General features: G+C 48.2%; 5 protein-coding genes across 17 annotated transcripts; 3 read left to right on the top strand and 2 right to left on the bottom strand.

Moving 5' to 3' along the window:
• The first annotated feature begins 9,713 nt into the window (after positions 1 to 9,713).
• Positions 9,714 to 31,641, top strand: RAB15 (RAB15, member RAS oncogene family). 2 transcript variants are annotated; one of them, XM_046007157.1, is made up of 8 exons: positions 9,984 to 10,066; positions 24,410 to 24,527; positions 25,336 to 25,396; positions 26,089 to 26,149; positions 26,584 to 26,661; positions 27,326 to 27,415; positions 28,654 to 28,719; positions 28,917 to 31,641. In XM_046007157.1, exons 3-8 carry the CDS (start codon positions 25,350 to 25,352, stop codon positions 29,073 to 29,075), a joined length of 501 nt encoding a protein of 166 aa, XP_045863113.1. In that variant the 5' UTR covers positions 9,984 to 10,066; positions 24,410 to 24,527; positions 25,336 to 25,349; the 3' UTR covers positions 29,076 to 31,641. The 2 variants fall into 2 exon arrangements, with proteins under 2 accessions (XP_045863112.1, XP_045863113.1); XM_046007156.1 differs by lacking the exon at positions 24,410 to 24,527 and having other exon boundaries at positions 9,714 to 10,066.
• Positions 31,642 to 34,338: 2,697 nt separating this feature from the next.
• On the top strand, positions 34,339 to 37,921 carry GPX2 (glutathione peroxidase 2). Its single transcript, XM_046007158.1, has 2 exons — positions 34,339 to 34,701; positions 37,256 to 37,921. The coding sequence occupies exons 1-2, from the start codon at positions 34,480 to 34,482 to the stop codon at positions 37,604 to 37,606; spliced, it is 573 nt and encodes a 190-aa protein (XP_045863114.1). The 5' UTR covers positions 34,339 to 34,479; the 3' UTR covers positions 37,607 to 37,921.
• A 3,162-nt stretch (positions 37,922 to 41,083) lies between these two features.
• Positions 41,084 to 57,959, bottom strand: CHURC1 (churchill domain containing 1). Of its 3 annotated transcripts, XR_006818592.1 has the most exons (5): positions 57,824 to 57,959; positions 52,520 to 52,655; positions 50,803 to 50,876; positions 43,535 to 43,729; positions 41,084 to 43,480 (listed from the first exon to the last, which is right to left on the bottom strand). XR_006818592.1 is itself a non-coding variant. In XM_046007159.1 (4 exons), the coding sequence occupies exons 1-4, from the start codon at positions 57,941 to 57,943 to the stop codon at positions 43,637 to 43,639; spliced, it is 423 nt and encodes a 140-aa protein (XP_045863115.1). In that variant the 5' UTR covers positions 57,944 to 57,959; the 3' UTR covers positions 41,084 to 43,636. The 3 variants fall into 3 exon arrangements, 2 of the variants coding, with proteins under 2 accessions (XP_045863115.1, XP_045863116.1); XM_046007159.1 differs by having other exon boundaries at positions 41,084 to 43,729; XM_046007160.1 differs by having other exon boundaries at positions 41,084 to 43,729; positions 50,803 to 50,873; positions 57,824 to 57,958.
• Positions 57,960 to 84,811: 26,852 nt separating this feature from the next.
• Positions 84,812 to 203,560, top strand: SPTB (spectrin beta, erythrocytic). 4 transcript variants are annotated; one of them, XM_046007939.1, is made up of 36 exons: positions 84,812 to 85,011; positions 136,788 to 136,986; positions 153,766 to 153,917; positions 155,101 to 155,274; positions 156,241 to 156,332; positions 156,733 to 156,813; positions 157,113 to 157,228; positions 157,677 to 157,789; positions 158,558 to 158,745; positions 160,332 to 160,449; positions 161,090 to 161,248; positions 161,979 to 162,281; positions 163,026 to 163,176; positions 164,106 to 164,976; positions 166,044 to 166,181; positions 170,156 to 170,900; positions 172,050 to 172,252; positions 172,364 to 172,454; positions 174,007 to 174,153; positions 175,445 to 175,708; positions 176,067 to 176,273; positions 176,724 to 176,813; positions 180,157 to 180,435; positions 180,902 to 181,032; positions 181,949 to 182,153; positions 182,428 to 182,802; positions 184,176 to 184,420; positions 185,585 to 185,723; positions 186,187 to 186,271; positions 187,063 to 187,259; positions 187,559 to 187,608; positions 188,068 to 188,146; positions 197,370 to 197,557; positions 199,873 to 200,046; positions 200,316 to 200,358; positions 200,476 to 203,560. In XM_046007939.1, exons 2-36 carry the CDS (start codon positions 136,839 to 136,841, stop codon positions 200,641 to 200,643), a joined length of 6,909 nt encoding a protein of 2,302 aa, XP_045863895.1. In that variant the 5' UTR covers positions 84,812 to 85,011; positions 136,788 to 136,838; the 3' UTR covers positions 200,644 to 203,560. The 4 variants fall into 4 exon arrangements, with proteins under 4 accessions (XP_045863895.1, XP_045863892.1, XP_045863893.1 ...); XM_046007936.1 differs by having other exon boundaries at positions 197,310 to 197,557; XM_046007937.1 differs by lacking the exon at positions 84,812 to 85,011 and adding an exon at positions 131,263 to 131,341 and having other exon boundaries at positions 197,310 to 197,557.
• Positions 203,561 to 205,056: 1,496 nt separating this feature from the next.
• On the bottom strand, positions 205,057 to 274,214 carry PLEKHG3 (pleckstrin homology and RhoGEF domain containing G3). 7 transcript variants are annotated; one of them, XM_046008565.1, is made up of 20 exons: positions 274,096 to 274,214; positions 246,980 to 247,088; positions 220,446 to 220,832; positions 219,225 to 219,322; positions 217,995 to 218,064; positions 217,596 to 217,642; positions 217,335 to 217,485; positions 217,101 to 217,232; positions 216,713 to 216,895; positions 216,256 to 216,348; positions 215,903 to 215,989; positions 215,638 to 215,671; positions 215,229 to 215,327; positions 212,616 to 212,705; positions 212,145 to 212,183; positions 211,696 to 211,724; positions 210,857 to 211,222; positions 210,287 to 210,400; positions 207,135 to 208,527; positions 205,057 to 206,425 (listed from the first exon to the last, which is right to left on the bottom strand). In XM_046008565.1, the coding sequence occupies exons 3-20, from the start codon at positions 220,791 to 220,793 to the stop codon at positions 205,692 to 205,694; spliced, it is 4,107 nt and encodes a 1,368-aa protein (XP_045864521.1). In that variant the 5' UTR covers positions 220,794 to 220,832; positions 246,980 to 247,088; positions 274,096 to 274,214; the 3' UTR covers positions 205,057 to 205,691. The 7 variants fall into 7 exon arrangements, with proteins under 7 accessions (XP_045864521.1, XP_045864523.1, XP_045864525.1 ...); XM_046008567.1 differs by having other exon boundaries at positions 210,944 to 211,222; positions 274,096 to 274,213; XM_046008569.1 differs by lacking the exons at positions 246,980 to 247,088; positions 274,096 to 274,214 and adding exons at positions 228,534 to 228,593; positions 246,344 to 246,627.
• Positions 274,215 to 283,805: the final 9,591 nt, after the last annotated feature.

The raw sequence follows: 283,805 nt of genomic DNA, 5'->3' as shown, positions 1-283,805 counted from the left end.
TAAACATTGCCACCGATATAGGTATGTATGTGTATTAATTCTGATGATTTAATCAGAAGGTGTTCAAAATAAAAAAAAATCCTATTGAGTGGGGTTAATCATTATATATGCCTACATAAAAATGTTAAAAAGTTATGATTTTAGAAAAATCCTGCCTTTGGTCAATGAATAGAAGAGAATCTCTTCCAGGGCCCTGAAAGGACTACATCAAAATTATAACACCAAGAATTGGGGCAGAGGGACAGAAGATACCGTAATACAGGCTTTCCAGGTAGACACGGACAACTTCCGGCTCAGAGTATTTTACTCTGTTCCCTTTCAATTCCAAGTCACGTGTCTTGAACCCAAGGAACTGTGGTGTGGCATTTCACAACCAACCATTCCACTCTTACCCGTCTCTGGTGTTAAGTAGAAGCTCTCAGAAAGATTCTAAAGATGAGGCTGGAGTGCCCTAACGGCAGGTAAACACTATCACCATGTCCATTTTAGTGGTCCTGCTGCTGAGTTAAGTCCTGTAGGTGGCAGAATGTTTCTAAATCTGAGAATAAGTGACACTGTGTGAGTTAAGGTCATGGATATGTCTGCACTGTACTTCCCTCTCTATTTGCATCTTATTGTCTTTCCCTTGGTTCTGTTTTGGGGAAAAAAGAATGGTCTGATAAGTTCTGAGTCACATCCGAGGATTCAGCCTTTGTAAAGAGTTGCTTTGCTGGCTAGAAATTTAAATTGAGCTACTGAAAGAGTAGCTGGAATAGTTTTTTTTAACAAGTTGTTCTGTCTGTTACAGGTGCACCTAAAGCAATTGCAAATTGCATTCAAGAGCTAGAAATCCACTTCTGAAATGCAGTCTCTTGTGCAGTAGGATCTGAAAGGGGCATGGCAAGAGTCTCCCGCACGATACCATATTTAGGTATTTATTGAGTCCTCACTGTGTGCTGGGCACTGAGCTAAGTGCTGAGGAGAAGATGGTGAAAATGCCAGACACAGCCTTTAACCCTTACATGGCTCATGATTTACCAGAAGAAACAGACATTAAACAATCATTACAAAATCGACTCTTTCATTATAGCTGGGGGGGGGGGATGGCAGATGCATAGGCCATTGTAAGATTATATAATAGGGGACATTTATGGTAGTCTGGAAGATCAGGAAAGACTCACCTAAGAAAATGAATTAATGCAGGGTAAGGGGACATCCCAGGCAGAGGAAACCCAGTGACAACCATAGAACAAGGGACACAAGGAATGAAAAATATGAGGAGTTTGTACTTTGTGTAGCATTGAGAGAATTTGTCTGTCTTGGATCAGCAGTGACCCACCAGCTGTCCTTCCTCTGGGTTTGATAAAACCACTGGTTCAAGAAGCAGAATGAACATATATATTGGCAGTCTGGCAAAGAATGATATACTTACAGGAGAAAATAATGATAATAGCAACTCCAGCTTGGACTGCAGATGGTTTGGGTTTATTTTACTCAAATGCCTGGTATTTTTCTAAATGGAGCTGTGAATTGTAATCGTTTCTTTAAAAATAATATAAAATGTGGATAGTACTATTTTGTACATTCAAGAGCAAGAAAACAAGAAAAAAAATTAATGACCTAAATGAAGCACTAGAGGTCGCTCCTGACCTAGAGTAAGCTTGTAGAGTAGGCTTTAAAACTGCTCTCACTGCATTACTCACAGAAGCCCATATGTCGGCATGAATTGTTTCTTTTAATATCTTCTGAAAGTATATAATAATACACATCTTGCAAAGATTGTAAAATGGAAAGAACTCGTTATTATCCTGCTAGATAATTAATTTCCTCCCCACATTTACTCCTCTACTAGCATCTGTGGCCTCCTATTCTGTCCTCCCTGTCCCTCCTCCTCCTCTGGACAGAATGAACGCCCAGCTCTTACTGCGGCCAGCCCCTCCCCCCCCCCATGCCTTACCCGAGGATGTTACTCCAACAATTTTCCCTTGTCCCTCTTAAAACATCAAGTACATTATCCCTGTACTTGACTATGCCCATCACCCTCAAACAGGCTACTTCTCCATTCTTGGGGGAAAAAAGACATTTTTAACCCTCTTGATTCCACCCTCCTTAAGCACCTTCCCATCACTCATTTCCTCCCTACCAGTGTCTCCAGTTCCTCTCCTCCAAGTACCTTGACCCCATTCCCATCTGGCTTCTCCATCAGCTCTTGTCAAGTCCCTGTTAAACTCCATGTTGCTAAATCCAAGGGCCAGTTCTCAATCTTCATGTCTTCCTGCTTGACTTCCTAGCAATATTTGTTATTTGCAGTTCCCTTCTCATAGAAGTATTTTCCTGTAGTGTCCAGCACTAGCCTTTGCTACTTTATCTTCTTGACACCTTAACTTTGAAGCACCCCAGAGCTCTGTCTACACTCATCACCTGTGAGCTCAGTTAGTCTCGATGTTTTAAATACCACCGTTGGGTTGAAAACTCCCTCATTTATATCTCCAGACTGGATCTCTCTCCTGAGCTCTGAGTTCATATCTAATATCTTGTTAGTATTTCCACTTACATGTCTAACCGGCATCTCCAACAGTATGTCCACATCCATCTCTTTTTTTTTTTTTAAGATTTTATTTATTTATTTGACAGAGAGAGATCACAAGTAGACAGAGAGGCAGACAGAGAGAGTGAGAGGGAAGCAGGCTCCCCACCAAGCAGAGAGCCCGATGCGGGACTCGATCCCAGGACCCCGAGATCATGACCCGAGCCGAAGGCAGCAGCTTAAACCACTGAGCCACCCAGGCGCCCCTGTCCACATCCATCTCTTAACTGTTTTCTGTGTTTCTGCTCTTGCCCATCGGCAGTCGAATACAAGCTCAAAAGCCAGAATGAACCTTTTCAGTATAAGCAAAGTTACCTTTTTGCTCAAAGCCTTCTCATGTCACTCAAATTCAAAATCAAGGTCCTGAACCATAGCCTAGAAGGCCCGGATGATGTGGCCTTGTACTTTCCCGCTTGCTCACTCTGTTCCCCCTGCACTGGCCTCATGCCAGCCCCAGAGTGCTTAAGCTCGTTACCCCTTCCCAGCAATGCTCTTCCCCCAGGTATAGACAAGGCTTGTCCACCACTTCTTGCAGTCTTGACTCAAGTCTTTAGCTTAACTTAAATTCTTTTCCCTTCAGGCCTTTCCTTAGCTCCCCATAGGAAGCTGAAATGCCACCATCTTGCACCAACATGCTGTCTTTACTTTTCTCCATAGTACTTTTCACCAGCTAACAGACCTTACATTTAATGTATTTATTTTACTTACCAAAATGCAAGCTCTTAGGGCAGAGATTTTTGTACTGTTCATTGCTTATTCTCTGGCACATAATATGCATTGAGTAGGTTAAATGTGTGAGTGATTTCCAATCATTGTAATATACATTCTGAGTACTCGTTTCTATAACACACTGTAGAAGATAAAGACAATGAGATAATACTGGCCTTACCTGTCAGGAGCTCCCTAGCTAATAAAAACAGACACTGTATACATACAAAACAAATAAATATATTTAAGTAAATATAAAATAAAGTATTTAAATACATATATGCAAAATAGGACACAATATACATACAAAATGCAGTGGGAGAACAGGAAAGGAGTAGTTAATTTTAATCTATTTAATGAAGATAGCACCTTAATATGTAATATTTGTGTTTAGCAATACATTTTTTAAAAGATTTATTTATTCCACAGAAAGAGTTGGGGGGTGGGGGAGGGACAAAGAGAGAATGGGAGAGAGAGAATCTCAAGCAGACACAGGGCTTGTTCCCACGACCCTGAGATCATGACCTGAGCTGAAACCAAGAGTCGATGCTCCATTGATAGCACCCCCAGGCGCCCCTGTTTAGGAATACTTTCAATAGAATAAATATTCTCTGGTAATAATTTTTTTTAAGATTTGTATTTATTTATTTGACAGAGAAAGAGATCACAAGTAGGCAGAGCAGCAGACAGAGAGAAAGGGGGAAGCAGGCTCCCTGGTGAGCAGAGAGCCCGATGCGGGGCTCAATCCCAGGACCCCGAGATCATGACCCGAGCCAAAGGCAGAGACTTAATCCACTGAGCCAGCCAGGAGCCCCTGGTAATAATTTTTAGATGGCTACATTAGAATTCAGAAATTGTCAAATTTTATTTTTTATTCTTTTTTCCTATAGCACACAAAAGGAAATATAAAAAGTTTCAAATCATTCAAAGAAGAGTTTTCAGAATACAATGATTTTGTGGCACAGGGAACAACTGTGCTTCTCAGAAATCTATAAATCATCAATTACACATACCTGCATTATTTTATTGTGTCACATATTGATATAAAATTAATCCAATTTATACTAGTCATCATTCCAGATACTCTCTTACTGAACACCTGTACAAAAGTATTGACTCTTAGTCCCCCTTGATCATGGCAAGAACTATTTTACCAGGAGATACAAAATAAGCCAATTAAAGAGCACTGTTCACCATGAGAAGGCTAAGAAATAATTTTAAAAACTGCTAAGAAATAGTCTCAGGGGTATAAACTCCTGAGCATACCAGTGACTCTTAACCCAGGCTGTGCCTTTGAAAGTACAGATTTTCCCAGGCACCATCCCAGGCCCACTAAGTCAGAATGCTCAGGGCCGCAGACCCAGCCCTGGGTCTGCAGTTCAGAAACCCATGCATTTTTGAAAGCACCACAGTGATGCTGATACATAGGTCAGGGTAGGGAGCTGCCAGGAACCTTACTTCGTGGCAGAAATGCTGGCTGTCTACCAGAGTTCTGTTCCCCGTCCATAGCAGGGAGTCACAGCGGGGCACCGGCTGCCCAGTAGTCCCCCTTGCATTTAGGCAGGGCTTGGTGACTGAGTTCTGACCAGTGGACCACAGGCAAAAGTGGTATCTACCACATCCAGGCCTGGCCCTTCAAAACCTACTTGAGCCTCTTATTTCCTCTCTTCCCCTCTCCCCCATAGGATGTCAGTGCCCAAGGCAACTCCCCATATTCAAAAGAACTTGTTGCCCCATGTTCTAAAAGTTCAAAATCTCAAGTAACAAAGAGATCATTAGTGTTTTCTGTTTTCTTCCGCTGGACAAATGGCCATAATCTGTTTAAGAGATTCCAAATGATTTTCCAGGCAAATATTGTGATCTTCAAATGTGTATTATTACTACTCCTTTTAAATAGCCTTTTTGAAGTTTGCTAACTTTTAAAAAAAGATTTTATTAATTTATTTGACAGAGAGAGAGGGAGCACACAAGCAGGGGGAGCAGCAGAGGGAGAGAAAGAAACAAGGTCTCTGCTGAGCAAGGAGCCCAATGTGGGACTCAATCCCATGGCCCCGGGATCAGGACCTGAGTCAAACAGGCAGATGCTCAACTGACTGAGCCATCCAGGTACCCCAAAGTTTGCTAATTTAAGACTACAAGGTCAACTCCCTCCTCCCCCATTGAGTGTCCCAAAGTTTCCTCTTCCCTATAGAGTATCATGGACCCCCCTCCTCCCCTGTACGAGGCAGTCTTAGAGGAGGCAGTCTCAGGAATATAGTTAGGGAAAGAAAGCCTGTAACCTGGAAGTGTGAGGGATGGGAGGGTGGTATTTCCCAATCCTTGCTTGGTAGGCACTTTCCTCCATCCTTCCTGCAAGGCAGATCTTATAAAGAGTATGTCTTGCTTTTAAATTGAGTCCCACAGTGGGAGTTCTTATTGAAGATAGCAGAGCCTCTGCCACACTGGGTGCCTAAGTGACTTTTAGCACACAATCACCCCCATTCCCACCTCCTGGCAGCACAACACACTTTACATGAGAAGGAAGTCTTTATATGTGAGTGCCTAGATTGAAGGCTTTATCTGTTATAGTATTTAACATTACCTTAACTCATATATATACTGAATGACTTTATTCCTACATAGATTCCTAACTGCAGGTTATATCTTGTCCCCACCCCAACCCCCAAACATAATTTTGACAGTAAAAGTCTGATATGACATACTTTGCCTGGTCGGTGGTCACTAGTTATGTCTTCTCAACTCTAGTCTCATAAAGGAAAGAATCTCCTAAGGTTTTCCCACCGCGAAATCCTCTCATCGACAGTCTAGACGACCTGTTAGGAAGCCACAGGAAAGGTTGAACTTTTACTTCCTATTCCAAGATAATGAAATCATTCCTAAAAACTCTGTGCACAGGAAATACCTGATGAGGCTCCTGGATTTGTTCTTTATCATGGTTTGAATTGTGTCTTTCCACTGCTCCCCCAATTCATATGTTGAAGTCCTAACATTTAAAGACACAGAATGTGACTATTTTTATTTATTTTATTTAAAGAGGTAATTAAGGTAAAGTGAGGTCTTAATTTGGGTCCTAATCCAATGTGACTAATGTCTTTGCAAGAAGAGGGGAATAGGACACAGAAAGGCATAGAACGTGAATAGGAAGATGGCCACATGGAAGGACAAAGGCCTAAGAAACACCTTGACCTTGGACTTCTAGCCTTGAGAATGGTAAGAAAATAAACTTTGTTTAAGCCACCCAATATGTGGTACTTTGTGACAGAAGCCCAAGCTAATATAGTCCTGAAGGTGGTGGCCAGGACACCAAGGACAACCTGAAGTGGTACTGTGGGTCCTTTGTGTTAACTTGACTTACCATCAGGACTGTTTTCTTTGGTCCCCAACCCCAAAATGCATGTGTCTCTGAGAACTTGCCTTCTCCCCTCTTCCCTTGTCATTTCAGACTCTCTCCCCCCACCCCTTCTCGACTTATTAGAGATAGAAAGGAAGATGGATAGGGGCACCTGACTGGCTCAGTAGGTAGAGCATATAACCCTTGATCTCAGGGTGGTTAAGTTCAAGTCCCATGTTGGGTATAGAGATTCCCTCAAAATAAAATCTTTTTTTTTTTTTAAGATTTTATTTATTTATTTGACAGAGAGAGAGATCACAAGTGGCAGAGAGGCAGGCAGAGAGAGGAAAGGAAGCAGGCTCCCTGCTGAGCAGAGAGCCCAACACGGGACTCGATCCCAGGACCCTGAGATCATGACCTGAGCCGAAGGCAGCGGCTTAACCCACTGAGCCACCCAGGTGCCCCAAAATAAAATCTTTTTAAAAAGAAAGGAAAGAGGATACGAATGGAGGATAATACCGAGATGATGGGAAAGGGGGTTCTGTCCTGTTTCTTCTACTCCTGAGATAAGGTGGCAGGCAATCTTCTACAAGGTGAGCACATTACTTATGTCAGCCCAAGTTGGAAAGACAGGTGTGAATCTGGAAGACGCATAGGGTTTTGCTAATGAGGAGCCCCATGGTCCAGCTGTGTTGGTCTCAGCAGTGGGCTGCCAATCAGCACCTCTCTCCCGCTATTCAGCGCTGGCGATGGCAGATCTCACCATGGTGCCCCTGCTGGCTGCTTAAACAGGGAGCATGCTCAGTGTGGCTGGGCTGGGGGTGGCAGGAAGCAGGGGCAGGCACTTGTCTCCCTGGTAAAAGAATGAGCATAACATAACTGAGAAACTGATTCTTGAAGGCTTCTTGTGGGAGAGACATCCAGCAACCATTCTTAGACATCTCCCAGCTCTACTGAAACCTGTCCCAGTCCAAGCTGACCTCAGCTGGGGAGGATGCCAGAATGTCCCCTGAGTGCTGATGTAAGGAGGTGGAGATAAGATGGCGGAGAGAGAATTCTAGCAACACTCTCAACGTAAGGAGGTAGAATTAGGTACTTCCCTTATAAAGTCCCTGGTTACAGCAAACTGTATTGTCTTCACCAGTTTATATAGTTCTTTTGCTAACACTGTCCCCAAATCATAGCTCTTCCATCTCGTAGTGTGTAAAACACACACACAAGTATTTCTGAAAGCAGCTGAGCTGGGACATGAATGGACAATCTAGCAGCTTGGACTTCTAGATGATTCCTTTTTTCTTTTCTGTTTTTAAAACAATGTAAGCTACTGAATAAAGCATAATGAGATATCCTTAAATTTTTTATGAGTATGAGTATTTATTTCCCCAGGTTCATTCAGGAAACCTCACTTCCTTTCCTGTCTTGCCTAGGGAAAGCCATTTCCTTCAAAGTGAAGTTTCTTCTCGGACTAAGAACTTATCTCAGGTTGCATCTTCTTTTCTATTTCTTGGGCAGAAGCAAACAGAGAATCACTAATGGTACCACTAAGCAGGCCTGTGGAGAATATTTATTACTACGATGCCAATCAATGGGAAGGCAGCTGCAGTGCCCAAAGGGGATCAGGCTGAGTTGAACCTGCACTCCATACTAGGTGTGGTAGTGTGGATGAGAATCACAGCAGGATGGGCCAAGTTCCTGGAAAACATCCCTCTGTGGGATACACTTACCACCCATGTATGCATGGGGAAAACATTACAGGTGGATTCCATCCCTCAGCACTTATTGAGTACTGTCAAGTGCCATGCTACGTCCTCTCCACACATTATTTCATCTTTCCAACAATCCTGTGAGGATATCCCTATTTTACAGATGAGGAAACTGAGGCATGGAGGTGTACAGTAACATAATCTAGGTTTCACAGCCAGTAAGTGGAGGAGCTGTGGCTGGAACCCAGTGTGCCCAACTCCAGAGACCCCAGCACGCACCTGAAACCCAGTGTAAATCCAGTAAAGAAAAATACACCTGGGAATCTTCAAAATCTTAATGGAATTCACAGGATTCATCTCTTAACTTTTCATGTCATCAAAGTAGCTATCAGGTTCAGGAGTTTTTCCTCTTTATTGTAAGTTTAGACACACTGCCTGAAGTACAACTCCAAGTCAAGAAGATGGACTTACTGCTTTCCTTAACCTACTGAAAAATATATTCTCTATCCAATACTCGGATGCACACTTTTCATCACTTTTTAAAGATCTAATGAGCTGGGCTTGTTCACCACTAATAACTGTGTCTTAGGAATACACAATTTTCTAGACTCCAGAAAACATCCTCTCTCTGGTGCTAACAACACATTCAGTGGTAGTAAGGTCTTGAAAGAGGCCCATGCGTTCTTTGGTGTCATTGGTGTACACCAGCAGAAATACTTAGTGGTCTGAAATAATGTTTTGGCTCCCGAGCACCTATTCTAAGCAGCTTAGACCCAAAATGGATACTTTTGCCCGCGTGAAGAATTGTGCCTTCGGAAACGTTATGATCATTTATCTTCTCATCGTCCTGGAGGAGGTCAGCAGAAATTGTAAACCCGTTTAAATAAAAACTGGGATGAGGTGTTGGAGGAGGGCGGACACAGTCACACAGGGTTCCGGGCAAGCCAGATGGCGGAGAGAGAATTCTAGCAACACTCTCCAGTGTTCCTGGAGAAAGCGACTTCAAGAATAGCTGGGTGTTTGAATGCAGACCCCGATCAAGGCCTTTCGACCTGGGGTGAGCCCAAGTGAGGACCAACTCTGCGAGGCCCGACCCGGCCCCCGCAGGGGCGGGGTGCCGAGGCGGGGTTAGCAGGGCCAGGATCGGGGTGGGATTTGGGGAAAAGTGATGAGACCCGAAAGCCGAGTTTGGTAGAGGTGGGCCGGGTGGGAGCTCACCTCAACTCCCGCATTCAGAACGTCCGCACCATTCTCCCCGGGGTCACGAGTCCGGCACCCCGGCGTTGGGAGGGGGCGGGCTTCCAGTCCCGGCGGCTCACCCTCCGCCGGGCCCCCGCCCGGCCCCGGCTGTAGGGTCGCCGAGCTCCCGCGCGCGCTCCCCGCCCCCTCTCCCGGGACGCGGGCGGCGGCGGCGGCGGCGCGGGGGAAGGGGCGGGCGGGGGCCGCCGTCGCTCTCTCCTCCCACCCGCGCTCCCGCCGCGCCGCGCTTCCCGGCCCCGAGCGAGCGGGCCGGCCCGGCTTCTTCCTCGCAGCCCGCGGCGTCCCCCCGGCGGGCGCGCGCCGCGATGGCAGCGGCCGAGCGGGGCTGAGCCCGCCGCCAGCCCGCAGCCCCCCGGCCCGCGCCGGCCCCAGCCATGGCGAAGCAGTACGACGTGCTGTTCCGGCTGCTGTTGATCGGGGACTCCGGGGTGGGCAAGACCTGCCTGCTGTGCCGCTTCACCGACAACGAGTTCCACTCCTCGCACATCTCCACCATCGGTAAGGGGCGGTGGCTGGAGGGGCCCCACCCTCCCCACCGCCACAGCTGGCCCGGGCGGCCCCAGGCCCCTGCCCCAGCCCCAGCCCGGGGGAACTGGCCGCCTCTCCGGCTGGAGGCGTTGGCGCCGGAGGCCAGGACCAGGGAAGAAATCCCGGGGAGGGGCCACCGCCTGGGGACTTGAGGCTTGGGTCCTGGAGGTGAGGGCGTCCCTGGGGTGGCCCGTGGTTAGGGATAGGTTCTCCTGGCCTCGCACTGGGAAGCCTGCCCACTGGAGCCCAGACAACCGGGGCGAGCGTAGTAGGCCTGGGTACCCCGAGCTGGGCAGCGAGAATCACAGCCACTGAAATGACTTCCCCCACACCCCCAGGTGGAGAGGGGGAGGGGAACGAAAGCCTGTGCTCCGGAAGAGGGGTTCAGGGTGGGGAGCCGCCTCACTGAGTCACTGGGTACCCTCAGTTCAGGGGTGACCCAGTGTGGAGCCAGGAGGGGGAAGGGATTGAGTTTCCAGAGCACAGTTGTTAAGGTGGGACACCTGGAGGAGAGTGTTGATTGGGGAGCGTGTTTGCCTGCGACAGGGGCACTTATTAGCCAGCTGCAGAAAAACAGTTGGCAAAAGATTTGTTTTGAAGGAGGCTGAGGAGGATGAGGAATGTTAGGACTACTCTCCACACCTCCGGTCAGATGGCTGATAGGACCCACCTTCCAGGACATTGGTTTGATCTGCTAGAGCTGGAGCCTGTGCTTAGAGGGACAAGATCTCCTGGCTTCCCAGGCAGAACTGTGATGGCATCTCTTGTTCTGGGAATGGGCGGGTGGCCCCCCTCTGAGGGGGATTCTCCCCCTTGGGCCCTAAGGGGCCCCATCCTCTGGGAGGTCTGAGCTGAGGGAATTCCACCACATCTAACAGCTTCCCCGCTGTTACCCTGGAGGAGCCTCAGCATGGCCCAGGTTCCCCTTTCAGTGGGCGGGAGCCCCTGCTCTCAGCTCCCACTCCAGGCTTCCACCCTCCCTCCCAACACACCTTCTTTGCTGAGAGAAAAGAGAGAGAAGGTAGAGCCAGCCAGGAAGGACAGAGACCCATGGTTAAGAGTCAGGCTGTGTTGTCACATAGACCTGGAGACCTCACTTTGAGACCGTGTGACCTTGAATACCGCTTAAGCTTTTGAGCTGGCATTTCTCATCTGTAGAATGGGAATAATAGCAGTACTTACCTGCTGAAGTGCTGTAAGGATTAAATGAGATTATGTTTGTAAAAGCACTTAACACAAAGTTGGATACATGTGAAGCTTCATAAATGCTGGTTAGTTGTTACTGTTGTCATTGTTCTTGAGCTCCCAGGGTCTCCTTCTCTCTTTGCTTCTCTATCTTCAAGGGACTTAGGGGGAAGGAACAGATACATCCATCTTTCTCAGGGGAGCTGTGAGGCAGGCTACCAGGAGTTCTGGAGCTCAAGCTGAGCCACTGCCTGGACGAGAGATACCTATCTGGGAGGGATGGTTCTAGAAGCCAAGAGAGGAGGGCATGCCTCTAGGGGAAGGCTCAGGGAAAAGGAGGCACTGAAAGGACCTGGGAGTGAGCAAGGGAGGGGCTGAGGAACCAGATGGGATATGGGGACACATTGTTGTCCTGGGGACAAAGGGCAGCATGTTAGCGTTTAAGGAAACTTTCGGAAGCTATTTTATGTGTGGGTTTTGTTCCAGGAACTGCTGAGCTATCCCAGGGGGTTGTGGACTGCTGATGGTCCCTGGACCTTGCCTGATGAGCAGTAGTTGGCACCCTGGTATTCTGGCCACATTTCAACTCCAAGAAGTGACGTAGGTTTCTCCCCTGGAGCACTTTATTCATCCCCCTCCTTTCAGAAGCTCTTGGGCTCCTGCTCCGTGTTGTTAGGGGAGCTAGCCTCTCCTAGGAAAGTGTCCCCCTTTCCCACAGACAAATGAGGGAACTGATGTTTCTGAAATCCCAAGATGGCCCTTCTGAGGCTTGTTTTTTCCTTAAGTCCCTTGCCCCCCAATTGCTAATCACCAGCCCTTCTCCTGATGTCTCTCCCACCTTCTCTCTTTTTGGGACACCTCTTTCCTGCTAGAGAGGCAAACGTGCAGTTTCCCCTCACAGGTCACAGGGTCATCCTCAGAGTCCCCCTGGGGCCGAGCACTCTAGAGGAGGTGAATCAGTGTACTGAGTGAGGGTCTCTCTATAGCACACTCCCCATCCCAGCCCCTCAGGGCCCTTGGTGTATTGATCTAAAACCTGAGCAGGTGCTTCCTCTGCTTCTGATGGATGGGACTACCTTCTCCCAGGACGCAGAGGACTGTTTAGGAGTTTGGGTTCCCTGAGATAGAAAAGAAACCTGTCTTTCTTCCCACTCGCCTTTTCAAATCTGCCCACTGGGCTTCTTGACTGCGTGGGTTCTGTTTGAAGCGACCTAAGGCACTTGTGATTCTACCTCATCTTGGTCGTGTCTTTCAGCAGTAACTACAGCCTAGGGACAGAGTTGGATGGTCAAGAAAAGCTTTCCCCCGCAGTGATCCAGAAAGTTTCCCATGGAGTTGGAAAGGGCATCCAGGAGGCAAATCAAGGAGCCAAGAAAATGGGTACTACCAAGTCAGAGTCATTAATTTATCCATTCAGGAAAAATGCAACGGGCCCTGTAGCCAGGGCGGAGACCTGGAAATTCCAAGAAGAAGAATACCCATCGACACCTCTCTCAAGCTGCTCCATGCCTAAGACACATTCTTTTGCCATGCTGGACATTGATCGAGGCACCTTTCCCAGAGACTTTGTTGAAATGGGGAAAACGAGGCATTTCACCAGTTACTGCCAAGTCAGAGTTCAGATTCTTGGATCATGTTGACGTGACCTCAGCTGGCAATTTTGTGATTTACTGTTGATGCCATTTACCCGAAGAGCCTGTGATGTTCCAGAGAAGGGCCTGCCAGGGAGCAGTGAGGACACCTCCCAGGCCGGCTGAGGCACTGACTGCCCCTCTTCTCTTTAGGCCGCAGGTAGGCAGGAGGCATGGCCTGGATCTGTGCCATGAGCCAGCCTTCCCCACGCGGCTGTGCCGACCCCGAGAGTCGTGTGCAGGTGGGCAGCCCATGCCTTAATGGCCTCTGCTGGTTCCTCACCTGTTAAACTAATTAATTAAGGATTCACTACAAAGCACTGTGCCAGACATTTTAGAGGCCTATTTGGTCCACCTTTTCCTGCACACAGGCAAAAGGAGCTAAGGCCACAACGAGATCTGGAAGCATTTGGTGAAGCACTCCTCACAGGTCGGGGATCAATTAGGATCGTCGTTACTGTTGGGAAGCTCTTGTGGGCCTTACCAGCAGCTAAATAAGGATGCCAGGGTGCGGGAGGCAGCCAGCAACTGGGCAGGGGACCGAGAGTGCTCGTGCTGTGACAAAGTGCTAGAGGAGGCTAGAGGAGAGGAGGCCCTGCTGACTAGAAGTGGCAGGGAAGGCTCTAGAAGGAAGGGAGGCTGAGGGGAGGCCTTGCGGTGTGGGCTGCTTTTCAGTTCCTGGAGGGGAAGGAGCAGATGGGCTAACAGGAGCAGAGACGACAGAGGTGGGAATCCAGTGGGCGTTCATGGGATGCTGGGCAGTCTGGCTAGAACAGAAGGGAGTTTTTAGGGGAAGAGTGAGAACATTCCTGTTTATCTCGCTGTCTCCCAAAGTCTACTTTAAGGGCATGAGGGTGAAACCAAACCTTATTCCTCTTTGTTTTCATCATCCTGGTATAGGGCCAGGCTCGAGCTTCAGACATGTTGTTGAATTAATGGATGAATAAGGGCAGGGGTCACTGAGGACCTGGCTCAGAGGGTGGGCCTTGGGCCTCCACAGTGGAACAGAAGAAGGTTCCTGGGTTGGGTGATGACGTGGTGACAGTGGCACTTGGGTGCTGGCGGGGAGCGGGAGTTAAGACCCACAGCGGGGAAACCAGTCAAGGGCCATGGCGGCAGCTGGGTTCCTCTCTCTGCCATACACTTCTCCGGTGGCCGCCACACCAGGCTCCACACGGCTCCCATTCTCCTTTCCCTCTGGAAGTGGAGAACCATATGAACCAGTTAGGCTGGCAGCTTCTGAAAGGGCCTCATGTGAGCGGGGCTGCCTGCCCCAGCAGGGAGACGTGTCCCAGCCTAGGTGACATCTACATGCAGGGGGCCTTTGGTTCCCTTTCTGCACGGTGGCCAGGAGTGTCATGTGAGCCACTCATGAAGCTGACAGGACTGCCATCCTTGCTCTTCCAGAGTACACGCGTCACATGGTCTCCAGACCTTCTTATTCGAAAGGCCACCTGGGCTCCAAGGACGCTGCCCAGTGATTTTCCGGTTTGACCGGTTGAACAGCCACTGTGGCTTCAGGGCTGCTTCCAGGCACTGGCTTTGCTGGGCAGGATCCCCTTTCTCTGAAAGTTCTGTGTGAGCTGGCTCTGGCTTGCCTGGGGCTAGGGCCCCGTGACTGAAGGGGAGGGAGGGGGCTTTGGGGGAGAACCTGAGGGCATGGATCACAGCAGGAATTAAGGGACACCTGCTTGGGCGCTGGGTGCCCTCTGCAGCTTGGGGATCTGTGCCCGCTGTTGGCAGAGGGGCGCCTCACTGCAGGAAGGCCGGGAAGGGGAGAAGCCAATGGGAGAGGTGGACAGACAGCTGACCTGCATGAGATTCCCCGTGGCCTTACCCGGCTCTGCCACCCTCAGATGCTTATTTAACAGCTCTTTCCTTAGTCTCCACATCTGTAAATTGAAGAGAGTAACAGACTCTTTCTTAAAGGTCGTTGTGAAGATTATAGAGGCTAATAGGTGCAAAGCACTTGGCAGAGCCCTCAGATAGAATGGTAGCTGCTGTGATTCTCTGATTATTACCATTCTTATTCTGATGGTTATTCCTAGCGCATAAGAACGTCATAAAGATTGATACGCTGTCAGTAACGCCCTTTGAGGCCAATCGCTCACGCGTTCAGTGACTGGGGCGCTATTTACTGATCACCCACCACACTAGGTGCCTGCGAGGAGCTGGGGGTCCAGCAATGAGCAAACAGGACTAAGGGCACCAGCTCCCTTCCTGGGGGTCACAGGAGTAGGCTCTGGGTTTCGTGCTGGATTCTGTGCTGGCTTCTGTCCCTGCCCCTCCCCCCGCCCCTCCCCCACCCTTGCCCCAGCAGTTCGAGGCTCTGGGAAGGAAGGAGGAGCTGGGGAGGAGTGGGGAGACAGGTGACCAGAGTCGATAGGACCGGGGGCTCTGTCTGGTGCCACCCTGCCTCAGGCCCCCATTCTGCATACCCCGTTCCCCAAGGATGTGATCCCTGAGAACAGCTCTGAAACCCTCAGAGGCTTTCATTTCAGCTGCTCTGCACACCTGTGCCACCTTCCCCTCTGCGCAGAACCACCCCCAGCTTGGAAGGCCCAGATTCCTGCCCCTGCCTCCCTCCTCCTGTTCTCCTCCTGTTCTCCTCCCATCCTCCCCCGCTCCCCAGACATCTCAGTGATGAGCTTTATAGCAGGAAAGTCGATATTTGGCCATTACCCTTCTACCCTGATTGCCAGTTCTTCTCAGAATGCTTTCTTTTGTAATCTAATATTAGTGCCCGTTTCCCTGAAAAACTGCCAATTTTTGCACACGCGTGTGACCTCTCCTTGGCTTTCCTGCCTGGGCAATGTGCTTTGTCGGGGGCCACGGGGCTCCCTGGACATTTAATTCCTCCCACTGAGGAGGAGAGGATTCAGCATCAGCCTGGGTTTATAACAGGGGAAACTAAGGCCCCAAGAACACCGATGACTCACATCTTGCGTGCAGGTGGCCCAAACTTGAACTCCCTCCTCTGCAGTTTCCCCAGACTGGCTTGGGGCGTGCTCTTGCTCATCCCAGAAGACCCCTCCACAGGCTGCCAGTGCACCGAGGGCTCTGGGATGGAGCGACATTTATGCCTCGGCTGTCGGCCAAATCTGCCTCCTTGACGTGACCCGCTAGAGGGCTGTCAGGGGCTAGGATTGAGAAATCTGGCTGGGGGAGCTTGGAGGGTGAGATCTAAGTGTTGCCTACATATTACCCTTTTGAGAACATATTTACAGAGAACTCCTTGACCGGGGCCCCGTGATCTGTAGGGAAGGCTGACGTGACGGTTGGCTCCAAAATGTGGGTCATCCCCACCATGGCTCTCAAAATTTTTTCTCACTGATCTTTTCTCCTGGGATGTTCTGACTTCATTCATTCAATCATTTATTCTCTCATTCACCCACACGTTCGTTTTTTTCTCTCCTTTATTCTATTTTGTTGGATAACATGTATTATTATATCTGCCTTCCACCAGGCAGTGGGGAAAGGAATAGGATGGTGTTTGGCCCTCCAGGAGCTCAGAGTGCCAACAACAGGTGGGAAGTCAGGCATCCAAACAGACCAGCAGAGCAGTACACAAAAGCAGTGTCGGAATGCTTGGAATCACAGAGAGGGGCTAAACTCCTCCTGGGTTGATAGGCAAAGGCTTTACCGGAGAAGTGACACCAGGGCAGCTCCTGGAAAACTAAGTGGGGTTCCTCAAGGGGCAGAGGGTGGGGGAGTTGCTGCTGAGGAGACTACCTCATGATCTGGGGCTTCTACTCTTCTGGCTGGCTGGGCCAGCTGGTAGTGGCCAGGCCATGGTCGTACCAGCTCATGTTCAGCTAGATCCTTGCTAGGAGTTAACTTTGTTGGCTCTGTCTAAGGCAGACACATCGGGAGGCCTTCCCTGTACAAGATGCTTGCTCCTGAGGCTCCCAGCCCCAGTCTTTCTCCCAGGGAAACTTCTGCTGCCTGTCAACATGGCCCCGCATAGGAAGAGGCTCAGGAGGAGGGGACAGTCTTGGCTGCCTCAGTGGTGCCCACTGACCAGTCAGTAGCAGGCTCTGGGAGGCAAGGCCCAGGTCAGGGGACTGCCAGAGGGGACCAGAACAGGGTTAGCTGGAGCACACAGCCCATGTCACAGAGGCCCTACGTAGGTTTGTGCATGTGGCAGGGGGAAGGGCAAGGGGAAGAGAACTGGAGTGCCCTGAGTACCTACTCAGCGTCCCTACTGTGTGCATGCAAACAGTTGTGCTTTGCACATCCAAGCCATTCAGTATAGAGATCCTATCATAAAGTGGGGGGCAAGGAGTCCCCAGGTTGGCCTTGCTAGTGTTTGAGAAGTTTCTTGGTACATTCTTCCGGTTAGATCCTCCAGTCAAGTTTGTAGGTATGAAGCTGTGTCCCCCGGAGAGCCCAGAGAAGGGAAGGGCCTTGCTGTTCTTCCAGCCGTTCCCCCCTGACCCCACCCCTTTCCCCAGCCTTTATAACAAAGGAAAGAGTAATGTGGACCCCTCTTCCTTTTCTCTTCCATGGAACTTCAATTTTGACTGAAGATGTGTTCCTGCCTGAGGGATATTTGCTGTTTCTTCTGCCTGGGGCCCTGGTCCCTCAGATTTTTATGCTGGTACCTTCTTGTCACTCAGGTCTCAGATCAAATGTCACCTACCTTAAAAGGTCATTGCTGACCAGCCCGTCTAAAGCAGCTTTCACGTGGATCTCCTCACTGTCTACTCCATTATTCTGCTCTGGCCCCTTAACATCACTCTGAAAATATTGATTAGTTTACTTATTACCTGTCCTCCCCATTAGAATGGAAGCTCTCTGAAGACAGGATTATTTCTGCATTCTTTACTGCTGGGCCTTCTAGTACCCAGCTCAGTTCCTGGCACATCGTGGGCACTCAGTAACAGCGTACTTGAACGAATGCATAAATGAATGAATGAATGCACACGTGCATTTTCCTCAAAGGCTTCTGCTCCTTCCGAGGGCAGCTACAGCTCGTACTGCTGTCTTGGGGCTCAGAGACAACAAGAAACTCACTATGCCACTCATGTGCTTGGGACTGAGAAGAGGGGGAGAACTCTGCAAGGGGCAAGCGGTTTCCAGTAGCATCCAGTTCTTCTGCTCAGGTACATGTCCTCGGAGAAGCTTGGACATAGCAGGGAGCCAGAAAGCGTGAGTGGGGTCCTCTTCAGTGGCTGCAGAGACCAGGGGGCTGGGGCTTAGACTAAGGTCAGTATTGCGGGTTGCTTGGAGTCGCTGGGGGTGTCAGACGATTCCCATCAGCTCAGCCCGGCTGCTGGAGTGACTGCCAGGACCACCCCACTGCCGGGGGCTCTGGAGTGGGGATCATCTAGGGCTCAAGCACCAGGGACAAGTGTTCCTTCCCAGCCTCATGGGACTCCATTTTCGGCTGGGAAATCCTTTCTGGGCCCCAGCTTTCCAGAGATTGGCCTCCAAGACCTTATGTGCAGGTAATAACTTCCAGAGTTGTCCTGGGCCCCACATGATCACGCCAAGGGAGTGTGTTTGTGTGCGCACATTTGCTGCGTCTTAAAAAAGAAAGGGGGTACAGAGTATCACTCTGAAACCCACAGTCTTTCTGGTGCGTGGCATCCAAATCAGAGCCACTGACTCTGTCCTGGGGGTGAAAACATGGCCTTGGAGCTCAAGGATCAGGATTCTGTCTGCCAAACACCAGGGCCCCCTCTTTTATTTCTGCTTCCCACCCTTCCCAGAGTGAGGAGGAGCAAATGCTGACTAATGCATTCGTCAAGAGAACCTGCTGCCTCTTCTCCCCAGAGCGAGGCCAGCGTGAGGGACAGTCAGTCTGCAGGTGGGTAAGAGGAGGAAGTTGGGTGGCAGCACAGAGCCCAGCAGGCAGCAGGCAGTCCCTAGACGGAGGGAGGGAAGGGGAACGTAGCAAGTAGCAGGTTTGGGGCAAAAACACTCTCCGCACTCCCCTCCTCTACCTGGTAGGAGGGGCTTCTGTGTGCCCGGAGCCTTTGTCTTGAATCTTCTCTTGAGATTTGTGTCTTAGCTTGCATTCTGTATTGCTCTTGTGCCTCTTCTTCCCCTCATTTGTCCCTCCGTTGGGGGAAGATGGTGTCGTTGGTCTCGTGGTGTTACGGGTTTGGAAACGGGGATCACTCTGATACCTAGTTGGGGGCAGCACAGTCAGCCAGCCACCTCCACACAGGGTCTGCCTTTCCCCAAGGCTTGTTTTGGGGTTGCTCAGGGTGACCTCTTTAGAGGTGACCTCCTGCCACAGCCCCCGTGAGCCCCACGTGTCCAGCACAAGCTGGTTTCCTGCCAGGGAGAGGCAGGGGGCCTTCCTGGGCCCTGGGCTTGGTAACTGGAGCCAGCATGGCTCCAGGGATTGGGTGTCTGCCTTGGGTTTCAGCTGTATTAGGTTGTTCCTGTTGGGGCATCTCATTGCTAATGAAAAGGCTCAGGTCACACTGCCAGTCCTTTGGGCTGTGGTTGATCACAGTGATAACATCTGGCACCCAGAAAGAACCTTATTTCCACTTGAAATATGTGGCACTTGGCAGGCAGGCCAGCTGGCACCTGACATTAACCCATTAGGTGCTGGTCTGCCAGTAGACACAGCTGAACTTTGCCAGAATGTAGGTTGTAGGCAGACTGGTGAGGAGGGGATGCAGAGAAGGGAGACATCTGGCCTCCATGGTGGGTGGCATTTTCTCTTTTCGTTGGAGCACTGTGGCTTAGGGCTGGTGCCTTGTCTCACCTGCCTACTCCCCTTCCTTTCCCCAGCACGAGCCCCTCCTCCTGCCCAGAGCTCTGTCTGTTCCCTGCGCTGTGACCCTGGGCTGCCTGATCTCCTCGTTCCCTGGGGAGCGGATAGGTTCTTCAGCTAACATTTCATAACACTGTGTGTCAGGCCCTGTGTCATTGGCTTTACACCTTCTCTCACAAGTGGGATTGTCGTTCCCATTTTACAGGTGAAGAGACAGCAAAGAGAGGGTAAGAAAACCACGTGGCCAATGCCTGGGAAAGGCGGGAACGGACGCGAATCCTGACCACACAATGGTGCTCTTACCGCCCGCACCACTCTTCCTCCACCCGTGCTTCCCGGGGCTCTCTTGGAGTCCCACGGTCATGGTCACAGGGAGGGGCGTTCTTTCCCCTGCACGTGCCCCATTCCCTTCTTCCCGCAGTCTTCTTAGACACTTACTGCTGGGTGGAGGGCGCAGTGAGCATGCTGCTGTCTCACCACCTCCCAGCGAGCCGTCTCCGCCACCCGGTCCTCTGTCCTGCTCCAGCCTCCAGGACCCGAAGGCCAGCCCTGTCCCCCTCCTCTGACAGCAGCCCTGTCACCACGCTCCCCACTCCCCTTGTGGCCTTGCAATCTCCACGGGTTGCAGCTGGAGAGGCGGAGGCTGTATGGGCGAAGAGGCGGAGGCCGTATGGGCTGAGACACGGACAGGAAGAGCCCGAGGGCACCACTGTCCACAGCTTGAGGCAGGAGGCACTTCACTGAGGAACTTTTCTTGCCGATGTTTGTGAGGCATTCACATGGCAGGACACTCGTCCCACGGGCGCCCATCCTCCCCATGGGCTCTGGGCCACTGATGGAATTGCATGCGGCTCTATGTCCAGCACTCTGTGGGGTCGGAGGCAGAGACTTTCAAAACAAAAAATATTGTCAAATACATAATATACTTTCTGGCCCTTAGGTCCCTTACATCTAGTGGGGACTAGAAGACAAAAACTAGGAGGCAGCAACAAGCAGGGAATTGAGGGGAGTTTCCCTCCCAGCTGCACAGTTGAAACATCTGGGGTGGAGGGGGCCATGGTGGGGGGCATTAGGCAACAGGGGACAGACCCAGACTGTGGGTCTTCAGGCAGTCCCGAGGCACCTTCAGGCTTCACTAGGGAAGGCAGGTTCCCTTCTTCCATGAGGATACCCATGAGCTGGGAGGTAGGATCTATGCCAGGATCCAGGGCTCCCAGCCCCCACTCTGGCCAGTGTGTTCTGTCTTCAGGCATCTCTGCTTCTCCGCACATCTGCCCGTGTTCCTCTTGTTACCAGCTGACCAATCCCTTCGGCACCATCCGGAGGGAGCTGATTTGATCGGCTTAGCTAGATCCCCTTGCCCATGTTGGCCGGGTCACCTTGGGGTCCCCAGCAAGCCCACTGATGGACCAGCCTCCTTTGGTCAGATGTCCCCCTCTGGTCCAGTTAGGAGCTGCTTCCCCACAGAGAACACACTGTACCCAGCCCTGCTTCCCTGAGCAGAAGCTCTGGGCCGGGCAGCTCCAGTCAGAAGAGGACAAGAGGTGTGGCAGACACCATGACTGGCCCATCCGAGGAGAAAAGTGGTGAGCTTCTCACTGTGCTTTCGGTTCTTGGTTGGCAGAGGGCCCCCTCTTCTGGACTTTCTGCCCCAGGAATCCCCACGTCTTCAGGAACGTCTGCTGGAGTGGTGTGGAGGCAGTGAACCTGTTTCTTCGCACCACAATGTCCCCTGCGCCTGGGGACAGTGATATGGCTCTGTGCAAGGCTGAGGGCAATCCTGACCTCAGGGAGCAAGGGGTCCCCTGAAACTAGCTAATGGTGGGCTTGCTCCCCGAGTGCCCAGGACCTCACTTCTAGATGCCTCATCAGAGCAGAATGGTATGGGGTATGCCAGAGTGTGACAGGAAGGGCAGTAAGATTTTGCAGCCGCTGGTCCAGGGAGCAGTACCCCGGGTGGCTGTCAGGAGCCCAGTCCTCCAGGTCTGGTTGAGCCACTGGGTAAGGGAGCAGGAGGCAGTTAGCCGGCCTCTCTGTGCCTCTGGTAGTTGTCATCACTCTTCCCTGCTTCACAGGGCTGGCATGAGAACTGAGGGCCCTGGATCCCTTAGCTAAGGGGGTGTGCTATAAGTATCATTATAAGGATCGTAGATTGGGTATGGTTCGGCCTCGGGATGGGCTAGACAGTGGTTCTCAGTCTTCAGCCTGGGTGGACCTGGAGAATGGCTTTTCTAACATGCTTCTTGATGATATTGATGCCGCCAGTCCCTGGGGGAGCCAGAATGAGAACACGCAGGGATGGAGGTGGGAGGAGAGTATCTCTCCCCACCATAGAGTTTGGAGATCAGCAGGAAGGGGCCAGACTGTTAGGACGAGCACCCAGAGGGGGCTGATGATGAGCTGAGAGCTGAGGAAATTAGGTAAGCCTCAGGAATGTCTTCATCAGGCTGCATTCGGCTCACTCCTAGAGACTGGAGAAGGAGTTCTGTTGAGTGAGTGGCACTGAGGAGGGGGCACACAGGGGCTGAAGCCTTCAGCGAGGGGACAGTGGCTGTGGGGAAGGGGATGGGGGATACAGCTCCTATAAATAGGGTACCAGCTGCTACAAGGGCCCCACAGAGGTAGGAAAGCAGGAGTCTGTGGGTGACCAACCAGGCCAGTGTTTTGACTGTCCTGCAGTGCTCAGCAGCAGAGAAAACTAACAGCCACATGGGGATGGAGGGGCGACAGGTGGGCACAGGCATGACCGACTATGGAGTAGTCGGTGGACACAGTGGAAGGTCCAGGCTCTGGACCGGGGAGAATAGAAAGAAGAGTCCACTACAAGATCACCGGGCTGTTCATCTTTTTTTTATTAAAATAAAAAATGTGGGGGCACAACCCGGTGGTTGGTTAAGCATCAGCCTTCGGCTCAGGTCATGACCTCGGGGTCCTGGGATGGAGCCCGCATCAGGCCCACTGCCCAGCAGAGAGCCTGCTTCTCCCTTTGTCTCTGTGGCTCCGCCTGCTTGTGCTGTCCTTCTCTCTCTGTCAAATAAATAAATAAAATCTTTAAAAAAGAAAGAAAGAAAGAAAAGGCGGGTGGGAGAGGAAAATCCCTCAAAAGGCCTAGACTTACTGTTTTTTAGTGCATATGAATAGCCAAAATGGAAGCATTTTCTCTGAGCTCCGCAGATGTTACTGGGTGGTCAGGAAGACCTAAGTTGTAAGAGGATGGGTGTGGGGGTCTGTGGGCCCCCAAATCCCTCAGCCTTAGTCCCTGGCCAAACAGCTAAGAAGTGAAGGAAAAGGGAGAAGGAATCCAAGCCCAGCACTCACTCCCAGGCGCTGCCTCTTCTAACACCTGCTATATTCTAACACCTGCTTACATTGTCGCTCTGAGCCCCCTGGTGCTGGGAGCTCCTTCCTGGCTGCTCCTTGCTCCAGGACCTGCAGAGAAGCCTGCGTAGTTAAGTCCTCTATGTCTAGTTACTATGTCTCATTCCCCCTGAGAAGCAGTGCTGGGGTTAGCACGGGCTCTGCCAGCAAACAGGTCTGTGTTCAAATCTCTGCCACTTGCTCTGCTGACCTTGGGTTAGTTATCTCACCTCTCTGGGCCTTTGTCTCCTTTCCACTAACCTCTGTAAGGTCAGGGATCCTGTGTCCTTCTGCCACTCTGTCTGCACCTAGTACTGTGCAGGGCACCGAGTAACTTCTCATAGAAGTGTATGGAATAAAGGAAGGTAGAACCTTCTGTTTCCCTCCCTGCTACCTTGTGACCACTCTGCACAAGGCCCTGTCCTTGACCAGGCTTGAGGGACTAGTATGAGGATGGGCTAGGTTGATTAGAAGATGAACCAAATTGCCGGTTCTCCTGGGAAGCCAGCACTGTCCCACGAAAGAACAAGAATTTCCTGATTCCCTTCTATGCCAGCGATGGCAAGGAGCAAGTTCTTGGCAACTGGCTGTCTGAAGAGGGGGTGAGCACGCCGCTGCCCCCCACCCAAGGCCTGGCGCCCCCACCCTCGCTTTCTCTGCACACCCGGAAGAATGGCTGCCAGCCATTACCCATTTGGAAAAGTACAGCTCAAGAGCTATGAATCAGCTTGGGCAGGCGAGAAATGATTCACGTCTGACCAACTTGATCTAGTTTGGGTTGTCCGGTCGGAATCTTTTTCTCCCCTCCTGTTAAATGATGATTGGTCTTGATGGGGAGAGGGAAGAGTCTGAATTGAATCCATCTGTATTTGTGGAAGCCTGGGGACAGGCCGGGGAGAAGGGGAGGAGTATTCCCATCGGTAAAGAGCTAATGCTGAGTGGCATAGTGGTGGTGTTGGGGACTCTGGTACCTGTGGGTCTTTGGGGCTGTGCCGGGCAGCCTAGTGACTACCGTCCGTCTGGAACTCTGCCTTGACCGTGTCCTCCACCTGAAAACTGGTTAATGATGCCCATTCCTGACCTCTGGGGAGTACACGAAGACTTAACCTTAATTAACTTACTCGATAGCGCTTTTACATCACCGGGCACCATGCCCGGGCACAGTTGGGGCTGGGAAGAGACGTGGTGATAAAAATGTCTCCCCTCATCTCCGTCATCACTCAGATTCAAGCCTGTGTGCTGCGGGTGCTGCTGACTCCTCCTGCACGTTTCCCCAAATATGTTTCTGCCTTGGGCTGCTTTGCCAAACGCCTTATGTTTCCTGGGTCTTGTGGCAGCTGAGCTCCTCGAGCCCTTGGGCACGTGAGCCTGAGAAGCCTGTCTGTCCCCCCCTTCCTCCCCCAGGAGTGTGATGCGTCACTGCCTCGTCCTCCAGTCACTGGTCGTCATTTACAAGCACCCACGATGGACCGGGACTGTACTAGGTTATCGTGGTAACTGCAGGCAACTGAGTATCTCCCAGGTCCTGGGCCCTGTATCTCGTCTCGTCTTCTCATCCACCCTCTGAAATGATTGGTGATGTCCCCATTTTACGGATGAGGAAATGGAGGCCCAGAAAAGCAAGGTGCCCAAAGTCACAGCAATGACCGAAGTGGCCAGAGTCAGGATTCGATCTCAGGCGTGGCTTCAAAGCCTGTGCTCCTTCTAAATAAAGGAGTACCCAGCAGTGCCTCCTCCAGGAAACGGGGGCTAGTCAACAGCCGCTGCTCCCTCTTGGTGGGCCTCTTGGTGGGCCTCTGCTAGGGACCCTCTTTGGGATCCATGTCCCTTCCCCCCATTCATGACAGCAGCACATCCCCTCCTGGTTATTAATAAGGCAGAGAAAGAAAAAAAAAACCACTCAGGCAAACTAGGTAGGTTGCTGTTCCTAGGGGTTGGAGTTCCAGCGCAAATAAATAAACACCCGTAGTTCTCTCCAGCATTGTAAAGAGGAAGATGTCACACTGAGGAGAGGGAGACACATTTGGGGGCTGAGTGAGGCAGGGATGGAGTGGATTCCCTGTACTCACTCTGCCCTCCTCCTGTACCCCCTCTACCCACCCCTGCCCTTTACTGCTGGTAATTCTCAGATCAAGGAAGAAGGGAAGCCCCATTCAAAGCCCCAGATACTTCCCTAGGGCCAATCTTTGGCTTAAGAAGGCCTTTACCTCATGCCATCTTTGTGCCATATTAAGTCACAGACAGTCCCTTCCAGTGTGAGTGCCCTGGGCCTTCACTGTTCGGTCTCAGCGGTACTCTTCCTAACTTCCTTGCTCTCTTCCTTTCCCCAGGCGTGGATTTTAAGATGAAGACCATAGAGGTAGATGGCATCAAAGTGCGGATACAGATTTGGTGAGTTGGGGAAGAGGAAAGACATGGGACTGCCCCCCACCTCCAACTCCGGCCTCCTGTTTCCTTAGGAAACTTTCAGGGATTGACCACAAGTCACCAAAAGCCAGGAACTAGAAGGAATTGGCAAACTAACGAGTGTTGGTTTGTTTTAGGATGAGGCTTTGCCCCTGGGCCCAGCTACAGTGCACAGGAGGAAGGGTTATACCCCACATGGGGATGGACCCTGGGGAGATATTCCCCAGGACGGCATGGTGCAGTTCCCACAAGGCGCCACGCGAGGCCGCTGTGGCTCTCTGGCCTGAGGTTTCTGGAAGCGCGGCCTTTGCCAGCCTTTGCAGCTGCTTCCAGTTTGGGGAATGCTATGGGCCTTGCCTTCAGAGGCCCCACAGGGACGGGAGGTGGGGCAGTCCAACCTGTTTGAACACAGTGGCCCAGTTCTAAAAAGAGGTGTCCAAGGCCCAGTTTCATTTGAGACTCCCGGCACTGATAGAGTTGATGAGACCCCTGTAAGCCCAGGCGGCCCCAGATAACCAGGCCTCTCTCCTGCAGGGTCGGGGATGTTCAGACCCGTTTGGGAAATCAAAACTCCTGATTTTTCACCCTGTAGCTCCCCAGTTTTTCCTGCAAGGGCACAGGGGCTCCCTCTGGCCCCATGCTCCCTGCTCTCCTGATGGCCTGGCTTTCCATTGCAGGGACACGGCGGGGCAGGAGAGATACCAGACCATCACGAAGCAGTACTATCGGCGGGCCCAGGTGAGCCACCATTCTCAGGGTTTGGAGGTGGGACGCTGCCATCCACACTCCCAACTCTAAGCGCTGGAGATCTGTATGCCACCGACTCCCAGAACAGGGCCCTCAGACAAATGCGTTCATCCGTTATTCTCTGAGCACACACCACAGGCAAGCCTCCCACCTCATCCCCACCCTCCACCCTTCACCCTGCGCCAAAGACCCCAGTCGGAAGAGAGTTCTGTGATAGGCCTAGGGCACAATAGCTTTGGGGGGGATGAGAGAGAAGGAGAAGTTTCTGGGTGCTGAGGGAGCTTCATTCTGCTAAGCAGGGAGAAGGGAGAACAGGACCCAGCCTTTAAGGTACCGCACCTGCTTCTGGACCTGCGACTGTGCACTGTCTCTGTGTGCATATACCCCCCTCCCACCCCATCTCTCTCTCCTTCTCTCTCTCTCAGGGAATATTTTTAGTCTACGACATTAGCAGCGAGCGCTCTTACCAGCACATCATGAAGTGGGTCAGTGATGTGGATGAGGTAGGAGACGCTGCCTCCCCTTCGGGGGTGGGGGAGGGTGCCTCAGAGGGGAAGGTAAAGTGAGAGCCAGCTGGGAAGGGCTGAAGCTCTCAGGGTTGGTGAGCAAACACTCCCAGGAGACCTTGCCTTTCCCAGCCCTGGATGGAGACCTCTGGGTGAGTAGGACATGGGGAAGAAGCCCAAGCTGCCACACCGTCCGTGATCTATGCTCAGCCAGGCCACCATGGCTGCTTCTTCCTTGGAGATGAGTTAGGTCAGAGCCTACCCTGTGACTGTCTTCCTTCCTGAACTCTAAAGAGCAGGAGGAATCGTGAGACTGGGATTCTAGTCCTGGTTCTGGAGCCTTGGGCAAATGATGTGAACTTTCTGAGTCCCCAGTTTTTCAACGGGACTGTACTTTCAGTGCAACGCCCTTGCCAGTTCAGATCTCAGCTGTCTAACCCCAGGAAGTACCAGTTGTAGCTGGAGTGTCTCCCCCCTTAAGCTGTCCCCGTGACAGCCCTCTAGCCCCCTGGGGTCAGCCTAGCCCCTTCCCCCCCGTAGGCCTGCTCTGTCCCTAGGGCTCTGGAGCTTGGGGCTGGTGTGGAGGCCAGGAGATGGTGTGGTGGGGAGCTGGAGAGGAAACGCAGTATCACTGGCAGTTCTGTCTGTCCTCTGTCCCCAGTATGCACCAGAAGGTGTCCAGAAGATCCTTATAGGGAATAAGGCTGATGAAGAGCAGAAGCGGCAGGTGGGAAGGGAGCAGGGGCAGCAGGTAAGTACAGCAAGCTGGCCAAGCCCATCCCTTGGGTCTTCTGCTGCCTGGGCCAGCCCTGAAAGCTGGGACCCAGGATTCTGTCCTTGTCCTCAGGCACCGTACACCTCCCACAGTTCCCTGAAGCTCTGGGCAAACTGCCATCCTTGAGAGTTTGCTTTCTGTCTGTTGGGACAGTGATTTGGGACCCATCCTGGAACAAAGAGCTCTCAGGCAGCCCCTCGCCTGGCTCTAAGGGCCCCATAGCAGGATTACCCTCTGCTAAAGAGGTCATCCCGGTGGTCATGGTGAGGAAGGGCTCCAAGTCACTGACTTCCCAGCAGCATCCAGGCACGGCGACTGTCTACAGGGATCCCATCCCTGTCTTTATACTGGGAAGGGGTAGGGAGAAAAATAAGGGAATGAAGGCCCCACGATTGGAGAAGCCATGGGGCTGTGGGGACAGGAACGTGGTGCCGAGGGACATCACCCTCCCAGAGGACAGAAGAATGGGTGCCATGGAGAGAGAGCGCTGAATCCTAACCACTAGACCACCAGGGAGCATCGGATGGGTACCATGGAGATGAGAGCCGTCCACCCACTCTGAGGGCCTCCAGAGCTTTTTTTCTCCCACTTTCCATCCATAGCTCTTGAAATAAAATAGATTTTTGGCATACGAAAATAATACAGGGTCATTGAAAAATCTGAAAGTAGATGCAAACCTACCAGAATAAACCTTCCTAGAATAGTATTTATCGAGCACTGTATGGGTGGCTGGTGCTAAGCGAGTGCTTTGAGACGCAGGACCTGTTTTAGTCATTCCCTGACCTTGGTTGAGTGACGCCCTCATCCCCCTTTAACAGATGGCAGGTCCGTAACTTGTCCAAGGTCGTATGGCTGCTGAGTGGGGCATTGGCGTTTACGTCTGGGTCTGTTTGACCCCAAAGCTGCGTTTTTCATTAATTCCACACCCTGCACAAGACTGGGGAGACCTTTGTCTCCTGATGTGTGTCATGTGCATGCCACAGGCAGGGGTGTGTCTGCGGGACAGCGGCTGGGAGTGCAGGCAGGGCTGTGTGGAGCATCTTCTCCATTCTTGGCTGGCCCGTGTCTGGAAGGGGCTTCTGAGACATGACCTGCTGTGAGAAGTTGTCACAGCTCAGCATGGGCTGTGAGGGCCATGGCAGAAGTACAGGCCGCTGCTGTGGGCAACTCCCTTCCCTTACTCACTCCCTTTCAGGAATGTTCTTTTCTTGCAGCTGGCCAAGGAGTATGGCATGGACTTCTATGAAACAAGTGCCTGCACCAACCTCAACATTAAAGAGGTGAGCGCCCCGAACCCCGCTGCCCTGCCTCTGCGGCCCATTGTTGCAGAGGGGAGCAGGGAGGAGGGGAGGCAGCAGCCTGGGGTTGGGGAGTGAGCCCGGTTCACATGATGAGGCCCCATCCCAGGGCAGGTACAGGGCTGCAGGGGGAAGAGGCGGCGGCAGCGCCCGCTCACCCGCCACCGGTGGTTTCGCAGTCTTTCACGCGGCTGACGGAGCTGGTGCTGCAGGCCCACAGGAAGGAGCTGGATGGTCTCAGGACGCGTGCCAGCCATGAGTTGGCGTTGGCCGAGCTGGAGGAGGACGAGGGCAAACCTGAGGGCCCGGCGAACTCTTCGAAAACCTGCTGGTGCTGAGGGTCCTGTGTGGAGCACCCAGCGACCCCTCCCTCCCCACAGGAGGCCTGTGGCAGACAGGGAGTCCAGTCCGGGCTTTGCCCTGCTTCTCCTCTCACTCGGGTGACCCTGTGGAATACCAGTAGCTGCTACTCCCCTGCCTGGCCCCGAGAGCAGCCCCGTTGTCATCTCGGAGCAGCCTCTGCCCCCTGCCCTCCAGCCTGGAGGGGCTCCCTTCTGCCGGGCTCCCCACCACAGGCCTGCCACGAGCCCGCCCCGGTGTGCTCTGGGTGCTGTCTTGCCGCCCCAGGCTCCCCAGACAGTGGCCCCGTCTGCAGTGAGGCCACTCTAAGGCTCCTTCTTTCTCAGTGCATCTTGTCTTCTCTCTGCTTTTCCTCTCTTCCTCTTACTTCTCTTTCTTGTCCCCTTCCCCCCTCCAGTGTGTTCTGTATCAAAGCCCCTCGCACCTCTTTCCCTCTCTGTCCTGCTCTGTGGCTGCCAGTGCAGCTTTTTTCTTTCCTTTCTTCCTAACCCTGTCCAAGGGAATGGACTCAGGCTCATGGGGATGTTCCATACTCTTCTTCTGGGAGAACACCCCACCCTGCTTTGTGAAGGGGCCAAAGCCTATGGGGTGCTTCTTCCCATCTTCCCCTCCCCGCTGTCCCTTCCTGTGGCATGGGCCTGCCCCATCCATGATCTGGGAAAGTGGAACATCAAAGTAGGAAGGAGACACCAAACTGGTGGTCCTCAAAACTGGGGCTGTCCCACCTTTTCCTGCTTGTCCCTCCCCCCCAGCTTTGGCCTTGCTTGGCTGCCTGCCCACCTGCCTTTTGGGGAAAGTGAGCTCAGAAGCAGGTGCTTCAGAGAAGAAAAAAAAAATGTTGAGGGGAGGCAGGGACAAAAGGTCACCTCCATTCTCTACCTCCCAGTGTGTACACAATTTCTCCCCACCTGGGCTCCTGAATTTAAAGATATGTACCAAGGCCTCAGGGCACTGCAGGGGCCAGGAAAGACTGCAAGGGGGTGGGGAGTGGGGAGTGATGTTGACAAGCCAACCACACACCCCAGAAAGGGAAGTGTTTGGAAATGAAGGACTAGCCCCTGTATATCAGGTGAAAGACAGGGAGAGGAGGCCAGAGACAGCATTTCACAAACCAGAGGGGAATACGGGAGCAACTTCCCTTTCTGTGTAGGAAAGGCATTTCCCCACAACCCCCTGGCAAGGTGATGTAACCACTGAACCCAGCCTTCAGCGCTCAAGGTTTTCCTGAGAAAGTCTGTGGGAGAAGGGCAGGGGCTTCCTGGGGAGGGAGAAAGAAGGCCCTGGGTAGAAATGCTTGGTGCTGTTCTCTTCAGCCTTCCAGAAAAAGTGCTTATCTTGCCCCTCTAGCTTCTTGAAGAGGAGCCAACGGCACTGTGGCTGCAGGAGGAGGGAGGGAAGCCGACTCCTTCCTCCAGAGCTCTTTGTTCAGGAAGAAGTTTCTTTAGCCCGACATGGCCCAAAGGTGGTTTGAGGGAGGCGCTTTAAAGAAGGGACAAGTCAGTGATGGGGCCTAGTGGGGTTCCTCCCCACCTGCTGGCATTGGAGGCTCATTCTTAAGCTATGTGTTAGCTGTATCTTATGGCTTGGGCTGGAGCTAAAACAAAGACTCGAGCCCTGAGCATTCACCAATGGAGCTTCAAAGTCCAGGGCACACACATGTGCAGGATTAAGAGCCCCACCTTATTACTCCAAAAAAAAAAAAAAAAAGGTGGGGTTAGAAATCACCAAACCTTTCCTCTGACTCTTACCAGAGTGGGAGAGGGTAGCTCAGGATATAGGACCAGGGACAGGCTAACAGTGGAAGGAAAAGGAGGGCGGGAATAGTTATAAATTGTTAGCTGATGAGAAACTTAGATAGCAGACTCTTTAGGATGAAGTCATGACTATGGCTGGGATGCTTCCTTGAGGCCTGACTCCTCAGGTGTCAAGACACAGCATCATGCCAGGGCTGGGGCGATGGTAACTCCAGACCTCGGGAAGCCAGGGGCTTCAGAAAGCAGACGTGCCGGGTGCTGGCTCCAACCTGTGGACCCGTGTTGCAGTATCCCTGAAGATCAGGCAGAGCACCACTGCCTTTCTCTCCCAGCCCCCTCGGGACAGAGGGACTAATTTTTACTGTACCTAGGGGTTCTGGAAGGGAAAACACAGGGTGGAGATTTATGCAGCGATGAGCCCCACCCACCCGGGCCACAACTGGGGAGAGGTACGGGAGGGTTGGAGCTCTAGGGTCAGCTATGCTCACTAGGTATTGGGAGTCGGCATCTCACCCCTACACTTCTCCAGTCCGGGGGGGTGGACTGGGGTCTGGCCTTAGGCCCAGACTGTTGAGCAGGTGCTCCTGCCTGTTGACTCCTCACCACCTCTGCACCTGCTGTCTCGAGACTCAGCCCAGCCCCAGGCATTTCCACCTGCTCCCAAGCCCCCACCATCTCCCTGTGATGGGTGAACTTCGTGTACTGTGTCTTGGGTCCAATATATGAATTGTGAGCAGGGTTCATCTATTTTAAACACAGATGTTTACAAAATAAAGAATATTTCAAACCACAGGTGTGCCTGCCTGTATGAGTCCCTAGGAGGAGTTCCCGCTTGGCCCTTGGCAGTTAAGGTGGAGAGGGAGAGGCAGTGCTGGGAGAAGGTTCCAGAACCTTACAAAGCAACAGCAGGAGAATGATAATGGAAGCAGCAAGCTGTCCTCTTCCTTCCTGTACCTTTCCCAACGTCACCTGCAGGGGAGCCCCAGCAAAGCCCCCCCCCCCCCAGTGCTCTGCAGTGGGCCTACCGGAGCAGAAAGAAGATGGCGTCACTGGCAGGATGCCGAATACCTATGTCTGAGGTATTGAGAACCAAGAAGGTTCTCGACCGTCTGAGACGGAACAGGAACGGGTCTCCCTGGAGGATGAGGAGGGATTAAATCTTTCAGAAGTTTGTCCTAGCCCTGTGACCGGGTACTCCAGGGAAGCAAGGCAGACTGTAATCTTGGGGGTCTGGGGGTTGCCAAATACTATACTTGGGGGGGTGGGGAAGAGGGAGAAAACGGGAGTCAGTATAGAATGAGGAAGGAAGGAGTCAAACAAGATGGCAACGGTGGCCTAAGATCTTAACCCGTGCTTTACAGGTTATGGAAAACTCGCAGTACTCCACCTCTTCCATCCTAACACTCATGTCTGTGGGAGATAAGGAGGGTGATGACGCAAAGTCAGCTGGTAAGGAAACGTGCCTAAGGGCCTCCGGTAACCGTGGCAGAGTCATGGCCAGAGACATCAGAACGGAAATCTTTAGCAACTCTATTTAGAAAAATCTCGATAAGCAATTCTCATCTATAGCCAGAGTCGAAAGCAATTCTCATCTGTAGCCAGAGTTGAGAACTACGTCCCTAGATTTTTTGCGTACTAAGTCAGTGCAGTTTCCAGAACAACCGTCTCTGTGGAAAGCCGTGGGAATCACACACCTGTTAGTGCATGTCCAAAGTAATAAGCTTCTGGAAAGTGAGCCAGTTTGAGGTACAGTTGGAGACAAAGTTATTTTAAGAGAGGTTTTTTCAATCATGAAAGTTGAGAACATGCATGACAGAGGGTCCTAAGTTGTTCTTGGAGAAAAGGGATGGCGTGTCCCTGAGGGAGAGGGAGTCCCCAGCTCAGGAACTTGCACAGTCATCCTGGACAGAGGCCCCTGAAGGACAGCCAGTAAGAGGTGTCCAGATGCCCAAGAGTCCTGGAAGCTCTCAGCCTGCAGGTAAGTGTGAGAAGTTCGTGCTGAAGTTTAGCGTACTGTCAGGGCCAAGTTCTTCTGACATAGTGGCCTGGTAGGGACATTTATTGGCTGTTGTTAGGAACTCTACCTGGACACATCGGGTAACACGCTTCATGCTGCATTTCCTGCTACCTCTTTTAATGGCCAAAGATTCCATTCCCACTCAAGTAGTGGAGGCTTGTTTTGAGGGAGCAGCCAGCGGGGACATGGGTTCCCCCGTGTTATGAGCAGCCATGGAACGGGCTGCAGAAGACAGAACAGCTGGGCACTCCCTGGTGAGTAGTTCCTCCATCTTCTCAGCAAATCAGATTCTCAATACCAGCTGCTCCCAAGCCTTGCTTATTCTTGGTTCTAGAAGACAGTTCCCAATGGACATGTACCTGTGAAAACACTCTCTAGTCAACATCTGCATTGTTATTGAAATAACACTCCCCAAAATCCCAGAGCCAGGTCAGGGCTAATCACCAGTCTTCCTGATGGAGAAATCCAGACTTTTTTTTTTTTAATCGGATTTATTTGAGCTGCTGGGTGCTTGGAATAATGAAGTGAAGCACTAGGCCTTCCCTTGGGTCCTCAGATGGGCCACAGTATGCTGCACCGCTGGTGCTGAAAACCTGGGCAGGTCAGCTGGGTTTAGAACCATTGCAGCTTTGACTCCCTGCGTGTTCCCTTCTGGGGTAGGGTGGGGAGGATGAGCAGCACAAGCTTGCCGGGAGAAGTCTTGGGCGCCGGGAGAAGTCTTGGGGACTGAGCCTCTGTCTGAGAGGAGGCAGGTGTAGCTTGTGCCCTGGGGGTCACTCACCTGCTCTGTGGCTCCTCACCATCACCCGGCCTTGACTGACAGCCTCCTCACCAGCCCGTGGAGGCAGAGTGGAGGATACAGTGTGGGCGTCGGCGCCATGCAGAGGGACAAGGGCAGAGCAGCTCTCCGGCAGAAGCAGCACCACTCACTGGAAGACTTTCCAACACAAACTTCATCTCTTCAGCCTGGCTGAGCCCCCTGGAAGCAATTATTTCGAGAAAAATCACACCGTCCTTCTGAGGATCCCTGTGCTTGTAGGCTTGTGGAAAACAACAGCCAAAAAAAAACTACGCGCCCATCATATGTATATTTTGGTTGCGGTCTGAATTAAGGGGACATGCCCCCCAGTTCTCTTCCTCATCTTTCAGATCTTGGCAGACCCTGACCTCTCAATGGCGCAGTTCATGGCTTGGCCTTCAGCCGACAATACGTGTCTGTGCCAAGCGAGAACCACTTGCTGGGGCAAGTCGGAGTCAATCCTGCATCCCTCCCTCCCTTTTTTCCTCCCCATTTGACCTTTGGGGCTCTAGTTTCCTGCAAGGAGTGAATTATTCATGTTTGTACATAGATATCAACTTGGCCCTTCCCGGGTTGCCAGCAGGGTGGGGCAGGGAGGCGGCTTTGTTCAGAGTCTGTAAACAGGAGGAGCCACCTCCTTGCTCAAACAGCACCTCCAGGTGGGTGACCGTTTTCTGCTAAGTCATCCTGGAGATGCTCAAAGCCCCATTGTGAAATCCTTCCTGTTCTTCCAGGCTCCTCCTTCCTCCCCACCCCTATAACAGACCCTGAAGCGGGCTGCCACTCTGCATGCCTCACTCTGCCCCTGCACCATGGCTTACATAGCCAAGTCCTTCTACGACCTCAGTGCCGTCAGCCTGGACGGGGAGAAGGTAGACTTCAACACGTTCCGAGGCAGGGCCGTGCTGATTGAGAACGTGGCCTCGCTCTGAGGCACGACCACCCGGGACTTCACCCAGCTCAACGAGTTGCAATGCCGCTTCCCCCGGCGCCTGGTGGTTCTTGGCTTCCCTTGCAACCAATTTGGACATCAGGTGAGGGGTGCCTTGTAGTGTACCCAAGGAGTTGGGGTGCCGAAGCTTTGGTAGGCTAAGGGGGGGATGGAGAGTGACTGTGTGTGTCGGAGCGTCTGGAATCGGAGTTATTTGTTAATCTAGGTCTTTGGATACAGGTGAGTACCAAGGGGAAGTACATGGCGTTCTGTCTGGGCTTCAGTACAGAGGGTGGGGTTTTGTTGTTTATTGTCTTCCCATTATGCTCCAGGAGGGCTGGTACCGCGTCTGTTTTTCTCTCCAACGTGGAGAATGCACTTGTTAAATACCCGCTGAGAGGATGAGTGGAAGGAAATAGAAGATCAACAATCACACTAGGATTGAACTGACCCAGGAGACCTTAGTTGCAGCTAGATGTGGTTCTGCTCTTCCGTGGCTCTGTGCCTATGCAAGAGTCACTTGATTTATCTGTTTTAGTTTCCTCATCTGTAAATGGGATAATGCCACTCATCTCATAGGATAATTGTGAGGTTCAGAGGGTTAGTTATACAAAAAAAAAAAAAACCTCAGAAAATATAAAGCAATATGCAAGTGGAAGCAAATGCAACTCTATTATTTAGGTCAAAGGACTCTGTTTTACATCAGCCGAGGGGAGAGTGATTTTAGTGGAAAGCTCAGGGTGCTCAACATGCACAGGTCTCCTCTGGGTGTCACACGCACCTGTCTCTGATTTTTTTCTTTCCTTTTTTTTGGGAGTGTGTGTGTGTGTGTTTGTGTGTGTGTTCCACACAGGGATCAAATCTCTGTCTCTGATGACTGGGTCAAGTTCTAGATCTTCAGCCCACATACCTCAAGTTCTCTTTCAGGGATTCTTCTATATTCACTTATTATTTTAACAGCACCAGCAGACAGAATGTCCTCAAGTGAACCCTCTAATTATAAGCCCCTCAGTTCAGTTCACAGTGGTGTGACAGCAAGGAATTGATTAGCAGAGATACAGCGGGAAGGCTAAAGTGTCCTTGGCTGTGACAAACCTGAGTCCAGACCATCACTGCTGTCACTGTTGCTTTTGTTTCTCAGTCTGTTTCTAGGCTTGGCCAGGCCTGGAGAGAGAAAGGGTGAAACCACTTGAGCGGTGTCTCTTCCATCCCAGAGGTGTCTCTACCCTTCCACCATCAGGCTAGCTAGTGGCTGGAGGAAATCTGTAACCTACCAGTAGCCCGCCAGCCATCTGCATTAAGAGATAAGGAGTCTAATTGGGATCACCTTTGGGCTCAAGATGTCTTGATGGCCTGGAACTGACTGTACTGATTGGTTCTAGTACGTCAGGGGGCGCCTGGGTGGCTCAGTGGGTTTGGTTAAAGCCTCTGCCTTCGGCTCAGGTCATGATCTCAGGATCCTGGGATCGAGCCCCGTATTGGGCTCTCTGCTCCGTGGGGAGCCTGCTTCCTCCTCTCTCTCTGCCTGCCTCTCTGCCTAGTTGTGATTTCTCTCTGTCAAATAAATAAAAATATTTTTTTAAAAAAAAGAGCTCACTGGTTCTAGTACGTCAGAGGCAAGAACTTTCTCCCACAAGGAGATATCTGACTCTTAGACCCAGGGGAAGGGGTGGAAAATAAGGGTTTCCATGGGCCTTTTCGGGTTCGCAGGGGTGGAGAATGCCTAGTAGGGATAGAACAGGGATGGCAAGGGGGAGGAAAAGACAAGTAACAGGCTCAGAGCTAAAGTCCTCACAGCTGAGTCTAGTGAGTGAGTGTAAGAAGTCTTGGGAGAGCAGTCTGGAAGTAAAAGGAATGCTAACTACACATTCACAACGGTAGTCCTCAAGTACACACTTAGCTTTCCTTCCCTTGGCCTATTCCAGAATCCTAAACACTCTTTCCTGTTAAATCATCCCTGCTGGTCCTAAGCAATTCCATTTAGCATACATCCACTGTCATCTCTAATTTACTTTGCCTTTGTAGCACCTGAAAGCTAGACTTCCTTGGATGGGGCCTTTCTTCATGAAGCTTCCTCCCACTTACATTTCAAATCGAGGAAAAGGCAAGATGAAAGGCAGAGGCTATACTCAACACTCACATGTAATCAGAAACAACAGAGGCAAAATCAGAGGAGAGGGAAGGGGAAGGTTTGCCTGGATGTGTGTGTGAGTGTGTGTGTGAGGGGGGGGGGGGTCCAAAAAAGTGAGAGTTCTAGATGGCATCACCTGAGCCTCTTTTTTTCCTTTCTTTCTACTGCCCCGAACTCAAGGTACCTTGAAGTTTCAGACAGATATCCTAAGAACTGTTCAGGGTAGTTTAGAGAGAGAAGCAGCAGTTTGAAAGTGCTAAATCATTCGCTGTAACGACAGCCAAGCTAGGAACTGGAAGAATTTTCAGGAATGGCCTCGCAAACCATCAAACAATAGCTGTGAATGGGGAATCTCCAAGTCAAGAGTAGGAAAAAGCTAGGGAAGAAGGAAAAAGAACAGGGGACACAGGGGAGCTACACACAAAAGAATGGTCCTGGGAAGGGACTATAGGAGGGTGAAAGGTTTTCGTGGATCTTTTATTTCCCCCTTCCCTCTTCCATGCTCTTTGTCTTTTTCCTCCCCCAGGAGAACTGTCAGAATGAGGAGATCCTGAACAGTCTCAAGTATGTCCGCCCCGGGGGTGGATTCCAGCCCACTTTTACTCTTGTCCAAAAGTGTGAGGTGAATGGTCAGAACGAGCATCCTGTCTTCGCCTACCTGAAGGACAAGCTCCCCTACCCTTATGATGACCCATTTTCCCTCATGACCGATCCCAAGTTCATCATTTGGAGCCCGGTGCGCCGCTCCGACGTGGCCTGGAACTTTGAGAAGTTCCTTATTGGGCCGGAGGGGGAGCCCTTCCGCCGCTACAGCCGCAGCTTCCCTACCATCAGCATTGAGCCTGACATCAAGCGTCTCCTCAAAGTTGCCATATAGACAGGAGCTAGCTGCTCAGCTCGCAGATCTACCCCATCCCGCCCCTGGTATCTTTCCTTAGGCTTCAGTGTGCCAGCAGGAGGCACTGCTGGGCCAAAGCTTCCTCTTGAAGAGCCTTGCCCTTCCAGGCCACCTGTCTCCCTTCCCTCCCCCAAACTCCTGCTTGGTGATTCTACTTGGAGCTCCAAGATTTGGATGGCTCTGGGCCTTCACAGAATGATGGCACCTTCCTAAACCTTATGGGCGGTGTCTGAGAAATGTGAAGGGCTTAGAGCCAGGCTGCCAGCAGTGTCCAATAAAGGGCAGGTATGCAAACGGTCAGGCTCCCTGTGTCTTCTTCCTCGATGGAGGGTAGAGGGGTAACACAAAACTGCAGGTTGGACAGACAGCTGGCAGTGCACAAAGGCTTGACAGAGGAACGCTCTGATCTGGGTGACACCCTGATGACTGTCAAGAGCAGGCTCTGGCCAGGGTCTGTGGTGGCAGGTGGAATTGCAGGAAGTATGAACTCTATTATTACTAAATGGCTCCTCCAGAACAGAGGCAGGGGCAGCAGCTGGGGGGGGGGGGCAGGTAATGAGAGGTAAAGGGGAGGAAAAGACAGCAAGCCTTTCAGTGGAGAGTACTGGGAGGCTGGTTAAAGGACTTCACTGAGGAAAATGTCACTATCACTGCAGGTACTGGGCCAGCCAAGAATTACCTGCACTTGGAGACGTTGCTAGGACACAAATTTGGTCAACTTTAACTGACGGCAAGGGTGTGGAGGGTGCGGTTCCTGGGAACACAAAGAGTACTTATTTCCCTGACCACCTTGCTGAGTCGCATTTCTTTTTGATCCTTAGCAGGACCGACTCCCTCCTTTTCACAGTTCCGTGCTACCCTTATCTTTCTCAAACTCACATGTTCCCAGATCCAGGCACAAGACAGACCAGCGTAGGCATGAATGACTGATTTCACTTTTTTTGCCAAATGGCTTTGTAAAGACAGTGCCCAAGATTCTTCAGCAAGTACAGGCAGACTCCAAAGGCACAAACACCACCAATGCCAGGTCCTATCATGTTCTGGAAAAGACACCTGCTGAGAAGCCACTGCCCTGTCACTTTGCCTCACAAACCTCTTGCTGGAAACTGCTCACTTCACCTCTCCTTCTTGGACCACTAGTTGGAACATTTTCCTTTCCTCATTGAAGCCCAGAAGGGGCAGTTCTCCAAACTGGACACACTGCTTATGAACCCCAATGCTGAGGGGGGAGATACCTTTCCTGTGGCGTCCCCATAACTATTTTCCAAGCACCTGCATCATCTGAGAAGTCAGTGCAGAATAGAGGTTAAGGATCCTTACTGTCTGACCTTCAACTGAAGTTATGCCATCTGTGGTGCTTTGTTTCAAAAGGAGTAACCTGAGCATTACAGTGGGAATCCCCTGGCACCCTTTTGCAGGGCCTTCTGCTAAATTAAGGTTACCCTTAACTTGACTGTCAAAAACTCAAGGCTTTCAAGATTCCTGCTTTTAAAGCCAACAGCTGGGGTATGGGTTTCTGGAAGGCAGGACTGAGCACTGATTTCTGAGCAATAACTGCAGAGACAAATGGCTTCTCTGAAGAAATGAAATACAGAATTCATACCGGATGCTAGTATGATTTGTTCATGATCTCCGTAGTGCTAAAGTCTGTTGCTATGTCTAATAACAGAGCAGCTGTCCTAGATGTTGGCATGACGCCATAGGCAATTTCGGGCTGATATGCCAATACAACGTATTGGGTCTTTCCCCTGAGGCTCAAGTTGAAGGAATTATTTAAAGATTCCTGAAGGTTGGGAATTAACACTGTAAGTGATTTTGCAGAGAGTCAGTAAGAGCCATTATGGTAGGAAAAGGGCTCCTCACTTGGACAGGGAAAATGCTACATGCTTCGAAAGGGACTTGCCCAGTGTGGCTCAGGAGGGAACAGGCATGGCAGGACTGGAGACACTTCTTTTACAAGCACATTTTGTTTTTACTAAATCTTTAGTTGTGCTGTTGTTAAAATGAAGAGAAGTGAGAAATTGTTTTATTTTTCATCTTGTTTGTCTCCCTTTACAGCCTCACAAGTACCAGCTGATGGTCATAAACAAGACATGGCAAAGCTTAAAATAATCACCCACTTTCAATCTTTTAATCAAATTTCCCTAGGGGCACTCAGGAAGTAGGAAGGGTCTCATAAACAAGCATTCCCAGAGAGATGACATAATGCCACTTGATTTAGAGCAGGGACAGAGACAGTCACTTCTCTGAAGGCTCTAACAAAAAATAAAGCTTGGGGCAATTGATTTTAGAGGACAAAGGTACACAGACTGAAATTTATTATTTCCCTGTGCTCCCTCAGCTGTATCTCCTTAGTTTAAGAAACACTGAGCCAGAATCTGATTGGTGATTTCAAATCTGATTTCTTATCATCACCATCACAACTGTCATCAACTGACAAACTATCATTTATTGAATATTTACTACACTCATACACTGCGTAAGTACGTAATTAGGTTACTTAATCCTCGTACTGACTCTATGAAGAATTCTCTGTTTTAAAGAGAAGGTAAGTGAACAAGACACCTGCCAAGAACAAAGGGCTCCAAGTAGCAGAGTTGAACGTTAAACCCAGGTCAGTTGACTATAAAGTCTGTATTTTTTTTTTTTTTTTTTTACTTACTTATTTGAGGGGGTTGGTAAGGCAGAGAGAGAGAACCTCCGGCAGATGCCCCACTGAGCAAAGAGTCCAACATGGGGCGTGATCCCACAACCTTGAGACCATGTCTGAGCTCAAATCAAGAGTCAGATGCTTAACCAACTGAGCAAGCCAGGTGTCCCATAGCCTTTAATCATACTATTAAATACAATACAGTAGTGTTTCCCTCTATTTCAGAGTTCCTTCAGAAAGACCACTAATAGCTGCCTGTACACAGCACTGCACAACTTAAAAACACTTTCACTTATGTTTTATCATTTGATTTTACAACTTTGTGCAGGAGGCATCATTATTTCTATTTTTCCACTGAAGAGCCAAGGTGCCTATAATCTGCCCAATGTCCCAACATGAGCAGGTGGCAAAGCTCATTTTTTTTTTCAAGATTTTATTTTTATTATTTATTTGACAGACAGATCACAAGTAGGCAGAGGCAGGCAGAGAGAGGAAGGGAAGCAGGCTCCCCGCTGAGCAGAGAGGCCGATGCAGGGCTCGATCCCAGGACCCTGGGATCATGAACCTGAGCCGAAGGCAGAGGCTTTAACCCACTGGGCCACCCAGGTGCTCCGGCAAAGCTCATTTTAGAACTAGGTCTCTTGGTTTCCTATCTAACCATACTGTATCTCACAATAGAGACGACTACTACAGTCAAGAAACACACAACCTAAAACTGAGAGCCTCAAATCCAGTGAAGTAACTTAAACTGGTATATTTGCCTGGTTCCCCTTTATTTGAACAGAAAAATATGGATTCAGTAGAACTGGGTTCAAGAAGTCTTTATTTGATTAGATCCGTAGAAGAATTCTAGAAAATAGTGTCACAAAACACAGCCCAAAGTTGGTTTAATAATGACCAATGTGGATAGGATCTTGTGTTTTAAGTTTTGTAATATATAGTCCAAAACAGATAGATAATTATACAGCCTGTAATAGACGAGTATTATCAGTCGGGACTTATAAAATCATATTCTTGAGCTCCAAATGACTAAGCTGGAAGCATTAGTGATCTCCAAGAAGGGACAATTCAGAGGCTATAATGGGCTTAGTGCTGCTATTTAAAGTAATGAAGCATTGTCTCTGCTTTCTGGATCCATTTCACCAAACGATTTCCTCAGCAGGTCAGATATAGATTTGCAGAAAAGTGGAAAACATTTTCCAGGAATAACACAACTGAACCCTAAGGCCTAGATGACTTAACTTTTCTAAATAACAGATCTTGGTCTGACATGCCTAGATCCCTCAAGAGTGTTGTCGCCAACATTCTCAACTTCTTCCTCACCTCGCCAGACCCCTATACTTCATGTGTCGTGAACAGTTGTGCTGAGTCACTGTAGACACTGTAGACAGAGTCACTGTACTAGTTGTCTGACCATACGTTCCTTAACGTCTCTGTGGTTCAGTTCCTTTGGCGCTAAAACTGGGATAACAGTAGTACCTACTACTTCGCAGAGGTGTTAATGAGGATTAAGTGTTTAAAAAGGCCGAGCACACAGTAAGTACTCAATAAACCTCAGCAGTATTCTTCTTCCTGTTATATAACAAAACTTCCTTGGTATCAACAATGAACATTTACTCACTTTTTTCCCTTACAAGCAAAGCTTTATTTTAGAATTTCCAAACTCTTAGATATGAAGAGGAAACAATGTTGTTTCTGATATCTGACCCTTAAAGTTTTGGTCTTAGAATGAGAACTAACCAAAGCCATCTTTTAGCATATAGTACTTTATAATGCTTTCTAAAGCATTTTACATTCATTATTCATTTGGATCTTCCAACAATACTGTGAAGGAAGTAAAATATCAGTTTTTACTAGCCCAATTTGATAGACATGGGACCTAAAGACCAGAGTTATGTTTTGCTTAATGGTCATACTGCTACCAAATGGCAGAGAGACCCAAGTGCCAAGGTTTCCAACACCCAAGCCGGTGTTCTTTCAACTGTACAAGGTGTGATATTCTAAGATCTCTTTGGAGCAGTTGATGTGATTCTATTTACTTCTATTAATTAAAGTCCACTCTTTATTCAGATTTTGCTGATTTTTGTTTTTTGTTTTTGCTTTTTTATTAAGATTTTATTTATTTACCCGACAGACAGAGATCACAAGTAGGTAGAGAGGGAAGCTGGCTCCCTGCTGAGCAGAGAGCCTGATGCAGGGCTCAATCATGACCTGAGCCAAAGGCAGAGGCTTTAACCCACTGAGCCACCCAGGCATCCCATAGATATTTTGCTGGTTTTAACCAAATGTCTTTTTTCTGTCCCAGGACACTTCATTACATTTAGTTTTTCAGGTCTCTTTACACTGTTTTTGGCTGTGTGAGTTTCCCAGACTTGTCTTTATGGCCTTGACAATTTTGAGGAGTACTGGTCAGTTATTTTGAAAGCTGGCCCTTAACTGGGATTTCTCTGATATTTTTCTCATGATTAGACTGGGATGATGGGTTTGAGGGAGGGAGACCACAAAGGTAAAGTACGCTTTCATCACATCAAATCAAGGGTACATGCCATTATCAATAGGATTATCCTTGAGGATGCTAATCTTGGTCATTTGGTTGAGCTAGTGTTTGTCTCGTTCTTCCACTGTAAAGTTACTTTTCTCCCTCTGCATACTCTACCATACTCTACTCTTTGGAAGGAAATTGCTATGCATAACCCACCCTTAAGGAGTGGGGAGTATCTACATATATTATTTGAAATTCTTCTGCATGTCTATTCTTCCAATCTACATATTTCTTGATTCAATCATTTAGCTCTGTCAGTAAGGACTCATGGATATTTAGTGTTTGGGTTATAACTCAGTACTACTTTACTTTGTTGCTGAAACTATTCCAACTTCAGTCACTGGGAGCCCCTTAGTTAGACCTTTTGTCCCTTTGATATACTCCCAGTCATTGTGTTTTACGGGGTTTTTGAGGGGAGAGTTTTGGGGATTTTTCTGGGCACTTTTCTTTTGACACAAAATGCTTCAAGCTCATTTTGTACAGTCACTGCCCCAGTCTTAGAATAATCATTCTCCAAGGAGCCCTGGTTCCTTTTATTGGAACCAAGATCTGGGCATTAGGTATACTCCTATTCTAGTTTTATTTTCTAGCCACATAACTTCTAACAGAGATTCTACACTCTGATGTGAACTGGGAACTTTAGCAGAAGAATGCAGAAAAACAAAATCCCCTAAATTATTTTCTTTCAAAGATTAATTAAGTCTAAGCAGAAAAAAAATGCAAAATAATTCCCATTATACATGAAGTAAGACAAACCATGAGGCTTGCTGTATTATAAACCAACACAACACAGTTACTACAGAACTGCAGAGGATCCTTAGAATAACAGAGTCATTTGTCGAGGGTCATCAGGGAGAATACTGATAGTATCTTCAGCTTTGCCACATAACAGACAGAGCATGGTGTACTCCTAGAACAAGATAAAGTGCATAATTACATTGAGGAACAGGGAGAAAGACACTTCATAACTTACTCTGGTAAAGCTATTCTCTATAAATTGGAACGGATATTCCCTCTGCACATTAGATCAATTTCTTCAACACCTATCAGGAATGTCTTAGGTTTCATCTGTGTATTCTGGAGTCTTTTGTTTATGTAAATTGAACACATGCTGACGGTCTATTTACTACGTATGCAAGAATGTCAACTTGGAAATGCATGGCTATTTCTTGGACTCAAAACACATATTGGGCTAGGGGTACCTGGGTGGCTTGGTCAGTTAAGCATCTGACTCTTGATTTTGGGCTCAGGTCATGATCTTGGGGTCATGAGATGGAGCCCCACATCGGGTACCAAGGCTGGGCATGCAGCCTGCTTAGGATTCTCTCTCTCCCCTCTCCCTCTGCCCCTTCCCACCTTCCCTCTCTTATTTAAAAAAAAAAAAAAATCCAAACACATACTGGGCTTGATTAGTGCTAATTAATTAATTATTTGAAAGAGAGTGTGTGTATGTGTGCATTAGTTGGGGGAAGGAGTCAGGGGAGAGGCAGGGGGAGAGGGAAAAATCCATGCTGAGCATGGAGCCCCATGGGGTGGGGGTGGTTGGAGGGTGCTGGTCTCACAACCATGAGGTCATAACCTGAGCCGAAACCAAGAGCCAGATGCTCAACTGGTGCCCCTAGTGCTGCTATTTAAAGTAGTGAGGCAGGGCACCCGGGTGGCTCAGTCAGGTAAGCATCTGCCTTCAGCTCAGGTTGTGATCCCAGGATCCTAGAATCGAACTCTACACCAGGCTCCCTGCTTCTCCCTCCCCCTCTGCTGCTCTCCCTGCTTGTGCTCACTCTCTCTCTCACACACAAATAAATAAAATTTTTTTTTTTAAGATTTTATTTATTTATTTGACAGAGAGAGATCACAAGTAGGCAGAGAGGCAGGCAGAGAGAGAGAGAGAGAGAGAAAGAGAGGGAAGCAGGCTCCCCGCTGAGCAGAGAGCCCGATGCGGGACTCGATCCCAGGGCCCCGAGACCACGACCCGAGCCGAAGGCAGCGGCTCAACCCACCGAGCCACCCAGGCGCCCCAAATAAAATCTTTTTAAAAATAATAAAGTAGTGAAGCAATATGAGTGTGGGTCCCTAAGGACAAATTCCTATTCTTAGAGTTGCTCCTTCCTAGATTATTTAAGATTACTAAGCAACAGAAATGTTTTTTTAAAATGAAAGAAAGATCCCAAACTAAAACAACTATTTTTATCCTCCAAGAAAATAAACAATTAAATTAAATCCACTTGTCTGTCATGCCTCATATTTAAATACCTAGCTGTCTGGAATATGATCTATTTCAGGAGTTTATGTTTCTTGGGCTTAACAAATGTCCAAGCTAATTAAAAAAAAGAAAGAAAGAAAGAAAGAAATCAATCTTGCCATCTGCAATGACATGGATGGACCTGGAGTATATCATGCTAAAGAAAGTCAGTCAGAAAAAGATAAATACCATACGATTTCACTCATATGTGGAATTTGAGAAACAAATGAGAAAAGGAAAAAAGAGAGAGAGGCACGAACCAAGAACTCTAGAGACTGTAGAGAAAAAACTGATGGTTACCAGAGGGGAAGGGGATGGGGGAAACGGAGGACAGGGATTAATGTGTACACGTGCTGTAACGAGCACCGGGTGTTGTATGGAAGGGTTCAGTACTATCTTATACACCTGAAACTACTGCAACACTGTATGTTAATTACACTGGGATTAAAGTTTTTAAAAATATCCAGGCTGGTGACAGAAGAGATTTTGTTTTAGGGAAAACTCCTAGGGCAAAGTCCTGTTTTTACAGTTATCCCCTTCTAGAATATTTAATATGGACCATAAACTATATACACATATTTCCTTTTAAACTTTTGCTTAAAAACTTTCTTATCTTCTTTAAGAAAACAAACTTACTGCTAAATCTATTTGTATTTCCACACTTCAAACTGAGATTGTTAGCTGCCTGGGAAAAATTGGTCAGTCAAGGCAGTTTGTGTTTCATGGGTCTGGACAGTCACTACAGAGAGGGTCACAGAGATAAACAAGACTATGGTTCAGAGACTTAGAACCAGGGAACTGCATTTCTGTTTCCTACAGGTGAGCTTAGTTGTGGCAAGAGAAAGATTGTTTCTTTTTTTTAAAGATTTTATTTATCTATTTGACAGACAGGGATCTCAAGTAGGCAGAGAGGCAGGCAGAGAGAGAGGAGGAAGCAAGCTCCCTGCTGAGCGGAGAGCCCGATGCGGGGCTCGATCCCAGGACCCTGGGATCATGACCTGAGCCGAAGGCAGAGGCTTTAACCCACTGAGCCACCCAGGCGCCCCAGAAAGATTGTTTCTTAAAAAAAACACACTTAATTTCAAGGTCTGGTCTAAACATGCACTAGAGATAAATAGGGGCCAAAGCTCAGAGAACAAATACAGGTCTCATAAATTAAAGAATGAAACAGGGGTGCCTGGGTGATTCAATCAGCTGAGTCTCTGACTCTAGGTTTCAGCTCGGGTCAGGGGCTCAGGGTCATGAGCTCAAGCCCCACAACGGGGGTTCTGCACTCAGCAGGGTGTCTGCCTGAAGATTCTCTACGTCTACCCCTTCTCCCCAAAATAAAGAAATCTTTCTAAAACAATGAAATAAAAATCTACCCCCTATACAAGGTCTTTTACTGCTCCCAAATACTTCCGCTTTCACCTGCCAGACATTACTAGTAGGATTTGAACCTTTCACTGGAGATGAAGAAGAAAACAGTAATAAAGTCAAAATGGGAAAATGTATGAAGCTAGACAAACATCTGAGTTTTCACCCAATCTATCCATCGACAAGTTTTTATTAAGGACCTAAATATTTTGCAATGTGCTAGGTGCACTGGCAGACATGAGAGAAGGCAAGGACAATGTCTGACCTTGCAAAATGTACAATCTATCTTGAGAGAAAAAATAACCTAACATGTGGTATAATCTGGAAAGGTTATTAAATAAGTAAGACTAACTACACTTGAAATCTTTCATTTATAGTTGGTGTGGAATCCAAATTTCACGGTAGGTCAATTATTTGGAATTCAAAAGCAGTTTCTCATAGAAGCAATGTTGTACACAGCAGTTAGGTTGCCAGGTAATTCCAGGGAGTCTTTCAAACTCATATTGTACAAGTACTATAGAATCTAGCCATACATAGCATGCTTCTGTGGGAAAACAAGTCTAGAATTCTAATTTGGAATGCCAGGAACTCAATCCCCTGTGCTGCCAGGGTCAGGACACCTTTTACAAAACTGGCCAAGAGAATAAGAATTCCCCTCCGTCATTCATGGAGACCCTCAAAGGCTCTACCTGGGCGAAGCACAGGGATAGAGATTTGGAAGGAAGGGTGGAGTGTGTGGAATCACCCTTGGGAAGACCAGATCCTTTGCTTTATTCTGAGGGGCCCATGGCCCTTTTCTTCTATTACTACCTATTAATTCTGACCCCAAGTCCTCTCCTTCCCTATTCCACAGAGGAACAGAAGGCAGTCTCACTGTTCCTCTTTTGTTTTCTGAGGCAAACACATAGTCCTTTCAGTGGCTTTTAGGGTGATATAAAACATAAAGGATACCTCTAATCATTTATAATGTATTTTCTGTTTAAACTGTATACTTCTGTCTTTACTCCACCTACTTGTGCCATCAGAAAAATCTCACTTTCACAATGATATTGTGGTTATTTTAAAAACAGAATTCTTATCTTTTAGAGATATGTACAGAAATATTTACAGAAGTAGTGATACATTTGGGATTTGAGCCAAAATAATCCTGTAGGGAGATGTGGGAATGGTGAGATACAAAATAAAGCAAACTGAAGGTTGGGTGGTGGAGGTTAAAACACTATTCTGCCTACTTTTGCCCATAAGACATTTAATACAAAACAAAACATTACCAGTGTGGGGAATCCCACCTTGAACCTGAACTACTGCTGGAGTGAAACAGGTGCTGGGGCAGAGTGGGGACAAGGAAGTAGGCTAGCAAAGCTGAGAACAAAGAGTTTTTGTGCCCGTCAGGCTGGAGAAGGAAGTTTCCAAGTGGCTATTCCCAAGAGTCAGGGCCTGCTGTAGGTACAAAGAAAGGGGGAAAGCAGTATGGGCTAGACTCTCAACAGGAGGGAGGAGATGGAATTTAAGTTCTGCTTGAAAGAGGTAAGATGTAGTTGACTTGAAGGTAGAGAAAGGGACAAGTCAAGGAAAAAGCATGAATAAGGACAGTGATAGGCAAAGGGCAAGAATATGCCATATGGAGTAGCAAGAGCGACAGGACGATATATTTGAACAAGATTAATTTGACAGCAGCACGCAGAACTGTGCCGCAGTAATTTAGGTTTGAGTGGATATGGTCCTTGACATGAGGTGTGGCAACATGCCCAAAAAAGGAAAGAGAAACAAAGAAAGAAAGAAGGGCAGGCAGTGTGTTAGCAACAAAGAAGGACATTTGGGAGACAGCTGACAGGTTTCAAGTGAGCCTGAATGTGAGTGTGTTCACTATTTGAGAAAGTAAAGAGAAAGTTTCAGAACAGAGACCAAAGCTCAAGGGAAAAAATCAGTTAGGGAACAATAGGAAAGGAAACCAGGGAAAAAGCAAAAGAAGATTCAAAATGATTTTAAAAGAAAGAAAAAAGTCTGGCACTATGGACCTCAAGGGATGAAATCCTTCAAAACCACTATGGTTGACAAAACCAGACCCAGGAGAGATGTTAAAAGAGCTTAGAACTGAGGCAAGGTCACAGCATTCAGCTACATTGTAGGACGCCTCTGAGAGAACAGTTTTAGTAAAGTGAAAATGAAAACTGGTTTGCAGGTGGTTAAAAGAAGTACAGGGAAATAAGGAAAATTGGGTAAAGACTATTCAAGTAGAGCAGCAAAAGAAAGGACAGAGATGATTAGAAGTTGAATCTCAGAGGTAGCGAGTGAAATGAAAAGATTTTTAACTTATTTTTTAACCAGAGAAGAATCAAGTATATTTACCGTCAGAAATATTTTAAATCCCAGGGAGACAAAGAAAATGCTGGATACAGAGTACATAGATGAGGAAATGCAGAAAGGGTGGAGTTCGAGAGGAAGGAGTATCTTTTCCTCTACTGGGACGGAGGGAAGAGTCTGAGGTTGGACAATGCTATGTGTGGTGAGCCAAAGAGACTAGTGGGAAAGAAGAGAAAGGGAAGTGGCCAGCCCCGTGAGAACCCTCAAGTCCAGAGCTCAACTATTACACTGTAGCTTAAATGAGCTATGGAAAGGCCAAAGTGGTGGCCTAAAGCATCACTTTCAAGAAATTACTCTCATCGCAGGATACAGAATACACGTGGAGGGTAGCAGATGGTGAGAAGATGATGAGGTGGAGAGGCCAGTTTAAGAGCAGGGTTTTTCCCCCAAGAGAATCTCACTGTCTACACATCGTGAATACAAGCCATCTTCTTTCATTTTCCTCTTCCTATGCCCAGAGTCATTTCCGGGGCAGCTTTGAAAATGGTTGTGTTCAGTCATAAAGCAAAATCAGCTAGACATGGCTCTGATGGCAGTGATAGACAATGGCTTCATTAGGGCGATCTTAATACACATTTGGGCTCTAAAGAGCTCACAGGGGCTTCAAGAGCTTCCGCAAATGGCCATAAGCCCTCCTTTGCTCTCATGGAAGGACGGAGCTGCTCCTTTAAGCCCATGATATGCTCCCTCCCCTATTTGGCCACTACTCGTTCACTGAGATCTTGATTTTGCCCTAAGTTACATATAACATATGAACATTTTCTGAGGCATAATTTTTGGATGCTGAGAAGATATGGTCAAGATATTGTACAGATTAACCACATCAGACCAGATTCTGAGAGGTGAATAAGTGCTTTCTTCTACACTAAAATACAAATGAATAAGAGTGCTCATACTATAAGATTCTGTTATGGAAGATTCTTTTTTTTCTCATTAAAATCCTACCCAAATATGAAGGACTTAAAAAAAAATTCCCCTGCCTGGGACACCTGGGTAGCTCAGTCAGCTGCCTTCAGCTCAGGTCATGATCCCAGGGTCCTGGGATCAAGTCCCTTATTGGGCTCCTTGCTCAGCAGGGAGCCTGCTTCTCCCTTTGCCTGCTGCTCCTCCTGCTTGTGCTCTCTCTCTTTTTGCCTTCTCTCTCTGGCAAATAAATAAATAAAATCTTTTTTTTAAAAAATCCCCCTGCCTGTTAAAAGTTCTAACCTGATTTTATATCCTATAGATGAATACACAGTTCACTCTAAGTAACTAACTCAATCTGAAAGCTTGAAAATGGAGGCAGTAAGGGACAGACACAGGTTCCAGGGTGTCCTTATGGTTTCCAGTTTACCCTGGGCCCTGCCCCACTGTCCAGCTTTCTTCCTGGCCATCAGATCTGTGACTCTTCAACAACTCAGTCATACAGCAGCCTTCCATACAATTCTTCATGTGCTCAGAGGACTGTACAAGGCCTCATCCTTGTAATACTTATTCTCCACCCTTTTGGTGGTCCAGCTTCTTTCCTCCAACCTGGATACACCCATCCTGTCATTTTACTTAATGAATTATATTAAAATGACTCACCACAACTGAGACTACAGAGTTGCCCAAGTCTACGTGTCTGTGAGGGAAGACAAAGATAACCTCCTTATCAGAATTTTCATGCTCAGCAAGTAGCGGGGCAGTGGGCAGGCCAACACTTATAAAACCAACAACTATGCAACTACATAATTGGATAGAGAAAAAAACAGGCACAACTGTAACCTCACAAGAACCCACAATGTGCTATTCTTTATCAACAAACGTGACAGGCCTGAGATGCCATTTGTAAGGCATTCATTTTGATTTGTAACTCTTATGGAGACAGGTTTGAATAGACATACTCACATCTAAAGTGTCTCTCTTAACATACACAAGTAGAAGGATAGTCTCCTTTAAAACTTACTAGTACTTCAATTGTTAAAACTATATCTAGATTTACAAAAGTATTTTTATTATTCCCCCTTCCCCACAATAACATACCACATTTATACATTTACCTGAAATTCATCCATGATACTGAATGTGTATTCGTGCCTGGCTATTACATGATGACAATTCTTACACAGATCTGCTGAAACAGAGAGAGACTTAAATGATTAAGTCTTGGAAGGTGTCTTAAGACAGTAAAACTTCTATTTTCAGTATGGTGGTACTTTAAAAGAATCTTAATGGATAGATTTAACACAGCAGTAGGAAACCCATTATAGTATCTACCTTGAGAAGAAATCCAAAACCCATCACACAGCAATGCTACATAATGACTCAGAGATTAACAGGCATATATTAATTCCCATTCTTAGGACTTGGAGAAACTGTGCTACTAAAAACAATCATAAATAAAAAGCCAATGCTAGACATTAAAGTGAGTTTAACAGTAACAAAAGACCCTAGTAAAAACATACAATAACTATGGTTTATTGAGTGCTTACTGTGTGCCAGATACTGTTTTAAATACTTTTTATCTCTTTACTTAATCTTCTCAAAACCCAAAGAGGTAGATACTATTGTTCTCACCTCTTTAAGGATAAAGAAACAAAGCCACACCATGGTTAAGTAATTAGCAAGACTACTGAGGCAGAAGTGTTGGAAACAGAATGCAAACCTATGCATTCTGGCTCCAGAGCCCTTGCTCTTAAACCCCTATGTCCTACTACCTCTCTAAAGGAGTTTAAACGGTTATGCCTAAAATAAAGAAAAAGATTGTTCTACTTTAGAATATTTTCAATTCTAAAGGCTTAGCATCTTTCATATTCCTTTTTAAAAATATCATTATTTGCACATTTATTCCTCATATATTCAGAACATACCAAAGAACCAGGAAACAAGCAAAAAGGGGATGTGACCAGTTTAATTTCTTGTCACCATACCTGGGGACTTATAAGTACATATACTTAATCTACTCATAAAAATTCTTAAGAGTGCCAACCTCAGAACTGATTTGTTTCTATCATACATAATTAATTTGGTTCCTTAGTATTGAGGACGAGGAGCAGCATATGAAGATAGCACAGCAAAAGAAACAACAGATGATGAGATGGGAGACCAAAATAAGCTATGAGAGCAGAAACAAGACTAAAAAACCGTAACATCCCAGGATCATTTATATGGCAGCAAACAGCCCTAAACACTTCAGTAGCTGCTGGAGGACATCACTGTAATAGAGTATAGTAAAAAAAGAAACCTCACAGGAATGACCCTAAGGTTTAAAAAAGTGTCTCTCTTGCGCACCTGGGTGGCTCAGTTGTTAAGCATCTGCCTTCGGCTCTGGTCATGATCCCAGAGTCCTGGGATCGAGCCCCCATCGGGCTCCCTGCTTAGCAGGGAGCCTGCTTCTCCCTCTCCCACTCCCTCTGCTTGTGTTCTCTCTCTCACTGCGTCTCTCTCTGTCAAATATATAAACAAAATCTTTAAAAATAAATAAATTAAAATTTTAAAAGTATCTCTTGTTTCAGAAGGCATAAAGACTTTAAAATAAACAACAAACAAAAAATGGTACCTGAACCATAAGCTTTAGTTATCTCCAAGTCACTTATGCAGAGTCTGATGATGCTAGCATCTTTATTTTCCTCTTAAAAACCAAACTAGCAACTCTTTTGCAATACAATATTGAAACAGGCCTCATAAAACACAACATATCAGTAGGTGTAACATACCAGCTTTCAAAAGCCAGTATCTTTGCTACCAGAATTGCATGAAAATTAAAAGTCTACTTACGATCATAGGTAACTATTTCTTCTCCATCTTCCTCTTTCAAAGATTTGTTTGTGATCAGCATAAAATCCCGCTTACTGCACACTGCACAGCCTGTAAAGTTCAGCAAGAAAGATCCATTTTCCAGGCAGATGTTACCCTAAAACATTAAAAATAGAAATTTAATTTTCTTCTATTTCAAAACCCTTAGTGAAAATAATTAATAGACTAAAAATTTCTAAAGGCAAAAAAACATGGCCAGAATTTACTTGCTTGAAGTCTGTACCAAGTAATTTTTGAAATTACTAGCTTTCCTCTAGAAATGCTATTTATGGCAAATAAAACTGATGCAGTGTTAAAGCTGTAAGTCTCTGAGGACTGCAACTGTGTTTGAGAGGACTAAATGCAAATGGATATTTAGAAAATTAATGAACCTTTAATAGTATAAAATGTGAGAAGGAAAAATTGGAAAAATCTAATAGCCAACAACATTAAATGAGGCATAGCATAAAACGAGAATTAAAATCCAATCAAAATGGAAATACTGAACTAATGATAAAAATGATCTTATAAAATGTGATGCTCAGGGGATGCCGGGGTGACTCAGTTGGTTAAGCCGCTGCCTTTGGCTCAGGTCATGATCCCAGGGTCCTGGCATCAAGTCCCGCATCGGGCTCCTTGCTCGGCAGGGAGCCTGCTTCTCTCTCTGCTTCTGCCCGCTTGTGTGCGCTCTCTCACTCTCTGATAAATAAATAAATAAAATCTTTTTTAAAAAAAAGAAAAAAGAAAGAAAGGAAAGGTGGCATTCTGTTAACTATCCATCTTTAAAAAAAAAATGTGATGCTCAGTTGATTGTTGAAATAGCATTTTCTGATGCCTTAAAAAATAACACAAAATAAGCAAACAAGAATAAACTCTCATCTCTACAGATGACAGTCCTTAAGGGTATGTGTGACTCAGGCAGGGAAGATAAGCTCTGCAATTCATCAGACTGACACCAGGGCATTCAAAAGAGAAAGGGATTTGCTTCATCACTGAGAAACTGTAAACAACTTACCTTGCTAGCTCAAGAGAGGTCTTTGTTAAAAGCTTACTAGTAATAGTTCAGAAAGTCATTTTATCAATAATCTACATCAACCTCATTTCTGACCAGTACACAGAGTACTTTTAACAACTGGTGTGACTAAAAACCAGTCAAATCAACACGTCTCCAATGAAGCTATGGGCCTGCTACTGTGCAAAAGCACAGTGAAGGATTAGAGGAGTCACCTCCTTCCTATTCCAAAGAGCATACGAACTATCAGGAAGACCAGCTTTAAGTGATGCCACAGTGAAGCCTTCCTGGATTCCCAGCACCACAGTTAACCTCCCCCTTTTGAGTGGCTCCTTGTTATATGTTAAGGAAGAGATTAACTCTGTGCGGGCAGATATAATTGGGAGATACTAAATCACAGGCACATCACCTCAACTACTAAAGGGGGGAAAGGCATTGGGATTAAAGTATAAATTTCCAGCTACTAAGAATGGGTGCTTTGCTTTGATTTTCTTAAAAATAAACATCACTGAAGTGTAGCTTCTATAAATAAAATAGGTAAATCACTTTTAACCACTATTCTAACCAAGATATAAAAATTTCTATCTTCCTAGACAATCCTTCAGGCCTTGCAGTCTATCTCCAACCATCTCACCTCAGGCACCCCTTGATCCAATTCCTATCTCTAGATAACAGATTAGCCTGTTATAAAATTTTATACAAATAGAACCATGCAGTATACCCCTCTGCACCCAGTTTCTTTTGTTCTGTCCGTATTAATCATCTATGTCATTGTACTGGTAGCTCATTGCTTTTCATTGCCAAACGGCATGGATTCGTGTTGATAAGACTTTTGGGTCCTTTTCAGTTTGGGGCTATTATGAATAAAGCAGCTACGAAGATTCATTAAGTCTTGTGTAAACATATACCTTTCTCTTCAGTAAACTCCTAGAAGTGGAACTGCTAAATCAGATGGGAAAAATACGGTCCAGACAAACTTTAAAACCACCCATTAGTTTTCCATTTTCTATTCCCACCAGCACTGTGAGTTCCAGTTGCTCCACATCCTCACCAATCTGAGGTACAGTGTCTTTTCTTACATTAGCCATTCTCATCTTGCGGTATCTCACAGTAGTTTTTAATTTGTATTTAATTTGTATTTGTTTTTAATTTGTATTTCTCTCATCACTAATAACGTTAAGCATCTTTTCATGGTGCCTACATGTGTGGAGTGCCTAGTCTTCTGCCCGTTTTTTGAAAGTTAGGTTGTTTATCTTATCTAGTTGTAAGAGTTATTATTGGGTTTTAAGAATTCTTTATATATTTTAGATACAAATCCTGTTAGATTTGTATTACAAATATTTTCTATTATTGGTGTGCAATTTTTAAAATAATATCTTTTGAAGAGCATAGTTTTGATCTTATGAAGTCCAATTTATCAAATTTTTTTCTTTCACTATTTGTGTTTGTCATCTTTTTCTTTTGACAGAGATCACAAGTAGGCAGAGAGGCAGGCAGAGAGAGAGGAGGAAGCAGGCTCCCCGCTGAGCAGAGAGCCTGATGTGGGGTTCAATCCCAGGACCCTGGGATCATGACATGAGTCGAAGGCAGAGGCTGTAACCCACTGAGCCACCCAGACACCCCTGTGTTTGTCTTCTAAGACTAGTATCCCTCATCTATGAAAAGTATCTACCATAAATCTCCAGAAATTTTTATTAAACCAAAGATAAATATTACCTATTCATTCCACACTTAGAACTTCTTGACATGTTAATCCATTATTTTTCTCTGACAATTTTTTGGACGAGTACACTATACTTGGTACCATCATCTTATTGTCCTTTCCTTTGCTAAGCTCAAAGTGGCTTCTGTTCTTACTGCCCTCAGAAATATCACATGACTTCAGAAACTCCCAGAGTTGGAAGGACCTTTCAGATTTCAAATGGTCAGTCTCTCCTGAACAATAGGAAGAGAGTTCAGTTTCTCCAATGGTTGCCCATTCCACTTTTGAAAATCTGTTAGAAAGTTCTTTGTTCTGATTCAAAGCCTACAATCCAATAACATCCACCCACTAATGCTTTCTAAATCTGCCTTCTGAAATTCCAGAATGACAGCCCTTTAATTATTTTAGAACAGAATAAAGTCAGAAAATACAGAATAAAGTCAGAAAAAAGTGCCAATGAAAGGCTCAATCACCTCAATCCTTTTCTCTATTCTTCTTATATTTTATCTTCACTTTCCTAATTATTCCCTGAAGCTGTCCATTCTGCTTGATTCTTCACATTGTTTTCCCAAGAAAACAAATCCTTTCATCTGTTTGAATCTTGCACCTAAACTGCAATTGTGTATTTTCACTTGACTCCTTGGATGTTACATTCTCAATCTTGAAGGAAACACGACAAAAACGTGTGACCCTGTGCACCTCAATTTCATTCTCTCTCCCATATGCTTCCAACTTCTGTAATGATACTTCGAATTGCCTAGATTGAAAACGCTAAGATCATCTATAGCTCCTCCCTCCATTAAATTGGCTGAGGTCCAATAATTATTTCTTTGAGATAATACTTTGAGATAATACAAATACTTTGAGATAATTCTTTGAGATAATACAACACTACTGTTGCCATGGCTCCCCAAATACTCTGTTGGGCTCTCCCTTTTACATTTCCATCCTACCACAGTATACAGCCATAAGATTCATTCTCCTAAGTAACAGATTCCAGAATTATTTCCTTATTAGATTTTCTTGATGGATGCCCAAGGCCTGACATATAGAATCTAAACTTAATACAATTTTTAAGTCTTTTAATTAGCTCAGTTCTTAAGAATCCAACCTAATCTCTTTAATACTCTTCACTACAAACACCTTCCTCCTGTGGTCTCTGGAAAGTGCAGTGTTCTTTACTGGATTCATAAAAATTTTTTACACTGTTAAAAAAGTATGAAAGAGAACACAATAAAGTATATGAAACATAAATATACAATATAATGCCTCTACCCACTAGGTGTCAGTAGTACCCCCAGCTGTGACAATTAAAAATATCTACAGATAGTGCCAAGTGTCCCTTGGGAGGCAAAAATCTCACCTAGTTGAGAACCACTGCTCTAACTAATTCACTTTCATTATTCATTCATGGCGTCCCATTCTCTAACTGTATCACACTTTTCCAGTGTACGACTGCAAATAATGCTGGTATAAGCCTTCTTATACAAGTGACCAGGAACAAATGTAATGCATTTATTTCTCTAGAATGGAACTGCTGGGTCATTCCGTATGCATATCTTCATTTGATAAGGCTAAAACTTTTTCCAAGGAGGTTGCACCGTGAGTGTTCTGAGTGTTCTTGTCGTATATCCTTCCCCAAAGAGTAAGTTTTAAGAGACAGAGACAACTACAGATTTTCTACCTCCGAACCATTACAAGAATCCTTGTTCTTGTTTTATTTCCCAAGCCTCTGGCTCCTCTTTTCCTTCTTTTCCACCCCAGCCACACTAGCCTTCAAGTCCCAAATGAAGTCCACCTTCCTTTTGGGAGAGCAGCGCTATTTCTCTCCCATTTCTTTGAACTTGAACAGCACTTATCAACCGTACTACTCATTTCTTTGTTAATCACATACTCCTCAGAAGGCAATGACAGCTGCCTATTTCTTCTTTGGTGTCCCTTTCTGGCCTAGCAATGTAATCTAACTATACACATACATGTTCAATAAGTATACAAATGAATGACAGTAATAAGCTTTGACAACCTCCCGAGCTTGAGAGCAGCCGAGATTTTTCAAAAAGTAAGGGCCAGGAAACCTGCCCCTGGCTCTTCTGTTAAGGGAATGTGAACTTGGTCAAGTGATTTCTCCCCTATGGGCATTAGTTTCATCTGCAAAACTGGGTTATAACAAATGGCCTCAGAGGTCCCTTCCAGCCCTAGAATTCAGTAAGAAAAGTGAATTTCACCAAATCAAGCTTGAGAATGTGACGGGGGCAGGAGGGCCGTGACCCTTTGTCGTCAGACTGGACTGGTGGTGGCGGTGGTGGGGTTTTCTTTGTTGTCCCCTGGAGCTCGAGAGAAGCGGGGTGACGGCTGATGTCAGTCGCCAGTTTGGGGGACCGGCGAAATGGACTGCCATAGGCCGCCCCCGCCCTCAAGTGCCTAAAGACAGCTACCGGGTCACTGGAATGGGCAGAACGGCTGGATCGGCCCACGCCCGGCCTCTCAGGGAAGGCCAGCCGGGGCTACGAGAAGCTCCAGGGGCTGGCCATGGGCCAAGAGAACGAGAAGTTCTCGGCGCCCACTCGCTCACCCGATTCGGATACTCCTTCTCCACACAGCCCCCACACATCCCGACGCCGTTCTCGAGTACGGTCCTCCACCGCTTCCGGGAAGACGAAACCTCGCGATAGCAAAAGGAAGGTTGCCGCATGCGCCCTCTGAAGTACTCCACCCTGGAGTATTTTCCGGAACCAACGCGAAGTCTCCACCCCGTAGCCGCTGTTGGGAGAGCAAGGCCTGGTCTCCCAGGCAACAACGCGGGGCGGGGAGTGGGACTTCGGAAACCTACCCGGGAGGAGGGCGGGACTGTGGACCCTATGGCGGGAACACGAAAGGGAGCTCCCGCTGAGCAGAGCTCTTATGGGCGCCCTCCTGAGTCTAAGCTGACAGAACGGCGAGTCACAACACACACGAAAGGGAATTGTTTCTCGCTGCCTCGGCATTCCCCGTACATAAAGCCAAAATTATAATAATTTATGTACCTTTCCGTGTCAGTGAGAGTGATAAATCAGCTCTCGGCCGGTGAATAAGCAATCACCGAAGTGTTGGGGAAGAGGCACTTAGAGCTAGCTCTGCAGAGAATCTCCTAAAACTCCTAAAAAGAACTCTCAAAATGTTAATAATAAATGACCATTATTTATCCCATTAGTGGTGGGAAACGTATCTGTGTCATAGAAGCACCTCCGTGGCATGCGCGCACTGGACAAATAGAAAATGGCCAGGTCTGCAGAGCTGAAAATGTTTGTGGCTGGAGCCCTGCCTTTCCCTTTTCCTTCGTATTGAAAGCATCTTATTTTTCACAGTAACGTAATTAACCTGAATACGAACACCCAAAATCTGTCTTTGTGTTTCTGAACAACCTGTCTTCCTCATACCAGCTACTCCAATGGAGATGATACTCAATAGAAACACCAGCATCCTCCCTTAACCCTGACTACCGGAGTTAAGTCAGTGAAGATATCGGGGAGCTTAGGAGACTGTGGGATCCAGATTCCGTAGAGAAGAGATTAATAACTATTGCAAAGTTCATTCTACTCTTGGAATAATTACAATGACTTCCACTTGTATGACATTTTCAACCTTCCAAGTGGCATCCTTTCAGCTTCTAATTTTATGGCTTTACGACCCTATAAGAATGGTAAGAAAAATGTCTTCCCTTTTCAGATGAGGAAACCAAGAAATAAATGGTGAAAGGTCTTATCTGTGGTAACAAAACTGCTAGCAGTCACCCAGGACTAGGACTTTATTCCTATCCTGGGCTCAACTCTTTCTAATACAGTAGCCAGTAGCCACAATGTGGCTATAAAGTACTTTTACATGTGGCAAATTTGAATTGAGATGTATTGTCAGTACACCCTAGGTTTAGAAGATGGGATCAAAAAATGTAAAAAAATTGTAAAATGTAAAAAAAAAAAAAGTAAAATATTTCATCAGTGATTTTTATATTGATTATATGTTAAAATAATTGGGCTAAGTTTAAAAATATTATTAAAGTTAATTTCACCTATTTTTAAAATCTGGCTACCAGAAAATTTTGAATTACACAAGTGCTTATGGTGTATTTCTGCTGGACAAGGCTGGTCTATACAATTCTCTCTCTTGATCCATTTTTTTTTTTTAAGATTTTATTTATTTATTTGACAGAGAGAGAGATCACAAGTAGGCAGAGAGGAAGGCAGAGAGAGAGGAGGAAGCAGGCTCCCTGCAGAGCAGAGAGCCGGATGTGGGGCTCGATCCCAGGACCCCAGGATCATGACCTGAGCCGAAGGCAGCGGCTTAATCCACTGAGCCACCCAGGCGCCCCTCTTGATCCATTTTTTAAATGTTTCCTCTGTTTTTAAAACCTAATGCTGACTTTCAATTTTACTAACTGCTGTATCTATTTTATTCAATTCTATAGACATTTGTTGAGGCCTTTGCACAAGGAACTGTGTGGACAACAGGAAGATGGGAAAGACATTGTCCCTTCCTGTTCTCCATAGACTCACAATAGAGTGTGAGAGATAAGATGAGCATAAATACCTATAATTACTGGAAGATTGTGGGGTTTTTTTTAAAGATTTTATTTATTTATTTGACAGAGAGAGATCACAAATAGGCAGAGAGGCAGGCAGAGAGAGGAAGAAGCAGGCTCCCCACCGAGCAGAGAGCCTGATGTGGGCCTCGATCCCAGGACCCCAGGATCATGACCTGAGCCGAAGGCAGAGGCTTTAACCCACTGAGCCACCCAGGCGCCCCAGATTGTGGTTATTTAAGAGCAAAAAACTATTTCCAGGTGGAGACTGGGAACGAGGAATTTGGGTCTTGAAAGATGTATAGGATTTCAAAAGGCAGGGAATTTTAGTATAGGAATTTCAGGTGGACCATGGCAAGGAGTTCGAATTTTATCCTGCAGGCGATAGTGAGCCACTGGAAATTTGAGCATGAGAGTGAAAGATGTGGTTTAGGAAGGTCATTTTAACAGTATTTTATTGGGAATGATTGGAACTAGAAGAATTGGACATTGAAAGGCAAACACCAACAGAAACCACAAGGGGGAGATGTATAACTTTCTGCCTCATCACTTAATAGGGAACAATAATGATTTTAAAAATTAAATAAATAAAAAATACACTGCAGCCAAAGATCTCAAAGAGTTGGTTCTTTGGCATGAAAGACAATCTACATGTTTACCAATTTTTTTTTAACTTCCCAGAGTGATATGGTATCTTGTTATTAAAATGAGCAGGTGAAAAGGTCATCTATTCTTAGGTATGAACTTTCAAGAGCTAATGGCTATCCATCCAATAAAGTTATCCACTCATATCTAAATATATCCAGGGCACAGAGGCAGCAAATGAGATGGGAGGAGGTGGGCAGCACCAGAAATTGAAGTGTGATTATTCCTTAAAGGAATATGAAGGTTTCTGAGTTGACAGGTAGAAGAAAGGAAAAGAGAGGCCACGAAGCAGGAGATTAGTACTGGAAAGGAATGACCAAGTAGTGGTGTAAAATAAGAAAAAAAAAGTTACCAAAAAAATCTGTTTTCTTTTCTCTTATAATTATTTAAAATAAAGTTTGTAAGAATCCTTTAAGGATTACCTTCTAATAGAATTTTCTCTGGGACGGTACTCTACCCACAGGAATCTTTAGTAAACATATGATGTCAATAATGTATATTAAGTATGCCCGCCCATGTGTTACATTTTATGCATGAGTTTATTTCTTGGTAAAAAGAATCCATTTAAGAAACTAGATGTTAAGGGGCGCCTGGGTGGCTCAGTGGGTTAAAGCCTCTGCCTTCGGCTCAGGTCATGATCTCAGGGTCCTGGGATCGAGCCCCACATCCGGCTCTCTGCTCTGCAGGGAGCCTGTTTCCTCCTCTCTCTGCCTGCCTCTCTGCCTACTTGTGATCTCTGTCTGTCAAATAAATATATAAAATCTTAAAAAAAAGAAACTAGATGTTAAAATGGTTCAATTAGGGGTGCCTGGGTGGCTCCTTGGGTTAAAGCCTCTGCTTTTGGCTCGTGTCATGATCTCAGGGTCCTGGGATCAAGCCCCGCATCAGGCTCTCTACTCAGCGGGGAGCCTGCCTCCCCACCTCTTTCTGCCTGCCTCTCTGCCTACTTGTGATCTCTGTCTGTCAAATAAATAAATAAAATCTTGAAAAAAAATAGTTCAGTTACATATGGTAAACTACATCGCTGGAGCAGGATTACAGTTTTCCCTTAAGAACGCTGTTTCAATCTTCTTTTAACACCTTCTTTGTAGTACTTTTGTCTTTTGTCTTTTATGATGCCTTAAGCTAAGAGGCTGGAAGGATGCAGTGCCTAGAGCATACCTATCATTTCCCTCCTTTGTTTAAAGGGGTAAGGAAGCACCCTGGAGCCTTTATGGTACCGCTCACAGCCCAATTTCATAGATGGAGGGAAACTTATCTCCGAAGAGAGAAGAGACGTTCATCTGCTTGATGAAGGTATGTGTTATTCTTTCCATTATGTCAAGGGAAATGTGAAGCAGGGGTGGTTGTCTTTACGTGCTTTCACCTGCCTGGGGAGAATGAATTAGTAGCAATTCTGGTGTTTTTCACTGTGAACACAGGTGTGCCTGACTGGGAGCAGGTGCAACAAAGATCCTAAGAACTCAGCTTTTTTCTTTCTTTTTTTTTTTAATTCCTTCCTTTCTTTTTTTTCTTTTAGTTCAGTGGCCAAGTTGGACTTTCTTTTATTCAAGGTTCTCAAGGCTATTCAGATTATAAACTCCAGTTTCCAAATACATGACATTAAAAAAAAAGAGATAATTGCTACTGTTCCCCTTTGACTCTGTTTCCTCTAGCTGAAATATACAGATGATTATTTCCAAACATAATTTTCATAACATATGTCAAAATTTCTGATTTTCTTTGGGGGAAAATGTTATCCTTCACATCTTACATGGGTTGGGATAGACTTAATAATAATCAAAATATAACTGGGTTTTAGATATGCTTTTACTTTATTTTATCCCATGTGCCCTAAGGATATATTAAAACTCAGAGCAGACTTGTTTTCTACTGCCTGTATCAACTCTGAGAGGTGAAGGAGTTTGAAATTTTCAGAGAAGCCAACGGAGTGAGGAAATGAAAGTTAAGAAGCTCCTGTTTTGTCCTGGAGAATGGCCAAAAGAGGGAGGCTTACTTCAAGGAAATCCAGGTGCAAAATCCATAGGAATCAAGAAAACTGGGTGGTTTCGAAAAGAGTAGTATGACTTGGAATGGAGAAAAGGTACATAGAAGTTGCAAGGAATATTTGGGAAATAGTATGGTGATTTAAAGTTAAAATTTTAAATAGCAGGGTGCCTGGGTGACTCAGTTGGTTAAGCCTCCAACCCTTGGTTTCAGCTTAGGTGGGGATTTCTTGGGTCATGGGACTGAGCCCTGGGCATCAGGCTCTGCACTCACCAGGGCTTCTGCTTGAGGTTCTCTCTCTTTCCCTCTGCCCTTCTTCCCCCTCTCAAATAAAGAAATAACTCTTTAAAAAATTTTTTTAAATTCCACCCAAATTGTATCTTAATAACAAAAGGAGGACCATAAGTAAATCATTTATTGTCTGGGCTTCAATTTTCTCATCTGTAATGACAATAAAAAATATACCTATCACTCAGGGTGGCTTTATGAAATAATACCCAATGTTTTAGATAATGAGTATATATGTATGACTTAAGGGTGCTAAGAAAAGTAATTCTGGCCATAAGCATGAGGTTACCATCAAAGGGTGGATAATATATTAGGAAAAGGGGATTTGTAATAATGGCTAATAACCTGCCCAAGGTGGGTATCTGTGTCTAGCTGAAGTGGATATTTTGAGACTGTGTTCCTTAATTTGTATAATGTGGCTTTGTGCATTTGAAAAGACTGGATGAGCATGCTGTGGTGGAGAGAACACCATGGGAGAAGAGTTGTGTTAGGGAGGGAAACAATGAGGTAGAGAGAGAGAGCAAAAAACCAGGCTCTTGTTGGAAGCTGACTTGGAAAGTTTCTAAAGGCACAAAGAGCTCCTACTGAATTATAGGTTCCCAGTCCTTCTTTCAGTCCCTTGTATTTTTTTCTCTTGACAAAATCTTCTTTGAGAACTAATGAGAAAATACACATTAAAGGTTTGAGGGAACTGAAGCATATTATAAAGCGACTATAGAAGACAGTGCCAAGAATGCTACAGTTATAATAAATCACCTTATGTCACTGCCTAAAAGCTCCATGATTCCATTTGCCTTCAGCAAAAAGACCAAGTTCCTTACTACAGTATTCAAAGCCTTTTAAAATAAGGCCTCAGTCTACTTTTCTCACCTTGTATCCTGCTGCTCCCCCCCTCCCACCTTCTGCTACCTTTCCTTGTCATCACACATTACCTATTTGTAGCCTCACCAAACTACTTAGGCCTTAACCTCACCAAGTTCTTCCAGGTCTTCTTTCTAACTTTTTGTGTGCTGTTCCCTCTGCCCAGAATTGCCCTTTGTCTCCCTGTTGAGATCACATTCAATCTCTTAGACATGGTTCCAACATCACTACTTCCATGAAGACCAAATATTAATTTCCTATTTAAAATCCTATAATAATACTTTATCCTTTCCCCTATTATGGAATGCAGTCACTGCTTGACTACAAACTCCTTTAGCACAATGCTTACTTCCCAGCTTTTAGCATTATGCCTGACATATAGTGGATGCTCAGGAATCCTCTTTGATTGATTACACAAGCTGAACACACAGTTTCACTCATCCCTCCAGCCTACCCTAAACTCCCCGCCTTCATGATCTACTCACTCTAGGCCATTGCTTTTGAGGATTTTAATATTTGAGAAGCAAAACAAACAAAAACTTTCAGGAGAAGGAGTTTTGGTTAAAAATATTGTCTTAAGCCCAGTATCTTCTTTATGCACCAATAATCTATTGCTCAGTCATGTCTTCATGCTGTGCCCACCAAAAAGAAGATTCTGCCTAAGGCATGGATGACTCCGCAAGAACAAGTACCCTAATATCATTCAATTTAACACCTCATTGCTCTCTAGGAAATGATCTGTAAACTTAGAGTTCAGTTTGTCACCTTATTCCTGGAAGTTTAGCAACAACTTCCTGACTTCATTTGGTTCTATATACTACTCTGTCTTTTTCTTTCATAGATTAATTGAATCCATAATGGTTTGTTGATTTGGGTTGAAGTGGGATAGATGACCTTCTACCAGTATGGTTTCTTAGTCCTCTCCAACTCAGTTAATACTTGAGATGCCTATATCAGACAGTCTTTCATTATGAAATTTAAAATAGTGCCCAAAATGCAAATGAAGAGGTAATAGAATAGTAAAGCTCAGAAATTCAATTACATTCAATTCATACAATGTTTAGAGTACCTGCTCCATGCTTGCCTTCAAGTAGCTTATAATCTAGGGGGAAAGAAAACCCGGTAATCACAATCAAATGTAATAATTACACTTAGGGATGCTACTGGGGCCCAGAGAAAAGGAAGGCATGTCAGCCTGGAGAAAGGAAGGATACAACATTAGGAAAGATTTTCCAAAAAAAAGTTGATACTTGAGCAGACTCTAAGAATTGGTGGACATTAAAGAATGTTGGGAAGGGTGTTCCCTAGACAGGGAGACAGAGGCACAGGGAAACAAGTTTGGAAGGCTGGTGCATAGAGTAGGTAGCATAGATTTAAGAAATGCCCAGTATTTTCATGAGAAGCATAAAGTTTTGACCCTTATGTCGGGAGTGCTGACTTCATAATTATGCCCAGCCCTGGTGGCAGATATCATGTGATGAAACTTAAAAATTGCTCAGTCTCCTTCCTACTATGTATCAGCATCACATTTTCCACTACAGTGGTTGTCTGGAGACCTACAGATATGGAGTCACATCCCACCTCCGTCACTTATTAGCTGTGATATATTGAGCAAGATATTTAACTTCTCTGTGCCTTTTCCCTCGTGTGCAAAATGGGAATACACCAATCTCACTGAGCTGCTGTGAGAATTAAAGGAGATAATCCACTTAGTGCAGGATCTGATAAATGTATTAAATGTTCCATAAATGTTAGCTATATTGATGAAATCGAGTCCAGAGAATCTACTAAAGATATAAGTGTAAGTGGGCGGGAATGAAGGTGTGGTAAATAACTGCAGCCCCCGAGAATCAGAAGTAGAAGAACTCTCAAAAGTTATCTAATATCACCTATGCATCTGAGAAAACCAGTGCTTAAATCAATAGCACTTGGCCCTGGCTGCCCTCAAGAGCCCTAAATATATCTGAGGAAAGAAAGTTGAGAGAGAGAACAAAACAAAATCACAAGGAGAAAGAAGGAATAAGAGATAAAGAGAAAAGGAAACAGAACGATGGGACAAAGGCGCTAAGAAATATACTTCAGTCGCTCATCTACCATTAGTTGCCTATTCGTGGCTTAAATCTTTCCGAGCAGATGGTAACTTCATTTAAGATATAACGAACTGGGGCACCTGGGTAGCTCAGTGGGTTAAAGCCCCTGCTTTTGGCTCCAGTCATGATCCCAGGGTCCTGGGATCAAGCCCCGCATCGGGCTCTCTGCTCAACAGGGAGCCTGCTTCCTCCTCTCTCTCCCTCTGCCTGCCTCTCTGCCTACTTGTGATCTCTGTCTGTTAAATAAATAAATAAAATCTTTAAAAAAAAAAAGGTATAAAGAACCAAATGAAAGGTCTGGGGACTCTTAGAGGTCATATATTCAGTTGTCCCAGGGAAGTCTAGGTAAACAGTGATCTCAAATGGAAGGAAGAAGGGCATCTCTGGGAAACTTTGGGAGTCATTTATTTTCTAAGGAGTTCTTTATCAAACTCTGGAGACTATTTAGCAAACTTCTAGATAGTTTATGTGTTTATTAAGACTGCTGATGGGGGCATCTGGGTGGCTCAGTCGGTTACACGTCTGACCCTTGATTTTGACTCAGGTGAAGATCTCAGGGTGGTGGGATGGAGCCCTGAGTCGTGCTCTGCGCTCAGCGGGGAGTGTGCTGGAGACTCCTTCTCTCTCTCCCTCTGCCCCTCCCCTGCTCCTGCACTATCTCTCAGAGAAATAAATAAATAAATCTTTAAGAAAAATAAATAAAAGCCTGCTTATGTCACAAGGGGCCCAGAAACTGCTGAGAGACTTGGCCCAAGCAAAACTGTCAGGCCAAATGTTTCCAGATGAACTCTCTGAGAACCAAATTTTAGAGGAGTTATCAAAGGCAAACTTCCTTGTATTATTCCGCATAAAAAACAGATGAACACTGTCTAACTGTAGTCATAGGCTCAGCAGGAGGAATTTTAGGAAGACCTACCCGTCAGTAGTTTGAGCAGAATGATTTTCCTTCTTGGAGCTTTCCAACAGCCATTCATACCCTCTTTTGATTTTGACTTGATACTCTTTGATAGCGTGGCTCTCTGTTAAGTGTTTACTCCCAAGAGATGATTCTGTCCTAATTCTTTCTTTCTCACGTGTCTCTCGTTTTTCAGTTTGTGTTCTAGTTTATTTTCAGAGCCTAAGCTATCTTGACTGCCTGCTGTCGTTTTCTGTTTTTGGGCTTTCTTCCTTCTCCTTTAGTTACTAGGTAGTTTAGCAGGGATAATGCTAAGCTGGGACCAGATGTTAATTAAGCAAAATAAGTCAAACAAATCAAAACTTCCAAATATTTGGTTTCAGGTTAGTTAGTCACAGTACCATTTTTTTAGGTGTGATTTTATTTTGATGTGAGTTACATAAACCCTCTGGTTGGGGCTATCAGCTTTCTTTTGTGCAGTGTCATAACAGAGCAATGGAAAGGGTATGCTGTCAAGACAGAGAGCAAGGACATTAGTACGTAACAAGGCAGTAAGGCAGAGCCATGTGCCAGAGATTATGACCCAGCCCCCACCAAGAAGTCGAGGAGATTTTTGGATGACAGGATCTCTTTCTAGGGACATAAAGAATTTTTTCTTCCTACCAGAATGACAATTGGGTGTAAAAAAAAAAAAGTTTGAGAGTTTGAAAGTTTATTCCTACCCTAAGTTTCATTCCCAAACAGCAGTAAAAATATCATCATGATGAACAAATAATTTTTGATATATATTATGTGTAGGACACTGGCCAGGCACCAGGTGAACAAAGAGAGAGAATGCATGATTTGTACTCAGAGGATTTACTGTCTAAAGAAGATAAAGAAGATAAGACATGTACATTTAAATACACACATTTAACAAAAAACAGAAATTGTCACAGAAAGTCAAATGAGTAATATATCTGTAGCTGATTATATTCTCCAGTGTGTCCTGGAGAGTCCCATTCCATGCCTCTTGTATCCAGAATAATTATGCTCCCTGTAACTCTCAAACATCACAGTTTGGATGATAAATTATGTATTCAACTTATATACAAGCCTGTGGTCTAGGAATTAAGGGCAGAGAAGTTTTTTATTAATAGCCAGGGTAGTTGGTGGGGAGTTCATGGAGGTAATAGAACTTGAGTTGGACCTTGAAGGAAGAATTAGGACAGAGGAAGAAGAGAAAATTGTATAGGAGTATATAAAGAACAGAAAGACTGAAATGGGTATGGGAATAAAGACAACCATGGCACAGCTCCAGGGGACACCACTCACATTATGTTCTCTATGAATGGTGCCCCTTGGATTGTGTAACTATTGTCTCTAAGTATGTCCTATCTGGGGAGCAACTGGAAGATCACTTCAGCTGGAGAAGAGAATTTGTGTGAGAATAGCAGCAAGCATAGAACAGATATTGGAGGCTATTAAATGCCAGAATAAGACATTTAAATTTTATCCTGTAGTGGAATGGAATGTAACTGAAGAGTTTTGAACAGAAATGATACTTATGACAAAATGATTTTGGAAAATTAATATTCCCAACTAAAGCATACAGTGTATTGAAAGGAAAGAAAGGGGAAGAACTAGCTCTAAAAGTGTTAAAAATGCCCAAGAGAGAGGTGATAAGAGTCTACAGTAGTGCAATAATAAGGGATATGAAGGTGCAGACTTGAGAGAATTTGCAGAGGCAGGATTGATAGAGTGTGGTAACTGGCAAGGAGAGGGAACAATCAAGAATGATTAGGGATTTGGAAACTGAGTAGTAAGAAAATGATGGTATCTTTGATGAAGGTGGGGGAGTTGACAGAAGTTAGCTTTTGGGGGAAATAGATGAGCTCTCCCCCAGATATGATGAATTTGAGACATCATTTGGAAATGTCCAAAAGGAAATACTAAGTTGGAGCCGAGACAGTGGTAATGGCTAGAGATGCGGATTTAGGAATTCTGTAGAGTCTGAATGTTCTTAAATATCCTAAGATCATAAATAGTAGACAACCCAAGATTATGGCATAGGTTACAATTAACATTTTGTAGAGTAGGAAGGAATACCACTTGTAAAGAAAGAAGAAAAGAGATTTCAGAAGTGGAAGGAAACAGTGCAGACAGTGTATAATCAAGAAGACCGAGGAGAAGAAATTCTCAAGCATAAGAAGTTAATCTACAGAGCCAAATGTTGGAAAGCAGTCAAGGAAGGCTAAAACTAAGAAAATTCATAGTTTTGGGGTGGTGACATGAGTTCTTTGGAAGGTACAATTTTTTTGGTAGTTGTAGAAGTGGGCTCCTTAAGGAATGAGAGACGGTGATTCAAGGGACATAATGAATGAGGGTTGATCTTGTAAGAAATTTGTCAGTAAAGGGAGGGAAAAATATGAAAATTCAAGAAATAGCCAGGATTAAGGGATGACCTTTTTAAAAGGATATGGTAAAGAATTTATATTCTGTGTTAAACGATAGGTAGATAGCACTTTATTTGCTTAGAATAAACTTTGATTTTTCAAATTGCTCATAGTACCTTTTTTCCTCTGAATTCCAAGCAAGAAGTTTACCAGGCCAAGGGAGGAAGAAAATACAGATAGGAAAAGAACTGATAAAGGATTTAACAGTTAGTGATCAATAGGTGATTAAAATGGACCTAATCTCTTCCATGTAGCTGGGATCTCTTTTGGTTCAGGCAGAAAACATTATGCATTTATCGCTGGGACAGACATTTAGGTTATGAGAGGACATCTCTAAAAAACTGAAGTGTTTGTTTATTTGTTTGTTTGTTTGTTTGAAGGATCTCTAAATCCCCCAATTCACTCCCCAGTTAAAAAATCCTTTGGTGGGGGCCCCTGGGTGGCTCAGTGGGTTAAGCCTCTGCCTTTGGTTCAGGTCATGATCTCAGGGTCCTGGGATCGAGCCCTGCATGGGGCTTTCTGCTCAGCAAGGAACCTGCTTCCCCTCCTCTCTCTGCCTTCCTCTCTGCCTACTTGTGATCTCTCTGTCAAATAAATAAATAAATAAATAAAAATCTTTTTAAAAAAAAGAAATCCTTTGGTGGCCTACAGATTTTCCAGTTTGACATCCATCCTGCTTTCCACTTTCTTGACCACCATTCTAGTTTAGTTTAGGTCCAGTTACTTCTTACTTCTCACCCTGGCTACTGTAATAGCCTGTCTCCTGTCTCTCTCCACCCCAGCTATCCTACCCACTGCTACCAGATTAATTTTCCTAAAGCATAGTTCTGATCCTATCTGTGACTGGCTAAAAAGCCTTCAACAAATTCCTATTGTGGATTGAATTAGGTACAGGCTCCTCACCCTACCTTTTCATAGCCAGCAACAATATACTTTTGGTTTATCTTTTCTGTTTTAACTTCCACATTTCCTTATATTCAAACTGATTTAAGGGCGTGAAAAAGAGGGAGTAACTTAGGTCTTCTAGCTGGAGTGGCCACGTGACATTTCCCTGTGAAAACAACAGGAGATTCACACAGAAAGGAAGGTAGAAGAAGGCATGGGGGTCATATTTCAGATCCTGTCAAATATGATCTTGCTGTCTGAACCCTGCTCCCAAATATTTTGTTTGTAATTTTTATATGGCATTTACCAAATTCTGCATTCCATTAGAGTCATTTGTGTGCTTCTCCTATCTCTACCCTATTGGAGTAAAAACAACTTGAAAACAAAGAACTTAGGGTCCTCATCTTTGATCCCCTCCAGCATCTAGTATTATACCTTGCACTGAAAATATTCAATACATTTTTTTAAAAAATCCCTGACTATACTGAAAAAAAGTTTGTGGACTTTAAATAACTGTGCTTTTGCCCACCACCTCTCAACATGTCTTTTCCCCTTCCTATGAGGATGCAAATGTTTTTATTTTTCAATGTAGCAACTGCATGTTCTTTACATAGCTGTAATGACATTATATATCAGATAATAAGTAAACTAAAAGACAGGAACTTTTTATTGTTTAACCTAATGTGTATGTAACGCTAAAAGATTTGTGTACATAAGTTTTTAAAAATGTTTTATAATAATTTTAATGATTAAAATCCATTTGTAGAAAGTTATTTTATAAATCAATGGTTCTTTTTTAAAATTACAGTATAGGGGTGGCTCAGTGGGTTAAAGCCTCTGCCTTCAGCTCAGGTCATGATCCCAGGGTCCTGGGATAGTGCCCCGCATCGGGCTCTCTGCTCAGCAGGGAGACTGTTTCCTCCTCTCTCTCTGCCTGCTTGTGATGTCTGACTGTCAAATAAATAAATAAAATCTTCAAAAATAAAATAAAATTACAGTATAATTGACATATAACCTTATATTAGTTTCAGATATACAACAAGATTCAATATTTGTATATATTTTGAAATGATCACCCCATAAGTCTAGTTAATATCTACCATTATGTATAGGTATATAGTTTCTTTTCCTTATGAGAATTTTTAAGATCTGCTCTCTTAGCAACTTTCAAATATGCATTACAGTATTATTAGCTATAGTCATCAAGCTGTACATCACATTCCTGTGACTTATTTGTTTTATAACTAGAAGGTATTATATTTTAATTCTCTTTACCCATTTCATCACACAACTACCCTCCTCACCCACAACCACCAATCTGTTCTCTGTTTCTATAAGCTTGTTTTTGTTTGCTTTAGATTCTACATGTAAGTGAGATCATATTGTATTTGTCTCTGACTTATTTCACTGTCCATAATACTTTCAAGGTCCATTTATGCTGTTGCAAATAGCAAGATATCAATTTTTTTAATGACTGAATAATATCCCACTGTGTATATATACACCACATTTTCTATATCTGTTGGTTTAGGTTGTTTCATATATTGGCTATTATAAGTAGTAGTGGGTGCATATCTTTTTTAATTACTGTTTTCATTTTCTTTAGATAGATAACCAGACATGGAATTACTGGTTGATATGGTATTTCTATTTTTGTTTTTTTGAGGAACCTCCATACTGTTTTCCACAGTGGCTACACCAGTTTATGTTCCTACCAACAGTGCACAAGGGTTCCTTTTTCTCCATATCCTCGCCAACACTTGTTATTTCTTGTCTTTTTGATACTAGCCATTCTAACAGGTGTAAAGTAATATCTCATTGTGGTTTTGATTTGCATTTCCCTGATGATCAGTGATGTTGAGCACCTTTTCATGTACTGTAGATCATCTGTATGTCTAGTGTTCCTAAACTAGGATGGAACTATATGTAAAATTATGTATTAAATTGTCCCTTTTTCCATTAAGGAGGACATGTGTTGTAATGAGCACTGGGTATTATATAAGACTGATGAATCACTGAACTCTACCTCTGAAACTCATAATACACTATATGTTAATTAATAGAATTTATATTTTTAAGATGTCCATTTTCCCCTGGGGAAAGGGCCTATAGCCTTCATCAGATACTCACAAGGGTCTGTTGTCCAGAAAAGAGTAAGAACCATTCTTATGAAACACTATATTTATGGAAACATTTTTACTTTGTCTCCCTTCCTTTCTTGCAAAGGAATTTCTACAAGTATCAGAAGTTCCACAGACAATAAAACCAGCACAGACAGAATCATTTAGAATAATTCCCAGTGCTGCTTCCAAACCTCTACTCTGTCCCCACTTATGCCAAGACTATTGCCTTTGGCTGGATTGAAGAACTGAATAATGTAATCCCAGATGCGGTGTATAAGGACACCAACATCTGTCACATGTATCTTCCTCTCCCCTCCTTTTAGTATTAGGAGGCCTCTGCTGTTTTCACAGGGGATTTTTACCCTGATGCTCACTATCAAAATTCCCAAATGATCCCTTGTTTCTCATGCCAACACTCTGGCTGATTGCACAGTTTTGGTTAAGAGTTTAAGAGGAATAAGATTTCTTTTAACAAGGCCAGTCTCAGACATGAGATCCATTAGCCTTTCCTGGTGAACTTTAGAAAAAGAGAGTGGGAAGTAAACTTGTCACTTATTATTAAAAGCCTGGAGCATTTAATAATAAAATAAAATAATAAATAATAAACTTAAATAATAAAAATAAAATAAAATAATAAATAAAGCCTTGTGGCTCAGTCAGTTAAGTGTCCAACACTTTATCTCAGAGTTGTGAGAGGGAGTCAGGCTATGCACTCAGTGGGATCTGTTTGAGAGTCTCTCCCTCTGCCCCTATCCCTTCTCTCTCTCCCTCTCTCTCAAACAAATAAAACTTTTTTTAAAAACCTGCTTCTTGGTTAATTTTCTGCAAAAACTGTCTCTTGCTGATTATTAATGGTTTTTCTTTTTCTCCTTTTTTTTTTTTTAGATTTTATTTCTTTGACAGAGAGAGAGCAATCACAAGTAGGCAGAGAGGCAGGGAAACAGGCTCCCTGAGCAGGGAGCCTGAGATCATGACCTGAGCTGAAAGCAAAGGCTTAACCCACTGAGCCACCCAGGTGCCCCATTATTAATGGGTTTTCTGTGTTTTTCTCCTTTCTCTGTTATTCCCTTTGGGATTCACTGCCCCCCCAGTGACTTAATTTAGTTAATGTTCTAATTAGTGCAACTTCTACCAGCAGATTTCCTGGGCTTTCACATCAGTGCTTTTCCATATGATAAACTCCATTAACAAGTCTCTGAACATTCACACAAAAAGAAGCAGTCATTTAATGCAATGGGCTCTACCTCATTTGCCCCCATCTTCTGGCTCAACTTTCTTGGCTATCTTAGAGCTTCTTCAGCACGTAATTCCATCAACAGAGAATTAGGGCTGAGCTGTGCCATCAAAGCTGATGGCCTAACAGACTCTTTACTGAGTAAGTACTGTCCATGTCATCACTATAATTAAAAATATTTTTTTATACCCAAGAAGAACACCATTCCTTAGAATGGCTTTTTTTAAATGCCATTTTTTTTCAGTAGTGATGTAGATTTGTCCTGATGCACTCATCATTTTCTTCTAACTTCTAAGGCTTTTCCAGATATGATTAGGAGAATAGTATAATCTGGGCTATGGAATTAAAAAAACTAAGTGAACCATGGCAGGCTACTTGATCTAACATTCTAGACAGTGGTTCTCAATTTTTGCTGTACATTGGTAGCAATTGGGGAGCTTTTAAAAAAAATTGACACCTGGGTCTCATCCTCAGAGATTCTGATCTAGTTGGTCAAGGGTACAGCATAGGCAGTGGAGATTTTTTTTTTAAGATTTTATTTATTATTTATTTGACAGATAGAGATCACAAGTAGGCAGAGAGGCAGGCAGAGAGAGAGGAATGGAAGCAGGCTCGCTTCTGAGCAGGGAGCCCGATGTGGGGCTCGATCCCAGGATTCCGGGATCATGACCTGAGCTGAAGGCAGAGGCTTTAACCCACTGAGCCACTCAGGTGCCCCGGCAGTGGAGATTTTTAAAAACTAATTGTAGTGGCTCAAGGTTGAGGATCAGTCCTCTAAAGTCATCAAGAGGACCAACATAATCAGCTTCAGTCAATGAAGATGAAACGGTGCTAGCTTCATGATGTCATAATACTGTCATAAGACAGTAGAGGGCAGAGTTGACTTAAACTTATATAGAGCTAACTGGTCTTGGGAAATAGCAAGTAGTTAATAATGTAATCTTAACTTTGTACTTTGTGGTCGTCTTTCACCACAAAGCTTTTGTTTACTGCTAAAGCCGAATTGCTTTTTGTATATTGGAATTTATTAGAAGGCCCTTTAGTGGTACCTGAACAAATGGTCATTGTGTAATTTGCACTTTTGAGAGCACAAGGGAATGAATGATTCTGCCAGGACGAGAGGTGTAAACCAGGATTGCCTGAGGTAAACTGGGACATATGGTCACCCTATGATCACCATGTCCTTTGTGGGATCCAGAAGAAGGGCTAGAATCTGTAACATGGCTTTCCTAATTAAACTAACCAGTAGTAACTACATACTTCTGCTGATTACTCTTCAGTATTATTTTAATGTATGCCCATCGGTCATTGCTCAGCATTCCACCAGACACCTTGACCAATAGAAACCAAAGACATGCTTTTAAGTATCAGGCATTATGCAATCTAGCTGGAAAGAGAAGACTAATACATGAAGCTGCTCTGGTAAATAAAATGCAAGGACCTCCTCAAAATCCTCTCAGGAAGCAGAATATGATAAAATAAGTGATAAATAAATTCATAAAAAACACTCCCCCTAATTACATATAGGCTGTCCTTGACTTAAAATGATGCTACTTGCAGTGTCGTTTAACACCTCTAGCACTTCCAGCACGCAAACACCAGTTGACTTCCTGAGCTGCCTGGGTCAGAACTTGAGAAATTCTCTTCCATGTAAGCATAGTTCCTCTCCCAGGTGCCTTGTTCCCAGATAGTAAAGCCATATACCCAATGACCCCCAAATTGAGAATTATGGAAATTGATTTTAGCATAGAAGGCATGATACAGCTGGTGACAAGCAAATAATATGGAACTCAATACGATAATTTCCTTTGTCAACAGAAGGCTCCCTCAGGAAGAGCGCAGTACCACAGGCTTAGCTTGCTCAGACTCCCAGAGATTTCATTCCTCATTGAAATCTCTGAGGGCTGTTGCAGCCACACCCCACACTTTTTGAAAGACAACAGCTACAGTGTTGGTCTGTATTTAATTTACGTCCTCCTGCAACATTTTGTTTTCTTACCAATCTTGAACTTGGGTCAAAACTGTCGTTCGCCATTCTGGATTTAGAAAGCTCAATTCTTCCTCCTTTGTTGAATTATGTATGACTTTCTATGTGGTTTGATTTAGTCTATCTTCAAATACTTAATTCTGCATGCTTTCAAATTTGAGTGGTGACAATTATCAAGATTGATTAGGCAACATTGGGAAACTTAAATAAATAAAGCACAGAGTAAAGAATACAAAGTTATGGGATTAATCGTGTCCTCAGATGGTTAGCTTTGGGTTGGATCCAATGGCCAGGCTGATGGCTTGACCAATCTTCTCATTGGGTGTGGGATAAACTGGTGAGGGAGCAAGCATAATCCATCTCCCAACACTGGTCATGACTGAGATAACTAAGAAAAACAAATCAGCTGAGCCCAATTTGTGTAACAAGAACAGTTCTTTACTTTCAAGGCACTTATTTATTTCACTATCTGAGTGTTGATGAAAATATTTAGGCATTGTTTTCCTTTAGGTCACTGCTATTTTTTCTTGCCTTGGCCCTCCTGTCTAGCAAAACTTGCTCACAGGAGAGGATAGAATATTTGCTATTTACGTTTTAGTATTTTTCCCAAATTGAAAATAACTTTATTGTTTATTATGAAAATATTCTCTGCTTATAAAATATCCAAACACTATCCAAAAATAGAGAAGGAAGTAAGAATTACTCTTAATCCCACCGTCTAGAAATAACGTTTTAGGAGTATCCTTTCTGATATAAAGTACTTTCTTAGTCAGATAGAAAATTTGGCAGTATGTCATGGTGTCTTTCCCCATAAACAAATATAAAATCACATCATCACTTAACTGACTACATAGAATTTATATGGTGTGTGTGTGTGTGTGTGTCTACACCATACATGGTTTAACCAATTCCATTTGGATGGACATCGATTTCCAATTTTTCATTTTAATGAACATTATTAAAATGAATATACAGAATGTTCTCACTGTAGGTGTAAAATATAGAGAGCTAGAGCTGAAAGAGTCCTTGAGACTAGCTAGTAGTTCAGTGCCATCATTTTACAGAAGAGAAACAGAGGCATAGAGAAGATAAGGGGGCATAGAATCCAGGTCTTTTGACTACGTCTACTGATTTTTCCATTCCATTCAGCTAACTTCTTTTCAAAAAATTGCTGAGCTATTAAAATGCTACTATGAAGCACTGACTTTTTCTTCCTCCAGTAGCCACAAGGCTGTAACTTAAAAGTGAATTCTTCCCAGGGTCATTTGCATTTTTAACATTTGTTGTTAGTTATGAAGTGAGTTTGTGGATTCCTATATAATCTTTGGAATGAGGGCATTCCATATGGTTTCAAGTATCTGAAATCATATGAGACAAGCCCCTACTTATCAATTACTGGCAGTATTTGGTAGAGGTAAGGAGTGGGAGTTGAGAAAGGTTTAGCAGGGTTTGGGGTCAGATATGGGATACTGATGTTTAGACACAGCTTTGAAACCCTTCCAAAAAAGGCCCTATGGCTTTTGCTTCTTTCAGTTTCTGCTATGGAAGGTCCAGCGCATGTGCGTCATTATGTGTATTTTGATGATTAAGATGATGATAGAATAGGATAAGCCACATGGAGTTGCTGCTTGCGCATGCTCAGTATAATTTGGGGCTTAATTCTTGACTTAATTATTGACTTAAAATATTAGTGTAGGGGCACCTGGGTGGCTTGATCGGTTAAGCATCTGCCTTCAGTTCAGGTTATGGTCCCAGAGTCCTGGAATCAAGTCCTGTGCGGGGCTCCCTGCTCAGTGGGGAGTCGGCTTCTCCTTCTCCCTCTGCCCCTCTCCCATGTTCGCTCTCTCTCTTTCTCTCTCACTTGATCTCTTTCTCTCTCTCTCTAGTAAATAAAATCTTTAAAAATATATTAGTCTATACTATAGATAATGTACATTAAATATCATGAGAATGTGTTAATTCAAGAACCATGAGATAGTGCTTCCTGGATAAATAACTCTTTAATAAGCAAGGGATTTGGAGTTCTGTGTGATTTTTTTTTTGGAAAATTACTTGAACTCCGAGTTTCTTGGTTTCTTTATCTAGCAATAAGGATAATGATAGCAATTTACTTCATGAAATTGAATAAAAATGATTATATGGCATTTGGTAAAAAGAAAATGATAAGTAATCCTTTAAAAATAGAATTTGCCTTACACAAAGGAAAATGAGGAAAAATGATGTTTTTGATAAGATGTAGTTATTCTACAAAATAAATCATGTTTGAGTTGAATCATAGTTTCTTGTAGACTTTAGAGCTTTGAAGAAATATCCAAACAGAAGTTGAGCAGCTGCAGAAATATCCCACAGAATAGAAAATGAGATGAATTTGCAGAGGTAATGAAGACTTTTATTGCAATATCTTTCCAAACGCTATTGAAATTTTCCCCAAAGGTCTTGGTTAATATTACAAAAAAAAATTTTTGAATTTGGAAACTGCTCACTAACAAATAAAAGCAATTAAGAGCATTTATGCTGGCAATAATCATCACATAAACAAAAAATTCTTTAATTGGTTGAACTGTAACTCTTGCTGTCATTCTTTATTAACAAACTCCATTTTTAACTTCTATCTTCTCTTAATTTGAGTTCCTGGCTCGATAAATATCTAAAGGAAGAGAACAAAATTTCAGGTTTAGGCACTCTCAATTATCCACATACAGATTATACACTTTGTGGAGTACTCAAGATAAGAATGTTAAAGTCAAAACAACATCAATTCACTGTAATGCTTTTTGACCTACCTTCGGATGTTCTTAATCCTGTGCGCTCAAGGCTTTGGCATATTGGAGCGTGGCCTTGCTCCAAGGATGAGGTCTGAAAATGACACTGAGAGGTAGGGCAAACAGAGACAAAATCCCATGCTGAACGATCACCGTGCATTTGCTATGCCTCATTATGAATGAGACTTTGAAAGACAGCAGCCTTTTTCCCTGCAGGTGAACTTGGTAGTAGATGTGAACATAAAACCTACTTAGTTGGCTCCACTTCTCACCTGTAGACAGTAAGTTAGGTATGAATGTGCCAAGGGGGCCAATGAGCTGGTGAAATTCAGGCATAAATATTGCCAATTATTTCTCAGGGAATGTGAGTTCATTTAAATAACCTTACTCAAACATAAACATGAAAGTGGTTCTCCTGAAAAAAAAAATCACAAATACATATTTTTAAGCCAAATATAAAGGACTTTGAATTACCTAGTTCTTGGTTGATCTCCACAATTGCAGCTCTCCTTTAGTTTCCATGATTGGTTGCTCATTGGTTCATTTATTTACTCATCAGACCTGTATGTAGTACATCTTGCAGCCAGGAACTGTGCTAGGTGCTGCAAAACTTAAAACTATATCCTGAAAGCAATGGGGAGCCACTGGATGATTTATTTTATTTTTTTAAGATTTTATTTATTTATTTGACAGACAGAGATCACAAGTAGGCAGAGAGAGAGAGGGAAGCAGGCTCCCTGCTGAGCAGAGAGCCCAATGTGGGCTTGACCCCAGGACCCTGGGATGATGACTGGAGCCAAAGGCAGAGGCTTTAACCCACTGAGCCACCCAGGCACCCCGCCTCTGGATGATTTAAAGTAGTGGAGTGACACCATCAGATTTCCTTTTTAGAAAATATACTTTGGCTACTATATGGAAGAAGAATTGAAGGAGAATGAAACTAAAGAATGGGAGAGCAGGTAGGCTTACAGAAGCAGTTCATGTGAGAAAAGATGAGGCCTGTGTTATGGACTCAGTTATGGGCCCCCAAATTCACATGTTGATATCCTAACCTCAGGAAGAGACCATATTTGGAGACAGGGCCTTTAAAGAGGTAATGAGGGTAAACTGAGGTCTTACGAGTGGACCTAATCCAATATGATAGTGTTCTTATAAGAAGAGGAGATTATGGGGTGCCTGGGTGCCTTAGTCAGTAAAGCATCTGCCTTCGATTCAGGTCATGATCCCGGGGTTCAGGGATCAAGCCCCACAGCTAGCACCCTGCTCCACGGGGAGTCTGATTCTCCTTCATCCTCTGCCCCTCCCCCCCTGCTTGTGCTCTCTCATAAATCAATCAATCAATCAATCAAATCCTTTAAAAAAAAAAAGAGGAAGAGATTAGGACACAGGCACAGAGGAAAGACCTTGCAAAGACAGAGAGAAAATGGCCATCTACAAGCCAAAGAGAGAAGCCTCGGAAGAAACAACTCTGCCAACACCTTGATCCCAGACTTCTAGCCTTGAGAATTGTGAGAACATAAATTTCTGTGGTCCAAGCCACGCAGTCTGTGGTAAGTGTCACGGAAGCCCTAGCAAACCCATGCAGCCCTATAGTGCAACTGTAGAAGAACATTAACACCTCCAGGCACACCCCAAGATAAGCCTGCTATTATACCCGTACAAGCTGGCATCCCTTAGGTAACAGTCTCATCCTGAAAAGGGAGGAAAAGCTCAGGAACAGCTGTAGAAGGAAAGATGCTCATTTATTCTGAAGCCTGGCTGGTGCTTCCATGGACTAGTGGATGATAGTATGTAAGCCTTGTTCTGCTCCTCCCCATTTATTGGTGGAGCGAAATTTGAAATGGGTGTCAGCTGCTCTGGTCAGTTTGGTATTTGCACACCTGCTGCGGGCTCTCTGGTTCCTTACAGTGACCATTTTGTTTGAGGCATCTGAAGGAGAAGTTTGGTCCTACATCCTCTATATTGTAAATGGAGGGCTTTTCCAGTTGGTCCTGCTGCTGCTTTGTCTTTGGGAGTTGTAGAGGGCATCGTTCCTCTAGATATTTCCAGAAATGGGATGGAAATTTTAGCTTAGTTTCATGAAATACATCTCTTGGTGGAAGGACAAAGAGGGGAACGAATGTTTTTTGAGCTCTAGGTACTATTTTGAAGTTTTCTGTACCTTACATGCATGCCCTCTGGATCCCTCCGTTGCTAGCAGGTTTTGAATGAGTGGGAACATCAGGTAGGTTCAGATTTATTTGGTTTGGCTTTTCGTTTGGTAAGTAACTTTCTGATATATATGTTTATTTCTAAGTCAAGTAGTTTTAAATTTAGAACAAATAAGTTCAGTTCTGTGATTCAGTAAAAAAAAAATAGTCTTTTTGGGGGGCACCTGGGTGGCTCAGTGGGTTAAGCCTCTGCCTTCGGCTTGGGTCATGATCTTAGGGTCCTGGGATTGAGCCCCACATTGGGCTCTCTGCTCAGCAGGGAGCTTGCTTCCCCCTCTCTCTCTGCCTGCCTCTTTGCCTACTTGTGATCTCTCTCTCTGTCAAATAAATAAAATCTTTTTAAAAATAGCCTTTAAAAAAAAAGGTTTTTATTTTTTTATTTGATGGGGGAGAGAGAGCAAGCACAAGCAAGGGGAGCAACAAGCAGAGGGAGAGGGAGATGCAGGCTCCTGGCTGAACAGGGAGCCTGATGTGGGGCTCAGTCCCAGGGTCCTGGGATTATGACCTGAGCTGAAGGCAGCTGCTTAACCCAGATGCCACTTAAGCCACCCAGATGCCCCTCAGTAAAAATAGTCTTAATTCAAGACACAGTAAGATAGCTTATTATATTTTTTGGTTTTTTTGTTTAATTTTATTCAAATTATTATATCTTATAAGTAAAATCATAGACTTTAAACTGTCATAAAACTATAAACTATATTTAAAATCTTCATCCTTTTCTAAATTCAGGATTTTATAATCTGAAAATTCATATTTTCTTCAATCCTGAGAAATTTTATTCTCCTTTCTCATTATTATCTCCTCTACTCTTTCTTCTCTTTTCTTGTATAACTTCTATCAGATGGATATTGGACCTTGAGGATCTTGCTTCCATGGCTTTCAGCCATTCTTACAAAATTTCCACCTTGTTTTTGGCTCTGTCTTTGGGGAGAATTTCTGTTCCCACCAATCTACCTTTCAACTTGGTGTGTTCTGCTTATCAGCTAATACATTTTCAATTTCAGAAACAACTTTTTAAATTTTCCTGTTTTCTTCTTGCTTGTTTGTCATGGATGCAATATCCTTTCAAATCTTGCTGAATAAAGTTTAAATTCCTTTTAAATTTATCTGTTTCCTTTTCCTAACTTAGTTTCCTCTGCTATCACTTCTTTCTAGTCTAGAAAATCTCTTTCATGTAGTTGTTCCCCTACCCTGACAAAATCGTTGGTTTGAGTTGTTTGATGATCTTTTATTTGATAGTTCATTAGCCTGCCATTCTGTTTACCAGAGTCTCTCTGGGAAGGAAAGGCACACATGCTATCAGGAGAGAGAAAATGTTCCCTGTCATTTCCTCTGGTTCCAAGATCTCTCTTCACTTCTTTATCCCACAGGTAAACATCTGATACTTAATGCCAGCAGGGAGGAATAATCCTCAATGAATTATTCTGTCCTAGGGCCCCCTCCTTCTCTTGTACCTTTGACTCATGCTTGGAACTTCCCTAAGCTATTCCATCTCCTGAACCTGTTTTGACTTTCTCTCATTTTATTTCTCTCTAGATTAGATCCTGTCTCTTTTCGATATTTCGGGATTTCCTAAAAATGCTTGGGGAGTTGATCAGCCTTTGTCTTGTTTCCCTGTGCTGTTAAATTCTTATTCTAAATCCTTTTATGAGATTTGGAATGGAAGAAAAGTTAAATGCATGTGCTGGACCCATCTGGATCTAATCTCTACCTATTATTGTCTCTATTATCTCTACTGATTATCAAATAATACAAGCTCAATGTGAAAAATTCAGAGAATATAAAAAGTGAAAACTCCCTCTGTGTCAGATTCCTCCATTGTCCTAATTTATACCCTCTTGGCCTCATCTATTGATACTAGCTGGAGCTGGCTAGGCCATTCTCTGAGTGCTTCCTCTCAGTTTCTGGTTTACTGGCTGGCAAGATCTAGTCTCAAACGCACACCTTCCCTTCTGGCCCCAGCACTGCAGGTTATACTTATTGGGAGCCTGCTGGGTAGCTTGGAAGTGTGAAGTGTCAACATGGATGGGGGTAAAGGAGGTGCAGCCCCTGGACCAAAGAGAATGAAAGCCAATTTCCCACACTTTAGACAATTCAGGAGGCATTACATACTATATTCAGAAAAATCCCTGCAGAATTAATCACTGTTGCCCCCATTGCCCAACAATGACCTTGATTATGAACCCATATATTCAGCTTTTCCTTCTCTCTTTCTCTCCCCAATTTCTCCTTTTCTCTCCCCAATTTCTCATTCCCACTTCCTGGAGTTTTCTATTTTTTCCTCCTCCTTCTTTGACAATGCCGTTTCCCTCTGTACTTTGAAATTTCCCATCTCCCTCAGTTCTGATTTATCATTTCACTGTAACTCTATTAGCTGTAAAGCATTTGAGGATGCTGTCAGGATAACAGGCTCTGTAGCAAATGAGGTTGTATTGAATTATTTAGCTTTCAGCTAAAGTGGAGATAACTAAAGCAGCTGAGCTGGTTTGAAAATCCTAGGGTAATCTGCCCACTGATTTGGTACTTTTATCATATTAATTTTTCTTGTTGTTGAAAATTATAAATCCCAAGGCTACAAAAAAATATGTGGGGCGCCTGGATGGCTCAGTGGGTTAAGTCTCTGCCTTTGGCTTGGGTCATGATTCAGGGTTCCGGGGTGGAGTCCCACATTGGGCTCTCTGCTCAGCAGGGAGCCTGCTCCCCCCCACCCCGCCGCATACCTGCCTTTCTGCCTACTTGTGATCTCTATCAAATAAATAAATAACATTTTAAAAAATATGTCTTCAACTTTTCAGTTCAGTGCCACAGACTTATAGCTAAGGAATTATCTGTTTCATGTAGTATACAATTATGTAGCTGCAGAGCTGCAATCCTCAGGAATCATGAATTTATTTAGTAAGTTTATTCACACAAGGCTTTTAAAAAACATAAATAATTTCTCACCACTTTTTCCTTTCAAAAACAGATCAAGGATTTCTACTTGAGATATCACACTCTCTGCTTTTGAAGCTGGCCTGTTTTTCTTGAGTTTCCCTTGCCAGAATTTGGTTCTTAAATAATTTTTTTAAATGAAAGAGATCTTTCTGTGTCTAACTCAGTAATAAACAAATAGATCCTTAAATGTTATCAGACGGGGGACATCATTGCTAATCTAATGGATGACCACGAATATTCTGCTATCATCTTTCCTATATTACTAGTGTCTCCTGAGAAACTGATGTTAATAAGGGTCCAGACATTAGGGGGCTGGGGTGGAGAGTTCTGTGGCTTTGTCATATCTGTGGAGTTTGCCCCACTTAGCACATATCAGTGTCTAAATGCCTACTCTCCAGAAGTGTGGCTGCAGCAGGAAGTGAAATATCTTTGCATCTGTTCAATATATAAACGAAGCATGCACATCTGGCAATTAAACACCCTTTTCCTGGTGAATCCTGGAAAACAGCATAATTACACTCCGAAGCAAATAACTCAGGGCTAAGACTGTTCCGTTGTTAAGAATACCAGGCAGTATTAGTCAAAGTTGCAACTCTTTTCTATCTCTTTGAGCTTTTAATCTCCACTGCCATCCATAATACCTGAGATAGCCTGGACTGGTACCTGGATGAGACACGGTCCCAGGAACGACCAATGGAGAAAGGAAATGAAAGCTACCGTGAAGCGTACCACTAAGTGTTATTGAACAATAACCTTGTGTCTTAAAAGAAAGTCAAGAAAATGCAAACTGCCCATTTTCTTCGTTAATCTCTCTCGGGTGACTCGGACATGCCGTGTCTTTCGTCTTTGGCACCACTGGTTCTAGTGTTTTCTCTGGCCTACTGCATTCCACCCCATCCGGTCTTGCAGAGGGGAAGCCCCTGCTCTCCTGAAAAGCGGGACAGGACAGGAGGTGCCAGTGGGCTGGTGTGGCAGTTTGCCTGTTGATTACAGTCCTTGCAATATGCTAGCGCTGTGGGACTGTGGGCTGCGCCCGGTCAGCAGTGCCGGGTCTGCCCCGACCGCACCAGGTTTGCAGACAGAAAAAGAGGCACTGAGACTGTGGGCTGGGGGCGGGGGCCTCCCAGCGTCTGTTCACACCGCCTGCCAAGTGAAGTCCGCCCCTGAGCGTGCTTTCTTACACGCCAGTCCCTGGATACAATCTCGTCTTCCGAAACCCGCCGCAGCTGGGGCGCACGGCCCCGGCGCCCGCCTCGCCCACCCTACAATCTAAGCGTGTGTTTTAATAAATCTTAAAAACCGGAGAGTACACAGTGGGGACGCGGGGCGGGGGCTTGTTTTCGTGTCCAGGCTCGCTGCTCAGGGCGCACGAATTAGGCCCGGGCTGCGGAGTGAAACCCTTTTCCCGCCGCAGGGAGCTCGCGGTAGCGCGCGGTTAGGGGAGGTGAACGATGATGGGGGCGCTGCGGGAGACTGGAGCTTCTGGCGTCCGGGGCCCAGGCGGCCAGCCAGGAGGCGGAGGCCGGCAGCCCGAGCCCGGGCGGAGGCCTGGCAGGTGCCCCCCGGCGCGGAGGCTGATTGGCAGGTGCGGGAGTGGGTGGGGAAGGCGGGGGCTGGGCCTGGCGCTGCGGGAGGCTGCGGCCCCGCCTCCCCGCCCCCGCAGCGGGACTATCTGGTCCCGGCAGCAGCGATGTCCCCCGGCAGGAATGTCCCTCCTCAGATAATGTTATTTATATCTCTGGGCGGGTCCGCGGCTCGGCAGCACCAGGCGCCCGGCGGCCGCTGTGCTAGGAGTCCCGTGCTGCCCTCTTCCCCCTGCGCCGCCGCCGCCCCCGGGCTCGGGGTGGCCGCCGCTACAGCCCCAGCGCAGGTGAGTCCCGGAGGGCCCAGCGGCCGGCGGGGGCTGGGTGCGGGTGCGCGAGGCTGGGGCGCGCGGCGCCAGCGCGGAAGAGGCTCTGGGCCCAGGGGGCGCGTGACGTGGGTGGCCCAGGGGGTCGGGTGGGGGATCAGCCCTGGGTGCGGGGCGTGGGGCCCGGGAGGCCCTGGCGGCTGCGGCAGCGAACACCCTGGGGCGCGGGAATCCGCGTGGGCTTCGGAGGCACTTGGGGATTCGGGCGCTTTGCTTTAGAGAGCCGGATCTTGGAGCGTAGCCCCGGGGCTCCGGGAGGGCGGGGGTGGGAGGGCGGTGCGCGTTCAAGTCCCGGGCCACCTCCTCCAAGACCCCGGCGTGGGGCAAAGGGGATTCTGCCTCCAGTGTGTCGGACCGTCGCGCTGCCCTCTCTGCCTCCTGCCGCCGGGCTTCTCACCCCGGGGCCGCTCAAATTTTCTTCTGGGGAACTTGTCCGCGCGCTCCCCCAGCAGCCTAGCGCCCAGGCAGGGAGGACAGGACAGGTCAGCGAAGGGGCCTGATCCCCGGACGCTGTGAACGACGCGGAGAGTGTGGCTAGGTGCAGACCCAAGGAGGAAAGAACAGAATGCCCGAGGCATACTCCAAGGACCTCCTGCCCTCCTCTTCCAAAGAGTTCTCCAAGCTGCTACGGTCCATTTTACTCTTACCTGCCTCACCAATTCCTCTTTCTCCAACAACTTGGCCTTGAGAAATAGCAGAAAGTGGAAGAAACAACAGCTTTAAAACCATCCCCAACTCCCACCAAGTCGCCCAGACTTCCCCAGGATGGGGAAGTCGCTGTGGGCTTGAGTACTGTTTCCGTGACAACGAGCCCCAGGTGGGGCCTTGATTTATAGCCTATTAATATCCAAACCACTGTTTTCAGTGAGCAATTAGAGGGGCCAGAAGTTGATGATAATGCGCTAAACTGGCTGAAGGGTAATGAATACCCACTTTTTAGAAAAAAAATTTTAGATGCATGGGGGGGCGAGATAGTGACAGTATTTTTGTACCCATGACTCCTGTGAAGAACCTAGGCTGTCACCTCCACGTAGGAGGTAGCAATGCAAAATTCACAGCCTTCAGGTAGTCTTGTTCTATCCTTAAGTTTCTAGGGAAAATGACTCAGGTGGTTCCTGAATGAGAGGAGTCTGCATATCAAAATTTTTAGGCATCTCTCTGCTGTCCACTAACCTATCCTTAGCTTCACAGATGGCTCTGAATTTTATTCTAGAATTCCCTCTTTGACCACCCTATGATCCAGGGCAGGTTATTTCTTATGCCAGGGTCAGACTTTTACTCTTCTGCTAGGAGCCCTGGGTTCCAAAAAGTCTTTGAAAGCTTTTTTTTTTTTTTTATTGTAAGTGCAAATTATTTAAGTGTACACAGTGCCCAGCACCCAGTACAGCTAGGTTTGTACTTGCTGGAGGCTTTGGGCTGGTTAAGAAAAGGAATGCTGGGCTCACATTGAAGAAGAGCCTACAGCCTTGAAACCAACTGACTCCTCACAGGGGGATCATTTATACTGAACTTTATCAAACTGTAGAGTAAAGCACAGCTGAAAACCATAAGCCATACATTATGAAAACATGGCTTTTAGACCCTTTAGCTGTTGCTCTTAGCTTCATTAGTGGCCCAGTCACAAAGATTGGGGATGAGCCAGAGCTGTTAATCCTAAATTCTCAGAAGACTCAGAGTCCGCTCGTGGAATTGAAAGCACCCAAAAACTCCCAGGCATCCAGGACGTGTCTTGTAGCACAGGCATATCGAGTTTTCCTGAGTGGCTTGTCCATCTGAGAGCTGGGATACCACCTTTTCCTCTGGTTGTTGCTTCTTCGAAGGGTTCTGAAGGTGCCCTCTGGCCAAACACCTACTAAGTGATTACCTTTGGGGTGTGTAAAGGTAAGGCAGTAGGTGCGCTCCCATGTGGGATCATATCTGACAAACTACAAATGACTATTTGAAATGAAAGTTTTGAGCTGAAGTCAAAATCTGACAGTTCTGCCACAATTCTGGAAACAGACTGTTTGGGTAAATAAAAGTAATAATAGCTTTCATTTTCCCCCCATCTTTAATGTACTGGTGCCTGGCTGGTTGTGGACACTCAGTTAATCTTTGTTGAATGAATGAGAGAATGAACAAATGAATGCTCAGCAGTGCTTTTTTGTTTTGGAGGCTTTTCTTAATCCTATTGTCACAGTAACCCTGCAAGGTAGTTCATAACCAGCATTTTACAAGTCTGGAAACAGACTCAAGGAAATTAAATAATTTGCCTCCCATCATACATCTGATGAGAGGTGGGGCCTGGATTCAAACTCAGCCATTAAGTGCCTACCCACTTTTTAAGGTTAGTCATGGAGCAGGGAATAGAAGAGTACAAGTTTGAGAGGTTTGGTTATAGGATGGTCTGTTAGCTTCACAGTCTTTCACTCCCAAAACCTTGGGTTATAATTCTGCATCAGAGAAGCTTTAAAAAAATATTGCCTGAAGATGGTATTGACCACTTCTTTGCTCAGAGGTGTTTAGCCTGGCCCATTACGTTCAGGTCATTGTTTCAAGGACAGAACTGTAATTTTGGCAGTAGTCAAAGCATGGATTTTTTTTTAAAACAGATTTTCCTTTCAGTCATGGAAGTGGCCAGGAGGGCTTGATGATGCATGGGGACAGTGTGATAGGACAGAGGATGACTATAAAAAATTAACGAGGCAAATGCTATTGGAGTGGGAAGGGACCTTGGAGGTCACAGAGTCCAGCTTCTGTTTGTGGGGCTGCTTGCCTAAAGGGGAGACCTAACTGCAGTTTACCTGGTCATCTCTGTACAGACATGGCACGTGCCTTCCATGTTTCTTATCATTCTTGCCCATGTCATTGCCTGTCTTTCTCTCAAGACCAATTTTGGGTTTACTTCCTGAAGTTGTGCCTAACCAAACCAATGAAGTTTTCTTTCCTTTGAGGGAGATTGCGAGAGGATGTATTTTAATCTTAGTACAATCTTAAAAAAAAAACAAGCAGGTTTTGGAGACAGGCAGGTGAGAAGACATCAGTGAGCATTAAACTGTAAACTGTTCTATAACTTTCCCATTGCTTGTTAGGCACACAGATGTATACATTTTTATCCAATAGGTATGTATATTACTATCTTGACTTAAAATAATTATGTAACATTTCTGGGGCTGTGGGGAAAGAAAGGACTTGGGGAATTATTGGGACTGTCAGATACCTGTTTTAATCTAAACCCAATTACCATATTGCTCTTGAAGTGTGTTATTTCAGATTTTAAAAGCAAATGCAAAATTATACTCTCTGTATAAGACTTGAAAGTGTAGGAAACATGACCAGCAGGAGGTGGTCATAAAGTGACATAAAATACATTTCTTCATTATCCATAATGTTTTTTCAAAACCTCAGACTTGCTGATTGACGTTTATCAATTGACCTGGGAGGATTAGGAATGAAAATAACTGTCATGTGGGCAGATGAGACATTTGATTTTATGATGAGGACTGGCAGGGACCGTTCATAGATACTGGGTTCTGAAACTGTATGGATATTACTAGTCAGAAATTGCTGGGCAAAGAAGTATTTTATCTTAAAAGTAGTTTGTATTGACCCAGTTGTCTTTATAGACAGGTCTTTGCTTACTGTATTTCAGATAAGAAATCTGGGGAGGAGGAATAAATGCAGAGGTCTGTGGACCCGAATCACCATGTAGCATCTGCTGGGTTTTCACAAGGATGCTGCTTTTTTCTGCCAACCCCAAGAGGTGAAGGTCACCTGGTTTTGGAGATAGAGATGATGATGTGGGAAGGCGTATGAGGCAGTCAGAATTCACTGTCAGATCTGGCTGTAGTCACTGAATTGTCAACTCCCCTTGGTAAATATTTAGAAAATGTCATAGCATGTTTCCCTTTGTTGCTGTGCTTATTTCTTAATTCAGAGCCAAGCAATCCACGTTCTGCCATTTTCAGCCAGCTTTAGCTGAATATCAAACCACCAGGGGATCCCCAGCTTTACAGCTCACACAGTTTTAGAGGCGGTCATAGACAGAAAATGCTTCCTCAGTGGAGATTGCTGGCTAGCTTATAACATTCCCAGACCACCTTTCATTTTTCTCTTTCCTTCTCCTGGTGGCAGGAAATCTTGCAAAGCCGTCGTCTTCCTACCTCAACGAGGCCTTCTCAGGCTTTGCTATAATGTTTAATTTCTATGCCATACCTGCGCAGAGCTGGACAAGGGTATAATTACAAGGGCAATTAAAACCCATATATCATGTTCCCAATGGGGCAAAAGTGGGGCTTCCTTTCTTCCTTTCATGTGAATGCTGTAAATTTAGCAAATGAAAAGGTACAGAGCTAGGAAAAAATAGGCTTTTCATTGAACTGGGCTCAGATCATCCAGGATAGTTATGAAAAGAATAACAGGGCACCTTGGCAGCTAAAGAACAATAATTGCTTTGAATTATAGTCAATTCAAGAGTTTCTACCATCGTGAAGAGGAACAGAATCTTAAATAATCCTGAAAATGAATAAGTTGAAAATCATTTCCATTTGTATTAGGGTGTGCCTCATTTGAGAATTCATAGCACTTCCAATAAAACGAAGCACACCTTAAAGGTATAACTTATGAAGCCTGGAGAGAGGTCCCTAGCTTCATTCTGTCGCTCTACTTAGTTCCTGCCTGATTCTGGAAGCCCCGAGGAGTGGTCAGTCAGTGGCATCTCCTAGTGTATTTCCTCAGGAGTAGAAAAGTTAAAGAAGCCCCTTTGTAATATTGCCTCCAAGCCGTAAGTCAGAGAAGGGGCTGGAAAGGCCTGAGAGAGCCATTTGAGAAATATTGAGAGAGAGCAAGCATTGGGCACCTACTGTGTGCATTACACCATTCTATGCTAAGGACATGAAAAGGGATCAGATGGAGACACCCTGGTCTGGTGGGGAAAGATTCTTGCAAATAAGCAGTGATTCAACAGGGCACCTGAGAGAACACCAACAGGAGGTTGGGGAGCGCCTAGGGTTTCTCTAACAGAACTAGGGAGAATGCGTGGGGGTGGGGGCTGAGGCACATCTCCACAGATGTGCAATAAAGGTTGGTGGAATTGGGGAATGGCGGAGCAGTTCTGTGTGGCTAGAATGTAGAGCAAGGCCCAGGAATGCGCCAAAATACGACAATGAAAACCATTGAAGGTTCAAGCTGAAAATCTGAAAAGGTTTTTGAGCAGGCGAGGGACCAGATCAGATCATTGTTCAGACAGAGCTCACCAGTGGCAGGCAAGGGAAGGTGAACTAGAGATTAGCAGCACAGGACGACGATCACACAGATGATGGATTGACCACTCAGCCTTCAGGATGCCTGTGTGTATGCATCATCTTCTTTTACAGGGACCACGTGAAGAAGCTCTGCAATAGACAAAATGGGATTAGAAACAAACAGTGCTTTGCCCAAAGCTCCCTCTCGTAGTTTATGGCAGAACCTGACTTCAACCCAATTTCCTAGTTCCAGGGCTGGGGCTTTGTCCAGATCGTCTCCTCAATGGAGCAATTGAATATTCTGGGCCTTCTGGTTGAGACAGTGATTGCTTTCTTTCTTCAGAACTTTCAGTCTCAGTTCATTGGCCAGATGGAGGAGAAACTTGTTACGGTATTTACTATTTAAAATCTCAAGAGTAGCCTCCCAGCATGTACACAGATGATGTCCCAAAGTAGGAATTAATGTCAAGTGTGCATTGGATTCCCAGCATACTGTAGATAAAGGATAGGTTTACGTACCTGCTGACTGATGTGTTGGCTTTTTCACTCCTTTACCACAAATTTACTGGGCATTATTATGCTTATGCCTCATTTTGGACTTTGAAAACCTCTTTTTGTCCAGTATTTAGGTGTTTTGATTTGTACTTCAATCTTCAACAAATATTTATTGAGCTTTCATTTATTTACCAGATGTCCCTAGGTCCAGGGGCTAGAGGAGTGAAAATGGCAAAAAACAAAAACAAAAACAAAAAACTTTGATGTCATGGAGCATGCATACTACTTGGGTGAGACAGGAATAAATAATAACAAACAGAAGACTATATGTTATGATTTGCGGTAAAGAAAAAGCAGTGTGAAGAGAGAAAGAGGCAATTCTACTATTTGAGGCAGCGTGGTGGGGAAAGGCCTCTCTGATGAGGTTTTAGTTGAGCAGAGAGCCAAACCAAGTGAGGGAGGGGAATGGGTGTATTTGGGAGAAGAGATTCAGACTGAGGGTGAGGCCCCTGATGTGGGGTCACTGCTATGTCCAAGGAGTGGGCAGGAAGCCAGCCTGACCAGAGAGGAGGGACAGAGGGTGAGTGCAGGCTGTGACACTGGAGAGGAAATGGGGTCTGGATCATGCAGGCTTTGCAGCCATGCAAGTCTTTGGGTTTTAGCCATGCAATAGGAAGCCACCAGAAGCTGTGGTCAGAGGAGCGATTTGTTCAGATTTGTGTATTAGGAAGATCTTTCCAGCTGTCCTGTGGAAGACCGACTATAGGGAACAAGCGTAAAATGAAAAGTGTAGGGAAACAAAGTAGAATGAAAGCTGCTGTAGCGGTCCAGGTTAGAGATGATGGCCCCATATGATGGTGGTGGGGTGGGAAACGCAGCAGGCGTCTGGATAGAGTTGAACGTAGAGTTCATGGGATTTGGGGATAGAGGATGAGAGAAAAGGAATTAAGTTGAGGATGACTCAGTTGGTTTTGGCCTGAGCAACTTTAAGAATGAAAAAGCCATTTACCGAGACAGGATATATCTTGTCAAATGTACTGTGGGCTATTCTTTTTTTAATTTTTGTTGTTACCAAGGAGTTGATTTTGAATAGATTCAGGCAGACTTTTCATTGAAGTACACCTGAAAGAGGCTGTTTTATGGTGGGTGACTCAGGACATCTGTTTGTTTTGCAGTAGAGACTTAGATGTGCAGTTAGTTCTGAATACTTTATACTGTTACTTTTAGGGCATTCTCATAACATCTCTACTATATGATAGAGATCAAGACATAATACAAACAGGATTGAAATGTATTTTACTTTATAAATAGAAATGTTTTGAATGTGTTCTTTACAGTCTAAACATCTTTTAATACTTTCTGGTTGCTGTATTTTTAAAAATTTATATATATATATTTCTTTAAGATTTTATTTATTTATTTGATAGAGAGAGATCATAGGTAGGCAGAGAGGCAGACAGAGAGAGAGAGGGGGAAACAGGCTCCCTGCTGAGCAGAGAGCCCAATGCAGGGCTTGATCCCAAGACCCTGAGACCATGACCTGAGCCAAAAGCAGAGGCTTAACCCTCTGAGCCACCAGGTGCCTCTGGTTGCTGTATTTTTAAAAAAAACTTCTTTGATTATAAAATGAATTTGTGCACATGATTAAAAAGTGTATCCACATCGTACAAGGGTATATGATGAAAACTAAGATTCCGCCTTCCCCTACCTCCAGTTCTACTCCTAGGATGTTACCAATGTCAACAGTTTCCTTTACATCTTTCGAGAAAAATTCATTGCATATATAAGCATATGGCCATATTTTAAAGTCCTAGTTTAACCTACTAAAAGCACATGTTTGGTTTCGCTTTTCATGACTTAGTAGCACTCAGGCCTGGAGTCCAGCTTTCTATCAATTAGGGGTCTCCCTCTTCCAAGCCACCTTGTACTCGGTGTTTGTCCTGTACTACTTCTTCTCAAAAAGCTCCAGTGGTTCCCCTCTGGATAGAGGTAGAAATCCAAACTTACAAAGTTGACTTTTAAGAGCCATTGTAATATAGCTCCAATCTCTTTTTCTATTGTTATCTCTTACCAATTCCCATCACAAGCCTTTTGTTTGAGCCAGGTTTGTCTACCTGTACTCATTCAGTCCTGAACATTTCTCCCAGATTTGGAGAGGTTTCCATCAGTCTTCCTGGAACATTCCAGCCCCTAGTGATCTCTCCTTTCTACAGATTTGTTAAAGGGCCAGTTACATAATCATAGACTTCATTTATTATTATGTGTGCTTTGACAGTCGTCCCCTAACAGGGTGGTGCTGGTGCACAGGGATTATATTAATTAAAAATTCTCAGATGATGGCTGCCAACAAAGTTACCTTCTTAGTGGGTTACATAGGTGTCCATTCCCAAGGAATGGTAAATGGACTCTGCTCCCTTGGTTGTAGGACTTTCTAAGGGGCCTGGTCTCATACTCTTGTCCCCTCTTCAGATGGCGTTGCATCTCAGTGTCAGAACCAAGGTGTTTTCATTTGCTTCTAAATGACAAAGTATAGTTATTTAATGGACATGGCAACGGTGTGTTTTTTAAAAAATGTATAATGAAATTTACCCCTTTAACTATCTGTAAGTATTCAGTTCAGCAGACCAAGTACATGTACAGTGCTGTGTAGCCACCATCACCATCCATCTGTAGAACTTTTGTCATCTTCTAAAGCTCTAACTCTGTCCCCATTGAACACTAACTCCCTTCACCGCCCCGGCACCTGGCGACCCCCATGTCATTTTCTTCCTCTGTGAATTTGACTACTCTACGTATCTCATATAAATGGACTCATATAGTATTTGTCCTTTTGTGTCTGGCTTACTTCAGCCAGCATAATGTTTTCAGGATTCATCCATGTTGCAGGATATGTCAGAATTTCCTCTTTAAGGCTGAATAATATTCCATTGTATGTATCGTTTGCATTTGGTTCATCCATTCATCCACCTATAGGCACTCAAGTCACTTTGTCCCTTAGCTATTACGAACAATGGTGCTATGAACATGGATATACACCTATCTCTTTGATACCTTGCTTTCAGTTTTTCTGGGTGTATACTCAGAACTGTAGACTCCACAGTTTATTGCTGGATCATATGGTAATTCTATTTTTAGTTTTTGAGGAACCAAACCGCACCATTTTAATATCTCTCCCTGGTCCCCAAAGGGAAGGGCAAAATTTATTAGCATCCTCACCTTTGGAACCCAACTGAACTTGAGAATTGTTTATTCGAGAACACTGTCTTTGGAGGATAGTTTGTCATCAAAGTTCTTGCATTTGTCCGTATGTTACTTTGCCTGTTTTTAAAACCGTAGACTTTTAGAGGACAGGCAGGAGATGTTTAATTTGCTTTGTAAAATGTGTAACCCAAACTCAGGTGGGGAAGGTTGTAAATATTATGAGATGATGTATTTCAACCAAAATATCTCCTTGAGCTGGATGACAGTCTGGGTTGCTTCCAGCTCCTTTTCTCTTGCTGTTTGCCCTTGGGCAAAGAGCTTCCTCTTTCTCTAACGTTTTTTTTCAGGGATCTTTGTGTGTGTATAATGGCACCTTCATATTTATTATTATCCTTAATAATAGATAGAACTATTTGCAGAGTTCCTTGTAATGCCCAAGTGTTGTCTCCTCTTCATATCCTTGCCTGACAGCTCCTCTCCCCAGGCCCTGGAGTAAGACAAGGGGCTTCCTCCTGCATGGTTTTTGCAGCACCTTTCTCGTTCCTCTCTTATAGGATGGATCACCTTGTTTTGAAATTGTCATCTTGCCTTCTACATCACTAGACTATGCTTCTTGTGATGGAGAGCTTGGTTCCTTTTTTTTTTTTTTTTTTTAAATTCCCAGCACCTAGAATCATGTTTGGTACACAGAAGGGAGAAGCTCAAAAATAACTAATGATTTAAAAAATTAAAGCTATTGATTACAAAAATATATAACGTTTGAAATTATATATAATTGAGATATATCATGGAAATAAATATTATAATGAGTTATAATAATAAGTCAAAATTTATAAGTCTCTAATAGATATGCTGAGAGCTTTTATATGTATTTGTCATTTCTGTTGTTATCCTAATTTTTTTTAATTAAAAATTTTATTTATTTATTTGACTGGGAGAGAGAGAGAAAGACAGTGAGGGAGGAAGTACAAGCAGGGAGAGTGGGAGAGAGAGAAGCAGGTTTCCCACTGAGCAAGGAGCCCGACCCGAGCTTGATCCCAGGATCCTGGGATCATGACCTGAGCCGAAAGCAGAGGCTTAACCCACTGAGCCACCCAGGAGCCCCTGTTGTTATCCTAATTTAACAGATGAAATATATCAGGCTTAAAGAAGTTTATTTACCCAGAATTATACACTGAGAAGATCAAAACTGGACTTGAATCCTGATGTATTTATTCTAGAGTGCTTGCTTAGAATTGCTGTACCCACCATATTTGGGAGGAGGTCAATATTCTATGGGTCTTAATTCCAGGAGTTTCTTTTTTTTCTTTTATCTTGCATCTTTAATGGTCTAAAGTTAAAGAGGTGATTAGTTGTTTTCCTCTATATGTTGCTTTATATTTGCAATGATTTAACCTAATAGGCTTCAATCCCCTTATTAGCTTTTAATAATTAATATCTGAATCCTATTTCAGACATAGTTCTTTGACATCTGAGGATGAAGATGCTAATTAGTACTGTACAATATACTGACTGTCATAAGGCAGCTCTCCATAGCTGTGCTAAAATTGCTATAAAGAGGTCTGATACTGTCAAATGAGGTAGACTCCTTCCAGACCCAGGTCCCACGTTCTCTGCAATATTTGACTTGTTAACCACTCTTGCTTAGAAAGTAAGCCCTCCCTTGGCTCCTGGGATTAAGGCTCTCCTTTTCCTCCTCCCAGCTTGCGTACACTTCAGACTGGCTTGCCTTCTCTTTCCTTTCTTTTTGGTTCCTTCTTCTCTACCAGCTTTTCATTGTTGGGGTTGCCAGTGAGACTGAATCCTCATCTCTAGCCCCAGTCTCCCCCTTCAGCTCCGGATCTACTTTGTAGCAGTTGGCTAGCTGTCTTCATTTGATTGTCACAAGATGTCTCAAACTTCTTATGTAACAATAGGATCTCTCTGCTCCCTCCTTCACCCTCAAACCTGCTCCTATACCTGTTTTCATAGCTGGGTTCCTTTTGTTGCCATCATCCCAGGTACGAACCCCAGGAACTATTTTGTGTTTTCTTCTTTTCGCACTTCTGCATCTAGTTGGCTGCATGTTCATTTTTCCTCCAAAAATTTCAGACTAGTTTCTTTCAATTTTCACTATCGCATGTTTGAATAATTGGCCTTTAGTCTCTTTCTATCCCATCTTACACCCTGATCTCACCCTGGTCTCACAATTACTTTTAAAAACATGAATGTGAGTCATTCCACTCCTTTAAAACCCTCAGTGGTTCCCCATGGCCCCAAAATAAAGTTTAAACAGGCAGGCAGTCTGTTCCAACATCCCTCCTGGCTTCATTCCCTTTGTATTTACTTTACATCAGATGCTTGTGACTGTGTCAGCTCAGGGTGTGTTTTCACCTCCATGACTTTGCTTCTCTGTGTTCTAGGCCTGCAGTGTCTTTCTCCCTTTCCGTAGCTGTGAATTCTCACACATGTATCTCAAATAAAACCCCTCTGATGCTTCCCCTTGTTCCCTACTGCAAGAAGAAACCCACTCTCTCCTGCAAGCCCTTAAGCTGTCCCTTTTCACATCATACCTGGCTAGACTGGTCATGTATGGGTCTGACTCTCCTCTAGATTATGGGTTCCTTGAAGAAGGAACATTTGTCTGGTGTCTGTGTGAATACTGGTGCCTAATAGCCTCTGGTTCATGTGCAGTGCTCAAGAAACGTGGATTGAATTGAGTGACAGGACAAGTTTCAGGAATGTTCAGGGCTGAGAACAATCCCCGAAATGGTGATCTATATAGTAGGTTATGGAGAAGGGTTAACGGAAGACACTCAGTAGTGATGGCATAGGGGTAAGGAGTGAAGAGGAATGTTTTAGACCTGGGTGGAGGCTGTCTTCCCACCTCTGTATTCTCCAATTACTTTCCACTTATCGGACACAAAAGTAACAGCTGATTTTTAACTTACATCATCAGAATATGTCTATTGCTAGAAAAATTTATTCTTCCAGAATACAGTCACTCCCACCTCATTTTTCAGTGAATGTTTGAGGCTGACCCTCAGAATGCAGTTATGAAAGGCTCTTTGAGTGGGTGGTTTAGACTGATATACACAAGTTTTGTTTTATAATGGTGAAGAGTTAAGAAAAACATTTCAGAAAAAAGACTAAAAGTTCCCATATAGAGTTGTTTTTTTTTTCTAGGTGCATGTAACTTTTGTTTGTTTGTTATCATTAAGGTAAATCAGAGTAGAAACTACCTTGTAAAATATTACAGCACTATTAGTTGTTTGTTCTGCCCTCATTTTTGTCTTACCCGGACAAAAAGTGAGTTTCGCCCAATTGCCAGACTCACCAGAATACTGCTTGCTCAGGCCTTTGAGAGCATTTTTGTTTCTTTTAACAAAACTCTCTGTCATGGACACACTCCCACTACAATCCAACTGCTCTCTTCTACTGTGTTCTATGCCCAGCAATTGGTAGGAGATGGGTTTTCATTTCCAAGGGCAGTGAGTGCAGCTGCTAGGCTTTAGTAAAATTTTAGGTGGGTCTGAGATGAAGTGATGAATGGAAGGCCCTCAAAAGGTCTTAGGAAGATTTATCTAGGATAACGAAGGGCAAAGGACAAATTAGGCCTTGTGCGGAGGACCTGAAGGTAGAGAGACAAAGGAAGGGACACAGCCAAGACAAGTGAAGGCCCTAGTGAGTTCTAAGGGGCGCGGTGACGCCAGTAGCAAGCAAACAACAGTCAGCAAACTCGACCCAGAGGTGACAGTGAGAGTGGAGTCAACTAGTAGCCTCTTCTAGAAGCTCTAGGATGGCACAAATGCTGGTGATCGTTATCCCATATCATGGCTTACTATGTGCCATAGCAAAAATTACCAGCAGGCCAACTACTGGTTAGTAGCCCTGCTTTACACTTTTTGAATGAACCATCCTTTTCATTTTGGGGGATGGTTTACTTTGTACTATTTTCTCAATACTCGGGTCTTGGTTTTGCACATTCAAAATCTAGGCTACTGCCTGTAGGGTTGGTGGGTCAGGCTCCGCCTGTCTCTGCAAGGTGCTATGTGCATTCTGTATGTGCCCTCTGCAGCCGTTGAGAAATCTTGTTGCCCAGACATCAGAAGAATGGAAGGTGTTTACAGTCATGGAGAGTGAGAGTCTATGGCAGAACCAAAATGAGCTGCTCGGGAGGAGGAAGTCCATGCACTCTGCAAAACAGAGACCCATACTTGTGAGGACAAATGAGGTTGTTTGCATTCAAAGCTGTGTGAAGTCACTTTGCCCAGGAGACTGGAAAAATACTCGCTAAGCGGGTTGCTAGATGAGCTGGGTGGGTGCGTGGTAGAGCAGGTAACTCAGTACCGTGCCCTCAATGTAGCAACTCCATCAGCAGCCTCGGTTTAACTTCTCTCTCTGCTTCTGACCCAGAAAACGCTCAGAAAATGACTGCAGTGAAATGCATCTTCAAGGTGAAGCTGGCGGTCCAGATGGGGGAGGGGTGTGGAGTCCATCCCAGGGGTTCAATACTTACTTCCTAAGTGTGCTGGGAGTGAGCTTTGTTTATGCTCTGACCCAGAGGAAGTCACTTTACATCTCACCCTGTTTCCACCAGCAGAGTGCCTTCTGCTTGTTTTGCATAAGCCTTGTGCGCACTCGGCTCTGCAGAAGAGGCACGAATGAACTGGGAACTATAAAACTCCTGGCATCATAATTCTTTGCAAACAGCAGAGTCTAGTGAGCAGTGGCTTTGGTCGGCAAATGCTCATTATAGTCTATATTTGGTTTCTCTGCCTATAAAATGGTGGGAATGCTTTCTCATTGGAATGTGAAGGAGGTCAAAGCAAAATAGTGTATGTATTTTCCTTTGTTAAAACCTGATGCTTAAAGCATCAAAACATCTCAGAGAGAGATGTTCTATAGATAAAGTGTACTGAGAAGACCTTGCACACATCATCTAATAACCTCGAGATCGTCTCCAAAGAGTGCCTGATTAAACACTCCTGTTGTACCAGTAAGGGAGATCTGCAGAGGGGAGATGATTTGCCTGAGGTTGTGAAATTAGTTAACATGGGACTATAACGAGAGCCCAGGTCTCTCGGTCCGTGGCCCAGTCCTTCCTCCCTCCCTGCCTATCCCCTCCTCCTCCTCCTTCTTCTCCAGCAGATTTTATTTTAAAGATTTTATTTATTTATTTTTTGTCAAAGAGAGAGAGACAACTCTAGCAGGCAGAGTGGCAGGCAGAGGTAGAGAGAGAAGCAGGCTCCCGACTGAGCAGGGAGACTGATGCGGGGCTAGATCCCAGGACCCTGGGATCATGGCCTGAGCTGAAGGCAGCCACTTAACCCAGGTGTCCCCTCCAGCAGATTTTAAAAACTGGCTTAAATAATTTTAACATGAACCCATACTCATGGTAAAAATTACTCAAACAGTACAGAAGTGTGTAAATGACTTTCCTAGACCCATTACTGGAGGTACCACTGTTAACAGTTCCTCATATATCTTTCTAGAAAGTCTCTAGGCACATACAAACATACACACATAGATATAGGTACGTAAGTTTGTAGGTGTATGTATATGCGTGTGGATGTACATGTGTATGTGTAACATACCCACACACGCATATGTGCGTGTGTGTGTGTGTTACAGTAGCTTATATTTCCTATTGTACTGCAACTTGCCCTTTTCACTTAATAATGAAACACTTAGGGCGTCTTTCTACATCAAGACATAGAGATTGATCTTTTTCATTTTTAACAGCTGTGCAGTATCTTACGCTGTTATTTTTCCATGATGACTTTAAGATGTATAAGCAGCACCATGAAGTTTGAATCCTGAGTTCGTGATGTTGACGTAAGAATCTCGGTTTTATGTGAATATCCAAGAAGGGGAATACTTCTGACAAGGTCACGTGGTTTGTAGAGTCTGAGAGCCCGCTTCTGGTTCTTGCTGCTACTTACGGGCCCCACCTGCCGTATACCGGTTGCCATGTTGGGGACTTCAAAGGCCCTAACTCATTTCATTCTCCCAGCAGTCCACTGGGTTAGATGTGATTCCATTTTACCAGTGAGGAGTTTGAGGCTAGTTAAGCTGCCTTTGCTTAAGGTCACATGGTCAAGTAAGTGCCAGACTTCAGATTTGAAGCCGCTTGACCCCGAAGTCTTTTTCTCACTATCTGAAATCTAGGACACGAGGAAGAATGGTTATGGTGGGTTTGAAGCTCAGGGTTTCTCACAGCTTCCAAATGTTGTTGGTTTAGACTTGGCTAAGTGTCCACTTCATACAGAGCGGTGACACAAGGGCCAAGTAGTGGTGGAGCAGAAACAGTGGTGTGGGGAGGGAGGACAAGAGATGGCTGCTCTCTGGGAGGCACTGTTGTCTGTTATGTGCTAGGCTGTGTGGCAAGTACAGAGGAGACTGACTACAACACAGCTATCTGCTCTTGAGAGGCTGTCGGTTCCGCAGTGAGGACAGACACACAAGACTAAGTTAGTGCAAGGTAGAGTGAGGCACATGCCTCATGGGGCTGCAAATTGCTTCAGGGTCTCTGGGAAGCTCAGACTGGTTTTGGCCAGGGATCCTGGGAAAGCAAGCTTCATGGTGGATTAGCCATCTGAACTGATCCTTGAGACAAGGATGTTTTTCACTGGCCAGTGGGGGAGAGGGCATTCCATGGGGCCAATAAGGGCATGTGGGATAGGAGTCTCGTTTGGCTACAGCAGAGGGTGAGTGAGAGTATATAGTGGTGGAGGGGACCAAGAGGTATGTTGGAGGTCGGTTGTAGCAGGCCTTGAATGCCACAGAAAGAGCTTAGAATTTACATGTCAGGTCCTGGGGGCACTGTCAAAATTTTTGAATAGCAGAATTGTGTGCTGTCTGGTGTGTTTTAGGATATCCTGCCAAAATACAATGAAAGGCTCAAGATCTACACCAGGGCAGTGGGTATGGAAGAGAGGAGGTTAATCCAAGCAATTCAGAGAAGTCAAAGTATCTGGACTTTCTTTCTGAGGTAGGACTGACCCATTGTCATTTTTCATGCACCCTAACACATACAGGACCAAACATTTAAAAATTATCAGTGTCTCATATGAAATCTAATGTTTTTGCCATCAAAAGTATTTGAAGGGATTTGGAATTATTCTTAATTTTTATTTTATAGTCTTAATTGGCACTATTTTTTCAAGTCTTAAAGCATTTTGAAGGTTCTTAAAATTCACTTATAGGTGCATTTTGCCTAGTGGCACTGAAGTGAGGGGAAGAGAGCTGCTGAATATGACTTACAGTCTTCCAGCTCAGCTCTCGGGGGGGTAGGTGTTACTAATTTACTGAGATTTAAGTCTTAAAAGAAGGAGCAGCTCTGAGGGTGGGGTAGGGGTACAAAGAAAGAGTTCAGTATTGACCGGGTCAGGGACATGTTTCAGTGGAGCTACCGTTGCAGATGTGGAGCCCAGGAGGGTCTGGGCCTGGGGGTGTCGATCTGACAGCCTCTGTCCACACAGAAAGGAAAGAGGATGGCATGAGGTCAGAGAACAAACTTTAACTTTGGGAAAATCGTACATTTAAGGTATGTTTAGAGGTAGAGGATCTACAGAATGATTGTGATGTAACAACATGCCATGGGTGAAAAACCAAAAGAATCCAAAGCTGTGGGAATCCAGCTCCAAGGTAAAGGATGGTTAATAGCATCTAACGTGGGAGAAGGATGAAGGGCAAGATCAGAGGAGGCTGTTAGCTGTATGAGACGCTCCAGCGACCCTCAAGAAAGCAGTTTTAGTGGAGGCTCGAACTCAACTATCAGGAACTAGAGTGAAGCTCTGGTGAGAAAGCAGTGAGTGCCGTGCTTGTCTGAGAATTTGATGGGAAAGGATGGTTCGAGACAGGTCAAGAGAAGTTTTATGGGATGGAGGGCCGGGTTTTGGGGCTGAGCAAGTGCGGAGCCCTTGGAGAGGAAGTTGGCATGCACAGGCAACAAGGGGTAAGAGAGGACTGGTGGTTGATGGAAGTCTCTGGGAGGCTGGAAAGCATCAGGTGGCAGGAAGGCCAATCAGTGCGGTCATGCCTGTGCCCTGCATCCATGGCTGTCACAGCCTACCGCATTCAGACCCCGTGACACAGATACAGATAGGTGATACAGGCGGCACGGTGGTATCCTTCATCTCTGTGGGTCTCAGGGTGACTTTGCGCTCCTCAAGGACAGGGATTTTATGTTAACTGTTCTCTGCGCCTTGAATCGCTCCTGCAAGGATGGTGATGCTTCAGTGTGTATTTGTCAAGACGCTGGCCGACTTACTGCACCATCCTGCAGCCTCCTGAGGCAGGCTCTGTCCTTTCTCTTTTCCTTTGTAATGGGACAGCAGAGGTGTGTGACGCACAGGTAAGTCTGGAAGCAGTTATAAAGCAAACGTTCTTGCCTTCACACTTGTGTGGCCACTGGCATGCTCCTCCCCTTTTTCTCCGTGCCCTGCCACCTCAGGTCCTGTTTCTCTTGAAAATGTGGACAAGTAAGTTTGTATTAGGGCTCCGACTCAGTCTCTTATTGCCCAATTCTGGGGCACTTGCGTAGAAGCAGGGAAAGAATATATGATGATCCTTTAGGGAAAACAAAGGGGCTCATTCAATGAGTTGGTGAAAGATGAGTCTCCTTGTTGATGGTGATAAGAGAGGATCTTGTTTCCTGAAAGCTCTCTGGGTGTGAATGCAGTTTCTTTGCTTGGTTTGTGTCACTGGGAGACCTCCTTCATGCTCAGTGAAGGAGAGGGCTCTTTGCTAGGAAGTCTAGCTCCCATCATCCCAAACTCTATTTTTGGGAATGATAGAAACCCAAGGATCAGGCTGTAGTTGTAATTATCTTAGATTCTAGCCGTAAGAAGTATTCTAATAAGCAGGAAGTATGTGACTTATGTTTTTGTCAGTTGTATCTTTTGTCATTGAGGTGAAGTTGGAGACTCACTCACAGTCCTTTCAGGGACACTTAAATTTTTCTTTTTCCTTACTATTTACAAACATAATACAAAGCTTTACTAATATAAAATTTTGCAGAAATACAGACTATAGAAAATGAAAGTTCTTCATCACCTCCCTTCATTATTACCTAATCATTCATTACAATTCAATGCATAGTTTTCAGCTTTAAAAAAATACATATATTAATAAAACATGTGATTCTCTTTATTCAAAAAAAGATTTATGCTATGAATACTATGTAATAGCTTATGTTGTTTTACTCATCAATACACAAGGTCATCTTTCCACATATACACACTTATAGATTTTCCTCATTCAAAATTGTTCCAGTGTATGGAAGAATCATACTTTATTTAAGCAATTTTTAAGTCATGCCAAATTAGATTGTGTGTGTGTGTGTGTGTGTGTGTTTATCTTTGCTCTACCCAATAACATGGAGCTATTTTTAAATTGCTAGGGTAGATGGTGGGTTCAAGCTAAGGGAGCTTATAAAATGAGGCCAAGTTTGTTGGGAAATGGAAAGCTAATCTCCATGACTCCCTCCATTCTCTTCTGACAGGATGGGGAAAGACCTCTCCTGTAGTGCAGGGAAGTCCCCTGTGCCTTCTCCCAAGAAGCATCCAGGCACCAACTTTTGTTATGAAGCATACTTAGACCAAATTACACTACCATTTTGTTTTGCTTTCTGCCTTTTCCTTTGCTTTCTCCTTCCTTCCTTCCTTCCTCTTGCTAACTTGGTGTCCAATTGCAGCTTCCCTTCTAATTCTCACTTCCAGGCATCTGTGACTATTCTGGCTCTGCCAGCCTTCCCCTCCCCCAGCAGGGCCTCCCACTGCTCCTGACTTTGATCTCATTTTATCCCCTGCTCAAGTTTCCAGTTTCTCTAGATGGTGCCCTTGTTAACATCTGCTGGTGTCCCCTGTAGTCTCATCCGCAAAATATATTAAATCTGCTTCCCCAAATCATTTACCCTACCCTTTAAAGGATTTAAATACAAACTAAGCTTAACACAGCTGCCCCTTTTGCGTTATGTTACCTGGTACTTATCCTCACCCTCTGTTCACTGCCCCATGAATAGTACATTTCCATTTCTTGCCAAGAGACTTCATTTCTAGTGGAAACTCCTGCCCTGTGGTATGGCAGAGAGACACCTACTTTGGCTACAGCCAGACCTGGCTTCGAACCCAGACCTGACTTCGGACACTTACTAGCTGTGTGGCCTCAGCAGACAATTTCATCTTTCAGATCTTCATTTTCTTCATCAGTAAGATGCAGAATAGTGATATCCACCTTGTAGATAGGATTGTGCCATGGACTGGACAAAAGTGCCTGTCACACATCTGGCACATGGTAGGTGACCAAAAATGAGAGCTACTGTTGTTGTAATAGTTTGGTTTCTTTTTAGCTCACTTGTTCATTTTTAGCTACTCTCATATGTTATAAGGGATCAAAGTATCAATGCATCGAATATCCTGTTAGAAAGGAATCCTATAATAATGTAAAACTTTGAACATAATATTTTTACCAATTAATATTTCTTATTCTTGGCAATAGCAAGTAAAATAATAAAACAAAAACTTAGGACAAAACTTTAGATGTCTCCTTGAAGTCTCTTGTGCTAGAAATAATCTGTGTTTTCCAGAGAAAAGCCATTTTCATTTACACCAAATGGCTCTCAGAATCTGGATTCTTTTTTTCTCTGAGGTCTAGCAACTAAGTTGGGGGAAACTCTTTGTAGTTTGATCGTTGCCACAAATGTGCAGCAAAGGGTTTCTAAGCAAAGACTTTTCTCCGTTCATTTGAGAGTTTGTCATAGATTGTAATGGTGGTGGTCTTCTGGTTCCCTCACTATGAAATCTTGTGTATGGGTTGCCTGCAGAAGACATGCTGCATCTTTGGGTTTCATACTCAGCATCCTGGAGTTATTTGTTTGGAGTCTAGCCTTTGTTTACTGGTTTCTGATGCTAATCCCTCAAGGTGATACACTGGGCCGTATGGACAAATGATAAGGAAATTAGAACATGGACTCAAATTTTCTTGGAGTCCCAAAGGAAAACTAAGAACTTTGTTCCCCGCACACAGAAGTGGGGAACTTGTCCAAGATCCCACAGCATATCAGCAACTGCTACCACTTGCTTTTCATCTCTTCTGCCTTGTGGCCTCTCAGCAGTGGCTCTCTCATACTTGGGGCCAAGTTTCCCTCCTCCGTGCCCACAAGGTAACATATTCTGGAGGACTCCTCCCCTTTAGGCAGAGCCCTCTCTTTGAAGATGTTTTGAATGGGAATAAACCCTGGAAACCTTCTATCACCTTGGGTGGAGGAATTAGAAACACCAAAAGCAGAGCTTGCTCCTTCTAATCCTTTTGGGAAAGGTTGGGTAGCATGATCTCTTTCTTTCCAAATTGAAGAAGGCTTTGTAAGAGAGTAAGAGTAAGAGAAATGACTTGCCCAGAGCATCCAATTATTAGCAGGACTAAAATTTCCCTTCCAGACCTGGCGCTCTTGCTTCCTTGCTGAGCATGGCTAAGCCTCCTGAGGGGTGTCCTGCTGAGCCTGCTTGGTATATGGCTCAGAAGCCCGTCAGCAGGGTCCAGAAAGTTGGATGGTCTGGTGCTGAAGGAAAGAACTTGGCCGTGACTCTGCCCCCCTCCCACCGGATCTTCCCTCTCTGGTGGCAGACTGTGGAGAGCCCAGGGGAGGGGGTTCAGGAAGGGCTCTTGGCCCAACCTTGTAACATGAGTGTCAGGAAGCTCATCTCTCATCAGGGAAGCTGCTGTATAAACCCACAGCAGGCCTGTCTCTTCCAGAAGAACGATGCCTGGAGAGACAGCCTTCAGGGCTTTACTGCTTTTTTTCTGCTTATACTGGTGGCATCTACAGACCCCAGCATTAGCACATGGCTTCCTTTTCTTCCCTCCCCTGAACTGGGCAAGGCGGCTCCAAAGCCAGCTGGGCTGAGTGTGTCTTGCCATCTGCCAGGCCGCACTCCTTGGGTCGGAGCCTGGGCTTCGGCCAGTGCTTCTACAGCTCTGCCCAGCGCCTCAGCTCTTCGAGCATCTCAGTGGTCCTGAGTGGGTGTCGCCCCAGGGTCCTGCTCTAGCCCTGCAGGGCATTGTCCCTGGCAGGAAACAGGAAGGGGTAGGGCTCAAGCAGTTCCCTCTGAGGCGGTGGGTCTCAGGGTAGGGACTGAGCTCCAGAATCTCACCACTCCCCACTGGGGTGCACTTACAGCAGTCCCCTGGTTTCTTGCCCTGTTGTGTGTGTGTGTGGTCGGGGGGTGGTTGTGGTCCCAGTAGCTATAAGAGGAATTGTGTGGAAAATCCAAGTTGGAGGCCCCTTACTAAGAAGAGCTCACATTTCTCTTTAGCCAATTATGTCATGTTAGAATACAAGGCGTGACGATGTCTTGTGATGGAAATATTTTATCTAATATAATCTCTCCTTTCTCATCTCCTCCAGACATGAAAAATAACTTTTTGGAATGTTATTTTCATATTTCATAAAGAATAGTGTTTAGAGTAAGATCCTCTTTGGTGTTAGGCCAGGGTCTCTATGTTAGGTCACCCCTACTGAACTGCCCAGACTTTTCTTCTAATAGGCACCTCGCTAGCTGGCTGTCTGTCTGTCTCTCTCTCTCTCACATGTGCATATGCCATACACAGACACACATTCTTTCCCTCTTTTCTAGCTTTTTCCAAGCTGCCAATGATTTCGGGATCTATTCATTGCTGCTCAAAGTGTTCTGCTGGCTGGGAAGCCCTTTGCTTGTCTAGTGGAATATCCGGGCAGCCCTTGTCTTCTACAGAGCCTCCTGGCTCCAGGCGCCCCTGCTGTCATTTGACCACAGAGTAGTTGCAAGGGGCACCTGCTTTCTGGCAAGTTGCCACAAATTAAGGGCAAGGGCCCCAAGGATGATTGCAGTCAGGCGCCACTTCCTAGAAGGGGTGATCACGGAGCCAGGTCCATCTGAGGGACATCAGCAGCCCTTCTCTGCCAACCTCTATCTGTTCACAGAGAACTCATTTGTAGGAAATTTTCTGGGCTGAGGTAGCACTATTTCATTCACCAGGAAATAATACTGAGTTTCTCAGTTTTCCCCTTAATGACGGCCTAAGGCCTTGGCCTGGAGGAGGGAGTGAGTCTCCCAGCATCCAGGAGAATGGGATGGGAATTTGAGGTTTCCTCCCACCCATGTGACTTTCTGGGCCTGGTCAAACTACAGGAAATTCTATAGGAACTACCGAAGCGTAACTGGTCTGGGGAGTCCAGTGTTGTACCCTCTGGGAGAGGGAGACAGAGCCATATCCAGTCAAGGCTCTGGAAAGATATTGAATGTTTTTGCCCAATGGTAAGTCTTAAATTCTGTTAAATTCCCACTGTGTGAGAGATCCCAAGCTCTTTTGAGGCTTCAATCCTTCTCTCTCTCTTTTGCTGTTTTCCTGGAGCCTAAAGAGAAACTCAGGTTTCTCCCATTGGGCAAAACTCTTTGGCCCTGCATCTCTGTCTGCCTACTGTTGAAGTCCCATCAGATATTCAAAGGAATATGCTACACGTTATTTTGCCCTCATTTATTCAACTCCCCACTTCAGTTGGACTTGTGCAGTCACAACTTGACGGAAACTGTTCTTACTGTTGTCACCACCTGTGAATAACTAAAGCGCTGTGGAGTTTTAGAGGCTGTTGTTCACTCCCTGCTTCTGGAAGTGTTCTCCCCTGAGGCTTCCAGGCGTGGTTGTCTCCTGACTTGGCTTTGTTGGCTCCTTTCTCTTAGCATGCCCCAAGGAAGGGGTTGCTGAGGGTCCGTCCTCAGCTTCATCCAGCCCCTTTTGGAACAGTCTTGCCTTCTTTTGGCATTTTTGCTGCCACCTGTTTATTCCTGATGACTTTAAATATCCCTAGACTATTTCCCCAGGACTTGGATACCCACCCTCAAACCACACATTTCCACCCGGATATCCCACAGGATGCCTGAGACTCCTACTGCTGTCCTTCATATGCTCTTCCCCATTCATTGCCTAAGTCATATTTGTCCCATAGGTAACAATTTAAAAATCACTTTGTCTCAGAGACTTCCCATATCCCACAGACTAGTTGAAACCTAGTTTAATTTACTAGTTTAGAAACCTTTGTTTAATATGCATACTTCTCTTCAGCACTTTGCAGTTTATAAATTATAAATTATTTTGTAATAATTCATGGACTATTTGTGTTCCCCACTAGTTGAAAGCACAATGAGAGCAGAGAGCCTTTCTACTTTGCATACCCAACTTATAACATTATGGTTATCAGAGTATTTCTGACCCACTGAAGTCATCATTCCTTCCCCTAAACCTCCTTCTCTTGTAATTTGTTACCCTGGTTGATAGAACCACCATCCACCATTGCCCAACATGGAGAAGTCATTCTGGATACTGTCCTTCCTCTAACTTGCCATTCCCACTGGCCCACCAAATCTTTTTATTTATTTTTTATTTTTTATTAACATAAAATGTATTATTAGCCCCAGGGGTACTGGTCTGTGAATCACCAGGTTTACACACTTCACAGCACTCACCATAGCACATACCCTCCCCAATGTCCATAACCCCACCCCCATCTCTCTACCCCCCCTTCCCCTCACCCCCCGAAACTCTGTTTGTTTTGTGAGATTAAGAGTCTCTTATGGTTTGTCTCCCTCCCGATCCCATCTTGTTTCATTTATTCTTTTCCTAGCCCCCAACCCCCTCCCATGTTGCCTCTCAACTTCCTCATATCAGGGAGATCATATTGGCCCACCAAATCTTAAATAGTTTTATAACCTGATAGCTCTTCTCCATCTTGACTACCAAAACCCTAGTTCATGCCCATATCCTCTCTTGTCTCAACTACTGTAGTTCCATCTTAATCATTTTTTGTGCTTGTAATTATGTTCCTTCCCCTTTAAATTGATTCCTTCATACGCCTGCCAAAGGGAGCTTCCTAGAAGGCAAATCTAGCCACTCTGTCCATTTAGAACACTTCACTGATTCCCCACCACCCAGCTTCCTCAGCACAGCACATAAAGACTGACTGGGATGTGGCCCTTTTCTGTCTCCCAGTTCTCATCTGCTCCCGGCAGGTTCCCATGAACAGGCCATTCCTTCCCTCCTTCCCTTCATGCCTTGTATATACTTTCCACTTACTTTAAATGCCCCTGCTTGCCAAGCCTACCTCTTCTCTATCTCCCTCAGATATACCTGGAAAACTCCTGTTTTTCCTATAAGTTCAACTCTGATTCCTAGCTGTTCACCTTGGCAGAAGACCAAGGTGTGCTCTGTTGTGCTCCTGGAAGGCCCTGGGTATTTTTCCTCTCTCCACATTAGGACCTAGCCTGTTTTTATGACTGTCAGCTCCTGAGAGCAGGGACAAGATTTAATCATCTTTGTAACCCCCATGCCTAGCAAAGTCCCTGGCATATATCATGGTGTTTTTTGTTGTTGTTGTTGTTTTTTAAGTAGGCTCCATGCCCAACATGGGGCTTGAACTCACAATCCTGAGATCAAGACCTGAGCTGAGATCAACAGTCAGGCACTTAACTGCCTGAGCCACCCACCTGCCCCACACATACCATACTTTTTGAGGAAAAGAATGAATGGGCTCAAAACAATGGGATTGAGGGACAAACTTGTACTACTACTACTACTACTGATATTAATATATGTTTCCTGTGCTCCCTCTAAATGCTAAGCATTGTTCTAGATATTCTACATACATGAAGCTTCACATATATAAATCTTCACAAACACCCTGTAAATTCAGTAATGTTAGTATCCTCACTTTATAGATGAAGAAACTAAGGCCCAAAGTTGCACAGCTCATCAGTGGCAGAGCTGGAACTTGAACCTTAGCAGTCCGCTCCAGAGTCCTGGCTCTTTTTTTTTTTTTTAAAGATTTTATTTATTTGACAGAGAGAGATCACAAGTAGGCAGAGAGGCAGGCAGAGAGAGAGGAGGAAGCAGGCTCCCCACCGAGCAGAGAGCCCAATGCAGGGCTCTATCCCAGGACGCTGGGATCATGACCAGAGCTAAAGGCAGAGGCTTTAACCCACTGAGCCACCCAGGCACCCCAGAGTCCTGGCTCTTAATCCCGTCACTGCATAGCCTTTCCACTAGTAAGATGACGTACAAGGGCTTTTACAAACTTTATATCTAATTCTTTGTGTTGCTTGCTAGGCTGGTAGGTTCTCTGTCCTTGGAGTGGGGGAAAAGAATCCAAAAGTGGTCAGCAGGGCAAGCAGAAGGTGTCTCTGGACATTTTTATGGGAAGTAGGTTATTACCAGGGCAGTGTGTCAGGTTCATGAAGAGTATGGCAGAAAGATGACCAGATCAGGGCCAGCTGAGCCCCGTGTTTAGTATTTCTTCTATCTCCAGTGTCTCAAGGACCACATTTAATCATCTGGTTCTCCAACCATGTTGTTGAGTGAGGGAGGAAGCACATTAAACTCTGACTATCATTAGTCCCTCAGAACAGAGTGTGACAGGAGGACAGGAGAGGTGGGGAGGGAGCAGAAAGGAGAATGCCATCCTTGGGAAAGGAGGCCATTGAGGAAAAGGGAAGACTGGGAGCACCATGGGAAAAAAAACAAAAACAAAAAAACAACCTTTATTTACTTACATTTTTACATAGGCTGGTAGCCTAAAGAATGAGAAGAAAATACAAAGTGCTGGTGTTCCACCTGTCTGGCCTCTCCCAACAATAGGAACCCTCACTTAGGGGAGGGGGATGTCAGCACCTTGGCACAGGCTATGGTGATGGCTCAGGCCTAGGCTCTGAATGCAGCTAGTTTGTGGGTACACCCTGGGTAAGGAACCGGAAGCCTGGAGATGTTTGCCCAAATCCTGTCTATATTGGTGTGATGGGGGAAGGTACTGTAAGAAAAAGCAGGTTGTTTTGAAAATAAATCTGAGATTTGGGGCACCGGGTGGCTCTGTCAGTTAAACGTTTGCCTTTGGCTCAGGCCATGATCTCAGGATCCTAGGATCGAGCCCCACATTGGGCTCCCTGCTCAACAGGAAGTCTGCTTCTCCTTCTCCCTCTGCCTGCCCCTCCCCCTGCTTGTGCTGCACGCTCTCTCTCTCTCTCTCTCTCTCTCAAATAAATACAATCTATAAAAAGAAATCTGAGATTGAATCAATTTGTTCTGAAATCCTGCTGGAGAGCTCCAAGGGGGGATTCTAAAAAATGTCATTCAGAGGTGTGTGTGGACAGGGTCTGTGGAGGCCCTTCCCTGCTGCCCTATGCAGTGACTTATGGTATGGGACACTTAGTGGGCATTCAGACATTAAATCCTTCTCCCAGGCCTCTTCGTGGGAGAGAAAGCAGGGGTCAGCACATTTTTTCTGTAAATATTTTTTATTTTGTGGGTCTCATACATTCTGTCACATTCTTATTTGTTTTACAATCCTTTAAAAATGTAGAATCTACTCTTAGCTAGCAGACTGAGTGTACAAAAACAGGCTAGCGGCTATCATTTGATGTCTCCTAGTCTAGTGTCATAACCTAGCTTCAGGCTCTGCTGTGTGCAGAGTGAGTGCTCCAAGAGAGCCCAGGTTATGTTAAACTTTGTCTTTGAGTAGTAGAGCCCTCAAGGCGTGCGCTCAGTTTGTACTCTCCACCAGGGCTTTGCAAATCACCTCACAAGTCCACATTGGAACTCAGACTTCTAGTTAGTGCTAAAGGTGAGCAGGAGGTTATTGATCAGAAAGCCTCTCTTGTAGGCCTCCTAATTACAGTGGCAACAAAGGGGAGTTTTGGCTAATGAAAACAGCAAAGGTCCCACTGTACTTGGTGTTGACTTCATGCTTGGGATGGTTCTAATCTTAGCGACTGAGATGGCAGTCCCTGACACTGGAGGGTGAATGACTTGAAATGAGCAAGATTCCATTCAATAGGTGAAAAGCAAAGTTCTGTTCTTCGAAAGGAGATGCACAGATATTACTGCATCTAGACTAAGTTCAGTCCAAGTGTCCAAGTTTTAATAAAATGGGGCCCAAATTTCCAATTATATTGATTGTCCCTATCTCTTTCCAAGGGACTAAAGTTAATTTAAATATTGCTGTGACACTTACTTGTCACTTACTGAATAGACTTTTAGAGCTGTTGAGAGCTAAGAGTAACAGGCTAACCTGTCTTTTGCCTAACCCCTCACTCCGTGGATGGAGTAACTGGCTTATGTTGTTTCCTTTCTTGTGTGAGTTTTCAGGTCCATGGTCAAATTATTTGAAACCGTTAGGAAATATGTTTTGAATTCAGAAACCTTTAGATCTAACATTACACAGTGTTTGGGGCAGCATCCTATGATCAAATATGTTATTATTTTTGCAGCATAACATATTTACATGGAGGGGATAAGTGAAGGCTATAAATTAGCCTAACCTCAGGGTAGTGCCATCAAATGAATTACAAATCTCTTTATGTACTCAGAGCTTTTTGAATTTCAGAATTGTTGCAGAAGGGTTTGTGATCCATGCTATGTTTCTTAAATTAGACTAGAAGCTCTGTGAGAGTAGAGACTGTATCTTCCACAATGCCTTCCTACCCTGGTGCAGGTACCTAGCAGGTGTTGATTAAAAATCAATTGTATTTTTCTTGATTAACAGGAAGATGATGATATAAGTCAAACATTTTGTGTGGCTATTAAACAACTAGCTCTTATTTTTCCATTTTTCTAATTTTAAAATGTATTTTCAAAAATGTTGGAATTCTCCTGTAAGCTCTAGTTAAACCAAAAGCTGCCTTGATGGGTCATAGGTTAGAAAGTAGTAAAGTCAAAGCTGCTGGACGCTGTGCATCTTGGTGGGTGAGTTGATGATGGACTGGGTAATCTGTGGAGATGTCTTGCAGCTTTGTAATTCAGTAACTGTAATATGCACAGTAATTAGCTTATTAAACAACAGTGATGAAATTAAATAGCAGAGACAGTTTATCGTGCCAGAGTCTTAACTACTTATTTAAACCATGAACTAAACATAACTAAGTGCTATAGTAACAATATTGAAAACATCACCAACAATGAGGTTATCTTCTGTGAACATCTGGCCAGCTCTTTATGCAGGGCTGAGTCTCATTTGGGAGCTTCTAGTTCTGGAGAAAGGAGGGGAATTGGGAGTAGGTGTTAATAAGCACAAAGAAAATGAATGTGATTTTAAAATGGAATCTACAATAAAAGACTGAAGGTTTTATATTGTGGTATTGAGAAACAAGAGGATGCATGTGTGGAGGCAGGGAGCATATGGGAAATCTCTACTGTCCTCTTAATTTTATTATAAACCTTAAATTGCTCTTTAAAAATGCCTTGGGGGAAAAAAAGGCAAGAGGAGTGAAAGGGATTTCTTTAAGTATGTGCCAATAATTCTACCTTTGTATTGAAGGTAAAATTGAAGGAACCATCATGTACTTGTCATTTTTTTAAAGATTTGATTTGAGGGGCACCTGGGTGGCTCAGTCAGTTAAGTGTCTGCCTTCAGTTCAGGTCCTGATCTCAGGGTTGTGGGATCAAACCCCACATCGGGCTCCCTGCTGAGCAGGGAGTCTGCTTCTCCCTCTCCCTCTGCTGCTCCCCTTGCTTGTGTGTGCACACTCGCTCTCTCTGCCAAATAAAGGAAGTATTTTTTTAAATAAATAAAAATAAAAAGATTTGAATGGCAAGTAAAAGAATGAAAGCAAAACCTAAAACATATAAATGAGATGCTGTGAGTCCCAGAAGACATCACCAAAAAGTGTCACAGGAGCGTCCATGGCTTAAGAGTGGCATTAAATATCTTGACCAGTATAAATGTGAGGACACAGATGAGAGGGATGAGAGCACTTTGGAGGAAAAGGATGAGTATGGTCACTGGTCAGGCACTGAGGACCCAGTGAGGGGGTGAGGGCGCTATGGAGTACTTCCCTTTGTCTCAGCATGGAGAGGGTAGCAGTAAGGAAAATGAGGTACACTTCTGTTCAAGAACTGGCCCATGCCGTTTGATACAACAAAAGAGGGTGGGCCAGCCCCCTAGGCATGAACTCTGTGGTGAGTTTCAAGTAGTTTATTTAGAATCTGGCCTGAAAAAGAAGGGAATAGGTCAGTATTTCCCACCAGCTGGCCAGTTATCTCATGGAAGTAAAAATGCTTTCATCATAGACTCTCTTCTTGCTGCATTGGCTGAAGAGTTAGGTGGTTCTTCCCAACCCCTGATTTCCACTTCTGAGGTGATGTTCTGACTCAAAGCCAGTGTGGCTTGAAGGAGCTGTAACCAACCTGGCAAGGTACCAGAGGGATAGAGGAATAGGCTTTTCCGTACTCATCCACCCGCTCCCGAATGCCCACTGGACACAGGTTGGAAAAGTCTGCCCTAGATGCCCACCTTCAGGTTCTGTTAGCAAGACCCTATACTGGGAAGAAGGCTATCTGCAGATATGTTTGCCCATCTTCTTTCATGTGGACAGAACACACCTCCTGTCGCCAGGATGTTCTTTAGGACTGACGACCAGCAGTCAACTTGGCTTCTCTTCACAGGCCTGTTGGACCACTGTTTCCTCATGAATTTCTGTTTTTCTGAGGCTTTGAGGACTGGATGCCTGTCTCAAAATTGGTTTGGCTCCAGGCCGCAAGTCTGTGAAAAACTAAGGAGATCACACTCTGAAGTGATTCTACACATAGACAAGTGGCTTTTATGGCTGTTAAGTAATGTCAGGATGTAGGCTCTACTCATGGGTGATTGGTTCCTGGTAGCTATCAGGTTGCTGGCAGACCAGCCTGGACTTAGACATCCATGCTTTCAGCAAGTGCTTCTCTCTCCAAACACACTGGTTCCTCTGCTCTGAGGCTGTGGCTGGAGTGCTTGATGTCCCTTTCACTTTATCAGCAAAATGCTAGAGGAGGTTAGAATCTAATTACTGAGTTGACCTCTTGCTGCCAGCATTCAAGAATGTGGAGGATCAGTGAGACAAAGGCCATTTCTGACATGTTTAGACCCAGCTGGAACAAGCCATGCATGTATATGGTTCACACAGTATCTGAGCAGACTGAGTTACATCATCTCCCATCATTTTCTTATTTTAACAAGATCATGAGTTTTTTTTCTCAGACAGAGGATACTTCCTTTCCCCATGGTATGTTGCCATGAGCCCTGCAGGTGCTCAATAAATATTAATTGAATTAATCAGCTGCTACCACACAGGTGGGTACATTTATCTGCCTTGTGTTTTCATCCAGCTACAAATATAACCTGTGCACTCAGCTGCCCTTGCAAGAGCATAGGCTCTACACCTCCCCCGCCTCTGTACCTGTGCAGGCTTTCTGCAGCGGTGCGTCATCTAGACCCCTTTAGCCAAACATGCTCTGCAGAGTACGAGGCCTGCTAACCCTTACACATGGGACCTTTGTTGTACATGCACCTAGCTTTGAGGGTCTTTCCAATTCCCTCTTTCTCTCCCACCCCCAGTGTTTTCTGATGTTTCCAAAGGCTTAGGGAGAATGAGGTCCATTCCCCACTCCACTTCTGGGGCAGGGTTTTTAATTACCATGTAGGCTTTGTTCTGTTGCTGAGATCAGGCTTCTCTGTGTAGGGAGAAGGGAATTCCAGTCATCCTGATGCATTATAATCAAGTTACTTACCACAAGTCCAAGTAACAGTTCTCTGCTTTCATTCTGATCACAGCAGGTGATACGGAAGCATAGCATCTCCTATTTCACTAGGTGCTTTAGGCTGTTTAAGTTGCAACATTGCTTTACAGCGGTGCTTTTCAATATTTTAAGAACCACGAAGCCATTAAAAACTTTATCACAACTCCATGGTCTACCTATTTCATACGTAAAATGCAGAGTGTATTTTTTTAGAAATCAATATTGACCCGAAATACCTGACCGCAAAATATATTTAACAACATGCACACGATAAAAACCAAAATGAGGGGCACCTGGCTGGCTCAGTCCACGGAATGTATAACTCTTGATCTTGGCTCTGTAAGTTCAAGTCCTGTGTTGGGTGTAGAGATTACTCTAAAAAAAATCTTAAAAATACATACATATCGAAATGATAAAATTTAAAAAGACTGAAAAATAATTGACTCCAAAATGAAGGCAGCAGATAACCCTATTGCTGACCATCCAGGTGATCATTTCACAATGTTAGATACATGGATGGTAAGCTCTGGTCCCTACCAGAATGATACATTCGTGCCATCAAAGGCTGTTAGATATCAATAAGACTGGAAGATGGGTGATCCGGCTGCCTTCTAAGACTAGTGGTCACGATCTTTTCATTTCCAGAATCCTACAGTTTTGGTAAAACTTGAAGAGCGCAGCACAGTGCTCAGAAAATATTTGTGGAATGAATGAATGCGAATTATTCACAGAGCAGCAACTTTTGTTCTCTTCAGTTTCTGGTTGATGGAGAGGAGGGGAGGAGCAGGTATTTTAGTTGAAGGGCTCACACTGACAGCCTGTGAGTAGGTGGGCAGTTCCCAAAGACACCTGTCACTTGGCCCTGTGGTCCGTGCCTGTGCCCCGTGCCTGTGCCGTATTTGTGAGCTTCGTGTGTGTGCTTATAATACATACACCTAGAAGCCTGCACCGAGTTACTGACATTTGGCGGGCTCAACATCTACTTCTGTTCAAAGGCAAACACTTGTTAAGTGGCTATTTTCTGATAAGGCTGTCTACAGGCAGTGGGTGTAGCAAACTGTGTATGCCCGGGAAAGAGATAAGTAAGGGGAGCGGGCCAGTTCTGCCATGCCCAGATAATGGGTGGGGGCTCACAGGTTTCTTTCACACAGGCAGCGCTGGGCTGGTTTGTTATGGATTACTTTGGATCTTTCACTTCTCCAGTGTTGCTTGTTTTCCATGTATGTCTAGCCATCCGCCTCTCTCTTTAACAAAGCAGTATTGTTTATTATACATAGTGAGAGCAACCATTCAAGGGCTTGGGACTTGCAGGTCTTATTTCTGGGTGGGTTAATGACCCAAAATGCTCAGGCCTATTAGGAACAGCAGCTTCTTCTCCATTCTAAAGTAGTTTGCTGTGGTCACAAAGGGAACACAGAAGCCAGATGACTTTCTAACCACCATTGTCTTAGATTAGGTAAGATCCCTGGAACACAGTTTGGATATATTTTGGATGTGGTTGGCTGTTTTTGGAAGAAATAGGATGAGGAATGGGAGAAGAGTAAATCTGGCTTTTAGAAACAGGAAGTGCTTCTGGGGGACCCTAGCATCTTCATGTTTCTTTTCAACTGAAGTCCTGTTAAATGTCAAAGTGGAGGGGCACCTGGGTGGCTCAGTGGTTTAAGCCTCTGCCTTCTGCTCAGGTCATGATCTCAGGGTCCTGGGATTGAGACCCGCATCAGGCTCTCTGCTTGGCGGGGGGCCTGCTTCCTCCTCTTTCTCTCTGCCTGCCTCTGCCTACTTGTAATTTCTCTCTGTCAAATAAATAAATAAAATCTTCTAAAAAATGTCAGTGTGGATTAGTGAACTGTTAACAAGGTTGAAATTTATCATTAGGAGCAATTCGTCCACAAGTTATGCAGTTGGACTCATGTCAAGCATGTGGAGGTCACGCTTCACCCCTTGCTTCTCATGGTTCTGTGGCCTGGGGCAAGTTCCTGAACCTCTGCAAGCTTTAGTTACTCCAGTTATAAAATGAAGAAAGTGAAACTCACTCATAGAAGTCTATTGCTCTTGAAATGAGCTATGTGTACCAGGCACGTAGCAGAGAGCCTGCCATATACTAAGTCCTCACAAATATGATTATTGTTGTTGTTGCTGCTATTTTCTGTGATGACATTCTACAAATGTCTGTTGTTGAAGATACAACAATGTCTGCTGTGTGTTGGGACCTGATCCCTTCGCATATGAGTAGCCAGTGGTTTGACTGCCTGGAACGCAGGGAGAGGGGGTGGATGGGGAGAGCTGTGGATAGTTCTCAGCTGAGAGCATTCTTTCTCTGGTGATCAAGGGACTGTGCAGAAATCAAGGAAGGTTGGGTTTCCTAGCCTGTGATGTTTACAGCAGGACTCTTGCTGAGCTGCTCTTGGTGAATACAGCCATTGGCTGTGGACATGAGGATTCTCTGCTCAGTTTGGATGCACTGTTTTGAGGATAGGTACACTCTACTATTGTTGGATCTCCACGGCAGCCTTTTTTGTTGGGATCTTCTAAAGGCTGAGCGACGTCACTTTTCTAATACAAAATAATCCAAAAAAACATAGTGGGTTGACTGAAAGGAAATACACCTAATTAATAGTGGGCCTGCCTAGGCTAAACCGCTCCTTTCTGGGATGGGAGGTTAGCAATGGTGGTGGAGTGGTTTGGGTCAGCACCTGAGCGTATGTATGTCAAGAAAAGAAGGTCAATGTTGCTATTCCCTAAGCCTGCCACTGACCGTGGGGCACCCCATGCTGCCAAGACAAGCCAGGCAGCATTCCCCTCAGTGCACCCCACTCTTCTCTCAGCCCAGCTCCTCAGGTTGGCTTGTCAGCTGAGCACCTTCATCCAGAGAAGGCAGCCACAGGAACAAGCCTAACTCGCAGCAGAAAGTCACTCCCACCCCTTTGCTCTAGGATGAGAAGGTAGAGATTGTGATGAGGCTGTGACCAAGCAGAAGGGAGAAAGGAAGTTACTGCTTTGTTTGTTGTGAAGCACTGTGGCAAACATTCAGACACTGATGTGTTATGTCCCCCCAGTGTTGTAAAAACATTGCCCTCTCCGCTGGAGGGAAGGAAGGGGAGAGGACGTCGTGTGACGGATCTTGAGCAGCACGACGCCACTGCTCTGCCTCCTTCCCTTGAGTGTCTCTTCTCCACACATGCCTGGGACTTCACGGGGGGTGGTTGCTTCCTTGGGCCTGCTCCTGGCACCATGAAAGCCTCAGGAAGTGCAAAAGCATAGCCTGCTTGTTTTACTTAGAAATCTATCATCCAACATTTAGAGGATCCACACAGATATCCCAAAAGGGCAAGATGGCCAGTACTCATGTAGATACCATGTAAACACTGGATAACATTTCTGATAATTTTTTTTTAAATCCCCCAGTTTTGGGTTGCCTGGGAGGGCTCAGTCCATTGAGTGTCCAACTCTTGATTTCAGCTCAGGGTCATGACCCATGATCAAGTCCCATGTGGGGCTCAGCACTGGGCATGGAGTCTGCTTGAGATTCTGTCTCTGTCTCTCTCTCCCTCTGGCCCTCCACCCCCTCCCCCTGCCACTCTCACACACATGCGAGTTCTCTTTCTCTCTCTCTCTAAATTAGGGGGAAAAAAAAAACAAAACCTCAATTTCTGCGTGTCCTCAGTTTTTAAGTGCTATAAGCAGAGGGGGAGGACTAATTGCTGTTTTATTACTGGAGCACAAAGAGGGGCTGAGAATTCATTCTTCTGAGCTGTGGAAGCAGCCAGAGACCAGACGCAGGGCTGTTGCCACTCATGCTTTCGGGGCTGCATTCTGTGCCAGGCGCCCTGCACGGGACTCTTAACTATGTTATTTCACTTGATCCAAACAGCAGTGCTGTAAGGTGATGACTGTTATTAACTCCACTTTATACGTAGAGAAGGGAAGGGGAGGCTCAGAGTTGAAATAAATGGTCTAAGGCCACACAATCAGGGAGTGGCTAAGTCCGGAGGCCTTCCTGGCAGTGTCACGCCAGATGCCCCTAACCGTTAGGCCACACTGCCTGGTTCACTTCCCCAGATCAAAGTCCCTTAGTCTACTATTCCTGGCACTAAATCCCCTGTGGGTCACCCTCTGGTTCTTTCCAGAAGCTGGCTCAAGTCCTCGCTGAATGGAGGAGTATTGCCACCATGTACTAGGGAATATCGAGGCACGGCAAGCTTTTCGGCGTTGCTTACAGACTGTTTTAGCAATGACCACTCACTTCTCTGCACCTTTCAGATGACCTACCCTGACTTATGTGTCCACCGGCCTGGCCACACACACATGCCTCCCTCGAAATGGCCAGCACTTGGCAGCTCTTACCACCCTGGTCCTAGCCAAGCTATTTGGAGTCAGGCGTCTTTAAGAGAGGAATGTGGTAGCAGTTACTTTGCAAGCAGCTCAGCCTGATTACAGGGTGAGGCGCTGATGTGCTGTCACTGGAAGCTTCTGGGTAGCCCATTAGCAGTGCTCAGAACTGGGGTACCCTTGCCCCGGCTGCTTTTAGATGATAACATTTGCCGCGCTCTTTAACAGATATGAGAGAGTGTTATCAAACCAGGGCACTTTGGGAAACCTTCCGCAAGAAACCCTTTTCGGTTGCACACATTGGAATCTCTCTTCTGTAAATAGATAGATGCATGCGGTATTAAGGAGAGACCCTAAAAATAGAGTGGGACTTACAAGGGGAGCTGAGGAAATAGACGTGAACCATTCCCTTCTGACTCTGCCACTTGTTTGTCCTGGGAAAGTTACCCACCTTGCTTCCCTTCTTCTCTATGTCTCTGATGATTTGGGGGGAAGTGTGCCCAAGAGGAAGTGTGGGTATGATGCAGGCTAGAAACCAGGCGTATTCGTGTTCTGAAATCCCAAGGTTGAATTAACTGTGATCCTGCAGGGCCTCTTTGGCCTCCCAACATAGATCATCTTTCTTTCCTGTTGCCTTTCTTGATGTTCTTGTTGCCTGGTGTTGAGCTGGTTGTGGAAGAATCTGTCTCAGATGATTTAAACACTGTTTATAAGTGCCCTACTCCTTTGATGTCCACATTCCTTCCTACAGAGGGCTCAGGTCAGGCTCTGAGCCAGACTGCCTGGGTTTGAATCCTGGCTCTGTTCCTTACAGGCTGAGGGACTGTGGGGATCGCTGATTACTCTGAAGCCTAGGTCTCCTCACCTATAAAATGGGGAGGAGAGTGAGTGCCTCACGGCTTTGCTCTGCAGATTTGATGTGATGGTGTTTGTAAGTCTAGTGCCTAGTGCTGGCTATGCTCTCAATGAATATTTGATGACAACAGCTTTACAGCTGGAGAAATTCACTCCCTCTTATCCAGGTGAGAAAACTAGAGCACGGAAAGGAGAAAGCAGTTTCTCCAGTTGTGCCAAGGAGGAATGTTTAAATTACCTGTAAGCAACTTTAGGACAAGGACCATTTCATGATCACTTACATAGTATCCATTCAGGAAATTTTTGGTTAGCTAACTTGATGTGCATAGTGGCATTGTTCCGTTATTTTTTAAGTTTGCTGTGGACCAAAAAGAGGGAGCTAGCAACAAAATGTCGAGGCCATATACATCTCTCTGGTAGTATGTTTTTTCCCTGGAGAAAGATCATCGCTAACCCCTTGGTTACCACAAAATAAAGCAAGGAGTTAAGTAGGTGTGTGTCAGAACTCCCACATGTGTGAAGGAATGATGAAGAAAGTGCTCTGTGGGTCACGGCTAAGCCAGGTGAAGTGTGTGAACAGGTATGCTCCTTCAGGTCGCAAGGAGGCTTCTGGGAATGGCCTTCGTTCTTTTGAGGAAGCTATCCCCTCCAAGAATGAGCAGAGCTTTTTAATTTGCCCTACAGGGTCTGGGGTCACATCTTAAACAATTTCAGGGTTATATACACGGCCATGCATTTGAGGCAGCCAATATTACCTTTGTAACTTTCAGGGCTCTTGCTTTTTTTAGTGTTTACAAAGGATATTTTGAGAACTTTAAACCACGAATTTAAACAAACACCATAGAAAATCTGCCTTCTGCTGGCTCTCATTCTATATGCAGTAGACTCGAATAAGCATGTTAGTCTTGTAGGGTATTCTCAATATCCAGGATGGCTAGAAGCGGCCCATTCTCTTGGAGAGATCCTAAGGTGGAAATGGGCCATTAGCACGCTCTCTCTCTCTGTCATGAGAAGGCAGATCTTCTCTTCTGGATGGGTGTGTGAGGTACAGGCTTCCAGTTATGGAATGAATAAGTCATTGAGATGAAAGGCATGGCATGGGAATATAGTCAATGCTATTTTAATAATATTGAAAAAATTCTAATAGGTGTATAATAGCTTCTTACTGTGGTTTTAATTTGTATTTCCCTAATGACAAATGAAATCGAGCATCTTTTCATGTGCTTTTCCCCCCTTCCATGTCTTTTTTTTTTCTTAAAACATCTGTACAAATCTTTTGCTCATTTTTAATTAAGGTTTTTTTTTTTTTTTGCAGAGAGTTCTTTTTGTATTCTAGCTACAAGTCCTTTATCAGATATGTGCTTTGCAAATAATTTCTCCCAGTCTGAACCTTAAATTTTCATTCTCCTAACACTGTTTTTTGAAGAGCAGACATTTTTTTAAAAGATTTTTTATTTATTTATTTGACAGAGAGAGAGATCACAAGTAGGCAGAGAGGCAGGCAGAGAGAGAGGAGGAAGCAGGCTCCCCGCAGAGCAGAGAGCCCGATGCGGGGCTCGATCCCAGGACCCTGAGATCATGACCCGAGCCGAAGGCAGCGGCTTAATCCACTGAGCCACCCAGGCGCCCCGAAGAGCAGACATTTTAATTATGGTGGCCAAATTTATCAGTTTTTTTCTTTTAGGATACCTGATTTTTTTTTTAAGATTTTATTTATTTATTTGACAGACAGATATCACAAGTAGGCAGAGAAGCAGGCAGAGAGAGAGGAAGGGAAGCAGGCTCCCTGCTGAGCAGAGAGCCTGACGTGGAGCTTGATCCCAGGACCCTGGGATCATGACCTGAGCCGAAAGCAGAGGCTTTAACCCACTGAGCCACCCAGACGCCCCATGATATATTTTTTTTTATGGAGTACACTTTCGGGTTTGCATCTAAAATATTAACCCAACATTACAAAGACTTTCTCCTTTTTTTTTTTTTTTTGGAAGTTTCAGGTTTTACATCTAAGTCCATAATCCATTTTGAGTGAATTTCTGTTTGTGGTATGAGGTGTGGGTCAAGGTTCATTCCCTTTTTCTGATGTTCAGTTGTTTAGCACCATATGTTGAAAAGACTGTCCTCCATTAAATGGTTTTTGCACCTTTGTTGAAAATCATTTGCCCATATATATGTCAGTCTATTTCTGAACTTTATTCTGTTCCATTGACCTATATGTCTATCCTTTTGCCATATGATACTATCTTGACGACTATAGCTTTGTGGCAAATCTTAAAGTCAGGTAATGTGAGTCCTCGAGTTTTGTTATTTTTTTTCAAAATGACTTTACTGTTCTATTTTCTTTACCTTGCCATAGAAATTTTAGAATCAGCTTGTTGATTTCTGTTTTAAAAATTCTATGAGGATTTTGACTGGTATTGCATTGATTTCTAAATCCATTTGGGGAAAAGTGACATCTTAGTAATTTTGAATTTTTCAATCCATGGGCATGGTATATCTCTCCATTTATGTAGATCTTTAATTTCTTTCATTAGTGTTTTGTATCTTCAGCCTAAGACTTTGCACATAATTTGTTCCATTTGTACCTAAGTATTTCATAGCTTTGTAGAGTGCTATTGTCCAATAAAAATTTGTGGAATTAATGAATAAACACTCTCTACTCACTTATGAATGCTTGCCTTGATGCTGTAGTTAAATACAAGATGTTAGAATAGGGTGGGAAATTCATCAAAGCCCTTGGTTATGGCCAAGACAGCAGTGAGGCTAAGTAAGAAGTCTGAGTATAACTCTAGAAAGCAGGAAATACGGGCTTCATTCTGACCCTCTCTCCACATTCTTTCACCTTGGACAGCTCCTTCTCTCTGCCCAGTATTGCCTCCTAGCACAAGTTTTATCTTGAATTAAGTCTGTACTTTTCAGGAACTCTATCATAAGCAGAGCTGGCTGCCCCAAAGATACAATACACAGTTGATTCTCTTGCATGGTTTGGATATGCTACTCCTTTTATCCATTGGCCTGGTTTGGTTCCTAAACTGTCTCTTTCATACCCCTCCTTTGGGTTAAGGTATTATATTTCCATAAGGTCCTTACTAAGATGTGTTCCCTGGGAGGGATAGTCTGGCACCTTGGGAGGCTAGATATATATCTGTTTCACCCAATTAACATGTACTAAATGAATACCTACCACGTGCAAGTACCTCCAAGGTGAAAATGGCATCCTTCCCTTCGAGGAGTTTACAATGATAGGGAATTAAGTTGTCAAAGTCAGTTTTGTTTTAAAGTAAAGACAGAAGCAGATTTGAAGGAGTTCCACTTGGATCATTCAGCTCAGTGGAGGCACCTGGCATGGATTAGCATGGATGCTTGAGACAGGGTGACAAAGGAATGAGAGTGGCAGAAGGGGCAATAAGGTAATGACAATAGACTCTACCTATTGTACACGTTCCTTTTTGTTATGAGAGCATGCATATTGAGCAGACCCACAAATCTGCTACAAGGAGATACTGTATATTATTTGTAAATAAGAATACCTTGGGGCTATATCATACTATAGAGTTTTTACATCATTTTCATATAAATTCATTTAATCTGTATAACAACTTTGGTAAGTGGTTGGGTACCCTAACTGCCTTTATAAAGAACTATAAAATAAATTTTTATTTCTTTCTCACATCGTATATGAGTAAATGAGTATAGACTGAGGCAGAGGAAGCAAAGCTTCCTCATAGCTATCCCGGCAGTCAGACTCCTTCCACCTTGGCCCAGTAGTCTAGGTTCTAGGAGTTCAGGGAAGAATAGACAATTATGGGAAGATTTTTCTGGCTCAGGTCTTGAAGTGGTGCATGTCACATCTGCTCATTTAATCACATAACCACACCAAGGTGACAGGAAGATGCCTTCAAGTCGTCTGAGGAAAGAGTAGAAATCAGACATTGCTAGACCCCAGCAGCCTCCACCACAGACGCACAGGGTGTTTCCCCCATTTTACAGATGGAGAGATAGGTACAGAGTAGTTAAGTGACTTATAGAAGAATGCACTACTACAGGAGTTAGGATTTCAATGGTTTTGATAGAGCAGGAACAACAATAACAATAATTACAATAATATTTAACAGTTGTGAGTGTGGGTATGTATTAGATGGGGCAGTATACATAAAGGTCTTAATAAATTCCAGGTTCCCTTTCTAGCCCTGGAATTTGCTACATAGTCCTATCAAGGGCCAAGCACTTTCCCTGAGGACTGTAGGCAGCAGAGTGATTGCATGATCTAGCAGCTGGTGCTTCCCTATCAGCAGAACCCAGGGAAGGGGCTTAATAGACTCTAGTGGCCGAGAGGTGTTCTCTCTGTGGGCCTGAGAGGTTATGCACGTTGGGAACTGCCAGGTCTGAAGCAGCCGCACTTGTTTCTGCTGCAAGAATGGAGCTGCCCCTTGCAGGCAACTTCCCATATGTCTCCAGAGGATGTTCCCACTGTATTGGGCTTGTGTCATGGCCAAGGATGGGAAAATCCTCTGGCCAACATCTATTCCCTGAGGAGTCTTTATGGGCCTGAGCAACTTTTAAAAGGTTAATTTTTATTTAATTATTTTAAAAGCTCCAACATGAATGAATAATTAAATTGGCACCCATAACTTATATATTATTTATAGGTTCAGCTTTTTAAATAGCTCTTTTCATTTGCATGGCAGAGATGTATGGGTAGAAACCATTCTGTGACTGACATTTCTGTGGCACAAGAAAGAATAAGTAAAAGACTTCTCAGCTAAGTGGGGTAGGTTTCCCTGTCTAGAGGAGTTCTGGGTAAGAAGCTTCTGCTTTCATCAGTGTTTTTGGGTGAGGAAATTGAGGCATGGTTGAGTCAGAGCTACTCTGAAGGGTGTCACGATTTGTAGGAGCTTGGGCCCTGTTGTCACTATGCATCCTTCATGTCACCACAGTCAAGCCAGAAAGGAGGAGGTGGCAGAAATGTGTGGGTGGGACAGTAGGGCAACAGTGACAAATGTCAGGGCATTGATGCCCAGCTTTAATCCCTGGCATTGCTGCCTCATGCATGTTTCCAGTCCCCTCACCACCTTCACCTCTAAATTAGCCTCCTTGGTATGTCCTCAGCAGGAGGCGCCCTTATGCTCTTAGGGAGCAGTGCTCTGCATTTCTCAGTTCTCATCTACTTGTTCAACATTTTGTAGCCTCATTTCACACACCTGGCAGTATGCTAGGCTAATTGAGACAGAATGAATAAGGATGTCCCTGGTTTCAAGTAAAGTAGAGTCTATTGGGAAGGAAGAGAAGTAGATTATTATCCTACAGTGTAGTTGAGCACTTTGATGAACATGAGCACTGAGTGTGATGGGAACCTAGAAGAGTCACCCTCACCTCCCACAGCTGCAGGGGATGGTGGTAGAGATGGGAAAGTTTCTCTTTTGTTGTTGTTTGTTTGTTTCATTAAGTGGGCTCCGTACCCAATGTAGGGCTCAAATTCATGACCATGAGGTAAAGACCTGAGCTGAGCTCAGAAGTTGGATGCTCAACCAACTGAACCACCCCAGTAGGGAAGTTTTTTGAAGGAAGTGATGGCTAAGATAGTTCTGAGGGCAAGGAGTTATTTCAAGTGGCACCTGGATGGTGCAGTTGGTTAAGTGTCCAACTCTTGGTTTCAGCTCAGGTCATGGTTTCAGGGTCCTGGGATTGAGCCTCATGTTGGACTCTGCACTCAGTCTCTCTCTCTCTGTCTCTATCTTCCTCTCCCTCCCTCCCTCCCCCCTCCACTGCCCCACCTGCTCTCTCTCTCTCTAAAAGAAATAGAATCTTTTTTTTTTTAAGAGAAATTATTCCAAAAAAGAAGGAAGGTTTTCTGGGCTTAGCATGTGCAAAGAGCTTGATCAGAGAGAGCCAGGAATATAATTAGAGTTCATTATGGTGGGGATATGAAGCTGGGGAAGTTAGGAGGAAGGTTTGGATGGAAATGGTGTTCAGTAAGATGATAGATCATGGAGCTCTTTGACTACAATTTATTATGGGTTTTAAACTTTCTTCTGAGATAGAGAAGAGCTATTAAAGTATGGAGGGACATCTTCATATTTGTATTCTAAAATGATCTTTCTGGCTACAGTATTGAGGATGGGTTGATACAGTAGGCAAAATGGCAAATATAGATCCAAAGAAATCAGCGGGAAACAATTAGACTTGAGATGGTGGTGACCAGAAGTGTGGAAAGGTAGAGACAAAGAATAGAGATTTGAGAGATACTGAGGGAACTGAGTAGGTGAGATACTGGAAAAGAAAGAGAAGGGTAGAATATGACCCCAGCTTTTGGTCTGGATCATTGGGATATTGTTGGACAAAGAATATGACAGGAAAAACTGGAACAGGGATGGTCATAGGGTCAATTAAGGATCATGTTGAGTGTGAGAGGCCTGTGGGTCTTCCACGTGGATGTTCTGAAGGCAGTTGGATGTGATGGATGGAAGTTGAAGAGATAGATTCAGAAGCCAGTAGTTTGAGATGGTAATTCAGGTCATGAGTGTGAAGGAGATAGCCTAGAAGAGTGCATAGACAGAGGAAGAAGGGGAAGGGGGCCCAAGGTAGAACCCTGGGAAACATCACCATTCAAGGGACAGGTAGAGGAAGAAAGCCCCACAGAGGAGGCCAAGGAAGAAGGACCAGAAAGTTGAGAGAGAACAAGGAGCATGTCCTGGAAGACAAAGGATGTAACTTCAGGAAATTTTTGAATGGTCCACAGAGCTTAATGCTGCTGAGAAGTCAAGGTAAGACCTGAAAAGCATCTGTGATTTTAATCAACAAGGAAGGGAGGTTTCAGTGACCTTTGGAGAGAATAATTTCATGAAGTGATTGGGGAAACCAGATTTCAGTGAATTGAAGAGTGAGTTTTGTATGGGATGAGGAAGCTCTCTTAAATGTAAATATAATATATCTATTTCTACATTAGGAGCAGAGGTCATCATATAACTCAGTTTCTAGGCAAGGTCCCTCTCCTGGTTGGTTGGTGGTTGATTGATTTTCTTTTCTTTCTTTTATTTTTAACAAGTCTTTTTTTAATTTAAGTGTAGTTGACACACAATGTTATATTAGCTTTGGGTGCACAACAGTGACTTGACAAGTTTATACATTATGCTATGTTCACCTCAAGTATAGCCACCATCTGGCTCATTACAGTGCTGTCACAAGATCACTGACTGCATTCCCCATGCTCTGTTCTTCATTCCTGTGACCTACTCATTCCATAACTGGAGGCCTACCTCCCCCTGCACTTCACCCAGCTTGCCCAAGCCCCCACTTCTCTCTCCTTTGGCAACCATCAGTTTGTTCTCTGTATTTATAGTTCTGATTCTGCTTTTTGTTTGTTTATTTTTTTAGATTCCATTTATGAATTGAATCATATGTTATTTGTCTTTCTCAGTCTGACTTATCTCAGTGTAATACCCTCTGGGTCCATCCATGCTGTTGCAAATGGCATAATTTCGTGCTTTTTAATGGCTGTGTAATATTCATCTGTGTGTGTGCATGCGTGTGTGCGCGTGTGTGTGTGAGAGAGAGAGAGAGAGACAGAGAGATCCATTTGCCTGTTGATGGACACTTAGTTTGCTTCCATGTCTTGTCTATTGTAAATACTGCAGTAAACATAGAGATGCATATTATCTTTGCGAGTTAGTGTTTTTGTTTTCTCTGGGTAAATACCCAATAGTGGAATTGTTAGATCATATGATACTTCTGTTTTTAATTTTTTGAGGAACCTCCATACTGTTATCTACAGTGGCTGTACCAATTTACATTCCTAACAGTGCACAAGGTTCCTTTTTCTCCACATCCTCCCCAGTACTTATTTCTTATCTTCTTGATTTCAGCATTCTAAAAAGTGTGAGGTGGTATCTCATTATGGGTTTGACTTGCATTTCCCTAATCCTGAGTGAGGTTGAGCACCTTTTCATGTGTCATGTGTCTATGTTTTATGTGGGAAAATGTCTAACCAGGCCCTCTGCCCATTTTTTAACCAGACTGGGTTTTTTTATTTGTTTGTTTGTTTGGTGTTTTGTTTTCATTTTCCTTCTCCATTCCCTGCATTCCAACCTAGAAGTGGCCATTTTCATGTGCTTAAGTGTTTTTTCTCTTGTTTATAATGTGCTCATGTATATTGTTTTATATGCAGGTATTTTAAAATTATTCAGTGGTGTGTTATAGATCTCATTCTGTTATTTATTTTATCCTGCACCGTGTTCTAGTGCTGCTATGTGTCCTCCATTGTACATTCACCACATTTTACCATTTACCCCCCTGTAACAGACACACGGGTTATCTCCACCTGCCCACCACCCCCATAATCAATTTTGGGCATATGACCCCTTTCAGACCTGCATGAGAGTTTCTTTGGTCTCTAGGCCCAGAAACAGAGTTACAGATATGTAACCTGCCTGAGAACTGGCAGACTGCCCTCTGGAATGGCTAGGCCAGTTCACTCAAGCTTCCTGCTCTGCGCATCCCCACCTATACCTCACATTATCCAGCTTATAATGTCTGCCTATAGGATCTCCTTTTTGCTTCAAACTGCATTTCTTGGGTAACTAATAACCTTGAGTATCTCTTCACAGGCTTTTATTCTTTTGTATTTCCTCTTGTAAGTCACCTGTTCATATGTCAATTAGTCACGAAGTTTGGCTCTGACAGAGGGGAGAGAAAATAGGGCAAGGAGTTTTATTTAAGATAGGGAAGATTTGAGCATGTTAAAATGAAAATGAAAGGGAAAAAAAGCTTAAGATTCATCTTCCTCCCAAGCTTGGCTGGATGGACAGAAGGCAAGACAGTGAGGATCTGGCCTCACCTGAAAATAACCATGAGACTTGGGTGGATGTGGGACTGACTGGGACGGGGAATCTGTTGGGCTGTCTGCTCAGTGAAAAGTCTGTTTCTCCCTCTCCCTCTGCCTGCCACTCTGACTGTTTGTGCTCTGTGTGTGTGTGTGTGTGTGTGTGTGAAGTAAATAAATAAATAAAATTTTTTAAAAAATAAGAGGAAACCTAAAGGACCAGACATGCAGAGATACTCCAGAAAGTGACACAAGCAAAGGGCACAGCATGCAGAGAAATGGCAAGTTGGAACAACTGAAAGGCTTGTGGGTTGCAGGTAGTGAGTATGGAGAGATGCGCTTAGAGAGGAAGGCAAAAGTCAAACCATGCTAGGCATTATGGCCATGATAAGGGGTTGACTTGTATTCTAAGTTCCAGTTGTACCTAGGGTATATGACTTTTTTATAATAAAATATATAAATATGTAAATATAAAATTGATAAAATTTAAGTTTAATGGTAAGTGAACATTTTTATTGTGCAGATTTTTGGGCCTATATCCAAAGTAGAATGAATCCCCACATGTGTAGAATGAACCCCCACATGTGTAGATCATCCCAAGTCAACAGTTATTAGGGGTTTTCTACCTCATCTGCTTCCCACTTTATTGTAGCGTATTTAGGCAAATCCCAGATGATCTGTCCTGTCTGCCCCCCCTTCCACACTACATTCTTCAGCATCTCTAAAAAAGGTTTATTTTCTAGGGCACCTGGGTGGCTCAACTGGTTAAGCAACTGCCTTTAGCTCAGGTCCTGATCCCAGGGTCCTGGGATAGAGTTCCACATCAGGCTCCCTGCTCAGCAGGGGTCTGGTTCTCTCTCTCCCCCTGCTCTTCTCCCTGCATGTGCTCTCCTGCTCTCTCTCTCTCTCTGTCATATAAATAAAATCTTTTTTAAAAGTTTATTTTCTTAGAACCATAATGCCATTAACACATCCTAACATAATTGACTGTAATTTCCAGTTATCCAATATTGAGGCTATAATTCAGACATCCCTGGTTGTCTCAAAAATGTGTTTTGACAGTCGTTTGATTCAAGATCCAAACAAGGTCCTCATAACATTGGTTATTACATCTCCTCAGTCTCTTTTGATTTACAACAGTCCCTACTCTTCACCTCCTTTTTTGTTTATTTTTTTAAAACCATTGACTTGTTGAAGAAATAGTGTCAGTTGTCTGAAGAATGTCCCAACTTGTGGGTCTGTCTCTTAATTTCTCACATTGTCTTTTAGCTTGTCTTTTGGTCTCCCGTATTCCTTTAAGGAGAACTTAACTCTAAAGATTGATCAGATTGAGGTCCAACCTTTTTGGCAAGAATGTCATTCGTTGTGTTATCCTTCATACTGCATCATATCAGGAGACAGCCAGTATCTATTGTTAGTGATACTAAGATTTATCAGTGAATTCAAGTGTTGGGAACTTGATTCCATTTCGTAGTTCTCCATTAAACTAATTATTTTATTTTTTTATATTTTTCTGAATCAATTACTTCACTAGAAATACCTCAATAATTATTTCAAATCAATTATTTCAACTTATTCTTAACCATCTCCAACACTGAGACCTTACTACCTCTCCAACAATTTTCATCGGAGAAGAGAGAGGTCACTGTGGGTATTCTAGAAAAGTCTTCATAGAAGGAGAGAAATTGGGCATTCAAAGTGTAATTCGACTACCATAGAATATTACTTATTCTGCAGGGGTGCGGAGAGAGGTTTCTTCCTCTCTGTGGAGAGAGACCAGTGGCTATCCTGAAAGGAAGTGAATTGAGAAAGATAAGAGGTAGGACTGTGTTGTAATTGCTTTCCATAAATGTAGATATTGAGCCCAAGAATCCCAATGGAAGATAGTCTTTGAAAACAATGTATTTTGAGAGTATCATCTCTCCTATCTCCTTTAACCATTCCCAGTGGACATTTGCCTCTGTGTAGGACGTGAGGTGCTGATAGATGCTATTGAGGGCTGAGGTGGCAATTCCTCCCTATATCAATGCTGAGCTGCACCTGTTCCCCAACCAAATATCTAGAAGAACTGCTGGGGTCATGATCCCACTAGATCCCCACTCCCGTTCCAGCAGCTGCAGCTTAACTGGAGCCAGTTCTTACTAGGAGATTTTTCCATGATAACAGTGGACAAGTTGTGACATGTGGATCTGAAGTCCCTGCCTGGTGACAGAAACTGGAGCAGAAGGGTCTGGGGAAGCAGTGGGCTAGAATGGCCAGGGATTCATAAATGCATCAGGATCCTTGATGGTGGCCGCCATGGATAGGAATCTTGACACTTGAGGAATGCTTAACTGTACTCTGCGGCTCACGGACTGGCAGCCAGGGCCACTCGGAATGGGAACTGCAGAGTGTAGGAAAAGCAGTGTGCCCTGGGGAGGGGGAGCAGCATGGTCCAGGTGCTGCTGCTGAAGTCCATCTGCTGGAAGGGTCACCCACAGGTGGCATGTTTATCTCACTGGGCCTCACTGTCACCTCATGGTCCTCAAACTGCTCTGTTCTGTCCTGGGAGCTATGTGCTCAGGCTTAGCCATATTGAGATGGAGCTGTGACTTCTAGGTGGTGATATCTGTAGACAGATGGAGGTGCCAGACTAGAGCTTGGGGGTGGGCGGGAGGTTAGGGTTTGAGATAGAGTTAGTGTACTCTGTGCTGGGCGTCTCTTGGGTTCACGTGCTATTTTAGTATGTATTTGTTCTTTAAGGTGTCTGTGAATATGCAGTGAGATTACTACCAGAGGGAGTAGGAGGGTGTTCTGTTTTAGTAAATGCACTGGCAGAAAAGTTACCAGGGAAACTTCAGGATTTAATCTCCTGACCTGGGTTGCCATAGTACCAAAATATTTTAAAAGCGGGTTTGGGGTAGCAGAAAGGGGCAGGACAAAATAGAAAGCAGAGGAAGAGCCCAACTTTACAGCTAGAGAGAAAATTAAAGGTAGGATGGGTCTCAGTTCTCTGTTGAAGGAAGACTGCATCGCAACAGCCTGTGACCTGTGACCCTGCGGAGGAACAGCAGCCTCCTCCTGTATTTCCCCCCATGTCCCAGTCCTGAAGCAGAGCTTTGGGCTCTGCTGCTTCTCATCCATGCCACCCAGGGAAGAGGAGGCAGGGTGGGGAAGAAAAGAGCTGCGCACCCCTCGTCTTCTGCCCCTGGTGCTGGGGGAGGGCTGGAGCGAGTGCGAGCTGGGCGCCAGCAGCCCCCTGCAGGTGGGAGAGAAGCCGCCACCTCTGCCACCACTTCCTGGGTTCCCGGGTGCCTCAACTGGGCATAGCACATGAGGTTGAGATTCCGAGGCCTCACACCTGATCTCAGAAGCAGATGAGGTCCTGGGCGCACTGTGAAGGGTGGAGCTAAGGGTTTCGGCAGTGAAGCTGTGAAATCCACTTACCAAGTAGGCGCTCTTTCTGTGAGTGCCCTGTCCAATCAGATGAGCTTTTCTGCCCTGAGCTGTGGGCCAGTCTTCTAGGAACCCTTCCTGATCAAAATATAACTGGGCTTTAGGCAGTGGCAGAAGCTCGGCAGGTGAGGGTAAGCCTCTGGCCTGTCCCATTGCAATAGGCAGGTAGATAGACAGGGAAGGAGGTCTTTGCTGGGCCCAGAGTCACACAGGTGAGAGAGGAGCCACCTGTGTTCTGATAAGTGTGTCATGTGGACCTGAAGTCCCTGCCTGGTGACAGAAACTGGAGCAGATGGGTCTGGGGAAGCATGGGTTGGGAGAAGGACTTCTTAGGAGCTTGAGGTGCATTGCTGGGGGGTGGGTAGTGAGAGGACAAAGAACTTCTTCTTATGCCCTTTCTCCTGGGCTTGCTGGCAGGGGAGTGAGGTGCAGGTTAAGGTCAAATGTTAGTCACGTACTTGCTGTCTTCCATACTTATGAAAGACCATTCTAGATGCATAGATGACTTATATCATTAAAAATGTGACTAGATTACCTGAGTTCCAGGTTCCCCTCAGATAAGAACTTAAGTATCACTTCCATGACTCCCGTTTGGTTAGGTGTCTCCACCATGAGCCCCCACCATACACTGCTCTTTTCAGTCATGTTGGTTTCTTTATTGTCAGGCCTTCAAAGGGATATCACGACAGTAATGAAAATTGACATGGGTGATGCTGGGAAAGCCCTGGGTCAAGCTTGGTTGTAGGTATTGTTTTTGCCTTTGTTTTTGTTTTCCTGGAATAACCATATGTAGCTCTCCTGATTTCAGATGTTCTTTTCTTCTGTCTCTCACACCTGATTCTCCAAGATTCTCTCCTTGCTGACCCACTGAGCACACCCCGCCCCCTTCCTTAGCTCTGACAGAATGCGGTTTGGGCAGGCCCCTGGGGTGGGCACAGTTATGAGGCAGGAGAAAGAGGAATTCCCTTGAGTTTCTGAGTCTTCTTGCTTTGGTGGTTGTCTTCAGGGACCCGACGTTCTAAAAACCAAACCAAACCCCCTAAAACCCTAGACTTGGTTATTTGGACATACACTTGTGTTGTGTTATGTTCTGGACCAAGCTGCTGCCTGGCCGCTGCCTTCTCTGAGCCACAGCGGCAGGAGGCATGGCGTCTTTAAGCAGGATGAATTGCTGTCTAGTGGCTGCTCTTCTGCACCTGGGGCCATCAATCTTGTCTCGAATGCTGGGCCTGCTGGTGTGCCTGCTCAGGCTCATCTTTCTGGGGCAGACTTATTTACGGAGCCGTGGCAAAGGTAATTTCATCCCCCACCCTCCCACCAGCCCGTGGCCTGGGCCTCTCTCAGCCGCTCTTAAAAATAACCCAAGACAAGAAGGAGAGCCAGGGTCCAGTTACCTCCTGCAAGCAGGATCTGATCTTACCTCACCTCCTGCGTCTGGCAGCTCGGCCCTTCTCGGGGGCTACTGGACAGGCTTGCGGCCCAGTGGGAGGTGGTCAGCCTGTCAGTCTTCCTGTGCAGAGCTGGGAGCCAGCAGTAGCCTCCCCTTCAGGGAAGCTGGGGGGAGCATGGGGAGGAGGGAGTGGTTCCCAGCTCTTTGCCCAACCAGTTCAGTGAGAAATCTCAGCCCTGGAAGTCCCGTGTCCATTTATGGAAGACAACGGGCTCTAAGTGATGAGGGTGTTCTTGGGCACAGGCCTGGTATTGTGGGGGATTGTGGGATGAGGACTGGCTTCCCCACCTTACACCTCCCCTTTGTTGAGAAACAAACACCCTTGCCTGGTCCTGAAAGCGGAGGAATGCCCTCTGTCCCCATGTGCCGTGTTCTCCCGCCTAAATCTAATCTGCTTCCCTAAAAGCTGTCGAGTAGAAGGGGATAAATGGGCTATGGCTTCGGCTTTAGCCCTAGCTGTAGCAATAATTCCCTAGATGACCTTGGGAAGGCCTCATCCAGTGTGAGGCCTTGGTTTTCTTCCTTGTGCAATTAAGATGGATAATTCTGGCTCCTGTCTTACCTCAAAGGGATGTGGTGGGATTGATTAATCAGCCCGGGGAAAAGGAGTCTGCAGTGATTCTGTGGTGGAAAAATAAGGGCAGCAGCACTGCATTTACACTTGGATTGGTGAGCTTGTGTCATTTCTTCCAATGTACTCCTGTTTGGGGGTGTGAGTGTGTGCTAGATGTGTGTGCCCATGTGTGGGTGTCCGTGCACGTGTGTGTGTTGGAGTGTGTGTGTATGAGTGTGGGAGTGTGGTATGTGTGTGCACACATTCATGGAGGGCGTGGTATACCTCACAGCTCACTGGTTGTTCACACTTGGCATTTTCCTGCCTCATGGCCTCTCCATCTCCACCCCTTTTGTTCTCTGGGCTCCATATTGGGTCTTAGAGACTTGATCTCCTGAATCCCTTTAGCTCCCTGGGGAGTTGCCTGAAAGGCAGGTATTGGTGAGGAAATTAAGGCTGAAGGAAAGCTTGTCATTTTCCAAAGGCCCAGGACATTTAGGACCTAGCCCTGTACCTCTAGCTCCTGTCCCCCTTTTCTCCCTGACCTTGCCCTCACCCTCTAGTAACAGCATCAGGTTCTGAAATGTTGCCGTGTTTTCTTCCTCACTTTCAGAACTCTGTACCTCCTCTTTATCCCCTTTGTTTAGACCTGTCCCTTTCCATTTATCCCCTCACAGAATGCCTCTAAGCTCCCTTTAGGAACCAGCTTAGACTTCCCTCCCCCTGACGTGACATGAGTTGTCTACCATTCCTTGTTCTTTCCCAGTGGTGGCACACGTCATACCTTACTGGAGTTGCTTGTTTAATTGGGCATCTTGCTGCCAGAGTGTAAACTCCATGAGGACAGGGCACTTCCGGTCTTGCTCCTGACTGCCTAGCACAGTGCCTGCCCTCTGGTTGGGCCTTGGTACATATGTGAATTAATCACAGATGAATGAGCAAACATGATAAATGACAGGTGAGTGAGAACCCAGAGCTCCTGCTGCCCACGTGCATTGCATGGGTGAACACACATGGCTCCACCATCCATGAGATCCCCTCACCACCACCCCCACATCACACTGATGAGCCTGATGGGACAGCAAGTCATCTGGGCTCCTTGGTCTGATTTGGAATTCAGCAGAAGTCCTTGTCCACATACCTGGTTGCATTTCAGAGAAGACAAAACCAAGAGCTCAGCTTTCTAACTATTTGCTGCTGGGAAAGCACTGGGAGGGATCTTGGGCAGCCTCTGAGAAAAGTCCACTTTCTCCAGCAGCTGCCAGGACTCGTGGCATCCGTGGCATCTCACATTTGGTCTCTCTCCCCACTGATGCACATTTGAGCGGGACTCAGCCAACTTCCACCTTCTCACCTCTCCTTCCTGTCCCCATCTCCCCTCCAGGTTTGGTCCTGGCCCCAGTCCAAAGGGTAGAGCTTCTCTTCTGCCCAGCCCCGCCCCCCAGCCCTCCACACCATCCCCCACCCTGCCCAGCCCCCTGGCTCCCAGAGAGCCTCCCCTCTCCCCCGCTCCTGCAGCTGTGGTGGCCGCAGGTTTGGAGGAAGCCGTCTTGCTGCGACTGACGTCTCCACCTGCTGGTCGTCCTGACCCTTTCTGCATGCAGCTCTCCATCCCTGCTGCCACAGTCGCCGTTCCTGTGGGTGCCGCTGCTGCCGCTGCAATATTCTATAACCCAGAGACCCGGGGGGGAAGCATGGCCCGGCTGCTGGCATGGTGTGCCGCTCCCTCCAGGACCTATCCCTGTTGGATGCTCCAAAGAAGTTTACCCTGAGAAAAAGTCCAAGGGAGGGGAGTTAACCCTCTGACTGTGTTGCTGTCCCCCCTAGGGACCCTTCCATGAAGACTGAGGCAGGCGAAACTGCTGAGAGCCTGCTGACATGACATCGGCCACGGAGTTTGAAAACGTGGGCAACCAGCCACCGTACAGCCGGATCAATGCCCGCTGGGCTGCCCCGGACGATGAGCTGGATAATGACAACAGCTCAGCCAGGCTCTTTGAGAGGTCCCGGATCAAGGCCTTGGCAGGTACCATTTGGGGCTGTGGGGGTTAGAGGAGCCGGTCTCATAGTCCCCAGGTTCAGTCTCACATTCCTCTATGTGAACGGGCATGAGCCCTGGCAGGGATGTGATGGAGATACAGTTATGTGGCTCAGAGAGACCTAGCCCTGTTGGGAGGGAGCACAGGCTCAGGCAGCCTCTGCTCCCAGGCATCTCTCACTTCATCCCAGGTGGGAAGAGGTGAAAGGTAGGCCCTGCCCTGTTCCGCTGTCCTGAATGACCTGGGACCAGAGTCCCAACGAAGAAAAAGTCTGGGTGAAGGAGTGTCTGAGGGGCTAGACGGCCAGGTGGCAGTCCATGGGGCTTCCTGATGCACTCAGTCTCCTGCCTGGTCCTGGAAAGAGAAACTATTACCATCCTCGCTGTCGTCCGGAAAGAAAAGAGTGATTTGATAGGAAATTGAGAACAGATAACATCCTCCCCATAGTGGCTCAGGAAGCCAGATTTTCTGGACTAAACCTCTTATCCTTAAACTGGAATTAGATTTTTACTTAGCAGGTTCATAATAGATTTCTGTGTGTGTGTGTGTGTGTGTGTGTGTGTGAGAGAGAGAGAGAGAGAGAGAGAGAGAGAGAGAGAGAGAGAGTGTGCACAAGCTCGCACTTAAATCTCCAGCAGAAATGGTTTCTCCTCCATCCACCCTGCTGGCTGAGATGAGATTCTTGGGATTTTTTCCTAGCAACCGCTTTGACTATTGCCTCCCTGGAGCCTGCCCAGGGAAGCTATGCTCTGGTGCTAAGTCCTTGGCCAGTAAAGAAAGTTTGAGTTCTGTGGGGTAGTGGATGGGCAGAAGGGGGCGAGGTGAATTCCATCAGTCATGGAATGCTCCACCAGCCGTTAACCCAAATCAGATTTGTTGCCCCATCATCAGCTGTCTCCATCTTCACTTTGTAAGAAAGACCCAGCCTCTCCCATAAGCACTTTCTAGAGTGATCCTTCCAGTGCTCCATCACTCAGTGGCCCTTTCCAAATTTCCTAGTACTACTCTTCTCCCTTCTCTCCCTCCACTGTGCTCCCAGAAGCCTCAGTCTCCAGCTGACACTGAGGAATGAGCAGGGCCCTAGGCCCCTCTGGGACCATAATGGCCTTTCACCTTGGGAGTGTCTGGGTTTCCCATTCTGTAGAAGAAATGGGGTGTCTCATTCCCTTGTCATGATGGAGAATCCATGCAGGTCTCAGCCATCAGCTCTTGTGCCCTTGTTCTTTGTAGGAAACTCCCTTTCTTCTTCCTTCATCCCCCCCTCCCCATTCTCTACCTTAAAAAGTCCTTCCTTGATTTCCCTTGAGGACAGATAACAGCACCAGTCCCTTGCTTTGCTTATGTAATCTTAACCTCTTTAAATAAGCAAACTAGGAACCCTTGTCTTTGTCATTCTGGTTTTACCTTCTTTATGTCTCAGAGCCTGCTGAGCCTGACTGCAGTGACCCTGGTGATAGAGGGGGAGTGGGATTCCATAAGTCTTGTCAAAGGACAGTAAGAGGAGTAGAACTGTCTTTTGTGCAGGGATCCTTTGATATGTTTCACAGACACCCTGTTTTTTAAAGAAACCAAAGTAAATTCCATTTAACTGTGATTTATTGTACTCCTACTCTGTGTAAAGCTAAAACTCTTGACCAGACATGAAAATGGAGAAGAAATCACAGAGATGAATTCAACATGGTATCTGTCTCTAAGGAGTTTATGATCTATTAGGGAAAATGAACAATGTTCATAATTAATTAGCTTAAGTTGAATTAGAGTAGAACCATAGGAAAGTCACATAATTAAATGGCAATGAGAGAGCAAAGGAGGAGGCGCAGGGAGAATCAGGGACTCGTGTGTGGAGAAGACCCTCAGAAGTGAAGGGTGACACACAGGCATGACATAGCTTCATCCATTTGGACAGTGTGAGTGGCAGCCAGGTCTAATAAGCAAGTTGGGAAACTGGTGGAATTAAGTTGATCAAGTTGATGGGGAAAGAGCCTCCATCTGCCTTACCTGGGTCTCACTAAGAGCTTGCAGCTCATCTACTGAGACTCTGTATGCACCCCCCACCCCCACTGCCCCCTGGGTGGGGGACCGCAAAGTGCAGAATTACACGCCTGGACGTGATTTAAAACATCTGGCCAACAGGTAACCACGGCAGTTTGGGAGTTTGGGGTCTATTTTTAAAAACAAACCTAAGTCTACTGACTTTCCTGACAGTCCACTCTGACTGACCTGTGGGAGAAGCCAAAGCTTTGTGAAGGTTCAAAGTAGAGAGGTGAGATGGACCTGTTCTGGTGGGTAGGCAGAGCACAGCAAAGGGCTGTCAGGCTCCACCAGTTTCTTGACTCTTTTCTCTAAAGTATTATCTTTGGGGCTGCCTTGGCAGCCTAGGCGGGGATCAGTGTTTCCACAGAGACTGAGGAATCAGAAATGCCTCTGGTTCCTCTCATTCCAGCCACTCCCCCACACCTAAGAGCATTCTGGCAAGGAAGGTGTTTGGTCCTGTGTTTCTTACAAGATGGCGGTCATCTGCTTTGTAGGTATATGTGGCAAGGTTGGAAAGATGGGTCTAGCCTTTTCTCTCTGAAATTGAAGGTCTTGAGGTGAGGAGGAAAATGTCACAGGACCCAGGTTCCACCGCTAATGCTACTGCCATGGTGCTTGAATCATTTTCCTGTTTCATAAAATGCGGATGGTAGTACTTTCCCACAGGTGGTGTGAAGGTCAAGTAAGATAAAACTTATGAAAGTCTTTTATTAGTAATAAAATACTAGAAAAATGTTAGGATACTAACTGTCCTTTCTCTTAACTTCAGATATTCAGGATCATTAGCTCAGTCACCGTCCCTGTTATCTTGGCCTGTTCCTAGGCCAGTTTGTTCCTTTTTAACCCCACCCTCCTTTGTCTTAGCCTGGGTTTGAAAAAGGAGCCAGGGACCAGGGAAATTTGGCAAATGCTTGTGCTTGGAGCTCTTGGCTCAGTCCCCAGAGACCCAGTGCCCACAGGGACGAGGCCCCATGCTTTGTAGATCTTTCTCTTTAAGATTGCTCAGCCAGGATCCCAGCCATGTCTCTGCCATCAGCCAGGTGACCCAGAAGGCCCAAGAAACCAAAGGACGATGAGGCTTATTAGATGCTCTTTCTCATGTGGCAGATTCTCTGGGTCCTTCTCCACTTAGTTGCCTGTGGTTAGCAAACTTGCAGTTGGTTAAGTGGACTCCATTTTTTTCTGCCTCTTAAGTCACCTTCCTCTCAGTTGCAAAGGAAATACTCTCTATTCTGCCTTTCAGACCATTCCCAACTCTCCCTCCCTGGACTGAAATAAACAAACCATCTGGTTATTCTGTGTAGAAACTGCCACATTGGTATACAAACACCTGATCTCTGTCCAAATGAATCACTGGATTCCACACTGTGGATAAGCCTGACTAAAGTGAAGGGGGAGGTGGGCAAGAAAATGCTGCAGAAGGCTCCTGGACAGGGATGGATTTGACCTCAGCAGTGCCGCAGGAGGGTGGGGGTGGGGGTTCCAAGCAGGAGTATTTGTCCAGTAGGTCCCTGGGCAGATGTTAGCTCTCCACATCAGCGTCTGAAAGCTGACAGCACCTCAGGAGGTTAAGTGCTTGGTAGCCCCGAGGCGTCTTCCTGAACAGGGGTGGTTCTCTGCTTTGATGACTATGTCTCTCACCTTCCTAATTTTTGAAAGCTTAGGGGAAAGGGTGCAGTTGAAAAGCTCAAGTTCTACCTCCTCCAAGAGGGTCCAGCCTTCACATCTCAGTGGAAAGTCTTCCTGTGTCTCCTAGAGCCACTGTTATTTTTGCTTACACCTCATTTCCTGTCCTTCCTCTTTTTCGTCCTGGGAGCCATTCGGTAAACATTTGTGGCTGTCTGGATGAGGGATGAGGCACTGCAGGCTGCAGGGAATTTACCAGCCAGAAAAGCCCGTCCTTTATGCTCTCTCCTCATCCCAGAGGCGGCTTCTGCCTGCCTGCCCCCTTGCACCTGTCCTGGTGCCCCACTGATTTGGGTGAGAACACTGCCTCAGGGTTGGGAGAGAAGGAATGCAACAGAAAAATGTCCCCCAAAAGAGAAACCCTGTGCATGAGCCTCCCCTGCCTTGCCCACTCAGATTGGTATCTGGGCATCCCAAGTGCCACCCACTGCAGGATTTCCAGCTCCTCAGAGCACAGAGGCATCTGGAAGGTTGCAGTGCCGAGAGCAGTCCAGGCCCTCGGGTGAAGATCTGTGAGAAGGAGCGGGTCCAACATGCCCATAATCCTCTTCTGTGGCCCAGGGAACACAGAGCCATCCTTCTCAAACAAAGGGCACAAATTGGTGTAGCCCACTCTGGTTTTGCCTTTAAATCAGAATCCAAGTGGTGTTTCACACTAGAGATGCCTTTCCTTTCTGCATTTTGTCTTTGTAGCCTTCTTACTAAACAGGAGGTGAGGTCGCGCGTGGTGAGGTTGGTTGAGGACAATTCAGAGAACAACAGGCAGCAGGTGCACAGCGGGCTGTGTCCCTGTGCTCTGAAGCACAGAGTTGCTGCCACTTTAAACCTTGAATGTCTTCCAGACCCACTTTGCCCAGGCCCCAAGTTTAAGTTCTGTGACTGACAGATATTCCGCCAGAGCCTTAGAACAGTGGCCCTCCGACCCTGCTACTCCCTGCCCTCCCATGTTGGCTCCCTGGAAACTCCAGAGAGAGGGTGGTATGGGCTTCTTCCTGACTTCGGTAGCAAAAGGTTATGCTTGCCCTTTCTCTGGGCCTCTTTCCTCACGTGCACCAGGATGACACTGATCCCAGGTGCCTCAGAGGTGCCCCAGTTGCCTGAGAAGGGCTTTGTGTCCAGAGGGTGAATGATGTCTTTCAGAGAGCAGGATTTCACCACAGTGTGTGTGTGGAGGGGGGTGGGGCACAGGCACAGGATTCTGCAGCTTCTTGGCAGCCTGTTAAGTTGACAAGTTCACATGCAGCTGCCGGAGACCAAGGCATCAGGTGTTAATGTTCTGAATGTCTCTCTTAAGCTACCTGTGAGAACACAGATGGTGTCATTAATGAGGGGTTTTTAAAAATGTTTTCCCCTCAGCTTTCAAAACATGAGTTGGAGTTCTGTGGAGAGACTATATTTTGGGAAAACATACTATTCATAGAAATATGTATAATCATCAGCAATCGTTTTAGTATACTGTCAGAAGAAAAAATAATTGGCTCAGCAGCTTTTTCAGGGAGGTCAGCCATTGTGAGTTTCCCCTCCTTTCCGGAAACGCCACTGCTCAGATAAACCTGCTGGTGACCCCTGCAGACAAATCAGTGAGAGGCCAGTGTGCCCCCGTGTGCAATGCAGTCGGGGTGGTCTCCCGTGCTCCAGACGGAGCACCCTCTCCCACTGGCTCCCTCCCCTCTCCAGAAAAGCTGTTCTTCCTCTGAGAATGCTTTGCAGAACCAAAGCTGTCCCCATTTCTGGGTGACTGCTATCTATCATTGTGAAGATGCTTTTCAAATATTAATACACCGAGGTTAAAATAAGACTCTTCCCTCCCTGTGCCTTGCAGTCTGAGTGAGCCGCGGGCACAGGCCCCTCCATCTTCGGGACATTCCTGTGGTCTGTCCGCTTCATTCCCAAGGGCAGGCTGTGACACCAGACCTTGACTGTGCTTATGGCTTCCAAAGCAGCTGGCATCCATTTCCCTCTTCTCCAGCTGGGCACCCCCTGCGTGTTGCTTGGCCAAAGAGACACCAGGAGAGTTGTTTCCAAGCATCTGTAGCAATTGTTCCTTTTCCTTTTTTATCGTGTCACTGAGGGAGAGTGACAAGGAAGCTGGAAGCAGCTGAGTCTCTAGAAGCATTTTGCCTCCAAACCCTTCGGCCTTCAGACTCTGGAAACCAGATCTCATTTTACAGTCCAGTGAGAAGGAAGTGGATCAAATAATCACACGTGTCTCTGTACATGTAGACATATGTGCATGATGACAAAGTATGATGAATTCCATGAAGATTTACTGAGAACTATGAGTTTCTAACATAACCTACAGCTCCTAACTCATCCAAGGAGGAGTGGGGCTTGTTGGAGTGAGTGCATGGGGGGAAAGAGGGGTGGAGCTGGGAGGGGCAGGCAGGAGCCACATCACAGGGCTCTTCTAGGCAGTTGGTATCTTCAGGGTCCTGGCAGGAAACTGAGGAAGGGTGGCTGAGGGATTTAATGAGGAGGCTATTTGCAAAGAAGCTGCAGGGTCAAAGGGTCAAAGGATGGGAGCCTGTAGCGGAGAGCGCTGTAGGTGCTCAGGACAGGAACTGAGGCCTTCAGTAGAGGGCCAGAAGGATGGAGCTGCTTCTGCCATCAAAGGGTTCTCACAGGGAAGCATGGTTACATTTGGGTTTTTGGATATCACTCTGACTTCAGTGGGGGGAACACATTATGGGGAGGCTGTGCAAAAGTCTGGGAAGGAGAAGACGGCAGCATGAGCCAGCTTGGGCACCACGGACAGGGAGAAGTGAGCCATCCTCACGTTATCATTCTTCTGGCCTCTTGCGCTATCATGGGCTTTCCTGAATTAGGTGACCTTGGCCAAGTCACTTTTCTGTTCCTCACCTGAGAAACAAGGGGCTTGAGCCTAGACGATGCACAAGGCCTTTCCAGCTTTGGCAGCCTGGGAAGAAGTCACCTGTTAGAGTAGCGCTGACCATATGCCTCTACCCCGAGCCATAGAGCTTTGGTTCCTGGCTTAGGGAAAGAGAATAATCGATCCTTTTTAGCAAATCAGTAGATTCTCCAGAAATTCTCTCAGTTCAGTAAAGGCTAGGCTGAAACTGAGTCCCAGACCATCTCAACCTCTGTGGCCTTGTGTTCTCCGTGTCATCTCTCCTCGCAGCCACCACCTGCATGCAGGACAGAGCTTGGTGCTCCCACGCTGCTGAGTGGTCTCTGCGCTCTTTATCCAGATGATCTCACTGGCCCCTCCCACTCTGAAGGAAGCCAGGCAGAGCTATCACCACACCTCTCCAAAGATTCCCGAGGCTGCCCAGCAGGGAGCTCCAGGACCAAATCCCAGGAGTTAAAATCATCCCAGCGGCCTTAGGGCTACCTGGCTACCGCACCTGTTCTAGCCATTCGCAATACTAGTGTGCTGAAAGTTGGTTGGCTGAAAGAAAAGTTCCTCTCCAAACTAAACTATGGGGTAGAATTTGTGTCATCAACATGGTTTATGATGTGTCCCTAAGGGTCTGCCGCTATGCTAGGCTTTATAGCATTGCTGTCTATATCTTCAAGGTTTGTCACAAGTTCCTGGGAGTTACAAGTATCGCTCACTCAGGTTCCCAAAGCTCTCGGCTCCCTAGTATGAGAAGAAGAAAAATCTGAAGCTGTGAACTTGCAAAGTGCTCAACGTTAAATGATTGGCTTCAGGCCCAGGCTAGGGGTCCATGGGCCACCGTGATGCCTCTTCTCCCTCTTGTCTTTCTGACCACCAAGCTTTACCCATACCTTAGAGCTGGGTACTGGTAAAAATGCAGGTCTCCTCAAAAAAAAACAAAAACAAAAACCTTGTAACTTTTCATCAGTCATTTATTCCTCAGGGTTTATGAGCTTTATATCCTATTTTTCTTCATGACATCTGTTGTTTCTTATTATAAAAGGAATACATGTTCATTGCAGCAATTTTAGAAACTATAGATAAGCAAAAAGCAAAGTCACCCACAGTCTTACCACTCAGCTATAACAACATCCAACTGAAGCTTTCATTTTTAAATGGATATTAAAAATTATAAGACCAGGGTCATATTATTCATATAGTTTTATAATCTGAACTTTCCCTTAAAATGTATTCTAATATCCTTTTTTGCCTCTGAAAGGTCTTCTACAACCTTATTAATATCTTCATAAGTACCAAAATGATCATATAATCCTGTTTTGAATATTTAGGTTGCTATTTCCTCTTGAGAGCAGATTTGTAACAGACAAAAGAGGGAGAGAGATGAAGCACGCATGCAAGGAATTATATAGGTGGCAGGAAGAACTAGGAAATATATATGTGGCAGGAAGGACTAGATGTGCATAGACCTAGAAATAAAATAGTTCAACCTTACCATTTGGCTTAAGAACAGCCAGTGTGTAAGAAACTTTTATTTTTAAAATAGCCCCCCCTGGGACTTCTGATAACAAACTTGCCAGGTGCCATGATGTCAGGAAGTGAACCAGATGCTGGAGTGGGTGGGGTCGACGGCAGGTGTGCTGGGGCCAAAGGAGGAGGGAAGTTGAAGGAGGAGCCAAGAGGAAGCCTGGAGAAGGTATAACATAGCAGAGGAAGAACCTTGACCCCAAGGGGAGAGGGCTGCACTTTGAAACAACCTTCGGGGATAGTCAGAGGGCCAGACCTCCGAGAGTAGCTCTGTGGTGGTCAGGGAAGCGGAGGGAAACTCTCCCTCCTGAGCTCTGTTCTCAGGGGGTGTAGGGAGTGTTCCTCACCTCATAAACCTTTTCCCTCTCTCCCTTCCACCTCTCTTATGGCTCAGGTGGTGAACATGCTTGTGATTTTTGTCTGGTGAAAAGTCCTGAGCAATGACACACAAGGGAACTGGGCTATCTTGGAGAGAGGAGGAGGAAAAAAAAAAAGGTTTATATTTTCTTTAGGAAAGGAAAAAATGTATTTCTATATTGAATAAATAATAGGTACATCCAATGGTTAACACTCAAAAGATGCATGAAATGAGTATTATTCCCACCTCGGTCCCTCCAGATACCCAGTTCTTTTCCCAGGACCAATGCTATCAGTTTCTCATGCAACTTTCCAGGAATATTTTATGTATGTATTACCAAATGGTCTATATTATTTTCCCAGCTTTTTTTTTTTACTATACATTGTTGTATAATGTGCTTTTCCCCAACCCAAGATATATTGAAGATTGTTTTATTTCTATTAATATATAAACAACCTCTTTTTTTAATAGTAATTAAGTATTCCACTGTATGTACATACAATTTTAATTTAACCATCCCTTATTAGTGAACATTCCAGTATTTGTCTCTTTTTAAAAATGTAATGAATAACCTTATATATAGATTATTTCCCAATATATGAGTTTATCTGTAGGACGTATTCCTAGAAGTGGAATTACTAGGTCCAAAAATGTGCATATGTAATTCTGACCAAAATTGCCAAGTCTTGCCAAAATTGCCTCTGTTACTTTCTCTAGCAACATATGAATGTTTTCTTTTCCCACGCCCTTAACCAAACACCATATTTTATCACAATTTTCGATCTGTGCCCACCCAATAAGTGAAACAGTATCTTGATGTCATTGTACTTTTTGCTTTTAGTATAAAAATTTCAGACATACAAAAAAGTAGAGCTAAAAGTATAATGAATCATCACCTCGACTTAACAACTGTTCATTTTTCGCCATATTTGCTTGTCCTTTTTGGGGGTTGAAGGATTTTTTTTTAATTATTTAATTTTTTTTATAAACATATAATGTATTTATATCCCCAGGGGTACAGGTCTGTGAATCGCCAGGTTTACACACTTCACAGCACTCACCATATCACATACCCCCCCGCAGTGTCCATAACCCCACCCCCCTCTCCCTCTCCCCCCAAACTCTCAGTTTGTTTTGTGAGATTAAGAGTCACTTATGGTGTGCTCGCTTCGGCAGCACATATACTAAAAAAAGAGTCACTTATGGTTTGTCTCCCTCCTAATCCCATCTTGTTTCATTTATTCTTTTCCTACCCCCCAAACCCCCAACATTGCATCTCCACTTTCAGGGGTTGAAGTATTTTTAAAGTAAATTGAAGATCGTCACAACATTTTATCCCTAACACTGTAACACGTACCTTTGAAGAACAAGAACATGTCCCACCTAACCATAATACCTCTACACTTCCCTTTACCCCTAGCTTAAAGCTATGTGCTGGCAAAAATGCAGACTAAATAAAATTGACATCAACTCTAATATAATCTAATATTCCCTTAATATTCAAATTTTCCCCGTTGTCTCAAAAATGTCTTTTATGATTAATGTGCTCACACTAATTAAGGACCATTTATTAAATTTTGTGTATATGTTTATACTTTTAATTCGTACTTCTTTGACTACCTTGGACAAACTTGTGCACATTTAAGAGATTTTACAGTTTTTTGTTAACTTTTTGCTTACATACGTATGTCCATTTCACTACTGGATTGTTGGTCCTTTTCCTCGTTAATTTGTATATGTTCCTTATATCCCAAGTGAATTGCCCCTTTGTGATGTGAGTTACAAATATCTTTAGTCATTTGTTTGACTGTGCCTATCTAACCCACCCAAGTGTTTTTTTTTTTTTAATTAGGAGGAACAGAAATTTTGCCTGAAGTTTTTTTTTAATGTAGTTGAACTTTCAATCTTTTATTTTATGCCTTTGGATTTTGTGTCCTATACCAGCATTATATAAAAAAAAAAAAAAGTACTCAATCATGATTTGTTTTGGTATTTTTATGGTTTCATTTTTACATTTCAGTTTTTATCCAAATGAAATTGTCCTGGAGTGTGAGGTATATATTTAAGGAATTTTTCCTGGATAGCATCTAGTTTTGTCCACACCGTTTATCCAAAAATCCTTCTTTCCCCTTTGTTTTTGAAATACGACATTTATCAGGTATCAAATGCCTATCTGTACTTGGGACTATTTCTGTTCCATTGATATTTCTATTCATATTCTAGTAGCACACCGTTTTATCATTGTACATTTATGCTGTGACTTACTATCTGATAGGAAAAAACACCTGGGAAGGCCTGTTCCTCTTCTTTTGGGACTTTCCCTAGCGATTTTTGTTTTCCCAATGAGTTTTCTCATAGCTTCTCTAGTTTCCCTCGAATAATACAAGTTAAATATATTTAAAATAATATTCAATATAGATTAATTTAAAGTAAACTGACAACATTATGATACTGAGTTTTCCTATTCAAGAATTGGATGTGCCTTTCTACACGTGTTCAAATCTTTTGTGTGCCTCAGGAGCACACAAAGGAAAATTCAGGTTTTCTTTTAAATGTTTTTTAAAGATTTTATTTATTTCTTAGAGATAGTATGAGTTGAGGGAGGGGGCAGAGGGAAAGGGAGAAGCAGACTCCCCGCTGAGCAGGAAGCCCAAGGTGGCCTTGATCCCACGACCTTGGGATCATGACCTGAGCTGAAGGCAGATGTTTACCTGACTGAGCCACTCAGACGCCCCTCTGGTTTTCTTTATGTAGATTTTACACACTACTTATGTTTTTTTATTAACATATAATGTATTATTAGCCCCAGGGGTACAGGTCTGTGAATTGCAAGGTTTACACACTTCACAGCACTCACCATAGCACATACCTTCCCCAGGGTCCATAACCCAACCACCTTCTCCCTACCGCCCAAACCCCAGCAACCCCCAGTTTGTTTTGTGAGATTTAGAGTCTCTTATGGTTTGTCTCCCTCCCAATCCCATCTTGTTTCCTTTATTCCTTTCCTACCCCCTAAACCCCCCACATTGCCACTCAACTTCCTCATATCAGGGAGAGCATATGATAATTGTCTTTCTCTGATTGACTTTTTTCACTCAGCATAATACCCTCTAGTTCCATCCATGTCGTGGCAAATGGCAAGAGTTCATTTCTTTTGATGGCTGCATAGTATTCCATTATATATATATATATATATACCACATCTTCTTTATCCATTCATCTGTTGATGGACATCTAGGTTCCTTCCATAGTTTGGCTATTGTGGACATTGCTGCTATAAACATTCGGGTGCACGTGCCCCTTCGGATCACTGCGTTTGTATCTTTAGGGTAAATACCCAGTAGTGCAATTGCAGGGTAATAGGGTAGTTCTATTTTCAACTTTTTGAGGAACCTCCATGCTGTTTTCCAGAGTGGTTGCACCAGCTTGCATTTCCACCAACAGTGTAGGAGGGTTCCCCTTTCTCCGCATCCTCGCCAGCATCTGTCATTTCCTGACTTGTTAATTTTAGCCATTCTGACTGGTATGAGGTGGTGTCTCACTGTGGTTTTGATATGTATTTCCCTGATGCCGAGTGATGTGGAGCACTTTTTCATGTGTCTGTTGGCCCTCTGGATGTCTTCTTTACAGAGCTGTCTGTTCCTGTCCTCTGCCCATTTCTTGATTGGATTATTTGTTCTTTCGGTGTTGAGTTTGATAAATTCTTTATAGATTTTAGATACTAGCCCTTTATCTGATCTGTCATTTGCAAATATCTTGTCCCATTCTGTCAGTTGTCTTTTGGTTTTGTTAACTGTTTCCTTTGCTGTGCAAAAACTTCTTATATTGATGAAGTCCCACTAGTTGATTTTTGCCCTTGCTTTCCTTGCCTTTGGCAATGTTCCTAGGAAGAAGTTGCTGCAGCAGAGGTCAAAGAGGTTGCTGCCTGTGTTCTCCTCAAGGATTTTGATGGATTCCTTTCCACATGAGGTCCTTCATCCGTTTTGAGTCTATTTTCATGTGTAGTGTAAGGAAATGATCCAGTTTCATTTTTCTGCATATGGCTGTCCAATTTTCCCAACACCATTTCTTGAAGAGACTATCTTTTTTCCATTGGACATTCTTTCCTGCTTTGTCAAAGATTAGTTGACCATAGAGCTGAAGGTCTATTTCTGGGCTTTCTATTCTGTTCTGTTGATCTATTACACACTACTTTTTAAAGCTGAAACACCGTTTTGTTTTGTTTTTAAGTTATCATTAAGGGCCTTATAAACTAGCATTTTAGAAAATGATCCTGCCATCCCTTCAGTGGTATCTTTGGTCTCTAGGATTAAATCTAAACTTAGACTTTCATTCAGGACTTTCCATATTCTGCTAAAAACCTATTTCCACATATTTCCTGCTTACCTATGGCTACCCAGCAGCCCCCAAACAAGCTCCATCCTTCCATGCCTCTCTGTCTGGGAACGTATTGCCTCCCTGGCCCCCCTCCTCTTCTGCCTATCCAAAGGGATATTCATCATGAGACACCAACCGCCCATCTTGACTATTCCAATTAGAAATGACCTCTTTCCTCTTTGGCCCATGACCATTTACTGGATGTGCCATTTATCTGGTAATTAATCCAATATCACCTTGTGACAGGTTTTGTATTGTTAAAATGAACTGCCTTTTGGCTCTTGTGTGGTTACAGAATTAACTGCTTATGGGTTTTTGTCTTGTTTCCTCAGCTAGATCATGAGGCCCTTGGGGAGAGTGAGCCTGCCTTGTGTCCCCACAGCATCCAGGACAGGATCCTACACATTTTAATAGCAGTAGTAGTGATGCTAACAGCAATGAGGACTTTTACAGCTTAGTTTCCTGTTTGCCAGGCACTGTTCTAAATGCTTTCCATGTATAAACTCACTTGTTAGTGGATAAATATTTGTTTTGGTATTGTGAGTTTATTTGACCTCAAACCAAATCTTTGAAAATGAGTGTAAAAGAAAGATCACCCAGACACAATATCCAGACACTTGTTCTAGCTGGCTGATCAGAGAAGAAGGTGAGTTTTCTAGGAGAAGCCCTGACATGTAGGGGAGGACTGAGGATGGCCACAGCCTGAGAAGGAAAAAAAGAGGAAGAGGAACAGGCAGGAATGGAGATGCCCTAAGCTTGAGGGCGGCAGAAGCAGCAGGGTTTTCTGAGGCTCTGGCTTTGAGTCAGGCTATGCTGGTGGATTTTCTTCCTTTCCTGCACTGGCAGGGTTAAGGGTCTAGAAATAAGGTCTGGCCCTGAGCTAGACCTTGCTGAGGCCTCCATTCCACAGAGGGTCCCTGCATGATGGCCCAGGTCCCCTAGGGATAGTAGGCCTAGTGCATGACCATTGCCCCAGCCTGTCCACATTAGCTGGGTTCCCAGCCCGGCTGGCCCTGGGCCACCACCTCTCCTGCACTTGGAAGGTTCCTGATGAACGCCTGGGCCATGCTAGGAGTGAGTGTGCTGAGCGTGCTGATGTGGAACAACCAGAGCAAACAGCTAATGGAAATTAATTCCCACCCCTGGGCCTTTTCTCTCCTCAGGATCATCATTAGCTTCTCGGAATCTTTGCCATGTCTCAACACTGCAAAATGTATCAGGGTGCTGGGGATACTGGGTAATTTCGCCCTCACCTTCAAGTAAAAGGCAGCCAAGAAGCTGCCTCCCTGAGCTCTAAGCCTGTGGCTCCAACATTTTGGGGGTGCAGGAGGCTTCATTTTTGTGTTCAAAACTGGGGAGATCTAAGGGTAAGTGAGGACACATCTGTACTAATGTACATGCCAGCCCAGCAGCCCAGAGTTAAATCCCATGTCCCCAGCTAAAAGCACTTCCTTACCCTTTATCAAGCACAAATAAATGGGTTTCCCATTTAATGTACATGTTTCCCATGTAATAAAATTCTTGGATTCTTGAAAACAGGAAAAGGAGGAAGGAAGGAAGCACCTTGGGTTTTTGATACACTGATCTCTAAAGGCTCCGAGCATTTCAGCCCCTTGGTCAAAGCTCCACCATCATTTGGGTAAAAAAGGGCTAGCCCCTTCTTTAAACAGATCTCTTTTCTAAGGAAGGCACCATGGGGTTGTGACTGGTTCTGTTGAATCCCAACACGCCCCAGAATAAATGTCGTTGCTTCCTGTCCAATGCATCATTGAAACTTCAGTTACATTTGACTGAAGAGTCCTTGAAATCAGGAAAGTGGTTTAATTTGCTGCCAATAAAAGAGTAAGGTGGGGCGCCTGGGTGGCTCAGTGGGTTAAAGCCTCTGCCTTCAGCTCAGGTCATGATCCTAGGGTCCTGGGATTGAGCCCCGCATCGGGCTCTCTCCTCAGAGGGGAGTCTGCTTCCTCTCTCTCTCTCTCTCTCTCTGCCTACTTCTCTGCCTACTGCCTGTCAAATGAATAAATTAAAAAAAAAAAAAAAGAGTAAGGAGAGTTTTTCCCCCTGAAACTTTGCCCAGAGGCCCAGTATGAATGGATTGCCATTTTAATTTTATATGTGAGACTTACAGAGGCAGCAGCAATAATATTCCTCTTTGTGGAAGTCTTACTTCGAGGGCTGCCACTGACTTCTTTCCATGGGACACCAGCACTCATCTTCTTTTTGATAGAGTGTGTCTGCCTCAAGGATAGGGCTGTCTTTCCCACCCTTGAGTCCCACCTGCCCCCAGAGCCTAGCACCTCGCAGTTATACAGTAAACACTGGCTGAATGAATGAGTAAGTGTTTAAGTGTCTGAGTTCCTAACACTGAAATAGCAGTGCAATAGGAAGGGAGCTGACGCTGTGAGCCTCAGGAGCCGCCAGAATTATACCCTGGAGGCCACGCTGGCTGGGCTCCTCTTTTTGTTGTTGTTAAATCAGATATTTAATAATTTAAAAAGCCAACCCTGCCACGGTTGGGGCTCAGCCGAGCAGACATTTTGGGCTGCTCCCAGGGTACTGACCTCGCTCCTGGCCAGGCTGTTCTGAGTCTGCCCTTGCTGTGCCCGATCCCCACACGCCCTCCCCGGGGTTCCTCTGTGGCTCTAGGCCTAGCCCCACTGCCAGGCCAGCTCCTGCACCACAATGCCTGCAACCCCTTGCCACAAACTGTTCACTGAAGCCAGCAGAAAAAGAGTTCACCCCTCCTCCCCTCTTCTCTCCCTTTGTTTCTCTTTTCTGCCACTCTCCTCACTCTCTTTACCTTCTACCCCTCCCCTACTCTTTCTGCCGTCCCAGCTCCTCCCCTCTCTCCAGCATCTTGTTCAAACTGGACAGATTACCAGCATCTCGTTTACAGAGATGCTAAGAGGTACCTCCCCTGAGCTGGTACAGCATGGGCGAGAAGCCTGGTTTGGGCTGACGGCTGGTTTAGAGTGGGGATGTCATATCCACTTCTCAGGTCTGAAGATGGAGAACCCCTGCCTGCCGTTCTGGGGGCAAGAGATCCAGCATAACGCGATGGATAGCCGCCAACCCATGCTTCCCTTATCCCTGACCTCGTGTGGATCACACATTACCCCTTCCTTGCCTGTCATTCTTCTCTGCCTGCAAGGAGCTCTTGGAAGGCAGATAGTTGGTTTTACTTTTATGAATTATCAGACCAAGCCCAAGCCTGCCACCAACAGGAGCTGAATAAATGTGCAGTCGACTACAGTACAGCTCTGGAGCACCTACTGTATACCAGGCTCTGGGCCTTAGGGATATAGAAGTGAACCAGACAAGATTTCACTGGGCTGGAGATACCTGTACTCTTGAAGGAGAGATGGGCTTTCAACTCCTATGAATGCGAAGCAAGTTGTAAATAAGAAATGAGTATTTCAGGGGTGAAGGCACACACAGGGAGGCCTAACCTAGCCAAGGGGTCAGGAAAAGCTATTTGGAGAAGCCCTACCTCTACAGGACAAATAGGAGTTGGTTGGAGGGGGTGGAGGAGGGGAAGGGCAAGAGGGACCGTTCTAGGCAGAGAGAATGTTGGATGAGAAGTTGGGTGAACCTGGCATTGAATTCTGAGCTTACCAGTACAAAGGGACAGCATTCTGCCAGGCACAGGAAACAGGTGGCTGAATTAGGGGTGCGTAGCCACAATGCATAGAATGCGGTGGTGGAAGTTATCTCTTCATTGCCTCGTCATGGCACACGGACCCATGTCTCCCAAGGCTACACTCTGATCACAAACATTCCTAGGAAGGGGGTGAAATAGACACTTCAGCACCCCCTGCCAAGGATCAGGGAACCCTGGAATTAAGAGACAACCTTCAGCCCTGTGTCATTTTGCACACTGACATGCCAACCCCAGGCACCTCACCCAAGTCTCTTCTTCCCACTCAGATGAGCGGGAAGTTGTTCAGAAGAAGACCTTCACAAAATGGGTGAACTCGAACCTGGCTCGCGTGCCCTGCCGCATCACCGACCTCTACAAGGACCTGCGGGATGGGCGCATGCTCATCAAGCTGCTGGAGGTGCTCTCTGGAGAGAAGCTGGTAAAGCCCCTCTGCCCGAGCCCCGTGGTGGGTGCTGTGCCTCCTCTTTAGAAAAGACGTGGTCTGGGGGTGTTTCCAGCTCTTCCGGCCTTCCAGGGTTTTATTACTTATGGATGTGAGATGTCCGTGTGGCTCACTGAGTTCTCTGACATGTTCTCGGAATGTATCACCTTTGGGCCATTGCCGCATCTTCATGCTTCTCCCGAAAGCCTTACAAAGCTCTTGATTCCTCCGCTGGGGACTTGGGCCCCTGTGGCTGGCCTGCAGTGGACCCACCTCAGCGTCCTTGTGCGGGCTGAGAGAGATTCTGTTACCCAGCTGGAGAAATAGGCATCCTTCTTAGAACCAAGAGAAGAGCATGGAAGATAATTTCCTGTGTATTCTATGCCCCTTATGAGTGGAAATGTAGTATAAGCCCTTGCCGTTGTGACCCACCGGGCAGTGATGTTGCCTCTGAGGGAGAACCAGAGTAACGTTCAAGTTTTGCTCAGTCACTTCCACCGTAACCTTGGCTCTATCAGTCAGGACCTTCTTTTCCTTGTTTCCCCCTAAGTATAAAATTATACCTGTACCTGATACTCAGGGTTTGAATGAAAAGGTACTACATATTCCCATTATTTTTTTAACTGCAGGCTCCTGCCTCTTGCCCTGTGTTGAAAGGCCACTAGAAAGAGTTACCACTGGGAACCCTTTACATGATGTGGTTCCTCTTGATGGTCCCCTTGAGTTTTGGCTGGAGCCATTTGGGGGTGGGGATGGAAGAGGTTGGTTGGTGGGATAGCCCCCGTTACCAATCACCAAAAAAAAAAGCCGCTCTTACGACCAGCAGTTAATAGTTCTTAGAACTGTGCCTGGCATGTAGTAAGTGCTCAATTAACTATTTGATGTGTTAGTGCTTTTGAATGGCATTTATTACCCCTCAGAAGTCTTTGTTCAGACCTAGGAATAGTACCAGTGCAGCCTAATTACAGAGCTTTGGGTGCTAAAGGAAGGGGGAGTGTCTGAACTTTGCAGGAAGGTTGGAGTTGAAAAGCATCAAGGACTGAACGTGAGAGTTAAAGATTGGCCAGGAGGGTGGAGGAGGGGATGCAGATGATGGGAGCTGGTCCAGGCTGCATCCATCTCTGGGGCAACTGTGAGGTCCCTCCATGCCCATGCCCATGGGGCCAATGCCATCCCTCAGCCAAAGCCCACAAAGGGGAAGATGCGCATCCACTGCCTGGAGAATGTGGACAAGGCCCTACAGTTCCTCAAGGAGCAGCGTGTACACCTGGAAAACATGGGCTCCCATGACATCGTGGATGGCAACCACCGCCTGGTCCTGGGCCTCATCTGGACCATCATCCTTCGCTTCCAGGTAGGTTCTTGGGGGAGCAGAGGGAGTGGGGGAGCCTCTCTGGGCCAGGGCTTAGGAACCTTATAAAATGGTGAATGAAGTGTGAGTGTTTGTGCACGTTCTGGGAGGCTAGAAACTTGTCGTATGGGGCAGTGTTTATAGGAAGTAGTGACCATCGTCTGCACTGACTAATCGCTGAAGCTTGGGGTGAGCTGTTCAGTCAACAGTGTAGTCTTTTGAGGGAGAAGATAGAAACCAGTAGCTGGGGTGAGGTCTGGCTGGGAGATCTGGTTTTGTCCCTTTCCCTCAACATGTGTAACTTTTTGTTTTTTTTTTTAGTTGTTTGATTCAGAATTTACAAAAACAATATAGAAGATCTAGATTGTTTTTAAATCAGAAACTTTTCTCTTCCCTCCCTGAAATTCAAGGTCTGTTATTTGTAAGGAAATTTAGAAAGTGCAAGGGAAGGAAAGCAAGGCCTTCCACCTGCTGGCTTGGGGAGAGGAAAAATCTAGTCCTGAGGGTCTGGAGGAAAAGGGGGATAAAGAGAGCATGCAACTCACAGACTGAAGATCTCATCCGAGGGGCCCTGGGTTTCCAGTTGTGGATGTGTATGGTTAAACAGTAGTGACCACGGAACTGAGGAGAATGAAAAGGAAAGAGGAGATACTAATCAAAACCCAATACCTTTCAGTTTTCACATTGTCCCTTACAGGACATTGTGCCTCAGAGGAGGATTTGGGGCATCTTATTTATTCTCAGTATCCCATTAGTTATCTAGTTAGAGCTGTCTCCTCTGACATGAGGAGGACATCCCTGGCCCATTACAGCCAACTAAGGTGGGGAAACAGGCCACGGGGACCCAGGGTTGGCAAGGCAGATAGAGAGCTAAGAAGGAAGAAAGAGGGAAGGAGCTTCCCAGGGAGAACAGGAAGGCACGGATCCAGATGCAACTCTCATTTCTCTCTCTCGTTCCTGCACCCCTAGATTCAGGACATTGTTGTACAAACTCAGGAAGGTCGTGAGACACGCTCGGCCAAGGACGCGTTGCTGTTGTGGTGTCAGATGAAGACAGCAGGGTAAGCCCTGGGCACCAGTTCACTACTCCATTCCCCACTGTCCTCCTGCTTCCCCCAAGGACCACCGTACCCAAGGGACACACATACCATCGCCCAGAACTATAGCAGCTTCAGTGTGACAGATGCAAAACGTATTCTGACCTGATTCTTGGAGACCTGGAATTCAGGATTCCTTCCCAGAGTTGCCTGGGTCAGACTGTGGTGTCCGTTGGGTGTGTGAGTGTCTTGGGCCCACCTTAGGGAGGAACCTCTTCATGTAGCTTAACTGCTCTCTGTTGTTGAAGGGGCCCAAGAAGGGGTGGATCCATTTCTCTCCCGTGTATGGGTCCCTCAGTTCTGACACTTTCGAGAACCCCAAAATAGTCTGTCTCTTAGGTCTTAATGTTTCTTTTGGATACAGCTACCCCCAGGTCAATGTCACCAACTTCACCTCCAGCTGGAAGGATGGCCTGGCCTTTAACGCCCTGATACACAAGCACCGGTAAGAGGGAGGGGAGGGCTGAGGGCGGAACCCCTGGGCTGCTCAGATACAGCACGCACCGCATGTAGGTCCCTCCAAGCCTTCTCTCACTGTCGGCTTCCCTCCCTCCCTGAAACCCCAGGCATGCCCTGTGTCCCTTCCCCCACTTCAGGTGCTCACAGCTGTCCCTCCCCTGCTTCTGTCTCCTCCTTCCACTTCTGCCCAGCTGTCTGTCCAGTGTCTTTGCTTCGTGCTGGGGCTGCCCAGTAGGTGGGGGATGCTGCGGCCACCGCCTTTTAGCAGTCTGGCCTTGTCCCCAGGCCTGACCTGATTGACTTTGATAAGCTGAAGGACTCGAACGCGCGGCACAACCTGGAGCACGCCTTCAAGGTGGCTGAGCGCCAGCTGGGCATCATCCCGCTCCTGGACCCCGAAGGTGAGCGGCACCTGCTCCAGCCCTCGGCTGCTGGGAGGGAGGCAGTGTTCCTGCCAGAGGGAGCCCTGGACTGCCGGGGGAATTGGGAGGAGTCTGGGCCTGGCGCAGGGCCAGCCATGGACACAGCGAGGGGCTGGTGGCTGGGCCAGCGCTCTGCTCCGGGCCGGCTCTTCAGATCCATGGTGGTTCCTGACCCTCACCTGGCCCAGCCAGGGGCCCATTTGTCATCTATGGATCCTTCTTCTTCACTCTTTCCACACCGTTTGTGGTCCTAGTATGGAGTTCATCCTCTGGCGAAAATCACAATCACACTTTCATTCTCAACCTCTGGTTGTTGCTTGGTACCTGGAGTTGAATTTCCTGCTGGAGGAACAGGGAGCTGAACCCTCTGAGCCCAAGGTTTCCAGCTTCCAGTTGGGTCCTGAGCATGCACTCTTTCCCCTTGCAGATGTCTTCACAGAAAACCCCGATGAGAAGTCCATCATTACCTACGTGGTGGCGTTTTACCACTACTTCTCCAAGATGAAGGTGCTCGCGGTAGAGGGCAAGCGTGTTGGCAAGGTACAGAGCTGATTTGCAGGGTGTCACCTTGGTTCCCTGTTTGCCACACGGTGATGTTCCCTTCCTGTCCTGAGAGCTCTGTGCCTGCGCCCCAGCTGCAGGGAAGGGAGACAGATCAATCCCCACCACCGTCCTCCGAAGCCAAGCACTGCCACGTTAATGGCTCCCAAGCTAAATTCCAAGGCAAGCTGCTGGTCTGTCCTGAAAAATATCCTGGGCTACAGCTCTGAGCCCCTCTTCCCCATCTTCTGAACACTTCCATGGGACACAGTGGGCTTCTACATATTAGTCGGATGTGGTTCTGGGCCTCTTCACTCGTAGTGTATCGGGAACCCAATCCACTGTACAGACCCTCCTGCCAGATTCCTTTCCCCTGCCAGTCCACAGCACCCCAAGGGTAGAGACCATTTCTCATTCACCCTTGTGTGCCTGGTGTTTAGCAGAGGCAGTGCCTAGAAGCCTTGGATTCCTAATAATGCATTTTACAATGAACAAAACCTCAGCCTTCCTCGTGGCTGATGTCCTGGCCCAGCAAACTTACCAGTCTTTTATAGGGTTGGGGCAGAGGTGGAGCTACCCGTGAACCCCAGCGGAGCTAGCTCCCTGCGAATCTTGCCAGTCCCCTCCTCCTGCCTTAGCAGTGTTTTTGAGTTCAGGGAACAAACCCAACACGGAACACTCTGGCTTCACAATGAAGGTGGCCCCACCAGTGGCCTCATTGATGTCACTGATCTTCTGATAAGGATCAGTAATAAAGTGATTCCGTAGGTCATTGACCATGCCATTGAGACGGAGAAGATGATTGAAAAGTATAGTGGGCTGGCCACAGAGCTGCTCACGTGGATTGAGCAGACCATCGCCGTCCTGAACAGCCGCAAGTTTGCCAACTCCCTGACGGGCGTCCAACAACAGCTACAGGCTTTCAGCACCTACCGCACCGTGGAGAAGCCCCCCAAGTAAGGGTCTGGGCTCTGGGAGGCTGGGCATCCATGGCTAGGAGCCCGACTGCCAAAGGCAGAGCCAGGCTCTGGGCCTTGAGCAGTATACCCGGAGGTGTAACCTAGAAACGAGAGAGCATCACATTTGTCATCTCCTTCATCCCCCCCTTGCTCTCCTGCTCCCAAGCCATCAGCCTGGAGGAAAGGGGCATTGATGAGTAACCAGAGAAAGTACTAGAAAGTTTCTCTCTGAGAAACTCCGAAGCACTGAGCTGTGCTTTGTTACCTGGTAATGACCTCTGTATCCACAGCCCCAGGGCTCTCTGTATGGGGTCTTGCTGATGACCAGACACATCCTATTTCTCTCCAATCTGTCACTGCTCATCAACAGAGCATGTGGGGACCTCTCAGGACCTCTGCTTCACCCAGTGAGACCCAGTGAGGGATCAAGTACACGTATGTCTGCACAACCACACCCATGCGTGTGAATGCATGCACAGACACACCCATAGGCATGTGGACACACAAACAGAGGGGGCATTCCAGCTCACCTGCCCTTAGCTTGTCCAGCTTTTCTGAAGCAAGTCTCCAGCTCATCGGTGGTATCCTTGGCCCTGTTCCTTCCCCTCACCTCCCACACTTCATTCATGACTCTCCAACAGGGAAAGGTGAGACACGGAGTCTAAAATGTACTATAAGCAAGTAACCGATTTCTGGCCTGACAGTAACCCACTTTTTTAAAGTCCTAAATTCAGTACAGATAACCTCCCCTGGGCTTCTTTCAGGTCGCACACCACAGGGGTGCTACCTCTTGGCCGAGTAGATGGTGCTCTGGGCCCCAGCCCACTTGAAATGACTGTGAATGGTCAGTTCTGTTAGGCTGGCCTCAGGTGGGGACCTGGTCGACAGCCCATCTTCGACCACTATGTGGGAGGTGCAGAAGTAGGCAGATACTGGTGTCCATGCAGAAATGTAAAAGCATGCAGTTCCATTGAGCTGAGTCTCAAGACATTCACCCTGCTGTCAGTTCTCATCTATACCTGCTCTCCGCCTGGAGCGCAGCCTCTCCTCTCCCCTCAGAAGCAGCAGGCCTTTAGGACTTGTCTGGATGGCTGCTCAGTAGTCCGGTGAAAGTTGCTTTCAAGACAGTATGTTCTTATGTGGCTAATATTCCTTCTAAGGTTTTATTGGCTCGTCAGTTAAAAAAACAACTAAAGAGCTAGTCAGAAGTCTTCATCGTTCACAGAACAGGGAAGAGATTTCTCTGTGTTGCTTGGTAAAACTCTTGGTGTCTGCAGGAATTACTAGAATCCTCCAGTTAGCCATTCCCCTGGGGAAGCAGATGACAAGCAAACACTGTGGAGGCTCTTGTATTTTTTCTGGTTTGTATTTTAAAGACTCAGCCCCTAGTAGATCACAGTTGGTGAGTATGATAGATGTTTTAACAGGTAAATTAACCTATATATCCTCTTTATTTTTTGTTTTTAAAGAAAATATGTTTCACTATCTAAGCTCCAAGATATGCCAGGGTTCCATGTTGACTAGCAAAACATTTGGCAATGGGGACCTCAACATTAATCTCCCTCCCTCTGTTTTCTTGACAGGTTCCAGGAGAAGGGGAATCTGGAAGTCCTACTTTTTACCATCCAGTCCCGGATGAGAGCCAACAATCAGAAAGTGTATACCCCTCATGATGGGAAACTAGTGTCAGACATCAACCGGGTACAGCTGTGTTTTCCATTATACATTCCCCGCGGGGTAGCTGAGTTTCTGACAAGGTCACAGGGAATGGTTACTGGACAGGGTTAAACCAAGCCACTTTCTGTTGGTGTTATTAACTACACATGCTGGCTATTTGGGGTTACTCTCTGAACCTAGTTCTGAGAGGTCCTACACCACGCACTGTCCATTAGCTCAGCCCCCTGCTCAGATGCCCAGAGTCCATTTTCGGAGCTAGTTTTATAGCTTAGTCTCTATAGATTCCTGAGTTTCTCTGACTATAGAATGAGTATTACCTGCTTATGACAGAAGGGAAACACCTTCGATAGTTCAGGGATTGGAGGCTTTGCACCACTTGGATGTTCTAACACAATGAAAGTAGCCATGAGTCAGTGAGAATGTACTGAACTCCCACAGAGACAAGTAATGTTATATCAGGCCAGCAGTCTAAGGCAGGTTTAGGGGAGGAGGGAACTGGGAAGTCAGGACCAGTGCTCCCCAAATCTTTGGCAGCCAAACGATTTGCTGAACTTTAGGCTCTGCCTGGATTCCTGAAATCACTCAGTGTTGGGTAAAAGAGCTGGAACCCCCAAGTCCAGGCGTGCCCCTGTGCCCCAAGAATTCTCATCTATCCCCCACACAGGCCTGGGAAAGTCTGGAGGAGGCTGAGTATCAGCGGGAGCTGGCCCTGAGGAATGAGCTCATTCGACAAGAGAAGCTGGAGCAGGTGGCCCGGCGCTTTGACCGGAAGGCTGCCATGAGGGAGACGTGGCTCAATGAAAACCAGCGCCTCGTGGCTCAGGTAGTGGGAGACACGCAGGGCATGGCAGGCGGCAGAAGCTTTCCAGAGCCCCCAGCGGTCAGCGGGGCTAGAGACCCAGCTTGCCTCTCGGTGGCAGCCAGATAAGCCCCGCCACAGGCCTTGCAGCCCTGGGTAGATCCAGATTCACGCTTGAGGAAGAACTTTCTCTACAGACTCTGGCCCTAAAGGCCAGGTCAGATTCCACTAGTTGAAAATTGACCCCGGGGATGTGCGCCATAAGAGCGTCTGTTGCTTCCCACTTAAGAGTCTGGACTCAAATGTCCGGGCAGGCCAAAGCCAGTGTTGTGAGAGAACTGGAGGGTGCGTGCCTCATCGATCACATGGGGGCGAGCCATGTGCTTACAGCTGCAGGGCTCCTGAGTGAGCAGCGGCCCCTTCCTGCCCAGAATCGGGTAGGTCCCTCCCAGGCAGGGTGGTGAGCGCCAGCAGGCCGCCAGAGGGCTCTGTGAGTGACTCACACACAGCATTCCCGCACGCATGGCACAGTGAATAAAATTATGAGCTGCTTTTCAAGGTTCCTATAAGACATGTAGTCTTTGGAACTTGGCTCTGACAAGATCAGCTGAAAAAGACAGCACAGAATGAGCTCCTCGGCGATGGGTTTTCCCTTCAGGCCACTGTTCAGAAGGGGCCCACTGTTTCTCTGTGTTTAAGGGGACCAGCCAAGGGGGGCCCAAGTAAGTTGCCTGCTTTTCTCCCTGTGGGCCAGGATAACTTTGGGTATGACCTGGCGGCCGTGGAGGCTGCCAAGAAGAAGCACGAGGCCATCGAGACGGACACGGCTGCTTACGAGGAGCGGGTGAAGGCCCTGGAGGACCTGGCCCAGGAGCTGGAGAAGGAGAATTACCACGACCAGAAGCGCATCACGGCCCGCAAGGACAACATCCTGCGCCTGTGGAGCTACCTGCAGGAGCTGTTGCGGTCCCGGCGCCAGAGGCTCGAGGCCACCCTGGCCTTGCAGAAGCTCTTCCAGGACATGCTGCACAGCATTGACTGGATGGACGAGATCAAGGTGCGCCCTGGAGGCTGCCCGTCCCCGCGCTCCCGTGCCCCTGAGCCCACCTCCATGCTGGGGGGAGGGGGTGTCCTGCAGTTAGTGCTGCTTCCTTAGATGCCTCCCAGCCAAGCATGACCCTGAGCCAGCATGGAGAAACTGAGGCACTGCGGTGTGTGGCTGCCTCTGCCTAGCAACTGCTTGGCTCCCTCTGCTCCAGACAAGTCACCAGCCCGGGTCCACAGTATTTCAGGTGACCGAGACATCTTGGGCTCATGGTAGCACAGGTGCCAACCTACAGGACCTAGAAATGATAGACCAGAATCAGGAGTCCAGAGAATCAGGCTCTGAGTGATCACAGTTTGAGTCTGGTTCGAATCCAGACCTCCCAGCCTAAGGGCAACCAAGAAGTCTGAATCTCCTCTCCCTCCACCACAGTGGGTCTCACCGAGGACGCCCAGCAGACCGACCATGGAGCTTTCTTAAAATACACATGCTCAGGCCCCAAACCTTGAGACAGATGCAGGAGATCAAGTGTGAGGCTTGAGCTTCTGAAAAATGTTCCATGCCTGATTCTGAAAGGCACTCCCAGTAGGAAGTCCTGTTCTGTAGCTTCCACGCGGAGTGGCATCCATTTTCCAGCTGCATCTGACTCCCAGGCCCAAATACCATGGACACTCCTTTTGGAGGGGTCTCTTCTCCTAGCAGGTACGTGTCTTCACCTCTCCTCGTCCCCTCTACCTGGTCTGTCCTCTTTGCCAGGCTCACCTCTTGTCTGCCGAGTTCGGGAAGCACTTGTTGGAGGTCGAGGACTTGCTACAGAAGCACAAGTTGATGGAGGCTGACATCGCCATCCAAGGGGACAAAGTGAGGGCCATCACCGCAGCCACTCTGCAGTTCACCGAGGAGAAAGGTGAGGCCGCAGCTGTCTCTCCATCCCCTGGCTGAGCGTTCTAGCACCCGAGCGTGGATCAGTCTCCTAGCTTTAGAATTCTGCTTCTTCCATCAGCTAATGGTGCAAGAAAGAAGCTTGAAGGAAAGCAGAATTCTCTAGGAAGCAGGCAGCTGCTTGGGTAATCTGATCAGAAGGCGTTTAGAAGCACCAGCAAGGCATCATCTGCCTTTTATTCACTCTGCTAGTTCAAGATACAACAGAGACAATCTAGGTTTCTAGCCTCGGGTCTTTTTTTTTTTTAATTTAAATAAAGTTTTGTTTAAGTAATCTCTACACCCAACAGAGGGTTCAAACTCATGATCTGGAGATCAGGAGTCGCACACTCTTCCAGTTGAGCCAGCCAGGCACCCCTCTAGCTTTGGGTCTTAAATAAAAGAAGTTGTTGCCTTTTTGAAGAGTCATCTTGAAATCTGGGCCTTTTTATTCTGTTTTATTTTATTTTATTTCATCTTATTAAATTAATAAGATTAATTTATTTGAGAGAGAGAGGAGGGACAGAGGGAGAGGGAAAGAGTTTTAGGCAGACTTTGTGTAGCGCTCAGAGCCCAACATGGGGCTCAATCCATGACCTTGCACTGGAATCAAGATTCAGATGCTTAACCGACTGTGCCCCCAGGGTTCCTGGGTGTCTGGGCCCTTTAAAAAAAAAAAATTCTTGTTGTGCGTTTCTACTGAGAGCAGACCCAACTTACTCCTGAAGTGTTAGTGGGAACTAATTATAAAGAACCTGGCCTGCCATCTGAGCAATTGTGCCCGCTATGTAATCCCACAGCCCCCGTGAGACGGCAGGTTCTAGATCATGGGGTTCTAGCCTAGCAGCTGATCTAAAGCTTGCCCACAAGCAAAGCCCTGACTTCTTTTGTCTTCCCTTCTCTCATTCTTCTCAGGATACCAGCCTTGTGACCCCCAGGTTATCCGGGACCGTGTCAGCCACCTGGAGCAGTGCTTTGAGGAGCTGAGCAACATGGCAGCCGGGCGGAAGGCCCAGCTGCAGCAGTCGAAGCGGCTCTGGAAGTTCTTCTGGGAGATGGATGAGGCCGAGAGCTGGATCAAGGAGAAGGAACAGATCTACTCTTCCCTGGACTATGGCAAGGACCTGACGAGTGTGCTCATCTTACAGCGCAAGCACAAGGCCTTTGAGGATGAGCTCCGCGGACTGGACACCCACCTGAAGCAGATCTTCCAGGAGGCAGAGGACATGGTCGCACGGAAGCAGTTTGGGCACCCACAGATTGAGGCCCGAATCAAGGAGGTGTCCGCCCAGTGGGACCAGCTGAAGGAGCTGGCTGCCTTTCGCAAGAAGAACCTCCAGGATGCCGAGAACTTCTTCCAGTTCCAGGGGGACGCTGACGACCTGAAGGCCTGGCTGCAGGACGCCCACCGGCTGCTCTCGGGCGAAGACGTGGGGCAGGATGAGGGGGCCACGCGGGCCCTCGGGAAGAAGCACAAGGACTTCCTGGAGGAGCTGGAGGAGAGCCGCGGGGTGATGGAGCATCTGGAACAGCAGGCCCAGGACTTCCCCCAAGAGTTTCGGGATTCCCCAGATGTGACCAACCGGCTGCAGGCCCTCCGGGAGCTCTACCAGCAGGTGGTGGCCCAGGCAGACCTGCGTCGGCAGAGGCTGCAGGACGCCCTGGACCTGTACACGGTGTTTGGGGAGACAGATGCCTGTGAGCTGTGGATGGGGGAGAAGGAGAAGTGGCTCGCCCAGATGGAGATCCCAGACACACTGGAGGACCTGGAGGTTGCACGGCACAGGTCAGAGTCCGACTTTCTCTTCCTCACCTCCCTCCACTATGGCCTGCACTCCACCCCCCACCTAGGGTGGGAACCACCTCTCCATCAGCAAGGTTCTCTTTGAGAGGTGATAGGATGCCCTTTATGGCTGAGGCTATGCATCAGAGTCACGGGTTTTTATCAGCCTCTGTGGCTTTGGGTCTTTTACACTGTGGGGCCTTCCTTAAAATAAAGGGGGTCTTTCTAGACAAGGTATTGAATTCCTTTTCAGCCACAGCGGTCTTTGTTCAAATGAATTGTAGACAGAACCCCTGACACAGAGCACAGAGGAAAACAGAACTGTTGAGTGAAGGGGGAGGTGAGAAGTCAGAACCCCATCAGCTCTAGCTTTCCATGGCAGTTCCTCAGCCACAGAACTCCCAAGGACCCCAGGGACCAGTTTCCAAAGCACCAGGCTGCAAGGCCACTCTCCTTTCCAGTACTCTGATTGTTTCCGTGCTCGGGCATGGGGGAGCATGCCCCCATCCACGTGGCCCTCCTAAGCGCAGAATCAGAGAGGTGAGGAGCATGAGAGGCCGCTCCCTAGAGCATGCTGAAGTGGGCCCAGGTTGCTGAAGGGAAGGGTCCACTTTCAGAATTACATTCCTGCCCCCGGCCGTGCCCCTTTCTCCTAGGACAGAGCACCTGGCTGGGGAGGGGATCCTTCAGGGCAAGGTGCCAAGGCATGAAATTAGGGCCCAAGGGCTACAGCTGTGGCCCTGGAGGTATGGCAGGTGTTCTCTGAGGTGATCAACAGCCCCCATACACACCTCTTCATTCCCCTCTGCCTTTCCATTGAGCCAGTGGCCTATGGAGTAAGCAACCAGCATTTTACTAGCCTGGTCCAAGAAATCCTAAACCATGAAACTGAACCCATGAACCAGGAAATAGGGTATGTCAGCATATCTTTTTCCTTTCTGCCGCCTTACCCCATCAAATGTGTTCTGGAGATGGAAGGAGAAAGCAAGAGCTCCACATTCCAGAGACTGGGTGGTAGGTAGGCAAAGTGCCCATGCTTCCTCCCCAGTCATCTTCTTTGTCCGTATCAGGTTTGACATTCTGGACCAGGAGATGAAGACCTTGATGACACAGATTGACGGCGTGAACCTCGCTGCCAACAGCCTGGTAGACAGCGGCCACCCTCGCAGTGCGGAAGTGAAGCAGTACCAGGACCACCTGAATGACAGGTGGGGCGTGGGTAGGGCTGGGGCTGAGGGCGGCGCCTTCTCTCGGCAACCGACTGGGGGGTGACCCCGATGTCAGGATGCCTGCCATGCATTGCCCTTTTGTCCCCTCCAAGCTCTTGTCGTTCTCAGCCCCAGTCTCCTTCTGACTCTGGAGCAGTAGCTACAAGGGGGAGGCCCTGCATGGTGAATGCGGTGAATGCCGTGGGGGCAGGGCACATATCCTGGGGGATGGAGGAGCCATTCTGAGTGCACGCGTTGTTAGCATCAGGCCATATGCTACTCATGCCACATTTCCCCAGACATTCGTAGGCCAGGAAAATTGCTTTCTGAGAGCTCTTAAGTACTGTCCATAAAAGAAAGCTCCAGCCTGTGCCAAAATGCAGCATCAATAATGAGGATGGCTTGAATGACGAGGAGAATTAGCAGGAAGCCTTGAGCACACTTTGTGGCTGGAACAAAAAAACGGGCCCCGAGGAGCCTTTGGAGATGGGGTGCTTTCGGTCTGAGGTATAATTGCCATGAGTTCCTCAAGGATCTCTGAGGACAGCACATGACAGCCTGTGTTCCTGTTTGTTACCCAGGGCCGCGCACACACAGTGCCACGTGTTCACCAGCTCCTCATTGTCCCAGCCCCTTTCCCCACACTTGTGTCTGAGCCTTGCTCTGTCGGAAGCGATCTGGGAGGTGGAGTTAGGAAAAGACCCAGTTGTGTGGGGAAATAAAATAAAAGGAGGTCAGCACAGTAGAGAACCTCTATAATCTGAGGTTTATGAGGAAGGGGAAGATGCTCCTTTGTTCTTCTTTGGGCTTGGAGGTAATGGCGTGGGGGTATGTTGTGTGTGTGTGTATGTGTGTGAGCATGCAAGACAGACAGGAAGAACTTGTCAGCTGTATATCTGTTGCCTGAATGAGCTATCGTCAGAGGATGATCTTTACGGATCCCTAAGCTTTATGCCATCCAAAGTGAAATACATCAGGGCGCTTGTCATCCTTAGGTGAGAGAGAACTGGGGCATGAAATGGTAAGATGGTTTTCTTGAGAGCTGAAACATACCTGAGGAGTCATCGAGTCCAGCCGAATGCCCCCAGACCACTGTGTCTCACACAAACACGTCCAGGGGTGGGGATCACCCCTTCCCCGTGCAGCCCATCCCATTTGGAGGCAACTCCTTTGGGTTAAAAGATTTGACCCCCTAATTGAATGGAAATCTCCCTCCTTGCAACTTGTACACCTTGGTTCTGTCCCTGCCCTTTAGAGAGATCAAAACTGATTCTAATTCTTCTTCCATGTGATAGCTCTTCAAATACTTTTTGGAACAACTGTCGTTCATCTTTGCCCACAATCCTGCCTCCAAGTCTCCACAGTTCTCTGCCCCAGAGCACATTCTTCTCCATCTCTCTGCTCCAGATCCAGCCCCTCCTTTGGGCCAGTTCAGGTTCCTCTTTTTCCTGTGTCCAAGATGAAAAAAAACTGTCTTTCCCTCTTCTGTACTGGTTTAGAGCTTTACATTCTACCTTGTATTATAATTACTTTTATCCTGAAGTACTTTCCTTCTGGACTATAAGCAAGTAAAAGCAGTATCTTTACTGCCCACAGTGCTTTGAGCACCAAGCACATAATTGAGCTTTACCCTGTTTGGTATATTCTTCTCCTAGATAGACACATGACTTACTCCCTTACGTTATTCAGATCTCAGCTCCCATGTCAGCTTATTGAAGCGGACTTCACTGACCCAGTTGAAAACACCACTACCTCCCCCCCCCCCCCCGCCCAGCCCCCATGCCTCTGTCTCTTCACCTCTCTCTAGTTTTTCATCGTGTTTGTCACCACTTGGATGAATCATGGACTTATTTATTTGTCCCTTCCCACTCAAATAAATAAGAACAAGGACTTTGCTTTGTTCGTTGCTACCTCCCTAGAGCCTAGAACAGTGCCTGGCACAAGGCACAGGACAGTTGCCTGATAAATGCTTAGTGAATGAGTGAACAGGGACAAAACTGAAGTATCTTCTGCCAAGCTCAGCACATAGGAGTCACTCAGACATTGACTGAAGAATTAAGTGATCGCCTTCTGCCGTTGCATTCCAGTTGACCAATATATATATATTTTTTAATAATCTTGGGCCCAGGACCAAACCTGAGGTTCTGAGTTGGCCTGACCAGGGCTGACTGGAGTGGTTCTGTCAACTTGTTTTATCTGGGACACAGCGCAGCAGGGAGAACCATACGTAATTCCCAGCCCATGCTTGCTGTGGCCTCTGCTGGTGGCTGCAGTGAGTCCACACCAGGAAAAACCTAGAAAATCCCCTTGAGGCTTCTTGCACGGAGGCACAGAATTCTCCAGAACTGAAGGACTACTTCTCTGTCTAGAAGGGAAGCTGCGAAATCTTTGGGCTCTTGCTCTTCTCTCTCCTGGTATTCCCAGGTCTCCCCTGCCTGTCTCCTACTTCTCTTCGCAGACCTGTCTAGCAGCTGTTGTCACACCGTAGGAGGACCCACAGTACACTCTCCCCAGGCCATTTACCTGGTCCCTCAGCTTCCTTCCCCCCGGTGCTGGGGGTACAGAGAAGGGTGGGATAGCCAGGGCCCCATCCTTAAGTAGGTCACTACGGTGGCAGTGCTAGAGAGGTGCTCACTGAGATCCCGCTCAGATGGCTGCCACGAGACCTGCCCCCATCACCCTTGTCACCCTCACAGCTCCCTTAACCCTCTCTGCCTGGTGTGTGCGTTATACACAGCACTCTATACTACAGTTATTTTGTGGAGCTTGTCTTAATTTTTCTCTAAATCACACGCTCCGGGAGGCAGAGTCTGGCCAGGACTATATCCTCCCAATAGCTAACATAATGCTTACACCTTGTGGGTGTTCAGGAAAGACGGGCTCAGCAAATGAGCAGTCAGCACACTCCCATGTGCTTACATGTTACGTACATATTACATGTCACTCAGAGTGAGTCCAAGGAAAGGGTCCCTGGTGGTCTTGGGCCAGCGCGATGCACAGCTCTTTAGAAGAGGATGATCGGGAGCTCTGGCCAACCCCAGACCCAGGGCATGTGCCAGACCTTTGCATAGTTCCCGTTTCCATGCCAACCCTGTGTCTGAAGGTTAAGCCTATGCTATCCGTTTCAGTTATAACCCCAGCTTCCCCCTTCCCCCTCCTCCTTCATAAGGCCTGTTTCCTTTTAGAGCCAAGGTGACTTTTTTAGGCCTTGAGTACTTTGAACACGGTCTCAGGCATTTGTATGGTTCCTCTAGCGGGAACCTATGGGTTCCTATGGGGCCCTATGCCTGAAATTGTCCTTAAGTTGATAAATGGAAGCTTTCTAATTATTTTTAGCATTTCAAAAAATCTGGGGAAGTTCTATGTTTGCCCAAAATTCAACTACCTACAGAGCTGAGCTAAGAGTCCTTTTCGTTCCTTTACTTATGGTTGGAATCACATCACTGCTTGCCCCCCGCTGATGGGAAGATCTGATTGACAGTTTATATTGTCTTGGGGAAAATCGGATAAATGAGTTTTACTCATCACAGTGTGTTGGGTAGATGATGTTTTCAGGGTACAAGATCTATGGGGAGCGACTCTGGTGGGAATCTGGGTAAGGAGGCCCTGTGGGAAATGCTAAAGAAGGTGTCTCATTATCATATGATCTCACTGATATGAGAAATTTGAGTAACAAGACAGAGGATCTAAGGTAAAGGGAGGGAAAAATGAAACAAGACAAAACCAGAGAGGGAGACAAGCCATAAGAGACTCTTAATCTCAGGAAACAAACTAAGAGTTGGTGGGGGGTGGGGAGGGAGGGTTGGGGTGGCTGGGGGATGGGCACTGGGGAGGGTGTGTGCTATGGTGAGTGCTGTGAATTGTGTAAGACTGATGATTCACAGGCCTGTACCCCTGGGGCAAATAATACATTATATGTTAATTAAAAAAGAAAAGGCAAAAGAAAGAGGGTGTCTCTGTGTCCCCCTTTGCAGGTGGCAGGCATTCCAGACCATAGTGTCAGACCGGCGGAAGGCAGTGAACTCAGCCCTCCGGGTGCGAAACTACTGCGTGGATTGTGAGGAGACCAGCAAGTGGATCGAGGACAAGATGCAGGTGGTGCGGTCCATGAAGGACCTGGCTGGCATCATTGCCATCCAGCGGAAGCTGTCAGGACTGGAGCGGGATGTGGCCGCCATCCAGGTCCGTGTGGGTACCCTGGAGCAGGAGTCGCAGCAGCTGATGGCCTCACACCCCGAGCAAGGAGAGGACATCGGCCAGTGGCAGGCATGTGTGGAGACGCTGTGGCAGCAACTGCAGGAAGCCCTGAAAGAGCAGGAAGCCTCGCTGGGGGAAGCCAGCAAGCTCCAGACCTTCCTGCAGAATCTGGATGACTTCCAGGCCTGGCTGTCCATGGCCCAGAAATCTGTGGCCTCCGAGGACATGCCTGAGTCTTTCCCGGAGGCCGAGCAGCTCCTACAGCAGCACGTGGCCATCAAAGACGACATTGACAGTCACCAAGAGAGCTTCCAGAAGGTCAAGGAGTCCGGGAAGAATGTGATCCATGATCAGACAGACCCAGAGTACGAGCTCCTGCGCCAGAGGCTGGAGGGCCTGGATGCTGGCTGGGATGCCCTGTGCCGCATGTGGGAGAGCCGCAATCACTCCCTCGCCCAGTGCCTCGGCTTCCAGGAGTTCCAGAGAGATGCCAAGCAAGCTGAAGCCATCCTCAGCAATCAGGTAGGGAGAGGTATTCGGGGCTCGTGGGGGGAGGGTGATATCTCTCAGAGTAAGAGCCCTGGTGAGTCTATGAATGTCCTCAGAGACCAAATCCTACTTTTTTTTGCATTTAAATTTTAGTTAGTTAACATACAGTGCAATATTTTTTTCAGGAGTAGAATTCAGTGATTCATCACTTACATAGAACACCCAGTGCTCAACAGAAGTGCTCTCTTTAATCCCCATCACCCATTGAGCCCATCCCCCACCCCCCTCCTTCTATCAACCCTCAGCTTGTTCTTAACAGTAAGAATCTCTGATGCCTTGTTTCCCTCTCTCCTTTTTTTCTTTTCCCCCTTCCCATATGTTCATCTCTTTCTTAAATTCCACATATAAGTGATATTTGTCTTTCTCTGACTGATTTTGCTTAGCATAATACCCTCTAGATCCATCCATGTTGTTATAAATGGCTAGATATCATTGTTCCTCATGGCTGAGTAATATTCCATTACACACACACACACACACACACACCCCACATCTTCTTGATCCATTCCTCAGTCAGTGGACATCTGGGCTCTTTCCATAGTTTGGCTGTTGTAGACGTTGCTGCTATAAATAAGCATTGGGTGCATGGACCCCTTTAGATCTTTACTTTTGTATCCTTTGGGTAAATACCCAGGAATGCAATTGCTGGGTTGTAGGGCAGCTCTATTTTTAACTTTTGAGGAACCTCCATACAGTTTTCCAGAGTGGCTGCACCAGTTTGCATTCCACCAACAGTGCAAGAAGGTTCCCCTTTCTCCTCAAATTCTGGATTCCGAGGACTCTCTCTAGAGTTGGGGGGGTATCTTCTTTGTTCCTTAGCACATGCCTTTTCCAGCCCTGTTTCCTAAATTGTGCCCTGTCCTTGGGTCAGTAACAGGCTAGAGAGGTGAATTTTCCCCTAAGCCATTACCCTTCCATGTGGCTTCAGGCACACTGTTCACTGGATGCCCCTGAGGTGGGGGTGGGGGCAAGGCCAAGGGTGCTGTCTCTTCCTTGCTCAATTCCAGGGAGCACCGTTCATGCTGAAGCCTAGACGGCTGCACAGGGTGCTTCTGCCTGGCACGTGCCCTCACTGCCTTCCCAGCATGTGTCCATGCCTTGTCTGGAAACTTGCTTCAACAGGAATATACTCTGGCTCACTTGGAGCCCCCAGACTCCCTTGAAGCTGCAGAGGTTGGAATCCGGAAGTTTGAGGACTTCTTGGTATCTATGGAGAACAACCAGGATAAGGTCTTGAGTCCTGTGGACTCTGGAAACAAGCTGGTAGCTGAAGAAAACCTCTACTCAGACAAGATCGTGGAGAAGGTGCAGCTGATCGAGGACAGGTACTCTCCGCCCCCAAGGTCACAGGGCCAGAGCCAGGTAGGGCAGGTGATGTTGTGCAAGGTCCCCGGGCTCAGCACTGTGGTGACAACAGCTTCTGGCTTCCCTTCCAGGCACAGGAAAAACAAGGAGAAGGCTGAGGAGGTTTCCATCGTTCTGAAGGACAACTTGGAGCTCCAGCACTTCCTCCAGAACTGCCAGGAGGTGAGGCTCCAGCAAGGCAGGCCACCTTGCAGGAGATTCCCTGCTAGGACCAAAGTGCCCTAGAGGTAGAACGGTCATGGGGGCTGGGGGGACACCCGGCTGGCTCAGTTCGAAGAGCAGGATCAGTTGATCTTGGGGTCGTGGGTTTGAGCCCCATATTGGGGTGTACAGATTACTAAAAAAAATAAACTTGAAAGAAAAAAAGAAAGAAATCGAGAGTCTAGAATTTCATAAGGGGAGCTCTGAGGTCATCCTTAGAATCTTGGGTTGTATAATTTTTTCCCCAAATCTACAAATTTTAATTTGCCTGGTCCAGGGCAGGGTTTCTCAAAGAGTGGCCTGAGGGCTATCTCTGTGGAAGTCCCATGGCGCCCTGATCAAGGCCGGCTTTAAGGACATGCCACCTGTGCATTTTTCTAGGGCCTGTGCTCAGAAGGGCCTCATGCTTGCTTTAATGCTCTGTGGTTGCCATCTTAAAATTCTTTTTTTTTTTTTAACTTTATCTATTTATTTGATAGATAGCAAGAATGGGGAGCAGCAGGCAGAGGGCAAGGGAGAGAAGCAGACTCCCCTCTGAGCAGGAAACCTGATGCGGTGCTCGATCCCAGGACCCCGGAATCATAACCTGAGCTAAAGGCAGATGCTTAATGACTGAGCCACCCAGGCGCCCCTGCCATCTTGAAATTCTTAATAATTTTGAGCACTGGGCCCTGCAGATTATGGAGCCACTCCTGGCACTTGTTAAATGCAACGTCCTGGGCCCTGCTCAGGCCCAGATGAATCAAAACCTCAAGGGATGAGAGAGACAGTAGTGTTTTCAACAAGTCTCCTGGTTGGAGCGCTAACTCAGAAGGTCCTTACTCAGCCTGGGGTGAGCTGTGCAAGGAATGTTTTTAACCCGCAGTCCTGGAGTACACATGGAGCCCCTCCATGAGTGGTACTTCTGTGTGGAATGGTGCTTTCTCTGACTTCTCTCTTTCTCCCATCCTCATACCCCTCTCCTCTCAGCCCAAACAACTTTGTTTCCATCTGCCTCTGCCCTTGGCACCAACCAGGCTTGGTCTGCTGCCAGGACATCTTGGACACATCGGGTGCTCATCAGAGTTCTTCCCTCATTGTTAATTATAAGATCTGCCCTTGGCTTCTTCAGATAACATTTTGTCTGTGTTTATTAGTGATTTCTCACCCTACTGCCAAGGGGTGGATTTATCTCTCCATTCAGTTAGCATTCACTGAGTTCCTTCAGCGGGCCAGGCCCTGTCCTAGGTCCTGGAAAAATGGCAAGAAGCATAACTATCCCTGGTGTCACTTGGGTACACTTGACTGGGGAAGACGCTGAGGTACTGCTGTTTTAGCCCTGAGACAACACAGGTTAAGTTGCTTGTGCTCAGAGTCAGGGACCCAGCATTTTCAAGAGTAGTACTCCGCCGTGTTCATACTTCCTCTCCTGGGCTGCCTCCTGCAGTGAACATGTGAATAGCAGGTCCTTCCCTGAGCCCCTGGCCAAAGAGGTCCACTCAAAGACTGTTGGACTCCTTCCTTCTGTCCACAGCTCACTCTCTGGATCAATGACAAGCTGCTAACATCTCAGGATGTCTCCTATGATGACGCCAGAAACCTGCAAAACAAGTGGGCAAAGCACCAGGCCTTTATGGCAGACCTGGCTTCCCACCAGGGGTGGCTGGATAGCATCGACGCGGTAAGTGAAGCGAGTGGGGTGCTCTGGGGGCTCTCTTCCCAGATGTGTGTGCCTGAGTGGGGCTTCACACGGAGCGCGGACACCTTCTGAAGCTTACTGGACAGTATAGAGCCTGGAAGTGAAACACTTCTCTAAAGAGTAGTCCAACCTTCAGTGCTCCTGCCACGTCCAGTCCTGTTAGGCCTGGTCAGAATCGGTGTGTCCACTGGGGCACCTGAGTCTGGGGACAGTCCAGACACTGAGGAGACATGGGCGTGTGCCTCAGCCTCTGGTGCCGGGATACCAGCTCTCTCCGTGTGCTTCCATTATCCTCACCAGGGTCCCAGCGCTGTCCTGCCCGAGAGCAGGGGGATGTGGGAGATGAGCAGAGTGGTCCAGGGGACCGTGCAACCTCATTGTTTGGACGGGCAAGACCACCAGGGAGTGGTCATTCACACCCCTCATAGAAGGGGGACACTAGGAGGATGACCCCCTTATAACAAGCCCGCTCCAGGGCCCAAGTTAAATGTGGCTGGCATTCGATCCGGGCGTCCCTCACCTTTGCTCCCCACTGCTGTGGCTGTCCAGGAAGAAGCAGGTGTAGGGTCCACACGGGCAGCAGCCATAGTGGTCGAAGGTGTAGACTCTGAGCCAGACTGTCCGGCGACTCAATCTCCCTGAGCCTCAGTCTCTCCATCTGAAAAATGAGGATAATAGCAGTACCTGCACAAGGGAATTGTGAACATTAAAGCACTTAGCATACATAGTACTTGGTGCTTATGAGGTATTCAGTAAATATTGGCTATTATTAGCAACATACATTCCTAGGCCCAAATCGCATTACACTGTACCCACCCGAAAGGGTACATTTATGCAGGTGAAAACCCGGTAAGACAAACCCAGTAACTAAAAGATATCACCGAAGACTAGTGCACAGCTGCTGGGAAGACCGTTGAGAGCGTAGAGTCCTTTCCATGCTGGCTGGACCTGGGTGGATCTTGTTTCTTTTTTTTCTTTTAATTAAAAAATAATTAAAAAAAAAAATAATTTAGCATCAGCTGATCCTGGTCAGCAACAACTCCCCATACTACAGTCTTCCGGAGTCCTTAGCCCCAGACATACCTCTCCCTGTCACATCTTCTCCTGCAAATAACTCTGGGGGTGCAGAGTCAGCGGAGCTTCACCTGCATTCTAGGCACATTCTTTGCCTCCCTGACCTCCCCTCAGTTAACCCCTGGCAACTACAACCCTTGGAGGGCAACTCCAAGGCTGCTGGGCCTCAGAGGGTGAGCCCTTCTGCTTCCCCACGTAGGAAGGAAAGCAGCTGATGGAGGAGAAGACCCAGTATACAGCTCGGGTGACCCAGAGGCTGGAAGACTTGCACCGGCTCTGGGATGAGCTTCAGGCCACCACACAGGAGAGGGCCCAGCATCTCTCAGCTGCCAGGAGCTCCTACCTGCGCTCACAGACCCACGCCGACCTCAACAAGTGGATCAGTGCTATGGAGGACCAGCTGCGGTCTGATGACCCCGGCAAGGACCTGACCAGTGTCAACCGGATGTTGGCGAAGCTGAAGGCACGTGAGTGGGGTTATAGACTGGGGGTGTCGGAATAGGAGATCTTGGGGAGGGAATCTGAAACCGGAAAGTAAGGACTCCTTCTGTTCCTCTCAGTGGGGCTTGAGCAAAACTGTCTCCTGGTTGATAACCCATTTCCTACCCCTTTGCAGTGGGTGAGACAGGGTCCTGGGTTCAAAAAAAAAAAATGCACAGGTAGTATAGGACAGGCACCTGTGGGAAGGCTGAGTGGGGCATCCAGAGAGACTTCCTGGGCGAGGCAGGACCTTTAAGGATGGAAAGGATATGGATGATGAAGCAGACGCAGGGCTTCCCAGGGGCCAATGCTGTTACCGACACTGTCCTCTTGTGTCCCAGCGTGTGGAGGACCAAGTGAACTTGCGGAAGGAGGAGCTGGGGGAGCTGCTTGCCCAGGTGCCCTCGCTGGGAGAGGAGGCAGGAGACACAGACATGAGCATCGAGAGGCGGTTCCTGGACCTCCTAGAGCCCCTGGAGAGGAGGAAGAAGCAGCTGGAATCATCCCGAGCCAAGCTGCAGATCACCAGGGACTTAGAAGATGAGACGGTGAGTTGGCCGCAGACCTCACCCCCAGGGGCCGAGCAGGCAGCTGCCATCAGGATAACTGGCTGCTGCCCAGGGCGGTTCTTAGCACATGTCCAGTCCTCTCTCACCTCCTGGTCTCAGAGCTGTTATGATAATTATATTAAATATGAAAGTAAAGCCAGTGCTTTTGGAACAGTAACTCAGTCTTGGACTTTGGGACAGACAGACTTGGGTTCAAGATCCAGCTGTGTTTCCTTCCACCTGGAGGACCAGACAAATTATTTGGAACCTCAATTCAAAACATCTAAGTGTCCCCATCTGTAAAATGGGGACAAAACCCTGATGGGGTGTAGGAAGAGAACCAGGGAGACACGGCAGGAGAGAGCTCTGTCTGACTCTGTCTGGGGTGAGTGCTTGGGAGAGGGTGGCGGTACTTGTCATCCGCTGAGCCCTGCCTTCTGGTCTCTACAGCTCTGGGTGGAAGAGAGGCTGCCTCTGGCCCAGTCAGCCAACTATGGCACGAATCTGCAAAACGTGCAGCTGTTAATGAAGAAGAACCAGGTGAGTCTTGCTTCATCTCGTTAGTGCCCCCACCTGCCCCCTCCCTGCCACAGCCCTGCCCTGTCCTGCTCTGCACAGGGCGGAATGCCCAGCCCTGACCTTCAGAGGGCCAGCAACAGCAGATTATTGTTCTTTTTTTTTTTTAAGATTTTGTTTATTTATTTGACAGACAGAGATTACCAGTAGGCAGAGAGGCAGGCAGAGAGAGAGGAGGAAGCAGGCTCCCTGCTGAGCAGAGAGCCCAATGCGGGGCTCGATCCCAGAACCCTGGGATCATGACCTGAGCCGAAGGCAGAGGCTTTAACCCACTGAGCCACCCAGGTGCCCCCAGATTATTGTTCTTGTTGGTAGCTGTGGGGCCCCCAGATCCCATAAAAAGAGCTTTGGTGATGGCAGAGAGAATTCTAGGAAGTCCATGGTAGGGCTGGTAGGGAGGTGTCCAGATGATTTGGGATTTGGAGCCATTCAGACCCACCAGAGCATCAAGTGATTACAGGACCCTGGCCTGGGGTGTCATGTGTCCCGTGTCCTCCCTGAAAGGAAGCCCATAGCTCCTGGTTTCTTTCCTAAGACTGACTTGCCCCTCTTTCAGGACGAGCCTGGCCTGTTGGATATCCTCAGGGCAAGTAGGCCCCATTTTTCTGCCTCGTGAGGATACTCATGGGAAGCCTTTAAACTTGGCCCCTGAGCCTATTGGAGCAACATTCATTTGCTGTTCTGCTCTTTCTTAAACCTCATGGATCATTTCAGAGGCCCTGGTCAGACTCCTGGAAGTGAGCAGATGCAATACTTCTTCCTGTATCAGGAGTACAAGTGTCGTGTTTTGTCCTCCAAGAAGGCCAGCTGCACGCGCTCATGGTGTCTCTGTGGCCAACCCCTGGTCTTGGGCAGAGTGTGGCTCCTCCTGCCTCCTCAACTCTCTGGGTCAGGAAGTGGGGGCAGCCACGCCCAAGAGCAATGAGAGCCTAGGAAATGGTCCTGGAGAAGAGCAGTGTGTCCCAGAATGCGAGTCAGCACGGCACCTCCTTGGGGAAGAAAGGCCATGGCAGCCAGTACTTGCTCACAATAACAGCAGCTGACATCTGCTCACAGAGCCCAGCAACTGGGCAAGGGTCTGAGTTACATTCAAAGAGGTGTCTGAAAAGTTCCTCAGACCGTAGCTGACATTGACCTAGTCACAAAGGCTCCAGTGTGCACAGGCAGGGTCCTGGGTAGAAGGTAGTAGATAGGGGTTCCACGAATGCCACAACCTGTAGTTAAAGGAAGGAGACTGGTAGAAGGCAGTATCCTGGGGCCTCAGTTTCCTCAACTGTAAAACGAGCTGACATCAGTCCTTTCGCCACTAAAGTCTTAGACTCTGTCTGGCCTCGGTGTGATTGCCAGAAGACTCCCAGCTCCGCTGAATGAAGGTTGCTATTTCAGGAAAAGGGCAAGACGAATATGGGTGGGGTTCCCCAACCAAGAATGGAAAGATAGCCTCTTGGGAAAGCATGGCTGCCCTCATCAAGACTTCTCCAGGCTAGACCAGCTATAGCTTAAATCTCATTTTCTCATTCCCTCTGTTGCAGTGGTTCTCAACTTCAGTATGCACCAGACTCACCCAGAGAGCTTGTTAAAACACTGTTGACCAGGCTCAGTCTCAGGTCTACTGAATCAGACTCTGGGAGGAGAGCCTGGTAACTTGCATATCTGTCAAGATTCCAGATGACGCCGATGCTGTTGGTGTGGGATCCCACTTTGAGAACCACTGCTCTGATGGTTATCCATTACAGCTAGAACCATTCCTGCAAGGGCCCACAGGAATGGTTCTCAACTTTGGCTGCACAGTAGAATCACCTAGGGGACATCTAAACCTGTGGATGCTCCGTTCCTACCTCAGATCAATTAATTAAGGTCCCTGGGGATAGGGCCCTGATTGTGTGTGTTTTCCTAGATTATTCAGTGTGCACCCAGGGTTAAGAACCACTGTCCCACCTGATCTGGCTCCGGCCTTCCTCTAAAGCTCACTTCTCACCACTCTGACCTTCCTCCATAGTATTCTAGATTTTCTGGCCTCCAGATGGTCCTGGCTGGCTTCCAGCCTGGGGACTTCACACTTTCTCTTCTGTCTTGCCTTCAACACTCATTCCCCAAACCTTTGTATGGTTACCTCCTTCTCACTGCTCATGCCTCACTCGGATGCCATCTCCCTGGGAAGGCCCTTCCTGACTCCCCCCAGCTCAAGTAGCCACCAGCACGCCTCGGCAGAAGTTCTCGATCTCAGTGGGATATCTTCCTCATAGCACCCATTATCCACCTTTATTCACTTATTTCCATGCTTACCATCTACTCTGTCTATGACAGTGTAAGCTTTATGAAGGCAGGGGTTTTGTTGATCTTATTTCCACATTGTCCCTAGAGCCTAGGAGGCCCAGGACCTAGGAAATGACTTCATAGCTCTCTTTGGACACATGAGGTAGAAAGAATACATCATAAGGAAGCACACTGCATGGGAGCCTAGAAAGGAATTACTTAAAAAAGAGAGGGAGAGAGATACCTTTTAGTATCCCTTGCAGAGGTCACAGGATCTCCGGGAAAGAAAGTGGCACACAGAGCTGATACCATGGGTTGTTAGAATTCACTTGCACGGACCATGAAAAACAGGATTGAGATTCCGAGTATAAAGGGTCAGAAGGTATTTCAGCAAGTTAGGTGACTTGTGGCTCTTGCTGCTTCTGTGGACTTCAGTGCTGACAGTCACTGTTGGATTGTGCGTAGGGCTCTCTCCCCTGCCCTCCGATGGTTTTCAAGGCTGCGGGGAGATTGTAGAAAAGGAGGAGATGAGGTGTGGGAGCCGAGAGCCCACATGCAAGCAGCAGCAAGGCAGGGCCTCTAGGACCCAAAAGTGAGCCACACACGGGTAATGGCCCATCAAAGAAAAAAGCCACCCTGTCACCAGAGAGAGAGGAAAATGCCCTCTCGGTGACCAAAGGCTTAAACAGCAAATAATACAGAGTTCGCAAAAGATCTGAGAAATAGAAATGGCGGGCGGACTCTGAGCAAGGCACCACCATCAGCTGTTGTCTCCCATGGAGCCAGAGGTGCTAAAATAGGACCTCAAAGGCCATTTAGGAATGGGCTAAGAAGCAAGCTGTGCTGAGACACGGGAGGCCTAGGGAGCAGGGAGAGCCACGTCCAAAGGCCCGCACTGCTGCTTACCATGCACGGGTTACGTGGCCCGGGCCACCACCGGCCCCTCACTAGCTCCGGAGCATGCCTGTGTGACCAGAGGGGGCCCTGGCTGAGCTGCTGCCTGCGGGCCAGCACCCCACCTCACCTCCCAGCCTTTCCCCTCTGGCCACAGACGCTGCAGAATGAGATCCTGGGCCATGCACCACGGGTGGAGGACGTGCTGCAGAGAGGGCGGCAGCTGCTGGAGGCGGCCGAGATCGACTGTCAGGACATCCAGGAGCGCCTGGGGCACCTGCAGGGTGCATGGGACACGCTGCAGGAGGCGGCGGCCGGGCGGCTGCAGCGCCTGCGGGACGCCAGCGAAGCCCAGCAGTACTACCTGGACGCGGGCGAGGCTGAGGCCTGGATCAGCGAGCAAGAGTTCTACATCATCTCCGACGAGATCCCCAAGGTTGGCCCGGGCTGGGGCGCTGGTGCCAGGCTGAGAGCCAAGAGCAGGGGCGGGGCCAGCAGTGGGCAGTCGCACAGCGGAAGTCCGGGCGTCTGAAGGGTCAGCTGCTATGGCAGACATCCCGCAGCCGGGTGCCCCATGTGCCAACTTAGACGTGATCGAACCCAAGATTTCCCCACTTTTTCATGCCATGCCTTCTGTATGGAGGGCCTGCCAGGAGGAAGGGAGAGATGAGGTGAGGCATCTCTAAGGAGGTTTTCACAGGGTCAGATCGGAGCTGGGCCTGGACGGGTAGGCGTCAGAGAAGATCAAAAGGAAGGTGGGGTGTTGTTGAGGAACGAGTAGCAAGAAGGAATCGTGCACCACTCTCTTGTGAGGGTCCTCCGAGCCTGGCTGCATCCCTCACCCTGCACCCCAGTCTCAGGCACCTCTGGGAGCAAGTGCCCTGAGAGTCACTGCCTCCTAGGACGAAGAGGGCGCCATCGTGATGCTGAAGCGGCATCTGAGGCAGCAGCACGCACTGGAGGAGTACGGGAGGAACATCAAGCAGCTGGCCGCCAGGGCCCAGGGCCTCCTGTCTGCGGGCCACCCTGAGGGGTGCGTGTGCCACTGGAGTGACTTGGCCGGGTGATGGACATCAGGCTGGGGGACCCCACCAGCTGGGATCCCTTCAGGTCTAAGGGGGAAAACAGCAACAGTTTGGGGAAGAACCAGGATGGGAGACCACTGCTTTCTGGACTGCTCATTGGCCTGATTGCATCTCATGCCTTGGTTTTGCATGAGGAGCTCCAAACAAGGCCAGCTAAGGCCTGGTTTTCAAGAACATCAGGAAATACAATAGCGAAACTACCCTCTTGGTGAACCAAGAGTTCCAATCTTTTGAAGAATTAGATTATGCTAAGAGACACTGGAGAGTAACTTTGCTTTTCTCTTTATGGTCCAGAAGGTACCTCAGGATCTCTCAGTGTCTCAGCAAAAATTATATAGGCATGAAGGTAGAAAACCTACATCCATCTAGTCAGTGGGTCTGCTGGGCGAGACCTGTCGAGCTGCTCGCCCAGTCACGGCCTGGGCCTCAGCTGCCTGCAGGGCTTCCACAGCTGCGGGGCTTCAGCAGCCACCCCAGCATCTCCCAAGGAGCCCCCGGGATTGAGCCCCATCCCTGCTGCCCCTGGAGCCGGGCTCTCAGTGCTGCTCTGTCAGCCTCCTCGGGATGATAATGGAGGAGGTCCCTTTTGTCTCCCTGAGCTTCCCGGAGTGAGGGACAATGAGGGGAGGCACCGTGTGGAGACAGGACACATATCTGTCATCTCCTGAGGCATTCTGGTCTACAGGATAGTTCTTTTCCCTCCCAGCACTTCCCGGGAAAAACTGCTCTCGTTCCGCCTAGTTCCCCTTCCCCAGCTTTCCCTGCCACGGGGCTGGGGAGGAGTAGATGTGCCCCTCTGAGCTGGGCTCAGAGCTCTGGGCGCTCTACCTTCGTCTCTGAGTGCTTTCTGGTTTTGAATTCCAGGGAGCAGATCATCCGACTTCAGGGGCAAGTGGACAAGCAGTACGCAGGGCTGAAGGAGGTAGCCGAAGAGCGCAGGCGGAAGCTGGAGAACATGTATCACCTGTTCCAGCTGAAGAGGGAGACAGATGACTTGGAGCAGTGGATTTCAGAAAAGGAGCTGGTGGCCTCCTCCCCTGAGATGGGGCAAGACTTTGACCATGTTACTGTGAGTACTCACAGTGACTGCTCTCTCTTCCTTCAACACCATAGACGCAGGTTCAGTCAGGCCAGACACACACACACACGCGCGTGCACACAAACACACACACAGTGCTACACAGAGCTGGAGACACGCCGCCCCTGAGCCCAGGCTTCCCTGGGAAGGTGTGGCCCCAGGTGGTTGTTGTTCCCGCCTTGCGAAAGTCTGCGGCTAGGGAGATGACACCCCACACCCCAGCCCTAGGCCCCGATAACCACCTTTCTGTTTCCCCCATGTCCAGCTGCTCCGCGACAAGTTCCGGGACTTTGCCCGGGAGACGGGGGCGATTGGGCAGGAGCGGGTGGACAACGCGAACATCATCATCGAGCAGCTTATCGACGCCGGCTACAGCGAGGCGGCCACGATTGCTGAGTGGAAGGATGGGCTGAACGAAATGTGGGCAGACCTCCTGGAGCTCATTGACACGCGCATGCAGCTGCTGGCCGCCTCCTACGACCTGCACCGCTACTTCTACACGGGCACAGAGATCCTGGGCCTCATCGACGAGAAGCACCGAGAGCTGCCCGAGGATGTGGGGCTGGATGCCAGCACGGCGGAGTCCTTCCACCGGGTGCACACGGCCTTCGAGCGGGAGCTCCACCTGCTGGAACTGCAGGTGCCTTCTGTCCCCTGCTGCCTGTCCCGCCCCCACCCCCAGCCCCCTGCAGGCTCCAGGGATCTGCCATCTACCTCTTCCCCAGGGGCTTGGGGGTGTCAGCCTCTGGAATGGACACCAGCAAATTTCACCTCTTTCAAAAGGCAACAGCTTGGGGCATAAAGGCTGGGAGCTGTGGCTTTCGGTCATTCTTTGGCTTCAGAAGTAGTTCTTCAATCTGAAACCTCACAAAAACCCAAGGCATCAAATACCTAAAAATGCTCCGCGTCTGGCTGTGCCACAGCATTCCTGGCAGACACGCACATGGTGCATTTCTAGCACTCGGTACTGGTATCAGCATCACACTCTGTCCCCGACTCCAGAGCTACGCACAAACAAACATCATCTGCTCTTTATAGATGAGGAGAGCAAGGCACAGAGCAGAGCGTGTGCACAGTGCCACCAAGATTCGGATCCGGGCGTCCTGGCTCTAGTCCCCATGCCCTCAGCCACTGGGCTGTTCAGTCTTTCCACATGGGTGCCAGCGGGGTGGGGGGGACCCCAGGAACTGCTGAGATCTGCTCCTCGCATCACTGGGGTGGTCCCTGAGACACTGCTGCAGGCCCATAGGGCTCCACAGAACTTGGTGTGATGGAAAGGGTGAGAGCAGGGGTCCCCCGCTGCTTAGGCCTCAGAAGCCTTGCAGAGGCCCCAGGAGAGACGGGCTGGCTGTGGAGTCCTGTGTCCACTCAGCGGGGCTCAGGGATAGGACACCGAGGTGGGTCGGGCCCTGGTTCACTCCAAAGAGAAGCTCCTGGGAATGTCATCCAGCTGGTGGTGGGGCTTGCCCTGCAGGCCTTGGGCTTCAGGGGTGCTGCAGTCCCTGAAGGGGGCACAGCCCACTGAAGTCTCAGGAATGAGGCCTCATTGTACCAGGACTGGCCTCAGGGGACCTGGGGGAGCCCCTCCCTTGGACAGGCAACTTACAGAGAGGTTAAGAACAGGGAATCCAGTCTGCACCCCTCAGGCCACTCATTCAGGCTCCCTGTACCTCAGTTTCTTCATCTCAAAAATAGGGATCACAGGAGTTCTTTCTTTCTTAGGGTGCCTGTGAAACATGCCTGGCACATAGTTACTATTATTACAGTACTTCAGGGGAGACCAAAGGACACAGAGTCCCTTTCACTCTTATATCCTCATCAAAACCCAAAGGATGGCTTGGGTCCGTAGAGGCCAAAACAAGGAGACTTCTCCCCCAGCGTTAGTGGAAGGCTAAGATCTTGCCTTCCAGAAGACACCTGGGGAGGGAGACCCAGAGGAGAGAGACCCCTTGACCAGCAGAGGCCCAAGGCACATCTTTCTAGGGAACGACGTTCAGTTTTGCCCAACCACAGGTTCAGCAGTTCCAGGATGTGGCCAGCCGCCTGCAGAAGGCATATGCTGGGGAGAAAGCAGAGACCATCCAGAACAAGGAGCAAGAGGTGTCTGCCGCATGGCAAGCGCTGCTTGAAGCCTGTGCTGGCCGCCGCACCCAGCTGGTAGACACGGCAGACAAATTCCGCTTCTTCAGCATGGCCCGAGACCTCCTCTCCTGGATGGAAAGCGTCATCCGGCAGATTGAGACCCAGGAAAAGCCTAGGTAAGGGGGACATCCTCAAGACAGCCCCACGCCTCAGCCCCTTTGTCCCCGAGGCTGGCAGAGCAGGCCCCTGCCCTGGGACTCCTCCTTGGGGGACCATCTTGGACTGTGGGAGCACCTGGGATTGGGTCCAGGGAGAAACGGAGTAGCTTAGCTTCTCCTGGGGGGACCAACCATTTCAGAGTAAAGGGAGCCCTGAGAGTGGCAAGAAAGACCTCTGTCATTCAGACCTGATAGCAGGGCAGTGACCACAGCTGTCAGGGAAAGTAAGCACTTCGCACACCCAAAGCTGGGCAGGTCTGAGCCTATGTATCTGCCCCATGCTGGGGTGCAGAGGCCATTTGCCCCAAGCTCCAGAAGGAGCTTATTGTGCTTGCGAGGTGGGGGCGGGGGTGGCTCATGGCAGTGAGACCCTGGGCAGGGAGTAGCCCTCCACGAGACTGTCTCGCTGGCAGTGGTCACTGGCCCGTCTCTGTCCCTCTGCCCTGGAGCGCCCGTCATGACGGCCAAGACTTTATACTTTACATCTTTATTCAGAATGCGCTTCGCCTAACATACCATTCGGCCATTAACGTGTCCCATTCAGGGGTTTTCGCACAATCACCAGGTATGGCCCTCACCATATTCTAAGTTTAGAAGACTTTCATCACCCCAGAAAGAATCCCGGTACCCGTTAGCAGTCCTCAAGTTCCCTCCTCCCCCGAGCTGGCAACCTTGAGTCTGCTTTCTGTTTCTCTAGATTTGCCTGTCCTAGATTTGTCCTAGAAGGGGACTCCTACAGTACGTGGTCCTTTGGGACTGGCTCCTTTCACTTAGTACAAACCTTTTAAGGTTCATCATGTTCTAGCAAGGATCAGAACTTCATTCCTTTTTATTGTCAAATAATATTCCCAGCCTCCTTCTGAGGTCCCCGAACCCCTAACTCATCCCCTGCCAGCTGACCAATGGAAGACACTAGGGCATCAATGTTCCCGCTGGGGCTGGGCTGGCAGAGGACTCCCTGGCTGGCCAGAGAGAGAGGAGGAAGTGGGGTCAGACTGCCAGGCAGGTGAAAGGCGGCCCTCTGTGGTCTGGACTTGGCATCAGGCAGGCCAGAGTCACCCAGAGTTTCCTTCTTCCTCAAACTCCCTCCCTGACTCTTGACCACCACCCCCCATCCCCCAGGGATGTCTCCTCAGTGGAACTGCTCATGAAGTATCACCAGGGCATCAAGGCAGAGATCGACACCCGGAGCAAGAACTTTAGCGCCTGCCTAGAGCTGGGGGAGTCCCTGCTGGAGAGGCAGCACCAGGCCTCGGAGGAGGTGAGAGGACAGTGGGGTGAAGGGGAGCCCCTGTCTGTCCTTGCCTGCATTCTCGCCGGGCTGGACAGTTTCCTGGGAGGGAGCTGTGGGTCATGGGTCCTCTGAGGAGACTCTTTCACTCGGGGAGCATCAGGGCTGTGTGCAGGCCCAGGGACTGGGGCCCCATCAGCCCCAGTCAAGGCTGGCAGCTTAGTAGAGGAGAGCGGGCTCGTAGCCCACCTAGCCACCCACATGTGTGCACACTGTGGCGTTGGTAAGACCCATTTCCTAGGAGAGGCACACGTGCCTCAGAGAGGTTAAGTCACTTGCCCAAGGTGGCACAGCTGGCTAGTGGCAGGGCCAAGACTTGAAGTGAGGTCCTTGTGACCAAACCCAGCATGCTTTGCAGGACGCATTTACATACCACCTCAGACAAGGGGAAGGTTTACTAAAAGCCTGAGCTGTTCTCCCTTCCTTCCCACAGATTAGCGAGAAACTGAAACAGGTGCTATCCAGGAGGAAGGAGATGGATGAGAAGTGGGAGGACCGCCAGGAACAGCTCCGCATGCGTGAGTACACCCAGAACTTGGGGAGGGGGCAGACTCCTGCTGGGGGGGGCAGGAGTGATTTTCCCCTCCTAGAGGGGAGACCCCAGAACGCCACCCATAAGCAAGGTTCTGGAGCCAAGGGCCTCGAGGGTCTACACAGAGGAGCCGCATAGACACACTGCTGGCTGCCTACCTCTAACCAGCCCGCATGCCCTCTCCCTGCCTGCCCTTGGCCCCGCCTGGGTCCAGGCAGAACATGGCTCAGCTTCTGCCAGGAGGACACCACCACCGTGTGCCAGGCTGGTGTCCCTGTAGCCAGGGAGAGGGGTCAGGTTACGTACGGCTCTAGTACCTGCCATGTGTTGGATCTGAGGCATGTCAGACACAGAGCTCTGTCCTCTGCAGCTGGAGACCGAGGAAAGGGAAATTCCTACCACTCGGGAGAGAGCTGCATGCAAGCCAGGCAGGCCTGACAGCCCCATGGCTGCTTGGGCACGATTATGGGAGGCAGCCAAGGACTGGGAAAAGAGAGTGTAGGGCAAAAGGCTGCTTGTCAAAAGGAGACTCTAAACTACATTTTTTTCAAATATAACTATGGATGGAGATGAGGAAACCCTCCCCCATGTGGTATGGGATCGAGTGGTCTCAGGCAGTAGGTCACCACTGAGCAGGGTGTCCCCATGGTTCAGGGACCCCTGTGAGGGCCTCCTGCCTGGCCACCAGCTCCTCGTCTGTGGAGCAGTCCACTGCTGAGTGCTAACAGGCCCTTCTTGGGCCCTGTGGGTGGGTCTGTGGCTTGTTTCCCATGGCAGTACTGGAAGTATGCAAGTTCTCAAGGGACGCCTCTGTGGCCGAAGCGTGGTTGATCGCCCAAGAGCCCTACCTGGCCAGCCGGGACTTTGGACACACGGTGGATGGTGTGGAGAAGCTTATCAAGAGGCATGAGGCTTTTGAGAAGTCCACGGCCAGCTGGGCGGAGCGCTTTGCTGCCCTGGAGAAGCCCACCACGGTGAGCTGGGAATGCGCACTGGGAGGCCCCGCAGCCACACCTCAGAGGAGGGGGGACCTCAAGTCAGGAACTCTGAGCCTGTTGTTAGGCACACACAGACAGTGTAAAACGCTTGGTGAGGGGCAGAGTGGGAAGGAAATAGACATAGAAAGCACTTCCGAATGCAAAAGATAAAGGCGGTAATTTCTAAAAGAACAAACACCAGGTGCGTGGGGAGCTGTGTTTAGGGAAGGCTGTCTAGCAGTGAGAGCCTCTTCTCTGTGGCTGCTCTGATACCCTGGGTCTTTTCTTCCCCTTAGCTTGAGCTAAAAGAACGCCAGACCCCAGACAGACCCGAAGAGGAGAGTGGGTAAGTGGGGAAGGCCAGGTGGATTTATCAGGAGCGTTCTGCCAGGGCAGATGGGTGGGAAGGGGGAGGGAGGGTACTTTTCATCAGAAACAGACCTCCTGACATCTTAATAATACCTCTCACACCTAGGCCACTAGCCAGAGAAATCTGGGGTGTCTGCAGCCTAAAGGCAGAGAGGAGCTTTTGTTTCCCCCAAATCACGGGTGGTCTGAAGGCCTGGTGCAGGCAGAAACGCCCCCCTGCTCTGGGAGCCACTGAACACATGCTCCAGAGGCTATTCTGCCTTCAACCATGTCTATTTCTGAAGAATCTGCCATAGTGTTTCCAGTTCCTTGCTGAGTGACTGTTGCTGGGAGGCCCGGACCAGGAGAGAGTGGACAGGCTCCTGGTGGGATGAGCAGGAAGCCAGGCACTGCCTTTGGGAAGGCAGTTTCTAAAGAGGGGCTGGGTCTTCCACAGGCCTCAAGAGGAAGAAGGGGAGACAGCAGGGGAGGCTCCCCGAGGTCCGCATCGCGCAGCCACCGAGAGAACGTCCCCGGTCAGTTTCCTGTCCTATTTGTCTGGTTCCTGGGAGTCCTTGGTGCCAGAGCCCTCTCATCCCTACTAGGCTCAGCCAGGGCAGAACGTGAGGACAGGCTTGCACCACCCACGCTTCCAGACTCCTCTTTCAGATCAGTCTTCTTTTTCACTCAGGTTTTCTTAATTTCTAGAATAATTCCCCTCCTTCCTTCACCCCAAAGAAACTGACATGCCAGCCCACTGACATGACTCTCTTTAGTTTGATTTTATCTAGTCTAGTACATTTTATCGTACAAATACATCACTATTTACATGAGGAGAAAGAGTTGATCCAGGGAAGTTTTATTTTTATATATCCTCATTCTCCCATGTTCCCTCTTACTCCATCTTTAACCCAGCACGCCCTGCACACACATTCTCACACACACACACACACACACACTCACATATACACAGACAGACCATCCGATCTCACCTGCTCCAGCCACGGGCATTCAGAGCAGTGAGGGGGGGACACCCAACCCTCTAGCAGATCCCTCCTTCCTACCCTGAACCCCCACCCCTTTGCTCCCCCCACCCCTGGCCTAATGCCTATGGGTGGGTTTGGATGTGGAGCTGGCTCTGAAGCAGGAACAGACTTCAGGGAGCCCTGCTGGAGCAAAAGAGAGCCCCAGGGCTTCTGGGTCGCAGGGCCAGTCCCCCCACCTTGCAGAAAAGGAGGGTGCAGCAGAGTCTTGGCTGATGGAAGTGTTGGAAGGGTCCAAGATAGACCAGCTGCCAAAGGTGTGGGGCACATGGCTTCAGGAAGGAATAGGTCCATTAGCTGAAAAGACCCAGGGTGTCTGTGCAGGGAGCCTGAGGCTATAACCCCAATTTTGGAGAAATGCCCTGGGGAGCAGCTAAAAAGAAGACAAGACTTCAGCATGTGCCTTGCATGGCTCACCAGTGCATGCGCCCCACCTGTCCAGCTGCCACTGGAGCTTGCCTGCACCTTTAGGGAGATTGGTATTCTAGGTGGAAATCTCTGATACACCAGCCACCCCAGAAAAATGCACCAACAATGAGTATTTCCCATGCAGAATCCCCATCAGGTCTGTATCTCAGCTCTTCTCACACTTCTGAGAGTCATACACACCCCCTCCCACGCCGAGCACCCTCTGTGGCCTCCAGCCTGGCCAGAGGCCTCCCTTCCTGAGCTGCACCGGCCCTTCATGTCCAGCAGAGGGCATTCCTGGGCTCCCGATGGAGGGCCTCTCCCAGAAGTGCCCTCTGAAGCACCATCACCGCATGTGGGGCCTCTGGTGGACTTCGTCCCAGCCCCTTTTCCCCAGAGACAGCCCCTCCTGGAAGGAGCGAGAACTCTGGGGCTGGCAGGAACAGTGGACGCTGGGGCAGGGACTGTCACACACCACCCGTGCTTCGGCTGTCCATCCCTGTGTGTCTCCGTGCAGTGGCGTCCTGGGTCTTCAGGCTCCTTTGTGACCACCTGTGCGACTCCGTGGTTTGTGTCTTGTACGTCTGTGCAAATGGAATTATGTGTGCATCAGAGCTGCCTCTGTCCAGCGCCTGAATGTCACTGGGTTTGGGGAAATAAAATCTGCTTGGACCTGAGTGTCTCTGGAAGGAGGGAATGAGCCCATATTTGAGACCCTTCCCAGAGAGCCGGCCACCGCGCCAGAGGGGAAAACACCTGTGTTTGGTACAGGAAGAAACCAGATGGCAAATCCAGGGAACACCAGGCCTGAGGCCTCATGGAAACAAATTCCCTGCTACTTCTCGTTTCTGAGCCCTTTGTTGGGCTTTATGAGGATCTCCAATTGGTCTTTTACCTGAGAAGAGAGGAAAATGGGTCCCATGCAGCTTGGGACACCTTTACAGAAACCACAGGCTTCTCCTGGGAAGGGCTGGCAGTGCGCTGCCCCTTCTCTCTGGCCTGGCCTGGGGCACGGTGGCTCTCCTGCTGTCCCCTATGTTGGTCTGGTGTGGGCACCCTGTAGAATAGAACCATGTGGTGTTGCTTTCTGTGAAACCTGTCACTAGTGCATGCTGGCTTCCTGCTTGGGGGCGCAGATGGGAGTGGGCCAGGCACCTGAACCCCTGCCTAGCCGGCTACACACCACGGTGGGGGTGGGGAGCAGCCTGCTGGCCCCAGCTCAGCCCTCCCTCTCCTGGCTGCGTGCGTGCCACTCCACGTTAGTCTTTTCCTCAAGCACATCACCATACAATGAATTGCCTCCCTCACCCCCTTTCCACATTAGAGCATGTTCTGGTTAAAAAAAAAAAAAATCATACAGGTAAGTGTGTTAAGTGTGTATGAGGCCACACAGAAAAAACAAGGTATCACAAAAGCCAAAACTTCTGAGTGGAAGTCAGGACTTTGGGTTCTAGTCCCTAATTCTGGGGGAGTCTTCCTGCATGATTTTAGACAAACCGCCTAATCCTCCTGGGTCCCCTTACCTTTATAAAGCCCTCTCTTAGGGATTACAGAAAGTCTAGAACATTCCTGTGTCAAAAATGTACCGAAGTAAAGGAGAGGTTGGGGGAGGTGGGTTTCCCCTCTCTCTTCTGGTCTCATCCTTAGTTCTGAGGAGCCTGTTCGCTTGTCAGGTGCTAGTTGGTGTGAGGCTGGAGAGGGGAAAGGAAGTAAAGGGCTGGGGTATTTGCCTTTGTCCTTGTTTGGCAGAGAGGCAGGGTTGAGCCTCAGCTCCGGGGGCGGGGGGGGGGGGGTCTGTGCTCTGAAGATGGCCCCAGGGTGCTGGATGGGTGCCTGGCAGCAGGCTGAGCCATCCCCTTTCCTCTTAGTGCCTGGGGCACTGTCACCCTAAACCCCTGCCTTGTGTTTCTCCCCTTCATCTGGGGTGTGGCTCTAGAAGGGGCCGAGTCTTGTTAAGCACCCTCATCTTCCAGCACCTGGGGGCCTGAGAGTCTCTGGTGTAGTATCTGTGGTGACACGTGGTTGGTTTCACAGCGGATGGACGGTATCGCAGTGGGTCCAAGTCACTCCGGGCTTAAGGGTCCCCAGCCGACAGGGCTTGGGCGTCTGCTGCGCACTGCATGTTTCTTGGCTTTGGGATGGGAATTGGGGCCTGCTCTCCCAGTGGGGCAGAATTGAGGAGCTCTCCCAGTGGGGCAGCTGTGACCATGGGAGGGACCTCCCTGAAAGGGACTGGTGTTCCTAGGGGCTGTGACCACAAGAGCGAGTGAGTCCTCAGAGTCACGGGGTGGCACGTGAGGCTACTCCAGCGAGCGACTGCTGGGTGCTGTTGCTATCGGGCCCCTTCGTCAGCTGCCCAGGGAGAAGTCTGACCCCCACGCAGCCCACAGACGACACTGTCAGCACACCCTTCCCAGACTACCCGCTGCTGGCTGCCCGGGGGAGGGCTGGGCGGCTCATCCGGGAGGAGGGCGGGCACTCGGGCTGCCTAGGTCCTGCGCCCCTCCCTTCCAGGGTCTCGGAGGTCGCTGTGGTTTCAGGGAAATGACCGGCACTTGCAGATGTGAGGGGCGTGTGCCCAGTGCCGAGCGGGCTCTGGGTCACAGCCAGGATACCTTTCAGACCATGCCTGGTTGGCTCCGTCCACTGTCGCCCCTTGGCAGGCTGGGCAGCTCCCCTCTGAGCGGCCTCCCTGGTGAGCAGCCTGAAGCTTTACTCCGCGGCCAGAGGCTGGGCTCCGCTTCCTTGGATGGAAGGGACGTGGGTGTGTGTGGAGCAGCTGTGTTTCTTCGTGCCCGAGCAAGCTTTCCCCATCTTTCCTCCCCGCCCCGTGAGGCCCAACAGAGCTGCTGCTTCAGGCATTTGTCAGCCCAGGCGAATTTGTTCATAAGGAGCAGAAGGGGCCTGGAAAGGACCCGTTTTCCCCAAACCTGGGCGTGGCCCTGTCTCCCCCAGATGCCTGAATCGGTGGTGGCGAGGCTGAGGTCTGCCTGCAGCCTGGCCCTGCACCCTGCCACCCCGGGCTCCTTCTGGACCTGTGTCAGCTGCTGGGTGTGTCCAGCTCTCTGTGCTGTGGCCACACATGACCCTCCCGGCTGGGCTGCTCCAAAGGCTACCCCTAAATTCTTTCTTCCAAGCTGTATTCCAGAGCATCCCAGAACTGACAGACTTGGGACAGAACCCAGTTAACACTGGCGGCATCTCAGAAATGGGGCTTGAAGCTGCCAGCTTAACCACTGGGCATCGGAGCTGGATGGGGAAGTGGGCATCATTAATCTTTCTGAGTAGCTGGTTCAGAGTCACCATGGGATGGAGCAGCCACCAGCTTCTCAAAGGCAGAGGGACCAGAAGAGCCCACACTGCTGGCAGGAATGATGAAGACCGCTGCCAAGGAAGCCTCATTCTCCTCCCACCCATGATGGCAGTGGACCAGGTCTCCCCATCCCTGTCTGAGGGGACCCCAAACCCTCCCTCCTTTCCCCTCACTTCACCTGGTGCCTTCCTCCACCCTCATCATCTTCCAAGCTCTGCCAGTTGTCATCTCAGGTGGATGGCTGGCCCCTGGGGTCCCATGTGGAGCCATTCTGCCCCCTCATCCCACCTCTCATGACAGCTGCACCCCAGCCACTCCTGCCAGCTTCTCTCTGTAGGCATTTGTCTCTGCTCACCCTGAGTTGCCATCTCTTCATTTCTTCTTTCAACTCAACAAAGCATTTCTTTTCTTGTAAACAACCGTCTTCTGAACTGTCTTCCCAGCCTGACTGCCCACAGTCCTTCCCACCTCTTTCCCAGAGGACAAGCACCCAGACGTCAGACACAAGGGGGAGCATGCAATTCTCAGCTGTAGAAGTGGCCGGCTTCCCCTACCTCGTTTCATAGCCTTGTTTTGATTGCCTCAGGCATCCAGCCATAGGTCTCCTGTGGCCCCGAGCCCCTCTTCTGGCCCCTTCAGGTGTTCTCTGACTCATCCCACATCAGCAGGCTCGGCCCATTTTGACCAAGAACTGCACCATGTAGGTGCCCTCCTCTGGAGCCGTGGTTCCCGCCCCTGGTGCATCAGGATTCTGTAGGAAGAATGCAGAGTTTGGGACCTTGACTTTCCACTCACTGGATGTGTGGCTGAGCAAGTTACTCATCCCCCCGACCCCCACTTTCCAGAATCTATAAAATAGGGGTGGTGATGATACCTGCCTCACAAGTATGAGTATTGGGAGAGAGAATATAGGTAGAACTTCTGGCATCTAGGAGAGTATCAGCCTTTATTTTTCCCTTCGTTCTCTTCTGTCCCTCACTGCAGTCTTTCGTCTTTTTTTTTTTTTTTAATTTATTTATTTGACAGAGATCACAAGCAGGCTGAGAGGCAGGCAGAGAGAGGGGGGAAGCAGGCTTCCCGCTGAGCAGAGAACCCGATGCAGGGCTTGATCTCAGGACCCTGGGATCATGACCTGAGCCGAAGGCAGAGGCTTCAACCCGCCGAGCCACCTGGGTGCCCCCAGTCTTTCGTCTCTTAAAAGAAGCCTTCTCCATATGAATTCTAACATCCATTGCCAGAGCCCTCCCAAACCAACCCCCCCACCCCAGGGCCTCCCCCTTGATCTGCCCAAGTATTCATTCCAGGCTCAGTCCTCTGTGAGATCAGATGGCAAGACCAGCACATGACAAGGTAGAATGGTGTCTTCAGCAGGGGTGGGGGTGGGGCACCCTCATGGCCTGCTTCTCGCTTGTCAGCATCTCCTTTAGAGAGAAGCTCCCTCACTTGTGTTACCTTGCTTGTTAATACATCTTGAGTTCACTGAGCATCTTCTAGGACCTCCAAAACACCCTGTGGTCCCAGGCCAGGTGATTTTTCTCGTGGGAGCTGGGAAGTTGGCCATCTCTGTGCTGTCTTCTGCACCACCAGCTGGCTGGGCCTGGAAGTACACCTTCAGCTCCTTTAGTCCAGAGCAGAAATGTACCCATCTTCCCCCGCTTCTTGAACCTCCTTTGTGGTCCTTTGCATACTTCACCTGCCCAAGCCACCTTCCTAGCAAGGCAGGACCCTAAAAAGTCAAGCTTACAAGACTCCGAAAAGAGGTGGCCATCCCCTGCCCATCAGGAACTGAGAGGCCTCTCCCTGCTTGACTACAGTCCTGTGAGATCCTAAAAGCCTCTCCTGTCTGGACTTTTCCTCTCCTGATGTCCCCAAACCACAGACAATGCTGCCTGTCCTCTACGCTCCTCTGACCTCACGATCCCAGCAGCCAACACACACACACCTCCTGTCAGATGCCCCCACTTCAGCCACCTGTTCCCCAAACGGGAGAACCTGGCTCCACATCCCTGATTCCAGCCCCCCAACCCAGGCCGTTCTCCCACAGGCAGTCACTCCCATTTATCGGCTAGACTGCCCAGCTGCTCCAGTCTGCCACCAAGAATTTCCTCCAGTCCCCCTCTTCTAGCCACCCCAAGTGGCGTCCCCCGGCGAGGCACCCTCAGCAATGTGGGTGAAATCTGTGCTTCATACCGGAGCATGGCACAGTTCCAGGGGCAGCAGGAACACCCCCCCACCAACCTCCCACCCCTCCCCAAGCTTTCTTTTAGAAAGGGGGCTGGGAAAGTTAGATCCTTCTGGCCAAAGACCCTTCTGCCCCATCTTTCTCATCCGAGGCTCCTCCTTTAGTCCTGAAGAGCCGCTCTGCCAAACACTCCTCTCACCCTCATGCTGGGCTCTTGCTCAGGCCTTGGCCTTCAGGACAGAAGGGACAGAATGGCTTTTAAATTGTCTCCACACAAACAGTCAAGACCACAGAAGAAACCTTTGCAGACATTGGGAAAACCCCATTTTCTAAAATAATCCCGTGACCTGGCTATTTAACTTGTGACCTTGCAGGCCATTGGCCTCTAAATGCCCCTGCTAGGGGGTGGGGGTCCGGCACTCAGGAGGAGGAAATAGAAGGAAGGTTAAGATGAAGTTGGCAGTCCTGGAAAAATCTGACTGTATTTTCAGAGAACAGTTCCAGAAAGGAAGGAGAATGGCAGCATGGGGAGAGTATGTGGACACAGTCCCCAGTAAAACCAGTCTGCAGAGAGCAGAGGCTGAGCGAGAGGCACACAGGCTGCAAGGGTCTTCTCTGACTCACCCTCCCCAACCCCCTGCAGGTGCAGGGAAAGCTCTGGCCCATGACTAGGAGCAGTACAGCCAGATGGAGAGGTGGGGGATGAAAAAGGCTTCATTTTCTGCATTAATAACCCACCCCCCCGCACACACAAGTTTTACACCCGGTCAGAAGGGCGGCCTGATTGAGTCCACAGAAGCCCGAACCCAGGCTCCCAGACTCATCCCTGCCAGTCCTGCCCTTCCCCCTGCTAGAGGATGATCCGGACAGGGCTTTGGGTCCTCTAGATCCTTGTGGTCAGTGCTAGCTCACTGCAGACATTTGAAGCTACAAGTACTACGGATGAGTTAAGATGAGTGGCAGCCAGCCACAGCTCTCGTGGGGCTCTAAGGCAGGAAAAGATGAAAGACCTAAAGATGTAATTTAAAAAAACAAAAAAACCCTTGCGTTCTTTAATTCTGGGGTGCATACTCTTAATCACTTCTGATACTTATTAGCTGTGTGGCATTGGGTAAGTCACTTAACCTCTCTGAGCATAGATATCCTCATAGATTAAAGGTATTGGACTAGGTTAGTGGTCTTCAAACTTTTCAGTCCCATTATCCTTTCTTTAAAGATCTTACTGGAACCCCAACTTAAAACTGTGTATTGGGCAGTCCTAATTTGATGGGATCCAAACCTTTCTCCCAGCCATGGTGTCAGACATCGGCATTAAGCCTCTCCTTCTGTTGCTTTACTCCATCTCGGGCAGTCCTCAGTCACTTTCAGCTGTTAAAGAGTCTACCCAGTGTGTCTCTGTTTAAAGCTTCAATCCACTATTCGATGTTGTGTCCACTTTCTCCCATCCTCCATTTCTCTATTTCAGGTTTGAGTCATGGTCTGAAGGACCCACAATGGGGAGCACAGGGTCTCTGCCCTTCTTTGGCTTCTCCAGGCTCCACCTTCAGTTGTGGGGCAAGCAGCAGGGAGTAGCAAAGGGAGCCGTGTCTCCTGCCTGGGGAAGCCCTAGTCCTCCTGGGCTGATGCTCTTGGTCCTTCAGCCATCCAGATGTGGCCAGCTCAACGACCTGCAAGAAAGACCCTTCCCACCTGGTGCTGTAAGGTCTCCAGCAGTCAGGCCTGGAGCCAGGGCTCTGACGAGCTGGCTTGCGCATGATGCTAATTTGGCACACAGAAGACTCGCCCACCCATTTGTGCCTGACCCGGCGGTGGGGCCGGCTGCCCCTGCTGCTCCTATCTGTCCTGCCCTCTTCTGCCATAGGCGCAAGGACAGGTCACAAAGGCCTCTGCAGATGGGACCAGGTCTGCTCCCCTTCTTGTGGACATCTGCTTCCACTGGAGGCCCCTCACTGGGCTGGGCAGGGGCCAGAGCACCCCATGCCCCCCAGGGAAGTGCAGGGAGGTAAAAGCCACAGTACTCCCCACCTCCCCTCCCCCCAGCCCAGCAGGGACTCCTTCTTGTGGGAATTCTCAACATCAGCTCCTCAGAGAGTGTGAAAAGCTTACTCAGAACTACCACTGTGCTACCCCCACTCCGGTGTGTGTTCTGTGAAAGCTCCTGAGGCCACGGTAGAAGGCAACCGTAGAAGGCAACCGGGCTTAGGAGCCACTGCCCTACTCCAACCAACCCCAGTCGACTGAGGGGGCAGGACCAGTTAGCCCCGAGCGGAGCGGTGACCCTGGAGGACCTAGGTTCTGCCTTCATAAGGTGGCAGGGGAGACTTAGGGCCTGTCCCCTTGGCTTTGGGGACTTAGACACAAGCAAGTACCAGCAGAGTCCCCATTCAACATCATACTAGAAGTTTTTCACATCTGTGTTAGCAGCACAACCCTTCACAGGAAATCTTGCTGGACGTTTAACTCAGCTGGAGGGGCCAGGGCAGCATTGGAAAGCTCCAGCATTGAAACCATCATCCAGGCCCCTCAGCTGACTCTAAGCAGCTCCATCACTGTGGGGGGGGGGGTGGCGGATGGAGCCAGAAGCATGGGAAGAGCCTATGGGAGCAGACCAGGTGGCCCCGCAGGTCAAGGGAAAGCCAGAAAGGAAGGAGGCTGCAGGGGTGCGGGGGCTCAGCCTTCCCAGTCCCGCCAAGTAGCCACCCCTGGGTCTGAACCCCTAGCGAGGTGTGCTCCTCCCATATGCCCCTGAACAGGGCGAAGCAGAGAGCCAGTGGCCTCAGGACCTAAAGCCACCACTCCTTCCGGGGCCGCAGGAGAAATCCAGTGGGGATGAGAGGCCCGCCACCGAGCCTCTCTTTAAGGTCCTAGACACGCCTCTGAGTGAGGGTGATGAGCCTACAACGCTGCCAGCCCAGCGGGACCACGGGTACAGCGTGCAGATGGAGGGCTACCTGGGACGCAAGCATGACCTGGAGGGACCCAACAAGAAGGCATCCAACAGGTGTGTGCGGGAGGGGCCGCCTGGGGGGAGGTGTGGGCGCCTCCCAGGGACCTCTCCCCTCACAGAGCCTCGGCAACATGGGCGTTTGTAGGGGAAAGGGGGCTTTCTGCCTCTGATCTGAGAGCTCCCTTTGGGCCAGCCCAGGAGCTACTTGGCATGATGGGGAAATCCCGAGTTCAAATCCTATGCCCTTGTACAAGTGACTCAGCCTTTGTTTCCCCATTTGCAAAATGAGGATGAGACCATACCTCTGGCACAGATCCCAGGCCTAGCACAGAGTGGGTTCTCAGTGAATACTAGCCATTATTCTTATGCCAGGGCTTGGTAAGAGGTAGGTAGATCTTGGCAGTAACAACATATCCTTGACCAAGGCCCACTTTTTAACCAATCTGGGCCTGTTTCCCCAGCTGAAGAATAGGACAGAAGAATGGAGTTGGCATACATGCCTTCCGGAGGTCCCTCCCAGTGCTGTCCTGCAGCAACTCTGTGACCCTGAGGAACTCATTCGAAGGCCACATCCTTTCCTGGCCCTGAGGCAGTTACGTCCTTGAGTTCAGTCCGTTCAGGGCTGCTGCTACCCAAGGTCCCGGGGGCGGGGAGGGGGGGGTGCTGTTTTCAGGCAGCGTTCCAGGGTTGTGGGGACACAGGGCAGCATCAGGAGGTTGAAGGCAAGTGGCAGCATACAGAGCCTGGGCTGGGAGCAGGGTGGGACATGCTAAAGCTATTTAAATCCCAAAAATGAATTTGGGGACCCAAGCACCCTGAAGAAGTTTATTATTTATACAGAGTCCACCAGAAAAGGGGAAACTAGCATTTACTGAGCACCTACAACATGCAAGGCATCGTTCGGACTGATACCATCTTCACAACCACCCTGTGATACCAAGGTTTCTATTTCCCAGATGGAGAAACAGAGTTTCAGAGAAGTCATTTGTCTGAGGCAGTATTTTACTCCAGGACCCAGCTCCTTCTCAGCAACTGCTTTACTTGGGAGTCCAAGCTCAAAGCAGGTAGTGAGGGCTGCAGGAAAGACCGGAGCTTTCCTGGAAGATCTTTCTCTGGGCCCCATGAAAAGGCTCTATAGCCTGCCCGTCCAGTACAGGTCAAGTTCTCTCTTTCAACTTGCAGTCTTTCCTCCCTATGAGCCCAACAAGCTCTCCACCTTCCTGCCCTCCAAGTGGAGGAGGAAAAGCTGACCGTTGCCCTGTTCCCCAGCATTCATTCCTGTGAAGTGTGAATAGGTACTGAGTTTCCCATTAGTCGGTCAAGGAGCTCAGGTCAGCCTACCCATAAGCTTATAAGCTTGTCACCAACATCAGCTGAGTCTTGATTTGCATAAACGTGTTTCTTTAAAAAGTGCTTGTATAGTATACCGGCAGATCTCCTCAGTAAAACGAAAAACAACCACCAGAACAGAATGCTGCTCTGCTCCCTTCAGTTCTGTGGTGAGAATCCCATTGCTCATGGGTGCAGAAGGGCTCTGAAAGTTAAGGTTACAGTGTTGGTCCTAGACTCACTAATCCTACTCTTACAAACGTACCTCAAGTGCTCGCTTCGGCAGCACATATACTAAAATTGGAAAGAAATGTACCTCAAGGTAAGACCCAAGTTATAGCAAAGATTTATGCATGAATGTTTACCACATTGCTGTTTAAACTGCACTGTTTAAATTTCCAGTAATTGTAAGACCCACCAATAAAGGGATTATATATAGAATGGGATACCCTATTATTTCCTAAAATTAATTCCTAAAATTGTTTTTAGGAAATATTTGAAGGCTATGTGAAAATATCCATGATATATTGTTAATCTTTTTTTTTAGGTTTATTTTAGAAAGCAAGCGGGCATGAGGGGGTGGGGGCAGAAGGAAAGGGAGAGAATCTCCAGCAGACTCCCCTGGGCACGGAGCCCAGCACAGGGCTCGATCTCAGGACCCTGAGATCATGACGTGAGCCAAAACCAAGAGTTGGATGCTCAACCGACTGAGCTACCCAGGTGCCCTGACACAGTGTTAATCTTAAAAGCAGGATTTGAAAAAAATAAAAGCAGGCTATGAAACTGAATATACACTATAACCCATTTTCATTAAACATGTGAATAGAAAGACTAGAAGAAAATACATAAAATGTTGACAATAGCTAACTTTCAGTAGTGGAATTACATACAGATGATTTCCATTTCCTTTTCTAACTGTAAAATGTGTTACTATTTATTGGGGCAAAAATGGTATCATTAAAAAAAAAAGGGCAAAGCTGTAAGAATTGCTTACGGGGGTGTCGCACCCGGATGTGCGTGACCGGCCGGCATCTCCACAGGTCGTGGAACAACCTGTACTGCGTGCTCCGGAACAGCGAGCTGACCTTCTACAAGGACGCCAAGAACCTGGCGCTGGGGGTGCCCTACCATGGGGAGGAACCCCTGGCCCTGAGACACGCCATCTGTGAGATCGCAGCCAACTACAAGAAGAAGAAGCATGTCTTCAAGCTGCGGTGAGGCCCCTCCCATCCAGGGCCCCTTCCGTGGCAGCTCAGTTTGGCAGCAGTGGCTGGACAGGAGCCTGGGGGCGACCAGCTCCTCACCTAAGTTGCCCCTCAGGAATTTTTTCAAACCAGAGAGGCTTAGCTTAGAGTCCAGATGTTCGCCTCTCTCAGCAGGTTGCTGTGCTGCCTGTGAGGGTTCTGGTCCAGGGGAGGCTCCGGATTCTGGTTCCTCTCCAGGCAGAGGTGGCCACCTAGCAGGAAACTCTCTTTTGTCCTAGGCTGAGCAATGGCAGTGAGTGGCTCTTCCACGGCAAGGACGAGGTAAGTGCACAGTGGCCTCGCCCAGACCCCTGCTGCCCAAGGAGCAGAGGTCCCCCTCCGACCAGCAGTCCTGGGGCATGTCCCTCCCTGGTGGCCCATGGCCCTCCCGCCCTGCAGGAGGAGATGCTGTCCTGGCTGCAGGGTGTGAGCACCGCCATCAACGAGTCCCAGAGCATCCGCATGAAGGCACAGAGCTTGCCCCTGCCCTCCGTCACCGGCCCCGACGCCAGCCTTGGCAAGAAAGACAAGGAGAAGAGATTCAGCTTCTTCCCCAAAAAGAAGTAGCCTCTCTGGCGCCCCGCCGGCGGGACCGGGCCGTGTAGGGACTGGCGGGGTGCCCGCGGCCTCAGCCCGGGCCCAGTCCTCCCCTGCCCCTGCCTGCGCCTGCCTGTTCCAACCGCGACCACGGCCAGCAGCCCCGGCCCGCTGTGCTGCGATGCCCGCCTCCGCCGGCTCCTGCCTGCCTCCGCTCCCATGCAGCCCAGGCTCCCACCCAGGGCCAGGAGCCCCTGGGGCGGGAAACGGTTTCCCAGGCGCCCGCCCTCCTCTCCCGCCTGCCCCCTCCTCCCGATGGAGGGCCCTCGGGCCCACTGGCCCTCAAGCCCCACAAAAACTGGAGAAGACAGAGGAGGTTCCTCAGATGCTGCCCACTCCCAAAGCAGGCCTTGCTCGGGGCCCCCTCCCATTTGGTCACGGCCAGGGAAATGGAAGATGACAAGGGAAATGCCTGAGCTGCCCCTTAGGGGCGTGAGGAAGGAGCTTCAGGTAGGCACCCAGGGCACTAGCTCTAGCCGAGGGGCTGCTGGGGACCCCAGAGACACAAGGGGCCACTTCCCCACGGGGCTTCCTTGGAACTGGGACTTACACCTCAGGGGCCACCATATCCCTTCCACCTTCTTGCTCTCACCAAATAAAAAAAGTGGGGGGGGGGCACCTACCAAGGTTGGCGGGTCCTAAATGTAAGGGCCTCCACTGCCTCTGGGGCCCTCTGCTACCACCACAGGCAGTGAAAGGGAGCAAGAGCTCTCAAGCTGGTCCTCTTGGAACAACAGCGCAGCATAGGGCTCAGAGGTGAAGGAGGCAGACAGACCTTGACATTGCCCAAGGCTCTGCCTCTCCACTCTGGGATCCTCCCCAACTCCCAGCCAAACTAGCACTGTCCAACTCAGACCCAGGGTCCCTTAGGGACAGTACAGTTCCCCCAGACCGAAGATGGATAGCCAGCATCTGCAGTGAAGCAGCCCAAAGCCAAAGGCTCAATGTCCTGGCTGTAGCTGGTACCATCTGAGGGCACTGGCTGAACAGACAGTGAAGTTCATGACCTATCACTCTGGGTGGCAAACGGAACCGCAACCTGGGTACTACCACCCACGTCACACCACCGCTGGGAAACTATGACAAATGCCGGGGGCCTGGACCATGAAGGTACAGCACCCCTTGCTCAGCTTCTCCTGAGGTCCTTACCAAGTCACATGGGTACAAAGGCCACCAAACATCTAACACCCCCTTTCCAAGCCCAGCCGAAAAGAGCCCTGTGCACGATTTCCCCAGGGAGAGCCTCCCCCCACCCCGCCTTCCCTGTGCTGTGAAGGTCCAACCTCTGGGGGAAAGAGGGCACTCGTTCCCACAAAGATCTCCCCCACCACTCTGAAAGCAATACAGCTCCAACCCAGCACCTTCACTGGGTTTAGGTCCACAAGAAGGGTCAAACTGGGGGCAGCAGGTGTTTCCCCCTGAAGAGACCCTAAGTCCCTGGGACCTCAGCTGCTACTCTATCACCTTCCCTGTGAGGAGCCTCGGGGACACAGAGATGATTCCTCTGGAAGGGGGGTGAGCTTCCGGTTGCAACCACAGGGGTAGGCACCCAGAGTTATTAGGCTCAGGAGCCCTTCTTGCAGGCACAGTCTAGAGATCAGAACCACCCTGTCAAAGAGTAGCTAATGAACTTCAAACAAGAACAGCAGGAGGGAAGTTCTCCATGGGAGCCTGACATCCCCAGATCAGGGGGTCTCACCTTTGTAGCCAGGGTCTGCTCTTGGCCTCTATGCATCTAATCCTACATCCTTCTTAGCATCTACAAGGAAGCTAGTATATACCACTTACCAGCCTCTTTCTCCCTCTGGGGAAACTGAGGAAGGAGGCCATGTGGTGACTACACTCACCTGGCAACGAAGGCCTCTGGAGCATCTGAGGGCATGTCGTGCTCCAAGGCAAACAGCATGTTCCTTACTGCAGAGCAGGTAGTGGCAACAATCTTCCTCAACTCTTTCCCTGGGCGCCCTTAGGGAGACAAGGCGCCCCTTCCTGCCATGCGTGCCAAAGTAGCAACTGAGGTGAGAAACTTCCAGCAAGTAATCCCATCGCCCAAAGACTGAAAGGGCCCCAAAGGAAGAGGTAGGATCCCACCACCCCAGGACTCCCAGACCAGGCAATGGCAGCCAGCTGCATGTGACCCACCGGCTCTTGTCAGCGCCCCCAGGCATCCCTCCCCCATCACACAGGCCCCGAGACACTCACCCAACAGCACTGAAGCTACAGGAGCCCGGGTTGGGGAGACTGTGCCACAGGGGGTGAAGTTTCTGGTGCCCCTGGCAAGGGTTTTCCCCTCCTTACATTTTCTACTTTGCAATCTTTTAACAGTATTCCCAAACTAGGTTGACACGCTCCAGTCCACACCAGCATAACCGGCTTCCTCCCCAGGGCAGCTCAGAGGAAGCTCCTTCTGGGTATGGTCAGGTGGTCCTCCTTCCTTCTCTCCTTCCCCTTCATCCCCTGGCCCCTCATGGTTGGTTGGGGGGGGGCAGTATGGAAGGTCGCCAGGCACCCCCTCAGCCCCCACAACTAGCACCCGTAACTGGAAGCTTGTGGAAGGCTCAGCGTCCCCACCACACCACTTCTCTTTCCTGCCTATCGGAGGGCAGCTAGGGTTCCCAAGGTTGGTCCTGGATCTCGCTCGCCGCCCATTAGCGGGAGCGGGCAAGGACCCAGAGGACCATACGGCCTGGTCCGTTGGACAAGCAAGCTCAGGGAGGACACAAGGGAGGAGGCAGCTCCACAAGACTACAACCCTGTTGGGCACAGACCACACAATCTGGTGCTGGCCCTGGGGCCAGCTGGGCCTTATCCTCCACCTGCTCAAATGTGCTTCCACAACCAGAGAAAACCCATTTACTAGTTTTTCTAATAAATCAATAATGCTCCATCTTTCTCTCAGTTACTTATTTGACTGGTTTTGTTTCCCTCTGAATTGGACCAAGGAAGGGTGGTTGAGTGCGCAAGGGCAGGGAGGGACCACCATGGAGACATAGGAGAGCCAGTCTCTGGTTGGTCCCCAAAGCGTCTCACACCCGGGCCCAGCTGCTGTGCCTTGCCGGAGACCCTGACAGAAGCTCGCTCGTTCGTACAGTCAACCACCTTGAGGGCCTGCAGCAAGCCCTTCCCCACAGAGCTCTTGGCCTTCGCTGGACAGCGGAATCATTAGAGGTGCCGTGCCCGAGATTCATCTGGGCGGGGCGGGGGGGATTTCTTTTGGTCTGGGTGGATGAAACCAGCATCACCACTTTTCAAAAGGCTCCACAGACGACTCTCAGTGGGAACGAGTGAGAACCAGTGAGCTGGTTCTAGGCTCCCAGTCATACCTGGATAGTTAAGGATCACCTGGGGAAAAGTTTTCACTATAACTTCCCAGGCCCTACCCTCTGAAAAGTTTGAGTCAGGGAGTTTGAGAAGCAGTGCATGATCCATTTTCTCCAAATCATAGATGAGGGAAAAAAGAACAAGAGTTCAGGTGACCCAGCTAATTAATGGCAGGGCTGGGACCAGAACCTGAGTGTCCTCTCACCTCCGTACCTGGCTCCTGAGCATCAAACCCCAAGTCTGGTAGGAGCCAACTATCCCCAGCACCAGTAGCAGTGGTCACAGAACATTCAAGACAGCAGGTAGCTCTTTGCCATCTGCTTCTGCCTAGGAGAGGCCTCCCCTGGCTTCCACTCTCCCCCTGACCTCTTCAGACTCTGCACAACCTCCTTCAGGTTGAGTCTGTCCTGCAAGATCAGAAGCTCACGGAGCCCTGACCCAGCAGACCAGTGGAACACCTGCCTACAGAAACGGCCAAACAAGGCTGGTCCACCACAGAGAAAAGGGAGAAAACCCAATCAGAAACCGGCAGGCACTCCCAGCCCTTTTGAGAAAAGGCACTTTGAGAATAGGATGAAAACAGAGGCTCCATCCCCAGAAAAAATGCATTTGCTCTCCTCACGTTGCAAGTCACTGCAAGACAGGTCTAGGCTCCAAGTTTAGAATCCTTGTCTCCTGTGATGTCTCCTGGGAACCAGAGAGGGAGAGAAAAGGCACCAGACATTGGAAATTTCTGCCTATTAGAAAAATGTTCATTTCCTTACCTTTTTTAGGCCAACACTGGTCCCTGAGAAAAAGAACTTAAGGCTGGCACGATGCTATTTCCCCACTCCGCAGGACACCAGGCCAGGGCAGCCAGAGATCAGGTTCCTTCTCGCACACACCGCTGCCCCAGCCTCCCCTGCAAGCACCCTGCTGCCTTATGTGTCGCGAGCACGACTGATGCAGGAGGGAATGTGCAGCAGCCACCACACAGCCTGCCTCCCTGAGGCATCCCTGGCCTCGGTTAGCAACCCTCCCACCCCCACCCCCAGCCGAGGCCCAGTGAGGAGCACACACAGGTTGGTTGGTGAGCAGCGTTATTGCACCGTTGGCAAATAATGAAATGTATGTACATGAGCGACAACCACAGGGTCAGCAAGACAACCTACAAAAGTACCTGGACAGTCCATTACATTCTTCACGGGAGAGGAATCAACAACCGGAGAACACACACTCACAGACACGTGCGCAAATGCACCACAGAATGGGAAGCAATAAATTATGGGCCTTGTTCCTGCCTGGATCCTAAGAAAAGGCACAACTAAAGAGCAAAGCTTCCCCAGGCCACTTCCACAGCTACCCTGGCTGGGCTCCTCAGCCTGGCAGTGGTCAGCCCGACACTGGAGGCCAGAGCACGGCTTACTCCCCCGGGAAGCGGAGAGCTTAAATATCTGGCTTCTTACTAGACAAGAACTATATACAAGGGAAGTGGCCACACTGGCTTGGGCAGGTAGTAGGGCTCAGCTGGCCCTATGAAAGTCACCACGAGCTCTGGGAGCACCGGGCCATTCCCAGCAGGTGAAAGCACTGCTGAGCCCAACAGCCCGTTCTTTCAGGGGCTTATGTGAGCCCAGGGAGCCCAGGCTTGTGGGTAAGCCCGGCAAGGTTCCTCCGCGTCCCTCCGCTGCACAGCTCCTCCCTCTCCCAGGACTCAGTCAACCTACGGAGTTCAAGGCCTGGAATTTCTCCCGCAGGTTTCTCACTCTGCCCTGCTGGCCTGGGTCCGCTGGGTCCCTGGGACCCTCTTCCTTTTGCCAATACTCTGGACTCCTGGAAATTCCAGACTCCTGGAAATCCAGGCCCTGTCCCACCGCGGCTACTGGTGTGTGTGGTCCCTGCCCACTGCCCTCCTCCAGCCCCCCAGCAGGGCAGGGCAGGGGCACCTTCTCCATGACAATCACTCGCCGGTTGTTCTCCAGGGTGAGGTCCGCCGTGACATACAGGGCCTCCTCTCCAACCGGCCTGCTTTGGGGCAACCTCCCAGGAGGCTCAGGCTGGGCGGCCTCTGGGCCCCCCTGTCCCCTCCTGGCGCCCACGCTGCAGCAGCGGCCCACTCTGCCCGCCAGAGGGGGCTCCATCATGTTCTCGGGCGCCGAGCGGCTGCGGTTGACAGGCGGGCCACGGTGCCGGCTGCCCTCGGCCTGGAATGCCTCGTCGTGGGAGGCATACTTGGAACAGAGCTCTCGGACATCAGGCCAAGTGAAGGTCTCAGTGTCAAAGGGGCTGAGGGGGCTTCGAGAGGAAGGCCGGGCCCCAGGCGAGGTGGTCCTCGGGCTGGCAGTAGTGGGGCTGAAGGAGAAATGCCGAGGAGAGCCAGGCTTGGGCGGGCTGTGCTCCTGGGCCACCATCTGCTCATCGCTGAGGAGGGACAGCACCGGCTTTCTCTTACCTATGAATAGAGAGTAAATGGACTGAGTGACCGGGCAGGGAGGGAGAGGGCAAGCGACAACTCTGCACTGCCTTCTGCTCGTGCTCCAGGCAAGGCTGCTTACTGGGGTTTTGGTTGTGAGGGGAGAGAAATCATTCACCATCCACGGCCTCTTTATCAAAGGGCAATGGGTAGAGGGGTGCCTAGGTGGCTCCATCGGTTAAGCGTCTGCCTGTGGCTCAGGTCATGATCCCAGGGTTCTGGGATCGAGTCCTGCATTGGGCTCCCTGCTCAGTGGGCAGTCTGCTTCTCCCTCTCCCTCTGCCCCACTTGTACTCTGTCAGATAATCAAATCTTTAAAGAAAAAAAGGCAGGGGGTGAGCAATGGGAAGAATAAAGAAAAGGCAGTGAACAGAGTCGGGAGTCAAAGGAAAAGACGAGAGCCTCTACTCTCCTCAAAGAGAGGGCCCGTGGCCACATTTCCTCCCAAGGTCCCTGCTCCACAAGTAGAGCTCGGGGAGGGCCATGAGGAGGCTCAACCAGGGCCACACGCTGGGCCTTGGGCGTTGGACTAACCACCCGGGCTCACTCCACTTGTGTGTGGAATCCAGCCCCCTCTTTGGTCATGGTTCTACAGGGGCCACCTTCCCCCAGGAGCCAACCTGCTCCTAAAAGGCTCTTCCACCCCAGACTTGCAGGAAGGACCCACTCCCCACCCGCATGGTTGTACCTCTGCTGCCTGAGGGTGCTCCGGCCTCCTCCTGCAGGCAAGGAATGGTGGGAGCTGCCTTTCCCCACTGGAGAGGAGGCCTGGCTGTCACAGACTTGCTCTTGATGCGAAGGCTGTACTGGCGGGCCAGCTGGTAGACCTTGTTCTTGACTCGCTCACTCATGGGGCCATCCATCACATGGGAGAGCTGTACGATGCGGGGGTGCAGCGGGGTCACCAGCTCCCCCTGGACGCTGCTGCTCAGCTCCTTCACCAGCTCCTTCAGCTCCCGGGCCAGGTGGGCCGGGCTGGGCTGTTCCGTGGGGGAGGCGCTCTCAGGGGAGGCGGTGGCCGACTCCTCAGTGATGGCTCCCAGCTCATGCTCCTCCAGGATAAAGAGGGGCTCGTGCAGGTCAAAACCATTGGCCTGGCCTTGGCCAGGCCCCTGCAGAGAGCTCTCCCTGGGAGACTCCATTCCCTCCCAGATCTTTACGATTTCTGAAGATGGCCGGAACTCAGCATCTGTGATAGGAGCTGACTCCCCAGCACTAGCCTGGCCGGGTCCCGGGAGGTCGCACAGAGCCCATGAAGGTGGCTGGGAGCCCACCTGCCTCTTATGCCCCGGCAGAGCCATGGGCTCTGGGTCTGGCCTGGGAAGGCTGTTGAATCTGGAAACAGAGTTTCTCACCAGCCCCTTGGGGATGTAGGAGAGGCTCTCCCGGCGCCGGACACTAAAGCCTGCATCACGGTGCTCTGCACTTTCATAGTAGCTCTTGATTTTGTCCAGCAACAGCCGGTCTCGGGTGGAGAGGGTCGACGCCTTCCTCTTGCAGGAAGGCCTGTTGGGCTCTGCTGGGCAGCCTGGGCTCGGGGGCTCCATCCCATTGACCGAAGGGCCACTGTCCGTGGCCACTCCCGCAGTGCTGTCTACCTCAGGGGGCGGCTGCGAGCTGAGGGCGTCCGTGGTGCTGCCGGGCCGGGCCGGGCCCTTCTCGCTGCCCTCGAGGCTGAGCACACTGCTGCTGCGGCTCGCCAGCCTTGGGCTCCCAAAGCCGCTGGCCTTGCCGTCCTCCAGTGCCAGGCTGCTCCGCCGAGAAAAGCTGCTGGCGAAGCGCTCGGCAATGACGCTGGCCTGGTCCAGCACAGAGGGCGGCAGGAGGCTCTCGGTGTCCGGTGCGGGCCCCATGTCCTCCTCCTCCTCACTGCTCAGAGCCTTAAGGTCCTCGGTGCTCTCAGCCACCACGAAGCCCACCATGTCACCCGGGGGGTCCAGCCCCAGCAGCTCCTGGTGGGCACCAAGCTGTGTTTCCAGGACTTCTGAAGACTCCGTGTCTGAGGGCACCTCCTCAATGCTGGGAACTTCCATGGCAACAAATACTTCCTGCTCCAGCTCAGGCTCAGGGTCTGGTTCAACCTGGGACAACAGAACTCCTATGAGCCAAGACCCTCCCTCATGAGACCCAGAGAAAGGGACAGCACGACCTGCAAAGCCCAGTGAGAGGGCATGCAGTTTCGGACCAAAGGCAATGAGAATGAGCACAACTCAAGAGTGGGAGAGACAGGGCCTTAGGGAGGGGAACGTGCTGAGGTCCCTCAGTCATCATTCAGCTAACAGCCTTGGGTTGTTTTTAAAAAAAAAAAAAAAAAGCGGGGGGGGGCAAGGAAAATTCTAGGAACACAGATGGGGTAGAGTGGTGGCACCTCTCAGTGACAGCCTGCCTAGGAGCCACAGGGCCAAAGAGGGAGCACACGGCACAGGGTATGCCTGCTGGAGAGGCAGCTTCCTAAAGCCCTAGAGGCACCTGGAGGCTATTCTGGGTTCAGACCCAACTACCCCAAGGGGCCAGGACCTCCTGTGTGAATGAAGGTCCAGATGGCAATAGGACCACACGCTGGAGTCCCATCAGAGTGGGTAAAGACAGGGACTTGGCTCCCCCCAGCCAGCCTCTGGCCCCAGGCACAACGCTGCCAATGCCCAGCAGACAGGGAAGGAAGGAAGAAGCAAACGTAAGAACCTCCTCCTGACCACCTTGAAGGATCTGCACCATGAAACCAGCCAGTACAGGCGGCTTCTCAGAGGGGCCTTGAGGAAGAAGGGGAGACGCTCCACATTCAGAGAAACCAGACCCAATCCCAACTGTTCTAGTCCAGAGTCTGCAAAGCAGGACCCATGGTCAAGGCCTGCACTTCCCAACACAGCAGCTGCTGGCTACAAACGGCTTCTGAGCACCTGAAATGTGGCTAGTCCAAACTGAGAACAGCTGTAAGGGTAAAACACACACCAGACCGCAAAAACATCATATACAATATAAAACGTCCTTAATAGCTTCTTCCATTGCTTACATGTTGAAATTATAGTTAACATTCAATAATTAAATAATCTGTTAACATGGCAGCTAGAAAACTTAGTTATATGTGTGGCTTGCTTCCTATTATCATAGGACACCACCACCCCAAACTCTAATCCAATGTCAGGTTCCTCAGACCTGCCCCGGTTGGTAGGCCTGCCCTGGGGTCAAGGCCTCCTACACTTTTTCTTGTAACTTTGGGAAAACAAAGGTATGGGTTCCATCCACACACAGCATGTGGCAGAAAGTGGAAAGTGGGCTTCTAAATCACAGACCGGTCTGAGCTCAGCTCTGCCCCTCAGGAGCTGCCCAACACCAAGCACGTCACTCAACTTCTCTGAGCCTCTTTCTACCTGAGCTGTTGGGAACAGAAGAAATAAAACATCGGACATGGAGGAAGTGGCCAGGAGATGTCAGTACGGGGGTGGGGGGGGCGCTCAGGTGTGAGTCCACTGTCCAGCTGGCAGGAGCAGGGCTGTATGCCCTACACGAGGAGGCCTGGCTGAAGGGACCTAAGATCTGAACCGACTGAGCCACCCAGGTGCCCCTAAAGGGACCTAAGATCTGATCACTTCTGCTAACAGGGCCTTTGACAAGAGACTGCATCTTGTCAAAAAGGGTCTTCTTTTTCTAATTCACAGAAAGGCTACCTGCTCACCCCATCATAGGCCCAGAGGCCAGACCAGCTTCCTAAAGGGGCCGAGAGTGTGGGGGGGGTCCCTGTCCCCATGGGCCCAAAAAGCAAGCCCGGGGCCAGCAAGCCCCACCCACAGACCTGAGCTCTGGGCTCTCCTGCACGGGCCCTCCTGCCCGCCGGCTGCTCACCTCTGGCCGGGGAGAAGTGGACTCGAAGCTCATGCACTTCTCAGCACTTGTTGGAGACCGGCCGCTGGACCTTCTACAGCTCTGGGGGCCTTCGGACTCCCTGCGCCCCTTCTCCTGAAGCAAACAGAGGGCCATCATCAGCTCCTGGGACAACTGGGAGCTCATCCCTTCTGCAGCCCCACAAGAGCAAACCTTCTGAGCCTCAAGGGGTCTGGGCCATATTGAGAGCCAGCCTGAGACCTGAGCCTGAACCGCCAGGTCTGGGGGATCCAGAACTCCCCACCGGGTGTGCAGCCTCCAAAAAGCCCAACCCGCTGGCTTCTCCCCTTCCCCGCCGCCCCCACCCCGTTAGTTATGCTCACTGGGTAGGACACTAGCTCACGCCCAGAACCAGAATAGCACATGCCAAGGGCTCACCAGGGCGTGACAGCGGGCAAGGGGTTAGGTGCTGATGGCAGGAGTGAGGGAACAGGACGGAGGGGGTGGGAGGGCAGGGGAGAGAAGTCCCGGATGGGCATGCACTGGCCAGGGAACATGCAAGGAGGAGGGGAGATCAAAGAGACACCTCACCATAGCGCCCCGGGAGAAAAGTAAAGCGTTGGCCCGATAGTGCCAGCAGTGGAGGGCGGCCAGCAGCGAGCTGGCAAAGTCGGCTACCTGCTCCGCCACTGCCAGGCTCTCCTCCTCCTCGCCTGGGGGCTCCAGCCTGGCCCCCTTCTCGCTGCCTTCATGCCCTGCCAGGTCCTCCAGAGACACCTGAAAGGCCCGCTCCTCCTCCTCCTCCTCCTCCTCCTCCTCCTCCTCCTCCTCCTCCACCACCACTTCCTCTTCCTCCTCCTCCTCCTCCTCCCGGGCAGCCCCTTCAGCCTCCGGCTGCACACCCTGAGCACGAGGAGGCCTCCCAAAGTCCAGAAGAGCACCGGCACTGCCTGCATGCTGTTCAGAGCAGAAGACCCCCTCGTGACCGGCCTCCACGCAAGCCCCTCCTCCCGCCAGCGGCTGGGGGTGCGGAGGCTTTACATGGGGAAAGGCACACCTAAACCCCTGGTCTCCACCAGAGCAGAGGAAGGACAGGGGTGGGAGTCCTCAAGGTGGGACGCTGGGACCTGGGAAAGCTGGGTCAGACACTCAAGACCCAGAGAGGCCTGACTATCCCAGAGAAAGAAAATGTAGAAGATCCAGGGTGGGCCAACACCAGGGTCCCATTCCAGGAAAAGGGGACAGAAGGATCCCCAGGGCAAGGGCCATGGCTTACTCATCTCTGGGACTCTTGTGACAGAGCCCAGCACACAGTAGTGGCCTGACAGGTATTTGTCACTGCACGAAGATGAAGCTGAAGGGGCCAGGGCGCTGACCTGGCAGTCCCACCCCCCTCTGGCAGGCCAGTTCTCTTCACCCACGGGCCTTACCTTCATTCCTGCTGCTCTGGCTGCACCCGCTACGGCCAGGTCCCAGCACACAGGCAAGGGGCGGGGAGAACAGATCGGTAAGCAGGAGAAAGAGCCTCTTTACAGAGACCAGGAGCCCCTCAAGGAAGGCTGCCCTGGGGCTCCTATACCCAGAACCCACACCTGATCTCCTGGGCTTTCAAAGGAATGACTGCCAGAGCAGAGGCCCTGGGGGAAGAGCAGCACAGGTCTGTGTCCCTCAAGGACTGTCACCCAAGGACAGGGTACTAGAAGTATGAGGAAGGAGAGCTCAGCCGCCTCACCATACAGCAAGGGGTGAGGCCCACCTCCAGGGAGGAAGAGAGGCAGGGACCCTTCCAAACTGTCCTCAATACCCAGAAGGTTACTGTGTCACCTCCCTGCCCTGACCCTAGAGCCTGGCAGGAATGGCTGGCTACGCTCACACTCACCTTTCTCACTGAGTTGCCTGAGCAGGTGTCTGGTAGGCTCTGAGAAGGAAAGTGAACGGACAGTCAGTGCAGGCCTGGGAACAGCTGTGTCTGGCCCTGGTCCCATGCTCACAGCCGTACCGCCACCAGCAGCTCAAAGTCCACTCCAGCCTGGGGCCCCCCCTCCCTCCTACCTCCCCCATAGGGAGGCAGGGCCCGGGCCACCTCCATCCAGCACCAGAGACCTGCGCCATGACTGCTGGCACCCCAGGAACAGCCCCGCCCACAATCCCTGCATCAGTGCGTCTCACCCAGGGCCCCAGGTTCTGGAGCTGCAGTCCCAAGCTGCCTCCTTCAGACCGGCTTGCCGCATCCTTGGAGATCTGACTCTACCTCAAGCCCCACCCTCCCTGCAACAAGCTCATGAGCACAACAGCTACACCCAAGGCCAAGCCCCCTTGCAGCAGCCCGGCTAGAAAGCAGAGGTCGCACCCGACTTCCTACGGCCATTAAGGCCTGGCTCCACGAAGCCTCGCTGCCTGCTGGGGAGTGTGGCCCGGAGGAACCAGGGCTGACCAGGCTCTGGGAACAAGATACAAAACACACCCATTAGGCTGATGGTGTCACCAATTTGTATCCCAGCCTTTCTGGAAACAGACCTGAGAGAGGCAGGTAGGAGAGGACATGTGTCCAGGAACCTCTCCACAGAGCCGTGACCTCACCCCACAAGGTTCTTGCCCAGTTAGTGTTAATTGGGAAGCCCACGGTACACTCAGAGGCAAAGGAAAATCTTACAGGGGAGCGCACTGCACAAGTTTCTTCTACTGAGACATGTGTATCCACACACGCCATCTGCACAACCTAAGTACACTGTGAATCCGAGAGCTTTTAAAGTGAGAAACACAAAATGCCTTACTCGTCCATCTTAAAACTTGTAATCAAGATTACTTAACAAGTGACAAGTAGCTAGGGCACCTGGGTGGCTCAGTCATTAAGTGTCTGCCTTTGGCTCGGGTCATCCTCGTGGCCTGGGATCAAACCCCGCATCAGGTTCCCTGCTCCGCAGGAAGCCTGCTTCTCCCTCTCCCACTGACCCTGCTTGTATCCCCTCTCTCACTGTCTGTCAAATAAATAAAGTCTTTAAAAAAAAAAAAAAGTGACAAGCAGTGATAGCAGCACCTTAATTATCTAGAGCATACCGCTCTGCCCATCTCAGCTCTCTGGGAAGAGGAGGCCCAGAGGCAGAGCACGGGACACCAAGCTGTCACTGCAGGGCTCACAAGGGGCCCCATCTCCCTCTCAGCAACTTGCTGGCCTTTTTTTTTTTTTAACTTTCTTTTTAAAAATAATCTCTAAACCCAACATGGCACTTGAACTCATGATCCCAAGATCAAGAGCTGCATGCTCCTCTGACTGAGCCAGTGAGGCACCCCTTGCTGGCCGGTCCTTACCCACACTGATCACAAGTTCAATCGACTACTTTCAAACAAGCAGGGAGAAGAGCCACTCCAGGCAAGGACACTGTGACAGACAAGAACCAACGCTGCCAGGTAAGGGGGGACAGCTTCCGGGTAAGAGGGGACAGCTTCCGGGTAAGGCGGGGGACACCTGCCGGGTAAGGGGGATACCACTCCTCGGGTGCGCAGCCGCCATGGCGACCCCCAGCCCCAAGCAGCGCACACGCCCAACGGATGCTGTCACACTGGTACCAGAGAAGGAAAAGTTCCACAGTGGTTGGCATCCTCTACCTTAAGAAGCTGCAAAGGATGAAGCATGTTTTAGAGAGACATTTGTTTCCCAATGGTTAAGACTAAAGTATGAAAACAAGCAAGCGGAACCAGACTCATTCACAGGCTAAAATCTCAGTTCAGCAGAGACTGAGCTCTGAAACAACTCACTGCCTGCGTGCCATGACAGCCATGGTGTGGATGCTGATGTCATGACAGGCGGCACCGCGGTTCCTACCACCACCAGCAGCTCTTCCATGTGCCAGAAGCTTCCAGTGCAAAGCCACATGACAAGGTAGAGGGGAATGCTAGAAAGACAGGAAGAGCATCTCAGAAGAAAGGAAAATGAAGAAGGCCAGAAATCTATAAAGTAACAGCCTCAGTCGGGGGCTTTTCACACACGGTGTCATAAAACGTTTGCAACCGTCACAAATCTGCCTAGGGTTCAAAATCCACTGGGGGTAATACCAAACAAAACAAAACTACAAAAGCTTTCCAGAGCCCACTTGGCTCTATCTTCCAGAATATGACACAATCCCCAGAGTTGTTCAGGGGACCCATGGGTCACAGCCAAAGCCCAATACACCCGGAGATCCACACCAAGACAGTGCGCCAGTCACTCCTGGATCTTCTCTCCAGGGCCTTTTGAGACACTTCTCACTCCAACTCCCACCTCATCTGTGTTCGCCAGGCGCCCAGTGGAAGCTAAATCTCTCCCTGGGCCTCAGACTGAAGAGCAGAGTACAAACAGACAAACACAGAAAACACACAGCCTTATCACCCCCAGAGCTAAGAATAAAAGCAAGGTTTTCTCTTCTTCAACAGACAATTCATTCCAATAAATCCAAGTACACAGTAGCAAGCCCAGTCATGGAAGAAAACCCAGCAGAGGAAAAAATGGAACTTTTCCCTGAGACCCAAAGTAAATATTTCTTGTCTGGATTTGGTGCCACTTGACATCTAATTCATCTTTCCCCATGTCCTGCGTCTGCTCTGCTCCAGAACTGGGCTGGGGATCCCCCATGACATCTGAGCCTCACCCCTGGCTGAGTCCCAGGATCCTGAGTGACAAAGGAACAAAGTTTTGGTCCCAGGAAAGCTAAGAAAGAGCACAGAGGCCTGAGTGAACAAGCATTCCCAGGGCCCTGGAAAAGGTGGGCTGCCCAGCCCTGGCGGGCAAGAAGGGCCTGAAAAAAAGTGGAGGGTAGCACAAGCACGGGGACAGGACATGCCATGTGGGCCTGGCGACCCTCCCTCCTGCCCTTTCCCAGGATGTCCATGGAGGGGAGAGCCAGCCCCAAATGCTGCTGCAGACAGTCCCCCTCCTGGTCAAGAGTCCTGTGAGGAAGCCGCTCTGCCCACAGCGCCCTTCCCTTACCAGACTGCCGGCGCCCCTGTCGCGCGTGGGTGGACACCTCGTCCTGGGAAGACCAGGCCTTCTTCAGGCGCTCTGGGCTGCAGCGGTACCGACTGGGATCTGCACACGAGACAGACAATCAGCCTGGGCCTGGACTCTGACCACACCTTTGCCGCCTGCCCGAGCTCCAGGGGCCAGAAGCCTCCAGAGCGCCCTCCTCTTCTATCTTCCATTCGGAAATGGTAGGCAGTGGGAGTCCCACCTGCCAGCCAAGACTACGCCCCTGGTCTTGCAGTAGATCCCCAGCCCTTGACTAGAAAGAGCTTCCCCATTCTCCCTGCTCCCTGGAACAGAAGTCTCGGGCAAAGCTTCCCACAGATCTAGAGATGTGCCCAAGTAGGGAGAAAGCAGGCAGAAAGAGTACACTTACAGTAGGAATCCATTTCCAAGATGGCTTCCTTGGCCTAGAAGGAAAGGAAACACACCCAGTTACTACGTTCTACATTCATGCCTCTCTTGGCCCACCGACTTGCTCTTGCTATACTGGGACACCCCACAGGGCTGTGCCAAAGCCCACGGCGCCCACTGCACTGACCCCCGGTCTCCAAGGAAGCCAACGTCCTCCAAGGATGAAGCACTGGTGGGACCCCAGAGCTGGCTGAGGAACACCCTCTCCCTGCACCCCGGAAACTCACCTTCTGCGGGATGGTGGTGTGGTGGTTCTCCAGGATGAGCCTCTTGATGTGGTGAGTCCAGCTCCGTTTCTCCTCTGCTGTTTTGGCCTGAAAAGACCCAAGGGAGAGGGAGCCAGGGTTATAACCACAAGCCTGGAGCCATCCGCCATGGGCCAAGCTTCCATCAGGGGGACCGAGGCAGAAGGACGGCCTGTGCTGGGACCTGTGAGGTTACCTGGAATCTTCCACAAAAACCCAAGAGATGCCCATAGGGATCCCCACCTTAGAGAGGGAGACCAGGAGGCCCCACACATCTACGCGAGCCGAGGTGGCAAGTGTGTCCCCAGCCCAAGCCCCCCTGGCCTGGCCCTCACCTGGATGTTGTACTGTTGCTTGCTGTGCTTGTAGTGGGTGACAGTGAAGCACAGGGAGTCTCTGGTGCTTTCAATCAGCATCAGGGAGGAGCACTGGGGCAGAGGGAGAGCACAGTCAAGCACAGGAACGGGCAGGGGCTGACTTGGGGTCCCAGCCCCTTGAGACCACCCAGGCAGGCAGGGAGAGTAACCTCAGGATGGGGCTGCATCCAGTCCAACCCAGGGCCCATGCGGGGGTCAAGAAAACGGAGCCTGCGGGCGCCTGACAGGCTCGGACATTACAGCCTGAGACTCTCGATCTCAGGGTTGTAAGTCTGAACCTCATACTGGGTGGAGAGACTACTTAAAAATAAAATCTTTTTTTTTAAAAAAAGGAAAGAATGGAGCCTAGCTCACTGCAAGGGGGGTAAAGGGTAAGAGGGTCAAGGGACAGAGGCCGTGAGAACAGCCTGGTTACCGGGATATGACCCTTGTAGACAAAGTGATCGCCTCGCTTCTTGGTGATGAGCAGCGCTTTGTCAAAGAGGAAGAAGGTTCTCTCGTTGCGCACGCGGTGCACGCGGAATGTGCCCTCCAGGACAAGCTCCCCGTAGGTGGTCAGGTCTGGCCCCTTCCAGTTGATGAGCAGCGACTGAATCTCCTACAGCAGAGAAGCCCCGACTCCCAGAGTCAGGTTGCTCATGACCCTCTGGGGGCAACACGGAGCCCCAGAAACTCCTACAGACACAGCCACCCAGCACACGCAGCCACAGGCACCCCCCTCCCCACCAAGCCCACCAAGCCAGGAAGTCCGCCCTCGGCATCCCCCAGCCTGCCAGTCCCTCTGGCGACCAGCCCCGGAGCACCTGGAGCCGGACCGCGTGCTCGTGCCTCCGCTTCATGTCATTGATGTACCAGGCTACGCAGGTCATGGTGTCAATGGCGTCCTCCACCACCTCAAAGCCATCCTCTTCTTCATCAAAATGTTTGGCGATTTCCTGCATGGAAGACAGGCGCGTAAGCAGCCTAGGCTCAGGCATGCATCCCCCCAACCCCATGCACCCAACCCCACCCGCGCGGCGTGAAGACCGCCGGGCTACCTGCAGCAGCAGGTGGTACTTGAGGATGCGCTGCACGGGCTTCAGCAAGTAGGAGCCCAAGGGCAGAGAGTGCTGGAGGAGCTCCTGCCGCTCCCGGAAGAACTTGGCCTGCTGCTTGTCCCGCATGCACTCGGTCAGGGCGGCCACTGAGCTGCGAGTGCGGGGGAAGCGGTCGTCACCACCTGGGAAGGCCTGCATGGGGATGTGGTGCTCCAGGCCCACAGAATAACTCCGCCTCCCCTCTCCACCCCAATTACTCACTTGGGGTAGTTGTTGCAATACTGCGTGTAGATATCAAACTCTTGACTCTAAGAGGAGACCAAACAAAGACGGTGATTTCTGGGAGCCTCCCATTTGACTCCAAACCTGGGTACTGCAAAGATATGGCCCTGACCCCCCCCCACCTCCATGTGCACACTCTGCCCCCCTTACCCTGAACACCTGCAGACCCATCCTGGGACCCATCTGTCTGGGCCATCCCATTCACCTAGCAGCCGCTGGCTCTAGGCCAGAATGCCCTTCCCATTTGAGGCAGGCACCTTGCACTTTCCCTGGACAGAGGCCTCCAGGACTCACACACCCTCTTAAGCTGGGCACTATTGTGCCTTGGAGGCCCCAGCAAGGCAGGACAAGAGGCAAGGACCCAGCAGCCCCTCTCACCCTTTCCACAAAGCAGCTGGCCACGGCCACAGGGTCACTGTTGCAGCTGTCCAGGTCTCGGAGTAGCTGGCTGGGGGACGGGAGAGTGCTCATCAGACCCCGGACGGCGCACAGCCTCCACTGCTTCCCACATGCCCCTCCCCGGCCTCCCGGTGCCCAGATACACAGTCAGCCCCTGGTGTCATGCCAAAGAGTCATGGCGTCCATCCTCAGAGTGAGCCCCGCCCAGGCCAGCAACCACACAAAGTATCAGGCACTGCCGCAAAGATGGGGAACAAAGGACCCCCACATGCTCAGCAAGCAAGAAAAAGACAGGGGACACCAGTACCCACCTCGGGAGGGGAGACAGCTCCTCTGCAGGCAGAAGGAGTCAAACACACAAAGGCAGAGATTAAAGGGAGAATGAGAGAAAGGGAGGACTCCCAAAGTAACCAAAGGCTCCCAGTTCAAAAGGATGCAGGAAAGAGAGAGAAAGAGGGTGAGTCCCAGTACCCCCGGAACTTAGATGGGGCATTAGGGGAAACCCTAAACACACTGTTTCACTGATGCCTCCCCGACGACCCACCACTGGCCAGCCCAAATCACCCCGCGCCTGCCCGCCCGGACTCTGCAGCTGGACCAGCAGGAAGACCCTCTGGCCCCCGTTAAAGGGCCCAGGATAAGGTTCCTTCTGTCTACTGATGCTGTCCCCTCAGCCACTGCCCCTCCCAACCAGGGTCCCTTCCCTGGGGAATCTATGGGTCCAGGCAGCACACACGCCAGGGCCTCGAGGAGGCGCTGTGCCCTGAAGCAGCCCCTCACCGGGCTATGCTCAGCCTCCCCCATCACATTCTGTCTGGCCTGTCATTCTCCTAATGGGTCAGATCACCCTCAGGGACACCTGACTTCCCATGGGGTCAGCAGGAAGGTGAGGAAGAAATGAAGAGATGTGCAAGTGGGAGTAGAGATGCGAGAGACAGAGGAGCCACAAAGGTACAGAAGGAAGAGCACCATCACGTGCCAGAGGCCAGCAGTTCCCGGAGGTGGCACATGTCCCACGTGCCCTCTCCCACAGGGAGCTAATTAACCCCCTGTACAGGGATGGACCACCATTACCCACCCTAGCGATCAGGCCCCAGGCCCCCATGTCACAGCCCAGGAGACTACAGACATCCAGGGCTTCTCCTCAAGCCTCCAGGCCCACATGGGCCTCACAGGCAGAACATGGTGTGTGTTAGGCCCATTCCATACCTGTTCAGTGCATAAATGTTTTCTATGTTCCCAAAGAGGGCGCTGACTTGTTCTGGTTTCAGCAGCCCAGGTGTGTCGATGATCTTCAAGAGGTAGTCCTGTGTGGAGGGAGGCATCAGAACCCAGCCCATCCCGGCGCAGTCCTGTCCCCCCCAGCCACACCTAGTTCTGTCCTCCATTGACAACAGTGGGACTTCACAGACACTGCCCACTGTACTGGGCTGGACAGCTCTCCCTCCAAAATCAATATCCATTCAGAACCTCAGAAGGTCACCTGATTTGGAAATAGGGTCTCTGCAGATAGAATCAGTCAAGGATCTCAGGACAAGAGAATACTGGATTTAGGGTGGGCCCTCAATCCTATGACAGGTGTCCTTATAAGAGGAAAGGACACAGATGACATGGAGAAGGCGGCAATGGGAAGATGGAGGCAGAGGTCAGGACAGAACATCTACAGGCCAAGGAAATCCAAGTATTGGCAGCAACCACCTGGCAGAAGCCAGGAGAGAGGCATGGAATGCATTCTCCCCTCAGACCATCCAGAAGGACCCAATCCTGCCAACATCTTGATTTCCAACTCTGGCTTCCTAAATCAACACAGAAGAAACCTCTGCGTTTTAGCCCCAAGCTTGTGCTAATTTGTTACAGTAGAAACAAACACGCCTCTCTCACCAAGAGCAGAGGGATTCCTCAGCGGCAGCCACCCAGCCACCTGCCCAGGCCCCGCAGGGTGAAGCACATTGTGCTGGCCCCGTGAGGCGGGTGCATCTTCATCTCACAGAGGAACCTGAGGCTCAGGCCTCACACAAGTGCCTGAGACCCTGCAGCCAGGAAACAGCAGGGCAGGGATCCAGGCACAGATGGGCAACATCCGGGCCAGTTTCCTCCCTGGGTTCCGTGTCTGTGAGCACAGCGGTCCCTGCCCCTCCCCACTAACCGAGGGTCTGCAGGACGTCCTGGCCTCAGCTCCTCATCGGACCCAAAGTTCGCAAAGCAGCACGAACAATCTGAGGTCATCGTCCCCCACCCCCCCAGGCCCAGAGCAGGGACATGAGGCCTCCCCACTGCTCCAAGGGAAGGCAGCTTCTTCTGACACGGCTGTCAGGGAGAACTCTCCCTCCAAAGGTGGAAGAGGGCTCCCAAGAGAGGTGGGCCACCCAGAGCAGAAGGCCAGCCCCAGGGTGGCCTCAGCACCACAGCCACAGACATGGAGGGCCTCACCTCCACGATGCTGCGCAGGTCCTGCACGTACATCCGCTCCGTCTCCACAATCTCCCGCACCACGCGGCCCAGGTAGCTGAGTTTGTGCGCTGGGGCTGCCGGGGCCCGTCCGCCGAATGGGGACAGCGGTCCCCTCCCGCTCAGCCAGCCGCTGGAGCTGGTGTTGCCGTTGGGGGGATGCCGGCCGCACGGGGAGCCCGCCCCATTCTCGGCCGATGCCTCGGAGCCACTGGGCTCCTCCATGGCCCCACGGCTGTCACGGGAGGAGCCCGATGAGGACGTGCTCGAGGTCAGGCTCACCGGTCGCTTCTGGCTGCCATCCTGGCGGAGGGAGGCAGAGACAGGCATCCTGGCATCGCTGCCTGGCGAGGGCACTCCAGGGAGGTTCTGGGCAGAACAGACAAAGAATTAGATCTCAGAATCATCACAGAAACAGAAAGTAAAAGGGTGGCTGCTGGGGGAGGAAGGAATGGGAGTTTGTATTTAACGGGTACAGAGTTTCCACTTTACAAGATAAGAGAAGTCCTGGACGATGGTAGTGATAGGGGAGCAAGGACGTGAATGTACATAATGCGGCCGAGCCACCATACACTTAAAAATGGTTGAAACGCAAATTTTATGTTTGTGTATTTCACCACAGTTTTAAATACAACAGCTGTGAATGTTGAGAAAGTCCCTTCCGTCGGGCTCCACAAGTGTGCACGAGGATGCCCAAGTTACATCCCTTCCTGACTCCAACAGCTCTGGCATTCCCAGGAAGAAAGGGTGCCCGCATCCAAGGACAAAAAAGGGCTCAGAAACCCGAGCCCCAGCAGAACTGAGAGGACGTCTCCACCAGAGCAGCCATCAGGGTGCCTTCGGACGAAACCCAAAGCCCACACTGCTCTGGCAAAGCAGTCAGCCTCTCAGAACCTATAATGGGGCAGTGTCCCCGGGGATGCAGTGACCTGCCACAGCGACAGGTCTCAGCGTGGTGCCTGGCACGGGGCAAGGACTCCATAAACCATTGAGACAGTGATGATAACAACTGTCAAAAAGCACTTCCCAAGTGCCCACTTGTTGGGGCCTGAGCTGGGGTCACCAGCAGGGACAGCAGAAGACTTTGCTCCTAGGATCTAGGATGACACACGTGCCACAGAGTAAAATTCTCCTTGGGATTATGCCATCTCCGGGGGTACCAGCAACTGCACCACGAACAGAAACTTTCTAGATACTGACAGGGGAGGAAGAGGAGAGAGTCCAAAGGCTCCTGACCCCCAACACCTGGTACAGGCCCTGACTCACCCCAGTTCCCAGCGCACAGGAAATGCCCCAGGGCTGAGCTACTGATGAGTTTCTCTAAACTCCCTTTAGTACAGTGAGGTCAGGTAGCACAGGAGGCAGGAAACTGCTCCCAGGTAAGGCAAACACAGACTCAGGTGGACTTTAGTCCCTGAGCAGGTGGGGCTGTTCACAGATAGGCCCACCTGGAAAACCCTGGAGCAGTAAGTCTGGGAGGGGCTAAGGCCTCAGGGAAGGACAGGAACACTGGACCCCAACCCCAGAAGACCACAGCTCACAACACCACTTTCCAGAATGTGCATCTCATTGCTGTTTGCACAAGGAACAAAGTTCCAGAGTATCACCCTCACTTGCACTGCCCTAAGGCCTTCCACCCCTAGTTCTAGGGCTCAGAAATTGCTAGACCACAGGCTAGAGCTACAAGAAGGATCTAGGTGCCATCACTCCGAGAATCTTGAATTTCCCCCTGCTTTTCTGTGCCTCTGCCCAAACCTGGAACCAGTGCCCTGGCTGTGCCAGCACCCCTGGGCCCTGGGCCCTGGCTTTTGCAAATATTCTCTCTGCCTGGACATTACTCCCAAGTCCCCACGCACCACACCTCCCACCCCATCTATCCCAAGCCATACTCGACCCCAATTCCTGTCACTTATGCCCGATCCTTAGGTTTTAGATTAGAAGCCAGCCTCCTTCTAGAAACCTCCCCAGAAAACAAACCTGGACGCTCCCTTCTACATACTCTTACAGCACCCCAGGATTATCCCTACCACTCCCTGTGTGACTGTGACTAGTTTGAGATCCCCTGCCCTAGACTGTAAGTGACCAGAGCTCAGGGGCCCTAGCGGTGATCTGGCAAATAGTCGATGGTGAACAAATTGGCACCTCTACTGAGCTCAAGTCAAGAGGCTAGCAGGACCCGCTCCAGCTCAGCACCCTGCCGCTGCAGCTCTCCGCCTGGCCACAGTGACCTACAGGAGCCCCACCAGTTGCAGATAAGGACACATGGGCCAGCACTAAAGCCAATCCTGCCTTCTCCCTCCCTTCCAGGTGCAACAAAGGAGAATTAACAGGCTCATCTTGGTGAAACCCTGAGCATCTCAGGAGCCCCTTGGGAAATGCAGCACTGCTGCTGTTCCCTCCCTCCTCAAAAGAGCCTTTAAAATAACCAGCTGGGCCCTTCTACAGAACCAGCCCACAGGGTAAAGCTCTGTCATTTCAGCCCAAAGAAGGACAAAGATCCAAACTCCACCCAAGTCCTTAACCCCAAAGGCCATGGGACTGTGGAGTCCTTCAAAGCCTGCTGCAGTCATTCCTCCCAACCTCTCCACAACCCGCTGGATGTCCCCCCCCCCCCCCCCCCCACAGCTGTCAGTCGCAGCTGGAACAATGGGGCAGAAACTTAAGACCTAAGACCTTTCCCAGATCAAACCTGGGGTCAGTCAGCCCCTATGGGGATGCTAAGTCCCAGATGGATTTCACAGCTGGCCAAGTCAGTTTTAAAGTAGATTAGCCAAAACCCTCCACCACTCCCCCCACACTCTCAGGGGGTCCTTCTGAGGGTCACTCTTCAGGGACCCCCATTGCCCTGTGAATCCTGAAACAAAACAAGAGCATCTCTTCTCCTTGGAGAAATCTCCTCTGGTGGAATGCAGCCGTCTCCCTGCAAAGCAAGCTCACATCGTCAAAGGAGCACCCATGCCAGCAGCACCCCCCCACCATGCCCAGCAGCCCCCTGCGGCTGAGACGAAGCATACCAGCCAAGTGCTGCAGGGTTCTAACTGCCATGACACAGCGAGTCACTTTCATCTCCTAGCAGCTCTACGAACTCAGTACAATCACTACCCCATTTTACAGATACAGAAACCTGAGGCGACAGAAGTAGCATGTGGTAGAGCCTGGATGTGTACTCAGGCGCACAGGCCCCAGTGTTCCCGCTCCCCTGCCTACTGTCTCCCTAACGGATTTCACACAAGCCAGGGCCAGAGGCAAACGATTAGTCACAGGCCTGGATGCTATGGCCTTGCCTCAGCCTAAGCCATAGGGGACTTATTAAGTCTTCAAAGATCATGGCTTTTAACATGATACTACTTCATTTTACCCTATGACGGCTGTGGAGACAGTAAAGGAATGAAAGTAAAGATTCCTTATAGCCATTCCTAGACCTGCTACTCTGTCACATCTGGCAATTTACCCTCCTGCTGGAACAACATGGTAAAATACAGATTCCAGGTCAAAGGATCGCAGGTCATGGAAAAGGGAAAAAGCATGAGGTCAGTGAGGTCACCAGAACTGGACTATAATTCCCTGCATGAGACAAGCTCTGCAGGGATCAGGAGACCCAGGACCACAAGGCTCTCTAGGACAAGAGAATTCCTGGAAAAGAATGCAAAGACCCAAAAAGGGAGGATGACAAGCATGGGGAGCAGGGAGAGGAAACAAGGCAGAATCTGGGGGCGGGGGGCTGTAAGCAGAGCCATTGCACTCAATCTGAGTGCATTCTGGTCCTAAAAGCCTGAGCCCAACCATTACTATGTGTGTAGTTCAGACTCCCAGAGACAGCACCTGCACCTGCCCACATGCCCAAGCCAGAGGCAACCTTTCCTTCCTCTCCACTGAATATCACCCCAAACTGCAAGGTTCACCTCAAAGCCACAATTGGAAATCGGGTCTTCAGACTCATCTGGAAGACACAGTCTGGCTGGGGAAGTGGGAGCCTAAGGAGACAGGCAGAGAGCGGCCAAACCCTCAAGCCAGGTGCCCACGCCTTCCTCCTCCTACCACACCCAGTCTCCAGTTTCCCGAAGTCTGCCCCGGCCCCCACCGCCATGACCTCTTCCATCTCTCAACATGAGTCAGTCCAATCATCAATCAGTGAATCAGTCTTCTAGAAAACTTGGTATCTCCAGGCCCACACCTGTGATGGTCCCCCAAGCCCTTCTTTTTGATGGACCCAAGAAGTAGCTCAGATAAACATCGGGGCGGGGGGGGGGGGGCAAGAGAGAAAGGATTCTTTTTTTTTTTTTTTAAACTCTCTCTATATATGAACACAATCCACACCCTTCCTCTGCCCACACCTCCCCAGGTTTTCGGCCCTCCCTTCTGAGTACCTTCCCCGAATGTCCCCAGGCAAAGAGGCAGGCTGCAGCAGGCCCCTTGGATTCCCAGCACAGATGACAGGGGTCAAGTCCCACATCCTTCTCCTCCTCATGAGGCCTCAGCACCATACCCCAACCTAACCCAGACCCATGCTTCCAACAGAAAAAAAGGACAAAACCCATCATTAGCCCTCATGTTCTGTCCTCAGACCTCTGGTCAGAGGCAAAAGGACCCTGCTCCCCAATCTCCAACTTGAGAAAAGATGGTCCCGGGGTGCCTGGGTGACTCTGTTGGTTAAGTGGCCAACTCTTGATCTCAGGGTCATGAGTTCAAGCCCCAAGTGGGCTCCATGCCCAGTGTGGAGCCTACCAAAAAAAAACAAAAAGGAAGGGAAGGAACAAAGAAAGAAAAGATGGTCCTACAGGGCACTCACCTGGAACCCTCCGGAGAACCTCTCCTTTTCTGGCCCTGGGGAATTCCCAGGACTCAGCAACATTCCCTTCTGGTCCTCCCTCCCCAGCCAGCGGGCTGCTGAGGAGAAGGCAGGAGAAGGAGGGGGGCACTCGCTGGACAACCCTCTGTGTGGGCTGACTCTGGAGACGCCCCAGAAAGCAGGTTGCTTCAGAGAGGCTGGCTCCAGGTGCGGAGGAGGCTGATGTCATCCTTTCACCTTCCGCCCCTCACCCCCACCCGAGCAGCGGAAGCCTGACACACCTGTCCTAGAGGCAGGCAGGGAAAGAGCAGGGGGCTCTCCCAGAGGCAACTGCTCCAACACCCGCCAGCCCTGCACACCTCCCCAGGGGCTCCTTTCATCTCTCAACTGCCCCTCCTACCCGGTCCAAAGGCTCTCCAAACCTGGCCAGCCAGCGCCTTGGACCTTCCCCAGAAGGCCCCCGAGTCCCCTGTTAGGACGTCCACAGAGAGGGTATCAGTAGGAAGAAACAGAGGAGAGCTACAGCCTCTCCAGACAAGCATGGCAGGAGCAAGGGGAACGGCCGCAGAGATCTCACACCAGGGCGCAGAGCTCACTCAGCTGTGCTGTCACCCACAGCCCAGCACCGCCCCATGCCTGGCTCTTGCCTGGCTCTTCCTGTCGCTCCCCCTCCACCACAGGTGTTGGGGGGGACCACCTTTCACCACAGCCCCAGGGGCTTTCCATGGGACAGGAGGATCCCTTTGAGGGTCTGGCTCCTTGTCCCTTTCCAGAGCAGCTTCGTCACTGGGGGCCCTTCCCACCCCTCACCCACCCCTTCCCAGAGACTCAGGGGCTCTAAGCACCCTAAGGCAGGACAAGGGAAGGCTCCCTGGGGAGTGACTGTGTTCGATTTGTTCCATGTGAGCAACGTGACTGTCACAGAGGCTGTGCAAACAGTGTCATCAGGATTTCTGGGCCACAAACCCAGGCCAGCTGGCTCAAAGTCATTTCCCCTCACGAATTTATATTCCCTTGTGAATTCCTTTTCCCACCACCCCAGAACAGCAGGGGCCACCAAGTGCGGCTGGGTCTTTGAAGCAGGACTTCAGCTGCTGGGAAGGAAAGGGGATAGTGGCTACCAATGGAGCCTTCCCACCTGAATTCTGGGAGGAAGTCTGGGCCTACAGACGAAAGTCCAGAAAACTTCCTCAGCCTGGCCTTGGAAGGGAAGGCCCTGGCATCTTGTCTCAGTGGGAGGACCACCCACCCGCGCCTCACTAACCCCACCACCTCCTAGCCCTGACACTTTCTCATGTGGTTTCTCAGAGCTGGAATGTGTCCCAGATCGTCTCTCCCTACACAAATTCGGTCAGATAACCTCCATCAGAAAGGCCTCCTCAACCACTTCTGGAGCATCCAACACACATACTACTGTAGACTTCACCCCTCCAACCGCCCTCCCCCCAAAGAATAAGCACACCCTAATCGTCCCTGGATATAAAGGTCCTATGGCTGTTGTTTTATATGACAAAAGAGACTGTGCAGATGTGATCAAGTCAAGGATCTTAGGATTGGGAGACTACCCCTAGGTTCCCCGGGTGAGCCTGATGCAATCCCAAGGGTCCTTACAAGAGGGATACAGGAGTCAGAAGTTGATGTGACAACAAAAGCAGAGGGACAGACAGAAAGAGGCTGCCAGCTTTGCAGATAGAGGAAAGGGACCACCAGCAAAGGATCTGGACGGCTTCAGAGCCTGGGAAAGGAGAGGAAACAAATCCTGGAGCCTCCAGAAGGAACAGAGCCATGTGGATCCAGATTCAGTTCTGAACTCCAGAACTTTAAGGCAGCAAATACATGTTGTTTCAAGCCACGAAGCTTGTGGGGTTTGTTACAGCAGCCAGAGAACAATAATACACACTTCTCTTAACTCTACTGACCCTGAGTACCACTTCAGGTGCTGGTACTTGAGGTTTCGTATGTGCATGCTTTTCTTCTGGACTAGACAGTGCAAGTCAGTGGGGCCGGGCCTGCGTTCCTGTGCCCTTCCTTCACCCCCGCCCCCGAGAGCAACGTACACGGAGGTGCTCAATAAACACCTGCGGAAGGTCTGCAGGACTGTACAGCAGCACCTTTCACCAGTCCCACAGTCTGGTGAGAGAGAAACGGTGGTCAAAACCAAGGGCTGGACTAGATCCTCCCAAACTAACACGTTTCCACATTAGTCACTACCAAGAGGTTTCCAGTCTGTCAAGAGGTACCCAGGAACAGGGACTGCTTATTCATCCTAGCAATCTTGTTCTACTTGGCCCCAGACAAGGGACTAGAGCAGGGGCATAGCTGCCTTGCTGTCATGCCACATACCAAGTGACCAGCCACAAAAAAACTGAGAGGAAGGGAAAAGTGGCCAAGGAGCCACTTTGGAATTTATAGAAGAGACTATAATAAGGGCCCCCTACAAACAGCCCAGGAAAAGCTGTCTACCAGGATGTTTCATAGCATACATACTAAAGGCCAATGAGAGCAATTACTATCGCTCACAGCCAGGGTAAGTCAACAGAAATAACACAATGGTTGGGAGGGGAGAGGGGTATGGACATTGGGGAGGGTATGGGCTACGGTGAATGCTGTGAAGTGTGTAAACCTGGCAATTCACAGACCTGTACCCCTGGGGATAAAAATACATTATATGTTTATAAAAAATAAAAAATAAAAATTAAAAAAATAACACAATGTTGCCAGAAGATGGAGCAGCTAAACCCGGGGCTAGAAATCACAGACAAATTCGGTGTTCTAGAGGCCCCACCTCTCTCATCACTAGACAAAAAGGCCCTGGGACTTCCACTCCTTACCAGCAAACTTCAGGAAACTCTCCCTGCAAATCAGCCATCTTGTCCCCGTGACAGGGCTGGGCAGAAGCTGCGGGTTTTGGGGCCTCTCAGCTAGAGTCGGGGTGGGGAGGAAACTTGAGCCAATGCCTTCAACAGTTGCAGCATTTACTGTTGCATCACGTTCAAAGGCCCTGGAGAATCTCGGCAGAAAGCAAGTAGGAACAGAGGGGTCCCACCAGGACCCTCTAAGTCCCTAGCAGAGGAGGAGAGAGAAGCACACACACGTGTGACCAGGAGTCTGCAAAGCAGAGGTTACACACACTAAACGGCTCCACAGTCTCCGCAGCCAGGCAGATCTGGTCTAAAACCCAACGACTCCACCTGGACTGGCCCTATGTGGCCTTGGGCAAGCCACCTCACCTCCCGGAGCTTCAAGTTCCTCATCTGTGAAATGAGAACAAAAGTACCCACCTGACTGGTCCCCCAAATGGAGAGGATGCGAGCCAAGCTCTGCCACACAGTGAAGCCACCCTAAATGGCAGGATGACAAGGACGGAGAAGTTATTATTTGTTCCACAAGCACTAGGACAAGTGTTTTTTTTTTTGTTTTGTTTTTTTTTTGTTTTTCTGATTTGGGCCTATAATTTTTACCCACATCTCACATGAAGAATAAAGATAAAAGTTCAACTTGGTGAACTAGCATGACCTAATCCTCCCCCACCAGCCATCCAGCATGTACAATCCCAATGCTGACTCCAACCATGATCTTACACGGGAAAATATCAAACAATTCAGCTGGAAAGGCAGAGTCTGGTATCCATAGCCAACAGAAGGGCAAAGCAGAAGATGAAGTCTAAGTGAGTCAGAGCCCTTTGTTGCAGCAGGCAGGCCACATTCCTCAGGGCTCCACAGGGAAAAACAACGTGTCCTGCTAGGAGCTGAAGAGGAACAGAAAGACAGAGGACAACAGGGGCAAGCAGGAACAGAACTACAGGAAATGGAAGGTGGCAAAGGCACAAATAAGTGACCAGTCGCAACCATCCTTGACACTAGCCCTTGTGTTTTAAAGAAAAAACAAAATCCAGCTGCAAGACGGACATGTGAAGAACCAGGACATAAGACAAAAACTCAAGGTACTGGGAAAAGCCTTGCTGCTCACCCATTTCCTAAATCACAGGGAATATCAAAGAAGGCGGGGAACAGCACAAATGACAAAGTGAGCATGAGTGAGCCCCGGACTCCGGGTAGCACTGTCCCAACCCCACCCCAGCCCTGCTGTTCAGCAGCGGGGGGATGAGGGAGAGAGGCAGTGAGCCGTCTGCGCCACAGCAGACGAGCGCGCCCACCCTCCCGTGCAGGGAGAACAGTCCCTGCCCTGCCTAGGTCGTGAGCTGCAGCATTCACTGGACAAGTATTTTCAAGCACTCACTTTGCACAAAGACACTCTGGCAGCCTTCTGGGAGACAGAGATGAATCACACACAGAGCTCGCACTCTTGAGGGTTGATCCTCTCTCTGGAGAAGCAAGACAAGTGCCCCAATAACAAAAGGCGTGGAGAGTGGGGTCGTGGGCAATCTGGGGGTTCAAGGCTGCCTCCGGTTTGGCAATTCGTTCCATGCTTCTGAGCATGATGCTAGGCCCTGGGGATAATGAAATGAGTGTGACATTCGGTTTGAGGAACCGAATTCTAGAAGGAAAAAGAGCCCTATAAACAAATTCTCCGCCAGGCAACACCTTCAGTGCTATACAGAGGTAAAAATACAGAAACTGTGCTGGCAGAAGAGGGAGTAGCTGGTACTACCTGGGGCATCTGGGCAGCTTTAAAGGAGGTGAGGCTTCAGCTGAACCTTGAATGATGAATAAGCTTGTACTTGCCAAGTGATGAAGAAATGAGAGGGTCCCAGGGACAAAGGCAGCAGCATGGGAGAGTTCAGTCCTTAAAGGCCCAGGACCTCCCAAGGACCCGGGGTAGCTGGCAGCAAGAGGCCAGGCTGGAAGGCGTCGGACAGACTAGAGAACGCATGGGCGGTAGTTCTGTGGGAAGGACACGCCAGAGCCACACCTGGGAAAACTACCACCAACCACAGAGATTCTCAGACTGAGAGCTGAGGTGTGAGAATGGGCCCCAAGAAAGCACAAACCACACATGGCTTTGGCACCAGGTGTCTGTAGAGCCAAAGAAGTGTTTGGGAAGAATCCAGAGGTCCAAGAAGGTGCTGACTGTTCAGAGAGAGCATCAGGGAGGAGAAAGAGAGAATGACCCAAGGAAGCATCTGCTAGAAAGAACAAGACCTATTCCAACCTTGTGTGGCCGCAGGGGGAGCAATGAGGATCCAAGAAAAGGTGAAGAAACAAAGCTCCGTGTAAATCACATGCTTCTGAAAGCAGGAAGAGAACACCGACTGTAGAAAATGGAGATCTGGGGGCTTCGCTGGAAGAAAATGTCCCACTGGGATCCCAGGCCAAAGGCGAGGGGTTGGTCAGAACCACCACCTGAGGGTTTCCTCCCTTCCCCCAAATTCTCACTTTCCCTCCCCAAGCAAATCAGAATTAGGGGATAAGGCTGCCAAAAAGGCGGCTCCCCCAAACACAATTTCCACTCTAATTCCAAGCATGACCATGCAGACCCAGAAAAGTGCGTTCGTTCACGTGAGCAACGCCCTTTTGTGAACTGCTGCCACCTGTCAAACCACCCTGGCCTGCCCCACTTCTTGGGCATTATAGCAAAAGTGCACTGATGAACCCTCCACCCCAATATCTTCCCCAGATGCTGATCTCGGGCCTAGTGCCTGACCCAAGAGGTCAGGCAGACTTCATAGACTCCCGCAAGTGTCGGCTCTCAAAGGCACCAGCCCTTCACAAGCAAGGCCTCATACACTTCCCCTCACAGAACCCTCTCCCAGAGCCCAAGGCGGCCCCTCTCCACTCTCCACCCCACAGCACCTGCCTCCACCCCCCAGGGCCCTCACCTTCCCCTCTAAGGGGCCTCAACCAGGGAAGCCCAAGAAACTCATCCAACCAGTTCCCAGGTGGGAGGAAAGGAGATTTGTCCCTCAGCTGAGAAGTTAGGAGACCAGAACACAGTCCAGAGGGGTGGCTGTCACCAAACCCCAGGGTCTCGGGTGAAGGGATGCACGTGGTGAGAAGCAGCACAGCCCAGGCAGCCCGCTCTCGCTCCTGAAAAAGCAAGGCCTTGCTTCAAGGTAAAAAACCCAGCCAAGACAGGGCAGCAACCTGGCCCCCGCTCTCCCCACTCCTGTGGCCCGCAGCTCCAGAAGTGGTGGTGGTGGGCACAGCCCCTGCCCAGCAGTGTCCATCCGGGATGAAACAGAGTTGGGAGAACTTCCTTTCACTTGCTGTCCTGCCACCACTTGATTTTATCCAAACTAACCACCCTTTGTGGACTCTGGGAAAAAGAAACTTCAGGAAGAAAGTTGGAGATTAACTCTGCTTTTCCCACCGTGTGTACGCTTTGGTGCTGGGTCCCTCCAACAGTGGCCCCTTCTCTAAACCACCCAACGCTGCATGTTCAGAAATCAGAAGGGCCTCTGAAACCCCAGCAGATTTGCCCGCAGTCTCCTCTAAAAAGGAACACAGGATTGTCTCACTCTCGCCCAGCCACAACTGACTAATCCACTAGAAGAAACCAGGGCAGGAGAGAAGGAAGAACAATAGGTCTCCTATACCTGCATCCATGGGGTTCCTCAGTTTCTGAACCCCCAAGGGAGAAACCTACCTTTTGCCCCCAAACCTGTGGCTGGCCAGGTTTCACGAGGGAGTTTATAAAGGCCTGGAGGCCCAGAGCTCAGAGTCCTCATCAGGCCCCCTTGTACTCCCCAGCCTGGCCTCAGCGGGGTACCTACCGCTTTCCTCAAAAGGGCTCCCATCAGGGGCGCCTGGGTGGCTCAGTGGTTTAAGCCTCTGCCTTCGGCTCAGGTCATGATCTCAGGGTCCTGGGATCAAGCCCCGCATCGGGCTCTCTGCTCTGCAGGGAGTCTGCTTCCTCCTCTCTCTCTGCCTGCCTCTCTGCCTACTTGTGATCTCTCTCTCTGTCAAATAAATAAATACAATCTTTAAAAAAAAAAAAAAAAAAGGGCTCCCATCGGAGCACAGAGCACCAGGGAGGGCCACCTGGGGCCTGGCAGTCGAGCAGTTAACAGGCTTGGGGCAAGCAGCGAGCTGCCACCAACAGCCTCGGGAATTAAAGTGCCCGCCGCCTCCTGCAAAACCTCTTCAATAAATGTCCTATTCAGAACCACTTCCGCGTGTGGGTCCTACTTGCTGCATTTCTTTCATTCCTGATTCCTGGGAGGACTCTGACAGAGGAAATGAGGCTCCTCTCCCTCACTCAGCAGGTCCCCCTGAGTGAGGACCCCCATCACATCTGGCAGGTAAGCACTGCCCCACTGAGGACATGCAAATCTCTGAGCCATTAAACACAAGGGGACACTGACTACAGGAAGTCAAACCCCGAAGAAGACACTTGAACAAAGCCAGATCATTCACCAGCACAACAATACTCCATTTATGTGCCTCCTCCCCCACCCCAGGTCCTCAAAGCCGAAGGATATTAACCCTTGTCCTTACAAGAGCGAGGAGCCAGGGGCAGGAGCAGGGGTAGGTGGGCAGCAGGCGGTTCACAGATCAGGAAACGGAGGTACCAGTGGCTCCCAAAATTCCAGCCTGGAATCCCAACTAGCATGTCATCAGGCTGCACCAGGCCCTGTGCTCAACACAGTCCCTACGGAATCTCCTCCCAACAACCCCAAGGTCCAGAGCTACGTGCTCACTTACCCAAGGGCCAACAGGGACGTAGGAGAGACAACCAGGGTTTCCTGGAATCCCGGGGCCTTAAAAGAGGCAGATGCCACTCCCTCAGCCCACTTTGTACCAATTCCCTCGGGCACTTTAAGTTTTACAAACAACACTTTGCTCAGAACAAGTTCTCCCACTGCGGGGCAATCTAAGGGGGCAAAATGGAGTCACCTGGGAATTTATAACTCCCTTTTAGAAGCTTCTAGAAGGAATGACTTATGTGCCCATTGAGCGTGGCCCAATGACAGGTGCACAGGCTGCCTTTCTCCACCCTGTCACTGTGAGGGATACTCATACTCAGGGCAGATCCATGATGAGCAAGTCCCTAAAGTGTCTTCTGTGAATGCTCTCTCTTCTTAACTCAGGTACAACTTCCTACAGCTAGGAACCAGATCTTGTTGTACCTTTTTGCCTCCATGTCTTCTGACACTCAAATACCTATTGCTGACTTGGGGAGCTGTGCAAACACATGCCAGAAAAAGGCCGAAATAAAGCACACGGGGTAGATGGTATTTTCTGAGCTCTTATGTGACAAAAAGACATCCCCAGTGGAGGCCCAGAAAAAGGTTTGGGAACAGAGAGCCAAGCCATTCACCTCTTCTTGACTGCCTGGTCAGACCCAGCCCAGCTGAGGGCTGTAGAATCGAGGCTGAGATGACTTCCATCTGCAAGCAGGATTACTAAAACCCCTAACGTTTATTGGCACTATAAGCCACGTGCCCAGTCGTAGGAACACAGTAATACGTAAGACAAACCCTTGCTATCAGGAGCTTACCTTCCAGTGGGGAAGGACATAAAAGGCAGACAAATGTCTAAGATATTTCTGAATCGCGATAAGTGTCATAAAGATAAAGCAGAGAAAAGAGTAGGGCTTTCTCTCTAATAAATAAAAATAAAATCTTTTTAAAAAATGATGGAGGGGCGCCTGGTGGCTCAGTGGGTTAAGCCTCTGCCTTCAGCTCAGGTCATGATCTCAGGGTCCTGGGTGGAGTCCTGCTCCCTGCTCAGTGGGACTATTTATCCCTCTCCCTCTGACCCTCCCCTTGCTCAGATGCACTCCCAGGCTCTCTCTCTCAAAAATATAAAAATAAATGTTAAAAAAAAAAAAAAGGAGTAAGTTGGGGGATGGGGTGTTATTTGGTCAAGAGGTCCAGGAAGACTCTGAGGAAGTAACTCTTTTTTAAATTTTTTTTATTAACACATAATGTATTATTTGCCCCAGGGGTACAGGTCTGTGAATCGCCAGGTTTACACACGTCACAGCACTCACCATAGCACATACCCTCCCCAATGTCCACAACCCCACCACCCTCTCCCGAACCCCCTCCCCGCAGCAACCCTCCGTTTGTTTTGTGAGATTAAGAGCCTCTTATGGTTTGTCTCCCTCCCGATCCCATCTTGTTTCATTTATTCTCTTCCTACCCCGCCAACCCCCTCCCATGTTGCCTCTCAACTTTGAGGAAGTAACTCTTGAGCAGAGTCCTGTTTCAGAAGCAGGCAGACATGCAAAGTTCTGGAAAAGCCTTCCAACAATCCTTTCCTCTACTGCACTTCAGCCACCCACCCACCCCTTTTATGTCCTAGATCTCATCATCACAAGTAGACTTCCAAAACACCTTACTTTTAAGCATCCCACTCTTGGCAACCACTGAAGAGGAGCTGAGTATAAACATTAATAACCATACAACAAAATAAGCCATCACAAGGGAGTAAAAAGATGGAACAAACTGTTACTCCAAGAGCTAAAAGAAAAATCTGGGCACCCGGGTGACTGAGACAGTAGAGCATGTGACTTGGTTTCAGCTCAGGTCACGACCTCACGGGTCATGGGATCAAGCCTCTGTAGAGCTCCATATTCAATAGGGAGTCTGCTTGAAGAATCCCTCTGCCCCTCCTCCTGTCTCTCTCAAATAAATAAATCTTAAAATAAAGAAATAAATAAATTTCCCAATAAAGAAAAGCCCAGGACTAGATGGCCCCACTGGTGAATTCTACCAAATACTTAAAGGAATACCAATCCTTTACAAAACTCTTCCAAAAACAGAAGAGGAAGGAACACTTCCCAACTTATTCTATGAGGCCGTATTACCCTGAGATCAAGAGCAGACAAGATATCACAAGAAAAATGCTACAGTCTAAAATCCCTAATAAAGATGCAAAGAATCCCCAGCAAAATACTAACAAATAGAAACCAGTAATGCATAAAAAGGAGTATACACTATGACCATATGGATTTATCCCAGAAATACAAGATTGGATTAACATCCAAACATCAATTAACAGAATTCAAGACATTAATAAAGTACAAAACCACCTGATAATCTCAGTAGACCCAAAAGAAACATTTGACAAAATCTGATACCTTTCCACAATAAAAACACATCGACAAACTAGGAAGAGAAGGGAACATTCCATTCCTTATAAAGAGGATCTACAAAACCTGCAGGAGGTGCCCGAGTGGCTCAGTCATTAAGCGTCTGCCTTGCGCTCAGGTCCTGGGATGTAGCCCCTCATCCGGCACCCTGCTCGGTGGGAAGCCTGCTTCTCCCTCTCCCACTAGCCCGGCTTGTATTCCCTTTCTTTCTCCTTCTCTGTCAAATAAATAAAATCTTTAAAAAAAAAAAAAAAAACTATAAGTATTTCATACTTTTTTTTTTTTTTTGGTACTTCATACTTAATGGAGAAAGACTGAATGCCTTTCCCCTAAGATCAGGAGCAAAACAAGGATGTCCCCTCATGCCATTTCTATTCAACACTGTACTACAGTTCTAGCCAGGGCAATTAAGCAAGAAAAAAACATAAAAGACATTCAGATTGAAAAGGAAGAAGTAAAACTATCTCTATTCACAGATGACATAATCTTATATATAGAAAACCCTAGGAATCCACTATAAACCCACTCGTCCTAATGAAAGAGTTCAGCAACATGGCAGGATACAAGATCAACACACAAAAATCAGTTTTATTCCTATACACTGGCAGTGAACAATCCAAAAATGAAATTAACAAAGAAAACAATACCATTTATAAGAGCAGCAAAAAGCATAAAATACTTTGGAATACATTTAACAAGAGCAGTGTAAAACTTCTATACTGGAAACCACAAAACACTGTTGAAAGAATTAAAGATTTTAATCAATGGAACAAAATTTCATGTTCTGATCCATCAAAACAGTTAACATTGTTAAACTAGCAGTATTCACCAAATCAATCTACCAGCTTAACACCATCTCTGTGAAAATCTCAGCTGGATTTTTTTTACAGAAACTGACAAGCTGATCCTAAAATTTCTGTGGAAAAGCAAGAGACCCAGAATAAACAAAACAATCTTACAAAAGACCTAAGTTGGAAAACTCACAGTTCCTGATTTCAAAACTAACTAGGAAGCTGTACTTCGTAAAACCGTGGCAGACATCTAGATTAACAGAACAGAATTGAGAGTACAGAAATAAAACCTCACATTTACAACTGATTTTCATCAAGGGTACCAAGATGATTCAACAGGGAAAGAACAGACTTTCAAGAAATGGTACTAGGACAACTGGATATTCACATGCAAGAGAATGAATGTGGACGTCTAGTTCACCCCATATGCAAAAATCAAGGCAAAATGTATCATGGACCTAAAGGTGAGATCTAAAACTATAAAACTCTTCCAAGAAAACCTAGGAGTAAATCTTGGTGAATCTCAGTGAGCAATAGCTTCTTAAATATTAAAATCACATGGACCCAAACAAGTAGATAAATTAGACTATATCAAAATTAAAAACCAGTGTTATGAAGGGCCCTATCAAGAAAGTAAAAAAGTGAAAAGACAAATCAAAAATGGGAGAAAGTAGCTATAAATCATGTATCTGACAACACACTTATAACCAGAATATCTGAGGAACCTTTACAACAACAATAATAAAACTCAATTTTAAAATGGGCAAAGATTTAAATAGGGGTGCCTGGGTGGCTCAGTGGGTTAAACCCCTGCCTTCGGCTCAGGTCATGATCCCAGGGTTCTGGGATTGAGCCCTACATTGGGCTCCTTGCTAGGCAGGGAGTCAGCTTCTCCCTCTCCCTCTCCTGCTTCCTCTGCTGTGCTTAGTCTCTCAAATAAATCAAATCTGTAAAAAAAAAAAAAAAAGTCCATACAAAAAGCTGTACATAACCATTCACAGAAGCATTATTCGTAATAGCCAAAATGTGGAAACAGCTCAAATGCCCATCAACTGATGAAAAGATAAACAAGGGGCACCCGGGTGGCTCAGTGGTTTAAAGCCTCTGCTTTCGGCTCAGGTCATGATCCCAGGGTCCTGGGATCGAGCCCCACATCAAGATCCCTGCTCTGTGGTGAGCCTGCTTCCTCCTCTCTCTCTGTTTGTCTTTCTGCCTACTTGTGATCTCTGTCTGTCAAATAAATGAATAAAAAATCTTAAAAAAAAAAAAGATAAACAAAATGCAGTTTATCCATATGATGGATTATTGGGCAATAAAAAGAAAAAGGAGGGTCTGATTCCACAACATGCATGACTCGAAAACACCATGATAAGGGAAAGAAGTCATAATAAACTACATATTTATGAGCTCATTTATGTGAAATATCCAGAAGAGGCAAATGCACAGAGAGAGAAAGTAGATGTGTGGTTGCATGGGGATGGGAGATGGGAAGAATGGGAAATGACTGCTAAGGGGCATAGGGTTTCTTTTGGGGAGGATAAAAATGTTTTAGGATCAGTTCGTGGTAATGGCTGCAGGACCCTGTGAATATACTAAAAACCACTAAACACTTTACATGGATGAATTTTAAGATACACAAAATATATCTCAAAAGTATAAATCAATCAAATCTGCAAAGTAGTAAGTCAGTGGGAAAAGTATAGACTATTCAATAACTGATCCTAGAAAATCTGGCTATTCCTCTGGAAAAAACCTTACAAGGGTGGGTGGTTCTCCACTTTGGCTAGACATAAAAGTCACCTGGAGCATTTCATAACCTAGCATGGGCCCCACCCCGAGATAATTTTTATTTTATTGGTCTGATCGGAGGTGAGACTCAGACATCAGTCCTTTCTTACGGCCCTTTGTAAGGCTTTAGTGTGGAGCCAGAGTTGAGATCCAGTTTCACATAAAGAAAATACACTGCAGATGAATTTAAAACGTAACCATGAGAAGCGAAACTTAAATTTAAAAGAAAATATTTTAATATATTTATAAAATCAGAGCAGGAAAAGAGTCCTTGAACAAGAGACAGAAAGTACAAAGAAAATATCGGTAAATCTGACATTAAAATTAAAACTTCCTTATAAAAAAATGACATTTAATAGTTACAATAACCTACAGTACTATAATGAATATAACCTACCAAAGAGCAGTTACTCAACAGATATATTTTAACTCCTATAAATCAAAAAGGGAAAGGCAATAGCAATTATGGTTGTTTTTTTTTTTTTTATTTGAGAGAGAAAGAGTGCACGCCAGAAGGAGCGCTCAGAGACACAAGAGCCCAAGAGTAGGGAGGGGGAGAGGGAGAGATTCTCAACCAGACTCCTTGGTGACCATGTGGCCAGATGCAGGCCAATCTCACAAACGCTGAGATCAGGATGGAGCCAAAATCAAGTCAGACATTTAACAGATTGAGCCGCCCAGGCACCCCAAGGCAATGGCAACTCAAACTCTGGGTAAAGTACACCAGAATCTATAGCACGTGGGGACAGGGGAGCTGGGGGACGGCAGAGCACACGTGGGAAACTTTTCACTCTGTTCTCTTTTGGAGTTTGAATCATGTAGATGATTCACTCACTTAAAAACAAAAAAAAAATTTTTTAATGTAAAGGGCAAAGACAGAATAACATAATTGGCCAAAAAACGAGAGAAGTGCTCATCCCTACCTGTAATCAAGTATTAATTTTAAAAACCCTTGCTTTAAATAATTTTTAAATACCCTTTCATACCTACCAGATTTAAAGACACAGTCCAAAAGTTAGTGAAACAGGAGTTCTCATATTTCTGGTAAGAACGTAACTTAGTTCCAAACCATTCTGGGACACTGTTTCACAGCGTCTTGAAAAGCACAACTTATTGCCGACACACAGGGCAGAGAAGACTGGTGCCCAGATGTTCAATGTGGTATTATTTACAGTGGCGCAAAAATGGATGTCCATCAGTAAGGGAACTGTGATAAAATTATACAATACATGCCACACAACAGTTAAATGAATGAGATTTAAACACATCAACATGGATAAATCTAGATAACAATGTTGGATAAAAAATCCAAGTTCAAGAAAACCACACTGAATGTGATGCTATTTATGTCAAAATAAAAACAACCCAATACCATACATTACTTATAGACAACAGTAAAAAGTATGAAAACATGCAAAGGTATAATAAACAACATATTTAGGAGAATGTCTCTTCTGGGGAGGGAGGCCAGAGAAAGGTTCCCCAAGAAAAGGGAAGCTTCCATTGCATGGGTAACATTCTATCTCGATGATAAATGAGAGAGGCAAATATGATACCATGACCATTTGCCAGGACTGGATAATGGGAACAGGGAGTCGGGTCGGGGTTCCTAGGCAGGGGCGGGTCCCAGGCTCCCAGAGACTGACCCAACAACCAGCACCAAGACTGCACACCAAAGCATTCTACGGCAGCATCCCGGACCAGAACAAAGGAACACAGCCCTGATGGAAAGAGGCCTGTGATGTTTGAAACTGCAGCTCCTCCCTGTTATTTTCTGGCCTCCAAAAGTGCTGTGCAGCACCCAGGGAAATGCTTAAAATGCAAATGGACTGAAAGCATTCCTGTTTCTCCTAAGGCAAGTGCCCTGTGGGGCAGCTGGCAATCTACCTGGGTGGGGCCATAACACAGTAAACCACCCTGGCTGGATGCCCGAGGAGACTGCTGTCCAAAAAGCCACATTTTTAAGAGAGTTTTGAACCAGTCTTCAGTAAAGCTGAGTGCCTGTGCCCGGGGGTCATTCAAAAGTTCAAATCTCATTCCTGCCAAGTCTTGGCGAGGGATCCTGGACCGATTTCCAACCTCAGGTGGACTACGCCTCCTTATCTGTGGTTGGGGGTGACACCACTATTTTTGCCTTGTTGAGAGGAACAATGATACTAGTATCTGAGTATCAGCATTTTTAAAACTTTTCATCAATCTGGCTGGGAATCTTTTAAAAAACACAGTAAGGGCTTCCTTGCATGCCTTCCTCAACAGTCAAGGGAGCATAATTTAACCTTTTCTGGATGACTCAAGGTCACAATTACAGCAAAAGCATCAATTATGAAAATGATGACCCCCTTCCCCCCAGGGCCCAGGGCCCAGGTGTGCCAGGCCATTCCTCCTAAATGAGAGACCCTGGCTTCCGCCAGCACTGGCCCTTCCTGCTATTCTGACCTCTGTCCACTCTCACTGCCGACTCTCCACAACTCGGGGGTCATTTTTCCTCTCTGTGCTCACCTCTTTACTCTTTCCTTTGCTGCTTCCTTTCAGCTGCTGGCTCGGAAACAGGATGGCATAACGTACATATAAAAGTTAAAGAGTCTGAGGGAGCTGGGCTGAAGGCTCCCTCTGAGGCTGCTCTGAGGCTCACTGGCTAGATGCAGGTAAGCGAGGCTGCAGAGGACAGGTCCTAAAGAGCATAGAGGTGACCCCCACTACTGCCTTCAATGGCATAATACGGGACCTAGTATGGGACGAACTATACTCAAAACTGTAAGTACACCCTCCTGTTCGCAGGGGGGCAGAGCCCACAGCGCACCTAGCAGGACTGGACCCAGTGATCCCAGCAGCCTTGCCCTCCTCCAGGGTGCAGAAATCCAGAGCTGCCTACCCCTCTACCATAGCAGCCCACCACGGGTTAACTTTCGTAACTCCTAGGAGTCTTTAGACAGGAATAGAACATTTTTGAAGACTGTGAATATTTCTTGAATTCCTAAGGTTTTACCACACAGTAGGGTTTCACTTATACGAAAAATATTTATTGGTAGGGGCGCCTCAGTGGCTCAGTCAGTTGAGTATCTGCCTTCAGCTCAGGTCATGATCTTGGGGTCATGGGATCAAGTTCTATGTTGGACTCCCTGCTCAGCCGGGAGCCTGCTTCTCCCTCTCCCTCTGCCCTCTCCCCCAACTCATGTTCTCTCTCTCTCTAATAAATAATAATCTTTTTAAATATATAAATAATAAATAAATCTTTTTAAAAAAATATTTACTGGAATCCTACTATGCAGCAAGCACTGGGGATGTAGCATCGTGCAGGACAAAAGAGGCTGCATGAATACTGGTTCCCTTTTCCTGCCAACAAACACTTGCCAACTATTGCTCCAGAACCTCCAATGTATACACACAAACACACACGGACACGCACAGTCCTGCAGCCGGGACAGTAGAGGATATGTGTTTTTAAGAGCTTCCGGGACTTGTAGGACCCATCTCTCCTCTTGAGATCCTGTTACCACAGTAAGAACTAGACCTCACTCCTCTCGCACCTCTCCCTGCATTCTCAGCCAGACCCCAGCAATAATCAGCAACTTCAAGGACTCTCAGACTGGGTTTTCCAAAAGGCTGCATGGACAGCCACCACTGAGCAGGTCTTGTGTCCAGCCCCACAATCTGCTCAGCAGGAAAGAAGTTTAAGGTCCTTACAAATCCATTCCCTTATCTTAAACCAGAAAGCCTTCCCCAAAGGCCTGTAAGAGAACTGTAAAAAGCCTGGCTCTCCCCTTGCCTACATTCCCAAATGGCCACAGCCCACCGGGAGGGGCCTAACCCGCACCATTGCCTTCTCCACCGCCCCCCCACCCCCCAACCAGCTCCTACAGAACGAAAGCCAGAGCCAAGGAGACCACCGAGCCCAGATCACTGTCAGGCTGGGACCTCAGCACAAGCTGCTCACACACTGCTTATACACTTCATACAGCTCTCTGTGCCACAGGAACAAAGACGAAGCCAGCACAGCTCCTGCCCTCAGACAGCTTCCAGTCAAAATAAGGAGCACACAGCGGGGGCCCAGTTAACAGGACCAGCCATCATTCCTGCCAGCTAACTCCCAGGGGGTGCTGCCTCGCGTCTCCAGGTGCAGCTCCTTCTGATCATGTGGTAGTGGACCCTGCCCAGGTTTCCTCCTCCTCTGACTATGGTCACCCAAAAACAAAAACTCCTGGGGCTGTTCAGGGCCATCTATCTTTGCAACTTCCTCTGAGGCCAGATTATAACTAGCTTTATGCAGTCTCTAGGCACCAGCTGGCAGGCCCAGAAAGTTCCTTCACCACAGGGCCTGCCTGGCTGTCCTGCCTGTGCCACAGGGCCTGCAGGGGGTGTGGTCTGGCTGATGACCACTTCCCTAGACCTCACCCTCCACAGCCCATCCCTGCTTCCTGAGCCAGGGCAGGGCCCCCAGGAAACCGCTCACCACAGCTTTGACAGCAGTCTTAGAACCGGCCCCTCCCTTTGAGGGCTGTGGTTCCAGCAGAGAGAAGAGACTCCGCAGACTGGCTGGGTGGACACCGCGGGAGCTGAGCAGTTAGAGTCCGGGCAGAACCCAAGATAAGGCTCCATCAGAATCCTCCTGCCCCCCATGCAATTTCCCCAGCCCTCCCCTCCCTCTCTCTCATCTCCCCTACCCTTTTCCCTCCCTCTCGGAACATAACTTATCTACAGGAGGCTGGGAGAGGGGCAGATAGCCTTCCCAGCTGTGAGGCCGCATGGAGAGGCCAGGGACGGTGCTGTGATTCATCAGGGTTGGTTAGACACTGGGGGAATTCCAGAGCAAGGGAAGGCCAGGGCTGCCCCCAGTTCAGCCTGTCCCAGGGAAAGCAGCACACACCTGGGAGCCTGGCATCCTCAGCCCAACCATCGGAAATCAAGGACACGGTAGAAAAGTCTCACTAACAGGACAGTCTGCACTAACCAGGATTTCTGTTTTTATCTCCCTCCAATTCCTCACCCCTGCCCACTTGAAATGCAAAGCCTTTCATCCTAAGCCCTTAGCAATGGCATGAACTATCTTGGGCTACCCCAACCCAAACCGCACAATTCGGTTGGAGAAATAATACGACTATCATTTACTGAACACCTCTGCAGGCTTTGCTGAGCGTTTAACACACATTCTCATTGTTCATTCTCACACTATTAATACCATACATGGTAGGTATGATGACTAACTCCATTTTACACGAGAAAAACACAGGCTCAGAGGAGTTCAGCACCAAGGGGCTAGCAAGCTGCAAAGCCGGAATTCGAACCCAGGTGCACCCAATTCCAAACCCTGCCCCTCAGACCCGCAGTGGGTTGCTCTAACTGGGAGTCAAGCAAGGGCGATAAGAGATGAAGGGAAATTCTTCCCTCAGGCATTATCTCCAATATCCCTTGCTCAGGCGGCTTCCCAGGACACTCCATCCAAAATGCCATCTCACTCCCTGCATGGCAATGCACATCCACCTCCTTCCCTATCACATGTCTCTACTTATCACTGACATTCTTTCTTTTTGTTGTTGTTGTTTTTTACTGACATGCTTTCTATTTCATTTTCTATCTTGCTCACTGTCAGCCTCCCCCACTACAAGTCAGTTCCCGGTCAATATTTGTATATTTTGTTCACTGCATCTATATTCATATACAGTAGGTGCCAAATAAATGTTGAATGAATGAATACTTAAAAATAGAACTAAGAAGCGTAATTGTAGGGGGGGGAAAAAAGGGACAATCCAAACATTCAGGGAAAGAAGGAGAGATGAGAAAAGAAAGAGTGCGTGGCCAGGAGCAAGTTAGCAGCCCTAAGAGGAGCCCAACAGGAGGCAATGAGGGTCTGCCAGGTCCCCCGTGGATTCTAGTAGAGCCTTCCTGCACAGGAGTGACTTCCAGCTGCCAAGCCTCCAGCCTGAGGGCTTCTGCTGGGGAGGGTGAGCAGGCAGCTCTGGAACAAAGGCCTATGGACATGCAGCTGGCCAGAGAGCTAGCACAGAGCAGAGGCAGGGGCCAGAGGGGCAGCCTGGGGTAAGGGGGAGGGAGGCAAATGAGTCGCTGAAGAGAGCCTCAGTGCAGCTGCAAAGGCAACACCCCCACCCCAAAGCCCAGAGTCCCCTCAACCCCGATACAACAGAGAATAACTAGATAGCTCCACAATTAACCGTCCAAAGTCAGCAGCCCAGCGCCCTCCTTCACAAGGTTCTGACAGGGGGTGGAGGTGAAGGGGCAAGCCACGCGTCTGGAACACAGTCCCTTTTCCCCTCTAGCCCCGGTCATCCCTCAGGCCACAGCCTTTGGCCTCCTCCGGTGTAAACACAGTGACCCTGGGTTAGCTGTGGATTTGGTAAGCCAAATGTTTACTCTGGAGCTGAGATATCGCAGGCCACAGATGTAAACCTCCACCATAGGACCCTGGTATTTACCATCTCCTGTGGCACACAGGGGACATATCCGGTAAACTTTAAAGCTCTCGAGAGCCCCTCTAGCCACAGTGAGCTCTTTATTCTGTATAAAAGTTTATGGAGTATTTTCTACATGTCTGCTTTATTTGATCCTTACCACAACCTCTATAAGGAAGAGAATGCAAGTACCGCTTTACTCATGTGGAAACTGAGTCTGAAAGATATATGATTTGCCCAGGTCATGTTGGAGAAAGCAGAGATTAGCCAGAGCATGAAATCTGAGTTCTAGTCCCTGTTTGGCCAACAGGGATCAGGCTCAAATCACCTCACATCTCTAGTCTCTGCTTCCTTCATGTGTAGCGTAGGCTAATGAGAAGTGCCTTCCAGCACTAGCCACTCTACCAATCTCTGATGGTATGCAGTAGAGCCAGGATTAAAATTCAAGCAAAATCCTGTGCTGGACTCCCAGGACAGTGCTCTTTCCACTTTCCTGATAGACCACATCTAATAAAACAACCCTTAAACCACTCCCTCTGCTTCTAGGACTTGCTTTACCCCATGTTGACTCCCTGCTCTATCCCCAGAGCAAGATACCAGGGAGCCAAGAGGTTGTCCAGCCCCCAGAGAAGGGAACAGGTTCAGCAAAAGCAGCAGGAGCACTTAATATGGCTTAGAAGGAAGAGATGAGGCACCCCTGGATCACAGGAAGGGGTGAATGACAGAAGGGGTACACCTTCCTTTGGTTCTTACTATCTAGGTTTTCTGCTGAAGGTTGGAATGAAGTCATTCCCAGCTTAAGTCAATGAGGATTCCACTCCAGGTCCATCAAGGGAGGTGCTGGAAAAGCACTCTCCTAAAAGGAAGCAGGCGATGTCATTACTCTCCCTACTTATTATTTCTTTTTTTTTTTAAGATTTTTATTTATTTATTTGACAGAGAGAGAGATCACAAGTAGGCAGAGAGGCAGGCAGAGAGAGAGGAGGAAGCAGGCTCCCCGCGGAGCAGAGAGCCCGACGCGGGGCTCGATCCCAGGACCCCGAGATCATGACCCGAGCCGAAGGCAGCGGCTTAATCCACTGAGCCACCCAGGCGCCCCCTACTTATTATTTCTTAAGCAAGGTCGATGTGACTGGGTTGCATGAAGAGGCAGGGCTAGGGAGACTCTAAGAACCCAGTCTAGGGTTCCATGTAGGACAATGCAATCTGAGTTGCCTCCCCAGGGGCCCTGGAGAAGACAGTCTCCTCCATCTGCCCACAGTTTAGCAAGTGGCCTAGAGGATAAAACTCTCACCGCGGGCACAAACACCGCGCCCCCCGCCAGGCCACACCTCCCTAGCCTCCTACCATTACATTTCCCACTCCGTTCTCTTTGTTTTCGAAAGCAGCTCCGAAGAGTAAAAGGAGCTACCTAAAAAATATCTTGAAATTTCAAGTTTGCACTTCTCCTAGCTTTCCAAACCTAAGGGCTGAGAATGGGGAGAAAACCAAACAGATTTCAGGAGTGGGCGAGGTCGAGGCCGACAGCGGCAGGCAGTGGCCTCTATGCCTTCGGCTCCCGACATTCCCTTTCTGGCACCCACTCTAACCCTTCCAGGACAGGAGCTGAGATTCTCAAGAACGAGCACTGTGGAGTACCAACCCGGAACAAGCTGCAGGCGCCCGTTGGGCTCCCAGGACCAGAGGCTGAGGTCCTTCCCCAGAAGGGTCCACCCGGCCCAAGTCCCACAGTCCCAGGCAAGGGCCAGCCCTCCCGCGCCCGAGCGCTCAGGGGGGAGCGGGCGGGCGCAGCCTCGCGGGCTTCCCGGCTTTCAAATGGAGTTTCCCGGAGCCACCTGGCGCGCTCGCTCCTTTTGGTTCCGGGGTGGGGACTACAGGACAGAAACGGTCTCGGTGTACGAGCCTCCCGCGCTCCTGTCCTCTGCTGGCGTTGGGGGAAAAGGGGAGGTCGCTCTGGAAGGCGCCAACGCAGCCCCGGGCCCTCCTCAGCCGTCCCGAGTCCTAACCCCGCAGGGGGTCGGGGCGAGGGACCGGGAGGGTGGGGGACCTCGGAGGGGCTCTAGGCGCTGCCACTGGCCAAGGGAGAGGGGAGAAGCGAGGGCCACTCACCGCGCGGTCGCCGCCCCGCCGGGTCCCGCACGCTCGGCGCGCGAGGCTGCCCAGGTGCGGCCGCGACGCAGGCGCGAGTTTGAAAGTCGCTCTCCGCAGGGGCTGAGGCTGCCGGCCGCTCCCGCCCACGGTCCGGCCCCTCCGCGGCCCGGGTTGCGGCCAGCTGCTGACGCGGCCCCCCGGGACCCCAGCCCGCGCGCGCCTTCCCAGCGCCGGGCAGGAAGTCGGGGCCGGGCGAGCGGGACCGGAGCTGCGGAGGGAGGGGAGAGCGAGAGGGAGGAGCGGGCCAGGAATTTTTCCAGTGGGTGGAGACTCGGGCCGGCCGCTGGAATCCAGCAATTGGAGGCTCCGCGGGGACCAGAGAACCTTCGCGACGCGGCGAGCCAGAGCCCGGGGTGAAGGGAACGGGCGCCGCTAATGATTAACGCCCGCAGGTGGGGCGAGCGCGCCGCCCCGACGGTGACCGTCCCGCCCCACGCGAGCCGCTCCGCGGCCGCCCAGATGCTCGCAGATACAAAGACGCACGTGGTGGGGGTCACGCCGGTGTCACAGCCAAACAGCCCCCGTTGTGCGGATAGGAAAGGGGGCTAAGGAAGGCATTAGTTGCGATCGGCTTTGGGGGTGTCTCGAGCCTACCAGAGCAGGTCACCTTGGCTTTTCTGAGTCAGAAAGGCACGTCACGAATTCCTCGCCGCAACTCGGTCCCTGTGATCCATTCCAAATGTAAATCCCGGCCTCGGGGAAGCTGAGGAGATGAAGAAACGGGTAACTTGGCGGGAGGGAGTCCACTAAAAGGCTGCTAGGTGGATAAAACGAGATGCAGAAACCTGTGTAATAGAGATCTGTATGTAATCCTATGGCCATGGGAAGATACACACCTGGAAGGGGGTCACGGACACTCAGTAAGGACTTGAGCAAGATCATAAATTTTAAAACGCAAAATAATTCATCAGTAAAGATGGAAAAAAAAGATGCTGTCTGTTCCAGCACAAGGCAGGAGAGAAGGCCAGGGTGGGGCCCCAGAAGAGATCCCACTGCTTAGACATTATCACCTGGGGAGGAGGAATGGGACACTGATATCGAATCACTGGGTTCTGTGTAGACAAGTGTGTATAGTAAACGGCAAAATAGAGTTCTTGTTAAAAAAGAACACAAGCTTGGGGCGCGTGGGTTGCTCAGTGGGTTAAAGCCTCTGCCTTCGGCTCAGGTCATGATCCCAGGGTCCTGGGATCGAGACCCACATCGGGCTCTCTACTCCGCGGGGAGCCTGCTTCCTCCTCTCTCTCTGGCTGCCTCTCTGCCTAGTTGTGATTTCTCTCTGTCAAATAAATAAAATATTAAAAAAAAAAAAAAAAGAACACAAGCTTAAAAAAAAAGGTCTGCTCCAGGCGAATGCAAACTCCAGGTGATTTACAGGGAGGGGAGGGGAGGAGAGGGACTGGAGCGGAAGGAAATGGCTTTCAGGTGACTTTGAAACTGGATCCCGGCAGAGGGTGGGGTGAAGACAGAGAGGGGCTCCTGGCTCCCGACTGCGGGGAAGAGGTTAAGTGGAAACGGGACCCACATTCCTCCGGGAGGGAGGGTCGGCTCCAACCTTGCTGAGCCCAACGTTCACCTCCGGGGAAGGTGAAAGCCGAGACTGCGGAAGGAGTTTGGGGGTAAACAGCCGCCGCAGCTCCACCAGATATAGCCAGCCAGGGCCCCCAGCTGAAGAGAAAAGTGAGGAGCCCCAAGTCCCTTCCTGCCTTGGGGCTGGGGGTGGGGGAGGCAGTCCTTCCTCATACTTCCGCCTTTCTTTGGGCCTGCTTTCTTCTCTGATCACCTGAATCCTATCAATCCCGTTCTGTCCACCTCAAATTCCAGGTTCCAAAGAAGGCCCTTGACTTATCTAAGCCATTACTGAGGGCACCCGTCACATCTCGGGCAGGGAATAGTGCCAATGACAGTAATTATGACTCATTTGGTGGTTGCTTACCATTTGTAGGGCCCAGTGCTATGCTATTTACATTGTCTCCCTCTATCCTCACAGTTACCTTGTGAGTTAGTCAGTGTCCTTATCCCCATTTTACACATCCGATAACTGAGGATCAGAAGGTAACTAGCAACTTAACCAAGATTACATAACCAGCAAAAACAGACCCTGACGAGATCCCAGATAGGTCTAACATCTGAGTGCTTACTATCTGCTAACCATCATTCTAAGCCCTTTGTACAAACAGTTGTGGTCACAGAAGAAATGGAGGCAAGGTCACACAGCTAGTGTGTGATAGACCTGGGCAAAACTGATCTTCATCACTATCTATTCTGCGTTCTTTTTGACACCTGTTATATTCAGTTCAGCTCATTATAATGCCTTGCATTGCTTCTAATTGTTTTAATGTACATAACCTATTTCCTAAAAAGATTTTAATCTTTCCTTATGGCAGAAGACATATAGGAAGCATTCTATAAAGCAACTGTAAAGCAATTCAGGTAAAATAACCCAAACAGTTTGAAATCATATCTCCCCTCTAAGGATAAAAACCTGTGTCTGGGCCCAGGCTCCAGCGAACAGAGCCTCTCTCCTTCCTGCCCCTTCCAATCCTTGCTTTAGTGTCTGTACTCTCCCTGCTATAAAATCATTTATTATTATAATAATACCTTGTGCTCCAGTAATGTCTTTAATCCAAGATCTCAAAGTGTTTTAAAAAATACAGATTAATTCATCTTCACAGTACCCCCACTGAGATGGGCAGATGGAGGTATTCTCCCCCATTTTTATGGGTGAGAAAACCAGGACAGCACAGAGAATTGAAATGACTCACTATGGAAATCAGTGGAAGGGTTTCTTCTCCCAGCCCTTGCCCTCCTCCTTCCTAACTCTTGGCTGCCAACATCTGCATCAAAATTTCAAATCCCAGAGACAAAGACCATTGAGTTTTCACAATAAAGGACATTTCCAAACTGTCATTTCAGCTGCTCTATTGTGGTAGACCTCAGGAGAGGGAGGGGATGTAAAGACTGCCAAGGTCCTGAGGCTCTGTGCTTCCAGCCCTGAGAAGGAACCCCGGCTGGCTGGAATGGGGGAGGAAGTCCTGCTCCAAGGTGACCTAAAAAGCCCGAACAAGCTTTAATGTCTCAAAGCTTCCAGAATTTCGAGTGGCATTTTAGTAATATTTCTCAAAGTGTGCACCACAGCAACAAGGGAATAAACGAACTAAATGTCATCAAAACCTAAAACTTTGGGCGCCTGGGTGGCTCAGTGGGTTAAAGCCTCTGCCTTCAGCTCAGGTCATGATCCCAGGGTTCTGGGATGGAGCCCCGCATCGGGCTCTCTGCTCCGCAGGGAGCCTGCTTCCTCCTCTCTCTCTGCCTGCCTCTCTGCCTAGTTGTAATTTCTGTCAAATAAATAAAAAATATTAAAAAAAAAAAGTCCTGATTTAAAAAAAAAAAAACCTAAAACTTTTATGCCTCAAGGGGCATCAAGAAAGTAAAGAAAAAAAAAAAAAGAAAGAAAATTGTTGCAAATCATTTATCTGATAAGAGATTTTATCTAGAATGTGTAAAGGATCCCTACAAGCAAATAACCCAATAAAAAAGCAACCCAATTTAAAACTGAGCAAAAAATCTAAACAGACATTTATCCAAAAATATACAGATGGCCAATAAGTATATGAAAAGATGCTCAACAACCTTAGCCACCATAGAAATGCAAATTAAAAAAAAAATGGGGGGCGCCTGGGTGACTCAGTGGGTTGAGGCCTCTGCCTTCGGCTCAGGTCATGATCCTGGAGTCCTAGGATTGAGCCCCACATTGGGCTCTCTGCTCGGCGGAGAGCCTGCTTCCCCCTCTCTCTCTGCCTACTTGTGTCTGTCAAAAAAATAAATAAAACTAAAAAAAAAAAAATGAGGGGCACCTGCCTAGCTCAGTCAGTGGAGCATGTGACTCGTGATCTGTGGGGTCATGAGTTCAAGCCCCATGTTGGGTGCGGAGCCTACTTAAAAAAAATAAAAAGTAAATTAAAAAAACTTTTTTAAATGAGGGTGCCTGGGAGGCTCAGTCCATTAAACCTATTTAAAGTTTTCTCTCTCCTTCTCTCTCTGCCCCTCCCCACCTCAAAAAAAAATTTTTTTTAGCGAAATCTCATTGTATACTGTTAGGATTGCTAAAATAAAAAATGTATAATAATTAGTGTTAATGAGGTTGTGGAGGAATTAGAACTCTCATACATAAAAGATTAAACCCAGTGAACATATGACTCAGCAATTCCATTCCCAGGTGTGTGTGTGTGTGTCCAAGAGAACTGAAAATATCTGTCCACACAAACCTTGTACAGAAGTGTTCACAGCATCATTATTCATAATAACCAGAAAGTAGGCACAACCCAAATGTCCACCAGTTAATGATGAATGGATAAACAAAATGTATATCTCTACAATGGAATATTCAGTCATAAAAGGAATGAGGTACTGGTTGAGGCTACACCATAGATGAACTTTGAAGTCATTATGCTAAGAGAAAGAAGTCAGCCATAAAGGACCACATGTGTCCATGTATATGAACAGTCCAGAATATGCAAATCTATACAAAGTCCATTTGTGCCTGCTTTAGAGCTGGGTTTGGGGTGGTGGGAAGTTGGAGGAGATGGGGAGTGACTGCTAATGGGTTCAGGGTTTCTTTTAAGAGTGCTGTAAACACTAAAAATGAGTAAGGGTGGAGACAAAGTGGCCGAGTGGTTAAGGCGATGGACTGCTAAAAATGAGTAAGGGACAGAAGGGGTCAGGTGGGGAGAGACAGGTAGGGGGCTACGTGATCTGGCGCACCAAAAATCCCAGAAATGCTGAGGGGTAAGGGAACCAGAGATAAGGCAATAGAACCAGACCACCTCGTTTGCCTTAAACATCAGAGATGAGGTATTCAAAGGAGAAGTAATCATGGTGCTATCAGTGGTGACGTCAAGATTTCAGTTCCCTGGTCAGTCTTCTATAAAAGACCAACCATAAAAACCTCAGTGGCAATCCATTTGGGAGGGACTCCTCCCGAGTGCTTTTTTCTTTCCTTCCTGTTCTCACCTCCACTTAATAAACTTTCACTTCATTTCACCCTTAAGTGTCCTCGAGAGTCATTCTCTGACTCCGAGACAAGGACCCTGTAACCCTACAACAAAATAGTGATTATACCCAAAAAAATGAAAAACAACAACAACAACACACATGGAATTGTATATTTAAGTGGGTGAACTGTGTATACCTCAATAAAACTGTTCATTTTTTTTTTTAATTGTGAACTACTACCACCTGTTCCAGAATTACCAGACTGCTTGTTATCAGAATCTATCAGAATCCTGTCAGAATCTTTGGTGGGCAGGCCCCCCGCTATGCATTCCCCCAGAATGCACTGAAGTTCAGCTTAACACCGTGCTTTACAAGACTGTGATTCAGAGCCTTGTGGCTCCAGGCTTCCTGAAATGAATGAAATGGAAGGTCTGTAAGAAGCTCTGAGAGGTCAAAGCCTAGGGTTGGGAGAGTCGGAAAATAGAAATCCCCTTCCTGAAGTTCTTTATCAATGGCTTCTTTCCCCCCGGTCTAAACTCCACAGCGTCAAAAAAAAAAAAAAAAAAAAATCTGACATCAGAAGGGGGATGCCTGGGTGACTAAGTAGGTTAAGCATCTGCCTTCAGCTCAGGTCCTGATCCCTGGGTCCTAGGATTGAGTCCGGCATCTGGCTCCTTGCTCAGTGGGGAGCCTGCTTTTCCTCCTGCTTGTGCTCACTCACTCTCTTTCTGGCAAATAAATAAATAAAATCGGGAAAAAAAAAAAAAAAGAAGTAAGAAAGGGGAAGAAGGTATGGGGGAAGGGAGAGGAAGACTCCCCCCCTCCCCCTTAATACCTTCAGGCTCCCAGCCACTGCTGTGAGGAGCTCTTAAAGGAAATGAGCTGTTTGTTTGAGTTTGTGTCTGCAACAGAAACATTTGCCAATCACTTGTGGTTTTTCAAGAACCTGGGAGCCTCATGTGAACCATTTCTGGAGATCCACTTACATTCACCTTTGCTATCGGCAGATAAAGGCGCTGTAAGGCAGCATTTACAACACCTGAGGCCAGAGAGTAGGCACTAAGACATCAGCGTTTAATGGTCTAGGGGTTGGTTAATACAGTGACTGTCCCTTCTTGGACTTCTGGCCTTTGGGCCAGACATTTTTCTATTTACAACGCTGCCTGTAGATAAATTATAAACGTGGAACAGTCAAGCTTTCCCCAGCTTATTGCTAAAGCAAAAGATTTTCTGGGGAGAGTTCAGGAACTATTAGCTGAAATGGCATTGTGAGTTGTCTGTGTACTTCTTTATCTATGTTGTTAATACCCCATAAGGCTTTCTGCTTCTGAGATTTTCAGACCTGGATATTCATAAGAAGCACCTAGGAAGTTTCTGACACGAAGCTGAAGCCTACCCAGGAATCTGTTTTTTAACAGTAAATGATTCAGATGCAAGGGAGACCCATAGACCACACTTGGGAAAACAGTGGTCTGAATTCTGCCTTTTGTCTTTTCCCCTCCTGGTGCTTCCTCTTCCTCCCCTGAAACTTAGGACTCAAAACAGAAACTCTGCAAACCCAGTGCTCCAAAGATGAAAGGGTATGGCTTTTAAGACCTCATGATGTTGGAACAAATCAAGCTCCTAGATTTAATCAGATGAAAGTGTTCTACCTTGATTCATGTGAAATGCTTAACCTTCCACACCTTGGTGACAAGTAGGGCGGGGTGCACCTCCCAAGTACTAGACTGTAACACTCAGAAGACAAATTAATAAGAGCTTAATTAGGAGGTAATTGCCCAGTTACTTGCAGATGGAGGCAGTTCTTCCTGACTGTAATTTTGGTTGTTGATGTTTTCCTCCTAGACAGGGGCTTATAATAGGTAGATTCAGCTCTGGCTTCCCCAGAGCATCCTGCTCAAAGAGTACAGAGTAGTTGTTGTTCCAAGAAACCAGTGGGGCCCAGATTGGCATACTCTTTCTCTTTTCTTTCTTTCCTTCCTTCCTTCCTTTTCTTCCTTCCTTCCTATTTTATTTTTTAAAGATTTATATATTGGGGGGAGGGGCAGGGGACAGGGAGAAAGAGTACTTTTTCTTTTTTTTTTTTTAGAATTTATTTATTTATTAGAGTGAGCGAGAGAACAGCAGAGGGAGAGGGAGAAGCAGGCTCCCTGCTGAGCAAGGAGCCAGATGTGGGGCTCAATCCCAGGACCCTGGGATCATGACCTGAATGGAAGGCAGATGCTTAACCAACTGAGCCACCTGGCATACCCTTTCTTTGGTTTCTGTGCCAGACCTTACAGGAAACATGGTAATAACCAGATGGGGGCAACTGGGACCCTGTCCATCTGTTTTCCTAAGTCACCAGCATCTCCTCCAGGAGAAATGAGGAACTGGCCGAGGGGTAGAAGGAATAACTGTTCCTGCCCCCAAGCAGTGAGCAGGCTCATGGAGCCCACTCAGTCCTATCCTGTTCTCGGCTGCCCGGCACTCCCACGGAGACTTCATCTCCCTCCACAGGTCGTGCTTTGTGGCAGTCACCCGGGTCCACTCTTCACTCCAATGCTACAGAACTGCATTCTTCTCAGGATTGCCAGGGTTTCTTCCAATCCTGAAAATCTTGGATTCCATCATCTTAAGGAATCCCAAACTGATCATTCAGCTACAAGCTCTCTTATCTCTTTACCTTCAAGCTTGACCAGGGAGACAAGTCTGACTTCACAACCTCTGACACCATTATCCAAATGCCCTTATCTCAGGCCTGTGGCCGTCCTCAGCCTGCTAGGAAGATTATGGGGCTAGCTCTGTGCCAGGAGCAGTGTTCAGTGCTCCACAAGTATTCTCATTCCATCCTCCCAACAATCCTTGGAGGCAAGTAATTGTTCTCTCCCATTTTACAGGTGAGAACATTAAGGCTCAGAGAGGTCAATCACATGTCCCAGGTTATATAGCTCTTAATGGTAGAGCCAGAACATCTTCCCAGGCCCCTCTGCAGCCTGAACTTATCCTCTTAACTGGCAGCCTGCCACCAAAATACCCCACCCGGTTCCCAAGGAGCCACTAGACTCCAGCAGATGGGAGCAACTTAAGGAATTCAACCCAAGAAAAGAAATGTCCCCTCCCTGTTCTGCCCAACCAAACTGCTGCAAATTGCCTTATGACTGACTGGAAAGCCTACTAGGTTCACAAGTGAGTCCCAGACTTGTTCAAGGGGCTGGTAAATCAAGTGATGGGGAGAGAAGGAGGAATGTGGTTCAGGGTCATAAAGAGGATGAGAAGGGGAAAAATGCAAAAATCTCTAAGGACTTGTGACATCTCGAGTAAGCCAGCCATAAAAGGGAAGGCAAGACATCTGCCTGGCAAAAACAGTCTCTGGAGCCCTAATCATGGCCTTGCCACCTGTTCCCTAGGAATCACTGGGCTGCTGGAACTCAGAGAACATCCTGTCCTGCTTGCCCCTGGAGAGACGGGGAACAGAGCTAAAGTTTACCAAGAGCTGCTGAAGGGAGTGGGGAGTCGGGTCCCTGCTGGGCTCAGAGACTCCTGCAGAACTGTCTCTAGAACCTGCCTCCACCCCAGCTGCACTGCCTGCCACCTGTCCTTACAGTGGAACTTGGGGTCCCTATGACAACACTCCCTCTGCCCTCCCCCACCCCCCAGCTCACCTCCATCCCCGTGGCCTCATGGCAGGGCAACTTCCCAGGTATCCAGACCAGACATGAAGGGCTTTGCAGTCCCTCTGCAAGCACGGTGCTTAAGAGCACAAACTTCGGAGTCAACAGACCTGCACACTCGATATTTAGTCAAGCCATTAACCTTACAGGGCCTGTTTCCTCATCTGAAAATGGGGTGAGTAGTGATACCTATCTCACAGTGTGTTTTCCAGGAATTCGTGAGAAAATATTTGTAAGGAACACATAGATCCTCGTCGCAGAAAGAGGTCGCTTCTAATGCTATTTGGAATTCTGCCTCTAAGGGTTAATTCCTCAAGCACTACATCAACACCCTGGTTTCACTAATGCCCTGTCAAGTCAAAGAATCTTACAACTGTTAGAGACTAGAAGTCACCTGAGGTAAGTATTGTTTCCTTATGTAGTTTTCATACATCACTCTCTCTGAGAATGAAATGATATCAGGAAAGTATTTAGCACATGCCTGGGATATAGTAAGTGCTTAGTAGATGTTAGGGTTTGTACTAGTTAATGTTCTATGTCAACTTGACTGGATCATATGATGCCCGGACATCTGGTTAAATGTTATTTCTGGGTGTGTCTATGAGAGTGTTTCCAGAAGAGACTAGCATCTGAATGGGTCGGCTGAGTAAAGGGGGTTGCCCTCCCCGGGGGTGGGGGAGCCTCCTTCAGATGACTATAATGACTTTAATATTGGCAAACCCTGGGCCTCAGCTATTGGGGTAGGGTGCTTGGGAAATAGCCAAATACCATTCAGACCCTAGTCAGGTGGAAAATGTAATCTCTGGCTGCGTTAAAATGGATTCGGAATGACACGATGCAGTGGAGTGAGGACACTAGTCTCTCCCAGGGGGCCCCTGAGCCGGTTCTCAACGTGCTTCCAGAGAGGAGCTGATGCCCACTCTGCCTTTCCCCAACCTGTGCCCACCCTCCGGGGGTACTCTCCTCTCCCAGGACAGAGAAGTTGAGAGAAGTCTGAGGCCCAGAGTCACTTCTAATCTCCACCAGCCCATGTGACCTAGGGACCCTTCCCTGGGATGTTCAGCCATCAAACAAAGATCTACATTCTTACCTCCTCTCCATTTCCTTGCCAGGCTCCTCCTCTCCCTCCATCCTCACTCCCTGAGGTGGAAAAGAATTTTCTGGTAGACCACAGAGCTTACTGGGGGATATGACCCCCCACCCCCCATCCTCCTGGACATTTAAGTGGAGTGCTTATTTCCCACTGAGGAGAGCTGCACACAGATCTGACTCCTGTAGCTCTCACACTTGTTTCCACAAGTTTCTCACCCACAGACATTCATCACAGTTCTGTTATGTGTCAGCCATGATGCTGGCTCTTGTCAAGGACATGAGCATCAGACCCCATCTCTGACCTCAGCCAGGTGGGAAAGGGTGACAAACTCTAAACATGTAACTGTAAAATCTTTAAAGTGCCATTCTAGACAATGAAAGCAGACATGGTCTAAGACAGTTGGCAACTTTTGGATAATTCTAATTGGTACTAAAAGCCAGAGGGCAGAGAGCTTACTGTAGCCTGAGGCCAGAGTAGTCAGGAAAGACTTCTTGGAGGAGGCGGCCTCTGACCAGAGTCTTGAGAGAAAGAGTGTATTTGGGGGAGCTGAGAGGAGAGGAAATATGAGGGACAGAAGACAGTGCTGGGAAGGCAAACCTCTGATCCAGGTTGGTCTGTGTGTGGCGCTGGTATACGTGTGAGTTTTCTCTGGTTCACTGGTATTCCAGACTAGTCATTCTTCCCAGGGGTCTTGGCAAAGACTTGAACTTTATCATCAAGCAGGGGCTTCTCCTTCCAAATATTCAGATCTAATGACTCTGTATGAGTTAGACTTTTTTGAGTTGCAAGTGACAGAAGCTCAACATAACACTAACTTAAGCAGAAAGAGCTTTGTCTCTTAGAACTGGAAAATCCAGGTATGGAGGCACATTAGTCAACTTAGAGTACTAAGGCATAGCTGCCTCTAAGTGATCTAATACTGTCTCAGGGCTCTGTTTTCTCTCCCTTGTTCTACTCTACTCAGAATCACCTTATAGGCTGGCTCTCACAGGGAGGCAGAGAAAATGGCTGCCAGTCACCTGAGATTCATATTCTCTGAACTTATCAACACCAATGGAAAGAGTAGAAGTTTCCCTCCTATTCCCTCTTCATAGTCCCCTGTCAGCATCCCTGCTGAAGGAGGTAGAAGAGGTTCACTGACAGAGTCCCAAAGTTGGCTGTCATGTGGAGGGATACCTGTGCTGTGGGGTAGACCCAAATACTAAAAGGACAATATAGGGCTGGCCTGGGGAAGCAGACAAGGCTGTGTTGTATTATTCTAGAAGACCCCATTCCCTGTTATGGACTCCCAGATAGACACATGTCCCCAATTCTTCCCAACCCTAATAGCCAGGCTCTTTCTGTAGGGAAACAAATGGTTAATTGCTAGGAATGGTTAACAGCTACCCAATGGTTAACAAATAGTTAACAACTACCCATCACAAGACACTGGGGCAGGGTTAGTAACTGGATAAACATCCAAAGGGATGTAGGTATCTTAGGGGTGGAACCTAGCTCCAAAGACTGGGTTAGGCTGGTATACCCTTACACCTTGGAAAAGTCCTGAAATGGATCAGGTGGTGAGCAGAACGGAATCCTCACTGCAGGCCAGAACTCACTTAAAGGGCTTGGGTGGTGTTTTCAGGGCAGTAGGGTCATACTAGGAAGAGCAAGGACCCAGTAGGTGTCCTACTCAGGAAGAGCGAGATTTCAGACCAGACTCAATACTGAGCGGAGACTGAAGGCATTTCCACCCTGCTCATCCTCTGCTCTTGAGTTCTCAGTAGGCAGCACGCTGAGGGGTCCCAGGGCAAGGGAGGGGCAGCTATGCATCCCTCCAGAGCAGAATCGCAGAGGGAAAAAGAGAGCAGAGGCTTAGGGCCATGCTGGTGGAAAGACCTTTCTATGTGGATGCAAATGTTCAATAACTGCAGCGTTCCCCACGGGAGCCACAGACGGCTGCTGAGCATGTACATGTGGCTAGCACAACCGAGAGACTGAATTTTTTGTTTTATTTAATTGAAAAGAATTTAAATTTCAATGGCCACATGTGACTAGTGGTCATGTATTTGATACTAAGTCTTAGAGGATATCCTTCCTCCATGCACCTCCAGGGCTTGGAAGGGGAAAGGCAGGATAAGTTGGAATGGAACATCCCAGTCAACCATCTACGTCAGGCAAGGCAGATGGTGCAGAACTGGGAAATGAAGAAGACCCCTGGTGTCAACCTCCTTCCTAGACACAGATATCAGTTGCCTGAACTCTGGCAACTGTCCCCCACCCCCTCCCTCTGAGAGCCACTGCCGCTGAAAAGAACCTCACAAAAGGTCATCTGAGGCTACCAGGTGGCTCCAAACCCACAGTCCAGTGAGGAAGGAAGTAACTTCCACACCTTGCCATAGCCCCAAAGGGAACACCCTCCCGCCATTGATACGGGAGACCCTGTATCCCAATACTCTTCCCTCACTATGGAAAGTATCTCACGCTATGCCTAAGGACCCCATAAATGGGCAGATCTCTAAGGGATCTCAGTTCCACATGTGTTGATTGAGTGCCTCCCAGATCATGAGAGGAAAAGCTGGACTTAAATAATTTCCTGTCCAAGAACAATCTGTCACCTAGCACAATGGGAAACCGTCCGAGCCAGCCAGCAGAGTGACACGGCCCCACCCACAGCCTCCAGCCTAGAAAGAGATCTTCGCTATCAGGACCATCAGGGACTAGGTGGAGGAGTCCTGACCAACCCAGAAGAGACCTAAACCAGCCCTGCAAAAGAGCACCAAGCCACGGGCCCAAGACCAAAAGACAAAAGTAAGCTTGTGGGAAAGGCAGCCTGTCAGTAGAGTGGAGACTGTCTTCCCATTGAACTCCCATTGCAGCTGCGCATAGCTACCAGAAGCCAGGCCTGGCCCTGGGTAGATTCAGCAGGGCTGCAAGAGCCCAGGCAGAGCAGGGTGGTCAGCAGAGCAGACTGTGTGCTAGGCTTCCGCCAAGCTGGCTCCTTTCTGTGCACTTTCCATGCTATTCCATGACTTGGCTTGCTCTGGAGAGACTTAAATAAATTCGGGGCCTTCTATGCCCATCATTTCCCCATCTATTTGAGGTGTCCTTTTTAAAAAATAAAGCTCACGTGCATGTTCATTGCAATATTATTTGCAATACCCAAGCAGTAGAAGTAACTCAAATGTTCATCCTTAGAAAAATGGATGAAGAAAAAGTGATCTATATATACAATGGAATATTATTCGAGAGTAAAAAAAAAAAAGGAAGGAAATCATGTTACACGCTACAACATGGATGAAACTTGAGGACATTATGCTAAGTAAAATGAGACAAATTTGCATGATTCCACTTATATGAGGTGGAGTAGTAAAGTAGTAAACTCACAGAAACAGAAAGTATCAGGGTGGTTGCTAGGGACTGTGCAGCAGGAAAAATGAAGAGTTGTTCGATGGGTAGTGTTAGTTCTATAAGATGAAAAAGTTCTAGAGATTTGTTGCACAACATGGGAATATGGTGAACACGTAACAGTGGTTAAGATGGTAAATTCTGGTCATGTGTTTTTCGCACAATTAAAAATTTTGAAATAAATAATTAATAAATAAAGGTTTTTATGTATTGTCTTATCCTACATTGTCCTACATGCCCGTTAGGGAAAACACGGAAAATTGAGTTTTTTCTTGCAAGTTTTGTGAAAGTAAGGCCTGACCATAACTGAAACATGACCTAATAGGGATTATAGAGAAAAAAAAAAAAAAACAGATCCTTGCCCCACTCTGGGCTCCCCCACCCCCCCTCTTCCCCCCCTTCCAGAGACAGCCAGTTTTAGACTTTTCTGCTTCTAGATGGTCATCAACCTAACACTAGGTCGTTTGCTGCAAAACTTTTCTCTGTCAACTTCAGTGGTGACCCCAGACTGAGAAACGGGAGGACTTAGCTCCTAACCCAACCCTCACCTTCTTCCCCAATCCTCCCGGGTTCAGTCAGTACAGACAGCTGTCAGTGCTTCTGTGGGTTATCTTTGTAACTGTAAACAATGCACTTAGAGCTCGCCTGGTTTCTGATTGGGTCCGTGTTCAACACTCCCCTTGCTCAGCTAAATGAGCTCCTTACCCATCTTCCCACAGATATGTCCCCTTCTACCCCCGACTTCTGCCAGCTGTATTTCTACATTTACACTGTTATGCTTGATGGCCTCTAATTCCATCTTTCTCTTTCACCATAGATTGATACTAGAAGTTAACAGTAACCCATAATGCTCACAGCATCATGACTTTGTGGGTGTGGTTCTCTCCGTGTGCCAAGGCTATACTTCCTACTGCATGGGACCACTCCAGCCGAGGGCTCAGAATATGCAGGATTCCCACACTTAAGCAAATGTTTCCTTTTCACAGATTCCTCCCAGTTAAAACAACAATGAAATCAGGGCAGAGATTATGGAGTTTACCGTCAGAGGTCAGAGACCGAAGTAAACTGTTGCCAATATAGGAAGGTCCCCTGTGATCCACCCAAATAAAATCTTCCCCACCAGCCCGCCTGCATTGCCTCTGTAATTAACAATTCTCTCCTTTGTGAGAAGCGAAGTCCTCAAGTCCTCGTGGTGGTGTCATCTACTATGCAAATATTTCTGGGAGGGCTACCAAGTTAAGTGGCTGACACCCTTGGTGCAATCTAGTTTATCAGATAGCCGCTTTCCTGTGTGTCAGGAAGGGCGAGCCTGCTTTGGCCCCGATAAGGACAGCCCCAGGCAGCTGCCCATGCCCTGAGCACGCCCTCCCTGGAACCCCGAGTGGGTGACAGCTGAGCTCTCCCCACGTTATAGTCCCCACTCTCACCAGTGACCCAAGCTACTTTCTCAGTAGATGTCAGCAGTGGAGAAGCCTGAGGCACCTCCCAAGCCAGCCCACAAGCCTCCACCTGCCCAGAGCCAGGGAGAGAAAGGAGGGACAGATAGAAAGATAACCAACACAGAAGGCAGAGGCACTGGGGTGGTTCCAGAGAAAAGCTGAAGGGGCCTCTGGAAAGAAGTCAAGGGGTACCCCTCCCTGTCTCAGAATTCTGGGGTTGGCCTAAAAGAGGAATACTCTTTCCACTCCCTGTTTTACAGTCACAGCTGGTGTGTGAATTATTTGCTTTGTATCTATCTCCACCATACAGGCAGGCTCCCTGAAGGCAGGGCCTGCCTGCCTTGTCTGTACCCCTAGTCCCCAGCACAGTGCCTGGCCCGCAGTGCGGCAGGTGCTGTCGCTGAAGCCAAAGGCAAATGCTGGAGCACTAGGCGCTTTGGTTTGCAAATACACTTCTCTTCAGCAGATCTAGAACTGCTCCTTCACTGTCATTCGGCCTCCAGGCCTCCAGGCCGTGTTAGCTCCCCTACCTGTGAACTGAGTCCAACAGAAAGGCTGGAAATGGAAAGGGGAGGATTGCCTCTATCACCAAAGCAAGGGTCTTCTGGGTTGTTCTAGGGCTTCTCTGTAGGGCTGCTCCTCAGACTTCTTGCAGCCTGAGGCTGCCTACCTAAGAGGAGGAGTGACCCGCGGCCCTAGAAAAGTGCTTTCTGTTGTCTAATATTTACAGTATTAATGGGTAGCCTCAGACCTGTGGAAAATGACATCTATACGAGATTTTTCGCTGCAACTTTGAAATAGCAAGACTGGAAACCATCTGAATGTCTCATCCATTGAGAAGCGGTTAAATAAATGATGGTACCTCCATATGGTAGAATTCAGTGCAGCCGTAAAACGGGGAGGAAACCCTTTAGTACTGACATAAAACATTCTCCAGGATAGATTGGGTGATTTTTGTTTTTGTTTTGTTTTTTCAATTTATTTATTTATTTGAGAGAGAAAGTGAATGGGTGAGTGGGGGAAGGGACAGAGGGAGAGACTATCCAAGCAGACTCCCTGCAGAGCACAGAGTCAGATGTGAGGCTTGATCCCACAACCCTGAGATCATGACCTGAGGTGAAATCAAGATTCAGTCAAATGACTGAGCTACCCAAGTGCCCCTCCAAGATATATTGCTGAGTAAGGACACCAAGGCACAGAACAGTGTATACAGTACATATCATTCATGGAAAAAAGGAAGAACAGTAATATATGCATATATAGTTACTCATGATATTAAAATCTTTCCGGAATGAAACATAAGAATTTTATAACACTGGTTGGGGGAAAGGAGGCCAGGTGGCTTGGGGACAGCATAGAAGGGAAACATCACTGTATACCCTTTTCTGCCTTTTGAATTTTAAATCATGTAACTGTTATTTATTTTTAAATGTAAATGCAATTTAAATTTTTGAATAAATAATAGCAAATGCCTCTTTTATGCCAGGCTGTATCTTTCAAACGCATTTTCTAGTTTTAGCACAACTCTGTGAAATGCATAACATAATCTCTATTTTCCACATAAGAAAACTGAGAATTGGAGAAATAAAGCGAGGACCTCAGTTCCTGCAGACGTAGGACACTGGAGCTGGGCTTTCATGGGAAAGTCAGGCAGGCTTCTGGTGGGTCCCCTGTGCCTCCATCTCAGGGCGCAACACTTCCTGTCTGTCCTCATTCTCCAAGCAATGGGTGCGTTACCCCAGGGGACCCATTTGTAAGACCCCTAAGGAGCTAGCTCAAGGAAGGCCCTCCTTAGCCATGGCAGAGTCCTAAGCAGGGAGGTTCTAGGAGCCTGTGTGAGGCTGTGTGTGTGTGTGTGTGTGTGTGTGTGTGTGTGTGTATGAGCATGTGTGTAAAACAGTATTATGGGTGTGTGTGTGAGCATGTGTGAATGTGTGCACATGTGTGAGCTTGCAAACCATGTGAGTGTATGAGTTGTGACTTGTAAAGTGTGGGGGTATGAGCATGTATGTGAGTGATTGTACTGAAGCCCCTGGAGCCCTGACCCAGGGGAAACCAGTCACTGAGGTGGGCAGGAAGCTGAGACGACAGAAAGTTGAATGGGGGCATATGTGGGGAGTGGGAAGAGGCGGGGGGGCATGGGCTGGACACAGATGGAGATGTGGGGAGAGTCTGGGAGAGAAGGCCCCATGGCAGACAGCTGGGGGCTACAAGGGCCTCTCCACGCGCGGGGGCTGAAAGACCTCCATAGCATCCCTCAAGCCAGGGACCCAGGAAGCAACATCCCTAGCCCAGCATTCCTTTTTCCTGGCCCCACCTAACAGGGTGAGACCCAGTAACGGAAGGCAGTAAGTAGGCCGGACAGAAGGGTCCACATCGCGGCTGGCAGGTTGCCTCCCTCTGCCCTCCATGCCCCGAAAACTGTCACTCCTGCCCCCAAAGCTAGAGCTGCAGAGACAGATTGGCCCCCTACCTCCACCCTAATCAGACTGCTGGGAGGGCCTGAGGCCCAGTGGGGGAAAGGGAACGGGGCGGATCTGGGAAGGGTAGAAGGATTGGAGGGGAAAGGGGGCTATTTTGAGAACAGTCTTGGTGTGGCTGTGTGCAAACTGCTGGGCTCAGAGGGCAGAGTGTCCGCTCTGCCAGCCGTTTCCTCTCTGTCCCACCAGAGCACCTGGCACCCTCCATGCCTCGCCTGGGCCACATGGGCCACCAATGCCACTGGGTCCAGATGTGAATGTGGCTGTTCAGCCTCTGTCCACTCTGTCCTGACCATTGCTGCCACTGTGGGCGTTGTGTACACTGTGTGAGCACGCAAAAGGGGGTCCTGACAAGAGATCTTCTTGCCCTTGGGGCTGAGGGAAACATCACCTCCTTTTAATTCTCTTTAAAAAAAGCCTGGGTCACCAGGGAACTGAGTGGGGAAGGGCACTGCTATGGGTTGAATTATGATTCCCCAAAAGATGTTGAAATCTTAACCCCCAGTACCGGTGAATGGGACTTTATTTGGAAATAAGATCTTTGAAGATGATCAAATTAAAATGAGGTCAGGAGGACGGGCTCAAATCCAGCACAACCGACATGCTGACAATCAGGGGAGACTGGGATACAGAGGGAGACAGACACTCAGTGAGGACACCACGTGAGGGTCTGGCAGACACGGGACCATCCGCCTACAGGCCAAGGAGCACGAAAGATTGCCAGCAAACTACCAGAAACTAGGCAAAAGGCACGGAACAGATTCTCCTTCCCAGCCCTCAAAAGGAACCAACACTATCAACATCTTGATCTCAGACTTCTAGCCTCCAGAACCGTGACACAATACATGTCTGTTGTTCTAGGCCACCCAGTTTTGGGTACTTTGTTACTGCAGCCCAGGGAAGCTAGGACTGGCACAATCCTACCATGGCCAAAGTCAGCACGGAGTCTGACTCCCCGCTGTGCCATTTACACGGTTTGCCGCTTTGGTGAAGACACTCCAGTCCTCTGAGCCTTCATTTCTGACATTTAACGTGGGACTGGAAAGAGCACGGCCCACCTGGAGCTGCCGTAAGAATCTGGGTGGCAGGCGAGGGCTACTACTGCTCTGAGGAACACACTTGGTTTTCAGGGTCTCTGTCAAAATTCCTGACGACAAAATTACCTTCTGAACAGAACAGAAAGTCACATTTGCAGAGAGCCGGTTGTACCAGGCACAGGGCCGTGTGCGTTCCAGAATAAGCTAAATTTGAGCACTCAAAGGTTTGGAAGTGTGAGCTGTGGGTTCGGGGAAGGGCCTCCTGGAGGGGCTGGAGCCTGAGGGGCCAAGTCTGACACAGAGGCAAGGCAGGAGCCTCAAGAGGAAGGGCCCCTCCCCTGTCACCCTGCCCCAGCCTCTGGCCAACCCACTGGAGTGGGGAGGTGTGAGGTGGGGGATGTGCAGACCACAGACATCACCACCCCCCCCTCCAGCCCGAGTCACCCGACCGCAATAATGAGCCTTTCTGCCCCAGTGGAGACAGAGGGCATTGTGTGCAGGCGCCCCAGCCTGAGCTGCGCCCCTCAGAAAGGCAGGCTTGTCTTGGGCAACCTCCGCGGCCTGGGGCTGCCATCCTGAACGTCACAACAAACCCAGAGCAGGCAGAGGGACTGCCACTCTCCCAGGATAGGGCGCCCTTGAGACCCCAAGGGGCCAGGGTAGAGACCGGAAGAGGGAACTTGGGGACAATCTGGATCATTCAGAGCCGAGGGACCACTTTGAACGTCCCAGGTTGGAGCCTCACAAAACGTATATTCAGAATCTCTGTTGGGAAAATTGATGGTTGAGAGCAGGGGGTGTGGGGTCAGAGTGTCTGGGTTCAAATCCCAACTGGCACATTTCCTGGCTAAGTGACATAGGGCAAAACAAAATGACAGATGAGGCCACAGTTTCTCTCACCCCGTCGACAGGGGGGTTGTGAGGATCAAACAAATGGATGTCTGTTACCTTGGTCGGCACTCAAGAATTATTAGCTATCACGATGACTATCAATCTATATTGTTCCAAGTGAAATCAGAAAGGCAAAATGCTTAACACAAAGCCTGGTTCATGACAGTTGCTTAATAAATGTTGCTGGGCCTTCTCTGTACCCCTGACTTCTGTCTGAGAGGCCCCAGGTTTCTGCAGCGAGCAGGGTGGGCTCTCGAGGGGCCCAGTAGGGAAAGGTGCTCAAGGAACCTGCCTAGAATCACTCAAAGTAAATCACCCTGTTTGGGGCTGGGCTGCAGCCAGCCTGTGGAGAGCTTCTGTTTTGCAGTTGGGAGCTGGTAGCCAAGTGCAGACAAGAAGGCTCTCCTCATCTGCCTGGGTTTTGCCTCCCAGTGAATTCACAGCCTGTGTTCTGCCCCAGCCTCCACCCCGCCCAGTTCTTGGGAGATTATCTTTCCTCTACCTCACACCCAGGCATCGGGAAGAGCCAACACCCTCACTCCGGTCAGCAACCAAATGAGCTTCCAAGGGCTCAGGCCAGCCAGGCCCGGCCCTCCTTGCATCACGGCTCAGGACCCCGCAGGAATCAGGAGGGAATGTGCCTCCTGGGCCCATGCCTGGTCCTGACTGAGGCTGGGCTGAGGGCCTCTCCTCATCCCTCCCCCACAGACACACAGGGCTTTATAGTCAGATTATGCCATGGAAACTATGCACACGGCCTGCCCCGTTCACATGGCCTCAGCAGAAAAAATAACAGAGCCTTCTCTCTCTGCCAAGACCCACAGTACTAGCAGGCCTGAACTACCAAAGCAGGCTTCTTATGTGAAACAGGTCCCTGCAAAGATCTCAGGAGGACTTGTCTGGGGGTGCCCTCAAGTCACCCACCCTCCCCCAGCTCACAGCCATCTGCCTCTCCTCTGAGATCCAGAAATCTCCACTGGCCACGAATATGAAGCCTCATATGGCAGTTTCCTTTTGAGAACAAATCTCATTTCCATCTTCCTGAGCCCTGGGAGCTCGGCTCTGATCCTTCTCCAGGCGCCCACCCCCCACCCATGAGACGAAGTCAACCCAGTGGACAGACCCATGCTACCTAATATGGTAGCCACCAGCTACATGAGAAATTGAGATTTAAGTGTTACTTAGCTAAAAATTTTTAAGTAAAAATTCAATTCCTCAGGTGCACTAGCCACATTTCAAGGGCTCAATTGCCACCTGAGGATAGTGACTATGATACAGGACAACACAGATACGGAGCATTTCCAATATATAGAATCTTCTATAGTAGAGCACTGCTCTGTACCGCACTCTGAAATTCCCTGGTCAAAGGTCACTAGCCCACTTGGGGTCTGTGATAATTGATGTCTTCCTTGGGTGTGACTCCCCAAGACCAGACCCTACCGCCAATGGGCACACTCCTACTCATAAGGGTGACCAAGGAGGGGGGCTGTGGATGGAGCTAGAACTCAAGAACTTAAGAGTCCACTGGCATCTTGAAGCTCTCAAGGTGCAGGAGGGAACTGGGCGTGGGGAGGTGGAGGGGGCCGTGGGGAGGACCAGACCAGCTCTCCCTGTGCTGTCGTATTCTCATGCAGAATTCCAAGGACTCTGAGAACTCTTTACTTCCAGCCTGGCTTTGCAGGTTACTATGTGAAGGAACACTTTCATGATAGGAAAGTAGAATATAATTCCTTAACTCTTAACCTTTTATTTATTTATTTTTAAAGATTTTATTTATTTGACAGAGAGAGATCACAAGTAGACAGAGAGGCAGGCAGAGAGAGAGAGAGAGAGGGAAGCAGGCTCCCTGCTGAGCAGAGAGCCCGATGCGGGACTCGATCCCAGGACCTCGAGATCATGACCTGAGCCAAAGGCAGTGGCTTAACCTGCTGAGCCACCCAGGCGCCCCAACTCTTAACCTTTAAAAAAAATTTTTTTTAAAGATTTTATTTATTTATTTGACAGAGAGAAATCACAAGAGAGGCAGGCAGAGAGAGAGGAAGGGAAGCAGGCTCTCCGCTGAGCAGAGAGCCCGATGTGGGACTCGATCCCAGGATCCTGAGATCATGACCTGAGCTGAAGGCAGCGGCTTAACCCACTGAGCCACCCAGGTGCCCTTAACCTTTTAAAATTTTAAACAGCTTTATGGAGATGTAATTCACATGCTATACAATTCACCCATTTGAAGTGAATTTTAGTAGAATTCACTTCAATTCTAGAATTCAGTGGTTTTTAGTATATTCACAGATGTGTACAACCTTCACTGTAATCACTTTTTTTTAAATCTGACACAGAGCAAGAGAGAACGCACAAGCGGGGGAACAGCAGGCAGAGGGGAAAGGGAAAAGCAGACCCCCTATGGAGCAGGGAGCCCGATGTGGGGCTCAATCACTGGACTGTTGAACTTTTACTATTAGGTATATGGCAGGTGGCCCCCACTGGCCCACAAATGTGAGGGTAAGCTATCTCCCTCTCACCTCTGTGGTCAGCTCCCTGAGGACAGAGACTAGAGGTGATACCTGTGTGCCCCTGCACCTGCTGAGATGCCCGCCACACAAGAGGTCCCTAAATATTTGCTGGCTTTGTTGTTACTGTTACATTTGATTTTCTGTGGACATGAAAGAAGCCCAATGATCACGGGCAGAATGGGGAAGGGTCTGGAAATGGTGTTATATGAGGAACTGTGAGGGTGTTCAGCCTGGGGAAGTAGGGGGTGGAGGGGATAAAGGGCATATGATAATCGCTCAAACCGACCAGCACATGGGAAAGGGACTAGGGAGCACTAAGTCAAAGTCCCAGAAGCCGCATCTCCAGCTGGTGGAGGGGCTCGGCCATGGCACAGACAGGGTGGAGAAGTAGTGAGCTCTCCAGTACAGAGCACATTCACGCAGGGCCTGGAAGACCTCCTGTCTGGGATGCCATAACATGGCCTTTTGCTTCCGATGAGGCAAGAGCAGGCCTCAAGAAGCTTTAAAGTCTCTTCTGTTTCTGGAATCCTGGGCCCGGAACTGCCACGAGGTAAAGGAGCTTCCAAGAGACACAGAAGCCGGACCTGCAGACCTGGACTGTCTTTGTTTTCAACTTCTCGTGGGCAGCTGGATTCAGGCTGCTCCTCTTCCCCGTTCAGGTCTGGCCCCTGCCTGCCCCCTACCTCTCCCTCCACCAGTCCCAGGGCTGCAGCAGGGGGCTGGGGCTGGCCTCCCTCTCAGAGCCTGGGGTGTGTCCAAACGGAGGAGGAGACTGGGGCTGGAATGCAGAGTTGAGAGGCGAGCAAGTGAGCTGAGACTAATAAGCCCAAGAAACAACAGGTCCAAGCAAGCCTCAGGGAGGTTTCAGGAGCCCGGGCCCAGGCCACAGAACTGAACAAAACACCCTGAGTCAAGCCAGATGGGAGGCCACAGGGTTCTAGACCTGGGGGCAGGCGCCAGCCCTGGACTGGGTTTGCATTTGTCATCCCTGATATGCAAACCAGAAGGTGGAGAGAGAGCAAGTTCCACCCGCAGGGTCAGGGGGGGCCAGCCTGTGGTGACTCCAGGGACCAACCAAAAAAGCTCATATGTTGGGCGCCTGGATGGCTCAGTGGGTTAAGCCTCTGCCTTCGGCTCAGGTCAGGATCTCAGGGTCCTGGAATCGAGTCCCTCATCGGACTCTCTGCTCGGCAGGGAGCCTGCTTCCCCTCCCCTCTCTCTGCCTGCCTCTCTGCCTACTTGTAGTCTCTGTCTGTCAAATAAACAAATAAAACCTTAAAAAAAAAAAAAAAGCTTATATGTCATTGGCTCCACAGAGAAGGCTGGGTTTCTCCAGATTTACCACAAGCAGACACAGGTGGGCTGAGGGGCACAGGCCAGGGTCTGGAGCATCCATCAGATGGATGCACACATAGCTCCCTCCAGGAGGGAAGAAGAAAGGAACTATCACATATCACGTGCCTGGTACCCGGCTTGGCATTTTCACCAACTGGGCTCCATCCCAGTGCCACATGGATACTAAGTACCGAAGAGAGGAAACTGGGCCCCAGAGAGGACAAGGAACGTGTCTGAGCTCACATCCCTTGCAAGGTATGTAGCCAAATTCAAACCTGGACCCTCTGGCTCCAGGGCCAGGCTTTCCCCACTCTGCTGGTCCCTTCCCTAGTGCCTTCTTCTCATCCCCATGACAACCGCGGGGAGCACTAGCAGGGCCTCTATTTTTATAAATATAAAAGCTAAGGTGAAGAGCAGTTAAGTGACTTGCCCTAGGTCCTGCCATAAGTAAGCCACAGACTCCAAATTCAACATCAGCCTGGGCCCCCAGAGCTCCTTCTATCATCCCGCAATGAATCTCCAGGAATAAACAAGGTGAGGGCTTAGGATGTATGGCTGCTTTATATATATATATATAGAGAGAGAGAGAGAGACTGAGATTTTATTTATTTGCTTGAAAAAGAGGGAGAGAGCACAGAGGGAGGAGGAGAAGCAGGTTCCCCGCTGAGCAGAGAGCCTGATGTGGGGCTCAATCCCAGGACCCCGAGATCATGACCTGAGCCAAAGGCAGACGCTTCACTAACAGAGCCACCAGGCGCCCCTAGGACTGCTTTTTTAAAATCATAAAATACAAATTTTGTTTTTAAGGAAATGAAGCAATAACATCCCTGTGATGATGGTAATATCATCAGCCAAGATACATGGCTGGGCCTCAAACAAATCAGCAGTGAACAAGCAAGGCTTCTATTTAAATTCCTCTCACAACATTGTTATTGTAACGTCAGATGCCAGCTGCTCCTGCTGACACTGTGTACATCACTCCAGCTGCACAGGTGAGAGGGTTTTACAAAACCCCTTGGGGGAGTTGACCCATTTTCCTGCTTGAGAATAAGTTACACCAGGCTCTGAGATATTTTGGCCCTGGTGTCTTCTCACTGACCCCTGCCCACAGTCTTATCTCCACCACTCCCCTCTCCTGTCTCTAAAGGCCCCGTAGAGAGTTGAAAGAGGAGCTCTATACTGTAGTCAAAGGACCAGATTTAGAGGTGTGCATGCGTGTGTGTGTGTGTGTGTGTGTTTAAGCTTCCATTTTGGGTGCACCTGGCTAGCTCAGTTGGAGGGGCATGTGACTCGTGATCTTGGGGTCATGAGTCCAAACCCCACATTGGGCATAGAGATGACTAAGAAAAATAAACAAACTTTAAAAAAAAAATCTTATTTTTAAGTAATCTTAACACCCAACATGGGGTTCAAACTCACAACCCTGAGATTAAAAATGGCACACTCTTCCAACTGAGCCAGCCATGTGCCCTAGACTAAGTTATGTAATAATTACCTGTGTGAAGTCAACCCAGTGATTTAACTTCTCTGAGACTTATCTAGAAAACGCAAACATTGAACCCAGTGACCTTCAAAGTCTCTTCCCACTCCGTGGTTGATGCTCATTGTTTATTCATTCATTCCAGGGGCTTGGACCAGGCAATGTGCTACAGGCTGGGGAAACGGAGATTACAATAGCCCATCATTGGCCCCGAAGAGCTCACAGCCCAGCACTCCAACGCAATTCTTTGTGGTGAGTGTCCTAACAGAGGCAAGTTGGTATCACAATGACCCAAACCATAGAGTCTCACTTGGAGGGATAAGTAAAGATGTGAGGAAAGGAAATCTTTGAACTGAGCACTGCACGGTAAGAAGGTGAGGAGGGACATTCCCACCAGAGGGAGCAGCACGTGCAGAGACACAGAGGTGGGCACCAGCACAGCACAGACAGTCCACTGCACTGCACTGGTTTGATATGGGTGGAGTAGAGATTTTGTTCACAAGAAAAGGAGATGAATCTTGAGTGATGGGCTTCTGCCCATCATAGAGGCATGGGGACCCCACTGAAGGCTCTTAAGTGGAGGAAGAACCTAGTCTGATATGTATTTGGAAAGACCATGCCAGGGGCAAGGATGGGTAGAGGAAAGCAGGTAACATGTCTAGGGGGATAGAAAGATCCATCAGAAAACCATTTCAACAATTCAGGTGAGAAATACTAGGACATGAACTAAGGTAGTAGCGGTGGGGATGGGAGAGGGCACATAGACAAGGCTTGTTCCAGGTTAAGAAAACGAATATATAGTGATACACGGGGTGTGAAGAAAGTAGTCTAGGAGGAGTCTCAAAGATGGTGCAGAACGCACTATATAGCTGACAGGGATGAGAATTCCTCCACTTAGAGAAAACTTGCATCATTTCAGAGACAGTTCCTTAACATGCCAGCAAAAACACTCCCTTGGAAACGGCTGCCTCATTCCTAAGATCCTACAGCAATGGAGATACTGTTTCTCAATACTTTCCAAGGTTTTTTCACTATCATTGAGCTATATTCTCTCACTGCACCATGAGGCCTAATGTCCTAGGGAAAGAGAAAGGTAGATACCGTCTACAATAAAATCCTGTGCTTTGGATACGATGGAGATATGATGAAGAACAAGTCTCTGAAAAACATCAGGAAGAAGTACAAACTGTTTTGGCATTTGGAGGGAGAGAGGAAGGGGATGGGGAAACCAGAAGTCCATGCTCTCCCACTCATGTCAAACCTTAATAGCAGTGTAGAAAGGAGTAGAAAACCTCCCCAGAGGTTGAGAGCGTGCCAGAAACAAAAACAACTTGTGCCCTGCTCCTTGAATGGAGCCCTAAGGTGGTCACCCTTGCCATGGGTCCCTATGTCTACCAGGGGTGGCTGCAGCAAAGTAGAGACAACTGCATGGCATGTTTAGTCTGGGAGAGTCTTTAGGTATCTTCCTCCTACCCTGCCCCATCCTAATTCCCCTTGGCTTGAGGGTGGCCCAGGAGATACCCAGAAGTTTCTAGAGCTGCTAGGGAATACAGAAGGGTGTGGAGAGTTGAGAGCCCATGGACCTGCCTTGGAAAATGGAAAACATGCAGAGACATGGAACAGGTGTAGGTTTGTATGGACAGAACCAGCAGAGCTGAGACAGGACCAATGAACCAAGTGAGCCATTGGGCACCACCAGTCAGGTCCTCACCATGGACACCAGCAGACCAGGCGGGTGAAGGACAGCCCCACAGAGGTCACTGAGGACCAGAGGACAGCACTAGGTCCAGCATCCAGACTTATCCTCTGCCATTGCCCCAGACCCATCCACAGGGGAGGGGGGCAGGGGAAGGGACAGGAGAGGCACACCTAGACAGCAGGTCATAATGCAGACAGATTGGGCTGCATATGTATGCAAAACGAACTGAATTACTTTATTTTTATTTTTTTTAAGATTTAATTTATTTATTTGAGAGAGAGAGAGAGAGATCACAAGTAGGCAGAGAAGGAGGCAGAGAGAAGGGAAACAGGCTCCCTGTTGAGCAGAGAGCCCGATGTGGGGCTCAGTCCCAGGACCCTGAGACCATGATCTAAGCTGAAGGCAGAGGCTTAACCCACTGAGCCACCCAGGCACCCTGAGCTGAACTACTTCAATAAAATGATTTTAGAGTTTTATTAAAGTAGTTAGAAGAGTTAGAGAGGCTGGGGTGCCTGGGTGGCTCAGTCAGTTGAGGATCCGATTCTTGATTTTGGCTCAGATCACATCAGGGTTGTGGGATCAAGTCCCGCATCCGGCTCCAGACACAGTCGGCTTGAGATTCTCTCTCTCCCTTCCCCTTGCCTGCTCTCTCCCTCTCTCTCAAGTAAGTAAATAAATAAAATCTCTTTAAAAATAAAGCAGAAGAGGCTAGTTTTCTTTTAGTTGGCAAGTTTAAATTAACCCACATAATGTTAATGGAAAGAAGAATTTGTGAAGAAGTTTATATCATTTCTAAAAAATAAAGAGGCTAAATTTCTCTTTTTCTGAAGTATGTAATTTTGACACCTCCCCAATTTATTTTTAAGTCAGGTTTATGAGTCATAATTTATATAAAGTAAAAATCATCCTTTTAAAGTAGCCATTCGGTGAGTTTTGACAAATGTATACAGTTGTATAATCATCACCTCAGGTAACATCCAGAATAGTTCCATCACCCCAAAAAGTCTCTTGTAGTCCTTTGCACAATCAGGTCCTCCCACTCTTAGCCTCTGGCAACCGCTGATCTGTTTTCTGTTCTATAATTTTGCCTTTTCCAGAATGTTGTGTAAATGGAACCACTTACTGTGTAGCCTTTTGTACTAAACTTTTTTTTTAACTAAACTTTTAAACAGTATCTACCTCTGCTTCCTTCCCTTCTTCTATTCTGCCTTCTCTACAAATTGCTTTTTTTTTTTTAAAGATTTTATTTATTTATTTCACAGAGAGAGAGATCACAAGTAGGCAGAGAGGCAGGTAGAGAGAGAGGAGGAAGCAGGCTCCCCGCTGAGCAGAGAGCCCGATGCTGGGCTCATCCTAGGACCCTGGGTTCATGACCTGAGCCCAAGGCAGAGGCTTAACCCACTGAGCCACCCAGGCGCCCCTCTACACATTGCTTTATATGGACAAATCCAGACCAGCAGCTATCTCTGCAGCTTCCCCATCCTCCCCTGGAAACTTTGTGCAAGCCTCAGCCCCCCAGGTCTACAAGTCTGGGTATTCCCCATCCTAGACCTCTTGGTTCTCTGGAATGTTTGTGGTGTTTTTGCCTCTCAGGACACAGATCCCTCTCTTCGGATGCCTCCTCCCAGTTCCCTCTTCTCTGCCTCCCCTCCTCCTCCCCCAGGTCCTACCCTTGGGGCACCCCGGTACCTGGGGAATCCACACACTCTGGCCTCACCTCTCCGACCTTCAAGTCTCCTTCTGCTCAGCCTTGCTCCTCAGCCTCCGTCCTTTGTCACCTAGCTTTCTGTGCCTGGGCTAGCTCATGACCCTATTGCCACACACAGAGGCTGCTGCCTAGCAGCCTCCTGGCACCCTTTGGTTCATTGGTTGGGGGTTTGTCGACAGCTGGGTCTTTCTCTCAGTGAGGAAGAAGCAAGATACCTCAACACTGCAATTTCCTCCTCACCCCAGCATGACGGTGACAGATTCTGAGTCTCCCAGACAGGGACTGTGTATTTACACGCCCTGTTCAGTGTTGACTGCACCACGGTGAAGAAATAAGGAAGTGAGGCCAGGCAGGAGCGCACAGCATCGGTGTGTAGGGGTGGGACTCCATCTGCCTCACAAGAGAAGACTTCAAGGTGTTTCTCTTCCCACCTGTGCCAGGCATTTGCCAGTTAACTCTGCCTCACCAGAGCTACCCACCCCTGACACCTTCACCTGACTCAGAGGCAGCCAGAGGGAGTCCAGACTATAGTCAAGCCTCGTGCTGAAACCGGTATTGTCAAAGATCTCAGGCTTTAATCGTTGCTCCAGGGGACAAAAGGGTCAGAAAGGCTGGTTCTGTGTTCATTCAGCTCTCTTCACAGCGAAATGATTTAGAAGACAGCTCTGGAGTCAGACTGCCAGGTTCTAGTCCTAAGCTCCTTCACTGACTACCCCTGAGGCTTGGAGCAAGTTACCCAACCTCCCGGTGCCTCGGTTTCTCCACCTGCACAATGAGAGCTGTCTCTGGAACTGGGCTGCAGTAGAGATGGAATGAGAGACTCCATATGCACTCGGCACATAAGAACACCTCAGAAGATGGTAGCTGCTGTGAGCATTATTAGTCTTTCCAGTTAGAACTAGGGATCCTGAAATCTCAAGCTATTCCAGGTGAAGCTAAAAAGAAGAGAATTGCCAAGTCTCAGCGTAAAGAAACTTCCTGACACCCTCAGCGAAATCAAACCGAGCTCCTCCAATGCTAGAGGTAGAGGCAAAATTCTCATAGGGGAGAGGAAGGGTTGCAACTTTCCTTACCCACCAGGACACACAGGGAGCTGAGGGAGAAACCTCCAAGGAAAGGTGATTATTGGGACAGAGCCAAGAGATCCCACCATCCTTCCTGTGCGGAGAATCTCCTGGCAGCCGGAGCCAACCTCAGAGGAAGCGGATTTGATTTTATTAAGGAAGTCAACACGCTCCTTCCATCCAATGTGGACTCTGTGTTGTTCATATTATTGGTTTCCAGGATGTGAAATGTCATCCTGGGACAGAACCTGGAAAAGAATGGGCCAAATGTCTCTTCAGAGAGCTTCAGCCAACTATTGAGGAAAGTGGAACCTGCCTTCCTGATACTTGACAACCACATGCCATTCAGAGAGCAGCAGGAACAGCTGATATAATAATTACAGTAAACATTTTTCTTTCTTTCTTTCTTTTTTTTTTAGCAATTGTGATAAAAGGCTCGAGATAATCCTGTTAAGCTAGTAGTATTTTTATCCCCATTTTACAGAACAGGAAGCTGAGGCTTAATGAACAACGACAGTACATGACTGAGTGGATATGAACTTGCATCTTTTGTTTGTTTGTTTGTTTGTTTTCTTTTTCCTCCTAGCTTTATTGGGTTATAACCAACAAATAACATAGTGGACACGAGGAATTACAATGTGATGATTTGATGCACAGATCTATTGTGAAATGATTACTACAGTGTGGTTAGCTAATGCCTTCATTACCTCACGTAGTTCCCGTGTGTGTGTGTGTGTGTGTGTGTGTGTGTGTGTGTGTGTGTGTGTGAGAGACTTAAGATCTATCCTCTCAACAAATTTCAGAAGTACAATACAGTATTGTGAACTCTACATTTGATCTGTAAATTTAGGTCTGTTTGAATTCAAGGCCTGAGTTCTTACCAGTATTCTGACTCTTAGAGGACATTTCAACCTAGTGGGAAGAGCATATGTAAGATCTGCCTCCCGTCAACCCCCTTCAGGTATTTATTTTCTCCTTAAGTTTTGAGAAGTCTGAAGGCGCAGCCCCAAAGAAAGCCCAAGTAGCTCGTTTCTGCCCCCTAGAGGACGCAACCTACACTACTGAGACTAAAGACAGGAAGGCAGCTTTTAAGAAGTGTGCACAAAATCCCAACCTGCAGGTACAGCCTGCAAGAAACGAATCTAAAAAGAACACTCTTTAGTTTAAGAAGGTTGGTGATAACAGGTTGGGGATTTTCTGGACCAGGAGTGCAAACACAATATCAAGGGCGGGGACCTGCAGTTAACCTGGGGATTTCATTTTTAACACCAGCCCCCAGATGATTCGTTTGCTCAGGCAAGTCTTTGGGAAACATGGATGCATATGATTCATTCATCCTACAAGGGTTGGAAGAGTGCCTCCTATCTACAGCCCATTATGACTTCAGCACGGGGAAGAGTCCAAGGGAGAAGAGTATGGGTCCCTGCCTTCAGTCAATTACATCACCTCTAAAAGCCTCAGCTTCCTAATTTAGAAAATGGCCCATTTTGTAACTGGTATGGAAGCCAGGAGACCCAGGTTGTGCTTGCAAACAGGGTGTGCTTTCCTTAGTCTCCCAATCCTCAGTTTCCCTGTCTGTCAATGAGAGGTTGACTACTCAGCAAGTTTCCTTCCTGCTCCAAGACCCCTGAGTCTCTTTCAGTCTCTGCCAGACTTCAACCCACCCCTTGTCAAGAGGCTACAGGGAAACCCTGGGGGACTTCCTTAGGAGGCTGGTCTCCACAAGGGCAGAGACCCACATCCTGCCACACTGCTCACAGCTCTTCCAGAAGTAGCTGGGGTTCAGAGCTTTTCATGTCCCAAATTTACAGCCACACCAGTAGGATCCTTCTTTTCACTGCTGTGTGCCATGCAAAGTTGGCCTCCTATTCACACAAAGATGCTGAGGAAAGTAAAGTTGATTTGGAAAAGGAAAGTTCTCTAGAATCCCAAGAAAAGGGCTTCTGGAATCAGAATGACCAGTCTTCAAATCCTAGCCCTGCTACTCATTAGCGATGTGATTTGGGGCAAGTTACCCATTCTATACTTGGTTTATTCCTCTGTAAAATGGGTATAAGAATAGTACCTATCTCAAAGTGTTGTAGTGAAGATGAAATGAGACGATATCAGGAAAAGTGCTTATATTAATATCTTGGTATATAATGGAGATTCTGGAATGTTCCCTGACTGCCACAACTAGGAAATGGCAAGGCAGTTCACAATCAGTACTCCATGCAGACATTCAGCACCCAAGTGACTCCTTCAGGGAACTCCAGCTTGACCTCTGTCATGATCTGCAATGCCAGTGTTCCCTTGCTCGTGTTTAAAGGGGTTCCACTGAAGCCAAGCCTTCCTCCCCACATTGCTCAAGGTGAGTCTTTAGTGGGTCCTTGGGCTCACAGTGCCACTCCCAAGCCCCTCTGGGTTTGAGGCTGCAGGAAGAGAGATGCATGAGGGATCAGGGGTCCAGGGCAGGCCAAAGCCTTGCTGACGTTCTTTACAGGAGTCAGCCAAACAAGCAAGACCTAGGAGGGCCAGCACATGGGCCTGCTTTCCATTTGCCTGGTTTCCAGTTGAAGAGTGAATAATTATTGCCCTTGCCCGTCTAATATGCTACTGCTTTTGACTAAAATGAAGCAAAATTACAATCCACCAAGACACCCAGGCACTGCAAGGTGGCAGCAAACAAGCATATGGGGTTGGCTGGAAAGACTAATAAATAAGCTTATTATTTAAACAAATAAATAAAAATTTATTTAATTTATTTAAATCAAATAAATTTACATATATTATTCATGTAATATATTTAAAATGTGTCCTGGTATTATCTTGCAAAAGCACAATTACCTTTCCTTTAATTTTCTGTGACAAAACCACTAATCTGTCAAAGGTCAACATTTGAAATATACCACAGTTCTTAGTAATCTTTTTGGAGGGACAGGTGCATTTCTTCATATTTTCATATACTAAGGAGTTTTAACTATTATTTATTTATTTATTTTAAAGTAAGCTCTACACCCAACGTGGGGCTTGAACTCACAACCCTGAGATGAAGAGTCACATGTTCGATCAACTGAGCCAGCTAGGGCCCCTATACTAGGAGCTTTAAAAAATGCATGTGGGGGAGCCTGGATGGTCCAGATGGTTAAGCATCTGACTCTTGATTTTGGCTCAGGTCATGATCTTGGGGTTGTCAGATTGAGTCCCACATCGAGCTCCTGGCTCAGTGTGGAGTCTGCTTAAGATTCTCTCTCTCTTGCTGCCCCTGCTCATTCTCGCTCTCTCTCCCAAATAAATAAATAAATCTTTAAAAAGTGCATGTCACTGTGGGTCGCTCCAAGAGGCCCTGGCTAGGGCCTGGTGATGAGGGCAAGGAATCCATGCAGCCGGAGTTGTAACCGTGTCTGTCCTGCAAAATGGTTTCTCCCTTTTGCAAATTGGTTTTTCTCAGGATCTCTGTGCTTTCCAGACAAGAAGGGAAAAACAGATGAAGGGTCAGTCCTCCTTTCTCATTCAGAGGAGATACAGCTGCAAGGGCAAATCCTAAAAATGCCTCTTGTTCTGCCAAACTGATGTGAGCCCCTAAGTATATTCACACAGGGAGGGTCTGTCCCACTATCTACACCCATTCCACCAGAGCTTAAACTACAGGCGTTGCTCATTTTTCGGGATTCGTGACAGCTCTAAAGCATGGCCCCAGATAGCGCCAAACTTCCAAAGCCTACAGTAAAATATATAAAAATTCTAACTCTAGTATTTGCCACCTGTCCCTGTTCCTGTATGATTGAGTGATATCTAGGACGTTTTGGTTAATCTGACATGTCTCAGAAATGGGTTTCAAGGAAATAGGGTGAAAGCCTCCCTCTCCAAATTTCCTCTCTAGAAGTTGATAAAAATGTCAGTGATGGACCATATCCAGCAAGAGTGCCGGCAGCCAACACACAATCTCAGATGAATCACAGCCACACCCCTTTCTCACACAGAGTGCCAACAGCCCAACTTTCGGAGCCCACTTTTCTCACACACCATGGCTAGCAGGAAAATCCAGAAAGGCCAAGAGGTGAACCAGAGCCCCCTGAGTTTGCATATTTCTCATGGACGAATCATTCACTCAATAAATATATATATACAAAAAAATATATATATATACATATATATTATAAATTTTTAAGGCAGTATTTTTAAAAATTGAGATGTAGTTCACATAACATAAAATTTACCACCTTAAAGTTCACAGTTTTTTTTAGTATATTTTCTATGTACAACCATCATCACTCTCTAATTCCAGAGCATTTCAGTCATGACAAGAAACCTCATAAGTCACTCTCCCTTACCTTCGCTCCCAGTCGCTAGCAACCACCGATCTACTTGGTGTCTTTATGATTTATCTATTCTGGACATTTCAATAAGTGAAATCATCCTCTATGCAGCCTTTTGTGTCTGGTTTCTCTCACTTGGCAGGGTGTTTGCAAGACTCTGTGTTACACCCACGTTGCTGTGTGGAACCATGTATCAGTACGTCATTCCTTTTCATTGCTAAAACACATTTCGTTGTATGGATACACACCACCTTTTATTCATCCATGCCTGAATTGATGGATGTGTGGGTTGTTACAATTCTTTGGCTGTTATGAATAATGTTGTTATGAACATTCACATACAAGAGTCTGTGTGGACAGATGCTCTTCAATATCTTGGATGTATACCTAGGAGCGGAATTGCTGGGTCATATGGCAACTGTATGTTTCACTGCTGGAGGAACTGCCAGACCATGTGGCCCACTCGGTACGTATTACTGAGCCCCACCATGCTGCTGTGTTCGGAACCAACAGCACTATGGTGAACAGACCAAGCCGCCTGCCCCCCAGGAGCATTCAGTCCAGCAAGAGAAGGAGGCATTAAACAGATAATTGAAAAATAGATTGCTTTTCAGCTTGTACAAATGCCAAGAGGAAGCTCAAGCTGCCATGAGACTGTCATGCAGGGAGACCTCACCTAAGGATTGAACAAGGTCACAGTACAAGAATATAGACATTCTTTAAACATCAAATCCATGGCCTGTGATACCACCACCACCACCACCACCAAAAACAGTAACAACAATAAAAACAAAACAAAAAAACCCTGCAAACTCTCTCAAAAAACTAAAATGAGGGCGCCTGGGTGGCTCAGTGGTTTAAGCCGCTGCCTTCGGCTCAGGTCATGATCTCAGGGTCCTGGGATCGAGTCCCGCATCGGGCTCTCTGCTTGGCAGGGAGCCTGCTTCCCTCTCACTCTCTCTGCCTGCCTCTCTGCCTACTTGTGATCTCTCTCTGTCAAATAAATAAATAAAAATCTAAAAAAAAAAAAATTGTTTTAAAAAAAAAAAAACAAAAAACTAAAATGAAGTTCTTATAATTCAGTGGATTCCTGAAAGTTCTCACCATTTGGGGGCAGAGAAAGTCCATATATGTGCTCTGGTAGCATCTGAAATTATTTACAGGGTATTTACACTTGGAAATGTCAGCAGGGAATAGGTTACAAAGTTTGAGGATAATTCTTGATATCTCCCTACAAGAACTTGAAGAAACTCTCACACTGGTTTCCTCCTCCTGCAGAGGGATTCAGGGCCATGCCTCCTTAAAGCCAAGGAGGATGGACCACTTCTTCACGTGCCCTCTGCCTTCCCGACTCAGAGCTCTGCAGCCTTTTTTCCTGGCAACTATTCCCAACATTCGCTTAAACAAAAATCAATGCCCTACTGTTTAAAGGAGCAGTTAATTGTTCAGCCTCTCACAAGAAGAAAGGAAGCCCTGAAAACGTCAGCAGTGAATTCCCAGTGATGTCAAAGTTTGTTTTGACCTCAGGAGGTTAAAGTCACCATATTTCAAGTGGCAGAACTTATAAAGTTTTATTCCTGTTGAATTAATCCAAAATATTTGTACTTTGGGGGCGCCTAGGTGGCTCAGTCAGTTGAGCATCTGCCTTTGGCTTGAGTCAAGATCTCAGGGTCCTGGGATCAAGCTCAGGGTCAGGCTCCCTGCTCAGCGGGGAGTCTGCTTCTCCCTCTCCCTCTGCTGCTCCCCCAGCTTATGTGTGTGCTCTCTCTCTCAAATAAATAAATAAAATCTTCTAAAAAATATTTGTACTTTGATCGAGGTCCTGGGCTCAGTGCTGTGGGAAGATACAAAAATAAATAAATAGGGACACCTGGGTGGCTCAGTGGATTAAAGCCCCTGCCTTCAGCTCAGGGCATGATCCCAGGGTCCTGGGATGGAGCCCCACTTCGGGCTCCCTGCTTGGCGGGGAGCCTGCTTCCCCCCACCTCTCTCTGTCTGCCTCTCTGCCTGCTTGTGCTCTCTGACTGTCAAATAAATAAATAAAATCTTTTAAAATAAATAAATAAATAAGCATCAGCATCGGTCACTATTCCTTAAGAAAGTGTGTGGTGGGAGAGAAGAGCCTAAGACAGGATACACGCAGCACATGTGAGTTCTTGGAGTGTTTGAGCCAAAAGAGACACAGTCACAGGGCGAGGAAGAAAATTCCCCTCGGGCTAGGCTAGGAGCTCCAAGCTTCCTGAAGGTAGTGGGACAGGCAACACGCAAGCTTCCAGCAGAGGAGATGGTATTCCAACAGGGCAGATGATGGGTGCAAAGGCTCAGGGGTAGGAATTTAAAGGATATGTTAGGTCTGACATAGAGTTTCCTGAATGAAGCTTCCTTTAAAAAAAAAAAAAAAAAAAAAAAAAACTCCACTATGGAGTTTCTAGTTTTTAATCAGATAGTCTCAGTAAGACCTAAGATTTTCTTTCATCCCTAAACAAAGAGAGGCCCAACTACTAGAATGCAGTGATCTGAAAGAAAACACTGGATGGCCCTTCTTTTTCCCATGTTCACCCTCAGGGTAGAAAATGCCCTACAAACGTAGGGGCCCTAAACACTGATGACAGTGGACACATGAGAAAGGACTCTTCCCTGACCTGGCTGGTGCTGGATCTCTAAAGGAGCAGGGTGGGGCCTCCACTGGGGCTCTCTGGGATGGGTGGATGCCCCCCTCCAACACACACACACACACACCCACGCACACACACACAGTGGTCCCACCCCTCATGTGTGACATGGGGCTTTTTGCCTTCCATCCTTTAACACTGGTTCGTTCATTTCTGTACTCCCCAGACTTTCTCCTTATTATCTCCATAGGAATCTCTGGAATTTCTCTGTTTCCTTCCTTCACAGCACTGGTTCTCAATAGGGGTGCTACTACCCTCCAGGAGGTGTTTTAGAAATTTGTGGAGGCTTTTTTTGGTTGTCTCAGTGCTGGGAAGGGCACTACTGGCTTCTAGTAGGGAGAAATCAGAAAGATGGAAAGTCCTCCTGCAATGTGCTGGTGAGTTCTGCAGGAATCATCCTATAGCCCACACGGGGTTCATGCAGAAATGAGACATTTCTATAGGTTGAACAATCCCCATATAATGGCCTTGAAGCCCAACTCCATTTTACACATAAACACAATGTATTTTTTACTTACTTTTATATGCCCAGTTTAACTACCCATCCTCTCCCAGGAATGCAACTACCACATAAACAGAAGGGAAATTGCCTTCCTTTTGTGTCGAATTTTATGGTAGTCAGCATTTCGGAAAGTCACACTACCTACAGCAACTCTACCGGTGTTTTTTGAGCTTCCCAGACCACACAGCTGAGGCCATCGGCTTCTTCAGTGGTGTTGTGTACCAGTGCAGGATGCCTGACTTCTCTGTTGTAACTTCTGGTGCAGCCATACCCAAGAATCTACATTTGGAAAGACATAGTATAAGTTGGTCTCCTTTTCCCTTCTATTACAGTTAGAGGTTTGTGACATCTGTATTTTCCAAAGATGCCACACTAATATATACCCCATTCCACGTGATCTCCTTACAACATGACATTGATATTCCTCCACTGAGCCTGGAGCGGGGAGAGGGGTGTGGCGGATGAGGGGGGAATGCCAAGTTCCCTCCCTTTGCACTTGGGTGGACCTTTGTAACTGCTTTGACCAACAGAATGTGGTAGAAGTAATGCTGTGTGATGCCCCAAACTAGGTGCGATGGTTAATTTTGTGTGTTACCTTGGCTGAACCACAGTGCCCAGATATCTGGTCAAGCATCATTCTTGATGTTTCTGTGAAAGTGTTTTTGGGTGAGATTAACATTTAAGCCTGTATTTTACTCAAATAAAATGAGTAAAGCAGATTGTTATCCATAATATAGATGAGCCTCACCCAATCCACTGCAGACTTGAATAGAATAAAAGACTGATGTCCCCATTAGAGGGGGAGTTCTGCAGCCAGTGGCCTTCAGATTTGAACTGCAGCAATGGCTCTTTGAGTCCCCAGCCTGCTGGCTCACTTTGAGGATTTTGAACTCGCATTTCGGAATTACAGATTTGGACCTGGATATATATACCTTACTGGTTCTGTTTCTCTTAAGAACTCTAATACACTAGGTCATAAAAGGGGACACAGCCTTCACTTTACTCTCTCTTTTCCTTTGGGTACTTGCCTTGAAAAAAAGCCACTATGTTGTGAGGAAGCTTGGGCCACATGGAGATGCCATGTGTGGATGTTCCTGGCAACAGGAGCCCAGCTTGCAACCAGCCTCAATAACCAGACACGTGAGTAAAGGAGCCTCTGAAAGTCTGCTGCCCCCCGCCTTTA

Source organism: Meles meles, chromosome 6, assembly GCF_922984935.1.
Source record: "Meles meles chromosome 6, mMelMel3.1 paternal haplotype, whole genome shotgun sequence".
Taxonomy (NCBI): Eukaryota; Metazoa; Chordata; class Mammalia; order Carnivora; family Mustelidae; genus Meles; species Meles meles.
The sequence above is the reverse complement of the archived record's forward strand: the minus strand, read 5'-3'. Positions and strand labels throughout refer to the sequence as shown.

Bases quoted from the DNA above. Each gene is read 5' to 3' on its own strand.
- RAB15 (XM_046007156.1), top strand. From the start codon at position 9,943: ATGGCGAAGCAGTACGACGTGCTGTTCCGGCTGCTGTTGATCGGGGAC. The intron at 26,150-26,583 runs GTGAGCCACCAT...TCTCTCTCTCAG, and splicing joins AGTACTATCGGCGGGCCCAG to GGAATATTTTTAGTCTACGA. The intron at 27,416-28,653 runs GTAAGTACAGCA...CTTTTCTTGCAG, and splicing joins GAAGGGAGCAGGGGCAGCAG to CTGGCCAAGGAGTATGGCAT.
- CHURC1 (XM_046007159.1), bottom strand. From the start codon at position 57,943: ATGCGGCAACCTTCCTTTTGCTATCGCGAGGTTTCGTCTTCCCGGAAG. The intron at 52,656-57,823 runs GTGAGCGAGTGG...TTAATGTTTTAG, and splicing joins AGAAGGAGTATCCGAATCGG to GGTAACATCTGCCTGGAAAA. The intron at 43,730-50,802 runs GTAAATGTATAA...ATCTTGTTCTAG, and splicing joins GTATCATGGATGAATTTCAG to GAGTACACCATGCTCTGTCT.
- PLEKHG3 (XM_046008565.1), bottom strand. From the start codon at position 220,793: ATGCCTGTCTCTGCCTCCCTCCGCCAGGATGGCAGCCAGAAGCGACCG. The intron at 217,643-217,994 runs GTGAGAGGGGCT...GTCTCCTCTTAG, and splicing joins CCAGCTGCTTTGTGGAAAGG to AGTCAAGAGTTTGATATCTA. The intron at 210,401-210,856 runs GTGAGGTGTCTC...TGTTTGCTTCAG, and splicing joins TTTTCTCCCGGGGCGCTATG to GAGAAGGGGCGCAGGGAGTC.
- SPTB (XM_046007936.1), top strand. From the start codon at position 136,839: ATGACATCGGCCACGGAGTTTGAAAACGTGGGCAACCAGCCACCGTAC. The intron at 166,182-170,155 runs GTGGGGCGTGGG...CCCCCTTTGCAG, and splicing joins CAGGACCACCTGAATGACAG to GTGGCAGGCATTCCAGACCA. The intron at 184,421-185,584 runs GTAAGGGGGACA...CCCATCCCCCAG, and splicing joins GAGACCCAGGAAAAGCCTAG to GGATGTCTCCTCAGTGGAAC.